The 288358-nt window shown below is 39.5% G+C and overlaps 1 protein-coding gene and 1 pseudogene across 1 annotated transcript; one reads left to right on the plus strand and one right to left on the minus strand.

Annotated features, from left to right (window-relative positions):
- Positions 1-32256: 32256 nt before the first annotated feature.
- On the minus strand, positions 32257-197418 carry ST6GALNAC5 (ST6 N-acetylgalactosaminide alpha-2,6-sialyltransferase 5). Its single transcript, XM_057744627.1, has 5 exons — positions 197144-197418; positions 196085-196330; positions 51470-51879; positions 44556-44663; positions 32257-33016 (listed from the first exon to the last, which is right to left on the minus strand). The coding sequence occupies exons 1-5, from the start codon at positions 197156-197158 to the stop codon at positions 32785-32787; spliced, it is 1011 nt and encodes a 336-aa protein (XP_057600610.1). The 5' UTR covers positions 197159-197418; the 3' UTR covers positions 32257-32784.
- On the plus strand, positions 117690-118301 carry LOC130858632 (transcription initiation factor TFIID subunit 9-like; annotated as a pseudogene).
- Positions 197419-288358: the final 90940 nt, after the last annotated feature.

A 288358-nucleotide genomic window follows, 5' to 3' on the forward strand; every position in this document is an offset into this window, starting at 1 on the left:
TTAGGAAGATACCAAGGGGGAATTTAATGGTGCCAGGGTCCCTCTTTCTGTTGCACTTATTTACCTTTCTAAGCTACTCAGTGTGATTCCCGTTCTCTTTGGTATTCTTCTTCTTCTCGCCTGCAGTGTCTCCTGTATTCCTTGTCCCTTTCGGGGAGACAGGGAATATAGATAAATGGATCCCAGCAGACATGTCCTGACCTTTTGGGGGAGGGACAGGGTATAGCGATGCTGTTCTGCAAAGGCAGCCTGTGTGAGAAAAAGAAACCAAACGATGTGGATTTTTAAATTATGAAAGACATTCATTTGCAGTTTATGAAAGAGAAATGTAGTTTGGATGCAAAGCTGATTAAATTGGATCAGGAAAAATTGGAACTAAATACAAAAAATAATGCATACATTTATGGTTTCAATTTTTATATAGCCTCAGCTAGTTGAAAATGATGATTCCCACGACAAGCATAACTCAGCTTGTTTCTGCTTACTGAGTATTTTCTACTATGGTATATGTTGATGACATTTCTTCCATTATGTATGTTGTACAGCAGAGTTACAGTTACTGTGGGAATCATAATTTGAAATTTTGATTCGTGTGTTTCTGGAGTCTTTACAATAAACGTTGCATTAATATAGAACTTTTTTTCATTGATTTTTACCAAAATTAAATTCATCTGTAGCAGATACTGTTTTAACTTATGAAAGAAATATTTTATAAACATACGACAAGGTATGGCTATAAAATGAGATCAGCCTCCATTTTACTTTATGGAATCATCCCCATTACTTCGCTGTCACATTTCCTGCCTGAGTGCATTTACCTGCTCGAGTACCTGCTGCGTAAATATGAAAGTCTGTCAATTCATGGACAATATACCTTAGTAATAACCAGTCTTTTTTCCTTTTAGTGCAAAGTTTTACTGTTTTGAAAGTGTGCTATGAAATATTTGGTATAATTTAACTGAGTAGACCCTTGAAAAATGGGATTGATACAGATGAAGCTGTGACCAAGAAACTCATTATTAAAAATTAGTTTACTCCACACTTGGAGAGGTGGTCCCTGTCATTCTTGTTTCACTTGGGCTGCATGTAGCCTCAGAGACTTGAGAGGATTTTCAGATATGCCTGAGGTAGATATCCAGGTATATATCTACCGGGCGGGGCTCATATGATATAACCCTCTTCTGATGTTGGAATTGTCAGCTCTGACTGTGCTAGAATCTCAGGGACAGCTGGCCGGAGCAATGTGGGTCACTTTCTTAGGGGTCATTAAATAAGGTCATGAATGTAAAGCACATCATTTATGGGCTTTACATTATTTACAATATTTATTTACAATACCTGGCACATGGGAGAAGTTCAACCTTTTTGTTCTTTGCTGGGCAGGGCTCTACCTAGCTCTTGTTTTTAACCTCCACTCAGGCCCAGGGGTCACTCTTTAAAGAACCGTTAGCCTTGGTGCACCTGGGCTGTCCCGTCCCCTTTGGTTTTCAGCAGATGTCATTTTGAGGTAACAGTTTCTTTTCACTTTCAGCGCTGTCCAACTATTTCAATCCATAGGCTCTCTTGCCTCTCTTTTCAGTTTTTCCATTTTAGGTAAGTTGAGGCTTTTCTCCATCTTCCCTCAGCCTTAGTTTTTTATTATCTTCTCCCTCTGTGGCTTATCCACTCTGTTGGAAACACACCTTTAGCATGATTATTGGACTGTCTAGCCTTACCTCAGGTCCCAGATGTCTGGATAATTACCCCGTCTGAATTTCTCTTTATTCCTCCGTCACGTTGGATACTGCATTTCCAGGAGAAGACCTCCTCTTCTCCCCCCAACCTTGTTAGTCAGAACTTTTAAAGTTGGAAATGATAGAAAACCAACTTGAATAAATTTAGGCCAAAATGGAAATTTGCTGGAGGGATATTAGGATGTCTTAGAAACGCGCCTCCCCAAGGACTGGAATGTCACCTGGATTTTCTTCTCTGCATGTTTCCTTTCTGGTTTTCTCACTGGCTTTCTCATGTGACTGGTGACTCCAGAGCCTCATATCCTGTGCTTCATCACAAGAGAGGGAAAAGCTGCTCTCTTCCTTTATTTCGAGTTCTAGAAGTCTTGGGGAAGAACTGATTAACCTTGTTTTGGGGTCAAAAGTCCACCTGGCCAGAGAGTCAAGGTCCTGTAAGCACATAAGGACATCTGGCAGCAAACTCCCGCCTAGTAGGGTCCCTCCCAGAGAAGGGAGAGATCACAGGAGCCAGGCAGTCACCCTTACTACTACTTTCTACTAACTTGCTATTCAGTGAGTGGTCTGTGGAGCTGCAGCATCACCCTGGAGCTTGCTAGAAGTGCAGCGTGTCAGGCCCTGCCCTAGACCTACTGAACCAGAATCTGCATTTTACAAGATCCCCAGGTAATTCGCACACACATGAAAGTAGAAAAAGCACTGATCTACACCTTCTACGAACTAGCTCAATTTTATCTCCTAAAAAGGAGATTGTAAAAGATTGCAAATACCCACTTGTAAAGCAAATGGCCATGGGTACATATTTTATGGGTTAATTGACTAGCATTTTTTAAAAATTTTATTTTATATTGGAGTATAGTTGATTAACAATGTGCTCGTTTCAAGTGTACAGCAAAGTGATTCAGTTATACATATGCATGTATCTGTTTCAAATTCTTTTCCCATTTAGGTTATTATATAATATTGAGCAGATTTCCCTGTGCTGTACGGTAGGTCTTTGTTGGTTATTCATTCTTTAGCATTATTCTTGACTCTATTAGACCTTTTAAGGCTGTATGCCACTCTCATTCTCATTTTTTTTTTCCTTTTGAGGCTTTTTCAAAATGTTTAGTGCTTAAATGGCATCTAATTAGCACTAACTGTATGTAGTGTCTGCACATTCTTTGGCACTCCTGTCGTCAGGAGATGGAGTGTAGACTCCCCTCCCCTGAATACAGGCTGGCCTTAGTGACTTAACTCTAATAAATAGAATGTGGCGGGTAATACCGCGTGCCTTCAAGGCTAGGCCATCAAAGGTGATACAGCATCTGCCTGGCTCTCTTTCTCAGGACACTTCCTCTTGGAACCTAGCCACCATCCCCTGAGGAGACCCAAGCCACTTAGAAGAGCCGTGTATGTGTGTTCTGGCCATTACCCTGGCAAGGTCCCAGCCAATAGCCAACGTCAACTTCCAGACACATCGGGGAGAGAGCCTCCAGATGTTTCCTGCCTGCAACTGTGGGAAAGACCCCCCAGTGAGAGCCACCTAGTTGACTCCCAGAGCCATGAGAGAGAATAATTTGAAAAAAACTTATTTTTACCTCAGTATGTTCAGGATGGTTTGTTGTACAGGGATAGTTACTGAAACACTGTGTTAAAACATACCCACTTTAGTAGATGCTAGGAGAGATACAAAGAAACAGGATTCTTTTTTTAAAGAATTACGAATTCTAGAAACACATGTGAAAAGAGGAAATAACTATAGCAGAAAATGACAAGTGCCATGTAAGAGCTATAGAATAGGGGTTTTAGAAAGAAACTGCTAACTTTAATTGCTACAGAAATACATTATTCATATTGTATTTATTCTCAGGGGAACAGGCAGAGAAGACTTCAAGAAGGAGATGAAATGTGAGTAATCAGATTAGGTTTCTCTGTTGTTTTCCCTCTCCATTTCCCATTATTGCTCTTTCAAAATTGTAATTTTTCTTCCTGTTCCACCAACTCAGACTTCCTGGTCATCAGAAGATTTTGCTTCGTAATCTGAAAGTTAAATTGGGAGAAGATAACTAGCTCAACTTCCTTCTCTACCTCCTACAAATTCACCTGTTTCCCCCCCTCCCATTCCTACTCCCCTTTGGTCTTAGAGACTGAGTTATTGACCCCATCCTTCTTCTGGGATCTTACTTACTCATAAGCTTACCTTTTTTCTTGCCCTGCAACCGCCCTTTGCATAGACGTGCTTTCCCTTACATTTTGTAAGATGTTCAAGCTTTCTCATCTGAAAGACTCCTCAAAATTTTATGTCCCCTTTTAAATGCTAACATAGAAATGCTATATAGAGCTCTTTTCTACTTCATTCTGTAGCTTATTATTTTGAATGAACGAGCAGAATTCTCTAACTTGGCTTCCTTGCCTTGTATTCATTTGTGAACCTTTTTATGAATCTATCTTCTGCTCCCACCACTCACCTGAAACTATGTTCTTTACTGATATCAATGATCTGTTTGTCAAATCAGGTGGAATTTTACTGCCTGTATCTTTTTTTTTTTTACTCTCTCCTTAATATGTAACAATTGTTGATTACTCCCACTTTTATAAAGATTTTCTCTTCTGTCTTTGTGGTACTTTTTCTCCCTAGGTTTTCTTCACTTGGCCTCTCCTTTTCAGTGTTCAACAAGTGCTTCTCTTTGACAGCACACCCCAGATATTCTGCAGAGTTCTGTCCTCGAACTCTTCAAATTTAACACTATCCCTGAGTATTTTCATCCCCATCTGTGGTTTCCACTATTACCTCTACCGCACTAACAACCAAATTTGTATATCCCAGGATCTCACTTGAGTTCCAGAAGCTCCCTTTTCTACCTGAAATTTCCACAGGAATCTCAAACTTAGCATACCCCAAAATGAACTTACTATATTTCATCATGGCCTCATTGCCCAGCTCTTCTATTTTATTTTTCTTATTTTATATTCTGAATCTTCTCTAGATGGGCACAGATAGTGAAGATATCTGTGACCCAGGTAAATGTTCACCATAGCATTTACTACACAGGAGGCTCCTAATAATCAAGTGGGTAAAGTGACATGCTCTGGGGGTGTGTTAGCCTCTTTTGCCAGCCATCCCAGTGCTTGCCAATGGGCATGAAGAGAAGTGGTTATGGTGGAGGATGGAAACCTGCAGATGCTCAACAGGTTGGATTCCTCCTTACCAAGGCTGATTTGGCTCACGCTTCTGCTGAGAGCCTAATCTGCTGGTAGCAGAAACCTTCACTGAAAGCCACTAGCTGGGTTTATGCCTCCATTCCCCCTGACGTCCGGCGGGGGCGGGGGGGGGGGGGCAGTCGGCTGACTGGTTGTAGGTTGATTATATTGACCATCATAGAGTGGGCAGAAATTCATTTGCACTGAAATAGACACATCTTCTGAGTGCGGATGTGCATTTCCTGCTCTTAAAGCTTTTGCCAGCATCACAGTCTATGAACTCAGAGAAATCCTTGTCCCCCATCATGGCATTCTGCACAGTATCGAGTCTGATCAAGGAACTCATTTCACAGCAGCTAAGTGCGGCAGTGAGCTTATGCCTAGGAAATTAATCAAGCTTACCTCATACCCCATAGAACACAACACTCTGAAAAGAGGGAGTTCTGTCTTACAGGGTACAGTACAGACTAAATCCAAGACTGTTGCACGGCGTTATTTCCCCCACAGCCAGAGTGCATAGATCTGGGAACAAGAGTGGAAATGTGAGCAGCTCCTCTCACTGTTACATCTAACAATACGTTTACAGAATCTTTGCCTCCTGTCCTGGCAACTCTGAGCTTTGCTAATATGGTGGTCTTAGCTGCAAAGAGAGGAATGCTTTCCTCAAGGGATATAACAGGGATTCTGTTGAATTTGAAGAGAGGATTGCCACCTGGCCATTTGGGGCCCTTTGTATCACTGAACCAGCATGCCCAAAATAAGGAATAACTCCTGGCTGGAGTGATTGATCCCAGTTACCGAAGGGAAATTAAGTGGCTGCTACACACTGAAGGCAAGAGCAGCTCTGTGGCAAGAGGATTTTCTAGAGTGCCTCTTACTAGTTCCATGACCAATAGCAAAGGCTAATGGGAACCTGTAACAAACATAAAAAGGCAGGATGATTGAGGACTCACTCTTCTGAATGAAAGTTTGGGTGACTCCACCAGATAATGAACTGACCAACTCAGCTTCTGGCTGAGAGCAAGGGAAACATGCAATAGGTAGGGGAAGGAGGAAGCCATAGGTACCAACTGTGGCCCGTGGCCAACTGCTGGAGTGTAGTAGTTTTATGTACTTTTTCTTTGGCTATTACATGTTTCTCTGTGTATGCTATTTCTCTCTCTTCTCTCTCTTTTCCCCACCTTTATTTCATGCAATTTGGTGGGGCTTAACCTTACAATCTAATCCTTAGGTAAGAAAATATTCAATGGGACCGTGATGGAATTTGAGGGGTAATTAATGTAGCCAGCCGTGCACACAGCAACGGTTGATGCTGTGCATTTCCTTATTTTGGTGAAGGGTGAGAATATCTTTACTTGTAAGAAGAATAGCAACATCTTGTTAGATGAAATATAGAGTTGTGTCGTTGTACAGGGCTCAAATATGTGGAAGAGTGAATGCAGGAGCTGAACAAAGGGCTGTACCCTTGCAATTATCAATTCATTGTCTCAGCTGAACCCTTTAAGAATTTCCCCATTATAATGAACACGATGCTAAGTTTTGTCGGTAGAGGGTGCTGGGGAGGCTTGGCAAGAAGAAAGAGCTCTTCCTGTTCCTGGTGTAATCCTCCTGTAGGTCTCCTGCTGTGTGTGTGTGTGTGTGTGTGTGTGTGTGCGTGTGTGTGTGTGCATGCGTTCACCAGTGCACATGTGCTTTCTGCACTGCCCAGCAGTTGGTAGCACAGAGCACCTTCCTGTGGGCAGCTTCATAGCAGAGAGTTGCCAGCAAAGCACCTCCTCGAGTGGCTGCCCCAGGCAGTCTGCCTGCGGCTGCTTTGCAGCGGAGGACCTATGGAGGTCACCGTGCCCCCGCATGCCTCCGTGGGCATCTCCATCACAGGGTGCTGCTGGCAGGGCACCTCCTCTGGACAACTTTCCCCACATCCTTTGAGGGGGGCTTTTCAGTGAATTCGACAGGGTGACTCCTCCCTGAGGAGAGCTTTCCTTAGCACTCCAGAGAGCAGCTTTCCAGCAAGTTCCACTGAGGCAAAACTTCAGGGAATGTCTCTGCCATCCAGTGAGCCTCGCTGCACCCTCTCCAGCCATGTCTGGACCTCAGCCCTGGGAGGGTGGCTTCTCCCTTGGGTCCTCTGCCTCAGCCTGAGGGGTGGCGGCTACCCTGATACCAGCCAGTCCTCCGTTCTTTAGGGTTCTCTCTCTCTCGCACCGGCAAATTCCCCCTTGCTCTAATTCCTTGTTCAAACTGCTATGTGATTCCTGTCTTCCGATTGCACTTTGACTAATACACCTCCACACACAAACCAGATGGTACTAATTGGTAAAATTCTTTGCCACAGTCATTCACATCATTCAGATTGTGCCTCTGGGTTGAAGGGAAAGTCCTCCTCCCTCCCAGAGAGAGAGACAAAGGATTGGCGCTCCTTCTTACCACCTCCCCCTAATTCTGAACTTCCACAGCGAGTTAAGAAATGGAAGGAATAACTCCTTCTGACACCGTCTGGCAGTTGGAGCTGGCCAAGGTGATGCACAGACCTATCAGGCATGTGGAAGCCGTTCAGCGAGGGGCTCGTGGACTCTGTTTTAAAAACTCTGGGTTCTTCTGGCTCTAGGCAGTTTCTCCCTGCTCCTTGTAATGAGTACAAGGAAATGAAAAGATTCAGGCAACAGGATTTCTTGTAACCCTGCCAAGAAAGAGATGGATCAAAGGAGAATAAAGTGTGTTAGGGGCAGACTGGTGCAGGAAATATTCTTGTTTGTTTGGCTATGAAAGTGCTCACAGATTAATAAGGCTGAATAGCACAGTGGCTAAGAGTCAGCTTAGCATTTCTGTTGCTTGTCAGCCTGATAAATGCACATTATACAAAGAACAGAATCATTAAAATTACAAATAAGAAAATACACTTATAAACCAATGAAACCAAAGGTGAAGGAGAAAAATTGAGACTGAAATAAGAGAAATCAAATAAAAGGAATAAACATTATACATTAAACAGGTTAAAAAACAAAACCCGAAGCTCAGAAATTACAAAGTATAACTAAGGAAAATGAAATAAAAGAATTAAAATTTTAGATGTTAAAATCAGAACGTTAGAATTTCAAGGATATAGTTGTGAATAAAGTTAAAGTAGAAAAAGGAAACAAAAATGTTTTAAAGTGAAAACAATGGAGGAGAGAATTAAATGGAATATAAAGTGTAAGCCAGGTAGCTGAAACAATTTATTTTAAAAGAAGATTAAAATAAAGTTAAAACTAGTCAGAGGAATATAACATTCTCTAAGTGCTAAACATTTAGAGAACAAAACAAACTAAAAATAAACATAGAAGACAAGAGATGAACAATTTAGAACATGAGCAAACATTTTTTTTAAAGCAAATTATGTGCTTTTTAAGAGACACCTGGCTTTTGTTATTGTTATTCTGCAGATACTCAAGCAGCGACAAATTCCAGTAGATTGTGTCTGTAACTTTGATTCCCAAGGTCAGGTTCTTTGCAGAGCACGCCTTGGGGTTCCTTTAGACTGAAAGCTAAAGGTAGCAAGCAGTTCAGAAGGTTGACCTTTCTCTAAGGCTCCTGGCTCCCGTGTCTACATGGCTTTTATTTCATTCGCTTGAGCCGTTGGGCATGGAAACAGGCTCGAAAGATACACACCCCTGTCTTGGTCAGCGCTGTTGTCGTCTCAGCTCTCTGAGCTGTCCTGTGGACGTGCCATCACTAATTGCCTAGAAGCCTAGCATCATTCTACAGATATATATTTCCCACCTCAGCTCTGAGCGCTTGAGGTGATCATGGACCCTCCTTCCTCCCCTTCACATTGTTGGCGGCAGCTTAGACAAGTGTACTGTTTTGTAATATTTCTGGCCTCAGTTAGAAAGCACATCAGTGGTTTTCAAACTTTTGGGCTACCACCCACAGTAAGAAGTACATTTCATGTTGTGACTACATATATATGTGTATATATCTATGTGACTAAAAAAGTTTTACAGAATAAGTACTCTCTCTAAAGTCATACACTATTATCTTCTATTTTATTGTGTCCTGTCTCAGATGGGAGCCAGATCAATCGTTTTCAAAAATACTTTGCTTCTATTTGCACTAAGAAATACATTTCACACTGTGACCTGATGTACATACATGTGTTTGCTTCTATATATCCAAAAGAAAAGTTTTACAAAACAGTATTGACTCTTTCTTCATATAAAGCACCTATTAATTTTCTATTCTATTGTATTGTGGTTTTGTTGATGGCTTCCGAGCAATATCTGGCTATATCTGCATCTTCAAGCTTCCTACCAAGCAGACTCAATGCGAGTGTGGAGAACCCCAGCCAAGGAAAATGCCCCACAGGGTGGTAGAATTATTACTTGTACTGAGAATGCTCTTTACTGCTCCCCAGTGCCGATCTAATCTTTACACTGTGTGAATGACACAGCCTCAGTCTCTGGGCCTGTCTGGTGAGTTAGAAATATCTTTATTCTGTCTCGTTTATTTACAGTAGGGGATGGAGAGATGGGATGCTGGTGATGAGAGCTCCAGGAGAGTTTCTAGAAGGGGTCGTGAATCGAGAGCTTTAGATGGACACAATGTTTTTTTGAAAATGACAGAAAACCCAACACAAATATGCTTAAATAAAAAATGCAATATATTTACATAACTGAATGTCTGGAAGAGATTTCTCTTGAGGCTCAGCTTGATCCAGCACTCAATTACATTCTAAGATCTATCACTTGTGTCTGCTTCCCCTGTGATGGCTTCATTCCCAAGGTGATTCTTCTTGTGGTAGCAAACATGCCCTTATCAGTCTCACACTCTAAAGCACTATGAGTTGGGGGAAGGGCTGTATCCCTGCACAGGGTCATGTTCCCATCCCTGAAACAATTCTTGTGTCTGGGGGACAGGATATGCCAGTAGGTTTAAGCCAGTCAGGGCCTACCCCTGGTGCTGTGTATAGAGCTGACCACATGGTTAATGGTGGAGAGATTGACTTTCCAAAGAAAATACAGGGAACCTTCACCTGAAAGGTAGGGAAATGGAAGCTGGGCTGCCAATGGCAGGTGTTTACTCCACTCAGCCTTGAAGGCAGTGTGGAGACAGGGAGAAGAGTTGTGACGGGGACGGCTTGTCAGCAGATGGGACACAGGGCAACGGTCAGCACTCAAGGTGCAAGGAGCAGCCTAGGTGAAGCCTGGAGCCACCTTAAGTCACCTGATGTAGCCGGAGCTTCAGAACCCACGTGGAGGAGCTGTGAGGGAGGAAACTAGAGCTCAAAAGGCAGATGGTGGGTTCTAAATCCAGGCTATGGAAGGAGGACTAAATCTGGCAGCTACTCAGAATTCAGAAGAAGGTTCAGAGCAAAATAAGTACTTTATGAGACTCATCTTGCACTGGCAGACTGAATGGGAGAAAGGCAGCCCTGGAAGCCCATGGCGGTCCAGACAAGAGTTACGTGAGTGCCGAAAGGGAGCAGTGAGCATGGAGACAGAGGAACTGACGCAAAAGCTCTATGCTCCTTTATCTCCTAACCTGAAATGAACTTTCAGTTCTGTTGACTTATGCAAAGGAGGGAGACATTCTCTAATATTTAATTGGCTTCAAATAAAGATCAAATAATTCCTGAAAGCTTTACTTTTCCAAAGGGAAGAAACTACCTGTTGGCAGAAAAAATAAGCCAGTGCTGATATAACTCATTATATACACATTTACCCAATCAAATGCAATAAACGAGGCAGAATAAAGATATTTCTAACTCACTAGACAGGCTCCAGAGACCTTCTTGGGACCCTCTGATCAGAATTCTTCTCCTCCCTACCCCAGTACAACCTTGGGTCAAGCTGTCTTGTATCAGCATAATGTATGTGCATGTTTACCACCCACTGGGTTATGAGCAGGAGGACAGAAACCTCTTCACGTTGACTGAAAAATTGTTTCTCTTACCCTCTCTCCCTCCCTTTCCCAAGCACCTCTGCTTAGACCCAAGCATCGTGATAGGTGCTGGAGATATGGAGATGAGTTCCAGCTACTCCTGAACCCAAGGCGGCTGCAGACTAGTGTGGGAAGGGAGACATTTAACAAATACTGGGAGAGACATCTATGCAGAACACAGTGGGAGGAGAGGTCAGCTCCACATGGTGAGATCAGGAAATGCTCCATCAGAGGCAGCACGTGATATAAGTCTTAAAAGACTAGAGCCAGAGAAGATGGGCAGGAGAGAGGAAAAGCATTGAGTGGGAAGCTCAGTCAGGCAGGGAGGTATTCTACTGTGGGAGATGCCATAGCAACTTTGACCTCATGGGTGTCTCTAGAAATCTGTGTCCATTTCTCTTAGAGCACTTTCAGAGCACCTCCCTGCCATGCTGGGACTGAGTCATCATGGACAGGAGCCTTTCATATATTCTTATTTAATTCTTAATACAATGCTGTATAATAGACACAATGAGAGGAATCCCAGTTTTACAGAAAACAGAGGTTTAGCACAGTGGTAGAGAGGTGCACAGCTGCAAAGGGAGTCGAGGGTGGGCTCCACAGGGGCATTACAGCTACTGCCTCCTCTGCTTGCAGTGACTGTCCTTTTGGAGTTGAATCAGGTTGGAGAACTGGGCTCCCTTTTCTGCCATCAGCTGTGTCACTTCTTTATTTCACTTGCCAGAATCAGTCCAACAGTTTTTTTAAATGGAGTATATCTGATTTACAATGTTGTGTTAGTTTCAGGTGTACAGCAAAGTGATTCTTTTCTTTTTTGGATACTTTTCCATTGTAGGTTATTACAAGATATTGAATATAGTTCCCTGTGCTATACAGTAGGTCCTTGTTGGTTATCTATTTTACATATAGTGGTGTGTATATGTTAATCCCAAACTCCTAATTTATCCCTCCCCCCTCCCTTCCCCTCTGGTAATGGTAGGTTTGTCTTCTATGTCTGTGGGTCTATTTCTGTTTTGTAAATAAGTTCACCTTTTTTTTAATTCCACATATAAGTGATTATCGTATGGTATCTGTTTTTCCCTTTCTGACTTACTTCACTTAGTATGATAATCTTAGGTTTGTCCATGTTGCCGCAAATGGCATTATTTCACTTGTCTTTATGTCAGCCCAACAGTTTTGACACCTGCTTGAAGAAGCAGCCCGTTGTAGATAGAATAAACTGCACACACACACAAACACACACACGCACTTGGCATAACATGGTGACGGTTAATCTAAAGTGAAAGACTATTTAGTGTTAAGGATACAGGTTCATTTTTACTAAAATAAGGCAAAGAAGATTCATTTCTCTTTACATTAGAGTCACTTACAATTATATTGAAAATGAGTAATCTTGTAGAAATGGAAACACTGATACTTAAAGTTATTTTGATGTTCTTTAAAATATACATCTTAGCAGAAGAAAACGTTTTTAACATTCCTTGAACCCTGTAAAGTATTGCTTTACTCATATGACTTCCGTGCTTAAACTTCAGTGATACACGGCTAACATCACCAAGTCACACCTTCAACTTGGGATTCAAGGTTGGCAGTAATTTCACCCCAATCTATGTTTCTAGTTTTACTTTCAAGCTCTCTTATCCTTGAAGAGTTCTTGCTTCTTGTCCATGCTCACCTCTATTTACCTTTAGTTTTGGTCCTGTCTCCTCAGTGGTACCTGTTGCTATTCACAATTCAATATTGTCTGTGCTGAAAAATACTTAATGGGAATCCAAAGACTTCTGATGACTGAAGTCTCAATTTGTCACCTTGTGGGAGCACATCTTTTGCCAGTGAACTGTCTACGATATTCTTTCACCCTGTTGGTGAGCCTGGCTGGAGTTGCTTCCCCTTCTAGATCTCTTATTTGACGTAGAACAGAAAGCTCTAATCTCATGAAGGGCTTAGCTGGATAGACCATTTGGCATCTTTCAAACCCACACCTTGTTACTACCTCAAAGAAGGGTAAGAAGTGATAGTGAAATGGTAAGGCATAATGAAAATCAAGGTAACCCTGCCCAACATCTTGTTTCATGCTATCCCTTATTAAAAACGCTTAGCCAGATTCTCAAATCTCTTTTGAAAGCCAGGGAAGGACGGAGGGAGACATGTGGGTCCAAGAGGTGGAAGGATGTGTTTGTGACACAAGGAAAAGAGGAAGCTGAAAACTAGAGCAGAACATTGCAGAGAAGGGTTACGCTGTACATCGGCCAAGAATCACAGAAAAAAATAGCTTTGAAAATTCTATGGAGCAAGAACTTAAGAGAGGGAGTACAGTGGTCACCAGGTGCTAGCTTGATTTATTTTTTAGGTTTAGCCAGGGGGTTGCTACAGACACTGTTTGTATTTCAGCAACATGTTTGTTAAAGGCTTCCACTGCATCCTTGTAAAAAGGTGGTGAAATATGTGCGGGATTGAAGTTTCAGACACCAGGTGGGTCAGTTCTACCCATATTAGCAGCTTTCTCTTATCCTACAGGGAAGCTTTGCCTGGAAAATCATCTCCTGAATAATATTCTTATCAATTTTACACTTAGCACAGACAATAAGAGATTAAATGTGTAAGAGATGACAAAATTAAAATTGTTTTGACAGGTTGACAAAGGTAAGGTTAAATTTAACATAGATAAATATTAAGTTCTTTATTTAGGTTAATTGTCTCTTTCCCTGAGGTTGATATGGCATGCAGGATTATTGGAAGATACTACTGGGAATTGTAGCTGATTCTATGACAACTTGTCCATTTTAAAATCCAGTAAAATTTTCATAAATTCCATATGTAATTATTTTATATTTTGATTCTCATAAATAATTCAAATATTCAAAGTCGTTTGTTATTTCTGTTGAATCTCCCTTATGCTGGCATACTTCCTAGAGTATTTTGTGATTTTATATACATTACATAGATACATACTTGATAAGGAGTCTACAAAGGAATGTTCCCCCAAAAGTATATGAACTGAAATATGGATTTGGGCCAAAGTATTTGCTCTGAATTGGTCAGAAGTTCTGAGTTGGACTGGATTAAAGAACAGATTAGACAAGATAAGAGAATATTAACAAACTGGGGACTAGAACTGAAGAAATTAACTAGCATGTGGCACATAAGGACAAGGAGATAAAACAGAAGATCTATTATGTATCTAATCTGAATCCCAAAAAAAGAGAATAGAGGGAATGCAGGAGAGGCAATAGGTGAAGAGAAAATGGCTAATCATTTTCCAGAATTGATAAAAGATGTCAATCTATATATGTAGCAAAATAAAGAAAATTCATATCTAGACATATTATAATAAAACTTCACAACCACAAAAACAGAAACAAGATTGAATAAGCAGCCAGAGACCATACAACAGAATAAAGTGAAAAACAGAAGACTTTCAACAGCAATATAAATCAGGAGACAATTGAACAGCATCTTTAAAGAAGTGAGAGAAAATCACTTTTAATCTAGAATTGTGTATCCAGGAAAGCAAGAATGAGATAAAGACCTTTTCAAGTACATAAATCTGATATTATTTCCCTATAAATAAATCTTCACCAATGGAATTTCTAAAGTATGTCATTTAAGAAAAATAGAAAGAAACCCATAGAAAATTACTCCAAACAGGAATATAGAGCAAGGAAGCTTACATCAATGGACAGATCATCCAAACAGAAAATAAATAAGGACACACAAGCTTTAAATGACACATTAGACCATTTTGACTTAATTGATATTTATAGGATATTCCATTCAAAAACGACAGAATACACTTTCTTCTCAAGTGCACATGGAACATTTTCCAGGATAGATCACATCTTGGGTCACAAATCAAACCTCGGCAAATTCAAGAAAATTGAAATCATATCAAGCATTGTCTCAGACCACAACGCCATGAGACTAGATATCAATTACAGGAAAAAAACTGCAAAAAATACAAACACATGGAGGCTAAACAATTCACTATTAAACAACCAAGAAATCACTAAAGAAATCAAAGAGGAAATCAAAAAATATCTAGAAACAAATGACAACGAAAACACAACAACACAAAATATATGGGACGCAGCAAAACAGTTCTAAGAGGGAAGTTTATAGCAATACAGTCCTACCTTAAGAAAGAAGAAAATTATTGAAAAAACAACCTAACCTTACACTTAAAACAATTAGAAGAAGAAGAACAAAGAAACCCCAAAATGAGCAGAAGGAAAGAAATCATAAAGATCAGAGTAGAAATAAATGAAAAAGAAAGGAAGGAAGCCATAGCAAAAATTAATAAAACTAAAAGCTGGTTCTTTGAGAAGATTAACAAAATTGATAAACCATTAGCCAGACTCATCAAGAAAAAAAGGGAGAAGATGCAAATCAACAGAATTAGAAATGAAAAAGGAGAAGTAACAACGGACACCTCAGAAATACAAAAGATCATGAGAGACTACTACAAGCAACTATATGCCAATCAATTGGATAACCTGGAAGAAATGGATACATTCTTAGAAAAATACAATCTTCCAAGACTGAACCAGGAAGAAATAGAAACCATGAACAGACCAATCACAAGTACGGAAATTGAGGCAGTGATTAAAAATCTCCCAACACACAAAAGCCCAGGACCAGATGGGTTCACAGGCGAATTCTATCAAACATTTCAAGAAGAGCTAACACCTATCCTTCTCAAACTCTTCCAAAATATTGCAGAAGGTGGAACACTCCCAAACTCATTCTAGGAGGCCACCATCACCTGGATACCAAAACCAGGCAAAGATGCCACAAAAAAAGAACATTACAGACCAATATCACTGATGAATATAGATGCAAAAATCCTCAGCAAAATACTAGCTAACAGACTGCAACAGCACATTAAAAAAATCATACACCATGATCAAGTGGGGTTTATCCCTGGGATGCAAGGATTCTTCAATATACGCAAATCAATCAATGTGATACATCATATCAACAAATTGAAGGATAAAAACCATATGATCATCTCAATAGATGCAGAAAAAGCTTTTGACAAAGTTCAACATCCATTTATGATAAAAGCTCTCCAGAAAATGGGCATAGAAGGAAATTACCTCAACGTAATAAAAGCCATATATGAGAAACCAGAAGCCAACATCGTTCTAAATGGGGAAAAACTGAAAGAATTCCCTCTAAGAACAGGAACAAGACAAGGGTGTCCACTCTCACCATTATTATTCAACATAGTTTTGGAAGTTTTAGCCACAGTATTCAGAGAAGAAAAAGAAATAAAAGGAACCCAAATTGGAAAAGAAGAAGTAAAATTGTCACTCTTTGCAGATGACATGATATTATATATAGAAAACCCTAAAGACTCTACCAGAAAACTGCTAGCACTCATTGATGAGTTTAGTAAAGTAGCAGGATAGAAAATTAATGCACAGAAATCTCTTGCATTCCTATACACTAGAAATGGAAGAGCAGAAAGAGAAATTAAGGAAACTCTCCCATTTACCATTGCAACAAAAAGAATAAAATACCTAGGAATAAACCTGCCTAAGAAGGCAAAAGATCTGTATGCAGAAAACTTTAAGACATTGATGAAAGAAATCAAAGACGACACAAACAGAGGGAGGGACATACCATGTTCCTGGATTGGAATAATCAACATCGTGAAAATGACTGTACTACCCAAAGCAATTTACAGATTCAATGCAATGCCTATCAAATTACCAATGGCATTTTTCACAGAACTAGAACAAGAAATCTTATGATTTGTATGGAAACGCAAAAGACCCTGAATAGCCAAAGCCATCTTGAGAAGGAAAAATGGAGTTGGTGGAATCAGGCTTCCTGACTTCAAACTATACTGCAAGGCCATAGTCATCAAGACAGTATGGTACTGGCACAAAAATAGAAAGGAAGATCAATGGAATAGGATAGAGAACTCAGAAGTAAGCCCAAACACATATGGGCACCTTATCTTTGACAAAGGAGGCACGAGTATACAATGGAAAAAAGACAGCCTCTTCAATAAGTGGTGCTGGGAAAATTGGACAGCAACATGTAAAAGAATGAAATTAGAACACTTCCTAACACCATACACAAAAATAAACTCCAAATGGATTAAAGACCTACATGTAAGGCCAGACACTATCAAACTCCTAGAGGAAAACATAGGCAGAACACTCTATGACATACATCAAAGCAAGATCCTTTCTGACCCACCTCCTAGAATCATGGAAATAAAATCAAGAATAAACAAATGGGACCTCATGAAACTTAAAAGCTTTTGCACAGCAAAAGAAAGCATAAACAAGACTAGAAGGCAACCCTCAGAATGGGAAAAAATAGTTGTCTATGAAACAACGGACAAAGGATTAACCTCCAAAATATACAAGCAGCTCATGCAGCTTAATACCAAAAAAAACAAATAACCCAATCCACAAATGGGCGGAAGACCTAAATAGACATTTCTCCAAAGAAGACATACAGATGGCCAACAAACACAAGAAAAGATGCTCAACATCACTAATCATCAGAGAAATGCAAGTCAAAGCTACAATGAGGTATCACCTCACACCGGTCAGAATGGCCACCATCACAAAACCTGGAAACAACAAATGTTGGAGAGGGTGTGGAGAAAAGGGAACTCTCCTGCACTGTTGGTGGGAATGTAAGTTGGTACAGCCACTATGGAAAATAGTTTGGAGGTTCCTTCAAAAACTACAAATAGAACTACCATATGATCCAGTAATCCCACTCCTGGGCATATACCCAAAGAAAATCATAATCCCAAAAGAAACTTGTACCATAATGTTTATTGCAGCACTCTTTACAATAGCCAGGACATGGAAGCAACCTAAATGCCCATCAACAAATGAATGGATAAAGAAGATGTGGCGTATATATACAATGGAATATTACTCAGTTATGAAAAGGGATGAGATGGAGCTATATATAATGAGGTGGATAGGCCTAGAGTCTGTCATACAGAGTGAAGTAAGTCAGAAAGAGAAGGACAAATATTGTATGCTAACTCACATATACGGAATCTAAAAATGGTACTGATGAACTCAGTGACAAGACAAGAACAAGGACGCAGATGTAGAGAATATACTGGAGAACTCGAGGTTTGGGAGGGGGCGGGGGGTGAAGGGGAAGCTGAGCCTAAGTGAGAGAGTAGCACAGACATATATATACTACCAACTGTAAAATAGATAGCCAGTGGGAAGTTGTTGTATAACAAAGGGAGTTCAACTCGAGGATGGATGATGCCTTAGAGGACTGGGTCGGGGAGGTGGGGGGGGAGAGTCGAGGGAGGGAGGGAATACGGGGATATGTGTATAAAAACAGATGATTGAACTTGGTGTACCCCCCCCAAAAAAAAACAAGTATAAATTTAAGCAAGTATGTATTTTTAGATTTTTAATAAATTTAAACTATATATATTAGATATAAAATAAAAAATAACATGCTGTGTGGCATTGAAAATGAAGCAGATGGAAATAGACTGTATGCAGGAATTTTATGATTGAGGATCAGAGGGTTCTAAGGTCCTTGATTATTCAGGCATGGACAGGAAATCTATGGATATTGATTAATCACAGAATTTTTTAAGTTATATACATATGGTAAAATTTTACTTCAAGAGTGACCATTAAGAAAAAGAATATATAATTTCCACACTAATAGAAAAAGAAAAGTCAAATAATAATAATCATAATCACAATCAGATGAAACAAAGGGACAGTAAAAGAAAGAAAAACTTAGAAGAAGAACGAATGGAAATTGCAAAGTAAGATTATAGTAAAAAGTCTAAATATATTATTAATCTCCCCAAAATGGAAGTGAACTCAGCTCTCTCATGAAATACAGAGATAGTCAGATTTGAAAAAGAAAATATTTTGTTATTTATGAGAAATGCCTAAAATATAAAGACATAAAATACTGAAAATAAAATACAGTATTAGGAATACAAGTGGTTAATACCAAATGATAAAATTTAATTTCACCAGGAAGATAAAACAGTCCTAAAGTTGTATGCACCCTAAAATAGCTAAAGCAAAATATCTGTAGACTTATAGAAGGGAAATTCAATATCATATTGGAAGATTTCAAAATACATCTCTGTTATTGTTTGACTAAGCAGACTAAAAAAAATCTATTATTGCTATTTATAGAAGAAGCAATTTAAATGAAAAGACACAAAACAATTGAAATTAAAAGAATGTAATATGGATAGACATGAATGTAAACATACAAACATTAATAAAATAAAAGCAAATGTAGCTATACTATGCCAAGCAAAATGGACTTTAAGGAGTGAGGTATTACTAAAGATAATAAGGGATATTCCATAATGACAAAAGGATCACTTCAACAGGGGAAATATAAGATCCTGAATACATATATACCTAATGACACATTTTCAAATATATAAGGCAAAAATTTACAGACTAAAAGGAGAAATAGACAAATTTGCAATAATAGTTACAGATTTCAATACACTGCTCTTAGTAACTGATAGGACAGCAGAGGGAAAAAAAATTAGTAAGTATAAAAAAGATTTAGACCACACTAGTAATGAACTTGACTTAATTGACTTAAAGAATAATGTACACAACTATAGCAGAGTACACATTTTTTGATCATGGAACATTGATCAAAATAGACATTCTGGGCCATGAAACAATTCTCAATAAATTTCAAATAAGAATTGAAATCATGCAGAGTATGAACTTTGACCATAGTGGAACTGAATTAGAAAATAATAATTAGAACATTTCTAGAATATTCCTAAGTATTTGGAAATAACACAGCACATATATGAATGACTCATGCATTAAAGAAGAAATCATAAAGAAATTAGAAAATATTTTGAACTGAATGATAATGAAAATTCAACATAACTAAAACTTGTGAGATACCCCTAAAGCAGAATTTAGAGAAAATTTTGTAGCTCTAATTTACATGTTAGGCAAGACAAGAAGAACTGTTGAAAAAATCTAACCTACTTCAAGAAACTAGAACAAGCATAGCCAGTTCAACTGAAGAAAGGAGAAGGAAGAAAATAATAAAGATAAAAAATTCAAGGATATATTTAGCAAATATACAATAAAGACAGAAATCCCTGGCAAATTAGAATGATAAAAAGAGATATACCAGACATCCTAAAGAAATTAAAAAGAGAAAGATAAGCATAGTATGAGGAACTTTATTCAACTGAGATTAAATGGACAAATTTACTGAAGAATGCAATTTACCAAATTGACACAACAGGAAATAGAAAAATCTGAATGACACTATATATGTATTAAAGATGTTAAATCTGTAATTAAAAAATCTTCACACAAAAAATTACAGTTCCAAGTGGCTTCAATTCTTCCAAACACTTACAGAAAAATAATACCAATATCACACAAACTTTTCTATAAAATAGAAAAAGAACAAACACTTTCAAATTTCATTCATGACACCAGCATAACCCTTATTGCAAAACTTGACAAAGCTAATACAAAAAAGAAAAATTACAGATCAAGATATCTCATCAACACTGATGTAAAAATGCTTTACAAAATATTAACTCTCAAATACAGTAAAGATATGACATCATGAGGTTTATTCTAGTAATTCAAGTTTGTATGAACTTTTGAAAATAAGTGTACTTTAGCACAATTACAGAATAAGGGAGAAAATCTATTTGCTCATCCTAAGAGATGCAGAATGAAATTTATTTCAATCCAAAAGACACTAAAATAAAAACTCTTAGCAAATTAGGAATAGAAGGTAACCCCCTTCATCTGATAAAGTATATCTACCAAAAGCCTACAATGAGCATCATTATTATTTGTTTATATTAAACGTATAGTTTGACATAAACAATTTTCCCTGAGGTTGGGAAGAAAATAAAAATGATGACTTTTATCACTTCTAATCAACACTGGACCAGAAGTCTTAGTATAATAAGAAAATAAAAAATATAAGATTGGAAAAAAAGAAATAAAACCGTCAGTATTCAGAGAAGTATGATTGTGCATGAAGACAATCCAAAGAATCTACAAACAAACTTTTAAAATCACTGAGTTCATTAAGCTCTAATGCTGGATATAAGATCAATATTCAAAAATCAGCTGTATTCTATATACTAATAACAAATAAGTAGTAAACTAAAATGAAAAAATCATTTGTAATAGCATGAAACAAACTCATCAAATATCTAAGAATAGATATAAGAAGAGATGTGGATGACCTCTACACAGAAGACTTTAAATTGTGCTCAAGAACTGAAGATATCGTTAAAATGTCACTTCTCTCCAAACTGTCGTAGAATCAATGCAATTTCAATAGAAATCTTAGCAGGTTTTATTAAACATGGAAAATGATACCCTGATTCTAAAATTGTATGTGGAAATACAAAGTGCCAAGAATAGCTAAAGAATATTAAAGAAGATGATGGGACTTCCCTGATGGTCCAGTAGTTAAAACTGCACTCCCAATGCAGAGGGCCCGGGTTTGATCCCTGGTCAGGAAACAAGATCCTGCATGCTGCAACTGAAAGATCCCATGTGCCGTAACTAAAGAGCCTACATGCTACAATGAAGATACCTCATGCCTCAATGAAGATCCTGCAAGTGGCAGTGAAGATCCTGTGTGCTGCAACTAAGAGCCGGTGCAGCCAAATAAATAAAAATAAATAAATAAATATTAAAAAAATAGAAATGGTAGGAAAAAAAGAATATTGAAGAAGATGAATAAGCTAGATACTTTTCAGTTCTAGATATTGACTCACAAAGTTATAATAACTAAGATAATGTGGCAATGGTGCAAGAATACAAGATGGTACAGAATTCAGGGTCAAGAAATAATCCAACATATACATGGTAATCTGATTTACCACCAAAGCACCAGTGAAGAAAGGGTGGTATTTACAATGAATGGTGCTGTATCAATTGGATTTCCTTAAGGGGGAATAACAGGAACCTTGACCCTTCCTCACATCGTATCCCCAAATCAATTTGAGATGGATCATAAAAATAATATGGAAAGGAGAGGAAAAATAAAGCTTCTAAAAGAAAACATAAGTGATTATCTTCATGACCTTGGTCTAGATCAGCATTCTTAAATGGGACACAAAGTATACTATGCATGAAATATTGATAAATTGGAATTAAAAATAATTAAAATTAAGAATTTTTAGGCATCAAAATATACCATTAAGGTATGAAAAGGCAAGCCATACACTGCAATATATATAACAAAGGACTTCAATCTAGACTATATAAAGAATTCCCATAAAAAAGAAGAAACATGACAACCCAGTTAAAAGAATGGGCAAAAAAGCATACTGCCTATGTTTTCTTCTAGGATTTTTCTGGTTTCTGGTCTTACATTTAGGTATTTAATTCATTTTGAGTTTATTTTTGTATATGGTGTAAGAAAATGTTCTAATTTCCACCTTTTACATGTAGCTGTTTAGTTTTCCCAGCACTACTTGTTGAAGAAACTGTCTTTTCCCCATTGTATATTCTTGCCTCCTTTGTTGTAGGTTAATTGACCATGTGTATGTGGGTTTATTTCTGGGCTCTCTGTTTTGTTCCATTAATCTATGTTTCTGATTTTTGTGCCAGTATCACACTGTTTTGATCACTGTAACTTTGTAATATAGTCTGAATTCAGGAAGCATGATACCTCCAGCTTTGTTCTTTTTTCTCAGTATTGCTTTGACTATTCGGGGTCTTTGTTAGTTCCATACAAATTTTAGGATTATTTGTTCTAGTCGTGTGAAAAATGTCATGGGTATTTTGATAAAGATTGCATTTAATCTGTAGATTTCTTTGGGTCATAAGGATATTTTAACCACATTAATTCTTCCAATCCATGAACACAGGATAACTTTTCATTTATTTGTATCATTCAATTTTCTTCATCAATGTCTTAAAGTTTTCAGGGTATAGGTCTTTCACTTCCTTGGTTAAATTTATTCCTAGGTGTTTTATTCTTCTGGATGAGATTGTAAATGGTATTGTTTTCTTGATTTCTCTTTCTGATAGCTCATTACTAATGTATAGAAATGCAACAAATTTTTGCATATTAATCTTGTATCCTGCAACTTTACTGAATTTCATTTACTAGTTCTAATAGTTTTTGGTGGAGTCTTTGAGGCTTTCTATGTATAATATCATGTCATCTGCAAATAGTGACAGTTTTACTTCTTCCCTTCCAATTTGGGTGCAGTACAATCTTTGCCATAGGTCTTAGCAATATTTTTTTAGATCTGTCTCTTCATGTAGGGGAAACAGAAGCAAAAATAAACAAATGAGACCAAATCAAACTAAAAAGCTTTTGCACAGCGCAGGAAATTATCAACAAAGTGAAAAAGCAACCTATTGAATGGAAGAAGGTATCTACAAATGATACGTCTGCTGAAGGGACAATATTCAAAATATGTAAAGAACTCACAACTCAATATTAAAAAAATGGAGAGCCTGATTAAAAACTGGGCAGAGGACCTGAATAGGTGTTTTTCCAAAGAAGACATCCAGATGGCCAACAAGCACATGAAAAGATGGTCATTATCACTAATCATCAGCAAAATTAAAACCACAGTGAGATATGATCTCATATCTGTCAGAATGACTATTATCAGAAAGACAAAAATAAAAAATATTGGCTAGGATGTGGAGAAAACAGAGCTATAGTACACTGTTGGAAATGTAAATCGGCACACTATGGAAAATAGTATGGAGGTTCCTCAAAAAATTATAAATAGAAGTACCATATGATCCAGCAATTTCACTTCTGGTTATTTATCCAAAGAGAATGAAAACACTAATTAGAAAAGAATCAACTATACTCCAATGAAAATTAAAAAAAGAAAAGATATATACACCCCTAATGTTCTTAGCAGCATCATTTATAACAGCCAAGATATGGAAACAACCTAATTGTCTATTGACAGATGAATGGATAAAGATGTGCTATATATGTACAATGGAATATTACTTAGCCATAAGAAGAATGAAATAATGCTATTTGAAACAACATGCGTAGACCTAGAGAGCATTATTCTTAGTGAAATAAGTCAGACAAAGAAAGACAAATATTGTATGTTTTCACTTATATGTGGAATCTAAAAAATGAAACAAATGAATAAATAAAACAGAAACAGATTCACAGATACAGAGAAAAAAACTAGTGGTTACCAGTGGGGAGAGGGATGGGGGAGGGGTAAGGTAGGTGGAAGGGAATTAAAAAGGTACAAACTACTAGGTATAAAATAAACAAGTTACAAGGATATAATGTACAGCACAGGGAATATAGCCAATATTTTATAATAACTTTATATGGAGTGTAATATGTAAAAATATTGAATCAGTGTTGTACACCTGAAATTAATATAATGTAAGTCATCTATACTTCGATGAAATAAATAAATAAATAAATTTACAAATTAAAAGAATGGGCAAAAGCTTTGAACAGGCATGTCACAAAAGAGGATATGCAAATGGTCAATAGCATAAGAAAAGATGCTCAAAGTCATTATTTATTGAGGATGTGTGAATCTAGAACCATAAATGATTTACCATTATATAGGCAGGAAAATGGTTAAATTTCTAAGGACTGACAATACATAGTGCTGATAAATACGAGAAGCAACTGGAGCTCTCAGTTACAGCTGGCGGCAGTGTAAACTGGTACAACTGTTTTGGAGAACTGGAAGTTATCTACTAAAGCCAAGCACAGGTGTATCCTGTGACTCAGCAAATCCCTTCTTTGCCATGTACCCAGTAGAAATGAACTCTATGCTCAAAGTCTGTCAAAGTACAGATACTAGAATGTTGATAGTAGCTATATTCATAGTAGCCCCAAACTGGAAACAACCCCAAGGACCACCAACGTTAGAGTTAGTAATTCTAATGCAAAGTGATTCTATGCAGCAGTGAAAAGAAAACTACTGCCTTATGCATCAACAGGGATGAATCTTACAAGCATAACTTTCACTGAAAGAATCCAGACACACAAAAAAGTACCTACTGTGTAATTCTATTTATATGAAATTTTAAAACACGCAAAATAAATCTACATTGATGGAAGTCAGAAAGGGGTTACCCTTGACCTGGAGATTGACTGGAAAAGAGCATGAGTGACTCTTCTGGGGTGCTGGAAATGCGCTACACTGTGATCCAGGTAGTGGTTATATGGGTGTACAGATAGATATATAGCATTTCATCAGATGTACACATAAAATTTATATACTGTATTGAATAAAAATACCTCAGTAAAAATTAGTGACTTAGAAAAAAGAACAAGCAAACATTCTTCAGGAAGAAGAATGAAGTGAGGGGAAATTGCCCTACAAGATATCAAGACTTATTAGAAAGCTAGAGTAATTAAGACTGTATGATATTAGTGCAGGGATAGACTATTTGGTTAGAATGGAATAGAAAACAGAGAACAGAAACAAATCCCCACATATATGGACATTTGACTGCAGATCACTGGAGAAGAATGAATTCTTCACTAAATGGTGCTTGGATAGTTGGTATTTATATAAAACAAAAGAGTAATTTCTATCTCACTGCACACACAAAATTAAATCCCTGACTGCCACATGAAAGACAAAAACTTTGAAATTTTTAAGAATAAAATATAGGAAAATATTTATTCACCAGGAGCAGTGGAACATTTATTAAGTAAAATAGAAGATGCTCTAATCATATAAGAAAAGATAGAAAACAGGACTACATTGAAATTAAAACATTCTGTTCATAGAAAGACGCCACAGAGAAAAAGAAGACAATCCAGAAACGGGAAGAAGATATTTGCAACACATATAATTAACAAAAATATAGTGTCTGGAATATATTAAGAATTCTTTGAAAGAAAAAAGTAAAGGAATCCAGCAGAAAAGTGGATAAAGATGAATAGCCATTTCATAGACAAGCTAATACTAACGGAGAAGAAAAAATGCTAAACCTCATGAGGAATCAAGGAAAAATAAGATGACAATGAGATACAATTTACATGTACCAGATGGGCAAACATTTACAGTCTGAAAATACCAAGTCAAGTGTTAGCAAGGGTGTGCACAACCAGTGTTAAAGTATAACGTGTCCAACCACCTTGGAAAACAATCTGGCAATATCATGCACATGTGAACAATTTTACACTATAGCCCAGCAATTTTATTCCTAGATATATACTCTGTAGAAAAATTCTTGCACACATATACTAAAAGAGCTTTCCAGAATGTTCATAAAAGCAGTAGCCACAAACTGAAAATGCAAATGTCTACTTAAAGAATGGATAGAAATAAATTATGGTATATTTACACAATGGCAATATACAATCTTGAGAATAAACTAGAATTCCACACAAAGAAAATGGATGAATCTTGGGGAAAAAAGCAAGTTTGGAAGACTATACACAATGTTGTAACAGTTTTATAATGTTTATTAATATGTAAAACAAAAGCCATATTATTTGTTGATAGATCTGTATGTAATAAAAGTATTTAGAAAGCAAGAGAATGAGAAATCGAAAATCCAAGACAACAGAAGGAACACTCAGGTATCTTCAAGGGTCGTGGTAATATTCTCCTCATGTTTGCTTCATAATTTACAGATTTGTCACTTATTATTTGGTATATCTCAAATATTACATATACTAGAAATGTGCTGTAACAGAACATGATAAACATTCTGATAGAGATTGCTACCTACACAGTTGAGTTTTTGCCAGGAAGTATGTGATGACGGAAGGCAGAGACTCCAGACGGTCTGTCTACCCTGTGGCGTCTAACCTGACTTTCCCACTTATTAGCTGCATGACCCTCGGAAAGTTACTGAAGTGCCCTGTGTCTCAGTTTTCACATCTGTAAAAGGGGAATGATGAAAGAACCTATTTGTTTATTGGGGTCATGGTGAGGATGAAATGCATTTATAAGCGTAAAGCACTTAGAAGAGTGCCTGGTCCATGGCAAGCCGTGTCTGCTCTCATCCTCATCGCTGTGGGGGCGGGGTACACAACCTGTCCTAGTCTCAGCTTACTTATTTTCACAATGGGATCATAGGATTATTGTGAAATAATAAATATAAAGAAAATTACATTGTGCAAAGCACTCATTAGATAGTAGATAAAATATAAAGATTTTTGACTCAGTGTCGTGGATTTCCTATAGTTGGTTTTTTAATTTTTTTTACTATTTTAACTATTTTATTTTATTTTTTATTTTATTTATTTTTTAATTTTTATTGGAGTATAGTTGATTTAAAATATTGTGTTAGTTTCTGCTCTACAGCAAAGTGAATCAGTTATACATACAAATATATCCACTCTTTTTTAGATTCTTTTCCCATATAGGTCATTGCAGAGTATTGAAAGAGTTCCCTATGCTATACAGTAGGTCCTTATTAATTACCTATTTTACACACAGTAGTGTGTATATGTCAACCCCAGTCTCCCATTATCTCACCCCTATATTTGATTTTGAAATGAAAGAACTAGTCACGTGGTAAAGAACTAAAGGGGCTGATCTTTGAGATGATTTATGCAGTGAGTAGAGACATTCTTTTATGTGTAGTTAGATGTGGCATATACTAGCTTTTTACTTAACTCCCTGTTGGGATTCAGTTTGAAATCCTGGCATAATGTCTTTCTTAATATTTCATTAAATTAAATTTTGTGATTATATTTTTGAAAATGTGGGGAAATCTATAATCCTATCCATTCAGAAACAAGCACTCTTCTCAGCTTCATGTAGTGTCTTCTACTCCTTTTCCTGTGTTCTAAAGAATGAAATTGAGATCACACAATTAAATAAATATGTGGAAGGGCAGACAATGAAGGAAAGAATTCCAGAGGGTCCACATGTTCAAAGAGGTAATAATTATGGTTTCTGTAGAGGCCCCCAGCAGCAGCTGACTCACCTTTGCAGACCTCATGCCATCTTGCGATCTCCTGCAACCAGGTGGTTATTGGAGGCCAGGTGCTGGCCAGGTGGTGACTCAGGAGCCTGGGATGCTCCACCTGAGGACACATTTTCTCAAGAGTTCTCCTTACCCCTCAGGTTCTGAGAGAGATGAAACCATTTTAGATGAGCTTCGTGGAGACAAAAGGGTTTTTTTTTTGGGAGGGGGGTATTTTGTTTTTAAGATAAATATATGCTAAATTTTTATAGACCCTTGGTAACCATCAGTTGGATTCTCAGCAGCCTAAGTAAGCTGTCAAGTTTAAGGCAGGCTATCCTCATCTCATTTTAGCCTCCCTTTTGTAGCTGAACTACAGAAGTCGGAGCCCAAAATGCCCTTCTGCTTTTTGAGTGTGGTATAATATTTGTCAATATTAAATTTAATTTATGCTAAGAGCAGCTCTCTAACAGCAAGAACACAAAGCTTGCTGAACTTCACTTTGTGTGTTCAGAACAGCCAGCAAAGCGAACCTAATGAATTCAGCAATATTATTCTACCAAATCTAGGTCAGCTCTGTTGATTAAAAATGTTATAGGTTTAAGGAATGACCCTATAAAAACCCACTTAAAATTTAACTATTTCATCACCTATTCTGTCTCTCATACTTCTTACACGGAAGAGTATATACCAATTACCAGTCCAATGGGCCAACATTAAGAGGTCATCATCAACAACAGACATTTATTAAGTGCCTATTGTGTGCAAGGCACTGTACTAGGCATGGGGCTACAAAGACAAAGGAGAAACAGTCCTTGCTCTCAAAGAGCTTACAATCTAATTAGACTAACAGGACACATACATAAAAAGACAAAGACGACCCAGGTAGCATATAATATTAGGGCACTGAGTAGAAACAAACAGGATTGCAGCCTTTTTTTGCATTTCTATGGTGGCTCAATACCCTGAGTAGGTGGGGATGAGGGAGCTAGAATAAAGGAGTTACTTCTATTCATTTTTAAGCCTTGTAGACACTCTCTCTCCTCTTTCCATTCCAAAGTGTCTTCTGGCATATGCTAGAACCTAGGCAGTTGGTTCACTCTTACCCCGAAGGCCTTAGTATTAAGTTCTCATGGAGGTGGCCTTTCGATACGGTGACTCTCTGTCCTGGCTTTTCTGGGACTGTTTGGGTTTTAGCACTGAAAGTCCATATTTTGAAATTCCTTCCCTTCCCTCCTCCCTTGACCCCGGGGCAACCAGGATGGTGCTTCTGAGGAACCTTAGCCCGTAGTCCTCCCACCTACCATGGCCATTGCTCTGGCAGGACCCACCCCAAACATGGTCCCCAGGTAGGTCTCTAGTTTGAAAACCTGTAAGGAATTGCTTAACAGCCCCCAAAGACTGCTGGTATAAGAGCACACTGTAGACAAAAGAAGACATCAGGAGAGAATGACGGCAAAGACAGGATGAGGTTTAAGAGAGAAGCAGTGAGGATGGAAGAAATGATTGGGTGAGGAATGACAGGTGTAAGAGTGTTAACATCACCTCCTAACAATGCAGAGAGAGGGTGGGCACACAGGCCCTTCTCGCAGAGCAGGTCTGTGGAACAACCTGATTCATTACGCCAGTGGAATCCAGGGTATGTTTCTGAAATGAGGTCACGCCTACATAAGGGCAAATATTTGGGCTTATTAAATAGGTACACATGCATTTAAATAACACTCTCGTTCCTAATAGAATTTCAACATTTTCCTCCCTCCTAAATACCTTTACCTTCTAAATCAATAATTTTAATTTTTGAGGTGAATTATTTCAAAATGAGGTTATAGCCTTCCATTTAAATGTAATTCAAATAGACCAATAACAGAGAGAACTTCAGAAAACAAAGGTAATCTGTCTTGAGAGGTCTTATTTGGAATCTGATACACATATCCAGTAGGAACCTAAGGAGTCCAAGGGACCTCACAGACATTGCTCTTTTAAGTACAGTACTTTGTGTTTCGCTTCCATTTATTTTTTGGAGAAAAGCTCTAACTCTGCACTCTTAGGGCCTTGGAAGTTCCTGCATCACTCTGGTTTTATGTCTAGCCCTTAGGAGCACATACCAGGGTTAGTGAAGCACAGGGACTTAGTTACCAAACACCCATTAGCCGTAATGGAAATCACACAGCGAGGTCCCCACGCAGCACACTGAATATTTACCTCCTAATGTTCTTTTAATGTATGCTTTCTTGGGTGAATATTTACTGTAGAATATTAAATGCAAGATTCCTCTTTTTATGGGCCATTTGAAGTGATTGATTTTGTTTGTGCATTCCTGTATCTTTGCCCATAATGGCTATCTACTGTAATGGCCTCTGTCAAATGTTCTTGCATTGAAATAACAGATGCCACGGATGGGCCAGCCGTGGCTTGTTGTTACTGTGGTCTTAAAAGCTGGGAGGGTGCTGTTGACACAGCTGGGGAGAGAAGAAAAAGGTATGTAGCATAATAAGTGTGACTTAGGTTTCAAACACACTCAGATATTGAAATCACTGAGGTCTGTAAACATGGTTTTGTAATCTTTTATATCAGAGTTGATTTTAATGGTGTTGCATGGTGTTAAGACTGATAGTCATGAAATGATAGTGGCAAGATAAGAGTTCAGTTGCCCACAACCAGGTCCAGCAGCACCATCTATCAGAGTTGTAGGTGTTTTCTCTAAATGCTGTAATAAAACCTAAAACCACTTCCCAAGTGATAATTTCTTACATATTTACACCATATTTTTAAAAATATAAATTCACATACTCACATATCCTAGCCACATGTAGATATAAAATATTTCCCAGTGAAGCCAGGAATTTCAGAATTCCTTTGCTTTACGCTCTTTTGAGTATTTGAGAGGGAAAAGTTACAAAAAAGATGGAGCTATCATATGATCTTAAAAAACAAAACAAAAACAAAATCTCTAAAACCTGAAGATAATACAGACATTTGAGATATTATCAGATTAGATAACATAGCTACATCTTTGCATGTCCCAAGCATGCCTTTCCAAATTTCCATAAAAATAAAACTTGTTAAAGGAGCTGCTTACATCTGAGCAACATAATTTCTTCAAGTGATGGGAAAGGTGACCTATGAATCAGTTATGTAAAATTGTTATGATTTTTCGTAAGTTCATAAAGTAATTTTTGTTCAGAGTCCATGCTGTAGAAGAGATTGTGCTGGAATAAAATTCTATTGTCTCTTTAAAAAACTGAGAAAATTTAAAGAACACACTCCAGTATGTTTTGGACAGAGAGTTCAATTGTATTGGCTTTTTACAGCTCAAGCCATACCACAATATACCAACTTTACTTTTTGCTATATAAGTATCTGGACCGTGTTTGCATCTCAATAACAGTACTCCATATAATGAATAGTACTAGTTAGTGCAAGGGAATGGAAACTTAGTACTAATTAAGGAAAGGGAAAAGGGGTGAGAAACCTTCTTTAATCAAAAACTAGGTCATGTTTTGTAAAACAATGTCAGTCTCCATACATATTTGCTGGTGCCTTCAAATTTGGCATTAGAGAAATTAATGCCTCCTAAGCCATGTGTAAAGAAAACACTGGTATATTTTTTTAAAGGCTATTTTTGAACAATATTACTTGCGTAAATGTTAAAATCTTTCATACTAGCTGATCTTGGCTCTGAATAAAAATAAGTCTATACTTCTAAAGACGAGGAATGGCAGTGAATATAATGTAAGATTTGCAGTGAGTGAATCTGAATAGTTCATAGGATAAATGAGTTGTATGATGGGAATCTCCTTGTATTCTCTTCTCTGCACAAACTCACAGATGTGAAGTTCCTTGCTCTTGTAGCCAGGGAACAGCATGAAAGTTTCTCTCTCTCTCTCTCTTTGGTGCAAGAAGCACCGGAGAAGCAGAGAATGGACTTTGGCCAATGGGGTCTGGCGAGGAGGTATGTTTTTAACCACAAGAGGGGGATAGGTAGTAGGGGGATAGAAAAAGCCCCCTAAAATAAGGCTCCTGCTACTGTGGGAGCCCCATCATTCCAAGTGCAAAGTCCTTATGTGGGTCAACGAGAGGCTCGTTGAGAGAATTTCAGATCTGGAGTGAAACTTAAGAGGTCTTCTGGTACAGAGACAACATTCTGCAGAAGAGGAAACTAGGGCTTAAGTGACGTGGCATATGTCAATTGTTACTAAAGCAAACTGTCTTTAAGTTTCTCTTGTTGATATCTTTCTTTTTCAGATGACACAGTATTTGGTTTTCAATTTTGACATTTGGAGCATTTCTGCACGTTGGAACATGTCATAGCTGTACTTGAAGCCTGAGGGTTCAAAAAATGCAACACAACATTTCCAAGCCAAATACCGTCGCTGACAATGAGCGCTGTGAGCACGGCAACTCATCTCCCAGTTTCAGGCCTCTTCCAACCATCATTCAGGATTAAAGAATTAGGAAGGATAAATTACTACATAATCATAATCTATAAAAATACTGGCCTAGAGCACACTAAAAAACTCTCAATAAATAAATATTGGGCATTTGCTTATGAAAGTCAGTGAAGATGTACTTTTCAGAAATCATGTTCATACTTTCAGGCTGCTTTTTACAAATCACACATACAGAGTCCAACAAATGACAAAGGTTCAGGTTAGCATACAATTCGGTAGAAAAATGACTTTTGACATGGTATTTCTACAAAGGAATACAACTAATGTTGAGTTGCTAATGTCTCAGTTTCCAAGGCAATACTTAAAGAGATCCAAAATGTTTTTAGCCATGGCAGCATCATTGAAATGAGTGTTGAGCTCCTAAATTAACTCCTTTTGAAAGGGACAACACTCATTAGGATGTATTAATTCTGGAATTTTCTCTTAAAAGCCAACTGCACTGACTTGTAGTCATGCCACAGAGGCCCCTGTGCACGGTACTTCTTGAGGACCGAAGCTACTCAGGCGACCAGTTCTGTTCCTCCTTCATGTCTGGTGTTTCAGGGAATTCAGTGGCCTGATGTCTGATACAGCAGGTTCTTGGGATTTCTGTCTGGCCACACACTTTCCTCAGAACATAGGTTTGTTCTCAGGATGACTTACAGCAAGCGATTCTGGTTTCCAGTCTGGTTGAAAAAAGTGAATATTGAATGTCCGTGCCCAGTTCTTAAAGACTCGTTTCTCTGTGATAAAGCGGTGATGACTACCCTTCTGTCCTCGCTCATGGGAGAGGTACATGGTGCATTCATCAGGTCCGAAAGGTTCGTAGTAGTGATAAGGTACTGAAGGGTGATTGGGATCCCTGTAGGAGGAAAATGAGATAACTGATTAAAGCAAAAAAAAAAAAAAAAAGAATCCTTTCACTGATTGAGGTAAGATGTTATCTTTAATAAGCTGATAAGCACAAACCACACTTTCAAGTTAAATGAATTCAACAAATGGCTTTTCTGATGTTTAAGCAGTATGTACGTGGAGAGGTTCTGAGGCTGCAAAATAAACTCAGCGACCATCATTATCAAACAGTGAGATTAAACTTGTGCCTGTAGGATGTTCAGGACTTGGGGATTTAGAAATTACATGGTCCTAAGACCCAACTATAGTTCTTATTTCCACTCTTGTCCCACATAGTCTGTTTAGCACAAACAGCTATGAAGATATTTACAAAACAAAAACAGATCATTTTCCTTCCCCGCCCCCACCCCACCTCCAAATCCTCCAGGGGCTTCCACTTATGCTAAGAGCACAGCCTACAGGGTGTTCCGTGATCTGGCTCCTCTCCAGAGCCTTCTCGTAACCCACTCAGCCTTGTCCTCTATGCTCCCGCCTTACTGGCCTGTCTGGTGGTCAGCTCGGCCAGGCTGGTCCCTACCCTGAGGCCCTGGCTCTTGAGGGCAGTCACCTGGCTGGAACACTCCCACCAGCTCACTGCTGAGGATGGAATCAGATGCATCCTCCTCAGAGAGGCCTTACCTGACGCCTGCCCCTTCTCTCCATCTCACTTGCATTTATTTTCCTCATGGTATTAATCACGCTCTGAAACTGCTGTTGTTGTTTACTTGCTTATTGTCTGTTCATGAGAGCAGGCTTTGTCTTGTTCCTAGCAGGTGCTCAATAACTATTTTTTGAAGTTCTGTTGTTGAAAGAAATTTATATGGAGTTAGCAGCTAAACAGCAAGCCTCTAAAGACCATTTCTCCTCCAAGTACGGGAAGCGAATGATCCAAGTTTGATCCCACGGGAGAAACTCAGCAGGCACGATGCCACCATTTTTCTCTTGCTGTTTTAGATAGATGATGTACTTAAATCTAGAGTTTCTATATTGAGAAATTCCAAATCCTCAACCCCTGCTGTGTAGCCTGACGGTCCCCACATTTTTCGGTCTCTATATCCCTGTCTCCGCCTCAAAGGAGAAACACTGGCTCATTTCTTCAAGATAATGTGAACAGGATTAACATTTGGGGTGGTGGGCGCCCTGATGTAGGGTTACTAAAATATCTCACTCCCAAAGAGCTCTGGTCTCAGACTGGTTTCCATTCTAGGCCAGTCCACCCCACCTCTTCTCTCTTGAAGTCTAAATGATAAGAGTAGTCAGTATATCCCAGCAGATAAACCCTCCTATCTTGACCTACACTCACCAAGTGGCCTTGTTGCAGAGACTAAGCTCTTCTCGGTCTCTTCTTAGCACTTCTCTTAAAAGGTGTCCCAGCTTTCTGCAAACCACCTTACAGCGCCTGATGCCCTGGGGTCCCCCTCCCAGCACTTGGCCCTACTCTAAGTACAGTAACTTGGTTTCCCAGAGATGCTCATCCTGCTAGATACCTATTCGTTTTCTTCAGAGGAGATCAATACACAAATGGCTTTTAGAGTAGCAACTTTACTGGGGTCAGGGATCGAAGTCTTTTATCAAGAGGGGTGTCGAGTTTGTGGCTCTGACAGCAATAAACCTTTGAGCTTCCTCTCCTCTGAGGTTAAAGTTCTTCCAGGAAGAAAGATTTTTTTGTCATGCAGCATTTAAACATTCCTCATCCTGCGTTGGATGCTGTGCTGAGTTAATACTTTGCATCTCTATTATGCCTGTCTAAGAAGTATCTCTGTGCTCTATCATGACACATCAGGTCCCATCCTGTCTAGTTATTGTAGAGTTTGCTTATTTACTTACCCTAGACATTGGAACCCCCTTAAAATCTCAGTAGAAGGTTTTTTCAATATAGAAAGTGCATGACAGGAAAAATTCAAGTTGGAACTGACTACTATGAAGAAAAAAGATAAACAAAAAAGAAATAGAAATTTGTGAGGCAAGTCTCCACAGATTCATATGGCATAATTTGGGGAAGCATGCTAAATTCAGGTTGCCATGGTAAACTTGGGGTTAAGATTTTTATTCCAGTACGGATCAGGTTCATATCTGATTCATCTAAGTTCTGGACATATTATTGGCATCAATCTGACTGAAGAAACAGTCAGGTTTCTAAAAATATCATGAGATTGATTTGGCACCTAGGAATAGAGGGAAATTTGAAACCAGCTAAAGGATGCCATAGGATCAATTTCCTCATTCAGGAAGACCATCTCCTTGAATGAAAATGTATCTGGCTCCATACTGATCTGCTACAGTGAAAATTAAATTTGCATATTTGGTTCTTGTGGTTTCAAAGGTGTCCAAATAACTGAGGGTTGTTTCCACACTGTAAAACTTTGTCCAAATGGCAGAAAAATGATGGGACTGAGAGAGCAGAGCTGAAGCAACTGTGGGAACAGCCCTCCTGTAGGTTGTCAGCCTGCCATCAGCTGTCATCCACGTTGCCATTCAGAAAGCCCTTCCTTCAGAAAGTTTAAGGTTATAATTCCTTAAGTCTTCTCTCAAGCCCGACTTTCTCAAGGCTGTCGTAGCTTTTTTCCCTCCACCTGATCCAAATGAGAACAACAATAAAAATCAGCAGAATTTCCACATCAGGAGGCTACTATGGTCCAAGGGAGGATTCTGGCACCCGAGTTGCTGTTTGGGGCCAGGGGATGCTCAGGGAGTGAAGGTGTGGGGGCGGGGGTGGGGAGGCATGATAATCACAGAGCCAGTTCCCTAAGCGGCTGCAGCCTGTCACCAGCCCTCCAGGGGCCCGTGCGGGAACAAATCCTGCAGAATACTGTGAAGAAGGATTTTTTTCCTTTACAGAGAAAGCCGGTGGGGAGAACGAAAGAACTAACGTTTAGCGCACAGGAGGAGCTTTAAAGAAATACCATTGCCTGTGCTCCACCTCCACAGATTCTGGTTGAATTGATTTGGAGAGGGTCCCAGGCATAGGTGTTTTAAAAAGTGCCTTAGGCTTGAGTATCAAAATAAATAATGGCAGTATTGGATTTTAAGTCCTATAAAATAAAATAGAATAAATATCCATGAGTCCTTGATGATTTCAACAAATTACTGAATAAATAAATAAATGAAATGCAGAATAATTCCAATTAATAATCTAGAAAGAATGAGGGAATAGAAGATCACCATTGGAATCATGGAAATTGTTGCAGGCAAGATGCACAAATGAATGGAACATGAGAGGGGAAAAAGATGAGGAGAAATAGGTTATTTGCATAAAGTCACCCATCAAGGTATTTATTAATGACAAAGGGAAAAATAGTAGCTTTACAATGAATAAACCCAGTAGACACCACCTTCACCAAGTGACCAAGGTTAACATGGCAAGTAATAAGATATTCTGAAATCATGTACCTCTTGATATGAGATGCTACTGCTTCTGTGGTATCCTTCTCAGTAATGCATAACCCCAATCTAATAATGAGAAAATATCACACAAATCCAAAGTAATGGACAGCCTGCAATACTGGCCAGAATTCTTCAAATGTGTCAGAGTCATGAAAGATAAGAAAAGACTGAGGAACTGTCACAGCCTGGAGGAGACTAATGAGACATGATAAGTAAATGCAAAGGGACCCTGGATTGGGTCCTGGAGGAGACAAAGGACGTCACTAGGAAAAATGGTGAAATCTGAATAAAGTCCACAGTTTAGTTAAGAGAACTGTACCTGTGTTCATTTCTTAGTTTTGATAACTGGACCAAAAGGTTAACCTTAGAGGAAGCTGGGTGAAGGATATACAGGAGCTCTCTGTATTATTTCCGCAAACTTTTCTGTTAAGTCTAAAACTTTTTCAAAACAAAAAAATTTTAAAAAGTAATAATGTTATAAAGTTCCATAGAAGATTCTAAAATGCAGCCAGGTTTAAGATGGCTGATTTAGTGAAGCACCTGCTAAGCCTCAGTGCTGAGCTTATGTGTTATCTGCTTTATTCTCCATCAGGCGTCGCAGGTGAGTATCACGGCTCCATGTGATCAGTGAGCATCCGACACCCAGGGAGAGCATCCCGTGCCTGGTTTAAGCACACAGCCTCACTCATGGGCCAAGCTATCCAAGCTGCTAGACTTGACCCTTTCAGCCCACATAGTGCTCAGCACTCCACACAGACTAACTTATTTAATCCTCACGTCACCCCAGTGAGAGAGGTACTACCCTTGTTTTACAAATGAAAAAACTCGCGCACAGAGAACCTGAAGTTACAGGGCCTAGACTTGAACTAAAGCTGTACTCTTAAGGGGGAAGCTCTGCATCTTGGAAAAATTCCTGTGCCACCAGGTGGGCGTCTGCACTGGTGGCACCCCAGCTTCCCATTGGGGTTGGCAGCCCATGGTTGAGAGCAACCCTGTCCTTGCTGTATCCTCCCAAGCACCCACCTAGAGAGGTGGCCTGTGCCTGGTGGGCACTGTGCTGCAGGTCAGGGTGTGAAGAACAGCCCTCACGCTTACTTACAGTTCTGCTCGCCGATATCAATGACAGCAGGAGTTGGCAATGTGCCATTTTTTAATCTTCTAAAGCTAAGCTGTGCAATTAGAAAGAAACCTCGTATCATGAACAGGTACGCGTGGATACTTCCGTTTCTGAGTACCATCTAGGCTGACCCTGATCTCTGGGTTTGGGCTGGACTATCTATAAGGCTACAAAGATCCCCACGAAAGGATGGTGCTCTTGCCTCTCTTTAGAGCTCTCAGATACTCTCTCCAAACACACTTTTATTCTTGGCATGGTACACAGTACCATGTAGCAGGTAGTCAGGAAAGCATTGAGGAATAGTGTTGAATCAATAGCGGTCAGGTGTCTAGACTGTTCTGAAATTGGCTTGCACTGGGGGCCTTGGGGACACTATGGAGCACTCAGAAGAAAATGTTCCCCTAACAGGCCTTCCTACACAGCTACTTTAGGCCTGTGAGGCCCTGTGAACCACCTTTATTCTGTTGCCTCCACTTCTTGTTTTTGCAGCCTCTTTTGAGAGGAAACGGCCACACATCTTGGAAGCCAGTGGAATGACACTTGTGTTTCTGGGGCACAAAAATCACCGAGAGCCTGCATCTGTCCACCCTGCACGGGTCAGGGCCCAAGTGAGTCACCTGAATCCCACATCCACCCGAACCACTCAGGCACCTCAGGCCGTAACATCTCATAACAGATGCGTTGCACCCATGGGAGAGAGGAAGGTCATGAAAACACCCAGTGACCGGTAAGAGCTGGTCAAATTATAGTAAAGGTAGAAAAAGATATTATGACAGAGTTAAGCATCTACAAGAAAATACAATATATTTTAAGTTCACGTCATAAAATGTGAACCACGTGGATGCATTATATTCTATACCCGTCCTCCGTAAGCATCTGATTCTACACTGTGGATCGTTGCCAAATAGGAACTTGCCCTGTTACGCTGGCAGCTTTATTAATGTTCACTAGCTAATAACTCTAGCAGAATCAACTCTCTGATATTCACGATACCTTTGAGATGTCCTTCACATTATGGATGAGATATTAATTTAGTTCCATGACAGTGATCACTCTGAGTCATTACTCTGCTAATTAATACTCAAGAAATGATGGGTAACAGAGAGTTGTAAACTTGGTAATGTGTTAAGTATGACCAGAAATAAGACTGTTAGGTAGAATTTAAATGCTTGGCCCATTATCATCACAAATAATTTACAATGGAAAATGAGATTAAAAATACTCACCATAACTTAGTTTGGAAAGCAATGATAACAGATCTTTTTCATTGCAATTTATAGTCCATCCAGAGAGGATGGATTTGGCTTCCTATAAGAATAGCGCATGATTTAAAGGTCTACATCCCCATAACAATATATTTTGAGGCTGTCTCTGGTGTGACACGACATTAATTTTCTCCAGCTTTCGGAACACCGATGAACCTGGAGTCCAGTGACAAAGGCAGGATGGAGACTAGTGCCTCGTGCCTGAGCCCCTCCCTGAGGACCCAGTGCTGGCCTTGCCTGGGCATGACACAGGCGGCCACCAGTGACGTCTTCAGACCCTGGAAATCCGAACCTGCCACTGGCTAATTATGCTCTTCACTCACCTGGCACTTTTGATCTTGGAATAAATACAGAATCAGTCTCCTAAATACCACCAAGGAAAGGAAGGTTTATATTTATTCATCGAGTTAATCAATACTGAGTACATATTATGTACCAGACACAATGGCAAGAGCTAGAGATACAGGTGTGGCTTGAGACACGACCTCTTTCCTTAAGGAGATTACAGGCTGATGAAGGCCATGGACGTGTCACCCAGAGAGGTGAGGCAGAGGGGAAGGTGGCAGAGGGGAAGGTGGCAGAGGCCCCAGTCGAGGCACAGGTGGGGTCTGACGCATACGGGAAGTCAGGGAAAGCCTGGAGGAGGAGGGTGTCTGAAGCAGTGGAGTGAGGGGTTAACAGTGTTGGCTCTTGAGCCCTGGAGACCTGAAATCAAATCCCAGCTCCATCACTTACCTGCCCCACAACTCTGGCCAGCTGTTTCATGTCCTCAAGCTTCATACGTAAAATGGTGATACTAATAATGTTTATCTCCTGGGATTATCATAAAGGTTCCATGAAATGGCACCTGTATTTGTAGTGAGCACAAGACCAGCACGTGGTATGTGCAGAGAAAATATCAGCCATGAGTATTATGGTGAAGAACCAGTAGCGATCAGCCAGGTTAAGAAGGAGGAGATGGACGTTCCAAGATGAGGACGAAGGGCCAGGACTGTGCAGGGTGAGTGCCTCCTTAAGCTCCTCAGTGTGGCTAAGATGAGTCTGAGTAGAGGAGGTGAGGCTAAATGGCTGCAGAGGCCAGGACCTGAGGGCTTGGGTGCTAAGCTAGGGAGTGTGAACTCTGTTCTAAAAGCTCTGGGGACCTACGGAGGGGTTTAAGTGACGGAGTCAGACTTGTGGTTTATCCAACAGCACAGTGGTGTTTGGAGAGGAAAGAGAAGGACCAGAGTTGGCGAGAGCAGTCAGGAGGCTACGGCAACACCAAATTCAGGAGGAAACGGGTGCACGCCAGTCACGTGACTTTCAGTCAGTGTTAGATTCTGCCAGGTTTGAATAACAGGTCCTTCCTCTGCCACCGTGGCCGCTTATACATTCACTGTTTCCATCTGGAGTTTTAAATATGAACGTGGGGCTATTAGTCTCCCTAAGGAGTCCATGTGCTTAGTAGTTTAGAGGCTACTGGAAGTTTCCTTGCCAATGAATGATTCCTGGAAGTAAGCCAGGTCCTTTGGGTGGGAGGGATGAGAAGGCCAGACCTCCAGGAGAGCTGGATGGAAAATGACAGCTCCGGGCTTGAGGGAGTGAACCCACCCACACTTCTTAGACGTCAGGCACCCATGGATTGCTCAGCCCTCTGCTCCCCAAGATATCATTTAGTCCCCTAATCCCTGTCCTCACTCCACCCCCTTCCTGTAGGTCCCAGCATACAGCAGCTGACGTTCCCTTTGGGTCACTGCCACGCTAAGCTGATGGAAAAGACTGCAGAAGTAGTCCAGCGTTTGGTCTTCCTGTGCCTTGGTTTCCTTGGCAATGAGAAGGTGATGACTAGAATCTCCTCAAAAGTGTGTGAGAGCGTGATTTAGATTGGAAAGCAGCATGCCTATATCTTAGATCAGAGGTTGCCAGGGATGTCAAGGTACCTTTTCGCCATGGGACCCTTTGTGATATGAGAGCCCACATGTAAAACAGAGAGAAGTTTTTCTGCTCTTGATGAAGTGGGGCAGGAGGAACCAATGTTCTCTCATCTTAGCTCCTTGCCCTGTTCCACTGGATCAGGCGAGGAGAAAGCCAGAGCTGCTTGTTTCAATAAAGCCCTGCGGGTCAGAGACTACTGACAGGCGGAGCGTGAATATTTTCTCCCACAGGCACCTTGGGAACCTTCTGTTCCTTACGACTGAATTGTGTTCAAGTGACACTCAGGAGGCGGCAGGCAGAAACCCTGTCTCATTCACCTTTCATTATGTCCGCAAGTGCCCGACACAGTAGTTGAATGAATCAGAGTCTTTTCTGACTTTGATTTTTACAGAATCAAGCTAGTAAATGACTTCTTCTGAGGGTCCTAGTTGTAAAAAGTATGGAAAGGTTATTTCACCCCAAAAGAGCCATTGGCTCTCCTTTGGTTTGCTGAAATCTGGCCCCATGTGCCAAACTCTTCATTCCAGTGAGAAGCTGGGCATAAAGAAGGCACAGAATGGATAGGTCTGCTGTGAACAGCACATGTGGTGTCCTGCAAGGAGCTGGAGGTCCCCTGAAGCCAGTGCTCAATAGTGAGGAGAAGTGGGACCCAATTCACATGGGAGGCCTTTTGTGTCCTTCCCTTTCCAGCAGGCAGGCCCTCCCCACTGACCGAACACCATTCATTAGTGCTCGCTGGACAGCTCCTTCAAATGTGCTCATGGGTGTCCACACCTGCAGATGAGTGAGTCCTTTCACCAGTAAATCCATGCTTAACATGCGCTGAGGCCGTGCCAGGCATTCCTCCTCTATCATGTCGTAGAATTATCATACAAACCTGGGGGCAAGCACTACTGTCATCACCATCTTGCAGACATGGAAACAGTCTTCTGAGACAGTCATTAAGTAACTTGCCCATAGTGACTAAGGCTCAGTGAGGGTGAATAACTTTCTCAAGCTCACACAGCTTCTGAGAGGCAGCAATGGTTTATTTTTAGCCATGTAAACACCCTTTTACTACAGCACGAGAGAGAGAGGACAGAGTCATTCATTCACTCGGTAGGTATGGAGCATCTGCTATAGGCCAGGACAGTACTTATCTACTGTCCTGTGCACCACGGCTCCAACAGTGATCTCAACAGACAAAAGTCTCTGCCACTGAGGCATTTATGTTCTGGTGGGCTCAACCAGCGTGAGGTCTATCATCTCACAAAACCTTCCCTACCACTTTTGGCCCTGGCGATATCTCACCTCCGTAAGTCCTAGAGCTCATGACACACGTACCCTGCTGGCCTTAGAGTTCTCAGCTTCTTTCAGAATCAAGACAAAAGGAGGAATGGTCAGACTAGCAGCAGGGTTAACTTATAAGTTGCTTTTTCATTCTCTGGTGGCAGATACTGCCTGCAACACTCACTTGACTCCAAGTAGCTTTGCTGTGTTTCTTAGATTTCTGTGTGGGTAAGGCCAAGAGTTATGGCCTATTCTTTGAACCCTCTAAAATTCTTTGTACCTTTTAGGAAAACTCTAAAGTAATTAGGATAATATTAATAATTATGTCATGTATCTTATGGTATAATGTTAATGTATTAGTAGCATGAACAATATTAATAATCTTTCCTGAGCACTATGTGCTGGGCACTGTGTCAAACATTCTACACCCATGATCTCATTTATCCTCACCGTGAACTGTTTGCTTTTATTATTATTTTCTTATGCCCATTTTGCAGATGAGGACAGCAAGACTCAAGGTCGCCAGTTGGGAACTGGGTGCCTGGTGGTTCAGCCCAAGTGCTCCGGGCGTGAAGATGAAAGGAACTTGGGAATCAGTCCGTACTGCTCCTGGTCTTTCCCTTCTTATCCTTCCTAAACAGGCATCAGGACTGAAGAGGATGCTGTCTCCAGCCTAACCCTCTGCACCAGAGGACACCCAGCACACTTCTCCACTTTCCCTGACAGGACACTGAGGGTAGGGATCCTTCTGAAGAGTTCTTGCCAAAAGCATCTCATGAGAATGACTATCGAACCTTTGGGATGGTGGCTGAGGAACAGAAAATCAGAGCGGGTGGCAACATGCGGTGCACGGACAGTATCTTGACTTCCTTGCTAGTGTCATTCTGTAAATTGTTCCCATCCTACGTGCACCAAGTCGTGATGAACTAACTCTGAGTAAGAGAAATGACAGGTTAACTTGCCTTTCATTTGTTTTCTGTAATAAATGGAATATTTCCTTGAACACTTGGTCACTAACATTTCAATTTATTCCTGCCCATCCTCTCTGGCATCCTAATGGCAATATTCCATAATTATATCTGCCACCTAACCATCCGCTTTGATGGCTGTCGGCATGCCCAAAGGGGCCGCTGCCACTGCCTTTGTTAGCCTGTTGGTTTGAGGAGGCAGTTTGCTTTTTTACGCCATCCTACTTTTTTGCATGGAGGTTGTTGAAGGTGAAAACAAGGCCAGTGAATTAAGTGATGAGGAACTGGGTGAGGATCCAAGCTCACTCTGACCATGTACTAGGTGCTGTTCTAAGCACTTTACGTGTATTCACTTATTTCATCCACCTCCAACCCCCTGAGGCGGAATCTATTACCATCATCACATTCACTTCTAATGGAGAGGAAGCTGAGACAGAGAGATTGAGCTACCTACTTAAGGTAAGTGGCAGGGCTGGGCTTTGAACCTGTGCTGTCTGGGTCCGGACTCCACCCCCTTCCTCATTACATTATGTCTTCTCTGGGGGTGCATGAGTCCAGCAGATTTCAAAGGTCTGCTCTGTCTACCCCTTTCCTTCTCCTCTGTGACCTGACTCTCACATATAAACTAGTACTGCTGCTGTGCTGTCTTTGGGTTAAAAAGGATGAGAGAAAAGTGGCAAAGTGGTAATAGCACAATTAAGTACGCTTTATTATCCTTGCATCAAACCTCCAAATTGTAGATTCTGCCTAAAGGCCCATGGCCTTCGAGAATTTGTTAGGTTTAAAACATATGAAGGTATAAGCAAGCATAAATTTTAATGACCAAGTTTAAAATGCCCTCTCACCCAAGGTTTTACCCTTTGAAGGTCAGGACTGAGGCCATGTGCAGGTCAGCAGGCATGCCTGACAACTAGGAAACTTTCTGAATGTATTGGCATCATTCCTTTAGATTACAGGTGAATTTTCAGTCGGGCTTCCACGTAATCAGGCCCTGACTATTTCTCAGTGCATTTGTTAGTACACACCAAACTCTGCCTGGGTGCATGCCAGGAGGTAACTTAAGGTGGCAACAGAGATGTATGTGTGTTCCTTTTAAAGCGATACATCAAAATAATTATGCCTGTGCTTTTGGTCTTAGAAGCACAAACTGAGGCTACTGATGTGGAAAGGGAAAGAGACTCAGAGGAATATTTTAATTCTGGAAAACAGGCCTTACCGTCACAGAAATTGCCCTCTTTAATTCATTAAAAATTACCACATTCCTTTCAAATGAGAAAATAACTAATATTTCTTAATGCTTGTTCATTGTTAATATTGTGCCAATTATTGCATTACTTTCGGTTGATAAATATTCAGAAGATAAATGAAGCCCACAAGATGGATTAATTCTCCAGCAGTACAAACAAAAACTTTCAATATTTTATATCACATAATTAAATGCAGTTTGTTGTTTCTAGAACCAGGACTTGGGACATGTTAATTAATTGCTTCAAGAAGACAGTGAGACATGTTTCATGGTTGATATTTGGCATCAGATATTTATAAACACTGCACAGCAGTGCTGACGAATTACACTTACAGAATGAACCCTACCTGCAGAAGTCTGGGGGCACCATGCCGTAAACATTGATCCTGTCACAGAGCTCCAGGGCAATCGTCATGGTGAACCAGCCCGTGCTGAGCCAAGTGTTGGAGATCTTCCTGGAAGGAACAACAGTTAAGTCTGCAAGCTGGTAAAATAATCATTATACCCACTCCACCTTAAATCTTTTCTGGAACAAGGCGGACTATAAACACACGCACACGCTCTCTCTCTCCATCTGGTAACAGCTGGAACTTTACCAGATAGATATCTGTTACCAATACCACCATTTTCCATGATAATACGATAAATGACGTCAGTGCTCCATCACCGTGGATTCTCAAGGGACTTCTACGCAGCCAAAGACGGTGATCACTGTTTCAATGTTGAAGTGCGAATTATTACCACTCAGTTTCTTGTAAGACGACAATCCTCGTGTGTCAACTCTTTTTATTAACTACAATATTTGTCTAGCTATGAATATCCTTTTTTCTCCAAGCAGGGTGGGTAATGAAGAGCTTCTTAAATATGGATAAACACAGATGTCTTTATCTACCAAGGGATCGATTGATTGATCTTAAGGTAGAAGCTTGCCTTCAGCTAGACTAATTAACATCAACATCTTGACTGAAAGTCTTTGCTTAGAAGGAGTACATTCATTTGAATATGGGCTAATGACCAGAGGAAAAGGGCCACAGGAATGCTCATGTTTAATTGAGCAATTGCTTTATTTTACCTCAGAATAGTCAGAGCCCTGTGTAAACTTTTATTAGAAGACCAAAAATGGACAGAATTTAAGGAATAAGTTGGTGGGTTCCGACATTCATTCATTTGCCCATTCAAACATCTGTATTGAGCCCTAACCACACACCAAGCCTAAGGGTAACTGTGGAGACACAACATCAAGGTCTAATTTGACCTGCGAGGATGACTTGGTCCACCATGCTATGCTGCTGTGGATATTAATTTCAGTTCTTCGGGGGTTGCTGCTTTTGCGGTTTTTTTTTTCAGGGCTTATGGCATGCCTCATTAGCCAGTTTCAAACACCTCATCCCCAAGGTCAGACTGTCTGACTTTGCCCCGCCGTAGCACCATATGTGATGTGAATAAGAGTCACAGGAAAGCTTTTCTGCTTGCACTGCACAGCACCCCTCTTTGCGAAGGAAGAGTTTTTGTTAAGCAGTTTGCATTATTTCCATTTCACATAAGGAATAACAACCAAAAAAGGCATTTTAAGAAGTCTTTTGTTTTGTCACATACCTGACAGGAATGGGTAATGTAGTCATTCCTGAGTTCATGGCTTCAACTTTCTAGTTCTTAATCCCTTTACTCTTTTATTTTCCATTCCACTGTATCTGGATCCAGTAATATCCCAGGAAGTACATTTAAAAGATTCTCAAGATGGAAAAAGCGTGGATTTTTATCTCACTAGTTTCTATCATTCACCAGCTAAATAATCTGAGGCAGGTTACTGCTGTTCTTTGAACCTTGATTTCTTATCTAGAAAGCAGGCATGGGAAGCTCTATCTTCCTGTGCTATTTCGAGGACTAAAGGAGAGAACATCATAAAAAGTTCCTAGTCTGGTATGTTGATATATCAAGATCCCTTCCTCCCCTCTTGGTTGCTAAGTTGGAGAAAATGAAGTAAAGAATCCAACCATTACTCTCAGTGCTCTTCAGTACACACAGAGAAACGGACATCCTTCCAACACTGCTGTTGGCTCTTGTGTAGGAGCCATCATCAGTAGTCAGGGTACCGCAGTAAGGCCCCTACGTATGAACCTTCAAGTTGCGACCTTTCAAAGATGCGAACGTGTGCTTGCATGTCCAATCACGTAAGTTAGTTCGCATGTCTGGCGTACACTGTCAAGTGCATGCATCCTCTACAAGTGGTTGTGCTTTTGTGTACTGTACTTTACTGTACAGTACTGAATAGAGTACAGTAGTACTGTATCTTTATTTTAAGCCCAGGATGTCATCTATGATGAGAAAAAAAGAGCTACTACCCAGACATCACTGGATTGTTTTTTCAAGAGAGAGGACAGATTAAATCCATCAAGGAACCAGAACCTGTGCCATCAACATCAGGCGTGAGTGAAGCTGTAGCTTGTCCTCCATCTCCGATTGCTGACGATCCTTCAGCTCTACCATCTCCCACCTGCCTTCCCTCCTCCAGTCAGGAACTCTTCTTGCCTGTTCACTCGATGCCAGCCCCTGTATGCCAGCTGTTGTACTCTACTTCTGTACTTTTCAAGGTACTCTACTGTAAGATGAAAAATGTTTTCTTTATTTTTTGTGTTTGTTTTTTATGTATTTTTTATGTGAAAAATATTATAAACGTATTACAGTACGGTACTATATAGCCAATTGTGTTCGTTGGGTACCTAGGCTAACTTTGTTGGACTTATGAATGCACTCTCGGAGTGGAACTCCTTTGTATGTAAGGGACTTACTGTAATTAGAAAATTCTGGAGCCTCCAGCCCACACAGGTATTAACAACCCCCCTCCTTTCTCACCAGGGCAATATATTCATAAGACCTTTGGGACTGAAGGAGGAGTGACAGAGCAGAGCTGACTGACAGGGGAGGGGAAGGGAAGGCAGTGCCTTGCCTCAAGTTAGACCTTGTCTTCACCAAGGCTGTGACCTTGAAATGGCAGGTTGTTCTAGACTTAAACGGGATGAGTGAGTGAGTAAGTGGGAGGATGTGGAGCTCAGGATGAGAATGACAGCTTGTTTAATCCCCAGATTCCTGATCCAGGAATCACACTCGTGGCCCTATGCTTTTGAGTTGTAGGAAACACCAAGAGGGCTTTTCCCAGTGGCAGAAACTTCCCCACATCTTTGGCTTTCTTTTGTGTAATGTAGTAGAAATTACAAGCCACAGCCTGAAATGTAGGTGGATATGACTCTACAGAAAAAGGTTTAATGGGTAAAAATGGGGAGAATACAAAGTGGAGGGCTAAAGAAAGTAAGGTGAAGGTTTCTTTATAGTGCCACTTAAAATTCCCCAGACTTGTGAAATAATAGCCTTTTGGGATCACATGCTATAGAAATGCAACTGCTTTGTGCTGTCTCTCTAAAAAGATTCAAACTCTTTTTCCAAGAAAGGAATATCTACTGTTTTTACACTTAATCAGCTGTTATGAAGGAATATGAAGAGCTGTCATGTGCTTATTAGGGAAAATTATCAGATATTCTTTTACATGATGAAATAACACACTGAGCTGATAATTCTATAGTGCACGCTAAATTACAATTAAAGGACTTTCTGCTCCAACAGAATCTCATTTATAATCTCTATGGAAATATTCTTCCTGCAGTTATTTCATCTATGCTTCTTTTATCTAATTACTATAATATTGGTTCTGAATTATATTTTCCTAAGGTACCCTCATTCAATTATAAAGTTATTTTCAAGTACAGTTACTTTCTAATATCAAAGAATACAACTTGGCCATCTCTGTCATTTGTCATGCTTCTTAATTGCAGATTGCTCCTGAGCCATTTTTTTCTCCACTTTTAAGGAGGGTGACACTTCCATAAATCAAAATCTACTGAATTATCCCATTTCTTCAAAATGTTAGCCTGAAATGAATGTCCTGATCATGAGATTGCAGAATGAGATACTCCATACTTTGTGTGTCTTTAATCCATGTCACTGTTTTGTTAGGTATCAAGAAAAGCATACACAGAGGCCATACTGTTAGACCCTAAATATTTTGTGTTTTAGTTTGCAGAAATAGTTTTGTTCTGAAGGCCTGTTTCTGATTTTGTTCTTTTAGCTTGGAGTAGACGGAAGATTAAGGATGTGGGCACAAGAGAATATTGAGTCCATACAATATTAACTTCTTTAAGAAAGTTTCTTAAAGGTAAGAGGCACAAAAATTCTAAAAGTGACAACGTACTCTGGCATCCCACGGATCTGTTAGTGTGACTGCCTGTGTGGGGACTGTGTGGATCCCAGTAGATGGATGAGAAGCCTGGTAGCCAAACCATGAAATGTTATCTGTCTCCTTGCCGGCTGGGCTAAGGACACAGGCCTATTGAGCAAAAGGTTTTCACTGGTCAGAATGTAATGAATTTCGTCAGTGGGTTATGTCTTGATGTGAGATTGTTTCCTAAAGACCTAAGGAAGGAATGACTCGTCTCCAAGTTATCCACTTAATCCCTTAAGAAGATCCAGAGCAATGTGTAATTATCCTAAATAGCTAACACTGCAGCAGTGTTTCAGGAATACTTAAATTTATCAAACAACCATTAAACGCTAAAGAGAGAACTGTTTTCTATTGAAGAGAATGTTTCTACTTCTTTTGAATTCTCCAACCAGAAAAAAATGAAACTGTAAATAACTTCCCTCATTCTCCTCTTATAAAAATGCTCTCTTGGTTAAATAACTCATTCAAATGAGCACCGGTCTCTCTTCTTTGTGGTTTTGGAGGACAATAAGTGACTGGATTTCGTGACAGCGTGTGATGACGACCAGGATCTCCCATGTGATCTACTGGCTGGGCTAACCATGCAGTCACCTGGGCCTCCAGGGAAGGAGGCCACAGTGCCAGTGGCCAGGTCCCCTTCTCCTCACTCCATCAGATGCCATGCCCACTCTTGCCTGGACCAGCCCTCAAATGGTCACAAGGTTTTCAGGACTTGAAAGCTCTTCCCTGCAAAGAATTTGGGGATGATGGGCTTTGGTCTTTCTTTAAGACCTTGTTCTCCATAAAGAGCTGCCTAAGCTGGCCAAAAGGATCTAGTGCTCCACACTCTTCATGTATTGTCTCTCTTTAGTTTTAAGATAGGAAATGGATCAGCAACAGTTTTTGTCAGGGAGGGGGTAAATCGCATCATTAAATGCATATTAATTATAAAAGTACGTGTTTTAGAATTAAGGAAATGAGGGAATTTAATTATTAGACCAAGTCCTATGAGACCTAGTCACTATGCCCTTTTCACACATGAGGTCCCGAAAGGTTAGATACCTTGTCCAAGGCCGTACAACTAGTGAGGAACAGAGTCAGAATTCCAACCCAGAGCTGTGTATCTGGACTACACCACGCTGCTCCTCTCAGTACCTATAGCTGTCCTTTTCTTCACCTAGATTTGGCCAGCTCCTCACCCTTTATCTCTGCATCCTCTCCGGCCACTCCCTGGTAGCACTTCTGTGTGCAGCTGTAGGGACTCTTCTCCAACCCGCTGCATGTCCTCTCACCTCTGAGCGCTTGTACCCATAACAATACTTCTCTCTCCCCTTCTCAGGTTCTTCTTTAGCTGGATAAATACTTATTAGCCTAGGACTCAGCTTAAACACATTTTTGGAGAAAGCCTTTCTATCACACTTTCATCTTCTAGCCCAGTGCTTTTCAGAAGATTTTGACCTATACTGAGAAACACATTTTACATCATGATTGAGCATATATGCTCACATGTATTATACATGGCTTTCATTTTATTTTCATTTTCTAAGGTGTGTAATTCAGTGTTTTTTAGTATATTCACAGAATTGTGCTATCATCATCCCTATCTAATTCCAGGACCATTTTATCACCTCAAAAAGAAGACCCTGTATATGTATAGTTCTATGTAAAAAACCAAAACAAATTTTATTCCATGAGATAGTACTTTGCCTTACTTACTATGGGGGATGAATACTGATAGTGTCTGTTTCATTCCATTCTATTCCATTCTTTTCATTACATTAAAAAAAAATCTTGTAGTGACTCACTACATACATTGCATGTCCCATCACTGAATTGCAACTAATGTTTGTAAGCCTTGCCCTAGATTATGGTAGGTCTCCCTGTCCCACTGGTCACAGCACCATTTTCTTCCTCTCACATGACCTGGCACACTGACCACTGTTTGGTGAATATCTGCTTGCCCTGTAAGACTATATTCTGGGAGGGCAGGGTCTAGACCTGCCTTATTTTTGACTGTACGTATCCCCAAGTGCCAGGTGCAGTAACATAGTAGGTACTCAGTAAATATCTGTTGACTGAATAAATATTTGCCTTTGAAAGAGAAAAATAACCCTATACACTTCTTTTTGGGTAGGGTTCACACAAGTAAAATACAATGCAATAAACCTATTGTCTTGCACTTACTATCAGTGTAAGCCAGCAGCAGTGTCGCCTCTTCCTCCAAAGTAGGGATTTGGCCCTGAATTATCCATATAAATGTCCCAGTGCTTCCTTTCACTTTGCCCTATAAATTCAACTTGAGCAGTCCAGTCTCCAGGAGGACCCTACAGATGAACTCTATCCACAGAATGCCCAGTGAGGCCACAACAAAAAGCCCTTAGCAAAAGCTTTTAGAAAGAATGAAACAATGCCATTTGTAGCAACATGGACAGACCTAGAGATTATCATAGTAAGTGAAGTAAGTCAGAGGAAGACAAATACCATATGATATCACTTATATGTGGACTAAGAAAATGATATGAATGAACTTATATACAAAACAGAAACAGACTCACAGACTCAGAAAACAAGCATATAGTTACCAAAGAGGAGAGTGGGGGAAAGAGATAAATTAGGAAATTGGAATTACCTACTACTATATATAAAATAGATAAACAAGGACCGACTGTATAGCATAGGGATCTATATTAAATATCTTGTAATAACCTATAGTAGAAAAGAATCTGAAAAAGAATATGTATTATACGTAGGTATATATATAATATATATAAATATGATGTGTACATATAACTGAATCACTTTTCTATACACCTGAAACACAACACTGTAAATTACCTATACTTCAATTGTAAAAATGGTAAAAAATTAAAGAAAAAGAAGCTCAAGGAGATAAGCGTATCTGGCATAAGCATTTTAGAAAAGCTTTGCTCTTGGGGACTCAGCCGGCAGGGAAGGACACTTCCTCGCTCCCCCCTCGGTCCCCGCCACGCCCTGCCCGCGCCTCCGTACCTGTCCTTGCCTGTCTCGCGCTTGAAGAGCTCATCGAACTGCAGCATCTTGTGGCGCGTGATCATGAAGGCCTTCAGCCGCGGCAGCACCTGGCTCAGGAGCTGCAGGTTGTTGTAGACCCGGCCCTTGCCGTCGCGCCGCATGTAGCTGCTGGGGCCCCAGAAGATGAACACGGTGCCCTGGCTGACGTTGAGCAGGTCGTGGCGGCTGCGCAAGATCCGCTGGATGCTGGAGTGCGCGATGACCCTCAGGCTGGTGCGATTGCCCACGTCGTGCCCGTAGCCGCGCGTGGGGGCGTCGTTCATGCGGATGACGCACTCGGTCTGGTCAATCTGGGGGCCTTGCCGGCTGCGCAGCAGGTGTCCTGAGCTCGTCACCAGGGCACAGTCCCTGCAGTGCATTATCAGGGGCTGGAAAGAAGGGAAGGACCCCATCAGCGGCAACACTCATTTGGCACCAGCAGGTCACTTCCCTGCCTGTGAGGGCTACTCATCATCTCTCTCCTCCCAGAAAATATCCCTTCTGCTATTACCTGGTCAACCCACACATTCTCTTCCAAACTGCTGACCAGGAGTGTTGGACAACAGGGAAAGAGAGCTAGCATTGACCCATCGAACATTGGGCTCTGGGCTTTACCGATATTAAAAGATCAAATCGTCATATCAATCAACCAGCAAGGTTGCTGTTACCACCATTGTACAGATGAAGATACCCAGGCTCAGAGATGTAAAAAAATTTGCCCAAAGATGCATAACTAGCAGGTAATGAAGTCATGCTTTCAAACTCAGGTCTTTCTGACTCCAAAGTTGCCTCCAAGTTGAAGAAAAGACTTACTACAATTTGCTGTGACACTAGTTTTAATGCTCTTAACTCACCTTATTGGAAGTTAAGCATGTATCAGTGTTCTTGGATGCTGTACACATGTATTTATCCTAAATAGACATTGTCTAAGAATCACATGAGAAAAGACATGCAGATTGTAACCTCTCAGAAGCCATAATTTTGAAATGACAATTAAGATAGTTTCTCCCATTTTAAGGGGAAAGGGAGAAATACTGAGCTGGTCCATCTTCAGAAATGTCAAGAAAGCCTCAAGCTCATCCAGTGCACACATGCCCTGAGGAGGCCCTGGCCCTGTGGTGCCCACCAGGGATGGTGCCATGACAGTTCTCATTTCAACATCTTGAACCAATGATGTGCTTTCTGAATACCTACATTCTTACAAATTAAACATTTCATTGTTTATGTTTAATGAGAAATATCTTTCAGTTGTTGTTTGAAGATAATATAATCTAGGGCCTGAGGCCAAGGCCAGCAAGTGCACTGTTAGATTTTCCCCAGAGCCTCTGCCCTTCCTCCCTGTTAACTGTGAACTGGACACACTGGCCCCCTGCACAGTCTCAGAAGATTGGATCAAATTTAGTGCTGCATATATACAGTCTTGTGTTTACTCTTGGAGTTTCCTAAGCCATAGATCTGTCTTCAGAACCAGACAGAGAGCACCCGAGGGCGGCCACCTTCCCTCACTGCAGCGTGGCCAAGGGTACCCACAGTGGATGGTCCAGCCTTGTCTACCCCATCTGTTAGCTATGGGACCTTGGCAAGCCTCAGTTTTCTCATTTTTAACCGAGGATAATTAATGCACACAGTGGTAGACTGAGCCACTTGAAATTACCAATATTTGACCTGCAGAAGTTGCAACTGCATAGGGTTGAACCCAGTCCTTACCACAGGACCTGGCACAGTGTCATTCATTAAGGGACAGCTGCTGTGGGGATTATCAGGCAGAGTGCAGTGCATCGTAGGTACGCACCAGATCAGCATGGACTGATCATTCGGGTTATTAATTGACACATGTGCTTATGAAATGGCAATTCTATCACGGCAAATTCTCATCATTCATTTGACTTTCAGTTACTCTTAGGTGACATAAGCTGTGCTGGGCAGTAAGAATGCAGATGGAATGGAAAATCAGAACCCCTCAAAGTTTGTACTTTAGTGGGGGGCAGTGGGTCAGTAAAGATGTGCAATAAAAGAGGGCACAATGTGGGGCTGTGCCGCGGTGTTAGTAAAGGGAGCTGCTTAGAGCACAGCAGGGCTGGGGGCACACAGGAAAGAGCGGTCAACGTAGTTAATGTTTCTGGGTGTTCTCTATGTGCCAGGCACTATTCTGAGCTTTTTATATAATTGCATTAATTCTTCAAATAACCCTACAAGAAAGACATTATATCATCACCCCTATTTTACTCATGAGAATATTGAGAGGTAGAAAAGGAAGCCAGTTTGTCAGGGACTGTTTGGGTTTTAGCATCCAAGTCCCACATCCTGGGAAATCTCTACTCATGTAGAAGCCCACTTGAAACATTCCTACAAAGATGACAGGGGCCTCTGCAAATAGCATGTTACTAAATGATGATTAGGGTCAGGAGACCCAGGGTCTAAAGCAGACTTTATCACAAATCGGGTACTTAACTTTCTCACCTGTAAAACAAAGAGAGGGCCAACTAGGCACTTGTGGCCAGGTGACATTCATTCGTTCATTCGTTTGAAAGACACTTATTGAGCACTTAATACACCCCTGAGATACTGTGTAACTTAGTCCATTTGCTTAATGAGGTCACTTTGTAAGATTTCACTCCACTGGACCCTAAGGCCATTGGAACCAGCTTTTTCTCATCAGACTCACCTAGAACTGTTATCCTGAATTTTCCAGTTTGATTTACAATTTCAAGACATTGTGCTCATTTTTACTGGGGAAAAAATTCTAAAGAAAGTTCCCAGCATCTCTTTCCTCCATAATTATTCTGTTGTGATTCTCAGAGCATAGCCTGCTTGACAGCTGAAACTTGTTAACACCTCTGAAAATTCCAACGCCTCTCTCCCTCTCCCTCTCTCTGTCTTCCTATGCCCCTGTGAGGCCAGATGAAGACCCTTTCAGGGAAGGCCAAGATTCCTGACTGTGCCATGTGGACCTTCTGTGATTACTGCGGACCACCAGCACACACTGGGGTCCACCCAGTCCCAGCAAGCCCTCCCTCACGAGTCCTGTCCACGTGCCTTAGCTCTGAGGTATTGATTACCTTGGGCACCAGCATCCTCTCTTTGAATTGTACAGATGCACCAAACAATGCAAAAAAGATCGAAGTTTGAATTATGCCTTAAGTGCCTTTCAGTATGTGGTGCCAATAAAATGACAATAGCTGTTCTAAACATAATATTACACTTTCTGCAAGTTGAGAAGAGCAAGTACCAAAGGCTGAATCACTTCCAAAGGTGGAAATGAAGACTCTTTCCTGCATTCAGAGGGACTAAGATATCTTGGGAGGCAGAATGACTATACAAAGTGTGGGACCCAGGTTCTTGGGATGTTACAGTCCTCTGAGACAGCCATGCTCCTCCACGTCACAGTACCATTATCATCCGGAGTGTCTTCGTGATATGGGTGGAAATATTCATGCCTTGGTGAGTTAAGATTCCTGACGCAGTATTGACACGTTCTCCCCTTAGGCACTCAGATGCCGGGTTGATGAATCACTCAGCGGAGCATGGGAAGGTGAACTTGGGGCTCTGCTAGTGGGCCTGGGAGATAAAACTCCACCGAGATCACAAGAGGGGAGGTGGCTCCCAGGGAACTCAGTGCCTACCTATGCCTTCTATATAAATTCCTTCTTGCAGTATTCAGCCTCGCTGATTCTTGGGGATATTTTCCTTAAAGTCTCATTTGGTGGGGGGTTCCACCTTCGGTAGGAAACATGGGCACCTGTATTAGGTCACTCCAACCTTGATAATTTCTCTTGCTTCCTGACCCATAAAAAACACAATTACTACTGAAGAGATGGGTGGGTTGATAAGTGAATGAAGGAAACTCAACCTGCAGGCTTCTCAGTCCTCTGAGAAAACCTCCATACATAAGAAGAGGACATAATGTGATGCCCTAATCAACAATTTGCCTGCAGCCCTAGTACTATCGCCATGGAGAGAAGCAGGGGCAAGCAGGGAAGCTCTGTCTGCAGAGAAGGAGGCTGGGCCATTTGCCTCAGGGCAGCCACTCAGCCCAGGGAGCCACAATGGCCAGAGCCCAGGGCACTGCTTGGAATTAATAGCTGACTGGGAAAATGGCCCAGGACACAGTAAGGGCCATTAAACCCAGCCGGTTATTAATCCCCAGTAAGAGCTTGATGCCAAGGTCATTAGAGCTGTTGTGCGGTGAAAAATGCTGAGGAAAATCTACAAGGCACGGAGGAGTTGCCCCTTCTCCAGGCCACTGATGCTCAGAATGGCAGCTCAGGCCCCAGGAGCGCAGTGCACAGGAGCATGTGGGGGCAGGCAGGCTGGCTCTCTAGAGGGAGTGTACTCACACACACACACACACACACACACACGTGGGCACACATAGTGCTTACCATTTTATTTTTGCTGTCACTTTTGCTTTTTGATAACATGTAAAGATTTGTCATCATCCCAGTTCCTAGGACAGTGGCTGCAACTTACTGCGGACTCATGAATGTCTTAGAATATTTTAGAAGGTGTGAATGAATCTCTCACCCCCCATTCCTTGGGGGAAAACCCCCCACAATCAGGGAATAGGGGTGAATGACAACTTTCATCACAACTTACTCCTTTGGGCCACAGTGACAGGAGCAATTCCTGCTTGAGAAAGCACGCTCAGGGAATCAGGGTTTGATTTCTGTCACAGCCTGAAGAGCAAGAGCAGAAGGAATTCTCCCTGTGACCCAGATGATGCCTCCTGAGCCTTTCTTAAAAGAACAGACCGGGCCAAGTCAAATTAAACTTGACACCTAAAACACTCAGTGATGTCCTTGCAAACATTTGCAGCACGGCAATCTCAGGCTTCACTTTTAAAAATTCTGATTTATTTGGCAGAGAGAAAGGCACTCAGAACATAATGTCCATTAGTTTGTTAATGAGACCAGTCTTGCTCTGGGAGCTGGCTGTTGGTCTGGAGCAAACATAAGATATATTAAATGGCTTCAGGTGTTTCAAGAATCTCTGTACTTTCCAGTCTGATGTTTTCCTGTAATTACTGGGCTTTTATTACCTGTCAGTCTCCGTTTAGCCTGACACTGGTTATTTAATATGATTCTCTGGGAAAATGTTACTCTTCCAAGTTGCTCCTCTCCCTCTTGTTCAATGACAAGCCCACCCATCAGCCAAGAAGTCCTCCTCTCTCCACAAATACCGCTTTCCATGATTTCCATCCACTGGCTGGCTAAGGATGAAGGAATTCCTTGGGTAGGAGGTAGCACTGAGCAATGTTTAAAGTATGGCCTTTGGAACCACTGGCTTTGAACCTGCTTCTTCCATCCACTCCTTAGGTGGATAATTTGGGGCCAGGTGGCTTAGCTTCTCTGAGCACCAGTTTCTTCATCTGTGATCTGAATAAAGTCAATCTCAAAGAGAAGCTTTGCCTTTTCAATTAATGATGTGCCTTCCACACAATTGCTCAAGACAAAATTCAAGAATCATTCTTGACATCTCTTTCTACACCCCCCACAATGCATCCAGTCCTATTGGATCTGTCCTCCTGCAGATGTCCCTAATCCTAGTTCTTCTCACCGTCCCTGCTGCCACCCTCTTCATCAAAGCCACCATCATCTCTCTTTAGCTCCTGCTGCAAACTCTGAACCCTTTAACTTCCCTCATTCTCTCCCTCCTCTATATTCCTGTCTCCACAAAGCTCCTGGGACAACCTTTAATATGCAGTTAACAAAGAGTTCTGTACAAGATGATGCCAATACCATACTGTTTGATTACTATAGCTTTGTAATATAGTTTGAAATCAGAGAGTGTGATGCCTCTACTTTTTTCTTCTTTCTGTTAATTACACTGCCATCTCACCATTTTCTGCTGTCTGATGTGATTTATACTAGCTATTTCCCCACCCAGGACACTTTTCTCCTGATCTTTGCATGATGACACCTTCACATTCTTCAGGTGTCACCTCAAACCACCTTCCCAGGGAGACCTTCGCTGACTCCTGAATTTCCACTGCCCTCCTTTGCCATCTTCTGTCACTCTCTCCATTATCCAGGCTTATTTTTAAATTCATGCATCGCTACCTAAAATAATCTTAATTATGACTTGTGTGTTTACATGTTTATGTCTTTCTCACTTACTAGAATGTAAGCTCAAGAAAGGTGGGACTGGGACTTCCCTGGTGGTGCAGTTGTTAAGAATCTGCCAGCTAATGCATGGGACTAGGGTTTGATCTCTGGTCCAGGAAGATCCCACATGCCATGGAGCAACTAAGCCCGTGTACCATAGCTACTGAAGGCTACAAGCTGCAACTACTTAAGCATGTGCACCTAGAGCCAGTGCTCCACAACAAAAGAAGCCACTGCAATGAGAGGCCTGCGCACTGCAATGAAGAGTAGCCCCCTACTCGCCGTGACTAGAGAAAGCCTGTGCAGCAGCAAAGACCCAAGGTAGCATTAAAAAAAAAAAAAAGGAAAAAGAGAAAGAAAGAAAGGCGGGCTTTTGTCTTATTCACACTGTGTCTTCAGCACCAAGAACAGTGCTGAGCATAAAGAAAAAGTTCAACAAATACTTTTGAATTAATAACTGAAGGATAAAGCATGTAGCTCTTACCACAGTGCCTGGCACATCAAGAGTTTGAAAGAAATGTGCTAACTGTATTTAAGTGTCACCATTCTACTAGTAACTAGTCCCTGATATTTTTTTGTCTGGGTGAGTAGGTTGATATTTTCTAAAGTGCACTATTTGAATTCTTTTGCATATATCATAACCACTTTCAGCACTAGGTGACCTTCAAAGAGAGGCCCAGGAAATCCCATTAGTTTTTCGTTATTTTTAATGGAATTGCATTCTATTTTTTAAATGTCTTTTGACAACTTTATTGATATAAAATTTACATACCATAGAATTCACTCATTTTAAATGTAAATTCAATGATTTTAAGAACATTTACAGAGTTGTGTGACCGTTACCATGATCTAATGTAAGAGCATTCCTCTCATCCTGAAAAAATGCACCTTCTTACCAACATTTGTTATTTCTTATCTTATTGGTAACAGCCATTCTGTAAGGAATTATCTGTAAGGTGTTATCTCATTGTTTTTTTGATTTGCATTTCCCTAATGATCAGTGATGTTGAGAACCTTTCCATGTACCTGTTGGCCATCTGTATGTCTTCTCTAGAAAAATGTCTATTCAGATACTCTGACAATTTTTCTTCCAGTTTTATTGAGATGTAATTGACATATAGCACTGTATAAATTTAAGGTGTACAGAATAATGACCTCTGCCCATTTTTAAACTGGATTGTTTGTTTGTTTTTTGCTATTGAGCTGTATGAGTTCTTTATATATTCTGGATATTAACCCCTTTCAGATATATGATTTGCAATATTTTCTCCCATTCAGTAGGTTGCCTTTTCATTTTGTTCATGGCTGCCTTTGCTGTGCAGAAACTTTTTGGTTTGATGGAGTCCCACTTGTCTATTTTTGCTTTTGTTGCTTTGCTTTTGGTGTCAGATTAAAAAAAAATGATCACCAAGACCTATGACAAGTGGCTTACCACCTATGTTTTCTTCTAGGAGTTTTATGCTTTCAGATTTTATATTCAAGTCTTTAATCCATTTTGAGTTAATTTTTATATATGGTGAAGAGAGTTGTTCAGTTTCTTTCTTTTGAATATGGCTGCTGAGTTTTCCCAACACCATTTATTGAGGAGACTGTCCTTTCCCCATTGTATATTCTTAGTTCCTTTGTTGTAAATTAATTGACCATAAATGCATGGGTTTATTTCTGGGCTGTCTAGTCTGTTTCATTGATCTGTGTGTCTCTTTTTTATGCTAATACCATACTATTTGATCACTATAGCTTTGTAATATAGTTTGAAATCAAGGAGTGTGATGCCTCCACTTTGTTCTTCTTTCTCAAGATTGCTTTGCTTATTTGGAGTCTTTTGTGGTTCCATGCAAATCTTAGAATTGTTCTATTTCTGTGTAAAATGCTATTGGAATTTCCATTGTGTTCTTGATTTGCATTTTCCTAATGACTAATGACGTTGAACATCTTTTCATGGTCTTATCTATGCCATTAGTTTTCAGGTTTCTAATTCCATCTATTGACCCCAACTCTACCCCCAAATAAGTTCCACCACAGGTAGGTGATTCAATTGAACTCTACTGAACTCTAAGTGAACATTCTGTTGACTTCTGCAAGAGTCTTGTATGTGCAGGACCCACAACCCAGAGGAGGGTGCACGGTCTATGTGTATGGAGAATAGAGAGAAAGAGGGGCCTTTTAATCAACACCTTTAAGTCAGGAGAGGTACATCCAAGTGAAAAAATAAGGTAAGCAGTGGCTGGGACATATGTTTATATTTAAACCAGATTTTGTAAAAATACAGCTGCATTTGATACAGCAATCCCACTTCGGAATATACATATGAAGGAAACAAAATCAGTATTTTGGAGAGAGAGCTACACTTTAATGTTCACTGCCACATTACTCACAGTAGGCTAGGTATGGAAACACTATAAGTGTCTATTAATGGATGAATGGATAAAGAAAAATGATAAATAAAGAATACTATTCCACCCACAATGGAGTAGTATTCAGCCATAAAAGAAAGAAATTCTGCCATTTACAACAATGTGGATGATCCTGGAGGACATTATGTTAAGTAAATTAAATCAGAAAAAGACAAATACTAGATGATCTCACATATTTGGAATCTAAAAACAAGAAAAAGTTGAACCCATAGGGAAAGAGATTATAATAGAGGTTGCCAGGGGCTGGGAGAAATGGGAAGATGCTGGTCAAAGGGTACAAACTTTTGTTTATTTATTTATTTATTTATTTAAGTTCTGGGGATCTAATGTACAGCATGGTGGCTATAGTTAATAATAACGATATTGTATACTTGAAATTTGCTGAGAGTAGATCTTAAGTGTTCTCATCACACACACCAACACACACAAAAGGTAATGTGAGGTGATAGATGTGTTAATTAATTTGATGTGATAATCACTTCATAATGTATAATCATCACATTATATACTTTAAATATATACAATTTCATTTGTCCATTATACCTCAATAAAACTGGGAAAGAAAAGAAAGCCAGATTTTGATAATTATAGTTAGAAATTTTACTTTACCTATTCATATTATATTGAAATGAGTTTCACAGAATTATGTAATAGAATCACTGGCAGAAACCTCAGAGATTATCTAGCCCAGTAATTCTCTGGTTGTTTCCTCAACCAGCAGCAACAACAAAGTCTAGAAGTTTTCTAGAAATGCAGATTCGCAGGCCCCACTCTGGACCTACTGAATCAGATGCTCTGAGATGGAGTGCAACAATCTGTGTTTTAGCAACACAGGTGATTCTGATGGACCCTGGACCAGGACAGTACCTTTATTTTATAGAGGAAGAAGCTGAAACTTAGGAGGGTATGCGATTTGCTCAAGATCACACACTAAGGACAGCACCTGGGATGAACCCCAGGTCTCCTCACTCTACAAATCTAAGAAAATTCACCTGTTTCCATAGATTGCTCAAGGTCACTGAGGACTCACTGAAAAGGAATTGTGAATTAAGTTTACTTAATATGGAACCTACAAATGGAAGTGGTATGGTGGAGACAGATGAATAAGAAGGAACATCCCTTATTTGACATGCCCTCAGCAAGCCTGCCTGCCTCTGCACCACCTGCCTGCTCATTTGGAATTTGCCACCAGGAATAGCTAGAAGGCATCCAAACCCCCTACTACAGGGAAGTTGCTGATGCTTGTGTATGGCTGGGGGCTACTCTTGCCGCAGAAGTTAGTCCACTGGGGCTTCTCTCCAGCACAGCCTCTCAGTGGCGTGGCCAGTCAGGACCCTCCTATTGTGGGTTAAACTGTGTCCCCCAGAAAACATATGTTACTCTTAAACCCCAGTATCTGTGAATGTGACCTTATCTGGAGAAAGGGTTTTTGCAGATGTACTTAAGATGCAAATCAAGATGAGGTTGTATTAGATGAGGGTGGGTCCAGTCACTGGTGCCCTTATAAGAAGAGATCAGGGACACAGAGACACACAGGCAGAACGCTACACGCTGACAAGGCAGAGACTGCAGTGATTCATCTATGGCCAAGAACACTGAGCACTGCCAGCAAGCACCAGAAGCTGGAAGATGCTAGCAAGGATGCTTAGAGCTTTGAGAGGCAGCAGGACCCTGCCAAAACCTTGATTTCAGACTTCTGGCCTTCACAACTGTGAGAGAATAAGTTTCTGTGGTTTTAAGACATCCGGTTTATGGGAATTTGTTTTGGCAGCTCAGGGAAACCAGTAGACTGCCCCCCACAAGGTCTTACTCTCTGCCTTCCAGCCTCCTGACAGTGCCCCAGTCAGCAAGGCTCCATCCTGCAGCTTCCACCCTTACAGTTCACTCTCTGCACAGCTGCCAGGGGGAGATTTTAGAGCACAGAACACCCACTGTCCTACCTTGCTAGAAAAATAAAATCCAAATTCTTTACCTGGCTGAAGTCGTGCCTACCTCATGGCCCTCAACTCATGGCTTCATTCTCCAGCCCCACTGACCACTGATCTCCTTTCTGCTTCTGGGAGAGATCAGACATTCCTTCCTTTGTCTCTAGCCTTTGCTTCCCCTGTTATTTACGTGCGTGGCCCCTTCTCATCGCTCATGTATCAGATTGAAAGCCATCTCCACCAGGAGGCCCTCCCTGATTGCCCTAATTGGAGGTGGCCTCCCTCATTTATTATACAATAAAGATATTAACCACTAATAACACTGACAAAATGTTCAACTAATATGCCAGGCACTGTTCTAAGCATAATACATGCATCATCCAACTTAATCCTGAACCGGCTTTGAGAGGCAGGTTCTACCATTGCTCTTATTTTATCAGATAGGAAAGTTGCACAAATTAATCGCCTGTCATGATCCTGTTTATTTTCTTCATGGCACTTTCCACAATCTCTAATGATTTACATTTTTTATTTCTTTCCTGTCTGTCCCCGCCACTAAAACATGAGTGCCATGAGGGTAGAGATCATGATGCATGCGTGGCATACGGCAGGTGCTCAAGAGATAAAGAAATCTCCTAATACCTCACTACCTTACTTTTTCAGCAAGCAGTAGATGATTTTTCTCTGTCCAAAAGGGGCGTGGATGAGTTGTCAGTGAGACAGGCCTGTTTCTAGAGCCCATTTCTTCTCGGAGATGCTGGTACAATGGTTGATGTTACACCCTGGCTCACCTCATAGCCTTTCAAATAACTCCCTGATGTGATTTCCTTCAAAGGTCACTCATATGCAATTACTTCCTCTAGCATGAGATTGGATATAAAGGCCCCCTGTGTTCATTAAAACAAACAAAAAGCTCCATTTTCATTAGAGGAAGGTAATATTTAATGCTGCCAGACAAGCCTGATTCCACAGAACTGGCTTCTTTGGACTCTGCTACACTTGAAAGGGCCCTAAGATAAATACAGCATGGCCCAAGTCTGGGAAGAACACTGATAATTGATGGTCAAAAGCAAGAGAATGATGAGAACTTGGGAGTTCCACATATAGCTGAGTTAAATGGAGGGAAAAAAGCTAAGATTTCAGTTGACCAAATGAGAAAAAATTGAATTGAAAACATTAAATTTATAGCATTAGAGTAGACAGAGCACTGTCTTGAGTCAGATTTGGGTTCGAATCCCAGTTCAGTCATTTATGAGTAGGTACTTCCCTACTCTGTCTCAGTTTTCTCTTCTGTGAAATGGCCATAGTAGACACTAAGTAAGGAATAACTACTATTACTATCATGGCTTAATCATTACAGATAAAAAGAGCCTTCCTGAACAACCTGCTACATCCTCTCCCCGCATGTCCAGTCACTCCCTGAGCCTGCAAACTCAACCTCCTTCACCTCTGTTGAATTTGATCATTTCTATCCACCTGTACATGGCTTCCCCTTAACCCCACCCTGGTTCAACCCACTGTCTTTGTCCAGCCACTGCCATGCTTCTTAGCCAGTCCTCCCTCGCGTCTATTCTCCACACCAGGCAGAGTGGCCTTTCTGAAATGCACATCTAATTAGGGCCTGCTTTTGCTTAGTATCCCTATATGACCTCCACTGCTTTGAGGATGAGATCCTTCCAGTGGCTCACCAGGACCTTGCCAGGTCCTACTGTATTCCCGCCCAACCCTCTCATGGCTGTCTACATTCTAGTCACAGTGACTTTGATTCTGTAGCTCCTTGTAGCTCCAAGCAGCCATAGTCATAAGACTTTTCCTCAGGGCCTTTGCAAGTGCTTTCCCTGGAACCTGATTTTCTTTAGTTGTAAACCAGAACAAATAACCTACCTGGCAGAGTTATTTTATGAGATAATAATCACATTCAAAGTATCCCTCCCCTATGTCTTCTCCCCATCTCTGGCTTCTGTAATTTCTTTATCTCTCTTTCAAAGTACAACTTCCTTGAAACCTTCCCTAAACTCCAAGATTAGCTTAGGATCCTGTTTCTTCTGTTATAATTCTCCCCATATCTGCGATCATTGATTCAGTCTCTCTCTTCCCCGCAAAATGGCAAGGTTCTTAAGAATTGAGTCCATATCTGTGTTGAGTTTAGGTCACCAAAATATCCCCAGGACCTAACATACAGTAGGTGCTTATTAAGTATTTTCTGCAAATACTTTGCTGGAAGAACAAAAGTTACTGCACAAGTAACCAAACTAGCTCATGCATCTAAGAGGACCATTCCAGAACCATAGCCTCTCTCAGGCTTTCTGTTTGGGTTTTCATTTCCATTTGGTAAGCCCAAGTGTAAGCCAAGGGACAAATTCACCCAAAATACGTTATTGAATTTGGTGCAAATTCTCATTTTCCAGAATGAGTCATTATTGGGGGTTCTGTATATTGACTAGTGCCAGGCAGCTAATAACCTGATTGGGTTGGTGTTGATACTCTGGTTCTTGGGCTGATGGTTTGTTTATTGAACTGCCTACTTTAGCAGTTCTGAGAATGCAAGAATGGCCATCAGCAGCCTAGATAACTCAGCACCCCAGGTGGGAACCCATGAGTAAACAATATCATGATTTTTCACTTTGCCAAGCTCAGTAACACTGTCATGAGGAGCTGCCAGCAAAGCAGCCATTAGTTAAATAACTAAAGCACAAGGCTAGAAACAGGATTGCCAATGCAGGCATAGTCTCCTCTTTTGCTGGCCACTGATGGACATTATACATGATGTACACCCTGGGGAGGTACTTGGCCCCCTGCTTTAATTTGCTAAATATGATGCATCTTCTGAGCTGAATGACTTACTTTGTATTAGTGAAAAATCATCTTTTCTTCTTTTCCCATTTCATTTGCTCACCACATGGTTATTAAGTACGTACTGTCTGTGTAACGGGACCTCTTGGGCAGGCTGCCCAGTACGCAACTGTCTTCAGTCCTCTGGTGATCCTCAGACTCAGAGAGGAGTCCTAAAGACAAGGAAGCTGATTCCTGGCAAGAAGAGACAACAGTGTCCCAGCTCCTTCAAGAAGCCTGGGGGTTGGTGAAGGTGGATAGGCTTGATAGCATGAGAGTTTCAAGGTTAAGAAAGGTTTCTTTTACAGGGGGATGCTTTTTAAAAGAAATAGGGGAAATTTTTATCTGGTCTTCTTTTCTTTTTTTTACTTGATTTAAAAAATTTTTTTAAAATTTTTACTTATTTTTATTTTATTTATTTTGGCTGCATTGGGTCTTTGTTGCTGAACGCGGGCTTTCTCTAGTTGCAGCGAGCAGGGGTTACTTTTCGTTGTGGTGTGCAGGCTTCTCATTGCAGTAGCTTCTCTTGTTGCAGAGCACGGACTCTAGGAGTGTAGGCTCAGTAGTTGTGGCTCGTGGGCTTAGTTGGTCTGCTCCATGTGGGATCCAGGACCAGGGCTCGAACCCATGTCCCCTGCATTGGCAGGCGAATTCTTAACCACTGTGCCACCAGGGAAGACCCAGTCTCCTTTTCTTGATACTCCTCTTTTGGCTTCATCCATTTATGTTAGATCTTTCTTTAGATTATACTCAAGCATATTAGTGGATCCATAACTCCCAGCAACTTACAGGACCTTAACTCATGGCCTCAGCCATCCACTCTGTGGAATGTCTCCATCTTCTGACTCTTCCTCCATGCATATCTGGATTTCAACTCCCTGGAGTTTTGGTAGTTATTTTTATTTCTATTGAGGGTACCAGTAAAAGCCAGGTCCTATAAGTGCCAAAAGAACAATAACGATGGCTACCAATTTTTACAGCGAAACTTCTTATATTACCATTATTATACCAGTTAATCCCAAAGTCAACTGGCAAGGTATATACACTATTACCACCTGGGTTTATATTTGAGGAAACAAAGGTTTGAGGTTAAATTGCTCAAGCTCATAGTTTCTAAGGCCCTGCCCATGCTGGTGCCAAGGTCAAACCCACTCCCAAGTGTGTGCAGATTCTATCCACAGACAGACAGATAGACAGAGTTGAGAGGAAGGATTGCAAAGAGAAGATGATCGAAGGGTCTTAAAAGGAGAAAAAAGAAGCCTATAGAGGGAAGGGACTGGTTAGATAACAAGGACGGGAGGAAAACATAGAAAGCTTTGGAAAACAGTATTTGAAGACATTAGGTGATACAGTGGCTGTACAAATTCTTAGGGGATCAGAAAGGTTAAAGAGGAAATTTAACAGAACAGCCTAGAATTCTGGAGGCATTCAGTGCAGGAGCAAACATTTCCACACCACTCAAAAGCCATCAGTATACAACACACTGCATTATAATAAGTGACATTCATAACAGGGCTCCTAAGTCATCAAGAAAAGCTTAAATTAACTTAAGCTTTGTTCACTTAGGTAAGAAAGTATAAAATCAATTTGGAACCTTCAAAAATAATTTAGACAAATACGATTTGGTGCTAAAAGGGACTGTGCTTACGTTATTTTAAGCCTCATTTGCTCATAAAACTCATTCCTCAACCGTGCTTTAAAATGAGGTGCTAGACTACTTTGAAAGGGTATTGCTGAAGGGTAAATAAGCTTTTCTTTCCTCACTCAGGTGTGATAGACTTTCCACCAAAATTCATGCTTCCCCTCCACAGTGTAGTCTTAGACGGAGGTGGCTGCCGAGTCCGGACTACATTTCTCGTCCCCATGCCTCTAGGGGGAGCCACGTGCCTCCCAATGGAACGGGAAGAGAGGTCATTGAAGAAATTAAGACCAGGTACTTTCCCCACTCTTCTCCCCCCATCCTGCTGCCTTGGTAGGCACAGCACAGTGAACTTGGAAGCGCTGTGTCAAAGGTGGTGGAGCCAACGAATGAGGAGAGACCAAGTCCACGAAATCATTGTTTGGATGAGAGATATTAGTTACGCTCACTTTTTTTTTCACTTATGTGAGGGAAAAAAAAAAAAACTGTTATTTTGAGCCATGACACATTTTTTGGATCTGTTTATGAAGCAGGCAGTGCAACTGTAATTACTGCATTAGGCATCCAGGAAACTTTCTTTTTTCGTCCACTTATTTTAACAAGTGGCTCGAGTGTGGGAACTACGTTTTCTTTCTAAAGTACAGTTCTGATCACATCACTCCTGCTCAAAGATTTTCTATAACTCCCTGTTACCTACAGAAAGGAAGTCTATATGTCTAAAAGTGATCCTTTATATCTTATTTTTTACTGGTCCATTTCAAGAACCCTAAATTCCCCCAAACTGGACCATCACTCATTTATCCAAATGTGCCCTGTCCTTGTCTTTGCCCAGCCCCCTGGAACACACTCCCTGGACCCCCTACCCCCGACTCCAGTCACTGAAAACCAACCTACCATTCAAGTCCTCTTTTAAGGCCACTTGATCAACAAAGCTGTCCTTAATTCTGATTGCTTGGGTTTGACTCCCATCGCTTACTAACTAGTGACCTTGGGCAAATTTCTCAACTTTCCTGTGCCTTAGCTTCCTCATTTATAAGATAATGGTAATGACAGACCCTACGTCATTAGGGCTGTGAAGGTTCATGAACCCATGGAGGAGCTGCAGCCTGCTCTTCAGTGAATTCACGAGCCCTGCGCGTATTCCATACCGCACTCTGAAAATCATTTCTTCACCAGTTTTGACCATTCATGTGTTACCTCCTTGGGAAGCAGAATAACTTTTTATCTTTGTGTCCCCACCCCAGCCCACTAGGTGGCTTAAATACAGAAGATGTCTAATACATGTTAGTTGAATAAATGAACACATGAATTTCTAAAGCGGCAGGAACTGGGTTTCATCCTTCCATTCACCCATGATTTGCTCAGAGCTCTATGATGTTTTCCTCTAGTTTGAATTCTAATGAGAGAATAACAAGGCTTTTTTTTTTTTAATATCCTGAAGTTCTGAAGAAGCTTTGATCATTTTTCTGACCTCCAGCGAAATTATCCGCCCCTTGAGCAAGGGGACCTGTTTTACCAGGAGATTTGCTTTGGCTTTGAAGCAAACAGTGAGTTGCTCTGGCCACATTGAGCAAAGGTGGACATGTTTGTCTTTCGTGCTAATTCCTGGACATGTCTGAGGTGTCTGAGTTACCCAGGGTTTGTCTTCAGAGGCTATAGGAGGGTTAAATAATTTGAGGCTGGAAGGACTAAATATCCTTCAGAGCTGACAGCACAGCGGGCCAGGGCAGGGGTCAGTGAAAGAAGGCACTGGTAAATACAGAGCCTGACAGACGGGATTCCCCACTGGCCTGGCCCCGCTCATTCTCAGTCACACTCAGGGCTCTCAGTGGTGTTTGTTTCAAAAATAGGACTTACTGTCAGAGAAAGACAAACATCATATGATATCACTTACATGTGAAATCTAAAAAATATACAAAATGAACTTATTTATCAAACAGAAACTGACACACAGACATAGAAAAGAAACTTATGGTTACCAAAGGGGAAAAGTTGGGGGAGGAGGATAAATTAGGAGGTTGGGATTAACATACACACACTACTATATATAAAATAGATAATCAATAAGGACCTACTGTAATAACCTATATGGGAAAAACATAGATATATGTACATGTGTAACTGAAACACTTTGCTGTACACCTGAAACTAACACAAATTTGTAAATCAACTATACTCCAAAATAAAATTTAAAACAAAATAAAACAAAACGAAAAAACAAGACTGACTTACGACAGATGCCAGGACTGTAAATTAGTCTTCAAATGCAGAACATGTCTCTCTAGAACTATTAGTGTTTAAAGACATGAGAGCAGTGAAACTCCCCCAACTCTTTAAATAATATTCAGTATTAAATTGTTCCACCTCCGAATGGACTTTTCTCCTTGGATGGCACATAGAAGTCTCTCCCTTAACACATCTGGAGCTGAACTTGTCTTGTCTCCCCAAAGCTGCTACTCTTCTTCTCTCACGGTGAAGGCCCCAGCCCCACCCAGCTGCCCAGCCAGAAACCTGGGAGTCCTACTTAACCCCTCCCTTTCCTTCTCCACATCAACCAGACAATCATGAAGGCTTGTTATCCTTTGTCCTCAATTTCTCTCAATTCTTCTCACTTCTCTGTAAACACCTCAGTTCAGCCCTCTTCCATCTGTCACCTAAATTACTGCCAACTCTAGTACAACTGTGGTTTATTTGCCAGGGTCCCTTGCTAGACTACAAATGCCTTAAGGATGTTGTCTTATCCAGGGCTTAGCCCAGAATCTAACACAACAGTAGATGCTCAACAAATGGTCACTTATCTCAAGTTCATGCTTCCAGCCATTAGAAGGGGCCAATGGGAAACCGATGCAGACCTTCACCCAAGTGCAGGTTTCCTGAGATGGGTCATAAACCCCACATCCAAGTATAAAGGAATCTGAACCCATTTCAATCCATCTTCAGCATAAAGGGAAGCACTTATTTTTGTTGTAAGTGATTAGAGGGCAGGGAGTAATAGATCTTTTGGGATTAACTGCATAATAGAACCTGGAAGGAACCCATAAGCAGTGTGCAGCAGAAGCTGGCTCCTTTTTGCTCTCTTCTATGTCATTAATATCTATTGTTTTCGGTCTTTAGAGTGGAGGTGAAGGGACTTTTCATCAGCACCACCGTTCCCAAACTCCTTCCATCCGCTGGGGGAACGTTCACACTGGAGCAAAGGGTTCCTGGGTAGCTGATGAGCCCGATCACTGTGTCCCTGCCTGGGACTTCTGCCTGTCCTGCTCTTGATCACCGTGGGGTGGCCTGTGGGGCGAGAGCCAGACTCCAAGAATGTGTTAGGCAGCAGAGCACGTGGACCAAACACATTCCCATTCATTCATTCATTAGTTCAAAATACATTTCTTAGTACTTCTTAGTAGTTTACGATTTTCCAGGTACAATTCCACATGCTAAAGACATAAGAGTGAGCTGACCAGATAGAACCTCTGCCATGATGGAGGCTATATAAAAACTGGGGAGACAGATAGTAAATGGATAAACAGGTAAAACATGTGCAGTGGCTGACAGTTCTCTGATGACTTTGGAGATCCCAGGATTACATCTGCTGCTTCTTGGCATGGGGAGCCAGGACTGTTTTTCCCCTGCCCTGCAGAGTTACTAAGTTTAGCCCTCTGAAACCCTCTCAAGAACACCTCTGTGAGCCAGAGCCAAGGCTGGAATTAGGCTTCTGAGATGAATCAGACCCAGTTTCACACAAAGGCAGCCCAGCCAGGATGCACGTGTGGACTTTCTAGAAAGCAATTTTAAATGCAATCGGCCATGCTGTGTCCTTATACAGAGACAGCAGGATTAGAGAGAAGGAGGAGGAAATTAACACGAGAGGAGCTGAGGCTGATCCAAAGTGCTCACAGAGTCTGAATGTGAAGTTCCCCTCCACTGCTAAGAGTCCCTCCTTAGTCATATTTCCCAGGGCCCTTGTCCCCACAAAAGTGGCAGCACACAAGTCAAAGGCAGCATGACATTTACAAAAAAGAAAGAGCATCCTCTGGAGGTGAAGGAACTTGCCCAAGGTCACAGAGTGAATCAGTGTCAACGCTGGAACTAGAACTTGGGCTAAAACTTCCAGCCCAGTTTCTTTCCCATTATGCAATGCTGCCTCTTAACAGAAAATCTTAGGGTGGGTAATACTTTTTCTGAAAACTAGTTTGGACGAGTGCCAGCCTCCCTAAGAAAATGAGTGAGCACTGTGATAGTAGATTGAGATGACCTGCCTATATTTCCAATTTACTATTTTATCATCTGCTGAGGGGAGTGGAACCTCTGAGCCAGTGGTCATGGCAGGCAGGCAGGGGCTCTGCAGTCAGAAAGGAGGAGGCTGCCTGTCAGGGAAGGGGCAGGATGGGGGACGGGACCTGGGGTGATTTGACCCAATGGGTAAAGCTACCCAAGGATCTCACTGTGTCTAGAGAAGCAATCCATGTTCCAGACTTTTCTTAACCATATTCCCTGATTAAAATCCATCCATCTAGTCCATAATCCATCTTTTCCAAGACTATTCCAGGTATGCAAAGAAAGCTGATTTTCACCAAGTAAATTGTGTCCAGGTATAAGAATGGTTTAATTGTAATCTCTTCAATTCCTTAAGCCAAAGGAATGATTGCAGTGGAATATTAGGCATTTAAGCATCTTTGGAGTGGGATAGGGGTGTGTGTGGGTGTGTGTGTGAGTGAAAGAGAGAGAGACAGAGAGAGAGAGGTTTCAGAATTGATGAGCTTTTTCAGCACATTTCAATGACTATGATGTTTATGCCTAAGATAAATGGAATCCATAGAAGGAAAGCTGGGGACCAGGGGCAGGAGACAGAGGAAGTTAGAAGGGACAGAGGCCTGGGAGGTGACCTGTCCAGTATTCAGGTGACATAGAAAGGCAATCACAGCAGGGTGATGTCTGAGGATAGGAAACTTCTGTGAATCCTTGCACTGGGAAGCTGGGGATCCCATGCTCCATGGACTGTTACAGTTTCTGTTGGCTCCATCTAGGCAAGGCTTGGAGGCTGCTGAACCACTGTCTGTGTGTGCCTCCTCCTGCCTGCAAGGACCGTGGACTTTATAGGCAAAGATCATATCCTGGCCCAGTCTCCACAGGCAGGTCCACTGCTCCCCTTTTTCTCTGCAGAGAGTTTCTGGGCCTCACACGTCAAAGTCCCTTCTGAAATCCCCAGAAACAGACTTAGTCATTGAGATCTTCACTGGTCTTTCAGGGGCGAGATGCTCTCCCAATTCACAGTGATGCACCTGCCATCTGAGCCCTGAGGCCTGGCAAGGGCATGGGCTTCTCACCCTTGGAAGGATGCTGCTTCCCGTCCTTGACCTTCCACGCATCCCACAAGGTTCTGTACTAGAAGTGAGGCTCTGACTGCTTGGGGTATCAACATGAATCAACTCATTCATTCATTCCACAAGTATTTCCTGAGTGTCAACTCTTACCAATTGTTTGATACTGGAAAGCCGATAGAAAGTAAAATAGCTATGGATTTCTGCTTTCATGGAGCACGTGGTTTAGTGGGGGAAAGAGACGTTAAATAATTGTGCAAATACATAATTACAAACTAATAAATGCTAGGAAGGAAAAGCATGCCATGTTATGAGAATATTTCTGGTGGGAGCTGATCCAGTCTGGTGTTGAGTGTCAGAATCCTGTTGTGGTCTTGGCATCTTCAAAGCCCCCAAACTTCCAAGGGCACACTGTCATTTCCTCCACTGCGCTGGGTCTGGGCTGTGGCTTGTTCGTTGGGCTTTCTCAGAATTGTCACCGTGACAGTGACCCCTTTACCTGTGTGAGCTATATGCAGCCAGCATTAGCACAGGATATACCTGCCTAAGGCACTCGAATCACCTCCCCTTTTAAAATCGTTCCACCTGCTTTGTAGCTCATGCCTTTCCAGCTGTTTCTGCACTGGCCCGATTCTGCTACACCCCGCGCTCAGCCTCTCACTTCTCTGCCTATGCTGTGTAAACACAGCATGATAAAGTGCGGTGGTTACCAAAAAAAAAAAAGCCAATCCGAAATTCTACCTTTGAAGGCTCCTGCCTCCTGCCCTGCCATTATTTCTGAGCCTGCCCCAGATTTCAGGTCTGCTTTTATGGAGCTTCCTCCTAGACCTGTGTCATCCCACAATTCAGAACGGCCCTGGATGCTGTTACTGGATGCTGCTACGTCAGCACAAAGCTCTGGTTACCTTCCGCGCCTCTCCGTGGAGCCTGTACGGTGAGGGCTGAAGGGGCATTTGTCAGCACATAAGCTCTGCGGACTCCAATGACCCTTGACAAAGATGCTCTTCTTGGTCAGCTCTAGCCAGGCTCCTCTGAGCCTTCTTCTCAATGAGGCCTATCAACCTTGGCCCGCAAAGACTTGAGCAGACACTGACATGGTTTCTAACAGCCTAAGGCTGCATCCTTAGGACGGCCCTAGCCCCCTGTTGAATCGCCTGCCTCAGAAAATTCGAGGCTGCCGAAAGAATGTACTGTTTGTCCCAGCCCACACCTGAAGACAGGGCCCCTGTGGGAGGACAGGAGCCTTACTTCCATAACTGCCAGTTAGGAAACCCAGCTGGGTTTCACATAGACCAACTCCCCTCCCGCTGTTGTCATTTTTCACTTCCCTGACTCTGCTGGGCTGCAATGTTATTTTTATTTAACCCCCTCCCTGCACCCTCATTCTCCCTTTAAAATGCCCAGACACGTCTGTATAAATCGAAGTTGGGTTCAGTTCACATTGGACTCTTTTCCCTATTATTTCTCCCTTTAATCAGTCTATTACTGATTAGAACCCGTCCTTATCTCTTTGACTAGTGTCCAGGTTTATTTTTGACCCCCTGAAAGTGAGTCTAGGCACTGGACCTTGCCCAGAGCTATACCTAGAAATACGTACAAGGTACTTTAAGTTAGTTACCCAGAAGAGTGAGTTTCTGTTACATGCAAGAAAAACTCCCAGTGCTAAGACTGCCATAGCAAAATAACAGACTGGGTGGCTTAAACAACAGAATTCATTCTCTCACAGTTCTGAAAGCCAGAAGTCCAAGATCAAGTTGTTGGCAGGGTTGGTTTCTTCTGAGGTCTCTCCTTCGTTTGTAGATGGCCCCCTTCTCACTGTGTCTTCACATGGTGCTCTCTCATTCTGTGCTGTCTGTGTCCTAATCCCTGCTCCTTATAAGGACACCAGATATGCTGGATTAAAGCCCACCCTAAAGCTCTCATTGTAACTTAATTACCCCTTTAAAGGTCCTAGCTTCAAATAGAATTATATTCTGAGGGTTAAGACTGTCACATACAAATTTTGGGGGGTGGACACACTTTAGCCCATAACACCCAGTTTGACTGGAAATATTTATTCAGAGAGAACACAGATGTTAATGGAAGAAAAGTAGAAGGGTTCTGAGATATCATCTCTTTTAAATGGGCTGATCCAGACGACTGTGCCACTTTCAGATGTGAAAACAAGAATGGGAGTGAGCTCTAACTACTCAAAAGAACTAAGTTTTTGTATTATTTCCCCCAATAGATGTAACTGGGTCTAATAAGTTAAAATATCAAAAAAGCCGAATTTTCATAACTGTTAGTTTTGTTGGTCCACAATGTGATGACACAGAGACAGAAAAGACAGAGCCTTCTTCTTTTCATGTAATCTAATTAACGAATCATGAACTCAGCATATGTGGCTTGAAAGCCTCGAGCCTCTTTTTCCTGGATGCAAGAATTCATTTGAAGAACACTCTGAATCTAATACTGTTGCAACCAAATACTGCATTTCATTGGCTCCCCTGGCCTGCATATTTTAGGGGTACAGACTTTACATGAGGAATCAAAACTTTCTTGTGTCTGGAAAAATAAAATTTCAACGCAGGCATATGTGAGATGAAGCATGCTGTGTTCATATATCTCTCAGGAGCTCAGTTTTCCTAGGAAAGTTGAAGTTATATTATGAAGCAAGGCTTCTGCTTCAGTGTGGTGCTTGTTATCACCTTAATTTTCTGTTTTTATGGAACTGAAAGCAAGTAAAAGCTTTCACTAGAGTAATTAAAATACCACTCTCCTCAGAAGGGAGAAACGATGCATGCTGGGCTTCTAGGAACTGGCCACGTCCCAAATAACACTTACCTAGATGTGCATTTTGTTGGCTGGAAAAATTTTTTTTTTAAAAGACTAACAGGGGTGTAGCACAGACTGCTGAATGGCATGACAGGGTCTGTGTATGAAAGGCATTTCTGTTCTTATTAGGAGGTCTGATTACACGGTTCTCAAGTTTCCCCTTAAGCCTCCTGAGATGAGTGTGAGGTGCAACCTTGTAAATTGTCAGCACATATAAAGCTAAGATTTAGAGAGTGGTTTCCACTGTGCATCCTATAAAACATGTCCCACGAGGAAGATTAGTATCAATCACAGGCTTATTGGAGAGGGAGATGGGATCCAGTGATAACCTGGTACTATCAACTAGAGTAATGGTCTAAGAAGAAAAAGCAATCAGAGAGGAGAAAGGAATATCCAGAAAGAAAGAAGTAGAAAATTAGAGTGCGATGTATCATATTGATGAACAGGAGCTGTTATCCAGGACAAAGGCTCATGTGAACAATGCGTTCCTCAAACAATGGGTATCGCTTATGGCTTAGCTTAAGGAGAATGCGAGGAGACTTACATATCACATCTGGTAGTCTGACACTGGCAGCACCAAAATATAATGAAGTCATTACCACTCAGGGGTCTTCCCTGTCCTACTTGAGATTCATTTGCTAATTTCAGAGGCTTCTAAAAGAGAAAGTGGCACTGTGGTTTCACAGATAACTGCATCTTGGAAAATATAAAAGCAACATCCTCTAGCCCCAACCAATTTGGTTTCTTGGATTCTGGTAGACTCATTCAAGTTGTTGTCCCTCAGGACGTGAGTGGGTAAGGAGGAGATGGAGGAAAGGTTTGACCGCTTTTTTTTTTTTTTTTTTAAAGACATTTGAAGTTTTTTATGAATTATTTTTTATGAATTCTAGAATTCTTTGACACTCGCCTTATCAAGAGGTGCAGTCTAATTCCCCTGCCCTAACTATGGGCTGAACTTAGTGCCTTACCTCCCATGAATGGAACACACTAGGAGAGGGTGGTGTGGCTTCTGCCTGGCTCTCTGTCTTGGGATGCTTTACCCTGGGACCCAGCAGCCATGCTGTGAGGAAGCCCAGGCAACATGAACACCATTTGTTGGTGTCCTGGTCAATAGGTGCTACTGAGGTCCCAGTCCAAAGCCATCTCAGCCCCCAGAGATGTGAGGGAGCTTTGAATGATTCCAGCTCCAGACTCCTATCTGACTGCAATCATATGAATCATAAGGGAGATCTTGATGGAGATCTGCATAGCTGGATCTAGCCAATCCTCAGAACTGAGAGATAATACTAGTAAATGATTCTGTGGTTTTACATCAAGCTTAGGGTAGCTTTTTTTTTTTTTACTAATACATTTAGTAAGAGACATGGCATAAATAGCACTGGCCCCTCTCTCCCAAACAATAGAACTATAGTCCGAAGGAAGTTGAAAATTCTTTGGAACTGCCTCATGTATACAACACCACAGCCTCAAATACCTCTTAGAACCACATTCTAGGCACTTTAAAAATACCAATTAAACACTAGGGTTCCCTTCAAAGCACACCTGTCACCATTACGTGGATCGTAAGGAGATGCCACAGTTTAAAAAACAGAAACAGACTCACAGACATAGAAAACTTATGGTTAACAAAGGGGAAAGGGAGTTACATTAGGTGTACGGGATTAATGGATACAGACTACTATATGTAAGCTAGATCAGCAACAAGACTTACTGCAGAGCACAGGGAACTATATTCAATATTTTGTAATAACCTATAATGGAAAATAATCTGAAAATATATAACTGAATCACTTTGCTGCACACCTGAAACTAACACAATATTGTACATCAACTATACATCAATTAAAAAAAAGCATCCCAGTCTGCTGTTCAGATCTATTGCTGAAGCCTTTGCTCTATGTTATTTATCACAATTAAACTTTTCTTCATTGTCAAAACAATATGGATACTCAGCTCAATTTTTTGCATTGTTTTGACAGCAGAAACACAATCTGAGGGGTTTTCATGTAGAATATGGTCTGGGTCTTTTTGCTAAACTGTTGTGTTGGCAACGTGGCCTGGTGTCTGTGGTCTGCTTCCAGGACCATTTACATGATTTCTTCCCTTCCTGCTTGACGAATGGTTTGCAGCCTCTTTCTTCTGGTAGTTGAATGAGAAAGAAGACTGTAGGGCATAATAATGGACTAGTCACAATAATCATGCCATTTTTTGAATGCTTCCAGGTACCTGATATGCCTTGTCTAGCTCAGTTAATCCTCCAATCTTGTGACAGGTTCTTCAGTTCTTCCCAATTACAGATCAGAAAATTGGGCCTTTCAAGAGGTTAAATTACTTTCCCAAGGATGGTCAGTGAGTGACGAATACCAGATTTGAACTGAGGCCTGACTCCCAGAGGACCCAAGAGCTACGGCGTGATTAAGATCAAGGGTTTTGGAACCAGAGTCCTAGCTGGGCTGTCTCACTCTCGCTGTGTGTTTTGCACACATGGCTTTTCCTCTCCAGCCTCCATTCCCCACCTGCAAATCCGCACACAGTAACAGTTTCCTAGAGACTCTTGGCTTGAGGCTGTTGTGAAGAAAATGAAGGTTTGTACTTGGCGCAGCACCTCGTGTGTGGTGAGCACTCAGTAGATGCCTGCTGCTGTGAGGATTCCGAACTCCTCACTGTCGTTAGCATTCTTCACTGCTGATAAGAGGTTTAATTATGATCTATAAAGGGATCAGACCTGGCTGGAGAGGATAGATAAAATCCCAATGGCAAGAGGATGAGGGGGTACCAGATTTTTCCAAGGGGTGACTCTTTCTGGAACTCTCCTTCCTCCCTTCTTATTTCTACATTCTCTGCACCCCTAATAGAATCTGCTTATTCTTATTCCATTCTTACATCATGGAAGAGAACACTGTAATTCAGAATCAAACAGAAACCACTTAGTGCTGATGCGGCATCCCTGATGAGGTGCTGCATGGATTTCACTGGGGTGGAGGGTTAGCTTGGAAGTGAGCTCAGATATCATTTGAATCAAATCTTTGGTTTTGCAGAAGAAGAAACTACCTAAGTCCTTGACTGTGGACACACCGAGGCTCAGAAATTCTTACCCCATCCCCAGTGCTCTTTCTACTCCCTCCGTTACTTCTCTTTACACACTATGTCTACAACATGGCTTCCGTATTTCGAACACTTGTTTTCAATATTTAATACCAAATCCTTATACTCATCTCTCTCCCTAATTATCGAGATTTACAAAATCCCAGGTAGGGACTTGAAACAATATATAGTAAACGATAACTCTTCCTCCCACAAAATAAGGATACAAACCAGGGCTTACAACATTTTAAAGCAGAAGCTTTCTCACTTAAAAATACAAAAGAAAAATGTAAAAATTAGAATTTTAGCTTCCCTTGGAAACGTAGAGGATCTGGGTCACCTGGTCCCTGTTCCCTTGTGATCCCAGTCATGAGATGAGCTGAGCCCTGCATGGAGAGACAGCATCTGCCCCGCGCCCTCGGCATTCGCCAGGCCAGCCTCGAGTGTTTATCCTTCCTTCCTGGCTCCTGCAGGCATCTGTATTTGCACCACCTGAAACCATACCAATTGGAGAGCTGCCAGCTCTGTTCTCCATTCAACAGAGAATAAGACTCTGTCATTTTAGTATCTTGTGGAAACATTCTCTGTTCTACTTCATTGATATTCTGATGTTGAAGGAAATAGAAATTGACATCACGTACTTAAAGAAAGGCTCCCACTGCGGTGCCCCAGTGTTTACTGCTTGGGAAGGAGCAGGGAGGTACTGGTCTCCACTTTCTGTTCACCTTTTCCTGGTTATAGAATCTGTAACACACAGCTTGGACCAAGTTCACTCCCTTCATGCTCACCAACTCTGGAATATTACAAGAAGGCTCAGTCCCTCTCTCTCTCTGTTTTGAATGCTGGTACCCAGACTTGTAGCACATCATGTCCCATTCACGCCATTGCTGATTCTCCTTCCTTTTGAATCATTCATGTCAATCAGAAATAAGAGGTCTTAATCACAAGGCTTACCACATTGCATTTGAAACAATTATGAGTATATTACTTTCACTCAATTAAAAAGGATGCATTTAAGAAGTTGTTGAAGATCCTAATTTCAGTGCAATATCCCACCCCCTTTTGTGGATTTAGGACAGTTTAAAGGCTCGAGAATGGTGTTATTTTCTCCACTATGAAACACTCTGGAAAATAAAACAATTTAGAAGAGTGTGCATCCCAGTAAGTTTTTTGAGTTAAAAACACTGAAGTACAAAGAGGCCAAAGGCAGTGTGTTTAAATACCACTATGAAAGCAGCTGGTACAGGAAGCCTGGCCCCAAATCTCAGCTGCTTCCCAGACTAGCAGCAAGTGACCTTGATCAAATAAGCCTAGTAGAGTCACCCCACACTCCTCACTTTCCTTTTTTTTTTTTAAGAAAAAAATCTTTGTGTGAGTAATCACCATTGTGAACTTAGAGGCAGAAGCATTACTTCTGCTGTAGCCACTCTCAGAAGTGCTTGATGGTGACCAAAAGTCAATCTTCCTTCCTCCTGGAAAAGGAAGAGGAAGAGGAGGAGGAGCAGGGGGAGGGGGGAGGAGGGGGGGAAGGAGGAGGGGGAGGAGGAGGATACTGCTGGGATCCAGGGCCTGGCTCTGTGGAGACAGCACGTATAGGCTTACAAGCTCCTCCATGAATAAGCCTGGGAGGCTCTCCAGCCCACCTCTCCCCTTTTCCACTTTGTATTCTAAGCTCTAACCATCTGCCTGTTAAGCTCTGTCTTGCCTCTGGAGCTCTGCATATGCTGTTCCCTCTGCCGGAAAAGTCTTTTCAACCTGGCTCACTCCTGCCTGTCCTTGAAACCTTACGCCGTTTCCTCAGGAGAGACTTTGCTGGACAACCGCAAGGCTGAGGTCGGCACCCTTCCTCCATTCTCCCTAAGCACCGACGCTCCATCCAGTCACTTCGGTGCTGTGCACACTATATCATTTAGTTCACTTGCTGGTCTGTCTCTCTCCCTAGACTGTGAGCTCCTTGAGGGTACGTATCGTAAGCACACAGCACACAGTGTGTTCTCAATAAATATTTTTTGAGCAAACAAGCGAATAAAGCACGTGTACATGCCTGAGGAAACCGGTGAATAGAAATCTACTGATTGAGGAAATACGGTTTAGGGAATAAAGTATCTTGCCCTGGGGCTCCGGAGTTTAATTCCATCTTTGTCATTAAGTTACCTCATGACATCAAGGAGGTCACTCGAGTTTCTAAACCTTGATTTCCTACCCTGCAACATATAGATTAAAAAACACCCTTTCTACGTGACAAATCATTGTGAGGAAAATGTGGTGATTTTTACACACGGACATGTTTCTCAGAAAGTTCCATCCTGGTTATTTCCTGGTGGCTGACAGGTCCCAGAGGCCTTCTCTTTATAAGGAGCTGTCAGGTCCCCATGGTGCAAGGAAGGAGGTCAGCTGGTTTGGGGGTGTGGCGGGGAGGGGAGGGGAGATGGGGTAAGGAAGTGTGTATGTAAACTGGACTCTGTCCTGCTCTCTGCACCAGCCTGGGGCAGCAGTGGGTGGCCCCAAGTTCTCAAGCCAAGTTCTCAGGTTGGCTTGAGAAGCTCTCAGCCAACTTAGCTGAGAACTTGTCCCATTTTACAACATCTTCTGAGAGGGCAGTGGGTAAAGGCACCAAATTCATCCCTGGATCATTCCAAGCCTTTTTTGGGGGAAAAAGATCTGCCTCCCTACATCCTTTATTCATAACTTTCAGAAAAGCTCCACTGAATCTGCCATTGCCTCCTGCTAACTGCCTGTAAATCACCCACATGTGAAGTTCCACATGCCTATCCAGAGGCATGAAGTGAAAGGGCCCCACACATTCAGAGGCCCTGACGGGGAATCCTGTCATCTGGCTGATGGAACAGTGATAGATGTGGAAGTAAGCGGTGCATGGTGGATCATGGGATTTAAAATCCAACCTCCACGTCCAAGCTGCCTGACGAAGTTAAGGGATTATATGGCTACAGCAGCATCAGTTATGAAATAGAGAGCATTCTCCCCTCCCCTTGCATCTCAGAAGGTGGTAAACATTTTATACTGGTTCCTTCTTGCTTTTATTGATCAGCCTGGAGCCTAAGTAAGCGGAAGGGATAGGGAAATCCAGACCCAAGAATGATGGGCAGTGATCCTTTCCTTACGACTTTATCCACAATTTGGCATGACAACTGATGGGAAATGAACAGTGATCAGTTTCAGGTGACTGGACATCGTTTCCCATTGACTGACCTGCCAAATCGTTGATTGAATAATTAGTTAAAGTTCAGTCTGAGTAGCCATTTTGCGCAGCCCTCTCCAAGGCAAGTCCTAATGGCACTCCAGAAAGGCCAGCCTGCTGCCACGAGCTGAGACATTGACTGTTTATCCTTTCACTCAGGGTGGTGAGCCACCACGTGGATGGAAATAATTGTGATAGTCTCTAAGGGATGAGCAGCTGGGAGTGGGGGCTGTGAAGCAAGGCACTTAGAGAAATGCCACGGGTTTAAGGATGGCTTCTCACAGAGGAAGGAGCTGTATCCAAATACAAATAGAAGCCCAGGAGAAAACAAGTCACAACTCATCTCTGGCTAAAAGTGGATGCGTCTCAGTGGTTGATCAAGGCAAGCAGGTACAGTTTGGTGAGAAAGTTGCTGGTAAAGGCAATTATGTAAAAAACAAATAATGAAATTCCCCGCCAAACCAAAAAGTGCTTAGCCTCTTGCCTAGAACATAGTGACTGCTCACGAAATATTAGCTTCTTTCCTCCTTGGCAATTCTAATTCACAAAAATGGCTGAATGGCTTTAATATATCTATATCAATATTTTAAAAATTGAAATATAGTTGATTTACAATATTGTATTAGTTTCTGGTGTATGGAAAAATGAGTCTATATATATATATAGAATATATATCTCTATCTCTCTATATAGATATATAGAATCTCTATGTCTATCTATTTATCAATCTATATCTATCTATCATCTATCATCATCTATCTATCTATATCTATCACATCTTCTCTAACCATTCATCTGTTGATGGACATTTAGGTTGCTTCCATGTCTTGGCTATTGTGAATAGTGCAGCTATGAGCATTGTGGGTGCATGTATCTTTTCGAATTAGAGTTTTCTGTAGATATATGCCCAGAAGTGGGATTGCTGGATCATATGGCAACTCTATTTTCAGTTTTTTGAGGAAATTCCATATTGTTTTCCATAGTGGCTGAACCAATTTACTTTCCCACCAATAGTGTAAGAGGGTTCCCTTTTCTCTATACCCTCTCCAGCACTTCTTATTTTTTAAATATTTTTTAATCACTCCTTAATGATGGCTATTCTGACCAGTGTGAGGTAGCACCTTGTAGTTTTGATTTGCATTTCTCCAATAATTAGCAATGCTGAGCATCTTTTCATGTGCCTTTTGGTCACCTGTATGTCTCCTTTGGAGAAATATCTATTTCTTTCCATTTTTCAGTTGGGTTGTTTTTTTGTTATTGAGTTTTATGAGCTGTTTGTATATTTTGGAAATTAAGCCCTTGTCAGTCACATCATTTGGAAATATTTTCTCCAAGCTCGTAGGTAGTCTTTTGGTTCTGTTGACAGTTTTCTTTGCTGTGCAAAAGCTTATAAGTTTGGTTAAGTCCTATTTGTTTATTTTTTGCTTTTATTTCTATTGCCTTGGGAGACTGACCTAAGTAAACATTGGTATGATTTACATCAGAGAATGTTTTGCCTATGTTCTTTTCTAGGAGTTTTATGGTGTCATGTCTTATATATAAGCCTCAAAACCATTTTGAGTTTATTTTTTGTATGGTGTCAGAGTGTTTAGTTTTTTTTTTTTTAAGAAATTTTATTGAGATACAGTTAACAGACAATAAACTGCATATATTTAGAGTGTACAATTTGGTATTTTTTCTTATTAGTAATGTATATATGGCAATCCCAATCTCCCAATTCATTGCCCCCCAACTCTCCCTGCTAGGGTGTTTAGTTGTAATTTTATTGATTTACACATGGCTGTCCAATTTTTCCAATACCACTTGCTGAAGAGACTCTCGTTTCTCCAATGTATATTCTTGCCTCCTCTGTCGAAGATTAATTGACTGTAAGTGTGTGGATTTATTTCTGGGCTCTCTATTCTGTTCCATGGACCAAATGTCTGTTTTTGTGTCAATGCCACACTGTTTTGATTACGGTCATTTTCTAGTATTGTCTGAAGTCTGGGAGGGTTATGCCTCCAGCTTTGTTCTTTTTCCTCAGGATTGCTTTGGCAATTCTGTGTCATTTATGGTTCCATACAAATTTTAGGATTATTTGTTCTAGTTCTGTAAAAAATGTTCTAGGTAATTTGATAGGGATCACATTAAATCTATAGATCGAAATAGCTTTAATATCATTCATTGTCCAGGTGCTGCCTCCCCTGGTAACACTTCTGTGCCACTAAGTGTCTACTCGTATTTGAATGTGTGGATGAACTTGCACAGGCCAGAGAGACCAAGACACAGAAAATAAAAATGTTTCCATGTCTCTTAGTTCTGTTTCCTACCATGAAAGCTTCATTGTTCTAATCGTTGCTGTCCTACTGAGCCCCACTCAGAGGTTTCTTTTCTTTCTTCAATTTTTATTTTATGTTGGAGTATAGCTGATTTACACTGTTGTGTCATAAGTTTCTGTGCCTGTCCTGGCTGACCTTGAAAAAAAACCTGGCACTTATTCCCAGCAAGGAGTTGCCTACCAGCCAAGTAGTGCTGGGGCGTTCTGTCTTGCGTTTTAAAGAGTCCAACAGCAGTAGCCTCAGACTTCAAGGAAAATGATCAAAGGTTCTTATCTGAACTGAAACATCCAGGGATGAAGACATTTCTGTCTCTCGAGGGTCCTCAACATCTGAATGACATGTAGATTTCTTTGGGAAGATAGAGGCAGCTCAACACTCTTTTCAAACCTCATTTTCAGGAGAACTGGTAAATTGAATCAATTTGCCTCCAAGTTGCAGTTGCTTTTAGAAATAGTCTATGAATTTCCATTTCTAAACTAATTAGAGGTGACCTTTGGCATATTAAGGAGAGGAGTGGCCAGGTGTTCGGTCCAAGATGCCTGGGTGTCCTGGAGCCACAGGTTAGGTTACTGTCACTCACTAAGCCACCCGGCTTCCTAGGGTGGAGATGTGGGCCACACATTTAGATGGATGGTGTTTCAGGCTGAGGGAGAGTGCTCCAAGGAAGGAGGGAGACACAGTCCAGAGCAGAGCCGCTCCAAGACCACTTGTTGGAGGGGTTAATTCCAATGGTTTCAATTGTATCTGGCAAGGTTATTATTTTATGTCATAAGCCATCCCTCCAATCACTGAATGAATATTTATTTGTCAAGCACTGATTGTGCACCAGGCCCTCCCTATGCGTGTGCCTGGAGAAGAGAGATACAGTGATGCCCTGTGTCTTTAGTGCTGTCACTTCATGGATGGTCACTGGTGAAAATGCTCAAGGACTCCGCTTCAAGGACTTCCAGAGCAAACTTTTTAATGCCCTCAATGTGGCTATTGCCACCAGGCTGATAAGCCCTTCAATTCCATTTTTCTAGCTCCAGTCAAGAAATTAGAAAGAACAGCAAATGGGAAGGGGGCAAGGTCACTCTATTAAAAATTATATTAGTGTTTTCCATAAAAGAGGAAATTGGCAATTTGTCCTAAGAAAATACTCTAAGACTAGTAAGAAATTTGAAGACACTTCAATTTTCACAGTGATAGAATTATGATTTCCTGAGGGGGAAAAGATCACCTATAACAAGATAGGAAGTGAGATAAAAAGTGAGGAGAGAAATATAGTCCCAGAGGGAAATAAATCTAGGCAGACAGATCAGCTTCCTGTCACATGGGGGAGGACAGGAAGATGGTATTTTTCACACTGCATAACAGTTAATGTTGCTCATACAACTCGGCTGAAAAGTTTGCCTTTTACCCACATTTGTTTCCCCTTTGGATCCCTCTCCTACCCCTAATTTCTTTATCTCCCTGCTCTCCCTAGCACCAAAACCTCACAATCCCCCAGCTACCTAGAGGTAGCATCTGACCCTCTCCCTAACGTCTCAGGTTTATGGAGAAATTGGATTGTTCCAGAAAATGCAGGTTGTGTGGTCCTGGTACCCAAGCTCCAAAATCCTCTCTCTCTTCTCCTCTTAGCTCATAAAACTCCTGTTTCCATCCATCAAAGTCAACTCCCAACCAAACTCCCACTGGGTCCAGCTGCTACTTTCAGCTAAGTCCAAACTGGAAAACAACAGATTGAATAAATTTACATTTTGTTAGTTGGCTGTTCCAGAAAGTCTGGTGGAAAACTACCTAGGAGATATTTGGGGGGATTTCTTTCTAAAAACCCTAGTGTTTGAAGTGCTGGTTTTTGTTGTTGCTGGGGAAAGACTGATTTGGGGCAACTCTGTGTCACAGAATAATTGCTCAAATAGTAGGTAACAGCCCAAATAGGAATTCCTGACTGGTTATGAATAAACAGCAAAATTTAGTTTCATAAACATCTTTGTCTCAGCTTGAACTGGTGCTAGGATGGTTCACAGAGTACCTTTCCTGTAGTTTAATTTCTGGCCCTGAGAGCCAGGCAAAAGTCACCTCTTTTGATGATGAAACTGTGCATCATAATAGCATTTATTACAAAAGTAGGCTTTAGCTAATATTTTAATCAAGTGCCTACTACAGGTACTGTGCTAAGAGCTCTATATGCATTCTCTTAACAGTTCCAAATTTCATGAGGTAGATAGTATTATTATCCCATTTTATAGGTAGATAAATTGAGACTCAGAGAGGTTAAGTCATTTGCTCATGGTCAATGCTAATAAGGACACATCTGTCTGACTCTAAAGTGTACTTTAGAGGGCTTTGAACCCTCCCACATGCTATCTCCTAATTGTCCCCCACCGCGATGTCTGATTACACAGAAACATGAAAGTCAGCTGTTTACTCAAAGTAAGCTCTTGTGTCTGTAGTGAGTTTCAGTTTTGGCAAAGTTGTTAGTGCTAAGTGTCCTAGAACCTCTGAGCCACTGGCTGGGCTTTAAGCTGATCTCATTTCCAGGTGCTAAGAGATACTGTTAGTTTACAAACATCAACCTTTCCAACAAAGTTGTGCTACTTTAAAAATACAGAATTCCACTCTACTCCCATAGGACTAAATACACACAAAGTAAAAAAAAAAAGAAAGAAATGTGCAAAGAAAATGCCTGTCCTAGACATCCATCACTATTCAGTTGAGTGTGACTCTTCAGTGCCCTTTGTGCTGTAAAAATAACCTGCCCTCCCTCAGGCAGCCATGGGGCCAAAGTGCTAGCCACGAAAGCTTGCAGAAGGCGCAAGGGAGGTGAGAAACAAAGCCGTCTCTCTTATACAAGGATTATAAGTTTGAAGTCAGTTCTCATGTCCTTGCAGAGCTTTACATCTGCTTCCTGGCATTCAAATATCGAGAACTTCTAACAAACCAAACTATTTTCCTATATTTGACCATTCATAAAGGCACAAAGGAGTGGAGAATGAGAAAATGAGGAATATTCTTCAGGCTTTTTGGTAAACTTCCTGGATATATATGAGGGATCCAAACACATTTATTCTCACTCCCAAAACTTTTCCACCTACAGTAGAATGTAAGTCCTGAAACAATAGGGACTTGGACTATGTTGTTGATGGCTTTGTCCCCAAGGCCTAGAAGAGTTCCAGACCCAAGTAGATACACAACAAGTATTTATTAAATTAGTGAGTGAATACACAAATGAAAAGTGTTTTACAGCAGCTGGGACATGTAGTTCCAAGGCCTATATAGAAACTCAGAGACCGTTACGCTTTACTCACTGATTCACGATGGCAGGAGATAACCCAGAGTTCATCGGAAAATTGAATTAAGCAGGTGAACTGTGGTGGGGTGATAATAGCCTGCTCCTAGCTCCTTTTCTGCCTCTCAATCTCCACATCCTTTGGAGCACCCTCCACGTTGATTCAGGGCTCGGCCAGGTGACTTGCTTTTTGGGCAATGGGACAAGTAAATGGAATGCAAGCAAAGACTTGACAGGGGCTTGTGCATTGGTGCTTGTCGCCTTGCTGCTCTTGGAAGCCTGACCCCATAAGAACAAGCCCGCTGGACAAGGAGAGATTCTAGGCCCAGTCACTTCATTGACTCAGCCAATAGCTGAACAACCACAAGACATATGACTGAGGCCAACTGGCTGCCAGAACCCAGCTGACCTGCCACGTAACAACAAAAGCTTGAGCTAGATCAACAGAGATCAGAGAAGCCTATCCCAGCCCAGAAGAGCCACCCATTATCGTGATCTGAATAAACGAATGTTGTTTTAAGCCATTCATTTTGGGGATGGTTTTTTTGGGCAGCAATGTGTAACTGATAAATATGTGTTTCCCAATTTATCTGATCAAAGAATCCCCTGGAGTACTGGTTAAAAACTATACATTCCTACAGTATGGCAATTCCTCAAAAAATGAAGCATAGAATTACCATAAGACCCAGTGATTCCACATCTAAATATACGCCTAAAAAATTCAAAGGAGAGACTCCAACAGATATTTGCAGCCCAATGTCAACAGCAGCATTATTCTCAATAACCAGAGTGTAGAAACAACTTAAACACCCATGGATGGATGAATGGATAAACAAAGTGTGGTATATATATACCATGGACTGTATTCAACCTTAAAAAGTATATATCTGATACATATTCTGATATATACTACAGCATCAATGAGCCTTGAAAACATGCTAAGTGAAACAATCCACTTACAAAAGGACAAATATTGTAAGATTTTGTGATTTCACTTACAGGAGTTAACTAGAATAAACAAATTCTTAGAGACAGAGAGTGGAATAGTGATTCCCAGGAGCTGAGGGAAAGGAAGAATGAGGAATTCTTGTTTAATGGGTACAGAGTTTTAACTTGGGATGATGGTAAAGCTCTGGGTATGTTCAGTCATGCTGGTTGCACAACAATGTGAATATACTTAATTCCACTGAAATGTACACGAAGAAATGGTTAAAATGATGTTTTATGTTACATAAAATTTTACCATAGTAAAGAAAAAAAACTTAATGCTACACATTCCTAAACCCCATCTCACACCCACTAAGCCACCATCTCCAGGGCAGGGCAGGTTTGTAACTAGATCATCCCATCTACCTAATTGTTTCAGCTCAAGAGAACATACTTACACACTAGACCAGAATTAAAGTAAGTCTCTTTCCCCTTATAAACCAGGACAATATCTGGAAAAGTCACAAGACATTGGCTTTGTTTGAAGGATTAAGTTCAGGCTGTAAATTCTTCATGATGGAAAAGTACCAGTTTTCAGATAAAACACACTACAGGGGAAATCCCTTACTATCCTAGAGTCCAAAGCTGGCAAAGCTGCCTGCCTGCCATTTGTTTAGGCATCCAGGGGAAATAACACATTGAATCCAAAAGGCAATTCTAACCTTTGCATTCTCCTACAATATTGAAACAAGAATAAACCGAATCACTGTCTGAAAAGAGCCAGCTGTGTGAGTTTATTTCCCTTTCATAGTCGCTAGATCTGAGTAATAATGAAAAAAATGTTGCATGTAAATGATTCTAAAATAATTTCCATTCCAGGTATGAAAACACTGCTTCTCTTCTGTAAGAAGCTGACTGTTATTTACGCAAGATAGAACTTTCAAATAGTATCCTCGGGTAGGTAATTCACACAGTAGAAACTATTCCATACTCTGCACTGTATAATCACAAAAAAGAGTTTCATCTTCAAACATTTCACACGTATTAGTCACAGAACTTTTAATGCCTCTGGATTTCTGATGGATTACTCAATGATGAATCAAAGTCTCTGGGGAATTTTAAAACTCTAAACTTTAAAAAATTTAAGTTCTATTACTGAGAACAAAAAACCCCAGTATGCAAAATGGTATGTAAAGGAAACTGGATTTTCTTTTCCTGTGAACAATGCCCTAAATTTTGCTCAGCACAGAACATAATTTATCTTGTCAATAGTCCTTACAGATCATCATTGAATCTGGACTCAGAATACACTTTGTTCAATTACACAATGTAATTGTCCTAAACATTTTTTTTTCCTTTAAGATGTCATTTAGATGGGGCTTCCCTGGTGGTCCAGTGGTTAAGACTTCACCTTCCAATGCAGGGGGTGCAGGTTGGACCCCTGGTCAGGGAACAAGATCCCACATGCCTTGCGGCCAAAAAACCAAAACATAAAACAGAAGCAATATTATAACAAAGTTAATAAAGACTTAAAAAAATGGTCCATAGCAAAACAAAATCTTTTAAAAAAATAAAATGTCCTTTAGAGAGTGTTTCTTTGCCAGATACAACCCCAAATTGTTAGTTTCAAATATAAGCCTTTTTAGAAATAATCTAATTTTATTTCTTTAGTACAAAATGAAAGAAAGTTTGAATCTCTACATATGCCCACTACAGTATTCAATGAGTGGTAATTTAGTTGCCTGGATCCTGTTTAAGAGGGATCAACTAATAAAAGTCCTAGAAAAGCTTCAATTCACATGGCAGTCTTCCATACAATAGCACCGCTTGACTGGAAGCTTTCTATAGATTTTTAGGTCATTTTGAGCCCAAGCTAGCCTAATGTGTTGCTGCCATGCTCCACGTTTCATGCAAAACAACTTCCCCCATACCCTTCACAACCTTGTCATGTTCCTTCATTGTTCATAATTGTCTCCTCCCCGAGAAGTCTACCTTTCCTTGAAACTAGGAGTTCTTGTCTCCAAGAAATCATACAAACTCTGTGTCTCTCCTACATGTGAGAAGCAATCCTTCATCACTTAGTTTTACATCCCAAACTTCTACTCACTTACAGGGTTATTTATCTCTTTTTGTTTCAAAGTCATCTATCTATTGTGAAACAACCCCCCCCCCCAAAAAAAGCGATTTGTTTTGTAATGTGCACTTCACAGGACCTCCCCTCTCCCCACCCCGCTTTACGCAGCACACGGCCTCACAGTGTGTCAGCTCATCCGCTGCCTGTTCTTCTCTGGGGGCTCACGTGACGCTGCTGAAACGGACCCGTCTGGGAACCCTTCTTGTTAAAATTGAACACATCCTGGTACAAATCCTGGAAGATTACTCTCATGCATTAAAGTGTCACTTTCTCCCCCGTCATCTCTGCTGGTCTCACCCCCTCGCATGTGGTGATATGATTTCCACCTCACACCTTTGCAGGCTCTTTTCTCACCTGAAATTCTATGGAGACACTAACATTGGAATAAGGAAAAAGACAGAATGTGCTTGCCGCCTATATGTTCCAGAGCAACTCCCTAGCAATGCCATCCTCGTTCCAAACTCTGCATGCTGAAAGAAGTTCCACAGTCGTTCCATAAATTGAAGCCTTCTGGCCTCAGCTCTGCAAACATGCATTTCTGTAAGGATCCCTAACACATGTGCAGAATAGTTAAAATCTCATTGCGAACCTAAAACAATAGCCCTTAATGTATGAGCAAACCACCCCGCCTGGCTTTTCCTCCCATTTAACCTGCACATAATTGTAGCTGTGGGCAGAGTAGGATTTCAACAATAGAAGTTGAAATTTTACGTGTTCACAATATCATGCTGGTGTTGAGTGTTTGGTGGGGCAAGGACCATGCCTCACGCACACCTGTATCTGAAAGCTTTGGACAATGTCTGGTGCAGAGCAGGCACTTAAAGCAACTCTGCTGAGTGAGGGGTGAGACGTGGCTGCTTCCCCACATGCCCACAGTCTACACATGCTGATACGGGGGAGTGTCTGTCCCTGCAGGAGAGGCCGCCTTGTATGGGGAACCCCAACTGGCGTGGCTTGGACTTTTATAAGTCAGGGGTTCAAAGCCTGGGTCTGCCACAAGTCGCCTAACCTCTCCAGGTCTCAGTCTCTTTTGTGAATGCGGTGGGGCCATCAGACCTGTCACTGTTACAATAAGGCCACGTTTGTGAAAGCTCTTTGTAAATGATAAAGGTGCCTATAGCACTGCAACGCGAGTGAGCCACATTTACTAAGAGCAGAACTTTCAAAGGCAGTGGTGTCTAGTGGTCTCTCTTTGACTTATCCATTCATTGAAGGCATACTTACTCTGCTCCCCTTGAGCTCTCTGCTAGCGGCTGACAGTGAAATGGTGAACCAAAAGAGACATGGCCCTTTTCCCCTTGGAGCCAACAGGCTCACAGATGACACAGACATACACACACACACTTAAATATCAAACAGCGATGGTGGCAAGCACTACATACACAGGAGACTAAATTCCTAGGACCCTAGGAGAGCGAGAAAGCAGAGAAAAGAAAAGAGAGAAGAAGAGAGGAAGAAACAGTAATTTGAAAAGTGCAGGTCACTTGACCGTCAGTAAGAACGTGGCCCATATAATTTTGAGGTAGGATGTATGGATCCGCTCTTTCCTCACTCTGTCCCAGTTCCCCCTGCTTCTCAAGGGCACTCTTAGTATTTAAAGCTATAACATTTTATATAACAGAGAACTAAATGTAAACTGACCACTTAATCTGATACTCAGCCCAAGAAAGTGAACTGTACCAATGGTGGATGATATACATTTGGTGGGGAATTGTGACTAAATGTAATTTTCTCCTTAAATCTCACTTCTGAACCAACCCCAGTTTTGAGCTACATTAAAAAGTTTGGGATTTAAGCCTGGGTAGACAGGAAATGAGTCTTTTTAGGCCTCTAGTCTGGCCATAAGCTCACATTTCTATAGGGGCCAAGACCACCTTTCTAATAATCTCTTCTGGAGTTTGGGCCAAAAGTCTAGCAAAACTGCAGTGGGACTTCCTGTTTCTGGCTGGTGATTGTCCTGTGTGTGTTTTGTCTTGATACTGCAAGAAATGGCTGCTGTGGTCTGTGGCGGTGTGGGGATATTCCCGCATCCCCTCCCATGGCAGCCCATAAATAGTGTCTCAGCGTCCTTCCAGTTTCTAAAATTTAATATACAAGTTACCAAAAATGGAGGTTCTAAGTGTGTCTCTTTCATTCATATTCTTTTTCTCTTTCATTAACATGGAACTGAAGAAAAGGTGTACATCTCATTCATCAGGAGGCCACAATACGAAGAGCTCCTGAGAAACTTTGGGCAATGCATTACCCACCCCAGCTCATGTCACTCTGAATTTCATTGTGACTATTTTAGTCACAGAGAAATTCTCACCTTACTGAGTAAAACAAAGTCATTTTGGAAAGAGAGCCAATGACCAAATTAATTCTTTTATGGAGCTGTCTGATTTGATTAAGTTGTTATACTGCATTTTAAAACTCATTAAAGCTATCAAGCCATTTTGTAAGTGACTTTTTTCAAATGTCTTTACATTTACTGTCCTGGAAGGCTTTTGGTGTCAATCAAAATAGATGACAATGCTAAATCGCTGGCTTCAGAACACAATTCAACAGTGGGTGAGTTCAGCTGCCTCAGTGAAATATGACCTTGCAAGAGCGGTTGATTTGCCTGTTGCCTTCTCTGATAAGAAAAATATATTTATAATGACATTGTGGTTGTATGTATATTTCACAGCCTATGCTCTTTTGTAACAAGTTTGTTGAATCTTAAAGAAATTTTATCCAATACTAGGGGAAAAGGGGAACATTTAAAAACAAGTTTTTTTCTTCTCTCCTTTTCACCAAAGCTTCCTCAAATAGATTCTATGTCAGGAAGCTCCAGTGGAGAGAAATTCACAAGTGAAAACAGAAGAAATATGGCTTTACAGGGAGAGCTTAATGAAAGAAAGAGGAGACAGTTGGATAAATCTGCACAAAGGAAGTGAACAATGAGCATTTTCAAGAGCTGAAAGCTACACATAACACAGCAGAGAATTAACCACTTAGATACAAGGAGTTGAGCCAAGTGGAGTCAGGCTTTGCAAATTTCTCCAACAATAACAATTTCCTTAAACAGAAATCTCAGAAATTCACCATTGTAGTTACAGTCATTATTTCTAGTAACACAGGCATACTTTGTGATATTGCATTTTGCTTAATTGCATTTCACGGATATTGTGGTGGTTTTTTTCTTTTTTTTTCTTTTTTTTAACACATTGAAGGTTTGTGGCAACACTGCATCAAGCCAATCTATTGGCACCATTTTTCCAATAGCATTTGCTCACTTCGTGCCTCTGTGTCACATTTTGGGAATTCTCACAGTATTCCAAATTTTTTCATTATTATTATATTTGTTATGGTGACCTGTGATCAGTGATCTTTGACGTTCCTACTATGACTTCCTGAAGGCTCAGAGGATGGGTTAGCATTTTTAGCAATGCATTATTTGCTTTTTTTAAAAATAAATTATTTTTTAAATTAAGGTAGGTACATTTTTATTGCACATACTTAGTAGACTAAAGTATAGTGTAAATGTAACTTTTATACTCACTAGAAACCAAAAAATTCGTGTGACTTACTTTATTGTGACATTTGCTTTATTGCTGTGATCTGCAATCAAACCTGCAATATCTCTGGGATATGCTTGGACAAGAAAAATATAAACAAGAATGAAACTCCCATGAAAACCAGAGAATAGTGCAGCTAAATTCCATATTTCTTACAAAATTTATTAGAGAAAGCTGCAGTGAAACATAACACTGAGACATGAGAGATGGTGCTGTTTAATGGGTACTAAGAATGCTCTATAAATATAGGTTAATAAAGTATTCATTAATTTAATAGACATCGACTTAGCCTTTGCTGTTTTCCAAATTTTGCACTGAGGGGCGGGATGACAAAGAAAAACTACAATATAGTCCAGGCCTTTGAGGCTTGTGAAGCAGCTGAGAAGACAGTAAAGATGTAATTACTGTGCAGCACAAAGATAGACAAAAAACTACACAATCACAGAGGAAAAAGCAGCTATGCTAGAGTTCACAAATGCATCTTGGTGGGGGTGATACGTGAGGTGTTTCTTAAAGTATGAGAAGACTAGCCAGAGGGAGAGAAGGGTGTACACAGTACACAGAGAATGTTTTAGGGAATTGTGAAAGGTTGAGGTATCCAAGTTCTAAGTGAATGGGTCAGGAAGGTCATGAGGCTAGAAGGCAAGCTGATTTCCATGCTAAGGAGATGGATCTTTATTCTATAAGTAAGAGGCAGAAAATTGGAAGGTAGCTCAGGGGCCAGTGGGTAACTAGAGTGGGGCTGCTGCCTTAAAAGCGTGCAAATTCAGATGTAGAGTACACTGTTGGGCAAACATGCAAGAACCATCTGTGGGCCCAGCAAATGAGGGAGAGTTCGTGCTAGTCTTTATTTTATTTTATTATTTAAAATACAGGATAGTGGGACCAGAATTGCCCTTTTAAAAAGTTAGTGGCTGCAGTGAAGAGAAAGGATTGGCAGAGGGGAATATTTGGAGGCAGGAAGGCCTCTAGAAGGCTCTAGGAAAAAGATGATGAGTATGTCAAAGTGGTAGCAGCAGGAATGGAGGTGGAGAGAGTTAGAAGGTAGAATTGCAAGACATAGAGTCATTTGTTCATTCAAGAGATATTGATTTCAATATCAGGCATGCTGGATACAATACCAAGCAGGGAAGATGTGAGCTCTATTTCTTTACTATAGACTTATGACCATCTGGGTGTGGGAAATGAAGGAGGTGTTTAGGATTACCTCTGGGATGTGCCTTTGGGAAACTGACCCTTCGCCCACCCCCCCACCAATGGAAATTGCTAACTTCTTCCTCCTTATAGAAAGCACTGATGAAATTTTTTAATATTTACTTATTTCTCTGCCAAAATAGAAAATTCCCTCCATGCATTTATCTGTTTTTGTTAGAAAACAAAAATTTAAGGAGGCCATAAAATGTTAAACAAGTTTCAGAAGTCAAGAACAAGCACTAGTGTGTGTGTTGTGGGGAGAGGTGTTGGGAGGGCTTAAGCTAATGAGTTAGGTTTTCAGCATGTAAATTTAAGATGCCTGCCTATAAAGCACCCAGGTGAAAACGTCCATTAAGCAGCTAGATCTATGGGCTGGGGGCTCATGAAACAGCTGAGCTACAGAAATAGTTTTGAGTCTCACTAGGGAAAATGTGGAAACTGATGTCAAAGAACTGAAAAAACCTGCCCAAGAGTAAGCAGAGAAGTCTAAAGTAGGAAATCCAGGGATTAAAATAACGGTGGGAAGAGGAGGATTTGTTTATGGAAACTAAATGAGAAGTGAGCAGGGGGAGTTCAGAATAAAATGGTAATAAAACCTTGATGATTTTCAGATCATGCTCAGTGGGCGTGTTTAAATAATTCTATGCCTTAGCTTTCAAATCTAGGTATTTGCTCATTTACATATGGTGATGCATAACTATGTTGAGCCCTAAAATTCACCTTTTAATTGACCTATGGCCTCAGATTTATGTTTTCTTTAGCAAAATCTTGTATTTACTTTTTGCAAGCCATCAAGCTTTACAACGTGTTTGCTACAGAATGAAGTCCCTCTCAAATGTTGTTTAGTCGATTGGGGAATCCATAGAGAGCTGTTTATCTTCTGTCTGCCTCTCCAGATCCACTCTCTGCTCTTCTCCTCTCTGCCCTGGAAGGCTGATCTTTATGGACTGATCAATGGGCTCCATTTGCCATCTGGCTTTCAATTGGATATGGCCAGTGAGAGGCACTGCAGGGGATGGGAGGGTGAAAAGAGAGAGGTTGGGATTCCTTTCCCCCTGCTTCCCTCCTTACGTGTGTGCTACTAAAGTTACAGTTCCTTCAGGAAGCCTTCTCTCTACCCTCTGTGGGATCTTCCACCACTCCCACTCTTGGTCCCTTCAGGCTTAGAGATGGTAAAAGCTCCCTGCCATTTACCAACCCCAAGATACTGCATTATCCCTTGACTGCTTTCCGCAAATCCTGACAGAGGATTCAAAGTCTCATGGGATTAATTAATTGCCTCTTTATTAAACTCTCAAATCACCCAGTTTGAGTTGCTACCTGGTTTGCTGCCAGGAAGAGTTTGGTTCATAAAACAATCTGTCAATTGTCAGTTGATCCATCTTTCCACTGGTTCCTTGCATACAATGAGGTGGGGGTTGTATCTGAGACAATTAAATGGAAGAGGGAGCAGCAAAGAATCTGGGGAGGCATAAGCTGCCTTCTTTTAGAGACTGGCTGTCTGCACAGAGCCATGGAACCAGCACCAAGATGATTCCTCTGGGGCAGTTCTACTCAGCCACTTAGACACACGCAACAGAGACAGCAGAAGGCTGCGAAGGTCCACATTTCACCCTGACAGAACTGACAGATTGGGGGGCGAAGTCTCATGTGTCTGGATTTTCAGGTAACTGCTGTTTGAGTTCATGTTCAGAACCATCAATTCTGCGCTAGAGAAGTTCCATAAATCAGGTTGCCATACGCTGAGCAATGCCTTGATGTTGCAAAGAAGATGTTCTTGTACTATTTTTGGCCACTGTACAAAGAAACTAAAGTGGCAAAAGAAAGAATCTTCAAAAGAAATAAAAGAATATCCTTTTCATGAAGGCTGGGTATGGGGTAGAAACTCCCAGCCTATGTCCATGGCTGTGTAACGTAGCCTTACACCTCCTCTATCTGGAAGCCACCCAAGAAGAATGAAAAAGTAAAAACAAAAACTCAGTTTTGAATAAAACTTCACGAAAGACTCTAATACATTTTTAATATCTTCTAAGGGGACTTCCCTGGTGGCACAGTGGTTAAGAATCCGCCTGCCAATGTAGGGGACACAGGTTCGATCCCTGATCTGGGAAGATCCCACATGTGGTGGAGCAACTAAGCCCATGCACCGCAACTACTGATCCTGCGCTCTAGAGCCCGCCAACCACAACTACAGAGACCTCGTGCCACAACTACTGAAGCCCGCATGCCTAAAGCCCATGCTCTGCAACGAGAAGCCACTGCAGTGAGAAGCCCGAGCACTACAACAAAGAGTAGCCCCCACTAACAGCAACTAGAAAAAGCTTGCATGTAGCAAGGAAGACCCAACATAGCCAAAAATAATAAATAAATAAATAAATAAATAAATAAACAAATACAAAACAAAAAACAACTGAGTTCTCTCAGGAGAAAGTGGAGAAAGGCTGAGGAGAGATTTTAAGATGTCAGTGGTAAGAGTCCAGCCTTGACAGATCTCAGGAAATGCCACAAAAAATTCACTTCCTGAAAGTGAGATGTGTACCCTGAGAAACAGAAGCTGGACCATTTGCTGAGCAGAAACAGAAGGTTACTTTCCACTCCAATGGAATCATGACAAGTTCAGTAAAAAAGAGGAAAGATTCAGACTGAGAAGGCACAATTTCAGGAGGCATTCTAGTTTTATGTAACCTCTGTGAAGAAGAGGATCTTTGTATTTGAAACTGTGCTGAACAGGAATGCTAACTGGCCCTTTTCAAGAAAGCGTTATAAATACCTGGTCTAGGAAAACAAAAATCATTCAGTGATGAATAATAAAAAAAAGCCCAATCACATCTATACAAAGATACTCTAAGACAAAAGGCAAAAAGGAGCAAAATTTATGAACAAAGTACATCCTTCTGTAAAATGCTATCCCAGGGCAGATGATAGTTGTGAACATGTTTTGCCATGAATTTGGAGGGGAAAAAATCCAAAATGAAGTGATCAACTAGATGGAAGAAGATAGATAATAATGTGGAAATGGAAGAACTCAGGGTAAATAGAATAGAATAACAGGAGATAAGTTATCAATTGGCAGAACTACAAAAAAAAAAATAGCCAAATAAAAGAAATGAAAGCAAAATGGACCACAAGAGTGAACAGATACTATAGAAAACACAGGATTCAGAGAGGATCAAAATGAGAAAGTTAATGCAATGAAATAGAATGCAAAGTTAATGCAAAGACCTAGAATGATCAATGAGACGTATTTCAGTAAATTTACTGGGCTTAAAAGATAACGAAAGAATCTTTTGAGCAGACAGGTCGAAAGATCAAGTCACTTTTATAAGGAAAAAAGAAGTCATGCTGACCTCATATTTTCATATGGCAGCACTGAATACCAGAGGCAATACTTACCTGATTCTCAAGGAAAAAAAGTTAAAGAGAAGGATGATATATACATGCAAACTCTTCTTCAAGGATAAAGACTACAAACAAAAACTTTAAAAATGTAAAAACTGGAGGAATATTATTTTGTTGATCATTTTTTGTGCAAAATAATAAAGAAAAACACTCAGCCAATCAAGAAGTTTGGAAAAAGATTAGAAGAGAGTGAATATATTTAACAATACCACTAAAACTAGAAAAAATGTTGGTTAGAGTGGCATATTTAGTACAACTGAAAAACTGGGAGGGAAGGAGGGAAAGAAATTGAAAGAAAGAGTAAATGTGTTTATTACTGTCTTGTACAAGAGCTGGACTTGAAAGGATTTCATTTAAAGTTGATAAATCAAGAAATAAAGACCTAAATATACTTAAGTATATCAAGGCAAATACCAAGAAAGATAATTCTGACTGAAATCAACATGCAGAGCAGAGATGAGAGGAGGGAGGGGGAGGAAATATATTAAATGTTTAACTGCTCACAGTTGTAACTAATAAAGATGGACAGTCTTAAGGATGGAGAGTCATAAACATGACTAAGAGTAACTTACAATTAAACTACAGAAAAACTACAAAGTTTCCATCAAGAACACAAAAGAACTTCACAAAGAAAAGGAAGTGAAGAAAACCGATCATAGTGAACAGTTTCTAAAAAATAGGAAGAATTTATAATATAAGATAAAGTGATAGAACTAATACAAAATATATCCAACTGGGCCAAAATTACCTACTAAATGAAAACGAATTTCAGATGTGATATTTAGTGTACAAGAGATACAATTATAATAAAGGGATTCAGAAAAGTAAAAAAAAAAAAATCAAAGAATGGACAGCAGTATATCAGCAAATGTAAACAAAAAGCAAGATAATAAAGCTTAACAGAAGACAATTTTTAACCTAACATTTATATAGCACTTACTACATGCTAGTAAGCACATAGTAAGTACTTACTACTTACTTTTCGTAAGTGCTTTATATATACTAACCAATGCAATCCGCTTCAAACCCAGTGAAATAGTTACTATCATTATGTCCATTTTTTTGGATGAGGAAACTGAGACACAAAGACAGTTAGCTTTGCAAGTATGAAAGTCTGAGTTTAAACCTAACCAATCCAGAATTTGTGATCTCAGTAACAATATTTCCTGCTTATCCAGGCCAAAAAACATTAAATGAGAAAAAAAAAGAATGTTAAAGCATATAATTCACAGTGCAGAATATAACAGTTACAAACTGTATATGCCACAAAAAAGCAGTATCAAGACTGACAGAGTAAAAACAAAAAGAGACATTTACAATGAGAAACTGTAGTAGAAGGGGCTTTAGTTTTTTTAACAGTATATTGAGATGTAATTCAAATGCCAAACATTTCACATTTCACCCATTTGAAGTGTACAACTCAGTGGCTTTTAGTGTATTCACAGGCCTGTGCATCCATCACTACAACTGATTTTAGAAGAGCTCCCTTACCCCCAAAAGAAACTCTACATTAGCCCCAGTCATGGAGATCTACATATAACTTTTTCTTTCTTTTTTTAAAAAGACATTTTATCTTTTAAAATAAAAATTGTGTGCATTTAAGGTGTGCATAGTTTGATACACATATACATAGTAAAATAATTACTACAGTCAAGATTATTAACCTATCACCCCCTCATATAGTTACCATTTTTTGTATGTGTCATGAGCGCATGTGAAATCTACTCTCTTAACATAGTTCCAGTATTCAATACAGTATCATTAACAATAGTCACCATGCTGTACATAAGATCTCTAGACTTAATCTTCTTCATATATAACTGTGTTTGTACACTTTGACAAACATTTTCCATTCCCCCCATCCCTTGGCCCCTGGTAACCTATTCTATTTTCTGCTTCTGTGAGTCTGACTTTTTTTTTTAAGATTCCACATATGAGTGAGGTTCTGCAGCATTTGTCTTTTTCTGTCTGGCTTATATCACTCAGCATAATGTCCTTCAGTTTCACTATGTTGTTCCAATGACAGAATTTCCTTCCTTTTTTAAGGCTGAGTAATATTCCATGGTGTGTGTGTGTGTGTGTGTGTGTGTGTGTGTGTGTATCACATTTCCTTTATCCATTTGTATGTCAATGGACACTTTGGTTGATTCTATATTTTGGCTATTGTGAAAAATGCTGCAATGAACATGGGAGGGCAGACATCTCTTTAAGATACTGATTTCATACCTTTTGAATATACACACAGAAGGAGGATGCTTGATCACAAGGTAGTTCTATTTCTAATTTTTTGAGGAACCTCCATACTGTTTTTCCATAGTGGTTGCACCAATTACATTCTCACCAACAGTGCACAAGGAGTCCCTTTCCTGAACATCCTCTCCAAAACTTATCTATTGTTTTGTTGATAATAGCTATTCTAACAGGTGTGAGGTGACATCTCATTATGGTTTTGATTTGCATTTCTTTGATGATTAATGATATTGAGTGTCTCTTCATGTACATATTGGCCATTTGTACATCTGTATTTCTCAAAAGAAATGTCTTTTCAGGTTCTTTGCCCATTTTTTAATTGGGTTGTTTTCTTGCTGTTGAGTTCTTTATATATTTTGAATATTAACCCCGTTAGATGTGTGGTTTTCAAATATTTTCTCCCATTCTGTAGGTTGTTTCTTCACTCTGTTGATTGTTTCCTTCTCTGTGCAGGAGAATTTTCAGTTTGATGTAATCTCTTTTGTCTATTTTTGCTTTCTTGCTTGTGCTTTTGGGGTCATATCCAAAAAAATAATTGCCCAAACTAATATCAAGATTTTTCTCCATGCTTTCTTCTAGTACTTTTACACTTTCAGGATCTTACATTTAAGTTTTTAAAGAACAGATAATTGTACAGTGATTCTAATACTTTCAGAGCCTAGGCAAAAAGGAAAATCTTCAATTTCCTTTTATGAAACCAGCATACCAAACCTTAAAAAAAAAAAGCAAGAGAAAACTATAGACATCTCATTTCTGAATAGTGACACAAAAATCCTAAATATATTATTAGCAAGTAATTTAAAAAAACCTTTTCATAATCTAATATACACATATAGAAAAGACTACATTAAGTATAAAGACCCATAAATTATTATAAAGCACAGGCCTATGCAAATACTACCCAGGTCAAGAATTTAAACATCACCAGCACCCTAGGAGCCCCTCAGGTAACTTTGCCCAATCATCCCGCTCTCCCCTTTAAAGGTGACTACTATCCTAACTTTTATGGTAATCATTTTGTTATTTGTTTATGTTTATCACTTAAGTATGCATCTCTAAACACTCTAGTTTAGTTTTGCCCACTTTTGAACTTTATATAAATGAAATCATGTGGTAGACATTTTGTGTCTTGCTTTTTGGGGAAATTTGCTATTTTTGTAAGATTTATTCATCTTGGTGCAAGTGTTTATGATCTGTTAATTTCCATTCACGTGTAATGCTTCATGTATAAAATACCCCAATTTGTCTATTATTCTGTTGGTAAACTTGTAGATTATTTCCAGTTTTTGAATGTTATAATGTTGCTCTAAACATTCTTACCCTGCAGAATTAAAAATCATTATGACTAAGTGGAATATATCCCAGGAACGCAAAGATGGTTCAATATTAGGAAATATGTAGGTGTAATTTATGATTTTAATGCATCAACAAAGAAAATAATATGATAATCTCCACAGATACAGAAAAATATTTGAAAAAACTAAATCCATTGTTGGATAAAACAGTAATCATGGGTTAGTTTCTTAGCATGAGATAATGTATCTGCCTCTATCCCAAAGTGTCATTCTTAGCAAAGAAACACTAGAAGTATCCTCACAAGGAAAGAATACCAAGTATTCACATTATTATTTAACAATATACCAGACTTACAATCTTATAAAATTATGCTGAGAAAAAATGAGAGGTATAAAACTTAGAAAGGAGAAGGAATGATAAGATTTTATATCTAAAACCCTATACTAGCAATAATGAAATGCAGTAATGTATCAATTTATAAAACTAACAAACAAAAATCAATAGCCTTCATACAAGACTCCATTTACAACAGCAACAAAAATAATAAAATACTTATGAATAAATTTACCAAGAATACATCCAAGATTCTATTAGGGGGAAAAATCCTCTAAAAAAAGACATAAAAAAATATAACAGAAGACATCAACAAATGAAAAGACATGCTACATGTTTTGATAGAAAAATTCAAAATCGTAAAGATGTCAACCTTCCCTAATTTACATTTTAAATTCAGATCCAGTAAAAATACTACGTCTTTTTCCTGTAACCAGATAAGCTGATTTTCAATTTTATAAGCCAGGATCATTAAGAAAACAAGATGGGGAGAACTAGCTTTTTCAGAAATTAAAATATTCTATAAAGCTTCAGTAATTAAAGCAGTCTGTTTCTGGTATGTAATAAGGCAAATGAATCAATCCAATCAGCACATAAAGCACTAGAGAAAACTACCAGACAATCTCACTCATGACCACAGTTGTAAAAATCCTGAATTAAACATTAGCAAACTGAATGTAGCAAAACACACATGCACCCCTCCCCACATGCACACCCCCCACAAACACCGGTCATGATCAAATGGGGTTTATTTCAGAAATACTAGTTTGAGTTAACATTTTAAAGATTAATGTAATTTGCCTTATTTTTAGTATAAAAAAGAAAAATCATTGATATGATCATATCAGTAGTTCAACATTCATCCATGCCAAACACATTTAACAAATCACACATGGGAGAAAACTTCTTTAGACTAAGTGCTATTTACAAAAAGAGAGAGAGAGAGAGAAAGAAAACAGTTTTAACAAACCTTGTACCTATTAATGACTTGCTGAAACCTTTCTGAAATTGGGAATGAGACAACAATGTCCCTATTGCCATTTTAATTCAACATTGTACCAGAAGTCCTAAACAGTGCTATAAATGTAGAAAAGCAGTTTTGGAAGGAAACAAAATTGTCCTTATTTATAAATGATGTGATTGTTTACACAGCAAATCCAAAAGAATTTAGAGATGAATTATTAGAATGAAAATGAATAAACTCCAGCTACATGGTTCATTTGATTCTCAAATGTAGTGTTGAGTGAAAGTCACACTCAAAGGAATATTTACTGTATTATTCCATTTATACACTGTTCAAGAGACTGGCAAAACTAAATTATATAATTTAATGATATATACATAGCCAATTAAATCATGGAACAAAGGATGGAAGGAATTACGAAAGTCAGAAAAATTTACTTCTGAGGGGATATTTCTGGGTCCATGGGAGGGGAAGCAGTGTGATATGAGGTGAGAGAAAGGCCATTAAGAATTCTGGGTCTTAGCCTAAGGACAATGGGTTTTTTGAACAGTTTTGAGCCAGAAAATACTATTTATCTGGCATTTTTCAAGAGGACAACTCTGAATGATTGTGGGTTGTGGGAGGACAGAATTGGACGTAGGGAAACCAGTTAGGAGGAAACTGCAGTAGCTTAGTTGAGTGATGCTGGTAGCTTGGATTAGGGGATTGTATTAGTTTTTTATCACTGTTGTAACAAATTCACACAAACATAAGAGCTTAAAACAACACCATTTATTATTTTGCATTCTGTCAGACTGAGCCCGATGCAGGTCTCATTGGGCTAAAATCAAAGTGTCAGTAGGGATATGGTCCCTCCTGGATGCTCTAAAAAGAATTCATTTCTTTGCCTTTTCCAGCTTCTAGAGACTACGTACATTCCTTGGCTCAAAGCCCCCACCATCCATTTTCAAAAATAGCAGTGTTGCATCTCTCTCACTTTTCTTTTGTAGTCACATCTCCCTTTGACTCTGACTTCATTTGGGGAAGGTTCTCTCCTTTTAAGGACTCACAGGATTAGGTTGGGATCACCTGGCTAATACAGGATAATCTCCTCATCTCATGGTCCCTAACCTTAGTCATACCTGCAAAATCCCTTTAGGTATAGTAAGGCAAGGAATTGTAGGTAACTTCTTCACACGTTCTGGGGGTCAGGATATGTATTAAGATTTATTAGGACATCTTTGTCCTATTTAAGTCATCATTGTGGGCTTTTATTTTGCCTATCACAGAGGTAGACATGCCAATGGACATACTCAAAGTGTGAGTAAGGACATACTTAAGTTTTCACCTGAGTTGGAGAAGTTGTCTGGCTGCCTCTGGGAGCCTCTACCTACCTTCTTAATTAGCTCCCAACTCACTCTTTATATGATGATCACCTAAACCTATAATCATCCTGTAATTAAGACACCTCACTCTTCAAATCAGGCCTGTCTTGAAATTTGTTCCTTAGTCCCCATCTTGCTCAGTCCTACTGATTATCTCTTCTCAAGGTCAAAGACATTCAGACCAACTCAAGGCTCTGGGTATGCACAATTCCATGGTGGTTTTGTAGGCAGAATGGTATCTGCTCTAATAGGAATGGTCATAAATGCACAGCAATCTGATTATCCAGAGCACTCTCTCTGTAATTTCAGCCTATTATCAATAAAGCACTGGCTACTCATATTAAACTTGATTTATTTTCTAACTGGAAAAATGTATGGCTATTTGAACCAGTAGCCACATTCTTTAATGCTGTAAGTAACTATACAGGTTCTAGCTAGCCGGCAATATCTTTCTACTAATCATAGTCCCTGCTTACTCCCTCCTTAGCTTTGTTGGTTCCCAGTTACCCTAACAATTCCCTTCTCTATTCTCACCAGATCTTCCACAAATGTGCCAACAATCCTATGCACAAATTTCCACAAGATGTAAGAGATCTACTTCCAGAACTATGCTTTGAGAAGCCAATTCCATCTCCATACCGGTACGGAGTCTAACATAAACAACTCTTTAAAAAAAAAAAAAGTGTTCAGCTATTCCCTTCAAAGCCCTTGGTAAACAGTAAGGGATTAAAAATCTCCCTTCACTTTTGGAGTCAAAGGATTACACTAATAAGTGGGAAACAGCAGCCATATTTCTGTTTCCGACTAAGAAAAAAAAAGTATGATTAAAATGCAAGATGAATATGCAGTATTTTGGTTTAAAAGATCCAATTAACACCATCTTTCTTATACTCTTTGTTATATTCTTCTTAAAATAAGCATGTATGTGTGTGTACACGTGCGCGAGAGAAATCATTCACGGATTCAATGATGCTTTATCCTCAAATATCAATTTCAATACACTACCCTATGCCTTTAGATCCTTAATTGCTATTGATAATGAAAATACTTCATAAATTTTCTCTGAATTTTCCAGACCTCCACTCCAGGATCTGCATTGTATAAACAGGTCTTTGTTAAAATGAAAGTAGGTGACATTATCACCACATACAAGGGTTGCGCTTTGGATCTATACTTACATCTCCTTCAAGTCCTCTTGACTTTCCACTGTATGTCTCTAAACTTTCTGTGAGCTGCTTGACATTTGATCTGGGATCATTCAGGCTGCTCTTCCCAGGCTCTTCGCTTCACTGTGTCTTTAAACTCCTTGCGGTAGTGATGTGACTAGAAATGAACACTCTGCTTTCAGACACAGCCAGCAAGTAGCTCTGAATTTTTTATCATGTTTTCTTCAACCTTCTTCCTCAACTTTCCCTCTTAGTTATTCCATCTGTCTCTCAGGCTATGTGTGTTTTCAGTTGTTTCAGCATCTTTCCCCGAGATTACCAAATAATGATTGCTTTTTTAATCAGCTAACTGTCTATCTGACTAAACAATTGTTTAGTATTTGTTTCATTTTGGACAGTTAGCTCTCACCAGCTGCTTTACATTAATCAATTTGTTCATGCAGCCAACAAAAAAATTATTCAGTTATTCCTGTGGACCACTCTTTGCTCTAGGAACATGGGATTCAATGGTGGGCAAAAACAAACTCTCTTCCTACCTTCATGAAGGTGATAGTCTGGAGGAGGAGAACACTGTTACAGAAATGACCCTGCAAAAAAAGTAAAATTACAACTTCAAGATATGACCCAGAAGTACTAGTTTCTGTGAGAATGTGTGACAGGGACATTCAAAGACAATTTCTCTGAAGAAGTGATATTTGACCTGAGATCTGGCAGAAATACAAGTATTGACTAAGGAAAGAGATAGGACAGGTACATTCCAGGGAGTAGGAACAGCCAGGGAGTGGGAACAGCAAGTGCAAACATCCTCTGGTGGTGAGAAACATGGAATGTTTGCAAAAGTAAACTGAAGCCAGTGTCGTTGGTGCATAGGGAACAAGGGAGTTGGAGTGGCAGGTGACGGCAGGGAAACAGGCAGGGGGAAGCAACAGAGGAGTTTACAGGTCCTATAAAAATTTTGTTCCTTTCCTCAAGACAAGGAAAACCACTGAAGGGCTTATCCAAGGGAGGGTGACATCATTCAATTTTCATGTCCCCCTGTCTTATTTATTTATCTACATCCCAGGGACATGTGTGTGTCATGAATAACTAATTGTAAACAGAATAACTCACAGACCTTCAAGTAACATCAGGCATTCTGAATGTGCAACACAGAGATTCTTAATTGAATTCATGATCTAGTCCCTCCAAAAGTGCTTTACGGGCAATGCCCAGGCAACAACTTGGGTGGCTATTTTTGGGCACACCTGTATAATATATATTTTAAAGGGGGGTACTAATGGTCTTTTTTTTTTTAAATCACTTCTTGAGCAAAATGAAGAGGGCTTAACATGTTGCAGAGTCAGCCTAGCCTATCAGGCTGCAGAGCACACAAATGCTCCTAGTCTCATTTTTGCTCAGGTGCCTTTTTTCCCCTCATCCATCCCCAAAGAAAAGTAAACTACTTTTGATGTAACACCTCTTGGGGTTTCAAGATAGAGGCTTTTGGAATAATCCCTGAGCACCTACTTCGAGCAGGACTCCCGCAGGGAGCCCTGGGAAAAAAGGAGGTAGGAGTTGCTTATGAGAAGATAAAATCTTAATGAAGAATTTGGGACATAAACAAGTGTCTAGCAATGTGACAATGCACAAAGCTCTTTGGAGGAATCTGCTGAGCAGCCAGCTTTGAAGGACAGTTGGTCCTCAAACAACTCAGCAGAAATGAGAGCCTCAAGTACCAAGAGGCTGGCACTCAACTTTTGTAAGAATTCACAATCAAGCCTTCCCCTGCCCTGTCCATTTTGTGTTTCAAAAAGCATCAACCACATTTGGACAAGGCCCTAGTTTGCCCTTCATCTGTCTAAGCATCTGTCCATTTCTAGGCAAACTAGGCCACGATTACTTATGTTCTACTGTGCCCACAGGCCAGAACAGAAGGTCTAGAGAAGCAAGCCGGAAGCAAGGAGTACTTCCTGAAGAATTCAAGGGTTAAAGGTAAAAGTAAACCACACACACACAAAGAGAAATACATAAATAGATATAATTATGCTACCAATATAGATTTAAAATATGCAAAATATATCACTGTATCAATATTTACATTAAAACACCAAGAAAGTAAGAATAAATACATGCAGGCTTTGAGTTTCTATACACTAACTCAATATGGATCTCTCTACACGTGTCTTCCAGAAAATACAGAGATCAATAAGGAGAACAAATAAAACCACCCATAACCCCCTGTCTACAGCATGACTAGAATACAGAGAATGCTACAAAACTCAGTTTACACAGAGGTAGGAAAAGAAGACTCTGGGATCTACAGAGCCAGCACTGAAGATTCGTTGGAGCTGAGAATTGGCTGGAGAATGCTTGGGAAAGAGGAGAAGGCAGCAGGCCTGGCAGTGACAGAGCACAGATAAAATCATTCCTAGTAGGATAATGTCACACTCTGAGAAGATAAACACTGACAAAGGTCTATAACCTGTTGGACCAGAACACCATTACTGGGGACAGAAATGGAGGGAGCTGCCCAGAGATGGCAGTCTTGAGAAGGCACCTTTTTGAGGTGATGAGAGTTGCCCTTAAAGCCCAGGTGATGAAGCAGAAGGAGGAAGCAAGATTAGGGGTTCACGGACTTCCCTGGTGACACAGTGGTTAAGGATCCTCCTGCCAGTGCAGGGGCACGGGCTTCAGCCCTGGTCTGGAAAGATCCCACTTGCGTCAGAGCAACTAAGCCTGTGTGCCACAGCTACTGAGCCTGTGTGCCACAGCTACTGAGCCTGCATGCCACAACTACTGAGGTCCACGCACCTAGAGCCTGTGCTCTGCAACAAGAGAAGCCACAGCAATGAGAAGCCCTCGCACTGCAACGAATAGTAACTGCTGCTCCTGGAAACTAGAGAAAGCCTGTGTGCAGCAATGAAGACCAAATACAGCCAAAAAATAAAATTAATTAATTAATTAATTTAAAAAAAGATTAGACGTCCATCAGAAATGAAGCAGAAGGCACCCTCCACCAATAAAAGGTGCCATCTAGTTTTGAAAAGTGCTCTTAACTATATTAACAGAAGTCAGTGCTCTTGAACTAAGAAATTAAGTGAACCCTCCCAAAACCTTACCACTATCTATACAGAGTCACCTGTTATTGCTGATTCAGGAAAATACAAGACCATTCAAAGGTAAAATAGCAGATATCATCCCCATGAAGTCACTGTAAGACCATGGAAAATGAGAAGCAAAATATTTCCATAGGTCTGAAATGTTTCTTTCTTTCTTGTTCTTTTTAAAAACATTTATTTATTTATTTAGGCTGCATTGGGTGTTAGTTGTGGCATGCAGACTCTTCCTTGCAGCAGGCAGGCTTCTCTCTAGTTGTGGTGAGCGAGCTCAGTAGTTGTGGCACATGGGCTTAGTTGCCCTGGGGCATGTGGGATCTTAGTTCCCTGACCAGGGATGGAACCTGCATCCCCTGCATTGGAAGGGGGATTCTTATCCACTGGACCACCAGGGAAGTCCCTGAAATATTTCAAAATCACAAGTTGGAAAAAACTAAAAATAAATAAAATTCTAAAAATTTTAAATTTATGCATAGAAAAAAATCAAGGAAATACACCAATCAACCAAATTTATCTCCCCATAGTTGTAAGAAGTCCTTGCCCCTCAGTGAACTCAGAAAACCTCCTGCCCTCCATGTTAAAAAGTGAGCTTAATCATCCCTCTCCCTCCTCCCCAAATTTATGCTTGGTATCCTGTGTGATTCTGGTGATTGTGGAGAACAGCCAGATATTCAGAACTGGGGACATGGTGGGGAATAATACTGCTGAGTCATGGAAATGCAGTTGGCCTTCAATAGAAGTGAGAGGAGTGAAGGTTCTGGAAAGAGGATAAAGGGACAAAACAGATCCTCTATTCACAGGAGTGATAGATAGCATCACCTAACAAGTCAAAATATGAGCAAAGGCAATATTGGACCTGGACTGGGACAAAGGAACAAAGAAGGTATTGGCTTCACATAGAAAGGGATGCGCCAGGGAGGAGAGAGGTTGGACCTGTCACTAGGCTTTCTGTAGTCTAAGAAGGTTATTTAGTCTGTGGACCTGGGACTGGTCTTCCTGGGTCTGGATTCAGTTTGTCTCTTACTCTGCCTCTGTGACTTTAAAAAACTGGGGATAATAATCGTACTCTTACAGGCTTGTTGTAAGAAATGAATCTGCAAAGTACTAAGAGTTCCTGTAACACAGCACTGTGCATATTTGAGCTGTGCATTTTTCTTGGATCTTGGGCCTGGGTTAGGTACATAGCTTCACATGTTAGAGTCAAACTGTGGTGGATGCAGAAGCAGTGACTAACAGAGTTTAACCCTTGAAATTTTGTAATGATCACACCCAGTATTTCAAGGTATGGGGAAAAGAATTCTGCTAACAGTACCACCACTGATAAAATTTTATTTTCTCCTTTGAAGTTTTTGTAATTTTCCAAATATTTTACAATAAGATAGTACAAATGTGATAATCAGAAAAAATTAAGAACTAGCCATGTCCCTCTTATTCCTCATTTTACCACTGAAAAAAATGGAGGTGGTAGAGATAGCAGAAAGGAGGAAAGATTATTCCTTTTGTTTTAAAGAATAAGAACATCTGTCAAGAAGCAGAAGTGCTCAGACGCCCCACAGCCCCACCCTGGCCCTGCCCAGGCAGCCGACACTGGGGCTGGTTGCTCAGTAGGTCAGGGGAGACTTAGTGGAAACTAGTAAAAAATTTTTTAAAAAGACTCCAATTGACTTTAGTGAATTATTCTGATGAAAATATACAAGCTCAAACAGGAAAGCAAAAGGACATCAACAAGTTTGGATGTTTGTTTAATGTGGATTTATGGACTTCATTACAAAAAAACATTGATTAGCAATAACTTACTTCCAAACAAAACCCGATGTGTATATAGTTGAAAATAAAATTGATAAACACTTCAGCAGTCATTGCATTGTCCCAGGCTTCAGAATTCTAGATCCCTAAGTACTTTTTCATAATTTAGTCTATTTTTAAAAGGGCACAATGACTAGGGAAGAAGGCAGGATAATGTTTTTAAAAATATAAATATATGAAGCATCTGATCTAATGACTACCATATTGATTGCTGAGTTTATCTGTGTCTCTGTGTAAATAAATTAAACAAATCCCTGCTTGATGCACATGATGGTCACAGATTCTTAGATACGAGAATCTTAAGAAGGCCCTTAAAGTATATCCAGTTCAGTTCTCTATGCTAAGGGGGCATTACAGAGCAACATAAGTGATGAGTCGTCAGGCCCTCAGGTGAGGTCTCCAGACCTCTGTCTGTGCCACCCTGGTCTTACCCAAATCTGTAATAAAAAAAAAATAGCTACCACTTAGCAAGTCCTCTGTGCTAGGAACTGTGCTGGATTTTTTGTCTGTTTGAATATAGCACCTGCTTTTTTTCCCTTTTATGCCACTTATCACAATTGTAACACCATTTTTTACTAGTGTGCTTTTTTGTTCATTGTCCACCTTTCCACCGGATGGTAAATTCTTTGAGGGCAAAAATTGTGACGACTTTGCTTGCTGCTGTATCACTAATCCCTTTTACATAGCCTGGGACTCATCAAGCATTTGTTAAATTAATGAGCACAGCTTTGGATTCTTCTCCCAATTTTAACACTACCAGAAACTAAAGGTCATTGAGGTGTTCCTCAAAGCTAATAAATGTCAGTGCCAAGAATCAGATCCAGCTTTATTTGACCACAGAGGCCATGACTGTCCTACCAAGCTTTTTGGCCATGCAATTTGTTTAAAAGGAACCTATTAATTAAACAATTTCAAATTAATAGCATGAATTACATTCAATTCCTGCTCCCTTTCCCCAAAGCTAACAAAGTATGAATTTCAAATATGAGTTTTACTTTTCTACAAAAGATGGTACTAATGCCACCTCTGGGCCTTGGTACTTTAATAAGGCTTTACATGATATATTTCAATGTTTACACATGCTCATCATTCCTGATCATCCCTATGGCTGTCTTTTTTTCTCTAATCAAAACCATACAACACAGTTTTCCTCTAATCAAAACCATGGTGTGCTGGAGTCAGCTTGTACTGGCTCCCAGAACCCATTGTTAAATTTTCAGGGAGTTTGTGAGCTGGATGTCAAGCCACAGTCATTATTAAAAATTAAACTTACAAGAAAATAAGTTACATGAAAAGCAAATAAAATTTCAGTGGAGAAAGAATACTCTTTTAAATAAATGGTGCTGGAACAATTGGACATCCATGGGCAAAAAAAAAGCTTTGACTTAAAACCTCATGCCATATAAAATATTAACTCAAAGTGGATCTTGAATTTAAATTTCAGATGTAAAATTTTAAAACTTTTATAAGAAAACATAGTGGAAAATCTTTAGGATTTAAACCTACATGAGGAGTCCTTAGACATGACATTAAAGGCAGGATCCATAAAAGAAAGTATTAATAAATTTACCTTCATCAAAATTTAAAACTTTTGTGCCACCAAAGACTCTTTTAAGAGGATGAAAAGGTAAGTTATAGACTGGGAGAAAGAACTTGCAAACCATGTATCTGACAAAGTTCTTATATCTAGGTGAAAGAACTAAAGAACTCTCAAAACTCAACAGTAAGGAAACAAAAAAATGCAATTAGAAAATGAGTAGAAGATATAAGGAGGCATTTCACCAACGAGGTGATATGGGCAAGAAACAAGCACATGAAAAGATGTCTAACATCATTAGCCAATAGTAATGCAAATTAACATCGCAATAAGATATCATCATTCAACTAACAAAATAACTAAGATGAAAAATAATAACACAAAATACTGGAAAGGATGCAGAGAGGCTTGATCTCTCATACATACTGGCAGGAAAGTAAAATGATACACCACTTCAGAAAATAATTTCCAAAATACTTTGGAAAAAGTACTCTATCATATGACTCAGCAGTCATACTCTTGGTCACATCCCAGAAAAATGAAAAATTACATTCACACAAACACCTGTGCACAAATATTTATGAGAGCTCTATCCATAATAGTAAAAAACTGGAACAACTCAAATATTCATCAGTGGGTGAGTGGTTAACCAAACTGGTACATCCACACAATGGAACACTGCTTAGCAATAAAAAGGAAAGATACATGGAACAAAGTTCAGGGAATTATACTTAGTGGAAAAAAGGCAGAATCAAAAGTTTACATAATGTATGGTTCTATATTTAAAACATTCTGGATATTTATTGTTACAGTAACAATAGACATGGAGCGATAAGGATGCAGTGGTGACAATCTAAAGAGAAAACACAAGAGAATTCCTTTGTGCTGACGTGACATTTATGTATCCTGAATGTCCTGGTGGTTATACAAATCTATACATGGGATAAAACTGCACACATACACCACACATACACAAACACACACACCCAACAAATGAATCCATATAAACATGGTGATAACCGATCAATGTCTTTAGTCTGGTAGTATTGTACAAGTCTCAATTTCCTATTTGTGACATTGCATTACAGTTATATAAGATGTCAACATGGGGGAAAGCTGGGTGAAGGGTACGTGGGACTCTGTAGTATTTCTGCAAATTCCTATGTGTCTATAATCACTTAAAAATAAAAAGTAAACAAAAGAAATGCAGAAGAAATAAGTACTCAAAACATCACTTTCTGATTGTTTTACAACATTTTAATATTAACTATGCCTTGAAGTTATTTACATTCACTCTATGCTGGTTATACGAGTCAGCTCAGGCTACCATAACAAAATATCAGAGACTGAGTGGCTTAAACAACGGACATTTCTCACAGTCCTGGAGGCTGGGGAGTTCAAGATCGGGGTGCTGGGCAGATTTGGTAAGAGCGTTTTCCTGGCCTGTAGATGACAGCCTTGGAGCTGAGGCTGTGTCCTTACATGGCAGCGAGCAGGCAAGCTCTGCTCTTTCTTCCACTTCTAATCCCATCATGGGAGTCTTACCCTTATGAGCTCATCTAAACTTAATTACCTCCCAAAGGTCCCACCTTCAAATACAATCACACTGGGAGTTATGGCTTCAACATACAAATTTTAGGGGGCTACAAACATTCAGTCCATAACACTCCATAACTGGAAACATCATACAAGTTCTGCTACTATGCCTCTCCTCCCTACTCTGCATTCAGTGATAGCTCATTGGTAGCTGGAGAGTATTTATATCACAGAAATAAGTACACACTACAAATCAGAACTTGGTTTATTGTACTGTTGATTGCAAAAAAAAAGTAATGGAGAAATGTTAATAGTGTGGATTAAGCTTTAAAGTGTGCTATGTCTGTAACCATTATATCATGAATAGCATCAAATTGAAAAACGAATCTTCTATTATTTGAAAACTGTTCTGTGATTCAGCAAAGAAGTTGTTCATGTTTTGATTCAGTGAAGAAGTTCACCAGGAGTGAGAGAAGTTCCAACACTGGCCTTTTTTGTTTCCCTTTCTTCTCATTAAGTAACCAAAAATATCAACCACATTCATGCTGGGACTACACTCATTCGTTGATGGGAACCACAGATTGGCTACAGATGTGAGAATTTTGCAAAAATCAATGAAAGCATTCTGTGAGAACCAACTGACTATATGGAATTTACAACAAAGAATATTGTACGTTAGTATTTTATTAGTAGTAGTGTTAGTATTTTATTATTTCTAAAGCATGTACTGCCTTTATATCAATAAAATTCATAATAAACTTAAGCATGTACACATGCACATTTTAAGAGGGCCAGTGTGTAAACATTTACTAGTACAACACTGGTTTAAGTCCAATCCTCTCTCTTTGTTCTTACTTCCATGGAGACAAATCTTTAAAGCAGTGATGTAGGTTAATTGTGCCACATCAGGCTTTTAGTTTTTGCAAATGTTCTGTTTCTGGGAGACAGATTTGATCCCCGTATGTTCAGAATCAGTGACCACCTACCGCTGTAAACTCTGTTGACTTTACAGGAAGATGCTGTGGTTTCTCCCATGAAGAGACGCTCACAGTGGGCTGGGTCAGTTCCACTTTGCTTTTAGTTTAAACATCAAATTTACAAGTTTTATGGTGGTTTTTCCATTTCTTTTAGTATAACAAAATCTGAAAGCAAGATTTCTTTATAGTTGGTGGTTCATGGGACTAGTCACCTTGGGTCTTTACCTACTAAATATTTTATACTCACTGTCCCTTTGCTATGACATATACTGGTCAGAGATCAAACTTCCCAACCGATTTGTTTGGTTCCATGTGTTGTTACTTTCAGGCTCTGTGCTTCTGTTTATTCTGGAAGGCCTTTCACCCCGATTCCAGTGCCCAGCACCTACACTTTTATTGAGATTCTGAAGTTCAGCTACCTCTTTCCTAAACCATTCTATACGGAAAAAAAAATACATCCTTTTCTCTGAATTCCCCCAGAATGCAGCCAAATCTTTCTCCTGACATATTCCCCTTTGTATTGCTGTCATATGTCTGTGACTTATGTCAGAGGTTTCTACTACCTCCTTAAGGAAGAGCTCTTTCCTCATTTATATCTAAATTTCACCATGGTGACTAGTTTAATGCCTGTCATAGTAAGGACTTTAAAAAATTGGTTAGGTGGCATGAGTGGCTATATGTCATCAAATGAATAAGTGAGTTCATCTCCTTAAGCCTCAGTTTTCTTACCTATAAGGTAGGGATGATAATAAAGAGATTATACCTTATATTAGAGCTACTGTAAAAATAGAGGTAAGATATATAAAATGACTAGCCCAGTGCCTGGCTAATGGTGGCTGCTCAACAAATGGGGTGTGTGTGTGTGTGTGTGTGTGATACATAGGATACACATATAACATAAATATGTGGTATATATAATTACCATTGCTGACACTGTCATCACCATATGACTATTATTGATACCAGGTTCAGGTTTCAGTGCATCTATGAATTCTCTAGCACAATGTGATGTAAGAGCTTGGGCCTGTAGGTCAGGAGTCAGAAGGTGCACGTTTTCATCTCAGTTCTGCCTAGTGTTCATAATCTTGGGTGAATCAACCTCCTTGGGCTTCAGTTCCCTCATCTGCAAAATATGTGTATGAATGCGCGAAGACGGCTGAGCCTCTTTGAAGCTCTAAGGTCTGTACCTCCACAACACCATGTGGCAAGTCCCCTTGGGTGAGCTGGGCTCCTAGTGACAGACAGCACACTGCCTTCAATAACTGCCTCTCTCCAAACCCTCAGCAACAGGCTAAGTAGCCTTTGGCAAGGCTTTCTCGGTGATGTCCTTGTGGGTGCAGAGATTCCCAGCCATTCCACTTGTTGACTTTACCGGCTGGAGAAAGATTATTTCCTTCTTCAGTTTGTGACCATAATAAGTATTTGAAAGTTGTAGGAAAAAAATCAATACCAAAGAGTTCTGGAGGTGACGTATCTAACAGTTTTTCCCTTGACCAATCACGGTGGGAGTGGGGATGCCTCTCAAGTTGATCACTGTGATGACAGTGCACCAAGGCATCCTCCCCGCAGGGCCCATGTGACACAGGGCTGGGGACCTCAGTTACAGAGGCAGGAACACAGAAGCCCAGAATAACAGGGTGTCACAGCTGGGAGAGGCCTGTCTAGTCTAAGCATTCAATTTTACACATGAGGACACTGAAGGTTAGAGGGGCCAAAGGACTCCTTCAAGGTCGCAGAGCTAGTTAAGGGAAGAGTTCGGTCTAGGAAGCGCACGTCCTGGAGTCCCGGTGCACAGCTTCTGCTGCCACTCCAGTCTCCCCTGCTGCGGGCTGGCATCACAGAAAAGAGCCTCTCGATGGCAAAAGTGCGCTCCACACAGGCACAAATGAGCCTTGTTCTCTCCCCTGCCCCCTAGTTCTCAAATAAAATCTGACTGTTGGAGAGAGTTGAAGTTGGCTTTGGGAAAAACCAAGTCCAATTTTTAACTCCCACAGAACAGAGAAGATTTTTGTCTTTGATGTATATGCCACCCCACCCTGGATGGGATTATTCGGGAGCAGTGAGGAACGGGTGCCTCAGAGGCCCTTTTCCTTTTCTGGCTGAGCACAGACCCAGCAACACACCTCAGGGTGTGGCTTACAAGAAACAGCAGTCATATTGCCTGTAATGTATCTGTGCAGACTCAGATGGCAGCGGCTAGACCACGAGCTCCTAGAGAAGGGTGCATCCCAAGCATCACCTGGCACAAGATCTGGCACCTGGAAGACATTCAAAATGTTGGTTGGATGAGTCCAGAAAGTGTCACTCATGCTGGTGACCCCATGTCACAGAATATTCAGTACAATATGAAATGGCTCAGTAATAGCTATCCTTAAATAAATGAAGATGAGGTTGAAAATGAGTCATGTGAGCTTAAGGAAGCTTGTGGTTCTTGAAATATTTTTGGAGTAAGGAAATCAGACACACGCTTTATCAGATTCATTATAGTGGGAGTAGTTATATGGGAGGAAGGGAAGTAGAGTGAGAAGTATATACTTATTTATAGTCATTTCAATGCTGTAAGCACGTATTCTTATTTCGGTAGTTTTCTTTCTCCCCTTTTTTCACTCATTAATAAAGTGCTGTGCAAGATGGCCTGGGGTCTCTAACACTGGAATATGGTACCATTCTGGAATTCTGTGCTCTGAGGCTGGTATGAGAGCTAGTGCTCCCACTCAATCTCTCCTTCTCACTGCCCAGTTTTCTTTCTTTGGGGGACATTGGTTCCGAGGAGAGAAGTCAGGGAGCTGACTGCTAAGGTGTCATGAGTTTACGGGAGTCAGAAGGTCTCCGGAGGCAGAGATGTGTAAGTCCCATTTTGTGTCCCCTTGCTGGCCCAAACTCCCTTAGGTGGGGATCATGTGGCCGAGTTACAATCAACAAAATGTAGGAGGAAGTGTCACAAGGGCATTTCCTGGCCCCTACAGACACCTGGGGCAAACTTTTAGCTACCTCTTTTCTTGACAGAGCAACCTTGCAGGCTGCGGGATAGAACAGGGTCATCTGATTCACTTTGGATTTTGAGTGCAGAATAAACTGTCAGTGTGTTAAACAATGTACTCACTGAGGTTTATTTGTTACTGAAGCATGGCCTACCCTATCCTGATCTTTCTTCTGATTTATCAAGCCCATTTTACCTGAGGATCACAAGGGGCAGGGCAGGATGCAGGACAGGAGACTTCTGCAGGATTGGACATTTTGCATTTCTTTAGAGATCCTCTCCTATTATTCTGCTTAGAAATGTGAATGCATCAGCAGAGGATACAGGGATTTGAGGGGAATTTATACACATGCCCCAATTTTTTCTTCTCATCCTAGTTTTCCCCAAGTGTTCCTTTTTTGTTTTAATATGTACTTAAAAAAAAAATCCCTCACAAGATAAAAGATAAACTTTGCAGTGATTTAAATACTTCAGATGGTAAACTTTCAATAGTTCTGTAACTTTTTAATAATCATGATCGTTTAACAATCCCTCATTTAAAGTTACTAACTTTCCTTAAGAAAACAGGGGATAAGCTTCACGACATTGGTCTTGGCAGTGATTTCATGGACCTGACATCAAAAGCATTGGCAACAAAGCGAAAATAGACAAGTGGGACTACATCAAACTAAAAAGCTTCTGCACAGCAAAGGAAACAATCCTGTCTCCTGTCTCATTGTCTTTTTCCTACTCAGCCTTTCATCTCTACTCCTTCCTTCTGAATTACAGAGCCTTACAATTAATCATTTTAATGTACACATTAGTTCTGGGTCTTCATGTCCTGTCCTCAGCTGACAGAAGTGAAAGAAGTGAAGAAAGAGAAGATACTGAGTCTTTTACCTCTCTTCCTCCAAAAGATTTTTTTATTAGTTATTGCAAAGCAGAGAAATCAAACGCCTTCACCACTGATCAAGCCATATTCAGGCCCTAGATTGCCACCTGGTAGATATTGCTTGACTGTTCCAAATTATAGATTTAAGTCTTTACAAAAAAGGGATCTACTTCTGTGGGAAGAAAAGTTCCACGGTAAAGTGTTGGTTCAGTTACTAGCAGACCAAGGACTCCCACACTTGGCACACCAACCCCACACACCATGTCTGTGTCAACTAAAATAGGGACTCCAGTGTCCCTCAGAGGGCAAAGGTTCACCGTACAGATGCCCACTTCACAATCCCCAGCTGTAAAAGCATCAATTGCTGCAACATCAGAAGTTCAGAATGTTCTAATGAATCCATCCTTAATTAGGTCCAAAAACATTCTTATTATCACTAACGTGGTGTCATCACAAAATCCTGCCCATGAATCATCGAATGCACTGAAAATAAAATGTGAAGATGAGGATGATGACGATGATATTTTGTAATCTAGCCTTGATGCATGTAACATGCATACTTGGTTTTCAATCCATTGTGCTGAGATGAAACATGCATGCTAGATGTTTCCAAGCTGTGTTTTAGAAAAACAGTACTTAATGAGTAAATATAGTTACCATACTTTTCAATTAATAGAAAAAGAAGATATCAACTGAGTTTCAGACTACACCCTCTGAAATAAAAACTAATTGTCCTCTTGAAAAAAACAAATAAATAAGGTTACAAATTTAAAGAGCTGTTGAAACAAATGTCTAGGCCCAAGAGGGAGCTACTCCTGCCTGGGGTCAGCAAACTGACACAGGTAACTTTCGAGTCCTGATACATGTTCCACTTGACCAGAAACACAGTACATCCAGTCGACCAATCCCCACACGCCAAGCCAACTCAGAGCGCTATACATATTTCCTTTTTCCTTATTCATTAAAATTTTCTCTTCTTTATTCCTTATTCTTCATTCTATGAAAGCTTCCTGCCTTCCAGCCCATTTTGCAGTTCTCTGGACCCTTGGGAATGAAGACTGCTTGCTTCATGAAGTGTTAAATAAAGTTTGCATCATCTAAATTGTCTTCTTTAATTATTTTAAGAGAGCTTAATTTCTACTTATTTCCTGCTACATGATACAGAAAAAATGTTTTTAAAGCTACAAGATATAGCTTTTACGCCAGATTTATTTATATTATCATCAACCTAGATGTATAATATATTATTTATCCTAAACCTCAGCTAATGTCTAATTAAAAAAAAAAAAAGCTAATTCAGGAATTCTGGACCTGGTTGCATTTTTATTCTCAAAGTTAATCTGCTGCTAATAAGTAAATTATTGTTATGAATTTGAATTGTTGCCCGTGCAGACTGGAATCATATCCATGATAACTGAGTAAAGAAAAATGGGTTTGAGTTTGCTTCAGCACATTTTATAAGCTTAGAATTTCACAAGAGGAACTGGATTCAGCTAGTACTTCTGAAACTGGGGTGCCCCTAAGACTGAGTTCCCCTGACAAGTATGGTTAACCTCTCTATACAAAACTTGATTCCCTTTCTTGTCTTACTCCTGTTCCCCTCAGGACTGAGAAGCATCAAAGAAAAGGGAGCACTGAAATTGGGCAGGACCCTGCAAGGCCCTCCCATGCACAAAAGCCCCTCTGTGTCCCCCACCCTTTCTTGTTTGTAGAAAAGACTTTAGTCTCCTATGCCTTCCCTGAGTTCCAAAGAGTAGACTCAAACAGTTACTAATTAGAGAAGTGATGGAATCCTGAAACAAAGGAAAAGCAATTAAGCAAGACAGCTGGAACAATAGTTCAGTGACAAGACAGAGTGCACCTGAAGGAATATACATAACAATCTGATGCATATCTTTGAGTTGTTATGTAGAAACTAACACCCCTGATCAGGTGGAGGATGGTGCCTATGTGCTGATCCCAACCTGGCTGGAACCAGAAAGTTGATGATTGAGGTTCCTGAAATACCAGCCTGTCACCTAACCACCACCCAATCAAAAGAAAGTCATGCACCCTGCAACACCTCACTCCATATGTTGCTTTTAAAAACTCTTCCCTGAAAGCCATGGGGGAGTTTGGGTCTTTTGAGCATGGGCTGCCCATTCTCCTTGCAGTGGTGCCCTGCAAATAGATGCTGTACTTTCCTTCACCGCTACTTTGTGTCAGTTGATTGGCTCTGCTGGGCTATGGGTGGGAGAACCCAAGTTTGGTTCAGTAACACTTTCACATAGTAATTCACATCTATGTAATTTTGTAACTTGGCAGGACACCAACCTCTCCACTGAGGGATAAGCACATCCATTTGAAAATAGTTAAGTTATATGTACAAACAAATGTCTGCATTTGTACATACAGATCCTTATACATAGAATGCACCATTAAATTTAGACACAAAACCATAAATCCCAAATCACTTAAATTCCTAGGTGAAGTCATTTAAAGTATTAAAACTAAATAATCTAAACTTTTTATCATCCACAAACCATTCTGGCCCACTCTTGCAAAAAAGCTCACAAGGCAATTTGGGTTGGAGGTATTTTTCTTCTTTAACTCTTCCAAATGCAGCTTTGTATTAGCATGTTCAATAAAGCAAGTAACACTTCCACTTGATTGCTTGAAACCATTCTTGACCCTCATTTCATTCTAGTTGGAGGTAATTACTTGCTGCTAATGCAAAGTGCTAAAGACAGCCTTAAATTCTGTTGAATTATTATGTAGATTGGGAATCAGACCTCTCCAATTCTTGTCTTAAAACAGTACCATAACTCTAATCTCTACTTTGTCAAATTCAAAAGTCAACCTATTTTTTGAGTGAAAACTTCTTACTTAAAATAAGATATTGGTCCTGGACTTGGTGGAGGAAATGGGTGAGTTTCTTTGGGAATAAGGTCAGGAATGAAATAAGTCAGTAACAGGGGAGGTGAAGTATATGCTTTCAGGATCTAATACACATCAGGACTGTGGAATGCAGCTCTTACTCTTTTTTTCATACCTGGTATACTGAAAATATGATACGAGACTGTTAAGGCAATCTAAGTAGCAACTCTAAATTTAGCCACAGTCACTGGATAGTTTTGTTGTTTTATCTGAGTCTAGATGAAAACTCTGAATATCAGCTCATTTAAATTCAAATCAATCATTTCTGTATACTAAGAAGTCATCTCTGGATTAATAGTATTTATGGTAAAATGGAGCAGGGTTTCTCTGAGCCTCGTTCCTGGAATCAATAAAAAACAACAGTAAAAGGCTATTTTTTCTGTGAATACCTAAATGACTTCACAAACACTATTCCACTCAGAGAAAAAAATGATTCCTATAGCACAGCGAAGGGGATAGAATGCTTGGCTTCTGTTAAGACTAATGGAGGTTGGGATGCAAAATGGAGGTTGGGATGCAAAATGGAGGTTGGGATGCAAAATGGAGGTTGGGATGCAAAGTTCAGTTGTCAGCAAAGAAGTAGTTGCCACAGGCCTGGGGAACAGGAGGAAAATTTACTAATTGGTTCTTCCTAAACCAAGAAGCTTATTGTTTTACTCTCCCTCCTTCACGAGAAAGTAAAGCATAGGATCATATCTATTCCTGAAAAGAGTAAATGAAATACCTTCCAAAAATTAAAAAAAGATGGCAAATGCAAAAATACAAGCTTAAATAAATGGGGTTGTGGATTCCTTATCTTTTCACAATGTAGAAAATTTAAGTCTACAAAATGTAGAAAACATCACACTTGAAAAACTGGAAATAGCGAGGGATGATTTATCACCCCTGTTCCTCCTGGGAGGGCAGGCCCCAGGCACATATTCTACTGCATTCCTTCTACTTTCCATTTCCTAAAATTATGCTTCTGGTCTAATCAAAACACTATTTTGACACAGCCTTTTTAATCTTCCTTTTTTTTCCTCCACAAAATCACCTCAGGCATCACAAATCCATTTTATTGGAAACCATAATCTTGTACTTAAAGAACAACTCAGCTTAACCCCGGGCCCTCTGGACACCTTTTATCAGGTTTAGGTGAGTCCTGGAATCCGAGAACTCGTGACAGGGCTCGGGCCAGTAAGGAGGGTTTTACACACCCTCGCTGTGTAGGGCCCACCCCACAGCCTCTGGCATGGCCCTGGCACTTTTGCTGAGTCAGGAGAGAACCCAGTCAGTCCCAGTTTCCCTGGAGAACCCCTCCAAGGCGGGCCCAAGCTGCCCAGCGTCCTCAAGGCAGCAGTGGCTCCATCTGTCTTGAGCTTCTAGGCCTCCTTTTTTTCCCCAAAAGATGGTCAGATGTTTGCCTAAGCTGGTTTTTCTCAATTTGCTAAGCTTCAAATGTAAGGAAAAGACAATTTTTCCTCAGGTGAATTCTGGGGAGAAAAAGCTATATCTACAGATCCAAAACAAATGCTGGGGAAGACAAACTGGGGGAGAGAAGCAGAGAGCAGTTTCCAGGGAAAAATCAGTGTCATTAGGCTGATGTTAACATCTCCTGTGAACCTTAAAGCCTGCCCTTAATCAAGGAAGCTGCTTTATAGGCAATGTGCTAGCTTATTTCCACAAATGAATTCGTTTGGAAGGATAGTTTTTCAGACTACAATTCACTCATTCATTCATTTGCTTACCAGCGAGTATATATTGAATATCTGCATATGCCAGACTCTGTGTAAGGCCCTGGGGATACACAGCATGCAAATAGACAAAATCCCCTACCTCTAGGTGGCTCACATTCTCTGGGGTGGGTAGGGGGTGCAGAATAAATAATTAGGGGGATAAGAAAGGAAGATAGAAAGGGGGCAATCTAATTTATTCTCGGTACCTTAAATACTTTTTATACTCAGCCTCCTTGGCCCTGTGATTAAACAAAAATTCTTTCCTAAACAAAGCTTTCTCTTTTTCATAATGAATATCATGTTTCTTAGCTCCAGATCATCTTGACCTATAAATTATTAGCTGTGGAAGTGACCTAATAGCCATCTATTTCTCTCTTTTAAAAAATAAAATCAGTTCCACAGGAACTGTTGCCAGTGTTCTCAGACAGAACCAGGACACGTTTACTTCCAGATTTCTGGCACTGTATACTAGGGGAAGCACTCTGCGTCCTACCAGGATGAAAACTATCGCCTTGGGCAGCCTTACGGTAAGAGAAGCAGAACTGGGGACACACAAGCCTCCTCTCTTTTGATCCATCTGCGCTCAAACCCTTGTGCTCCTCAGCACATGACCACTAAATAAATTACCTGCTGGGCAGCGCCAAGCCTCCTGCTGCACCCTACCTGTGCAAACTCCTACCCTACTTTGGTTAAAGAACATGATGTTCAGGTATTGTTGGACTCCAGAGAGATCCCACACCATTTGAAATGTTTACAACCTGAATCTTGGCTGCTCACTGTCTTCATATTTTAGAACTGGTTTCCATGAACTAGATGTAATATCTTGTCACAATACTGAATTAAAAGCATGAATGATATACTGAGACATCGGGGTTGGGGGAAGCTTCTGGTTAAGCTCTCATGTTACTTGTATCTGATTGTTCATGGATAGAATTAGATAGCCTTCTCCCCAACCTACTAGAAAGAGCTGTGGTGTTAGGGGAACCTGGGTTTAGAAGTGCTGCAGGGGACTTCCCTGGTGGTGCAGTGGTTAAGAATCTGCCTGTTAATGCAGGGGACATGGGTTCGATCCCTGCTCCAGGAAGATCCCACATGCCTTGGAGCCACGAAGCCCCAGTGCCACAACTGTTGAGCCTACACACTAGAGACCATGAGCCACAACTATTGAGCCCATGTGCCACAACTACAGAAGCCTGTGAGCCTAGAGCCCGTGCTCGCAACAAGAGAAGCCACGGCAATGAGGAGTCTGCCCACCACAACGAAGAGTAGCTCCCGCTCTCCACAACTAGAGAAAGCCCGTGTGCAGCAATGAAGACCCAATGCAGCCAATAAAATAAATAAATTAAATTAAAAAAAAAAAAGAAGTGCTTCAGGATTGCCTGCTGTAGGCACTGTCATTAGGTTGATGATAATGTAAACTCCTCAGCATGGGAAAGTATATGACACAAAGATAAACTCGGGTCTCATTTTACAAGGAGCTGCCAACTAACTTTCCTGAATGCTGCCTGTTACGTGTGCAGTGCAAACCACCAGCATAACATTGTATATTTAAGAAGGAACAGCGGTAGTATCTAAGAGGCTCGTGTGATACAAGAAATTATACAATGTCTGACCCATCACCTAAGCTTACAGAGTTGACAATCCTGACATTTGGTCACCACAGTCACAGCTTCTGTATCTTGCCTCCAACTGCTACTTAACTAAAGCTGTGCCCAGTAATGACAATTTTTAGTTAATACTCACAATAAAAATGCTAATTTTTGAGGCTCCAAATAAAAGTTTTCAGTGAATCTCTGCAAGCATAACTAAGCCAGCCAGTGTCTATGACTGTCAGACCTACGATTTTTGTGTTTGGGTTTTATTTTTATTATGAACCCAAAAAGACAGGTGTCAGAAAGGTGACGAGCCAGAGAAGACAAAATGGGTGCACTCCAAAGCTTGTAACTAAGCTTGGCATGAAAGAGAAAGGTGTTAGCAGCTGCCACTGTGGTGTGGGTGAGGTAGTCAGAAGAGAGGCAGTGTGGGTACAGCAGACCTTTTCCAGCTGGGGCAAAACACCGGATTTCAGTTCCCCGTTTACCACTCACTATGTGACTTGGGCAAGTTATCTTACTTCAAAGGATCTCAAGTTTCATCACCCTGAGGGAGCCAGATGACATCGTCTCTAAGGTCCCTTCCATTTAGTACGTTTGAAACAGCCTGTCATAAAAAACGCACGCTAATGTGTGTGTGTGTGTGTGTGTGAACGAACACATTACTTATTTGATATGTACAAGCACCACACTTGTGCTCCATTATGTCAGTCTTAGTTATTTATGAAGAGTCCAGGGCCTAATAATAACAATAATGCTGACAACAGCTAGTATTTATTGAACACTTACTTCATGCCAGGTTTTATACTAATGGGTCTGACTTTACCCGAACTCAGAAATCCTTCCTCTCTAACCTCTGTATCTTGTCTCCAACTGCTCCTTAAACTAGAGCTGTACCCAGTAATGACAATTCTAATTTAATACTCATAATTAAGATGCTAATTCCGTTAAATGCCTCAAATACAAGTTTTAGTGAAACTATACATGCACTACTAAGCTGCGACAACTCCGTGGGGCTGGCTGTGGGTGCCAGTCTTATGATCTCTGAGTTTTACACGCATTTGCTTGTGCATAATTAAATAATCATCACAGTGACTCTAGGAGGGAGGTGCTCTGATTATTCCCATTTTCAGGCACAAATTGAGGCCTGGAGAGGTTAATTATAATAACTTATGCAAAGTCATTCAGCAAGTAGGTGGCAGTCATGATTCAAGTCCCGGAGTCTTACGTTCACTGAGATATAAATTCCATGAACGTAGCCACTATGTCTGTCTTGTTTGCTTCTGCCTCTCCAGGGCCTGGCACGCCGCAGGTGATCAGGAAATACTTGTGGAATGAATGAAGGTCTAATTCATATCCCTTACCCTCAACCACTCTGCCGGATACATCACACGATCAACCCTCCCAGTGAGCTTGTAAGAAGCCGCAAGGAAGACTCCACTGCTGAGCACAGGTAGGTTACTATGATTCCTTCCAGTTCCACTCCTGGAAAACCAAGTGAAACCAGTGCACGTTTTGTTGACCCTAGGCCCCCTCCTTCTGCACAAAGGGTGATGGAGCTGTGGGGTATTTGTGTCAGGGAGCCTAGGGTGGATGAGCCTGTTTCCCTTGGCCTTTGCTCGGGAAATGACATTCCCATTGACAGTGGGTCCTGATTTTGGTTGATCAGGCGTGTGAGTGACCGTCTCTTGTGGGCGCTATGATTCGTTTTCATCATGCCTCTGCCTTTTGACCACAAATGAGACTGTTTCGCTTTCCCATCACTAGAACTGGTTCCCTGTTAATGCATTTCCAGCCCTAACAGAAGAGAAATGAGAAGGCAGATGGCATGAGTGTCCCAACGGCACTCAACCTGCTAACACGAACGCTGAGCAGGGCCAGTCATCCCGGTAGAGCTGACGAACGTCCCTGCGACAAAGCGGACGCCGCAGCTGAAGCCACAGTGCCCAGAGGGCAGCCACGTCCATCCAGAACATAAGTGTGTGAAGGCAGCCTCCTGGAGGAGAGGTTTGCCCCAAATTGAAAACATTCGGCTCCGTGGAATCCAAGAGGATTGATTGTTTAGTAAATAATTCATTGAGAACATCAGCTGTGGAATTTGGATGCTTAAGTGATGCAGATAATTAAATGTAAATAATTAAAAATTAATAATGTTTGAAATGTTAAGCATAATGAGACAAGCGATATATCAGTAATAAAGGGGGTTCTGCTCTCTGCCTTCAGGGCTGGGTCACAGCAGAGATGGCCTGTGTCAGTTCCTGGCTCTTCCAGGGACGCAGCCCTTCATTCCCACTTGGCAAAAGCACTGCCAACAGATGTCTTCTGGTCCTCGCCACTACAGTACGGGTATGTTTACAAAGGCTCCACCCAGAGCAGTTACTGGGGTGTGTGAGAAGCGGGGCAGGCGAGATTCTGTAAATGTATTGCCAGAAATCACACTTCCAGTCAGAAGGTGCTAGAACTGAAACAAAGATGAATCCACATTTGTTTAGTGAATTATGTAATGGAAATAAGCTCCCTGGAGAGTTGTTCCATTTAGTCTTTTCTCTTGCTCTCGCTCTCTCATCTTCAATCATTTTCCTTTTCCTCTCCAGTAGCTACTTGTCTTCAGTCTAAAAATAATATGCTCGTGTTCCTCGTCGTACAAAGAGAATTCTCTCAGTGTGTCTCCCTGTAAAAGCTGCTCCTCTTTCCTTTCTTTCCTCATCAAACTTCTTAAAACAGTGGAGCACATTCCCTCCTCCCTGTCTGCAGCCCCGTTCCCCTGGCGTGGCAGCCTGAGCCTGCCCTGACCACACCATGCACAAATGGCCCCTAGCAGAGTCACCGGAGATGTACTGCTCCATAAAGCCAATACTCTCTTAGGACTCCTCCACAGTATCTTATACTTGTGACTCTATTTTTGTGAAATCCTCTTCTCTGGTTTCAGCTCTAACATTTTCTCCTGATGCTCCATCCACCTCTCCGGCGACCAGTTTTTAGATCCTGGCCTGCCCTCAATGGTGAGCTTTTCCCCTAAATCCTTTTCTTCTCTACATGAAGGCCTGCAAATGAAAATCCAACAGAAATAAAGTAGGAAACATGAACATATGAAATGGATGGGGTAGGAGGGGTGTAAGACAATAGGGAGTGGTGTGGGCTGCGGCTAATGGATATTGAATACCCTCATGCTAACGGCATTCATACTGGAATAGTCATTTTGATCTCTTCAGGGCCTTTACCAAGAGCAAGGAATTATAAGCATAAATAGTACTGGTTAGGTAGGACAGAGGAGAAAAAGACATGTTTCTTTCATGTGCTCCCCTGGTAAAGATGGGACGAATAGCAGTATCAGGGACAGGTCTGTGTTGGTTTTCTATTGGTTTTTCTCATTATCTTACACCAAGAAGTAACAGCAGCTGAGCACAAAGTACACTAGCCAGCAGAACGCATTCATCCCCTGTTTTTCCTTCAGGTCTGCATGCACTCTGTCTCGTAAATACTTATTGGGTGTTTGCTCTTTCTTCCTCACATCAGCAGCCTCAATTTTTCCTCACACCACCTTCTATCAAGCTATCAATCACTGTCTTTTTAAAAAAAATTATTGGGAATTTAACGTGGTTTTAGACTGTGAATGAAGGAAAATATCTGCAAATTATATAGCTGCTAAGAGGTTAATATCCAAAATACATAAGGAACTCATACAACTCAGTAGCAAAAAACCAAACAATCCAATTTAAAAATGGGCAGAGGAACTAAACAGGCATTTTTCCAAAGACGACCTACAAGTGCCAGCAGGTACATGAAAAAGTGCTCAACATCACTAACCGTCAGGAAATGCAAATCAAAACCACAAGCTATCACCTCACACCTGTCAGAATGACCATCATCAAAAAGACAAGAAATAAGTGTTGGCAAGACTGTGGAGAAAAGGGAATACGTGTGCACTGTTGGTGGGAATGTAAGCTGGTATATCCACTATGGAAAACAGTGTGAAAATTCCTTAAAAAATTAAATAAAATTACCATATTTTCCAGCAATCCTACTTCTGGGTACATACCCAAAGGAAATAAAAACAGGATCTCAAAGAGATATCTGCATTCCCATCTTCACTGCGCCATTATTCACAATAGCCAAGTTATGAAAAAAACCTGTGTCCATCAACTAATGAATGGATAAAGAAGATGTGATATATATACACAATGGAATATTATTCAGCCATGAGAAAGAAGGAAATCCTGCCATTTGCAACAACATGGATAGAACTTGAGGGCGTTATGCAACATGAAATAAGACAGAGAAAAAAATACTGCATACTATCACTTATATGTGAAATCTTAAAAAAAAAAAAAAAGGCAAACCCTTAGAAACAGAGAGTAGAAAAGTGGTTGCCACGGGCTGGGGTGGGGGGATGGGAGTGGGAAATAGGAAATTGTTGGTAAAAGGGTACAAACTTTCGCTATAAGATCGGTAAGATTTGGGGCTGTAATGTAAAACACAGTGACTATAGTTAATAACACTGTATTGTATAACTGAAATTCGCTAAGACAGTAAAACTTAAACATTCTTACCAAAAAAATTATTGGAAACCTAACATGGTTTTTAACTATGCCTATAATTTAATAAGATTATTGTTATTTTTATTAATATTCTGGTTACAAACTTATGGGTTTTGAGTGATCTGTCTCATCCCTACTTCCCTCATAAAGTCCTTTTATTTTAGTGTGTGATTTTGTAAAACTTTGGTCTTTCAGAAAATCTTTTATTGTCAAATCATGAGAAAACAACAATCAAAAAGAAATGACAAGCAAAAACAAAAACCATCTGCAGGGCTAGTTTAGGACCTCTGCTCTATAACCCCTCCTGAAGTGATCTTACCTTCTTTTTTTTTTTTTTTTTGCCTTGTATTAACCACTGCTATGTTGCTGATCTCCAGACCTATATTCTCCAGCCCAGGCCACTCTCTAGAGAAGGAAATGATATTTGATTATTTACAAAACATCTCAATGTGGCATCTCCAAGGAATGTGTCCAGAATGAGCCTCTTGCAGCTCCCCTTCCCAACTCCCCTACCCCACAACAGACACCCAGGCACACCCACAGGCCCAGCTTCCTTCCTGTTCTAAGCTGGACTGTGACTTCAGACTCAGTTTTGAGTCTCTACTCTCTCCCATCTTCCACCTTCAGTGGGTCCCAAAATCCAAATTCTCACTTTGTTTTTTTCTTTTTTTCGTTCTTTCTTTTAAAATTGAAGTATAGTTGATTTACAATGTTGTGTTAGTTTCAGGCGTACAGCAAAGTGATTCAGTTATACTTACATATATATCTTTTCTTTTTTTTTTTCAGATTCTTTAGCTCAGAGAACTATATGCAATATTTTGTAATAATCTATAAGGGAAAAAAAACAATTCTCACTTTGAAATAGCTTTTACATTCAACCATTCTGCACCTAATTCTTCTGTCACTTCCCTCGTTGGAGACCTCATCTTTTGCCTGAAGAAATCCACTGTTTCTCTGACTCCATCCCTTCTTTGCACCAGTGTATCTTACACACTGAGGTTTCAGACAGACTGAGAGAGAGACAGTAAGGAGAACTGATGGAAGATGAAATAAGCTCAACTTTCCATTCTGGTCAGAATCAGCCTTAGCTCTTCATAGGCCTTTCTGGAGGAAATGAGTTATGAGCATAAGTGTTATTGTTCAGCTAAATCAGAGAAGAAAAAGGCAGACAATATCCTAAAAATCAACTAGAGCTGATGACTGTCAACAGTGAATGAGGCTGATTTTCTGAGCATCTGGCACTTAAATGGTGGTTGGGAGATATTTGCTGAATGAAGGTTGGAACCTGGAAACTCCCTGCCCGTTTCCCCTGCACCATTATGATTTCGGATTCTGTCTTAAAATCCTTCTATCAACAATGAGAAAGGAGGACCTATCTGGTATTAAGTCAGAGGATGTTTATTCTCCTTCCTGGCAGAATAAACACTGGACTGAATTTGGAGGAGCTCCTGTATCTTGGAGGTGCCAGGGAACTGATGATGGAGTATGGGAATGACTTTGTCAACAAGGGGATACTTTCTTTTCTGGTCTTATACTTTCTTTTCTAGTCTTATCCCTTTTCTTCTAGTCATATCTTCTGCTTCTTTCCAAAGGAAGCTCTCTGAGCCTGAAAGTGTTCAAGCACTAGTTAATTATGCTTAATAAATAAGTTAGAAATTATTTGTCTACTTCTATGATTTTTAAATTTCCACTTGAAATGGTTATCTGGAGCAAATTTCTCTACTTCAAATTCACTCACTAACTTTGAATTACCTCATTATTTATCAATAAGCTTCTCAACTGGCATTTAAATCCCTTCATAATAGGGCCCTACCTACCGGTCCACCTTCAGCCCTCAACTCATTTACATAAGGACTATGCTGCTTTTAACACATATCCTGTGTGTACCCTTTTCCTGTTTTGGCTGAGTTTTTTCGCTGTCTGGAATGTCTTCACTTTGGCTCCTCCCATCATCCTTTGAGGCCCAGATTATTTCCTCCTTCATGAAGATCTTCCTGGTCCCTGCCCCCCATCCACTTTAAAACTGGCTATGAGGCCTCTTTCTTCTAAATTCTAAATTATATAGGAAATCAAACAATAATTATATCAACAAGGTATATTACATGGCCCTCCAATACCTTTATTGTATCATTTTGGACTACAGTTTTTTTTTTTTTTAAATTTATTATCTGTGTTAATTTCTTGACACTGACCATGATGTCATAATCAATTCTGCATTTCATTGGACAACCAAATGGCATTTTCAATTCTTGGACATGATGCCCCGTTTCCTTTGCCAATTCCTCTTCTATAGAACTATTATTTTGAATTTTTTCAGGGTCCCATTCTGAATTCTCCTAATATTACATGTTTACGTTACCTATTTCTATGGATTTAAATAACATTTGCCTACTAATGACTTTCAAATCTTCAGTTTCAATTTCTCATTTAGACTTCAAACCCATATACCTAAGAGACAACTCAGATATTTAAGACTCAACATGTACAACTGTATTCTTAAACTTCTCTAAATCTAGGAAGAAGGAGAAAAAAGAGGAATCATTTTTAAAAAGGAAAATAACCCCTATTAAAAAAGAAGACTTTTCCAATGGCCTCAGAATTGTCCACTCCTAAAAGGGCCTTGGACTCATCCAGTCCATGTCCTCATTTGTAGGCAAAAACCCACATCTTCTGGTACAAAGTGCAATGTTCTTTCCACTATATTACCACGTAACCTCTTCTATGAGCCTGAGAAAGATCTTTCGTATCTAAATAAGATTCATTATCAGTAGCTCAGCAATTAATGTAATTTCAAAAGATAAGACATTATAAAACTGAAAATAAATCTCCCAGATTTGCTCATTTGGGCAACATCACAAACACTATTTAATTATCTTACAATAATAGCCTCTAAATTAAGGGTTGACCCACAATGGGAACCACTCCAAAGAAAGGATTCCTTCTCCCTCAGACTCTAGTAGCACATGCACATAATGTCTCAAAGTAAGAACATTCTCCAAGTGAAACTTGCCAGTGAACTTTTCTCCAAGGGGCAAGGCTCATTCATAAGAAGAAACACAATCTTTGGTGTGTAAGTTTTCCTTACTGTATTTTAGAGTATGAACAACCAAATAAACTGCAAGTTTGGTTCTTCAATCTGAAGGTAGATCTGTTGCTTCAAATAAAAGACAATGGGAACTTGGTGGTCCAGGGATAAAGAATCCGCCTTCCAATGCAGGGGATGCTGGTTCCATCCCTGGTCAAGGAACTAAGATCCCACATGCCTTGGGGCAAAGAAGCCTGCGTGTCACCACTACTGAACTCATGTGCCTGAATGAGAGAGCCCACATGCCACAACCACATGCCCTGGAGCATGTGTGCCACAACTAGAGAAGAGAAAACCCATAGGCCACAACTAGAGAGAAGCCCTAGCGCTGCAACGAGATCCTGCATGCTTCAACAAAGATCCCACATCCCTCAACAACTAAAACCTGATGCCACCAAAAATAAAATAAATAAAAATACAAAACCAAAACAAAACAAAATAACAAATAAAAGACAATGAATCATATATTTGCTTTAAAGATCTGAGTACCAACAAAATAAATAAAGTGATAGACTGGACAGTATCTATAGTACATAAGACAAAGGCATAAAAGCTTAATTATATAATGAACTTCAAGTGAATGTAAAAATACTAAGACCCCTGGAAAACAAAGAACAAGTAACAATAGGAAATCATATAATGAACAAATATGTGCAAATTTCAACCCGACCAGAGGTTTTTTATTGGTCGTTATTTTTCTTTTGAAAAATTAAGAATGTTTTTCACCTCTGCAGAGGGTAACATTCTTATTACACTAGAGGAAAGTTCAGAGTGGTTGGGGAGTCAGGACCAATCCCTGTTTTTTTCCCATATTAACAAACAACTGCTCAGAGTCTCAACTTTGGTGAGAAACTAGTATAATACCTCCAAGGATTATTGTCAGTTGTACCTGAGCTGTTATATACAAGGTGTGGCATAGAATCCATGTAAGTGTAAGTTCATGAGAGTAGGACTTAATTTTATTCATGTCTGTATTCCCAGGGGCTAGAAAGTGCCTGAACTTTTCGGGCATTTAATAATAATAGTAATAATAATAATTTTGAATTATATTGCATCGAAATGATTTGAATTACCATCTAACAATAAATCTTTTTTTTTTTTTTTCAAACCCCAAATGTTTTGCTATAAGCGCTAGGGCCAAAGGTCTTTGGTTTTTGTGCTAACTTTGCAATTCAATTTTTCAACATCTGAACAATGTTTCCTTTTCAAAAAAAGAAAAAGGAATTAACCAAGGAATTTAAATCATAATAACCAGCTAACATAACACCAATTTTATTCCTAAATTATTAAGATTACTTCTGGTTATTTAGCACTTCACAGAAGAATTAAACTACCAGTCTACACCTTTACATATACATATTTATTCAATCCAACAGGAGAATGCAATGCCATGTCGCCACTAGTGATAATTTGTGGCTAAGTAATAACTCCTGAATAGAGCTCACTGTTTTATGGGTCTTCGGTGGGATTTAAAAACAAATGAATTCTGCATGAGAGATGATATTCAAAAGGGAAAAACCCATAATTTGATTTTCCCCCTATCTGGACATTGTACTGATTTGCTTTTATTAATCTCAGCAATGGAATCGCTTTGACATACTATTGTTATTTATGACTCATTTCCCACGTATTTCCTTAAAAAGCTTTAGAGTGGTCCATTTGAACATGCTGTTATGTCTTCAATATTTGGTTCCCTGGAAGCAGCTGTAAAATTGAGTATATACAGCTAGCTCAGGATAACATACTGTGGAACCAATTTTCCTGTGACAAATAAATAAAAGTGTTTATTATCTGTCCACATACTTATTATGCTGAAGTCATTTCTATTAAATCAGAAATTAGGCAAGGTGAAATCTGACTTAGGAAACAACCAAGAGCAGAATGAAATGAAAATAATTGTGGTCTAATTTGTGAATACTGTACACAGCTTTAAAATATTACCTACAGATTCATAATATAATTGATCCGCTTAAAATTTCAAAATCGTGCCTCAGGACCCCACAGAGGCTTTCTAAAAGGGGGCTGTCTGTCTGTCTTTTTTTTTCTTTTTCTTTTTTCTTCAGGATTGCTTCAGAGGATCCTCCAAGCAAAGGCTTTCCTTTTAGCCTGTTAATAACGACCAAAATGTTCACAGTATTCCCTGGGCTTTCACCACGTCTTACATCCTCAGGTTTTAGCATGCAGGCCTTATTCTCAACCCAATTACCTGGATATGAAGCAGGAACTTCGCAGCTGTCACAAAACACCTATACCATTTTAGAAAGGCATTGCTATCAATAACCAAAAAAACCGGGATTTTATCACAGATGATATGTGAAATTGCACCTCACTGACAAAACCATTGCAGAACTCGGGTGATAATATTATTATAGTAATTACCATATGTCTTACATCAAATGCAACTCCAGTTTTATTATCATTCAGGTTTCCAGAAGGAGATAGGAGGGAGCTGTCACAGTTAGACAGTTTGTCCTTTATTCAACTGCCAGCTCTCCTCTGAAATGCAGGCTTTCTATTCTACTAAAGGAAATACAATTATAACTCCATTTGCATTGAGAACAAGAGAAGCCCTGGGTTAATTACAGGTAAGGTTCTGTTTACGTTCCCTGGGGCTTGCCACAGCCAGATCCCATTTCTGAGGTGAAAAAGCTGCTGGAGTTTGAACTAAAGCCACATTTTTTTTTATTCCACTCTTGAAATTCTGTGTGGCCAAAGGGAGCCTGTCACTCAAAGATCTTTCAAACGTAACCCCAGAAACCTCTATTTTTCAGAGTCTGTATGTAGTTAAAGTAAGTTCAGAATCCAAAGTCTAAACGAAAGTAAAGGAAGATGGAGTTTGAGGCCATCCGGGTGAAGATCGGGAAAGAGAGGGTGGTAATATATTTATTATCAGTGTTATATAATCAATTGATTAAAAAGCTAAGACAAAGGAATGGTAAAAGGGGAGAGCCTGAATGCCAATATATTAAGAGGACTATTTACTGACAAGAGACTTGAGTTTCCAATAAATAATTTTCCTCATCTGTAAGGTTTCCTGGCTTCTTCTCTTCTGGTTTTCAGGACTTTTCTTGGCTGAGGACGGGATGGACTGGCTGTACTAACCTCAGCTAATGTCAGGGATGTGTCTCCACGCTCGTGAATTCACAGAAGAGAATTATTTTTCCTGACTTAGATTCAGCTTTCCAAAAACATGGACACAGCAGGTCTTATGCCATTCATGTTCTTGCCAAGGTAATCGCAGACTGTTTAGTTGTCTGGTTGTGATCTAATACTCTGCATTCTGTGTAGTGTTCTAGATGTCTAACGCCAGCCTTTCCCAGTCACTAACCATCATATCTATTTTATTTTCCTCATGCTTACCACTTATAATCTGATATATATTTTTTAATATGTATTTGTTTAATTGTTTATTTTCCCTTCACCCTCCCTCCCCTCCCCCATCACATACACATAAGAATGCCAGCTCCCTGAAAGCTGGGGTTCTTATTTGGGGCTTAGAATAGCACTAGACATATAACATGTACTTAACTGTTATATTAAATGAAAGAATAAACTGCTATGATAATTTTAGAAGATCTGAATATTGGCTTTGGCAGTAGCCATTGCCAGAGCACCACCTATACACAGATGATGTAGATACGGAGGTTGCTTTCTTTACAGACCATTTCTCTAGGAGGAAAATTTTAATATACATTTAAGAAATGAAATGGAAACCATTCTAGTTTTATGGACTTAGATTCTTCTGAAGAAAAAACAAGTTACCTCTAAAGAGTTGTAATGCATGCAGAGTTTCCAGAAGAACCAGTCTCAGAGAAAAATGAGGGATGACTCTGACCTTGTTTTACCTAAATCAGAAGAAGAAAGAGGTGGGGACTGAAAACAGTTACAATGGGAAGGAGAAAGTAAAGGAGCAGTACCATCTCTAGTGAGGATGGTGGGCATATTCTTCAAGCAAGGAATATGTCCTACAAATGGAATTCCTCACTTCCAACCTGAAGACCTAAACTGTGTGTGACTATGCTAAATTAAAAGACAATAGAGAGACTAAGCATAAAGGAGAAGAAAAAGGCCTCAGCAGGTGATGAGAAAGGCATGAGAACAGGCTGGAAGGAGAATGAGGCACTGAGAGGCCCAAGCTGAAAGAAATAAAGACTTCCAGTACATCACCCCGACAGTAAAGAGTGAAGGAAAAGTGACATCTGATGCATCAGGAATACAGCAAAATATGCAATAATTCCCACAGAAAACAGGCTGAACACCAGCAGAAGACCTTGGACACCAGAAAGGACTGCAAAGATCCTGACATAACTGGGTAGGACAAAGGGAAAAAAAAGGAAAAAAAAAAAAAAAAAAAGGAGAAAGAGTAGGAGAAGAAAGGAAAGGGATGGGTCCTACACCCTGGGGTGGCGGGAGCTGAAACAGAGGAGAGACTGCCAAATTTGGGGAAACCCCCCTTAGCTGACGGGGAAACCCCCTCTCCAATGGGGAATTTGATTGGGTCAGGAGGGAGGCATTTGGGACTGTCTAAAGAGGGTGAAGTGGCCGATCTGTGGCAGACGGGAAAGAGTGAGAAACACAGAGGGTCTGTACCACAGCTCTGCATGTCCCAGACTGAGATGTGGGTTCACAGCTCTACAGGGGGTCTAGGAGCTGGAATGTGGGAACCGGAAAACTGGTTCAGGGTGAGAAACATTGTTGGTTGTGGGGAGACGGACTGAGGGATCAGGAAGGAAGAAATCCGCAGCAGAGAATGTCTTTTGCACAAAGCTGGGTGACCATGGTGGAGGCGTGCTACTGCTGACTCACACACAGGGAAGGAGCCACTGTTGTAGCCTTTCCTTCAGCACCTGCAATGACGGACAAAGGGAGGCCCCCTCTAGGCCTGGCTGTTGCAGTCTACAAGGGATAGAAAAAAAACCCCTGGGGGAGCTAGCCTGGTGTGCCTGTGGCTGAGAGCCAGAAGAAGTCCGCAGAGAAGGACATCTCTGGAGACATTCTGCTTATACCCGAGCCCACCAGTTCCCTGTGCAACAGGCACTGCTGCTGCTGCCAGGGCTCCCGCAACCCAGGCAGGACACTACTGCTGACTCACCTGCAGGGGAAGGAGCCACTATTGTACCCTCTGTTTTCCTACACACTGGCACCTATAGACGAACAATAAAGGAAGCTCTGCTAGTCGCAGAGTAATACAAAAAAACCCCAAAGGCTGCCCTGCAGGCGCCTTGCGGCAGGCATCAGTAAAAAATCACATTAAGGCCAGATCTCCTATACCCACAACCTCCAGCATCCCTGCACATTTGGCATCACCCCTGGGGCTCCCGTGATCCAAGAAGGGTGCTACTGTTGAGTCACACACAGGGAGAGGAGCCAATATCAAAGCCTCTCTCTCCCCACACACCACCACCTGAAGATGAACAATAAAGGAAACCCTCACTGAGGCAGACCCAAAGAGCTCCAAGGCAGCCTCAGGACCAGACTCTGGTGGTTAGACCACAGGCAGAAGCAGGGACAAAACCAAAGCTTAACACCAGGGTCAGGGGGACTAAGGAAGGGGTTCTAAAATCTTTCCATCAGATATACAGGCTGCAAACTAAATCCCCATGATCAGCTAGGTAGATCCTATGTCTTTGGAATATCTGAGTAAGCAATGAATGTTCCCACAAATGAAAAAGGTCTAGCTCTGGCAGCTGCGGACTGTGGGAGCAAGCACACACAGGTATTGGGCCAGATCAGAGCCTAAGTGGACCCCATAGGACCCACAGCACATCCAGAGTCCAACCCAGAGGCAGAAGAGGGGCTCTCGGGGAGGTGAAGGTGGCCTGAGGCTCAAAGCATGTATAAGGACACTTATGGCTGAGACCGAGAGGAAACAGAATTATTAGTATTAATTCCATTGATCTGATCCATTCTGTGCTCAGTTCTAGCTTTTTTTTTTTCTTTTTTTTAATTATGATCTTAGTCCTAAGGGATCTTCACATTTTATAATGCATTTTTAATTCTATTTTTTACTTTTATTTTTATTTTTAGCTTTTTTATATATTTTTATTTCTAGCTAGCTTTTTTGTAGTGCTGAGTTTATCTCCCCATCTTCTTTTCTTCTTTATCTTTAATATATTTCTATTATTTTTTTTCTTTTTCGTTTTATATTTCCAGTCATACTACACTCTTCTGTTGCTCTGTGTTCTATCTCTTTTTATTTTATTTTATCATATTATACTTTTAATCAGTATTATTGGTCTGCTCTGTTTCTGGCTTTATTCTTCAGATGACACACTGCTTTGGTTTTTGTTATTAGGTTTTGTCTTTATCTTAGTTCCAATTATAATTTTTTATTTCATTTTGGGATCTGCAGTCTGTCTGGTTGATCTCTTGCTCTTTGTTATATTCACTCCCTGTTATATTAGGTCCTCATTTTCACAATTTCGCTGGTTTTTTTGTTTGTTTTTTGCTTTTTGCTTTTGTTTTGTTTTTGAATTTTTGCTGGTTTTCTCTTTAATTGTTTGATTGCGTTCTGGGGTTCTTCTCTCCGGTTGTTTTAGTGCTTTATGTTCTATCAGGTTCTGTTTTGCCTTTCTTGTGCATGTACATGTTTCCTTGATTCAGTATTTGTTTGTTTGACTTAACCTTTCAACATTAGTCTGGGACTTGGACAGTCTTTTTTAATCCCCTTTTTTGCCGGGACAAGCACTCTCTGGAGTCTGAATTCCTCAACCAGAAGTCAAGTTGGAGGCTCTGGGGTGGCAGCACTGAGTCCAGGATGCTAGACCACTAGAGTCTTCAACCACAGGGAAGATTTACTGCATAGAACTCTCATGGAGGCCTCTATCAGAGTCTAAGACCCAGCTTCACCTGACTGCCTGCAATTGCCAATGTTGGATACCTCACACCAAACTACAAACAAGACAGGAACACAAAACTACCCATAAGCACACAGACTACCTAAAGCCATATTAAGCTCACAGATACCCTAAAACACACCACCTGACAAGGCCTTGCTCATCAGAGGGAAAAGACTCAGATCCACACACCAGAAAGCAAGCACCAGATGCTGCCATCAGGAAGCCTACTCAAGACACTAGACCAACCCCACCACAGAGGGCAGAGAACAGAAATAAGAGGAATTAATACTGGGCAGCATAGGGAAAGGAGACAGCAAATACTGTACATTAGACAAAATGAGAAAACAAAGAAACACCTTGCAGGCAAAGGAGCAAGATTAAAACCCACAAGACCAAATAAATGAAGAGGAAATAGGAAAATTGCCTGAAAAAGAATTCAGAGTAATGATAGTAAAGATGATCCAAAATCTCAACAACAAAATAGAGAAAATTCAAGAAACATTTAATAAGGACCTAGAAGAACTAAAGAACAAGCAAACAGTAATAAACAGCACAATAACTGAAATAAAAAATACTCTAGATGGTATAAAGAGCAGAATAACTGAGGCAGAAGAATAAGTAAGAGAGTTGGGACATAGAATGGTGGAAATAACTGCCACAGAGCAGGAGAAAGAATAAAAAGAATGGAGACAGTCTCAGAGACCTGAGGGACAACATTAAGCACACCAACATTCGAATCATAGGAGTCCCAGAAGAAGAAGAAAAAAAGAAAGGGTCTGAGAAAATATTTGAAGGGGTTATAGTGGAAAACTTCCCCAACATGGGAAAGGAAATAATTAATCAAGTCCAAGAAGTACAGAGAGTCCCATACAGAATAAACCCAAGGAGAAATACACCAAGACACATATTAATCAAACTTACAAAAATTAAACACAAAGAAAAAATATTAAAAGCAGGAAGAGAAAAGCAACAAACAACATATAAGGGAAAACCCATAAGGATCACAGCTGATCTTTCTACAGAAACTCTTCAGGCCAGAAAGGAATGGCAGGATATACTGAAAGTCCTGAAAGAGAAAAACCTACAGCCAAGAACACTCTACCCAGCAAGAATCTCATTCAGATTCGACGGAGAATTCAAAAGCTTTCCAGACAAGCAAAAGTTAAGAGAATTCAGCACCACCAAACCAGCCTTACAACAAGTGCTAAAGGAACTTTGCTAAGTAGGAAACACAAGAGAAAGAAAAGACCTACAAAAACAAACCCAAAACCATTAAGAAAATGGTAATAGGAACATATATGTCAATAATCACCTTAAATGTAAATGGATTAAATGCTCCAACTAAAAGACACAGACTGGCTGAATGGATACAAAAACAAGACCCTTCTATATGCTGCCCACAAGAAACCCACTTCAGACCAAGAGACACATATAGACTGAAAGTAAAGGGATGGAAAAAGATATTCCATGCAAATGGCTGTGAGAAGAAAGCTGGCGTAGCAATACTCATATCAGACATATTAGACTTTAAAGTAAAGACTATTACAAGAGACAAGGAAGGACACTACATAATGATCAAGGGATCCATCCAAGAAGAACATATCACAATGGTAAATATCTATGCACCCAACAAAGGAGTACCTCCATACATAAGGCAAATGCTAACAGACATAAAAGGAGAAATCAACAGTAACATAATAATAGTGGGAGACTTTAACAGCCCACTTACATCAATGGACAGATCATCCAAACAGAAAATAAATAAAGACACACAAGCTTTAAATGACACATTAGACCATTTCGACTGAATTGATATTTATAGGACATTCCATCCAAAACCTACAGAATACACTTTCTTCTCAAGTGCACATGGAACATTTTCCAGGATAGATCACATCTTGGGTCACAAATCAAGCCTCTGTAAATTCAAGAAAATTGAAATCATATCAAGCATCTTCCCTGACCACAATGCCATGAGACTAGATATCAATTACTTGGAAAAAATTGTAAAAAATACAAACACATGGAGGCTAAACAATATGCTAGTAAACAACCAAGAAATCACTAGAGAAATCAAAGAGGAAATCAAAAAATATCTAGAAACAAACGACAATGAAAACACAACAATCCAAAACCTGTGGGACGCAGCAAAAGCAGTTCTAAGAGGGAAGTTTATAGCAATACAGTCCTAACTCAAGAAACAAGAAAAATATCGAATAAACAACCTATCCTTACACCTAAAACAATTAGAGAAAGAAGAACCAAGAAACCCTAAAGCAAGCAGAAGGAAAGAAATCATAAAGATTAGATCAGAAATAAATGAAAAAGAAAGGAAGGAAACATTAGCAAAGATCAATGAAACTAAAAGCTGGTTCTTTGAGAAGATAAACAAAATTGATAAACCATTAGCCAGACTCATCAGGAATAAAAGGGAGAAGGCACAAACCAACGGAATTAGAAATGAAAAAGAAGGAACAATGGACAACACAGAAATACAAAAGATCATAAGAGACTACTACAAGCAACTATATGCCAATCAATTGGATAACCTGGAAGAAATGGGTAAATTCTTAGAAAAGTACAATCTTCCAAGACTGAACCAGGAAGAAATAGAAAATATGAACAGACCAATCACAAGCACTGAAATTGAGACTGTGATTAAAAATCTTTCAACAAACAAAAGCCAGATGGCTTCACAGGCGAATTCTATGAAACATTTAGAGAAGAGCTAACACCTGTCCTTCTCAAACTCTTCCAAAATACAGCAGAAAGAGGAACACTCCCAAACTCATTCTACGAGGCCACCATCACCCTGATACCAAAACCAGGCAAAGATGTCACAAAAAAAGAACTTTACAGGCCAATATCACTGATAAATGTAGATACAAAAATCCTCAAGAAAATACTAGCTAACAGAATCCAACAGCACATTAAAAAGATCATGATCAAGTGGGGTTTATCCCTGGAATGCAAGGATTCTTCAATATATGCAAATCTATCAATGTGATACATCATATCAACAAATTGAAGGATAGAAACCATATGATAATCTCAATAGATGCAGAAAAAGCTTTTGACAAAATTTAACATCCATTTATGATAAAAGCTCTCCAGAAAATGGGCATAGAAGGAATTACCTCAATATAATACAAGCCATATATAGCAACATCATTCTAAATGGTGAAAAACTGAAACCATTCCCTCTAAGGACAGGAACAACTATTATTCAACATAGTTTTGAAACTGTTAGCTACAGCAATCAGAGAAGAAAATAAAATGAAAGGAATCCAAATTGAAAAAGAATAAGTAAAATTGTCACTCTTTGAAGATGACATGATATTATACACAGAAATCCCTAAAGATGCTACCAGAAAACTGCTAGCACTAATCGATGAATTTAGTAAAGTATTAGGATAAAAAAAAATGCACAGAAATCTCTTGCATTCCTATACACTAACAACAAATGAGCAGAAAGAGAAATGAAAGAAACACCCTCATTAACCATTGCAACAAAAAGAATAACATACCTAGGGATAAACCTTCCTAAGGAGGCAAAAGACCTGTATGCAGAAAACTATAAGACACTGATGAAAGAAATCAAAGATGATACAAACCAATGGAGGGACATACCATGTTCTTGGATTGGAGGAATCAACATTGTGAAAACGACTATCTTACTCAAAGCAATTTACAGATTCATTGCAATCCTTATCAAATCACCAATGCCATTTTTCACAGAACTAGAATAAGTAATTTTATGATTTGTATGGAAACGCAAAAGACCCCCAAATAGCCAAAGCAATCTTGAGAAGGAAAGATGGAGTTGGTGGAATCAGGCTCCCTGACTTCAAACTATACTACAAGGCTACAGTGATCCATACAGTATGGTACTGGCACAAAAACAGAAATATAGATCAGTGGAATAGAATAGAGAACCCAGAGATAAACCCACGCACATATGGGCACCTTATCTTTGACAAAGGAGGCAAGAATATACAATGGTAAAAAGACAGCTTCTTCAATAAGTGGTGCTGGGAAAATTGGGCAGCTACTTGTAAAGGAATGAAATTAGAACACTTCCTAACACCTTACACAAAAATAAACTCAAAATGGATTAAAGATCTATATGTAAGGCCAGACACTATAAAACTCCTAGAGGAAAACATAGGCAGAACACTCTATGACATACATCAAAGCAAGATCCTTTTTGACCCACCTCCTAGAATCACGGAAATAAAATCAAGAATAAACAAATGGGACCTCATGAAACTTCAAAGCTTTTGCACAGCAAAAGAAAGCATAAACAAGACAAGAAGACAACCCTCAGAATGGGAGAAAATATTTGCCAATGAAGCAACGGACAAAGGATTAATCTCCAAAAAAAAAAAAGCAGCTCATGCAGCTTAACACCAAAAAAGCAAATAACCCAATCCACAAATGGGCAGAAGACCAAAATAGGCATTTCTCCAAAGAAGACATGCAGATAGCCAACAAACACTTGAAAAGATGCTCAACATCAATAGTCATTGGAGAAATGCAAGTCAAAGCCACAATGAGATATCACTTCACACTGGTCAGAATGGCCATCATCAAAAAATCTAGAAACAATAAATGCTGGAGAGGGTGCATAGAAAAGGGAACCCTGCTGCACTGTTGGTGGTAATGTAAGTTGGTACAGCCACTATGGAAAACAGTTTGGAGGTTCCTTAAAAAACTAAAAATAGAACTACCATATGACCCAGCAATCCCACTACTGGGCATATACCCAGAGAAAACCATAATCCAAAAAGAAACATGTACCACAATGTTCATTGTAGTACAATTTACAATAGCCAGGACATGGAAGCAACCTAAATGCCCATCAACAGATGAATGGATAAAGAAGATGTGGCACATATATACAATGGGATATTACTCAGCCATAAAAAGGAATGAAATTGAGTTATTTGTGGTGAGGTGGATGGACCTAGAGTCTGTCATACAGAGTGAAAAAAGCCAGAAAGAGAAAAACAAATACCATATGCTAACTCATATATATGGAATCTAAAAAAAATGGTACTGATCAACTCAGTGACAGGGCAAGAACAAAGATGCAGATATAGAGAACAGACTTGAGAACACCAGGTGGGGGGAAAGGGGAAGCTGGGACGAAGTGAGAGAGTAGCACTGACATATATACACTACGAAATGTAAAATAGATAGGTAGTGGCAAGCTGCTGAATAACACAGGGAGATCAACTTGATGATGGGTGCTGACTTAGAGGGCTGGGATAGGGAGGGTAGGAGGGAGTTGAGGGAGGGAGGGGATATGGGGACATATGTTTAAATACAGCTGATTCACTTTGTTGTACAGCAAAAACTGGCACAAGAGTGTAAAGCAATTATATTCCAATAAAGAGCTTAAAAAAAAAGAGAAAAAAGAAAAGCATAGTTTGTCAAGACATGTGAGGACAGTTCATATGAGTTAAACAGGGGTGGCCTTGGGACTTCCCTGGTTGCACAGTGGTTAAGAATCTGCCTGCCAATGCAGGGGACATGGTTTGAACTCTGGTCCAGGAAGATCCCACATGCTGCAGAGCAACTAAGCCCGGGTGTGCAACTATTGAGCATGCTCTCTAGAGCCCACGAGCCAAAACTACTGAGCCCGTGTGCTTGGCAGCTAGGCTGAGAGGTATTTCACACTTTAATGGAGACAGACCAAAATCCTGTCATCTTCAATTCCATGTGAGATTTCATAATGGTACTACCTCAGCTTTGGTGAGATGCTGATGCTGTACTCAGGAAGATTAGAAGCTTGAGCTGTACTCATCAAGACTCTTGTTTGTGTTCAGTGAACTTCCTTTCTAATTTCCATCAGCAGTTTTACCCATTTTCCTACCTCCCTAAAGCCCCTATTCAGCAGTATCCCACTAACTCAGCAGATGGGAAGACTAAATTCTTGCATATTCTGAGTTCTCACTCCCACACCTGAGTGTATTTCCTTCCACACGTAGGCTAATTTCTGTTCCTCTACTCTTGGAGAAAGGTGTTCTCCCCCATCTATGGCTAATTCTTCATGCTATCTACCCCACCCATGCCCTGTCACAAATTTCTGGAACTTGCTTTAACAGTAATCCTCTTCCCCTTTCCCATACCAACGTCTCTTCTAGTAACTCTTCAAACTTAAATGTCTCTTTCATTGTTTAAGGAAAACTCTTTCCTTGCCTCATTATTCCCCTTTAGCTATCACTTAAGTGAATATTTACCTTGACATTCTCATTTCTAAGTTTTTTAGTGACTTACTAAAATCCAGCTTCCATCCCATCTCACTAATATAAAAAAATCACTTCCTAATTTTTAAATCCAATTAACTCAGGTTTCATTTTACTTCTGTTTTTTTGAAACTCTCTTTATCCTGAAACTTTTGGCATCCCTGACATCATTTTCTCCTAAATCTCTGCTTACCTTCCTGACATGGTTTCCCTGTTGCTGATTCTTTTTCTTTATGCCCCTTAAATGCTGTTTCTTTTCTGGGCCTTGTACTTAGTCTTTTCCTTCTACAGATGATCAAGTGATTTAATCCATTTCAGTAGCTCCAATTACCATCTAGAAGATGCTAATGATTTGAAAAAAATATCTCTCTGGTCCATATCTCTCCTTGGAACCCTAGATATATGCATCTGATACATTTTGAACCCGAACGTGTCAAAACAACACATGGCCACAAGTCTGTTCTCTATGTCTGCATCTCTACTCCTGCCCTGCCTCTAGGTTCATCAGTACTATTTTTCTTGATTCCATATATATGTGTTAATATATAGTATTTGTTTTTCTCTTTCTGGCTTACTTCACTCTGTATGACAGACTCTAGGTCCATCCACCTCACTAAAAATGACTCAATTTCATTCCTTCTTATGGTTGAGTAATATTCCATTGTATATATGTGCCACATCTTCTTTATCCATTCATCTCTCAATGGACATTTAGATTGCTTCCATGTCCTGGCTATTGCAAATAGTGCTGCAATAAACATTGGGATACATGTATCTTTTTGAATTATGGTTTTCTCAGGGTATATACCAGTAGTGCGATTGCTCACGGAGGGGAAGGAGAGGGTGGGATGAATTTAGAGAGTAGCATTGACATATATACACTACCATGTAAAATAGATAGCTAGTGGGAAGCTGCTGTATAGTACAGGGAGACTAACTGCATGCATTGTGATGACCTAGAGGGGTGGGATAGGGTGGGAGGGAAGGGGGTTCATGAGGGAGGGGATATAGGTATACATATAGCTGATTCACTTTGTTGTCCAGCAGAAACTAAAGCAACATTGTAAAGCAGTTATAATCCAATAAAGATGTTTTTTAAAAAAATCAACTGGAAATCAACGTTTAAATTGGCAATAAATACATATCTATCAACAAGTAAGAAAAACATGGGGAACTGAGTCATGATCTACCAACTGAAAATCTATTACAGGTAAACTTTAAAAGCCTATAAAATACTATAAACATGATCATTTATTTTATTATTAAATATCATATACAGACTTCCTAGGTGATACAGTGGATAAGAATCTACCTGCCAATTCAGGGGACACGGGTTCAATCCCTGCTCCAGGAAGATCCCACATGCCTCAGAGCAACCTAAGCCCATGTGCCACAACTATTGAGCCTGCACTCCAGAGCCCGTGAGTCACAACTATTGAGTGCTGCAACTACTGAAGCCTGCATGCCTAGAGCCTGTGCTCCGCAACAAGAGAAGCCACCACAATGAGGAGCCCATGCACCACAATGAAGAGTAGCCTCCACTCACCACAACTAGAGAAAGCATGTGTGCAGCAACGAAGACCCAATGCAACAAATAAATAAATAAATAAATTTATTAAAATAAATAAATAAATTTCATACACCTAAATCCCTCAGCCAGGCTTGCTAAGATGGCAGAGACTACTAAAACTGAGAAAAGGAACAATGAGTTCCAATAATTTCAACACATATATGTCTTGCTTTACCCAAAAAATTATGCTTAGAGGTGAAAATCTGGATAAGTTAAAGTATCAATGTATTAGTTATCTATTTTTGAACAACAATATTACTACAAATTTGAGGCTTAAAATAACACATAATTATTGTCTCAGTTTCTATGGGTCAGAAGTCTGCACATGACTTTCCTGGGCCTTCTGCTTAGGGTCTCACAAGGCTGAAATCAAGGTGTTGGCAGGGCTTGTGGTCTCATCAGAGGCTTGACTGGGGTAGGATCCACTTCTAATCTCAATCTGGTTGTTGTCACCTTAAGAGTCTCTCTGCCACAATCCATATATATTTTTTCTGGGGGGTGGGGGTGGGGGAGGGGTGGACTGGGAGTTTGCAATTAGCAGATGCAAACTATTATATATAAACTGGCTAAACTGGATAAACAACAAGGTCCTAATTGTACAGCACAAGGAAGTATATTCAATATCCTGTAATAAACCATAACGGAAAAGTATATGAAAAAGAATGTATATATACATATAACTGAATCACTTTGCTGTATAACAGAAATTAACACAACATTAACAGTATAGTAAATCAACTATACTTCAATAGAATAAATTTTTAAAAAACCCTTAATGACAACAGTTGTCATGTAGCAGTTTGGCAAAAAATATTAATAGCAGCTCTATTTTCAAGATAATAACTGCAGCATTTTGGAAAGGCAATTTGGCAGCATATACCAAAATTTTAAATGCACATTTTTTTGAACAAGAAATTCAACTTCTAGGATTTTGTTCAATGGAAATAATTACACAAATGCTTTTAGATGCAAAATGAAGATATTTGCTGTTCTGGTTGTGATAGCAAAACAAAACAAACAAAACAAAAGTTCACAAATAAGGGATTCAAAAATAAATTCCTGCTATCTATAAAACAGGCTACTATTCAACTATTAAAACATATGTGACAGATTTATTAAAAATATATTTATTTTCCTTTATATACAGGTGTTCTAAATATCTTAATTTTTGACTGACCTTAAAGTGTCTTCTCTCTATTTAGTTAAAAATACATAAAGATTGCCAACAATGTTTTTTAATGGATTGTTTTGTCGAGAATCCATTCTTAAACTTAGAAGGTTGGATTTTTCATATTTTATATTTTTTTCTAGGAAACCACACAAAGTAACAGAGAAGTGCAATAGTGTAAGAGGAAACTTTGTAGATTTGCCATTTATTTCAGCATGCTTCTCCCAAATAGCTTGCTAGAGAGAAAGGTAATTAATTCATTTGACCTTTACTCTTTCCCCTCCATCTGTTCTGAGGAAAGAGGAGGGTGAGGAGAAGGGAATTGAACGAGTAAACCATCAAAAATATTCACTGTGTCAGTCTATAATTGCTACTGCTGCCTCTAGAAAAATGTAGGTTATTCACAAAACTGCTACTTAAAAATGACATTACCCCTTTGATAATTCTACCCACTGGGGTGAAAGTGCCAGCGACCACTGCATTTATTTACTTACTTAACAAACACTTAAAAAGTGTAATCTGTCTGCCAGACACCGTTCTAAAAGATTTATGCATCTATCCTCACAACAGTAGTATGAGTTAGGTACTACTGCTATCTTGATTTTACAAGAAGAGAAAGACAGATTCAGTAAGTTGCCAAAGGCCACAAAGCCAGTAGGTGGCAAGATCAGGATTTGAAGTGACACTTTCTGCCTATAGTCTATGCTGTACTACTCTCTGTACTCACAGTATTCAATAGCAATGTAATGCAAGCCACAAATGCAAACGACACCTGTAATTTTAAATTTAATAGTAGTCACAAAAATTTTTTAAAAGTACTAGGTGAAATTAATTGTTTTCCCCCTCTTGGCTGCACCGTGCGGCATGAGGGATCTTACCCGACCAGGGATCGAATCCGTGCCAACTGCAGTGGAAGCACTGAGTCTTAACCACTGGACTGGCAGGTAAGTCCCTAGGTCATTTTAATAACATTTTATTAAACTTAAAATATAAAAACTATTATTTCAACACATAATAATCAATATACAAATTATTAATGATACTTTACATTCTTTTTGTCATACTAGATCTTGAAAATCCGGTGCATATTTTACAGTTACAGTACCCTCAGTTCAGACTAGCACATTCCAAGTACTAGCAGCCACACGTGGCAAAGTGGCTACAGTACTGGATTACACAGCCCTTTACTATGCTTCTCTACTATACCATGCTGCCAGCAGCAAAGCCCCAAATGCAATTAAAAATTTTTTTTTAATATGAGATATCACATTATGTTAAAAACCGATGAAGGATGAAAATACTTGATTTGTTTCTCCAAACTGAAACCTAAAAACATGTGAATTGGACAAATAAGACTACTGAGTTTTCTTGTTAGATTTTTAACTCCCTGAAGGCAGGGGTTATTTCCACCATTTTCACCACCATATTCTCTGTGCCAAGAACAATGTTTGAAGGAAGCATTCAACAAATATTTTTGAAAGGAAGAAAGGAAGGTTTGAAGGAAGATGGATTTGTATTTTAATCATCGGTTGCATGTATTAATCCCTTAATATGTTAAGATGGCAAGACTGGGTTCACTCAACTGAATTAATCAAATGTCGCCTTGTGCTAGAGCCCATAATAGGGGCCAAACCCTGAGAATATACAGACGACAGGCCTGAATTCTGTTAGGATGCACATGGGGAGACAGAGACTTTAACACTATAGTGCAGGTATGGACAGGGAACAGAACCTGAACAGCCTTGGGACAGAGGGTTGGGGTAAGGGAGTAGGCATGGCAAGAGGCTACATCCTGAAGAGCAAAGATGAACAATTCTGAGGCTAGGCAAGAGCAGACAAGCACAAAAATACTGAAAAACAAACAAACAAAGAGCAAAGAGTAGACAAGCACATTTCCAAAATAAGTCATCTTTTCACTTACAGCTATCCAATTATGCACCTGAACCTTACTAGCTGGGGTAGACTCACCCATCTGATTTAGTTGAAATGCCATGGAAATTACCAGCAAAATCCTTAATGGTTCAAAACAATTCTAAAACATAGGTATGGCAATGGAACCAATGTGCTGCATTTACTGCTATGAAATTGGAAAAGAACGCCCCCACTGAATTACAGTATATTCAGGACTTGATGTGACATAGTTGATATAGCACAAATAATCACAAGCATTTCCTTTTATGAAAAGTCACACTTCCACAACCTAATTTTGGTGCAGCACATTGTAATGAATATAACTGTAATACATCACATCACGTTAAAAACCGATGAAGGATGGAAATACAAGTACAATATTCAAAACAATTCAGATTAGGATAAAGCTGTCGACCTTTATGTTCTATTCCCTGGTCTTAGTAAAGAAAAAAGAGAGAGACACAATAGAGTTGGTAGTAAAATGTGAGACTATATTTCACCCTCATTGGTGCTGGAAGTCCCACAATATAAACTGTTGAATAACAGCAGAGTAATATAAAGTCTACCTGGGAGCTCCTCCCAAGTGTGTGTTTGCTCCCAGATTGCCTCCATCAAACTTCCTTTTCTTCAGTAATCACACATTGAAAAGATCACAACTTTCTACTCTGAACCCTAAATTAGGCCCTACAACATATGGTTAATCTCCCAGAAAGCAGCATTAATACTGGCATACACAATTATACGGGAATCACAAATAAATGACTTTAATAGATTTACGAACAACCTTTATGGATAAGCTCATCAATCAAAATTAAATGCTTGAATAATGCAATAATGTCACCTATTAGACCAGCCTAAAGAGAATGGATACATTTTATTGTTGCCAAGAGTAACAAAATGTGATGGAGATCATGAGGGACTCCACAGTTAAGGAAAAAAAAAAAAACAACTTTACGTCCCATTAAAATAAATGGGACAAGTGCAAAGAAAAAACTTGAAGGCTCAATTAAAATCATGACTACTAAATCACACAAGTTTAATGTACTTCTGTGTATTTATTTTTCCAGCAGGGTTATTTTTTTCTTAACATGCATCTCATCTTTTTTGAAGGTATCACTATTGGGCTTTTGCTAAATAAATCCCTGACCCTTTCCCAATAGCGAAAAAGGAAAAATAGTTTCATTTCAATTTTAGTCCCTCCTGTTGCTAAAGTTTTGAAGATCACAGCTACTTAATTTTTTCCACCTGCTTATCACCTCACTATCTTCGAATACAGCATTATTTATAGTGGTGAGAAACTGGAACAAATACAGCTGACAATAAGGAAGCAGATAAACAATGGTACATGCCTAAAATGTATTTTATACATTCATTAAAATATTTTACTAGAAATTTTAATAATAAGGGAAGGTAAAAACAATACAATGTTAAAAAGATAAAAGCCAGATATAAAATTACGTATTAGTTGTTACTTGAAAGTATTAACATTTTATGCATAATTTAAATATACCATAAACAAATCAAAAGACAAATGACAAATTGGGAAAATATTTGCAGTATGATACAGACATGAAGTATTTATTTATAACATAAAATAAATTTTTACAAAGCAATTCTAAAAAGTCAAAACCCCCAATTTGAAAATGGGTAGTTCACAAAATAAATTAAATGGTCAATAAATATATGGAAAGATGTTTGCACTATTAATGAAAAACCGTTAGTAAAAGTGACCTATCATTTTTACCTAATAAATGGGATGTTTCATTTTTTCCTAGTTAATTGGGGAAATGTTGGTAATATTGGTAAGGGCATGAAGAATCCACCTTTCTTATACATTACTAGTGAATGGATACCTCCTCACAATCTATTTTTTGGTATTCCTGAAAAACATATCAAAATTTACCCAGTAATTCCTTCTCTAGAAATTTATCTCAAAGAGTTATTAAGTACAAGAATACATGTACAAAGAGCTTCACTGAAGCATTATTTGAGAGAATAGAAAACTAGAAACAACCTACATACTCATAAATAAGGGACTGACTGCATAATTTCTAAAAACAGCTATCCATTTATTTAAAAGAATTCTCTGCATGCATTAAAAAGGATGTTTTTCTATATTCCCTGATATGGAAAGATGTCCCTGAAGCTTGATAGGATTAAAAAAGAAGCCAGATGTATGGCATGATTTAGAGAATGACCCCTTACACAAATTACAATGATAATTGTGTGTGTAGGTATGAATAGAGAGATGACTGGATATTCACTGATATATTAATAATGGTTGCCGCTGGATGATGGGATACTTATACTTTTTCCTATAATGCTTGAATTTTCTAAATAAGCATGCTACTTTAGTTTTAGAAAAAAATATTTATATGTGAAGATAAAAATGATTATCACTTGACAGCAGGATTATAACTTGATTTTCTTTCTTTTAGAGCTTTCAATAATTTCTGTTTTCTACTATTATTTTGCTTCATTTTCACAACAAGAAAATAAAATAACCAGAAAGAAAGGAAAGAGCCCTGGAATCACTTGCTCATGCCTATTCCCCTGATCCAATCAGGCAGACACTTTTGCTCAGTTTTCCCACAAATGTGTCAGCTGGAGTTGAGGCGGGTGGAGGGGGGCTGTTGTGGGGCCGCAGAGTTCTGCTGACACAAGGGAGCCTGGAAAAGCTGCTCGTGGGTTGAAGTCCTGGTTTCAGGGTTGCTAGCTTATGTGTCAGTCTAGGTCCTAGCTATCCCTTCTAGACACTTTGTCCCTAATTATCTTTTTAAATATCGTCTCTCTAAAGTTGGCAAAAGCAAAACATGCAGTTTTTGAAATGGCAATCTGTATCTCCCCCAGTTTCGAGGAATGAAAGCTATGCTTATATTTACTAATGTAACTTCTGAAAAAAATTAGCATCTAGGTTTTTATCTCTATATTTGTTTTCAAAACATAACTAATGATGGAGTGTATCATGTAGGACACAAACTCTTTATTGCTTTTCTTCTTTTGGTATCAAATATTTGGCTTGGATGACTCCCCAGTGATGGAGGCTTTAAAACTCCTGAATGTATTTCCATGAGAGGATCTGTCATTTGAAATTTCAAAGAAAGGACAGACTGGTTTTATTATGAATTAATTTGAGTACAATATTGACTGAAGGCAGAAAAATGGACTCTGCTCTGGTCTGTTCACCCCTATGATCTTCAAGTATGAGTTACTCTCATAGCAAAGATAAATGTGTCTTTGGCTTTGAGTTGGCAAATTCAAATTGATTGCTGGAATCTTTAAGAAAACCAAGCCAGCCAGAATTACTTACTCTTTTTAGTTTTAAAAAAAGTGAAAAAATCTAATGACTGCTTATTGGTCTGTACTGGTCAGGAATGTTTGGATCCAAAAGATGACACAGTTCTTAATCCTTCACGGTCTCTTGGAACCTCTTGGTCCCCTTAGTTGAAATTGCCCTTGGTCTGAAACCCTAGATGTTTAAGCTAATAGGACTGCTGATGCTGCAGTTCAGAGGAAGAGCAGAGAAGGAATTTTGGTATGTAGGTGACATTATGTGAGGAAGCTAAAGAAACACATTTGAACTAGCCACCAGTAAAGCTGACATTGCAGGGAGAAGAAGACATGCAAAAAATTCTGGTTATAAACATTTTAGGAGAAACAACGTATATTAAGTACTTTGGTATCCTCAATAAAATCCAATAAACTGATGGACACAAAGTTTGATCTCCATAATACATGCGGATGGATACATTCAACCAGCAACAAATATTTTTGTGTTCGTATGTCAAAGTAACTGTTGTTCATATATCAAGATGAATGAGATGGACCTGCTATCATGAAATGTGATTTGAATGAACCTTCCCGAAGGGAAGCATTATCTCTAGATACTCAGGTAGTGGAGCACCCCTTCGATGTGCTGCATATCACCTTTCACAGTTGGCATTGGAGTGGAAGGACTTAGTAGTGTACAAAAGCAATTCCGCTGAACAGACCCTGGTTTGTGGGCTTTGAAGATATAAATAATATTTCCTTTATCTGGAAGAAAAAGTCTTTAATTCAGGCTTCAACTCATCCACACTTATATACTTACACATACATACAATACTAATCTACACTAATATACTCACATGTTTTTGTGTGCACATGTACAGACACACACACACAAATTAAGACAACCCAGCAGAAATCTGTCTCTCCCACTCTTTGGTATCTCAGCAGTGCTGGTTTTCCCCTACCCGGCTTTAATGCTCATTTTAGTACCATCATGCTGTGTTTATTTGACCATGTTTTCAATAGGACTTTCATTTGATGCATTTGCAAAAGCCCAGGAGTACAGCATGCAGTTTCTTTTCATTGGAATGGCACATTAATTTTTGAAGTGTTGAGCTGATACATTATAGTTTCTATGAATATCTGTATGGTATTTCCTGTGGCAGGGGCGGCTATAACTTGGGATCGTGCTTTTCCAAATACACTTAATTATGTCAGTTGTTCTGCTTCAAATCCATGAAATCTAACCTCAGCGGGGCTAGTGATGGAAGTCAGTAAACCTTTTCTTCATCTCTAGTTGACAACCAAGTACCTTCCACATGAGCTGTCCTCTGAATGCAAGTCTCTAATTTCTGTTCCTATCCTGCACTCACTCTTTCTTTTTTCATTTGGCAATATTGTTTAATTATTTAAAACAAACTTTCTGTTTTGAAATATCTGTAGATTCTTATGTATTTATATGAAATAATAGAGATCTTGTATGCCTTTTGTGCAGTATCTTCCAAACTGTAACATCTTGCAAAATGAAAGTGCAGTATCACAGCCAGGGTACTGACAATGCTGTCAATGTTTAAAACATTTTCATCACCATGAGGATCCTTCATGTTGCTCTTTTAGAGCAACGTTGACCTCCCCTCCCCGCTCTCTCAATTCCTCTTCCTAACCTCCTGGAAGCCACTAATCTGTTCTACATTTAATTTTGTTATTTCAAGAATATTATATAAATGGAACCATCAAGCAGGTTAGTTTTTAAGACTGACTTTTCTCACTCAGGATAATTCCCTGCAGATTCATACAAGTTGTCGTATAAAGTATTTGTTCCCTTTATTTCTGAGTAGTATCCCATGGCATGGATATGCCAAATTCTGTTCATTTGTTTATCCATTCACCCATTGAAGGACATCTGGCTTGTTTCCAATTTTTGGCTATTATGAATAAAGCTGTTATGAACAATTTTGTACAGGTTTTTTTTAAAGATTTTTTTTTGATGTGGACCATTTTTAAAGTCTTTATTGAATTTGTTACAATATTGTTTCTGTTTTATGTTTTGGTTTTTTGGCCATGAGGTGGGATATTAGCTCCCTGACCAGGGATCAAACCCGTACCCCTGCATTAGAGGGCGAAGTCTTAACCACTGGACCTCCAGGGAAGTCCCTGTATAGGTTTTCGTGTGAACATAACTTTTCATTTCTCTGAGATAAATTACCAGACTGTAATTGCTAGATGATATAACCAGTTTTATGAGAAACTACTAAACTGTTTGCTGTGTCAAGCACAGCACAGTGGCTGTATCATTTTACATCCCTACCAGCAATGTGTGAGTGATTCAGTTATTAGCAAAGCATTAGGTGTTGTCACTGATTTTTATTGAGCTATTCTGGAGGTAGGCAGTGATATCTCACTGTGGTTTTCATTTGCACTTAACTGATGACTAATAATGTTGAACACCTTTTCATGTGCTTGTTTGTCACATATATATCTTCTTCAATGAAATGTTTGTTCATATCTTTGTCCATTTCCTAACTGGATAGTTTTACTTTTTACAGCTGAATTTTGATAATTCTTTATATATGCTAGATACTAATCCTTCAATGGATATGTGGCTTGCAAATATTTTCTCTCAAACTGTATCTTATTTTTCCTTTCTCTTAACAGGGTCTTTGTTAAGCAAAAGTTTTAAATTTTGATGAGGTACAATTTAACAATTTTTCCTTTGCTTTTGGTGTCAAGACAAAGAACTCTGCCTAGCCTTAGATCCTAAAGATTTTCTCCTAATGTTCTTCTCTAAAAGTTTTATATTTTCATATTTTACTTTAAATCCATGATGCATTTTGAGTTATTCGTTTTTAAGGTCTAAGGTCTAAGTCTATATGCCTTTTTTGTCTATGGATGTCCAGTTGCTCCAGCACCGTTTGTTGAAAAAGCTCTTCTTTCTTCATTGAATAGCTTTTGCACGTTTGTTGAAAATCAGTTGGGCATATTTGTGTCTGTCTATTTCTGGGTTCTCTATTTTATTCCAGTGATCTATGTGCCCATCCCTCCAGCAGTACCACACTATCTTGATTACTGTAGCTATACAGTAGGCTTCGCTATAAGGTAGAGTGATTACTCTCACTTTATTCCTTTTTTAAAGATTGTTTGAGCTGTTTAAGGTCTATGTCTTTCCATATAAATTTTAGAATAAGTTTTTCTATGGCTACAAACAACCTTGCTTGGATTTTGGCAGGAACTGCAAAGTCTCAAGTATGTTGAGTCTTCTAATCCATGAACACAATGCCTTTCCATTTATTTAAGTCTTTTTTGATATCGTTCAACAGTATTTTGTGGTTGTCAACACATGGATTCTGTACATGTTTTTGTTCAGTCTACACTAAGTATTTAATTTACTTTGGAGTGACTGTAAATCATTTCAAGTTTTTAATTTCAATTTCCACATGTTTATTGTGAGTATATAGAAATCCAATGGATTTCTGCATGTTGATCATTTATCCTGTAACCATCCTGGACTCATTAGTTCTAGCAGGTTTTCTTTTCTTTTCTCTTTTCTCATTTTTTTTTTTTTTTTTTTGATTCTTTGGAATTTCCTATGTAGATAATTGTGTTATCTGCAAACAAAGATATTTATATTTCCTCCTTTCCACTACATATGCTTTTAAATTTTTTTCTTTCCTTATTTTGGTGGCTGGAACCTCTAATACTATGCTAACTAAGAGTGGTACCAAACATCTTTTCCTTGTTCCTCATCCTAGAGAGAAAGCATTGTCTTTTGCTGTTAAGTATGATGTTAGCCATATGTTTTTTGTAGATAATCTTAATAAAGTGAGTAAGTTCCCCTCTATTCTTAGCTTGCTGAGTCTTGATCATGAATGGATATAGGATTTTGCCAAATGCTTTTCTGTGTCAATTGATATGGTTCTATTTTTTCTCCTTTAGTCTTTCAATTGATTTTAAAGTGGTGAATTAGTTTTATATACCTAGAGATTTCCTTCTCCAGAAATTCTAAATTACAAATCTAATTTCATTAACAGCTTTAGGACTATTCAGGTTGAGGCCCAGTAGTTTGTGATTTTCAAGGGATTGGTCCATTTCTTGTAAGTTGTCAAATCTATCAATGTATGATTACTCATACTATTCCATTATTGTCATTTTAATGGATGCAGATTTGTAGTGATATCTTTGTTTTATACTTGATATTGGTGATTTGTATCTTCTCTCTTTATGTCTCTTTCAGTCTCGCTAGAGGTTTATCAGTTTTATTGATTTTTTGAAGAACTAGCTTTTTGTTTCATTGATTTTCTTTTTGTTTCATTGTTTTCTTGTTTTCAGTTTCTCAGTCTTCTTTATATCAAAGATCATGTCTCTGAGACAGGAAAAGAAAAGCTTTTTCTCTCATTTTCTCTCTAGATCTTGGTGTCCTCACTCCATCTTTTCTTCATTCCTTTTGTGTCAGAGGAAAGCTCCTTCCTCCTTTCAAAGGCTAAGCACCCTCTCTCCAGCTTTGTCTCAGTTTTATTCTCTGAGATCCTGCCACATTCAGTAACTGTGCTTTCTCTTTCATGTCCAAGCTTCTTAGCCCATAAGTTTGTTCTCACCTCTACTCCACCCTAAATAAAGTCCCTCAGGCACAATTCCCACTAAACTATTGCTTGCCTTCAGCATCAGACTTCTCAAGAAGGTAGTCTACATTCTCTGCCTCTAGCACTTTATTTCCCACTCATTCTGGCTCCCCTCTCCAACCTTGTTACTTCATCCTACCCTGTCTGTTTATATCTGATTCTACCTGTTGATTTCCACTTCTCCTGACATTAAGCTCTCACTAAATGATAGTTTCTACTGCCCTATTCAAGTCTGACTTTGTATTCTTCTTTTCACCTTAAGTCTTCTGTTTTTTTGTGGCTTCTGCTTACTGTCTGCTTGTTATCTGTGTGTCTGTGGGCTTTGGAATCACGCTATTATCTGTGTTTTTGTATTCACACTCTTCAAGAGAGTACTGGATTGGTTGGCCAGCCACTCTCCAGTACAGATTGCCTGATTGGCTACATCTATTTTGTAAGATCAGCCCATAGGCTGACTCTGGGTAGACCGCTGTTCCCTGATCCAATCATCTCTGACCAGCACAACAAGGTAGTGTGGGTGCAAAGCTTGGTAACTATACACAAGAAATTTGTCAGAAGGGAGCTGTGGGTAGAGGGTCTATGAGGCACTCAGAGTAAACCACAATTTAAAGTTCCAGACTGGGTATATTTACAGTGTAAGTTTGGAGTTTTGGCCATTTTTGTCAAAGGAGATAGGTAAATTTATTCTATGATAGTCATTATATTTGATCTGGTAGGTTTTTTAAAAAGTCTAAATATCAGTATTTTCCATTTCAATTTCTTCAGTTTGTATGTCACATGATTCTAAAATTCACCAAAGATTATCAGTCATATAGTTGTTTTCCTTTAAGATGTCACAGAATAATACAATTGATTCATGGAAAGCCCCTGAATTTACAGCAGCTGAGATTTTTAAATTTCTAAGTTTTGTTATTTCTTTATAGAAGGCAAGATTAAAAAATTCACCCATACTTGAAAAGGCCAGATATATAGAGCTGACTAGAGAAACTATTCTAAGATACTTGACTCTCCTTTTCTGGACATGACATGCATACATTTTCCTTTTTTTCCCTAATTTACATGTGAAATATAGTCATCACTAGAAAGATGAATACAGCATGTCAAAACATGATACAGGACATTATTTCTCACTGCCTTATTTTTCTACAAATACTTCCATCTTCAAGCTTCAGCATAGCTTTCCACCTTATTTAACGCCATATTTATGGTGTTTTCTCTGATTTTTATTAGCAGTCCTCAGTGAAACTGGTTATAGCTTTTTTCTATTATTTCTTGCACAATGCTAAAAAAATTCATTCTTTAACACTATAGTTCTCATTCTCACTCTAGCTTCAATTACAAAGATATTTTAGGGTAAACGTATTCTGCGTTTGTCAAGATTACAGTGAAGAAAGCTCAGAAGTTTATTTTTTAAGTAACTAAAGGCTTCATCTTTGGGAATTTAGCTTGGTTCACCCTATGTTTACTCAGCACTGTCAGGCACTGGGGATGCTAAGATAAATTAACACAGGTTCTAAAATCAAAGACCTCACAGTTTAGCAGATGAGACAGTTGGTCCATTTACACCCAGTGTGACCACTGGTAAATTTCTTCTGAATAATAAAGGAAAGGCATCTTGTCCTCTAGAGGGAAAGGCTGTTAGAGAAAACTTTTTAGATAAGAAGATGCCTGAACTACGTCTTGAAAAATAAATAGAAACTCACGAAGGAAAGAAGGCAGAGATTTGTGAGATTGCATGGTAATCCAGGAATGGGATTAAATAGTGTGAATACTTGGTGCGTGTGAAAAACTACACTGTTTAGTGTTAGAAAATACCTGACTGGGAGGGCCTTTCCATGCCTTGCAGGAGCTTTCACTCCATCCTCAGGGAACCCAGGAAGTTTGGAAGTCACTTAAATTGGGAGTGCCATGGCCACATGTATTTTTCAGAATGATCACTAGTTAGCTGCATGCAAGATGAATTTGAAGGGGTAAACCCAGAGACAGACAAACCAGCTCAGAGAGAACACACACAACTGAAGAGAAACACAATGGTCTGAGAACCAAGGCATTGGTAAAAAGAGTAGAGAGGTGCTTACCTGAGGAAGTGCAAAGGTAGCATATTAATGACATTCTAATGACATTCTGGTAATCCTAACTTATGACTACAAAGAAATGGAAAAGAAAACAAGAAGTGGGCAGAATGCAATCTTTATGATTCTTCAGTTACGGAGGCCACTTCACATCAGTAAACCTCATTTTAAATCTCTGTGTGTGTATGTGTGTGTAATAGACACGGTCCACTTAACAGAGTGATTTGCGCTGCTGCCCTGCAAAAGAGAGTGTTCAGGAGGGTCCAAAGTATCAAAATTTCACAAACACTAAAGCTGTGACAAAGAGGAGTGTCTAGTGCTTGGTGTTGGGCTTCCTTCTTCTGACTTGCCTCTCCAATACTGATGCTATGGTAAAAACAACCCCCGTATTTAGAAAAATTTTACAGTAATAAGCTCTCTTCTTTCCCTCCCTTTCAAACTGTGTTAGAAGCCGGGAAAGATTTCAGGCACATCATCGACCTGACCCTTGCCTCTGTCTCTATCTTTTAGAGAGATGGTAATTTCTAACCAACTCAATGAGTTTCTTTTAAAAAAACAACTTTTAATAGGATCCTTAGATAAAAGATTATCTATTTAAAAATAAGAAACCAAAGATTCAAATTTTTTTTAACTCCATTAAGAATGGAGTTTTAAATAGGAATGTGTGTGTGTGTGCATGCGCACGTGTGGTGTTTGTAAATTGTCACTTTAATTTTTTCAAATAGTTGAATCACACTGTATATATTTGTTACTGATCCTAGCTCAATAATAAATCATAAACAAAATACAGGATATTTTGACTCTGTTGTCACTATTTAGCCTAATTTTTCCCAGCTTGATTTTTAGCAATGTTCAATGTTACGAGCAAGTCAGTTTTTGTCTGTCACAAATTATACTTTATGCTTTTTTAGTCTTTTTAGCTTTATTTTGTGTTGATTATTTATATCATTAATGTTAATTATAAATTGAAGAAATAAAAACCTCTGTTTTTATGTATATATGTGCAAAGAGCAGTAGTAAAGTACATGCGTAAGATCTTGGTTCTAAGCAAGGTCAAATAATGAATTCAAAGTTTCATTTTCAAAATCAAAACTTGTATATTTGAAGGATGTAGGGCTCAGAGACTTGCCCATCTTTCTACTCATCCTGAAGGGGTTTCTGGGGAGACTCCACAATTAATCTAGGAGGAATTAATTCTCGAGAAGAGCAGCAATTCTACTTAGGACGTTTTCCATTTTTAGTTTGTACATTATAATTATTTGTGAATGTATTTTGTTAATATCTATACTACATTTTTTGGTGGCATTTGACACACAAAGCTTAATTTACAGGGAAACTATGCTAACATTTTCTTTTAACCAAACATAAGGGAAAATTCATGTTTGGACCATGAAGCCAAAGCCAAGGTAACATTAAGGTATATCCTAACTGCAAGAATACACACACGGTGAGAAAAGACCTCAAATTTTATATTGACAAACATAATCCTATTTTTTTGCAATACCAATGATATACCAGCTATGTATGGAACACTGAAAGAGAAATATGATAAAGTTTATTCACACCTTGTGGTTTGTCCATGCTGAACACCAAAGAGTGCTCCAAAATGCCATCCTTTAATAATTTCATTCATTTTCTAATGAATACCAAAATGTTGATGTTTAAAGAAACTTTACTTTTTCCACTCACTGAAAAATACAATTTAGATCAAGATCAAATTGGAAGAGAAAATTTCTGGATAATGAAGTTTTTAGTTCCAGTCTGTAAGATCAATGTATGACATTTGAATAGGGTGTAAAGAGTTAGTTTTTTTTTTTTCTTTTGAAAGGAACTAAAGAGAAAACAAGACTGAAAGCCTCTCTGGCAACGCACGACTGTTCTTAAGATGCTGAACAAGGGATGGGTTGGGAGAGACAATGTAAAGCAGCATGTGAGGTGGCTGACTCACTTCTCTCCTCGATGTGACATCTATCCCAGCCTCCCACCTGCAACCTGTGTCTCCAAAACACTTAGAACACATATAGAAAATCTTGTTTTCAACCAAAATTTGGATTCTCTTCTTGGTCCAAAGGCAAAAGATACTTTCCTCCTAAAACCACGAATGTAACCAATCCATGGGAGATATATTTAAATGAATGCTTCAGAGAATTTTTTTTAATGCAGATAACTAGATCAATCTTGTCTTTATTTTGGTAGAAAACATGTTTTCTCTCCACGTTCTAAATTCTCAAATACACAAAATGATTATTATTATCACCAGGAATTCTTAGAAACGTGTTAAAATCTTAACAAAGACCTATACTAGCTGCAAGTCTTCCCTGAGTGAGTAGATGTGCTTACTTGCTTGTCTCTCATCTTCTAATAGCAAGTGCAGCTCTTTAATTAAAGATGAATGTAGCTTACTAGACTATGGTCTCTCGGTGCACAGGAAATCCTAGAGCTAATGGGGTAGCTTCATTACAGTCTGGTTTTCATCATCTAAGATTCCAGTGGGTGCTGAATTTGAATTACGTTTTTTTTTTTTGGTCTTGACTACTTATTTAAATATACTCTACCTAATGAGTAATTAGAGGAACAAATTTTCTAGTTACAGGGATTCTGAAAGGCATATAAATCACCACTATCTGCATTTTTATCTACATCCACATAAACAACTTTAATTTTATAGATATAGATGTCAATGGTGATAATACACATCCAGTTCAAGGTGTTAAATAAATGCATCTACAAATTCACATTGATAACAACCTACAAGGAAAGTTATCTTTAGAAACATCTGATCCTCAGATGTTTACGTTTTAAAGTTAATGTTGAAACTTTCTTTATAAGTGTTTCACCAGGTATCAAACATGTTAATTAAAACTAAGATGTCCAAATCACTTCGTTACAAGTACAGGCAAAACCCAAATCTCTTATCTACGACTAAATGAAAATGTTTAGTTGACTTCTCTGAGCAATCAATGCAGACAGCTAAAATGCTCTCCCCTGAAATTACTATACTTATGTAGCTTTCCCCCCCAAAGATTAAAAAATTTATCCATCTTTAACCACTGCAATTGTGACATTTCATATCACCACCCGCATGTTCTAATTCCATGATTGCATATATTTACACAAATTACATAAGATGCAATTACAATAATCACAGAGGCAACAATTGAAAAAAATTACAAATTCCAGCTAAAATGACTGTATATGATATGAAAGTCATCAGATAAACCAATACAAAGAAAGAGTAAAAAATGAATAAAAATATATAGGCGCAAACACGCCAGCAAAATGCCTCCGTCTTAGCAAATGGAAGCATATTATGCTGAGAAATTTGAGGCTTCAGATTTAAGAGTAGAGTTCTTTCTCCTCTAAATTTGGTTCCCAGTCCTATAAGGTGAATGTTTAACACCTTGACTTTCCTAAACACATTATGACGAGAACATTTTTCCTTGGTGATTTCTTGTTAATCCAAAGAAAAGAAGAAAAATTACTAAAGTGATAAAAGATGAACACACTGCAGACAATGCTATGGAATTTTAGTTAGGGAAGAGCAAGTGCTGCTATGCTTTCCTTGTTTTTTCTATAAGGTGTCTTCAAGCGTACTTCTCATTTTCAAGGACTTACAGTCTTTTGTCCAATTCATTCTCCTTTTTGAAAATTATGTTCATAAGACAAATTATGCAACTGATACATTTGAACTCTGCATAAATTGTCCTGTAGTATATTTTATTTGCATCTCAATTTCTCACTTTGTTTTCTATTTCAGATAAATATTCTTAACATAAAAATTGGGAAGTTTGCCTCTTTGGTTTCTTTTGAAAAGATTTTACTAGATCTGAAACTGTGTCTTGCCAGGCTATGACTGAAAAATTAACATTCTGACATACCAGGATTCTTCACAAAGAAGCTTAGATTTATCTTTTAGTCTAGTTTATACATAATTTCTATATGTTCCAGGTAGTTTTTCACAGTATATGTAATATTTCACAACAGCCCTGCAATGTGATCTTTTACACCAACTGAATTCTCACCTTACATATGAAGACACTGAGGCTTTGAGAGCTTAAGTACAGAGATAAGTGTCCGAGACAGAAAGTAGCTGAGCCTAGATTCGATTTCTCGTCTATCTTAAGCATTTATACATCTACTGACTGCTGACACTGCATAGATATGATGTTGTGAGGATACAAAGATGAATCTGACATGGTCACTGCCCTTGAGGCGCTTCATGTCTTACAGGTTAGAGAGACAAAAATACCAATAATTTCATATAAAATGAAAAGTGATGACAAAGGCGCCTGAAACAGGTTTCTTAAGGCATTATTAGATGCCTCATGCATTTTACCATACAGTAGCATAGCTTTAATAAACACAGTAGTGATGATTGAAAGTAGAGATAAATCAGATTCTTTAAGAAATGAAACTAATATGTAATTTCAGAAAATAAAATTTCAACTTCTTAGAGCATCAAAGACTTCGGCAGGATTGTAAATTCATTGATTCACTGATTCAGCGATTAATGGAGTGATCTAGTTACTCAACCATTAAGAAATGATCACTGAGTAGTTCCTCTGGGCTAGGTACTGCAACAGGCTTTGAGGATGCAAGGATGAACATGAAAGACAAGCATCCTGTGTGATGGAGCTTACGGACACTCACAACAACCCAGCAGAGTGTGTTCAGTGTGATGTGAAGAGAAGGGGAAGGGGCTATGGGGCTATGGGGCACGCAGAAAAAGTTCTAACACAGACATTCTGGAGGGAGGGAGGTCTAAGCAGAGATTAAGAAGTAGCCAAGCAAAGAGGAGGGGTGTGATCCCAGTGGTACAGAGGCAATTTGTTGTGTAAACATGTTGAGAAGAAAGAAAGTATGGCAAAAATCAAACTCTGAGTGATATTTAGTCTGCTTGGAGACTTGGGTGGGAAGGGAAAATGGTGAGAGGTGAGTAACGGGAAAGGAAATCTATTACATTAAAATAGGATTTTAGGCTAATCATATATAGGGAAATAAACCCTTCCAGAGGCTCTGCAGGTAGTCTTGCATGCTGGAAATAGCTCACGTGTTGCCATAACAGAAATGTAGTGCACTAAATTAATGTTTTCAATGTTCCTTCCCAATAACATAAATGAAAATAATAACAAAATATAAAGGAGAGGATCAGGACGATCTTGGGACTACAACTAAGGTGAACCAAGGGTATCCACTTAGCTGGAATCCACTAAATGAAACAGTCAAAGCCTAAGTTCAAACATCTGTCTTGATGGTCCCAATTATGAGATCTCTCTCCCCAAGCTTAATAAGGAGCAAAACCTCATGTAAATGAAGCACACAGCAACCAAGACCAGGGTAACAGGGAGTGGAACCTCAGGCAGAGTTGGAAGTCTTTGAGTCCAGGACAAAGAGTGAGATCACATGGGGAAGCACTTAGGTGGCAAATGAAAGAGGCTGCCCAGAGCCTGGCTATGTAAGAAATTATGGAGAAGGGCTTTCTCTCACCAGTGGAGTTGCAGCTAGTGAAAATCAATGAAATGTCTCATCACCACCACCCCTAAGAAACACCTTATCTTGGACTTAGTGGCTTTTATGAGTTGGCTTGGGTTATTAGCCAATCTGACAGCCTGATGCCTCAGCGGCTCTTTCTGTCCCTTGCTGCCACCAAAGGTAGCTGGGCATGCTCAGAGACAAGAGGAACACAGAGGCTAGAGCAGTAAGCGGGGTCAGGCTCATAACTGAATCCTAAAACCATGTTAAGGGTTTTACCCTAAGAACAGAAACCCAACAAGTGGGTAGAGAAATGACCTGAGAGTTGAATTTTAGAAAGATTGCTCTGGTGGTAATGGATTAAAAGGGGCAAAAAGAGGGATGGACCCAGGAAGTCTAGTGAGAATAATGTTGAGGGATTCAGTGGAGGAATGATGGTGGGCTCTTCTAGATGGGTAAGATTGGGGATGCGGAACGTGGGTGACTTCAGGAGGCAGAGGAGAGACAATTGATTAGTATGTGTTGCATATGAGATGGTAGAACCCAAGGATGATACCTAGACATATGATTTTGGAAACTGGTTTGACAATGATTAATAGAAAGTAGAAATAAGAAACACTAGTAAAGGCTCAATTGTGGGGAGGCAGGAGAAAGCTGAGATCATGAGTTTTCTTTTGAACATGTTGAATTAGGTACCTACAGAGCATTCAAGGGAATGTGTGTAGTAAGTAGTTGGATACACAGATTTGCAGCTTAGGAGAGAGACCTGGGATGGAGATACAGACAGACATCTGGCATTAATCATGCTCACTTCTAAGCCAAAAAAGACAAGTTCAAGTTCCAAACACATTCACCTTACTACTTAAGAGAACTTTCTGTTTACACTCCATCTTATCAATCAGAAGTGTCCTCATAAAATTCTTGTCATTCCTGTACTCAACAATCAAAAAATTATGGGAGAAGTACTATATTTAATGAGAGTATTCCTCTAAAATTCAACGTTAGGTGACATTAATTCTCTTTTCCCATCTTGTACAGATTTTCAAGAATAATTATTGTTCAGGAAGTTCAAAAGTTCAGATAATATTTTAACTGCCTTTCTCAATTTAAATTCTTACTTCACCTTTTGCAACAGTCATGAACGACTCTACCACTTTATTTCCCCCATGGAGGAAATGATTCCTGAGAAGTGCTGCCAACAAAAGCCAGTTTGAGAAATCTTAATGAGAGTGGCTTTATTCTAGACACTCTTGGAAAGCCCACTTTGGTTAGCGGGTGCGTCACTTTTCTTGTCATATTCTCCATCTCAAAAGGGCTTTTAACTTAGCTATATTACTGGCCAGTAGAGAGGAATTTGAGTAGGCAATTTTTTACATTAGCATGGAATTTTTTGTTGCTAGCTAATAGCTTAAGTATGATTTGCTGCAATTCGGTTAAGAAAAAGAGAAAGGACAGACTCATTATGTCTTTTCCTTCCCTAAAATGATGAATACATTTAAGACAAGAACGTTTTGCTTCCTTTGAAGCGGTTAGGTCATGCTAACTTTCTGTATGCTTAAAAGAACAAGGTAGTTCTGCAAAAACACTACAGGTGGCACCTCTCTCAATCTTAACACCAGCTAAAAATCATCCTGCTTCAAGGAAAGACTGCAGCAAATGAAGAGATGAATTAATTACTCCCCTCCCCCAAAGCTTCATGAATACATCAAACAAGCCAAAACATGCCCTGGTGCATTTATTGGGAAGATTTTCTTGATAATCCATGCATGAACCCTGATTTGCAAAAGGCTGACTTAAGAAACTGAGGTTTTATTCTATGAAAATAACTTTTCAATACAGAAGTTCTGTCTTTGTAATTGGAAAGATTATTTTATTTAACATCAAAGCATGGAATTTTTAGTTTTTCATAGAACTCAAAAAAAGATCCCTTCCTCCAATCACAGTTTGAAGAACAGTACCCTGAGCGTTAGCAATAACATTTCTTAGTGAAAGAATGAGCATGGTTTTTGATTTGGACACAAGCACACTGTCGAGAAATATACCGTTTCCTACTCCACTTGCACTCTCGTCTGTGCTTTCTGTCTCCATGCAGATCAGGTGGAGAGCATGTCTGAACAGCCTGACCAATGTGGCAGGAGATGACCACCACTGCTCACCTGACATTAGGCAGAACTCGACAGTCTGGTTGCAAGACAGCAAAAATGAAAGGAGTCTGTTCTTTCTACGCTCAGGAAGTGCCCTGTAACTCTGATCCTATAAGTGATGACTCCCTCCACCCCGGCTGAGGCAGAAAATCTCTACCCCTACATGAGACATAAACAGGATTTGCTGCCAAACTCTACAGAAAGTAAACAGCACTCTTTACTTTTTTATTCACTTCTAACAAAGTTTAACATATAGAGAGAAAGATGCATAAATAGTAAGTGGGTGGCTCAACACATTTTCTCAAAGTGAACACACTCATGTAAAGAGTACCCAGGTCAAGAAATAGAACATTATCAGCCCCCTAGAAGCCCTTCCTCTGCTTCCACGCACAGCCCCTCCCCCAAGGATAAACACTAATCTGTCTTCTACAACATAGATTTATTTAGCCTATTAGTAAGCTTTGTTTAAATGGAATCATACAGTTTCTATCTTCATAAATGGCTCTTTAGATGCTTTTGTAGTTTATCCATTCTTGCTGCCATATGGCATTCAATTTTAAATACACCCCAATTCAAATATTGATGGATGGTGGGGCTATTATTAACAGCATCTCTATGAACATTATTGTACGCGTCTTTTACTGAATGTGCTGGTGCCGGTCATGAGACCTAATAATTGGGAATTGCAATCCCTTCCCTTTCAACTCTTCCTACCCGAGGCTCTAATAGAACCCTCACTTTGTAAAGACCAGATCTCTTAATGATGTCAAGGACATGTGTAATAAACTTTTTCACTTTTTACCATCTGGCATTTATTCATCCTTCTTCCAGGAAAATTACCCTTTGTCTATTTACAACCCATGTGTTCAGGTAGGGCTCCTCCCAGAATAGGCCTTTGGACTAAGCCAATGAGAGCAACCCATTCCTGTTTTGTTTCACATTTATAACAGCTTTATTGAGATATAATTCACACACCATACAATTCACCAACCTTCAGTGGCTTTCAGTACAGGAAGACCACATTCTATTGTGATTCACTTTACTGTGCTTTACAGATACTGCATTTTTTACAAACTGAAGGTTGTGGCAACCCTGTGTAGAGCAAGTCTATCAGCACCATTTTCCAACAGCATTTGCTCACTTGGTGTCTCTGTGTTACATTTTTGGTAATTCTCCCAATATTTCAAACCCTCCACCAGCAAAAAGATTATGACTCACTGAAGGCTCAGATGATGGTTAGCAGCTTTTTAGCAATAAGGTGTTTTTAAAATTTACATATGTACATTGTTTTTTTTAGACGCAATGCTACTGCACAATATAATGTAAACATAACATATGCACTGAGAAACCACAAAATTTGTGTGACTCCTTTTATTTCAATATTTGCTTTATTGTGGTAGGCTAGAACTGAACCCATACTACCTCCAAGATATGCCTGTATATTCAGAGTATGTGAAACCATCACCACAATCACTTTTTGAATGTATTCATCACCTCAAAAAAGAAATCCCATACCCTTTAGCTATCACCCTCCTATCTACCAATTCCCTGCCTGCCCTCCTCACCCCCAGCCCTAAGAAATCACCAATCTGGGACTTCCCTGGTGGCTCAGTGGCTAAGAATCTGCCTGCCAATGCAGAGGACATGGGTTCAATCCCTGGTCCAGGAAGATCCCACATGCCGCGGAGCAACTAAGCCCACGTTGTGCCACAACCACTTAGCCTGTGCTCTAGAGCCCAAAAGCCACCACTACTGAAGCCCGTGCACCCTAGAGCCTGCATGCTGCAACTACTGAAGCCTGCTCATCTAGAGCCTGTGCTCTGCAACAAGATAAGCCACCACAATGAGAAGCCCGGGCACTACAACGAAGAGTAGCTCCCGCTCCCCAACTAGAGGAAGCCCACGCGAAGCAATGAAGACCCAACACAGCCCCCCTCAAAAAAAAAAAAAAGAAATCACTAATATACTTTCTCTTTCTATGGATTTGCCTATCTGGACATTTCACAGAAATAGAATTATCTAATATGTAGTTTTCTGTGACTGACTTCTATAACTTAGCCTGATGGTTTATGGGTTCATCTATGTTGAAGCAGGTATCAATACTTGATTCTTTCTATGGCTGAATAATATTTAATTGTACATAAATGCTACATGTTGTTTATTCATTGATCAACTGACAGACATTTAAGTTGCTTCCACATTTTGTCTGTCATAAATAATACTGCTATAAACATTTGTGATCAGTGTTTTTATAGCTGAATATTTTCATTTATATTGATATAAGTCTAAGAATGGAATTGCTGGGACATGTGGTAATTTTATGTGTAACATTTGAGAAATTGCCAGACTGTTTTCCAAAGTAGTAGCACCATTTTACATTCTTGCCACCAGTGTATGAGGGTTCCAATTTCTTCACATCCTTGCCAACACTTATTATCATCTGTCTTTTTTAAAACAGCCATCCTAGGCAGGTATTGTGGTTTTGATTTACATTTCCCTGATGACAAATGATGCTGGGAATCTTTTCATGTCCTTATTGTTTATTTGTATATCTTTTTTGCAGATATGTCTATTCAGATCCTTTGCCCATTTAAAAATTGGGTATTTGTCTTTTTATCATTAAGTTGTGAGAGTTCTTTGTATACTTTGGATACAAGTCTCTAATCAGATATACAAGTTGCAAATCTTTTCTCCAATTCTGTGGATGTCTTTTCACTTTCTTGATAGAGTCCTCGGAAGCACAGAATATTTTAATTTTGATGAAGACCAATTTATTTTTTCTTTTGTTGCTCATATTTTTGGTATCATACCTAAGAATCCATTGCCAAATCCAAGGTCATGCAGATTTACTCCTAAATTTTCTTATAAGAGTTTTGTAGATGAACATTTACATATATCTTACATTTAGGTCTTAGATCCATTTTGAGTTATTTTTTTAATAAGTATGAGGAAAGGTTCCAATTTCATTTCTTTACATGCAATTATCCAGCCATCTCAACATCATTTGTTGAAAAGACTATTCTTTCTCCAATGGTCTTGACACCTTTGTTAAAAATCAGTTGATTATAGACACCTGGGTTTACTTTCGTACTCTCAGTTCTATTCCATTGACCTATATGGCTATCCTTATGCCAGTAACATACCGTCTTGAGGACTCTCACTTTATAATAAGTTTTAAAATGGGAAAGTTTTGAAATTTGAAAACCTCCAACTTTGTTCCTATTTTTCAAGATTGTTTTGGCTACTTTGGGTCCCCTGCAATCCCATATTAATTTTAAAATCAGCTAATCAATTTGTATGAAGAAACCAGCTGGGATTCCAACAGAGATGCACTGAATCTGAACATCAACTTGGGGAGTACTGTCAATTTAACAATATTAAGACATACAATCCATGAACATGGGATATTTTCCATTTTAGATCTTCTTTAATTCCTTTCAACAATGTTTTGCAGTTTTCAGAGTATAAGTTTTGCATTTTTTGTTAAATATATTCCTAAATATTTAGTTCTTTTTGATGCATTTGTAAATGGAATTATTTCCTTCATTTCATTTTCAGATTGTGTAATAGAGAAAAACAAATCTGACTCCATACTGTACCTGTTTCTTTTATTTAACCTTTGTATGCTATCACTTTTGCTACAAGTTAACCACTAAAGGGATGTTGCCTATAAGCTTAAATTATATATACTGGCCCATCTCTGGAAATCCGGCCTCCCAGGTAATGAGCATTAAGCTAAAATGCCTTTGTTTAACTCACAGGAAACATCCTGAAAGGCCCATATGTGAATGACTGCAAGAAGGAAGAAATTAACTCATCCCCTCCAGAGGCTGACCAGGACCAGGAAATGTTTGCGTTTACTCTCTCCCCTTTTAGTATAAAAGAAGCCTGAATTCTAACTCAGGCAACATGGTTCTTTGGAACACTAGTCCACCATCTTCTTGGTCTTCTGGCTTTTTGAGTAAAGTCACTATTCCTTACCCCAACAACTAATATCTTGACTTATTGGCTTGTCCTACAGTAAGCAGTATAAGCTTGGACTTGGTAACAATTGTTCATTGTAATTGTATAGAAATACAACTGATCTTTGTATATTGATCTTATATCCTGCAACCTAGCTGAACTTGTTTATTAATTCTAACAGTTTGTAGTACAGTCTTTAGGACTTTCTTTATACAAGATCATATGTCCTTTTTAAAAAAATTTTCTTAGAGAAACATAATAATAAAAAAGTGGGAACCAGTTAATCTCAATGTATTATTTTCTAGCAATTTTCTGGAGATGAGAAGATAACATCCTCTGCAAAGGATACTCTGCAAAGGAATTCAGGGCAGAAAAATTGCATTCTGTTTCCTCAGCTGACTGTAAGATTAGGTTGGAAAAAAAAATCATGCGTAACATTTTGCAATTAGAAATAGATTATTCCATTTTATATGGCCACCTAGTGAACATACTGAGGAGAATTAAAAATCAGCTTTATAATAAAGTGAAAAACCAAATTCAAATTGATAAACACACTCTGGAAATTCTCTAAAAGAATACATAAGGTTTTATCTGCTACACTAGGCAAAAAAGATCAGGAAAATGTTATCCAGTTCAGAAGACCAATGCAATGGAGTTTCTCTGCAAATAACAAGTCCATTCATAGCCAGCACAAAACATTTCTCATTTCAATAGGTCTTATATTTCCAAAGTGCCTTGTTCTCTTGTTTCTTGTTATTTCTCAGCAGTTTCTGAATGTACCATAATTTATCCTCATGTTTCCCAGATACAGTGTTTGATGACTTGTAATAAAAGTGCTAAAATGATACCGTGTTAGACTATGAGATCATATATCACCACAGCCTGGGCCAAACTTCATAAATTCACACAGAAACATAGCTTTTAACCATACAATGAAGAACACTGTCCTACTGTAAAAAGAAAACCCAGCCCTGGGCTGAAGCACTCTCAGTGCTGCCCCCTCGTGGCAGATGTGGAGAGAGTACATAGGAAGGTATTAGCTGGAGCAACCAGGCTTTCAACCCTAATCCGGAAAGGTCCTGAAAGGCTGACCAGTATGCTGCGATATAGAGTAAGACCTTTTATTCTACCAAAAAGACATTGAGGGCTAAGAAAGTAAGATGTAGCCCATTAATAACCAGTTCTTAATGTCCTTGAAGTATTTTGTGGCTCTGTCGTTGATGCGTATAAATATACCAATCATTTATTTTCATCAGAAGAGGATGTTGGAATTAATGTACCACAAACACTTATTGCAACTATTCCATCTCCTCAAACTCTATGATCTAAAGGAAAACATTTCCTCATTCGAGACCACTGAGGAGCTTTATAAAATATTTATTTGAGAATTACACTGATATCTAATGAGGCTAATAATGTGCTGACTGTAAACATCATATTATTTCCTAAAACACTGATGTTCTGGGCAAATATTAATCCATAAGTCTGTTCCCAATTCATTATCTGAACGACATATATTCAGAAAATTCTCAGCAAACCAGTGTTATCAAATTATGGAAAATATTCATTAGCAATAAATGTATCTAAATGTGATTTTTTAATCACTGAGGAAATAAGAAACATGTTTGAGAAAAATCACTCCTATTTGCAAAATGTAAAAATGAAATATTTGAAATGATAATTATTTTTATTGGTTTGTTGACTGTTGAAATTAGACTGACCACTTTCTTGCTTCATTTTGTTCATTAGCATATTCAACTGCTTTGACCATGTATCAGGGGATTTATTAAAATCCTGGGAAAAAAACCATGAATAATTGGCTCTTCTTTATGGCAGATTTGATAAACATCTTCTCTTGCAAAAGTATGTTCTAATTCTAGGCTAACACCAAATATTTCTTTGAGAAATGAATATCTGTACTGTATTGTCACATACAATTCTTAATAATTATAGTTAGGAATGAATATAAGATACTGAGTATACTTATTATTGTGGTGAAAACACCAAACCATAATCATATAATTTCACATCTCAAAGCAATTGCACTATTTGTCCCATTCCAACCCACTTTCATTGCACATCTACCACCTGCAAAATACTTGGTAGCATTTTAGTTTATTATTTACTTACTTAAACATTTTTTAGATGATGGAAATTTTTTAAAAACGGAAATACAGTTGATATAAAATTGTGTAAGTCTAAGGTGCACAGCATGTTGGTTTGATATACTTATATATTACAATATGATTACCACTGTCATATTTGACAGCACCTCTATTACCCCACATGATTAACATTTCTTTTCAGTGGTGAGAACATTCAAGATCTAGTCTCTCAGCAACTTTGAAAGATACAATACAGTACTGTTGATTGTAATCAGGATGCTATTCATTAGAGCTCCAGAACTTATTCCTCTTCTAACTGCAAGTGTGTGCTCTTTGACCAACATCATCTCAACTCCCCCATCTCACAGCCCCTGGCAACCATCATCTTACTCTCTGTTTCTACGAGTTCAGCTTTTTCAGATTCCACATACAAGTGATATCATACAATATTTGTTTTTCTCTGTCTGGTTTATCTTACTTAGCATAATGCCCTCAAGATCCATCTATGTTGTTGAAAATGGTATTTCCTTCTTTCTCATGGCTGAATAATATTCATATTCTCATGGCTGAATAATATTCATATACATACATCTCACATCTTCTTTATCCATTCATCCATTGACAGACACTTAGGTTGTTTCCATATCTTGCCTATTGTGAATAATGCAGAAATGAACATGGGGATGCACATATCTTTTCAGTGTGCCATTGTCATTTCCTTTGGATATATACCCTGAAGTGGGATTGCTGGATCATATGGTAATTCTATTCTTAATTTTTTGAGGAACCTCCATATTGTTACACATAGTGGCTGAACCAATTTACATTTTCACCAACAGGGCACAAGGGTTCCCTTTTCTCCACATCCTCACCAACACTCGTTATTTCTTGTCTTTTTGATAACAGCCATTCCAACAGTTGCTAGGTGATAGCTCATTCTAGTTTTCATTTGCATTTCCCTGATTATTAGCAATGTTGAGCATCTTTTCATGTATCTGTTGTCCATTTAGATCTCGTCTTTGGAAAAATGTCTATTCAGTTCCTCCGCCCATTTTTAAATTGGATTTTTTTTTTTGATGTTGAGTTGTATGAGTTATTTATATATTTTGGACATTAACTCTTTATCAAATATGGTTTGAAAATATTTCTCCCATTCTGTAGGTTGCCTTTTCATTTTGTTGATTTCTTTTGTTGTGCAGAAGGTTTTTAGTTTCATGTGGTCCCACTTGTTGATTTTTGATTTTGTTGTTTGTCCTTTTGGTGTCATATCCAAAAATTTGTTGCCAAGACCAATATCAAGGAGCTTTCCTCCTATGTTTTCTTCTAGCAGTTTTATGGTTTCAAGCCTTATGTTTAAGTCTTTAATCCATTTTGAGTTCATTTTTGTGAGCGATGTAAGATAGGAATCCAATTTCATTTTTCCACATGTGGTTATCCAGTTTTCCCAAAGAGACTATTCTTTCCCCATTGACTGTATATATGGGTATTAGTTGACTGTATATGTGGGGGTTTATTTCTGGGCTCTCTATTTTATTCCATTGGTCTATGTATCAATTTTTATACCACTATCATACTGTTTTGATTACTATAGCTTTGTAATGTAGTTTGAAATCAGAACTTGTGATGCCTCCAGTTTTGTTCTTTCTCAGCATTTGATGACTATTCTGGGTCTTGTAGTTCCATACACGTTTTAGAGTTTTTCTATTTTTGTGAAAAAACCATTGGCGATTACATTGAATATATAAATGGCTTTGGTAATATGTACATTTTAACAATATTAATTCTCTGATCCATGAATACAGGATATCTTTCCATTTATTTATGTCTTCTTCAATTTACTTCATCAAACTCTTGCGGTTTTTATTGTACGGATTTTTACTTCCTTGGTTAAGTTATTCTTAAATATTTTATTGTTTTGGATACTATTTTGGATGAGATTGTTTTCGTTATTTCTTTTTAGATATTTTGTTGTTAGTGTATAGAAATACAACTACTTTCTGTATGCTGATTTCATATCTTGCAACTTTACTGAATTTGTTGATTAATTCCAGCATTTTAAAGACTTTGCATTAACTGTTGGAACATCACCATCTTTTCTCATGAAGTTGCACTGCTGAGAGATAACATTATGAAAGGTAAGGATTTTTTTCCTTTTGAGTGTGGTCTCAGTCACCAAATGACAAGTGGCAATAGGGTGCCTATAAAGTCCATAGGGAAGGTTTATTGGGCACAGCTGGATGCAAAGTTTCCTTGCTTAAAGCTCCCCCCGGCCTCTTCTGTGATCCAAACTACCATGTTACCTGACATTACTAACTACATTTGGCTGATCTTTGTCATAATTCTGCACATGAAACTCCTTAGGATCCAGAACACTGCTGCCATGGGGGTGGTAGCCAGGTGGGGGATATACACGCTGCTCTGTATCAGGCCCATTCAGGTTGACAGAAGGTCAGTTACCAAGAGACCTCATTCATATAGCTTCAAAGTAGATTCAAAGCAAACCTCAAAAAGTTTTATGATAATTCAATTTTTGTTTCAGCTTCCAAGAATGTCAAAGGGGAAACTTTGGGGATTTGACAGATTTTAGAAAGGCAAATGGTACAAAAAAAACCTGACAGTTTCTTATACAGAGGCTTTCCAGGACAGCATTGTCTTGAACTTATTTTGAAGCTAAAGAAAAAAAAAATCTAAAAGCCTACCACTCATGAATGATTTGAAAATGTTTACATTTGTGTGCTAAGGCCACATTTCAGGGTTAAAGAAAACCTAAGTATAATTAACATCTTCTATTAATGACTGATATTTCCTGAGTGCTTCCTATGTGCTGGGTATCATACTAAAGGAATAACATTTATTATCCTATTATCATTTTATTAAATCCTCCCAATAATCCAATGAGGTAGATACTGCTACTCCTTACATATTATAGAGGGAACTGAGGCTCAAAAATAAAGTGAATTTTCCCAAATCACAGTCAATGAATAGCAGATCTAAGATTGAAATCTGATCTCTGTCTCCAAAGACAGTGCCCTCAAGCATTATGCTATAATTCTCCTTTTCTAATGCCTCTGCTTTCCTTTTGTTCAGGTCTTCTCAACTTTTATACCATTTTATGTCTCAATATGCCATCACATGATTTCATCTTTCTCTTCTATGAGGGAAGGAATCTAAGTCTGTCCATCCATCCTTCTGTCTGTCCATCCCTTCCTCCCTCCCTCCTTTCCTTCCTTATTAACAAAGTTTTACTAAAGCTATTTTCTGAGTGTTGGGTTTCCAAAGCTCCTACAATCCCTAAGAGCAGGATCTACCTTTTTTTTTTTTCTCATAAATAATCAATATTTATTTATTCAACAACTATTTAACATAATAGAGTGAGATGTTGTGAACTGATATATACAGAATGTTGAAGACTATTTTTTTTAATAGGCAGAACTTCTAGATGCTGCTGCTGGCATTAATGTACAGTTCAGATTGGGTGGTGTAAGTATGGATAAATTTTTATTTAGTAGTTTTAAAGCACATTTATGTGAAATTTAAAATATGTAATTTTTATTCCCTTCTGGCCTGCAGAGTTTCTGTAGAAAGGTCAGCTGTTATCCTTATGGGTTTCCCCTTATATGTTATTTGTTGCTTTTCTCTTGCTGCTTTTAATATTTTTCCTTTGTGTTTAATTGTCATTAGTTTGATTAATATGTGCCTTGGTGTATTTCTCCTTGGGTTTATTCTGTATGGGACTCTCTGTGCTTCTTGGACTTGGTGAATTATTTCCTTTCCCATGTTGGGGAAGTTTTCCACTATAACCTCTTCAAATATTTTCTCAGACCCTTTCTTGTTTTCTTCTTCTTCTGGGATGCCTATAATTCGAATGTTGGTACGCTTAATGTTATCACTGAGGTCTCTGAGGCTGTCTTCTATTCTTTTTATTCTTTTTTCTCTTTCCTGCTCTGTGGTAGTTATTTCCCCCATTCTATCTTCCAACTCACTTATTCGTTCTTCTGCCTCCGTCATTCTGCTGGTTACAGCATCTAGAGTATTTTTAATTTCAGTTATTTTGTTATCCATTGCTGTTTGTTTTTCTGAGTTCTTATGAACTGTTTCTTGTACTTTCTCTATTTTGTTATCGAGATTTTGTATCATTTTTACTATCATTACTCTGAATTCTTTTTCAGGCATTTTTCCTATTTCCTCCTCATTTATTTGGTCTTGTGGGTTTTTTTCCTGCTCCTTTGCCTGCATGGTGTTTCTTTGTTTCCTCATGGTTGTTCAAACTTTTGGGGTTGCTTGTCTTGGCGATAGAGGTGTTTATAGAAGACTGTCCAAGCCTCAGATAATATTTCTGTTTCCTTAGAGTCTCAGCTGTAAGTGTCCTTCTACTCGCCTTGGGTTTTTTTGCATTATTCTGTGGCCAGCAGAGCTTCCTTTATTGTTAAGAGCAGGATCTACCTTTTTCTATTGTGATATTCCCTATGCTTTCCAAGACTACAGGTGTAAATTAAAGAGTGAATACATGAATGATATTTAGAACAAAATCGTGCTCTCTAGGAATCTCACATGCCTGGGGCTACAGCAAAGAATCTAGACTTTCTAGCAACTGCTGCTGAGAATAAATAAGTTATGATGAATGACTGACTCGTGTGGATTCATTTTGAGGAACAGCCTAGAAAACAGCTAGAAACACCCACTATTCCATTGCATATTTAATTCTCTTCCCTTTCTTTGCAGATTAAAGAGCAAAAACTTAAAATGAGAGGTTTAATTATGTGTGCTCAGGGTACCATTTGTGTTTTATTTTGGTTCATTTGTTCATTGCTTAAAGTACTCCAGATATAAGGAAGTTGATTTTTTTCCCCTTAGTTCCTCCTTTGTAAGCTAAAAGTGACCCTTCTTCTTTAAAAATATGTGATTGTGTGGTATTGTTTAAGGGTCTTCTGTTTTTCTACCTTAGACATTCAACAATAATCTCATTATTTACAAGTGAGATTAGTTTGGGTGGAATATTAAAATGTATTCAGATGGTTCTAGAATTGAAGAAAAAATTTGAGATACTGCTTTTGCTCTATTCATACACATATAGACTATTCATAAAGATGACTATCAGAAACCCTATTTATTTTCACTGCTTACAAGTAATGGTGACTGCCTTCCAGGGTAAATGGAAAAATCACTGTGACAAAAGAAAACAAAAAATGCTAAACACAGCTCTCTCTATTTAAGATATATCTATGGCTTGCTTATTGCAAAATGCAACCTTTTGAAACAACAACAAAAAACCAAAGAAGCCCTAACTAACAACAGCAGCAATAAAAGAGGCAAAGTCTTTTTTTTTTTTGTCCCTAGTAACACTCTCATGGGAATACTTTTATTTGAGGTTGTCATGTACAAGTTGTGAAATCAAACTTCCTGCAAGTGTGAGCTCTGAGAGACCTGAGAAATTTTACAATCTTTTAACTACTTAATAGTGTACAAAGCAGACTATTCTTAGTCTATATAAACCAAACAAACTCTCAGCTGCACAGGCACCTCTGCAGGACCTTTGGAAATAATAGACCATGATTCTTTTCCATGACTATTGACTGATATCACTGTCTTTGCCAGTCTTAAGCAAGTAGGAACATGTAATGCCTGGTATGGCTACTGACTACTCATGTAAAATAATTGATGGAATAGAATTGAGAATTCACAAGTAAACCCTTAAATTTATGAATGATTTATTTTTGACAAGCGTCCCTTGGCAATTGAAAGGGGAAAGAATAATTCTTTTCAACAAATTGTGCTGGGACCACTGCATGTCCATGTGCAAGATGCAAAGATGAAGTTGGATCCTTATGTCACATCACATACACAATTAATTCAAACTAGATAATAAATGTAAGAGCTAAAACTACAAAATTTTTAGGGGAAAACAGCAGTAAATCTTCATTATCTTCGAATAAGTGATGGTTTTTTAAAATATGACACAAAACACAAATGATAAAAGAAAGCAATGGATAAGTTAACATCATAAAAATTAAAAACTATGTTTCATTAAGTTAATGTGAATAAAAACATTATAAGGGAATTCTCTGGTGGTCCAGTGGTCAGGACTCTGCACTTTCACTGCCAAGGGCATGGGTTCTATCCCTGGTCAGAGAATTAAGATCCCACAAGCTGCGTGGCATGGCCAAAAAACAAACAACCTACTTCATACCCACTAGGATGCCTAGAATAAACAAAGACAGATGATAAAAAGTGTTAACAAGGATGTGGACACATTTAGAACCCTCATACATTGCTGGTGGGATGGTAAAATGGTGCAGCCTTTTTGGAAAACCATTTGGCAGTTCCTCAAAAGGTTAAACCCTGGATTACCATATGATCCGGCAATTCCACTCCTAGGTTTATACCCAGGAAAAATGAAAGCATGTGTTCACACAAAAACTTATATCTGAATGTTCATTATCTTTCATAGCCAAAAGGTGAAAAATCCCAAATGTCCATCAGCTGATGAATGGATAAATAAAATGTGGTCTATCCATAGAAGGGACTATTATTCAACAATAAAGAAGAAAGAAGGTCTGATACATGAATGAAGTTTTTAAAATTATGCTCAGTGAAAGAAGCCAGTCACAAAGAGCCAAATGTTGAATGATTTCATTTATATGAAATGTCCAGAGTAGGTAACCCATAGAAATAAAAAGTAGATTAGTGGTAACTAGAGAATGGGGAGAGAGGAGAATGAGAAGTAACTGCTACTGAGTATGGGGTTTCTTTTAGGGGTGATGAAAAATGTTCTAAAATTGGATTGTGGTGAGGATGGCAAAAGTGTGAGAATATGCTAAAAACCAATGGATTACAGACTTTAAAAGGATGGATTATATATGAATTAAGCTGTTATTAAAAAATCAAGTCAGATTGAGAAACATTTATGGAAGACATGCTTTATTGTCTGTTTTTTCTAAATATATTGGGAGCTCCCACTTAGAGTTCTATTGCATCCCCCAATGTACCTAGCTGAGAGATTAGAGATAAAAATTCTGTCACCCAAGACTTTTTAACAGCCAAACTGATAGCATCTAAGAATGTCAGCTAGGCAAGGAATCAGGAAGTCAATCCACCTCTCTATTCCAACTGAAAAAGTGATTTATATGTATATTCCAGCCAAATGAGAGAAAGACAAATCAATACAATAAGAAGAAAGCTGAGGCAAAAATGATAGGGGAGTCTTCCCTTATCTGCTTTAAATCAAAAGTTAGAAATCCAATTTTGGATTGTTTTCTTGTAGGTTCTTGGTTTGGGGGTAAGGTTGCCCTTAAAGTTCTTCCTTAGTTATTCCACTTAAGATTTTTATACCAGTCACAGGACTAGATTTATTATTATTATTTTTTAAGTCTATGCCTCAGATAAAATCTCTTGCTATGTTTGATGACCATCTAAATTAACTACTGATACTGTTTTATTCCAACATTACTAAAAAATTTTTTTATATGGCTGGGACACTGTGCTAAAAGAATGATTAAACAAAAAATACTTTTACCTTCCACAAATAGAAGTCTGCATAATAGAGAATTTTATTGGAAAGACTTGATATTATTTGCTGCCAAGCTCTCTATAGAATCCTTCATTTTCCCACTTGTGAATGTCTTTTAATTATGCTTAAATTGATACATATGGTATGAACTTATCTATGTAAAAATAATGTACACAGAAAAAAGACCTTAAGAAAACATTCCAACGTTTTTACAATGGTTATGCCATCTCTAGTTTAAAAAATCACTGGGGATTTTTATTTTATTCTTCTACTTTCCTGAATTTCTAAATTAACCATAATAACCATATATTTATTTTTAAAAATATTTAAGAATTTGGCACTGATACAAGCACTCAGATAACAAAATTCCTAAAAAAAGCTGAATAAAATGTTTTTAAAATCTTTTTTTATTAAGTTAACAAAAAAGTAAGGGAAGTGCCCAGAGTTTGAAAATGAAGCCAGAGTACATATGGAGCATGAGGAGTGGGCACTGAAGACAGCTGCTGCCCTAAGGGTAACTCCTGATCCTTTCACTTAAAGCCTTAAATTTCAGCAGCCACGTGGAGAGACAGGAGACACAGCCGGGAGCTTGAGCAAGGAAGGGGAACCCTGTAAGGCCATAAGCTTCCATGCAAGAGTGAACTACAGAAAGAAAATATACCCAGCACAGGGAAAGTACAAGAAAACTTGTCTGTTTTGTCCTTGCCTCTGGGTGAAGGGGGTAAACAACCTTCCTTGAGAATTCAAAAAAAGTACATAGATTTGCAGTTTACATTCACACTACTGGCATGTGTGCAGAAGGTCAGGCTTGTTTGAAAGTGATATTTCTTAGTCAGTATGGCCCCCAGGAGTTTGACAGAAGTGAAGGAAAGCATTCTTTGGCGGCATGCACTTTCAACACAGGTCACTAAGAATTTCTACAGATATAATCCAGATGCATATGGAGTCACAAAAAACATACACATCAAGAACAAACAAAACACATAAATAAATGTTTCCTTGAATAAAATCAGCACAAAACCAAAAAACAGACTTCCAAAGAGTTAAGATATTGGAGTTATCCAATGTGAAAATAAAATGTACTGTGAAAAAAGACCAGGACGTTGTGGGCAAAAAAATCTAGAAATGTTGAGTAAAATGATTAAAATAAAATCCTTGGGGAAAAACACTTGGTGCGTGAGTTAAACACTGGATTAGACATAGCTGAACAGAAAATTAACGAACTGAAAAATCAGAAAAATTACCCATAATGCAGCACAGACAAATAAACAAAGCATTACAAAGAGATAGAATGAAGCAGAGACACTATACTTAAAGAGATAAAGGTTTACATTACCTTTTAAAAAGTTATGACAACTAGTCTGATGGCAAACTGCTCAATATCAACAGTGAGAGGGAGAAAACATAGGAATTAGGCCTTCAAAATACCAAGAGAGAAAATAATAGTGATTTTGAATTGTATTCTCTCTCCAGAATGTGAACAGAGACACTTTCAAAAAAACTGAAACTGTGTTTACTAGCAACAGAATTTCATCAGCAGAGCTTCTAAAATATTTATTTCTGGGAAAAGGATAATGGAAATCTAAGTTGAAAGAAGAAATGATGCATAAAAAAATTAGTAATATGCAGGTAAATCTAAATAAATATTAATTATCTGAAATAATGACAATAATAATGCTGATATCCAATTTGTTAGACTTAAAAAAAGAGAAATAAAATATTTCAGTACAATAGCATGTAAGATTACTGTGTGGGTTGACCAGAGTTAGTGTTCTAAGGTCCTTGAATTATTTGGAAGGAGGAGAAAGATATTAATTAACTTATGACTTTGGTAAGTATGCATGTTAAAATTGCAAGAATAACACTGAAAAAATAGAAATCAGCTAGGGATAGAATGGCCTTCCAGATGTGAGGTGATGGGAGCTAGAGACTCAGGTGCTGTCATGGGGATGGAAAAAGGAGGGGAAAAGGAAGGAAAAATCAATAAGAACACAAACATGCGTTGCGGCATTATTCCCAACAGCCAAAAGGTGGAAACGACCCAAGTGTCAATCTAAAGGTGAGTGGATAAACAAAATGTGGCTTATCCACACAATGGAATATTATTCAGCTGTGTAAAGGAACAAAGTTCTGATACATGCTACAACATGGATGAAAAGATTATGTTAAGTGAAATGTCAGACATAAAATGACATATACTGAATGACTCCACTTTATGAAATATGTAGAACAGGCAAATTCATAGAGACAGAAAGAAAGTAGAATGGAGATTACCAGGGGCTGGAGGGAGAGGAGAATGGGGAGTTATTACTTAATGGTTACTGAGGCTCTGTTTGGGGTGACGAAAAATTTTGGAAATAGTGGTGATGATGGACATCACTGTGAATTAATTAAAATGTAATTAAAATGCCACTGAATTGTACAGTTAAAAATGGCTAAAATGTCAAATTTTATCTTACACATGTGTTACCACAATAAAAACATTTAAAAAAGTGGATTAGACAGATATAGAGGACAAACTGGTTACCAGTGGGGAGTGGGAAGTGGGGGCAATAAAGAGGTAGGGGAGTAAGAGGTACAAACTATCAGGTATAAAATACAAGGATATATTATTGTACAACACAGGGAATATAACCAATATTTTATAATACCTATAAATGGAGTATAACCTTTAAAAACTATGAATCACTATATCATATATATCTGTAACACATAATATTGTACAGCAACTATACTTCAATAAAAAAAATAAAGTGGGTTTCTTGTAGATGACAACAACATCAAAAGTGGAGGGGCTTCCCTGGTGGCGCAGTGGTTAAGAATCTGCCTGCCAATGCAGGGGGCACAGGTTTTATCCCTGGTCTGGGAAGCTGGAGGAGCAATTAAGCCCATGTGCCACAACTACTGAGCCCACGTGCTGCAACTACTGAAGCCCTCATGCCTAGAGCCTGTGCTCTGCAACAAGAGAAGCCACCACAGAGAAGCCCACGCAATGTAATGAAGAGTAGTCTCCGCTTGCCACAACTAGAGAAAAGCCCATGAGCAGCAATGAAGACCCAATGCAGCCCCTTCCCCCCACCGCCCAAAAAAAGTGGGTCAGAGGATTCAGTGATGCTCCAATCTAGAGGAGAAAGGAGAGAGTTCAGGCACCAAAACAAAGGACTGATTTCATAAAGAGCTTATTGGCAAAGATCTCATGTTCTCCGACTCATGCCTTTACTTGGAAGCCACCAAACCAAGATGTATAAAATACACCCCCTGCCAGTTGGCTGTCATGGAAGAGGCAGGCCCTGATGCCTTTAATGACAGAAGTATTCTACCCATGTACCGAAAGAATAATGAGGAGTTCTGAAATTATGCCAAAGTCAAGAAATAACATTTAGCACATATTTGAAAAATGTAAAAAAGAGTAGCTCAGTACCAAAAAAAAAAAAAAAAAAAGTCAAGGAGAACAGTCACAGAATTCAACAAGTTGGGTTAAAATAAGATAAATGAATTAAAATGTTTTATAAAACTAGAAGATAAAAAAGAAATACAGAAAAATTTTGCTGATTAAGAAGGTGATACTTATAATTATTTGTACTGTAAAATTTCTTTTTAGGAAAGACAGTTATGTCAAAGTAAACCTGTATTATATATGGACAAGCAATTAGATCTGTAATACACATGGACAGAAAATTAGATTGAGAGTGGAAGCCCAGAAAATAAAGGCTAACATGAGGCATACATCTGGAAAGGGACCACCCCGTGACCATGAAGGTGACAATTATCTCTGAGTCCTGGGAGCCTGTATGAGTTTGCCCCCAGCTACACCTCCAAAATAGCTACTAATGGGTTGGAGGGAATTTAGAGAAAACTGACCAGAAGGATTAAAGGATTGTTGGGAATAATTCAAAAAACTGAAAAATCCTGGAACACATTCTGTAACTGAGCAAGCAGGTAGAGGATGAAAGGTAGGGATGGAAGCCTTGCCACAGCTAAAAAGTGCTGGACAGTTGTAAACAAGGAGGAAAGAGAAGAGTGTTTAGGGAATTCCCTGACGAGTCAGTGGTTAGGACTCTGCACTTTCACTGCTGAGGGTGTGAATTCCAATCCCTGGTAGGGGAATCGGGGAGTCCGGGAACATGATCGCACAAACTGCCCACTGCGGCCAAAGGGAAAAAAAATGTTCATGCTAGTAGGCGATGTACACATCTTCAGCATTAATAAGTGGAGAACTTAGCACAAATATCAAGACATATTTACTAATTACCCCAACTCTAATTGGAATATATTTGGGTTTTAAGCTATTAAAAAAGATGTCTTTAACTAGGATCTAACTAGGATCTATAGCTCATGCCCTCCTCTTTACCACCAATCATGTCATACTGTAAAACTATATACATATAGACCCCACATACCTAACGTATATGAATTAAAAGCAGGAAAGAAGTGCATTAAAATGTAACATATATACATTTGATATGTATGGAAAAATCTGTAAGTAAACACAATAAATTATCAATAGTAATCATGTCTTTAGTGGTAAGTTTATGAATAATTGTTATTTTCTTTTTTTACCATTTGCCATTTTGAGAAGACAATGAGAATATATGCATTTACAATTGAGTGGGGTAAAGTTTGTTTTTCAAAACTAGCACTCTACCTCTCTTCTCTCATTTCTTTTTCAACATGCTACTGTGGGGATGATGCAGAAGAAGTTTTTCTCAGGTAGATGGCATTCCATGCTCTCAAATATGGTCTATAGGCACAGTTTTCATGAAACAGTACTGAGTTTTGGTGTTCACAGGTTGGCAGAATACCCTGGAAGATACAAGTCTGCCTCCTTTCCATCCTTTAGATCTTCTAAAGGGTGAGACACCATCAGGATGCCCTGTGGACCTGCTAAGAATGGTCCTCCACCTGGTAGACTGGTTATTAATGTTAAGATTAATAACTCCCTTGAGGACCTGAGCGTTGCTCATCTTAGCAGGCCATCATGCTGCTCATTTCAGAAAACAAAACAAAACAAAACAAACCATTGTGATTCCTAGTCAGAGGAACTTATTTTCGACGGATTCCTTGTCCATTGATGTTCTGTTCCGTTGTTACACAGCACACCAAATCACATTCAAATGTAATATAGTCAAACAACTGCGATCCCTTTGTAGACACTGTAGAGCCCATGACAAGCCACCCTTACTGCCTTTCTAGAGCCCAATCAGCATTTCATGTCTGTACAGCCAGAAAGAGAGCCCCTTTGATAACAGGAACGAAGCAACTGGTCTTCTTTTTCACTCTGGAACTTATTCCTGGTCCTGGGTCCAGTTATTTCATCTTTACACTTCACTACTGCAGGCTCATTTAGTCAGGATACCCTGTTTTCTTATGACAGCTTTCTCTGACTTTTATTTCTGAATTTTTGGATTAAAACCCCATCACATTTCAAACGGAGCCAAAATCCGTATATAGTTGTTAATAAGAGTGATGGGCATAATTCTTCAAGGGATTCGTGCTGGCTAGAGTGTCAAGGTCAAGCTTCGTTTTCATTGGTAGTGGGGAACACACACAGATTCCTATAATCCCCTCTCCTTTTCCGTGTTCCAGAAAACAAGCAGATTGTCATCACTTCCAGCACTTTGTTCAAAACTTGCAACAAAAGGAATAAAAATGATATGATCCAGCTTGATGATTTGCACTACAGAATGGAAGCGCACACTACTTAGGTAATGGGAGACAACTTGGAAATCCCTGATGGCAGCCTGGCAGGTGCAACATTGCCGAGTAACTCCCAACATGAGCCCCATAAAACCAGAGTTCGTTCAGATGTATATATTTTTTGCTTCCAAACAAATGCTTTTGAGTGAATTAGGAACCAGAACTCGTTCTTGACAAATTTTTCATCCTGATGCAAGGTAAACAGAAACTTTACTTTTCTCAGAAGTTGTTAACAAACTTAACTGATTTAAAAGAATACTAACTGCTCTCTCTCTAACTACGGGAATGAAAGGAGAGGAAACCACCCTCCACTCCTTACTTCCAACAGAGCTATACCTGGTGAGATTTATTATGCAACAAGTTCTCCCTTGACAAGGTTATTCTAGAATAAATTCTCTCCCAGTAGAACTGCTACCTAACAAAGTGTCTTCATCACATTTATTCCACACCCCACTGGCTCTGCTACAGGTGGAGGGTTTAATTCCTGTAATTTGTTGCCAGTGTGCATGATGGAGTCTCCATAAACAGCTTGCTTCAGTCTTAACCATCACACCACTGTTTTGCTCAAGTCAGTATGTGGTATTAAGGTGCACAGTAAGGTTCAAAATTAGACAAAGTTGCAGTGCCATCTGGGATCATCATCAAACTCTTTTCACTAACTATTGAGAGGCAATCTTGAACCACAAACCTTCTGCTGTTCAAGAAGATGCACTCAGACTGTCTGCACTGACACAGTGGGGTGGGTGATCACAGAAACTTAAGGCAAGCAGAAACCTTAGGTCTCTTTTCCTCTGACCAACAGCATCACTCACTCAGATCACAACTACACTCCGCTAATTGGTCCCTCTTCCTATAACCTAGGACCGCTCTGACCTGTGCCATGCCAAAGCCATAGTGATCTGTTGAAACACTCATCTGATGAAGTCACTCTTCTAATTTACTCTTCAAAGACTTCCTCAAAGCTTTCAGGATAAAAAGCTGATCTCTGTAACATGTAAATCTTTCTTTCCAAATCTGTGCTGTAATTTTATGTCTGCTTTTCTGCCTCTCTCATAGATGTGCATTTCATGCATCACACTTTATGCATCTTTGCCTTCTAGGTCCCAAACACAAAGGCAAGTCACACAATATTATTTGATAAATGAGAGGGTAAATGAATCTAGCTTAACCACCCCTTCTACAGACTAGCCTAAAAGTTCCATGACTTTCCAAAGTGCTCGTAACAAGTAAAAACCCTGGACATGCCTCCCTGCCTCCCAGGATACCATACTGTCCTCAAATATAGGCATTCCTATTTCTCATCACCTAGTCAACCACTCTGGAAAGATCAACAAATTCTGCTCTGCATTTAAAGGGGAACCAGAAATTAGAGATGTGTCTGCCACAAGTGTGAAGTCCTTCTGCCCCTACTTACCATTTCTGTCATTCTTATGGTAAGTCTATTAGCCAGACTTGTTCAAATCTTTTCCCATTACATATAATTAAAACAGGATTCTGTCCACCTAATGTTCATCCTGGAGATACCAGGATGGATAAATTATGTTCCTGGCCTCAAGAAGGTACAGCCTAGTTGGGGAGACAAGCATGTAGACAAACAATTGCAATGTTTTATGATTGCAATTATTGCATGCAGAAGATAACAGAGAATATTTTAGCACTTACCAAGGTATAGTCATGGTAATATATATTTCCTCCACTGTGATTTTCCTGTGGGTAAGGACTAGGTCCTGCCTCTCATTCCCTCCTCTGTGTCTAATACACAGTAGGCACTCAGCCATTATGTGACTGACAGACTGATACACCGCTGGCATAAGAGAATGTGGGGTCTTCTCTGCATAGAGGTTGTATCTGGGAAAACTTTAAAAAGGAGATGCTTGTGCTGGATTTTAATGGGTGATATGTTCCCTATCTGGTGGACTAAAGGAGAAAGGGCATTCCCTGATGGAGGAGGAGCAGGTAAGTGTGAAACAGCAGGCTGTGTTCCCAGGGTGTGTGGAGCCTGGGCTGCGGGTTGCTGTGGGAGGCGCGGTTGGGGAAGGAGGCCACGCAGACCCTGTCGGGCCTTGAGAGCCTCCTATGGAGTCTGAACTTGATCCTCCAGGCACTGGGAAGCCATTGGAGGCACACAAGGAACATGTGCAGATCTGTAACTGAGAAATGCAATAACACGGTTCAGTCAGTGGAGAGGTCCCATATGTGCAATTAATTTCCAGAATATGCTTTCTTATTAAAAAATGGTTTAACTCTGCATTTCAGTCTGCCAGGGTACCCTCAGACTCTGTGAGGGTCCCAGGAACACTAAAGACACCTTCTTAGCTATTAAAAGAGAATGTAATAAAAAAGTTTCCTTTTCATTCTGAGCTGCAACAACTATCAAGGTTAATTTTCCCTACCATGGGTAAAATGGTTTAGTATTTGCCTAAAGTAATTCTATCTCCGAGTAAAAATCACATCTCGGAATTTAAGAGGAGTCATTGGTTACTTGCACATGGCAGTTCAGGTACTTGGTTAACTGAGTCTCCCAATGATGTTTCCTTCCCCACTGCGGAGGAGGTAATTCAGCTAAATGAGTGGTCTACTCATGACATTTTCTGCAAATAATTAAATGAGACACTCCTTTTGGCTTAGTTTACTTTTTAAAGGCAAAATCCGCTCTGATTTGCAAATTGTTCCAATTACATCGGTGCCATGCATTTTATGCAGCGTTTAGAGTACCCGCCAGTGGTTGGTGGGAGCTCTTTTTAACTATCCAGAGGCATATTCTCATATTCATTTCAGAATAATAAGATGTTTAAATATTTATTTCTTTCCAATAACTGGATAGGCCTAGGCTCTTCATTTTAATAAATTCTGTTCAAATAATGTTGAGTCACTGCTTAGAATATATTGGTACTGAATTTCCCTTACAGTAATGATATTCACGTTCGAGACCCACATTTTAGTCCTAGCTCTGCCACTAACCCTTGACTTCCTTTAGATAATTTTGAAGTTTTAGTTCTGGCTCTAAAATTTTGAATATGTTTTAAGAAATCTGATTAGTACAAGAATGTAGAAATGAAATAGTTACAGAACTACAACTTGTCGCCAGAGAAATTGATATTTATGATGTGTAGCTATTCCTTTTCAGTAACTCCAAGCGGTCAGAAACAGGCTTATTTTGGAAGAAATATAAAATCTTTATATAGATACACTTATTTATTCAACAAATAGTTATTTGAAGAGCCGTTATAGGCCAGGCTGCAAATTCAATGACAAAAAAAAAAAAGAGAAAAAAATTTCTAGCCTCCAAAAGCTGATTGTCAAGCGGGGAAGGCAGACACTTTTAGACAAGAAATGACAATAAACCAGAATAAGTATTATCATGGGATGTTGGCTATGAAGACAAAACACACAGCTCAGATCTCTCCTGGGCTACAAATCCGGGAAGGCTTCCCTGCCGATATACTATCTAAAACTGAGACTATTCATGTCTGTGGCTTTTATTTGGGAAATCATATTGAATAGAGCATGCAATGAAAATATTTACTTGTCCCAGCCCCACACTAAGAGTTTAAGACTAAAAGAGATTGTGAAGAAGAATCTGAGTACATCTCATAAATGCCCCCGCCCCCAAATTTTTATTGATCATTTAATCATAAATTTACTGACACAAGGGAATTCTTCTCTTGAACCACAAGGTATGGGTAATAATATTATTATGTAAGAAATAATCATTCTTTGTCTTTCTGTATCTAAGATCTTTCACAGCTGCTCAAAGGCTATTTAATAGGTGTATGGAAGGTTTTCAGAATGATTGATTGATTGATGATGGGTTTTAATATTTCAATCTTTTCTCATTTTTAATCTCTCTCTATCCCAGTATTTGCAGGACAGGAATTATACTGAGCTGCCATTTGACCTTAGAGGCTAAGGAAAGTTCCCTCTATAACAGATGTCATGTTTCCAGGACAGATCTGATTGCAAATATTCTGTCTTGCGCTCAACACAATTATGTACAAATTCATCATACCACAAGTTATGAGATTTGGTTTGGAAATATAGTCACCATATGGTACAGAGAGAGGTGAACAGGGTAACAGAGTTAGCTCCCTTCAAGAGTCCAAGAGATCCTATGCCATGCCAAAGGACAATCATAAAGAGATTGAATATTTTGAATTTAAAATCAATCCATTTTGAAGTTGATTTAATATTCAAGTTGTTTACTAATTATTCACTATCTATGTTTTATATATATATATATATATATATATATATATATACACACAAACACATAATTTGAAAGGACTAATGAATAATGGAATTTAAGTTTGAAAGTTTTATAACTTTAAGGTAACAATAGTATTTAACCTATTTTATAGATGAGAAAGATCACAGAAATCGCCTCCTTTTTAGTGTCAGTGCCTTGATTTACTGTTTCTTGGTTTCATATTATTATTCAGCACTTGTTTTATTATTTAACCTTTCTCGCCTCTTTGTCTTTTCTTTCCAATTAGACCAAAGGCTCTTTGAGGATAGGGACTGTGTTCTTTTTCCAGAATACCCTGGAATTTTGCAGCTATTAGGTCTTCAATGAATATTTACTAAGGGTTATGATTAAAACCCAGAATCAAATCAGCTACAGAACTACACATCGTGATGATTAAAAATGTTTCAAATGATGATTCTCAAACTTTAATGTGCACAAGAATCATAAGGGAAGCCCATTAAAATGGTAGATTCCCAAATCTCATTCCCAACGACTCTTATGTTTCAAATCATTTCTTCTTCTTCCTTACTAATATCATTATTAGGAGGAGGAGTTAATCAAATTTAGGAAAGATGAGACATACCAGGGCCTGGGACTGTACTGATGTTTCTTGCAGAGAAAGTACTTGACATAAGGTAAGGTAGTTCTGTCCTTCTTCAGGGACACCCCACCCTCAATACATCCTACCTTCTACTTTCCTTACGTAAATTCTTATTGTGTGCCCACCAATGGCCAAGCATTAGGGCCTGGAGTTACACTGGTTAACAAGATGTAGCAGATGCTTTGCTATCACAGCACTTAGATTCTACTTGGGGGGAGGGCAAGTAAACTTTAAGATTATTTCAGGTATTGTTAAGTATTATAAGGAAAATAAAACAGACTGGTATGATAGAGAATGTGTTGAGAAGGCGGCTATTTAGAGAGTGTGGTACACAAGAAGACGATATGTGATCTGAGGACTAAATGATCAGAAGGAATCAACCATGCAAAAGATCTTGGGTAAGAGCTTTCCAGGGAGATGAAACAGCAAGTGCAAAGGTCCTGAGGCACAGTGAGTGTCCAGGGATCAGCAAGGAGGCCAGAAAGCCTGAAACTTGAGAGGGAGCCAGGTCAGACTCATCTGCTAGGTACCATCTGTGCTTTGGCATAAAAGTATCTTGGGATTACACCTGTGGGAAGGTGGAGAAATAGTCCTGGATTTCAGAATTAAGGAAGGTTAACTATTTTAATAAATGTTATAAGAACACTTCTCTAGTTAAAAACAACCACATTATTGGAACCCTTCCCAGAAAAAAACAGTTAATGGGGACTTCCCTGGTGGTCCAGTGGTTAAGAATCCACCTTTCAATGCAGCGGACGTGGGCTGGGGAACTAATATCCCACATACCTCGGGACAACTAAGCCCAAGCGCTGCAACTACTGAGCCTGGGCACCACAGCTAGAGAGCAGCCTGCATGCCACAATGAGGAGCCCACATGCCACAGTGGAGGATCCTGCAAGCCTCAAGGAAGATCCCGAGTGCTGCAACCAAGACCCGATACAGCCAAAAATAAATTAAAAAAAAAACGGGTTCTGTTTAAAAAAAAACAAAACAGTTCATTTCATGATTCCTTTTGGTCGACGCTTTGTGATAACAGAGTTTTATCATTATTGGCAGGTTATAGTTTGTAATACTTGAGCACTGAAAATGAGGCCACTTAAATTTCTTTGAGATCCAGTTTTATTTATCATTCATTGGAAGCCTCAAATATTACACCATAGGGTCTAACAAATGGTATAAACTTCTAAAGGAAGAATTCTTATGTCATAATTTCAAAGTAAGTTATATGGCATATACCTTTTTTTCTGGTTTTGAATTATTTTTCAACTTTTGCATTGACTTATCACTCCAATTGGACATCTACCAATTAATAGTAATAGTACTATTCCTCCTAAGCAGTTTGGTTTTGCCTGAATAACTGAGTGCTTAAGTAAAGAAAGAATCAAGGGCAAGCGTGTCACTGGTACATGTAAAATCCATTCTTGGGGGCTACTACTGAAGTGAGGAGAGAGCAGCTCAGCTTCAGATCCCATGATCACTGCTCTTTCATAAGCCATCTCAGATAAGGGCAGCCCAGGTGACAAGTGGGCCTTCTGTGATAAGGGCTCGTGTCCACTGGAAATAGGAATCGGCTCACAGCTTCATTTCACAGGGTCCACCAGATGGCAAATGACTTTACCCACCTGGAACCAACCTAGCCTGGACACAGAATGTGCTTCATGCCCAGTTCCACTCTGCTGGGAGACGTGGAGCTTTCCTCTGAGGGTTGCTTGATTTAGAGTGTGTGTGTGCGTGTGTGTGTGTGTGTGTGTGTTTTAGTTTGATTATACATTATGCTGCAGAAGGTTCTAAAGGCAGAAGGTTCTCCAAGCCATTGGCTTCTTTGCTTTGATCTGGCAGATCTGATTAGAAATCAATGGCTTCCGGAAACAGGGACCAGGAAATGGCAGGATGCAGAGACAGTAGCTGCAGTGACAGACATGTAACAAGATGGAAATGAGTCGGTGGAACATTTGTGGGAAAAGGTCAGGGGAAGGGTTGGGAATGAAGAGAAAAAAAATCTATCTAAGAGAAAATGAAATGGTTTCATTCTCACAAGAAACTCCAAGTAGCCTTCACTTACTTAGTTGTACTGGAATTACAATTTCCACTCACATCGTTTGTGAAAGAGGAAGTAGGGAATACGACCATGGAAAGTGATATTTTAAGCTTCAACACATACTGCTCATCACTGGCTTGACTTGCAGCATGTCTTTCAACAAAAGCACATAGTGATTTAATCTCAACAGTAATTCAGTCTGCAGTGTATGAGACAAGACTGTCATTGCAGACAGGCTGTAATTTGTGAAATTCAGGTGCTGGGGATTAGGACCACCTGTTGCATTTAATCTTGGAGTTATAATGTTAATACCATCATGTAACTGAACAAAAATACTACATATTTATCAGACTTTGGGACCTCCAGCCATGGAGATGTGAACGTTTTCCTAAAAGGTATCTGTAACTCTCTCCAGATTCAGTAAATCATGGCAAATAGAAGGTCTGTTGGAATTCTGATTCAATATGCAGCAGCATATGGCTTGGTGGTCATCACATTCAGCACATCCTATAATTTTTCTAAAGCCTGATGTGAGAGTGGGAAAAAAGCAATCAGAGTATCATCTGGCAACATAATAAAATAGAAAAGCTTTCATTTCTTACCCTTCCCTGTGTTAATCGGAAAAAATATTCCTAGCAATAGTCTAACAAATGACTTCTACATCCGCTTAAGCAAGACTATAGGAAGATCCCAATAAACCTAAACAGCAGCTTTGGGAGAGGACATAAACATTTTACACGTGCACCTTCAGATAGTCATTGGAAATGAAACTTTGCCTAACTTTCGGCCAGTTAAATAGCAGCAGTAAGGTGACTATATTCTGAGCAGAAGTTTACTTTCTGTTCAGTGGGACAATTGGAATAATGTCTAAGGAGAAGGCACAGATTTTAAGATTTGCATTTATTCCTTTGCTTGAGGTAGAGTAAACTTTGTTGAACCCTTTGGGTACAGAATTTTGTGAGAGGTTGGTTTTCTGTGAAAGAATTTCATTGATATTATCTGCAACGACCTTCTTGGTCACATTTCTAATTCTCTGCTAAGAATTTCAAGGTCTTCCACACATATCTATCATTCACATAACGCCTCACAGTTTACAAAACCCTTCGCTACAGATTATCTCAATTTCTCATATAGAATTTCCACATTCCTTCCCCAAAAGGGCCGTTCTTCATTTTAATGAAATAAGGCTCTGATACATTGAAAATGGAATACATTTGTGTGAATAAACACTGTTTTGAAAAAGAACATAAGGGCAATATATTTTGCCTTAGGCAACCAATATTCTTATTTGGTGTTTGTCTAGCAGGAAAGCACAGTAAAGGAAGTATTAGCAATATCTTCCCAAAGGCAGATCAAAGCTTTCAGCAACTTTAGCTTTTGACACCCTGTTAACCAAAGCTTCACGTCCTCTATAGCCACTTCCACTAAACAATAGCCATGAAAATCCACCATGTTCAATATATTCATCATAAATACCTAAACACCACATCAATCCACAGACAGAAGTCAGTGTCAAACTTTTCTAGAACTCCAGCCCTTATGGGTTGCTTGCACATGCAGATACAAAGTATGTAGTCAATCAACAACTTAAAGAGAAAACAGAAGCTGTAATTGTGAAACCGATGGCCCTCTCTAATTTTGATTTTAAGATCTACCACCAGCCCCCTCACCAGTGAATCACTTCCTACTGAAATCGCTCCTTCTTTTCTGCTTCCGTGAATTCTTCCCAGTGCAAGTTCCACTTTTTCAAAGAAACTTTCCTTGATCCTACCAGGGCAGAGATCTTTCTTATCTCTGTACTCCAACAATAATAACTGTTTATATTCAATATTTCCTAAACATTTATATCTACCATCTATCTATCTCTCTGTCACCTATCCAACCATTCATGTTTCATGGGATGTTGTTTTTTTCCTACAGGCATTCACAGTTCCTTAAAGGCTGGGTCCTGCCTTGAATTCCTTTGTACCCTCCAAAATCTTTAGCATTATACATTGCACAAGTGAATAGATGTATTTTGACTGCCATTTTAAAAAGTTAGACTTTTTCATGCATTGTTAGAACCATCTTTTCACACAAAAGGAGCACCTGCTAAATATTACTTTGGCTCACAACCATAAAACTTAGTAATACAAAAAGCAGAAGAGTTCGGTGGTTTCAAGAAATCCTCTAGCGTTCTATAGCATATACAGAATGGAGCTGTGTTTTAATAAAAATATATTATCAGCTTCAAATAATGGGGAATACATTTAAACTGTATTAAAGTATCCTTTCAGAATCAGTAAACTTGATTAGGATTCTCCCAGAGGCTTCACACACTGAAACGAGAGATTTATTATTCCAGGGAAAGAAGGTTCAATTTCTTAAAAATTCATCTTATTAATTATTAGCCAAGCCATGCAGCGGCTTCCCAGAAGGCAGAGGAAAACAGGCCCTCAACGATGAGTTTCAAGCCAATGGAGGCTGAGATTGTGCCTCAAGCCTTCCGCGCCTGCCTGGGCACCGCTCTCCAGGGCTGTGATAATTTAGCCCAGAGCATCCGAAGCAGAGATCAGACAGGAATCTGCGAGCCTGAGCAGCGGCCACGGACTGGCTGTTACTCAGCCTCGGGTCCCCAGTCTGAGGTACGCTGGGTCTGGTATCCGCGCCATTCCCGGGTCTCCTCCCACTAGGGCGCGACTGGACTGCCAAACCCAGACTTCAGGAACCAGCACCCACCGGTGGCTGCAATTCTGGGGATGAGGCGGTTCTCGTTACAGGGACCGTTCCTGTAAGGAAATTAGGCTCTGGGTGCACTCATCTCATCCCTACTCCCTGAAAAACTTTGCTTCCTTCTCCAAATAGAAATTCACTCCAAGTAGAATCTATCCCTTTCACCCCAGCGGGTCCACACCCCCTTCCAGCCTGCGAATGGCACCTACTCACGGCGCCTCCCAGCCCCGGGGAAGGGGGCAAGCTCAGGTGTGCGGGATCCCCAGGCTGGAGAGCGAGCTGTCACCTTGTGGTCCGCCACGCCAAGGTATCCGTCCAGTGGCCGCGGTCCCGCGGGGGCCTCGGGGCGCGGCGCGGGGCTGCTCTCCGCCGACCGCTGCGCGCTGCCGGTCGCCGCTGCCTGCTGCTGCTGCTGCTGCTGCTGCTGCTGCTGCTGCGGGGGCCGCTCCTTCTGGCCGCCGAGGCTGCTGTACACGAGCAACAAGCTGGTGCACATGGTGGTGAGCGCTAAACACACTGCCAGACCATGGCGCTGCGGGCGGGCGGGAGAGAGCACAGGAGAGTTGCTGAGCGCCGACCCGGGAGGAGCGCGCCCGGCGGAGACACCGACGCGACGGTCCGGCGGGCGGGGGAGGTCGGGGCAGGCGCGGGTAGCCCAGGTCCTACCCCAGCAGCGCGCAGCCCCGGCATAGGAGGCACCGTCCCCGCGCGTACGGCAGGGGATGCTCCCCGCGCGTCGCTGCTCTCGGCCGCCGCCGCCTCCCGCATCTCGCGGCAGAGCACAGGCGGTGCGCGGTGCGCGGTGCCCGGCTACGCGAGGGAGAGCGCGTCGGCGGCGGGCGCAGGGGTGGGCTCGCACTTCGGGAGGCGGCCCTCTGCCCCCAGCTCGGCAGCTGGAAGGTCTAGCCTCTCTTTTCTGGACCCGTGGGGCTCTACCTCGGCGATCCTTGCAAGTTTGAAATCCGACAAGGAAACCAAGAAAGTCTGCAAAGGTCCCCCCCTTCCCACCCTTCTTAGTTTCTGCCGGGCTGTTGCTTTAGGGCATCCCTATCCCCGAGGAAGGCGCCCACCACTCTGAGCTTCTCTAAGCTCTCCGCTGGCCGCTCGGAACTCGCGCTGGAGATCCAGGAGCCCAGCAACCCGAGTTCCCATTCGGGCTCTGGGATTCCAAGCCAGGCAGAACCGAGGAATCGGGAGTGGACGCGGAGCAGGTGGAAAGTTGTCCCTTTGTAACGGGCGACCCCGCGGCTCAGGGTTAGGTGCCCTGGAGCTCTCCCGTGCGCCCCGGGGACGCTGCGCCCGGGGGTCCCGCCTCTGCTCAGAGGAGTTGTAACAAATGACTCACCACCAGGGTCTTCATTTTGGGCACCTCTTTTGTGCGGAATTCTCAGGCACACGCGTCCGGGGCCACTTTTTCTTGGAGGGTTTCCATCGTGGGTGATGGGGAGGAGGCGGCTCTGATTTTCGCCCGGCGGTTAGCCGCGGCTGAGTGAGCAGGGGAGCCGCGGGACCCAGGAAGCGCCGCTGTTGCAGAGATTAGAGACAGAATTAAAACTGAACCGGACCCTCGTAGTCTCAGCGATCTACACAACTGCCGCCTGCCGCCGCCTGCTGGGTCCTAAAGACCTCTGTATTCCCCCCCTTCCAGCCCCCAAATAATCATCTTTGCAGCCGAGTAGAATTTCTGGGACGAAGAGAGTTAACCGTGCCAGTCTATCCACGTCTTGGTCCGAGGGCTTATTTATCTTTTATGAAGTCATCAAGTAAAAAGGAAGGAGAACCCAATTGGATTCTGAACATGATAGCCATTTGAAAATTTGAAAACTAAGATTTCTGTTTGCGATTTTGATAAAAACAAGTCAACAGCCCAAATATCAATAGCTCTGTTTATAGCATTTGCGTTTATGTTCATAGCATGCAGGAATCTGTCACGAAATAATCTTTTTCAAATAAATTAATTATTAGTTCAGTTTTCCAATTGTAAGCTTTCTGATATTCTTTTCCCCCTTAATTTTACTTTTTAAATCCAGTTATTCTCATGCAATCTTTATATTCTTGTTTTCATTGAAATTATTTCATTCATTACTTGTTTTAAATATTATAATTTATTTTCCTATCAGATCCTTGAGGTTCCTAGTGTTCATCTAAATGATTTAAAAGTCTTAAGAACATTCAGCACCTCATTCACAGGATTAACTGGACCTGTAGATTCTTCCTAATTTAAATGAAAGATTTCTGGCTGCTAGAGATAAAACCGCTTACTGCTTATTTTGTAAGACTCCTAAGGCCTCTGGTGCTCTCCTTGTGTTGGTCTACTGCACTGACAGTACATAATTTCACATTCAGAACTTCAATTAAAATTTTTAAAAAATAATTGTTTTTTTTCTTGGGAAATTCACATCAATAGCTTGTTTTAAGGATACTCTCCCCCCTCCTCCCTCCCCACATTGAATTACAAATGGCATTTTGTTAAGTGTCTAATTGAGTTAGAAACATATTTCTTGTGAAATTGCTCTGGGAGAATAGTTGTCTTAATGTATTACTTAACCCCTCACCTGTAGCAGTGTAATGTTAAAGGTTCCATTAGGATGGAAACGATCATCAGGCCAACTGAACCATAGGCACAATAAGAGCTTTCTCAAGGCCAAAAAAGGCATTACAATCCTTTTTTAATCTTCACTAATCCATTGCTGGACTGATGATACAACAGGAACTATTTTTAACTTACGAGGCATCCTTCTATACTCAGTATTAAGAAAGTTAAAATTAATCAGTACAACAATGACTATCAATGCAATGTGTTTGGGGGAAAGTGAGAAACATATGGGATTTAGCCTTTCAAGTAAAAACAAAAAATTCCAAACACTGTCCAACATTGCCAGCCTTGAAGCTATTTATTCAATTTGTGCTTTAGGCATGAATAGTACCAGTTGTTAGGGCAGAAAAAGCAGCAGCGGGAGGAGAATCTTATCGGGTCTTGGCAATTCTTTGTTGGATGGTTGCACTTGACACTCAAATTAGGGAAACAAAGGACCAACTTGATGAATCACTGCAAGCAGATTATCTGTGTTTCTCCAGGGCTCCTCTTGAGATGCTACTAGACTTAGCTCCTGCATTTTTTCAGAATCATTCCCTTTCCATCTTAAGTAAGTTGCCTGGTGACCAATAAAACACTGCTAATATATTTTGCCATGCCAAACAGAGCCATCATGTTTATGATTTAAGTTCATGGCAGCACGTTGGACATCTGTTACACAGTATGTCTGACCAAATTCATTAAGCTTATGCTTTTTTTCCTTTTCCTCCTGGGATGGCAGTTAGCGAGTAGCTAAATCTACTTACGAAATGACCAGAGTAAATTTGAAAAATTTAATTCTGAAGTTGATTTGAATAATTTCAAGGTCGCCTGCTTTCAAATATTTGATTAGATTGATGCAATGGTTTTAGGCACTCTGGCCCAAGAGCCAAATGGACAAGGGGATGTGGGGGAAGGGCAGATAAAACAAGTGACAGAAGTTAAAATCCCTGTGCTGTTCAATTCAACGGTCATTTAATGATCACCTGCTATCTGGTGGTTTTATAGTAGGGAATGCAGAGAGGAATAAGGCACAGATCCTCTCATCTAAGAGCTCACAACCTGGGGAGAGGGGCTCTGTGTGTGTGTGTGTGTGTGTGTGTGTGTGTGTGTGTGTGAGAGACAAGTCTTCAAGTTGGCAATATAAGACTGAGTACTGGAGATTCAACGTATATTTGTCAAGTGCCTACCATGTTACCAGACATTGGGATACCTTGGTAAACAGATCACATGCTGACTTGAAGGAACTCGTGTCCTACTATTCCCAAATAACTGCAGTGAATCTTTATATTACAAAAAATTAGGAAACAATCAAAACACTTGAATTGTTTTTCAAATTCTGTTGCTTGCTTATTATTACCCGAGGGGTTTGATATCTTAAGGATATCCACCTCTATTTATGTAACTTTTTGCACACTTCTCAGTAATAATTTGAAGAGCCAGAAAGAGCAGAAAATAGGCAGCATTCACAGACACTTGATTGACTTGGAGACAAGTAGAAGAGTCAATAAAGATTTTTTAGTTCATCTAACTTGTCCAGTTCAATACAAAGTGAGTTGGGGAATCACAATTTGCTTCTCAAAATCCAGGTAGCTGAGATGGATTTCTCACCATTTAAAATTTTGCCACATTTCTGCCTCTGGTGCCATCACATCCAATCAAATAGATTCGTATTTTTGAAGAAAAAAAAAGGAAGGGAAAAGAAATTGAGTGTTCCACAATGTAGGTTATGTGATAGACTGAAGGCAAGGGTTTATGAAACAAGGCATGTCATGAGGTGAGGAGGAGGGCGGAGGTGGGATCTGGAGCTCGAGGGAGTGCCCACCTGTGCACACAGCCACTGCGGCACCACACACCTGCCAGGGAGGCAGAAAGACAGACTTCTGGAAACCAGCGGAGCCCTGCCCGTGACTCCTAAATGACCTCTCAAATCAGAAACAAATGTCTCAAACATTCCAAAGATGTATGAAAAGCAGAAAACAACATAATGTAAATTGCATTTGAGATACAACTGATTTCCACCTTACGACCTTAAAGAAAAAAGGTTCTGCTAAGTGCTACAAGAGTAAAAAGCTTCATAATGGCAGAAAGTCCTAGAACAAAGTAGACACTTGTTTCTTAGTTTCCTTAACTCTCTTTACTTCACAGGCTGTACCTAATGGGCTGGTTGGTTGAGAACAAGTCCAGAGCAGTTAGGCTGCCAAGACCCAAGTTCTGACTTTACCACTTCCCAGCTCTGTGACCTGGGGTAAGTTGTTTAGCTGTGCCTTAATTTCCTTACCTGTAAAACAGCAACCGTGAGAGCACCTACCTCAAAGCATTGTTATGAAAGTTAAATGAGATTCCACAAGCGAAGTGTCAAGAGGAGTACTAACAGATTGTTAATCATTACTAATAATATTTTATGATTATGATTAATAAAGTGGGTTTGATGGTGAAAGGTCAGGGTTTGAGCTGTGTGACCAAGAGCTGCATGACCTTGAGCAAAGGACTTAAAAATATTAAGCAGACTCTTAACTGACCTGCAAAATGAGTACAACAAAGCCTAGCCCTCGAATTGTTAGGGGGCTTATTAAGGTGCTGTGTATGTGACTGCTTTGTAAACTATAAAGCTCTGCGTGAGCTAACAGTAATTCATTCATCCATCCAACAACTATCAGTGAAACACCTACTCTGTGCTAGGCTCTGTTCTAGACCATGGCGATGTGACCAAGACTAGTAAGCCCATGAGGCTTATATTCAAGCGAGGGCAATAAACTAATATAACAGAATGTCAGGCACTAGGAATAAAAGCAGGGTAAAGCAGCTTGAGATTGGGATGGGGTGTAGTACTGTTTTCGCTAGGATAGTGACATTTGAGGAGAGATGTGAATAAAGTGAGGGAGTGAGCCATGAGGCTATCTGTAGGAAGGGCATTTCAGGCAAAGAAAACAGCATGTGCAAAGGCCATGAGGCAAGCGCTTGATTGGCATGTTGAAGAGACAGCAAGGAGGTCGTGTGACTGGAGTGGAGAGAGGGAATGTGGTGGCAGGGAGGGCAGAGGTGCAGTCCAGGGTCAGACGGTCTAGTGCCTCATAGACCATGAAAAGGACAGTGTGAAGGAAACCCATTGGAGGGTTTAGAGCAGGGGAAGGCCATGGATTGTTAATCCTTGGAAAGATCCCCTGGCCGCTGTGCTGAGAGAAGCTTTTGGGGGAGCAAGAGAGGAAAGAGGGAGACCACTTAGGAAGCTCTTGTAGTGGCCTAGGTGGAAGGCAGTCATGGTGCTTTTAGGAGAAGTAACTGGTTTCAGGATTTGCTGATATTGGGTATGAGACATGAGAAAAAGAAAGGAGACAACAAACTCAAGGCTTTGGGACTGGGCGGCTGGGGGAAGGATGCTAATTCCAAGATGGGGAATGCCTGGGGAAAGCAGGTTTGGGGGGCTGAGAATGGAGAATTTTCCCTTAGTTGTGCTTGGTATGAAATGTCACAGGCAGTTGGAATTCAGGCATAATGCTAGGCTTAGAGACATGGACAAGGCATCACAGTTCATGAAAGGATGAGGTCACCTAGGAATGAGCCAGGACACAAAAGAAAAGAGGTCACTGGCCTGAGCCCTGGGAGCTCCAAGTTCCAGATGCCAAGAATAGGAGGCATCATTACAGTTCTGATAATACTGGAAACCAATAAATGACTCTCTGAACTTGATTTGATTTAGGTGGCTGATTATTTTCATTTTGAATGGATTTTCAGTTTCAAGCCAGTCAGTCATTTATGCCCTCAAAGCACTTTTCAAATTCTGTTATTGTACCAAGCATATTCATTCATGTATTTATTGTTCATTCTTCCTTCTAGATCATAAATTTTCTAGAACTGGAACTAGAAAGTTACTGTTTATATTCTGTACACCCAGCACATAAGTGAGGGTAATAATATCACTCGCTAATGTTTATCTAGCTCCTTACTATGTGCCAGCACTAGCCTGAGAGTTTTACAATATTCACTCTTCAGTCCCCACAACAACCCCACAAGGCAGGAACTCTTACTTTCTCCATTTCACAAATGAGGGAACTGAAGCCCTGAGAGTCACTTGTCCAAAGTCACCCAGACTTTGGCAAATGGTAGCATTAGCCTATTTGTTAAAACAAATAAATATTTGTTAAAGAATGAATGAACAGAAGCTGTAAGAGTTCCCACAACCAAGTTCTTCTACGAAACTCCAAATTGCTTTGATTTATAAGAATATAGTTTATACCCAATCTTTAGATAGTATAACCAAAAGCAGTTCCTTGTTTTGTGATGTACTTTTTTGGTACTTTTATTTCTTCAAGGTATTGGGACTTCCCTGGTGGTCCAGTGGTTAAGACTCCATGCCCCCAATGTAGGGAGTGTGGGTTCGATCCCTGGTTGGGGAACTAAGATCCCACATGCCTCACAGCATGACCAAAACACACACACACACACACACACACACACACACACACACAAGATATATTTTACAGACAGTAAAATACATAAAATTAAGTGTACAATTTGATGAGTTTTGACAAAATTATACACTTATTAACCACTACCACTATCAAGATATAGGTCATTTCCATCATCCCAGAGAATCTCCTCATGCTTCCTCCCAGTGAGACTAACCTTCACTCAATAAACAAACAGCAAACATTTTCCTGATCTTTATCATTATGGATTAGCCTTGCCTGTTCTAAAAGCGCTGCCTTTTAGTCTGAATTCTTTCACTTAGCACACTATTTTGAGGTGTGTCCATGTTGTTGGGTGTTTTAAGAGTTTGTTCTTTTATATTGCTGAGTACTATTCTATTGTATGAAAATGGCACAATTGTTTTTATCCATTCTCCTGTTCATGAACATTTGTGTTGTTTCCAGTTTGGGGCTTTTATGAACAAAGTTACTGAGAGCGTACTTGTCTTTCGGTAGACACGATTTCATTTTTCTTGCATGAATACCTAAGAATGGAATGGTTGGATCATGTGATACATGTCTGGTTAACTTTAAAAGAAATTGTTAAATTGTTTTCCAAAGTGGTTGGACCATTTTTTATTCCCACCAGCAACAAATGAGAGTTTCAATTGTTCCACATCTTGTCAACACAGTGGTGTGGTCAGTCTTTTAAATGTCTCTTTGCTTTTGTAGAGTTTCCCAGAAAAAGTTAGAAATCCTTGCTTAGCATCCCACGTCCTTCCTAACTATGCATCCATCATTCCCTTTGAATCTTATCTCCTGACTCTCTACACAGGCACCCTTTGAATTAGCCATAAAAACTGTTCTTTGAATTTACCGTATTTATGGTCAGTCAGCTGAGTCTTTCAACAAGCCCCTTTCTGTCCTACTTCACATCTCAGCCTGTGCCCCATCCGCCAGCATCCCCCACTTTCTGAACCTGCAGTCGAACAGTGAGGCCCCTCTCTTAATGCTCCTCAGCTCAGTTAAAAGCACAGGATTGGAATCCCGCAGACCGGGTTCTGCCCAGCCTTCGACACGAACTCTCGTGTGACTGAGAACAAGTCACTGACTGCCCTTCTCAGTTTCCTCATTTGTAACAGGCAGAGAGTAAAACCTTTTGAGCTGAGTAGTTGTGTAGACAAAATATACTAACATATGGAAAGTATTCATCAGCATTCTGACTATACAGATGGATCAAACAAAAGGTATATTTTCATAAGGGGATGCTGTTTGGTATAAAAGGAGGAGCGGTCATCCTCCAATGTTTATTGAGCTTATAATAAAAATAATAGTTAATAGATATTGTGTGCCTGCTGTCAGGCATTGTGCTAATTGTAGGCAATGGCTTTTTAAATTGGGAATGATGTCATCTGCATTATACCAACAAGGAAAGTGAAATATAGAGATGTGAGGCTGTTTGCTCAAGGTCACATGGCTAGAAAGGGACAGAACCAAGATTGGACTGGGTCTGTCTGACTGCTGCAGAGCCTTCCCTCACAAGCTCCACACTCCACACTCCACCGTTTTCTAAATGGTGTGACTCTAGGCCAAGTCCTCCACTAGTTGCTCGAGATGCAGAGAGGAGAAAGACATAGCTCTCACTGCAAAAGATGGATCCATGAGCAGGTAATTATACCCCAATATGCTAAGTGTTAAAGTTGAGTTACAAATGAAGAATTAGATGGGTAACAGAAGAGGGGCATGTGGCTGTGTGAGAGTGTTTCAGATATGATTTCTGGCAAAAGAGAAATGTTCAGTTGGTTTTCAAGGATCACTAGAAACAGATCAAGAGAAGGCCAGTGTCCCTTACCAGAAAGGACAGCATAAGCAAAGCAAAACCACAGAAGTGTAGAACCTCATAGTAGGTGCTGAAAACAGAGAAGGAGTTTGTGGGTGAAGTAGGGAGTTATGAGAACCAGAGTGGTTCTGTACAACTGTGCCCACTGTGCAGTGCACAAGGATGTGCATCTAAGTGGGTATCACAGTCATAGATGCTGCAGATTTGTATATTCATTTCATGAGTTTCCTTGAGAATGACCATGACCATGTGTGGACCATGCTCTACACATAGCAGAGTATTATAACAATTTTCCACTAAATAGAAATAAAGTGTTGTAAGTACCAGAAGCCTTTAAAAATTTGCACTGTAGTGCCATTTGTGCTGGAGTAGTGTAGTCAGAATTATTTTCTAGGTGGACATCTCTGGAGACAGTGAGAGGGATGGCTTTTTTTTTTTAATTTTAATTTTTTTAATTTATTTGATTTTTTTGGGGGGTACACCAAGTTCAATCATCTGTTTTTATATACATATCCCCATATTTCCTCCCTCCCTCAACTCCCCCCCCCCCTCGAGTTCCCGCCACCCTCCCCGTCCCAGTCCTCTAAGGCATCTGAGAGATGGCTTTTTATGGGGAAAGACTGGAGCCAGAGAGGACAGCTAGGACCCTGTTGTGGAAACCTGGGTGAGAAAGAAAGTCTTTAGCCAGGGCAGGGGTGGGTGGGATGGACTCAAGAAATTCTTAGGCAGGTATTATGTTATAATGGGTAAATGGATCAGATCCTAACTATGCAGAAGAGGATTTATAAATACAAAGAAGTGCTTTTTTGGGAATTCCCTGGTGGTCCAGTGGTTAAGACTCCATGCTTTCACTGCTGTGGGCCCAGGTTTGATCCCTGGTCGGGGAACTAAGAGCCCACAAGCCGTGCGGCTGGGCCAAAAAAAAAAAGTGCTTTTTTTCATGCAAAATAGTGTGTATAATTCTGGCCATGTTTCAAAATGACATAGAATAATAATTAAAAAAATGGCTTACACGATGGCTTAGTTTGAGTTCTCTCACAAGCATACTTGGGATAAAGATCCACGTGCAAGCATCTCTTTGGCAGGTGCAGAAAACCCCTTTGGGGAGTGTAGGGAAGCGATATAAGGAGGGAAGGCAGCCAATACCTGGTGCATTAGGAAGCAGGTTACCACTGTAGACAGCTGGGGCTCAGTCCTGCTGGAGAAGTTCTGGCAGCCAGTGTAAACGTCAGGCCTTGCTCATTCCACTGGGGGCTGAGGGTGTAGTGGTATCTGTTTGATTGAGGGCTGCTCTGGGCATGGGACGATGGGCGCTGGTTCTTTGGCCCATGCTGCCTGCCTCACAGGGGGCAAAGCAGGAGCCTCCGGAGGCTGGAAAAGGCCCTCCGGCAGGGGCTGGCAGGTGCTGGAGGTGTAAGTCCCCAGTTGTACTGAAGAGGCAGAGGCAGGACATATGAGCAGAGCACCTACAACTCTGCCACACATGGAAATCACTCTTTAGAGTTTTCAAAGGATTCAAATTCCTTAGGTTGTTCAAACCGCCTAATAACTTGGTGAGGTAGAAAAAGGTGTGGTTTCCAGCTGAGGCTGGGCAGCATCTCTTCATGGTCAGTTCCTCCTGCCTCCACAGCTGCTGTTCCAAACAGAAACATCCCTCCCCTTTTCCTCACTACTGACTGTTGAGATATTTGTCTCCTGAGGTAGATTGTGAGCCTTTGAATTTAGAAATTTTGTATAATTCACCTTTGTTTTCCCAGAGCCTGGTAAATAGTTGGTGCTTAGTAAGGGTAACTGAGTGGACGGACAAATGATTATTATCATTGCCGTTTTAACTGTGTTAAAATTAGGAATGGACTTCCCTGGTGGTGCAGCGGTTAAGAATGCTCCTGCCAATGCAGGGGACATGGGTTCGAGCCCTGCTCTGGGAAGATCCCACATGCCATGGAGCAACTAAGCCCGTGCGCCACAACTATTGACCCTGTGCTCTAGAGCCTGTGAGCCACAACTACTGAGCCCATTTGCCACAACTATTGAAGCCCACACGCCTAGAGCCCATGCTCCACAACAAAAAAAGCCACCACAATGAGGAGCCCACACACCACAATGAAGAGTAGCCCCCGCTCGCAGCAACTAGACAAAGCCCACGTGCAGCAACGAAGACCCAACACAGCCAATAAATAAATAAAATAAATTTTAAAAAAAATTGGGACTGACGGAGCTAAAGCAACTTACCCAGAGTCCCACAACCAGTTAGAAGAGACCGGACCTGAACTCAGCTCCTCCACCGTCCTGTCGAGAAATCTTGCTGCCACAGTACAGCTCTGCAGGGATGGACATGGAAGCTCTTTGCTGGGGATTTGTAAATCCTGCAGTGCTATAAAGAGGGGAATATTTGACGGTAGGCCAATGACTAGGGAGGAAGACCAGGAAACTCCAGGAAAGGGAGTTTTTCACATGAGGAATTGTGCCATCCACGCGAGGGCAACGGTAATACTGCCCTCCTCAGCGAGGCCATTTTAAGGATTAAATGAGATAATGATGAGGGTTTCCAATAGGTGTATAGAATTTTTATGTAGTTAATCCTCACAACAACCCTCTCAGTTAGCTACTGTTATAGTGTCCCTTTACATGTAAGGAAACAGAGGCATAGATAGGCAACATATCTTGCCCAAGATCGCAGAGTTACTAAGTGGCAATATCAATATTTGGACCCTCACACATAATATCTCAAAGTAGAATGGGGAGAGACAAACGGGGCAGACACTGCGACCCTCATAAAATAAAACAACTGTCTCCTCCAAATATGAAAGACAAGGGACCATCCTGTAGGACCCCGGGCAGCAGTCCGCAGGCTGAGTGGGCATGTGCCGTAAAGCTTACTGTGCCCCTGGATAACCCGGGAAGTCCGGGCTGATGCTGGGCCTGCGTCAAGGAAGGCTGGCCTTCTTATTCTTTTTGTGCAGCATACAACATAAGGGGTAGCAGCTGCAAGAGGGGAAGCCAGCTAAAGAGTTTCCAAAATGAATTTAAAAGTGCATTCTTGAGTGTCCTTGCACTATTTCTGCTAATGTAAAAAGCATGATTGATCCATAAACATCTTTCTGCTTCTTTTCCCATGCTAATTTTTATTATTATTGTGTCTTCTTCCTTTTGTTTGGAAATATTGCATACGCCATTTAAAACACTTGATTTTATTTAAGTAGCATTGAAATGTTATACCTTGAAAGAGTCAACTTTTAAAAAAGTCAGTTTGAACCTTGCCGCCTCATGAAAAGATCTAAATTTGTGACTTTTGAATTTCTTTTTATCTGTGGAAGCTATACCTCACTTCTGTGTAAAGTTAAGGGTACAGGCTCCACTGTCAGCTACATCTGTGTTTGAATCTCAGCTCTACCATTTATGTGACCTTGAGCAAGATACCAAGCCTCTCTAAGCCCCAGTTATCCAATCCAGGCAAGGGCAATGATAATACTGCCTTCCTCGGCGGGGCCATTTTAAGGGTTAAATGAGATGATGATGAAGGTTTCCAATAGCTACATAGAATTTTTATGTATTTAGCCCTCACAACAACTCTCTCAGCCACTCTTATAGTGTCCTTTTACATATAATGAATTTGAGGCATACGTTGGCAAAATATTTTGCCCAAGATCACAGAGTTACTAAGTCGTAGTATCAATATTTGGACATTCGCACATAATAAACTTAAAAAAAACCCTGTCAATTATTATTGTTGTTTAAGTAAAATCTTTCCTGGAGACTCATTATATGAGTTAAAGTTGAAGCCGTCTGGTTGAGATAGGAATGGGAAACCCAGATCTCTTCCTCCTGCCTGAGGTGGCCATAACTTGGATATTATGCTCGGAAACTGCTGGCCTTCCTATTGCCAGTAGAGAAAAATAAACATGAATAAAAAATGAAAACAAACAGGATATCCTTATACATATTCTGTTTGTAATGCCTTCTATGCCCCATTGGATACTTCAGAGGTAACTACCTATCCTGTCGCTCCTCAAATAAACAGCTGCATCTCCTAAGATGACAGATAAGGCAAGAGCCATGACAAGAGGTTTCTTGGGGCCTGTTTTTGTGAGATCCAAACGAGGGTAAGTCAGTGGCACAACCAGATAATCTGCATTAAAATTTGTACTTAGCAACTTAAATTGTTTGAAAAATATTCATTCCTTAATTCACTCAGCAAGTAGTCTTAGAGTACAAAGTAAGTATCAGACACGGTTATGATAATTAGGGGTTGCTAGTTGGGCTCAAGCTTCTGAAGTAGAAACCCAGCTATATGTGCTCACACCTCCCCCCTCCAAGTCATCCCACTTGGCACCTGCATGCCCCTGCCTGCCCATTCCCTGTGGTGTGAAGTCTGGATGACCCCTTCTTTGTTGCACCATCTCAATCCAGACACCAGTGTTTTCTCCTGTGTGTTCTTACATATTCTGTAATGTTTCTATTGTCATTTCCCATATAGGTATGTGTCACTTCATCCTCTATTTTCAGAAGCTTCCTTCTACTCCCTTCCAACCAGGGCTAACTTCTCATGTGAATTATTTCCCTTGTCAAGTCAGAAGCCTGGGATTTTCTTCAACATGATATCTCTGAAGGGACAGGGCTGCCGCAGCACCTAACTTGCAAGATGACCATGAGACTTGACCTCTGTAACACAGGCTCTGGCACATAGTAGGCCCTCAGTTGCAGGTGATTCCCCCTCTTCTTTAAGAGCATGGTAGCCTAAATTATATACTGTGAGATCACTCATAATTTATGCATTGTTATACATCAAGGACTTAAAAATATGGAGGTCATTTTTCCCTTTTCTAAGTTATCATCAAAAAGAATTTATGAACCCTCAGATTCGTGGGCTTGCAAAGAATGGTATAAAATTCAGGCATTAAAGCTTCATTCCATACTTTGGCTAGGAATTTCTTTCACACACATTTTTGGACCTAATAATAATGTTTTGCAGTTGTAAAACTTCTTTGCAACTTGGACACTTGTACGATGGCTGGCATCGTTTCATGATGACGTCATATGTACCAATGAGTTTTTCAATTTTCCATTTATAAATTTGGTGCCTGCCTTTGTACGTGTCATAAGTGGGAAGGCTAATTGAAAAGCGATGAGATTTGAATCTAAGTGACTTGACATGCAGGGGCTTCTAGGACTAATTAATTAATTAATTGCTTCACCTATCTAGCATTTATTGAGAACCTACACGGTGACATGCAGCATACTAGGTGCTGATAATACGAAGAATGAAAGAGTTTCTCAGGAAGTTCGTAGGCGATCAGTAGAGATAGTTCTGTAAAGGACTGCAGCATAGTATATGGAAAGTGCAGCACTAGCAGCATGTCCCTGGTGTGGTGGTAGCGAAAAAGCAGGAGCAATCAATTCACTAGGTTTTTAAGTGTGCTGTGATGAGGCCCACAGATCACAAGATCATTCCCACTGAAAAATAATTTATACTCTGTTATATTCAGAGATCCCAAGAAGAGGTGCATCCTATACCACAGGGGGCCACATGAGAAAGCTCCAAGGTTGGTCAGGATGTAGAGGGAGGAAGGGATGTGGGCAGAAGCCTTTCTTGTGGTGAAGTCAGGCAGGGTAAGCAAGTTTAGGACTGGCTAGTTGAATGACCTCAGTGGGCTCTGGGGCACAGGGGCTGGCCCTAGTTGTCTGGTGTCTGGTCCTGGAGTGATTAGGGCAGGTGGATGAGAGCTGGTAAAGGAGGCAGTTGGGGGTGTGGGCTCTGGATTGTTTAGTTTGTATGTGAAAGGCATGCTCCTGGGCTAGGTGTTTGCTGTCTTTCTCTAGGAATTAGCTTACCTTAGCAGTCCCTCCTGAAACAGCAGGGCCCCAAAATATCAAAGCATCAAAATATACAAAATGAAGAATATGGTTAATATTACTACATGGGCCAGGGGAGTCAGGAGAACAGGACTAAACCAAGAGAAAAAGAGCTTTCTGGACAGAGGGTTCAGTTTATGCAAATACCAAGGTACATGGAAGAAACTGTTTGTATTTTAGTATGTTTGGAGTCTGGAGCTGGGAGAAAACAAAGCAAGCAGTAGGGCTAGTGGGGGGTAGTGCAGGTGGCTTGGGCAGCAGTCAGCGTGTAAAGTTTGCCTGGCTAAGGAAGCTGGATTTTATTTGAAAGGTAGTGAGGAATAACTGAAGGGTTTTATAGTGGAGAGTGCCAGTGATTTCAGTTTCCTTCTGTTTGGTGAAAAATCTATGCTATTAAATCTATGCTACTTAAAAATTAATGAGGTTTCACATTTCATCTTTGTAAGATAAACAACATGATATGTTTAGTACTTTCAATGGTTATGTAAAGAATATTTACTCTTTGTCTCCTACAGATTGTAAATCCTCGGTGTTCTCTTTCCAGCACCCTCCAAGCAGACAGGTAGCATAGCAGAGAGTACAGAATGATAGGGCAGTAGTTAGAGGACCAAGGCCTGGTTATTCCATTGGTTGAGTCACCTAATTCTCCAAAGAGAGGCTCAGTGGATGAGATCATCCACTGGAGCCAGTCTGTCGGTGTGGATCCTCTCTCTGCCACCTTTGTCTCAGTTTCCTCACATGTAAAACAGAAAGAAAAAGAATACCTATGCTATAGGGTTGACAAAAGGATTTGGATTTGGTTTCCGCATTCATCATGGCTCTGCCTGCATGGTTTCGGTGCAAATCAATGTCTTATAACGCACTATTATGATGGTCTATGCAAGGTTGGACCAAAGAATATACTACATCACTGCAGAACAAAGGGAGATGGGAAGATGCTTATGGAAATCACTGGTACCATTATATTTCTCAACCCCCAAGAGCAGCGACTCTTCTAAAGTGGAAAAATAGAATATTGAACACTGTTGTTCCTGGCTGAAGCCAGCATCCTGTAAAGTTAGTGTGCTATCTTATAGGTTGCTATAAATTGAGATCAGTATCTGGCCTGTTTTCCTCCTCCTGTTCTCTGTGACCAAAATACAGACATTGGGGAACCAAAAGCTAAGGAGAGTGGTGGCTTGTGTGATTACATCTAATGCCTCCCAGCAACCTCTGTGCTTCCTGTTCTTATGCCCCTGGGTTCTATTTCTATCAGGAGATACAGTAATTGTTCCCATGAACTGGAAGCTACCAATGCTGCCTTGTCCTTTCAGATTCTTCATGCCACTAGGAAACTGCCCCCAAAAGAGGCTGTATTTCTTCTCGGCTTGCTGGTCATGAGGAATAAAATAGAGTCGCAGCTACATACACAGTGAGACTAAGGAGAGGCAAGGGTGGAGACAGCAGATGCTGCAGGGAATCTTAATGGAAGACCGTCACAACCCCATGTGGGCAGGTCCACCAAAGGACTCAAATCCCTCAAGAATGGAAGTCTGCGTCAGTGAACTGGGCAAAGAACCCCAACAAAAGGTTCAAAGCAAAGAGACACAGAATGTGTAGCCTTGAGCTGTATTTCCTTCCTTGTTATTCTATAGAGATGATAGACGATAGATAGATGGTAGATAGATAGATAGATAGATAGATAGATAGATAGATGATAGATAGATAGATGATAGGTAGATAGATAGATAGATAGGAGGTTGGCTGGCTGGCTGGCTGGCTGGGCGCGTACACACATACATATTTGTACACATAGGTGTTTCGTAGTGTAGTATTCATCACGTTAACCTCACACACACACATACATAATAAAACCTTTCACCATAATGTGAGAACTGAAGCCCAAATTTTTAAAAAGTTTGTGGTTTTATAAGGTTCCTAAAAAACAATATTTATGTTTGGTCTTTCAGTCACTGTGTAAAAGAAAACGAAATGTTTTCAGTTATTAGTTATGCAGAAAATAGACCAACTTACAAACAGAATATGTCCTGTAAACAAACGTAGGAAAGTCTCAAATGATTATAAGGCAGTCCCTCTCTAACATACCCTTTCTCCTAACCCCTTTCAAGAAGATGAGAACTTTAGTCCAGCCCAATTTTGGAACAGGAGCTGAGTGGGGGACAGGAGTCAGTCAAATCACATTACATTGCATGGGCACAGCCTTCCTTTTGTGGGAGAGAGTGTAAGTACGTTTTTACTTTGGTATGGTTTCCTTCTTTTACCTGATAAATGTGTTGCTTGGGTTGAGTTTTAAAGATTATAGGGGTAAGTTTTGTTAATTTTCCTGCCTCCCAGAATCCATTCTCCTTTGTCTTCTTTTGAGAAATCACCTCTCCCCCATTTGTGTCATTTACATGGAACTCTCAATCAACGGGCCCTGCCGTTCTCTAATCCATGAGTGGGTTCATGACCCCTCACATATGTCCTAGGCTAATGGGACTTTCTCTCCCAGGAGGTGAGAGCTTGAGCAGAGTGATGCAAAGAAGGAGATGAAAACAGGTTGAAGTGCCCCATATTGGCAGCACCATGTCTGGTCCTCCCACCAGAATCTCTGGAGCTGTCCTGATCCTTGCCTCTTCTGAGCTCAGTTCTTCTAGTATTCCTTCCATCTCATGAACCATACTATATCCATCTGACAAATTCATGTTGTCTCACATTAATTAGAGATTAGATTAGATTCCAAGATTAGATTGGAATCTAATAACCCTAACTAGGTCAAAATAGAAAAGCTCTTAAAACTGGAAGGGGAAAGATAGATACTCCTGACATAAGGAAGTCATGAGCAAAGTGATGATGGTTTTAAACAACATGGTGGTTTTAAACAACAAAGAGTCAGTACAAAATTAATCCTGAAGGGGTTTTTATCCTTGCCTGGTGATTCCCAATATGTGGGCTATGGATCTCTAGGGTATTGTACAGTCTAAAAAGACAAAGTCTATTGGAACCTCATCTGTAGATTGAATGAAAATCCATGGAATTACTGTCATGTGTTATTCTGTGAAAAAATTTAAAATGCAAGAAGTCTTACTATTGAAACAGTAGGGAAGAACTCGTCCAAGTCAGCAGTTCTCGATTGTAGAGTGGTTGACACATTTGCCTATCATGGTGCAATTTGATATTAGTTAAAAGGTCAAGGGTTGTAGGTGGATTGCTTCTTTATAAATTAGAGCATATTCAAGCCTGTTCTTTCTATAAATTCATCATGTCTACTTGCATTCTGGTTTGTTTTCTTGAGTGGGAGAGAACAGAGTGGAATTTTAACTGCTGCTCCAAGAATTGTACACAAATCATTGTCTATTCTGTCTCCATCACAGAGCATGGTGAGCCTCTGGTGCTGGGGTGACACTGATGATTATAGAGGTGATGCAATGTCGAGGTGTTTGTGAGTTGTAGTTCCATCGTTACTTCCTTTGTATCCTTAATTTTACCCACAGGTACGTTTATTATTTATTTTGAAAAAATCCAAACTTACGCAAAAGTTAACAGAATAGTATAAAAAAAATTCCTGTATTCCCTTCACTCAGATTTCCTAATTGTGAACATATTACTGCATTCACTCTATGTCTTCTAATTTCTTATATGTATATATCAGAAAGATTAGAGAAGATGGCCTATCTATCTATCTATCATCTATCTATCTATATCAAGCCATCATTCATTTCTGTGGTATTCTTGCAAAGAATGCATGCCTAAGTCTAGTCATGACGAAACTGGGTGGACCCCAACTGTGTGTTTAATTGTTCTGTCTCCTTAGTCTCCTTCAGTCTAGGATAGCTCTTCAATCTTTCTGTCTTTCACAGCCATGATAGTTTCAAATAGTGCAGGCCTCTCATTCTATAAGACAGCATTGCTCCATACATGCACTATGTATATATTTTAAAATTTTCTGGTGGAAAAGCAAAATTGAATTTTTTTAGCAGTAGGAAAAGGAAAAAGAATCAGGTGAAATTAATAGTAATAATATTTCTCATTTAACCCATTGCTTTCAAAAACGTTATCATTTAAAAATGGAATCAGCACAAAAAATTACCTATTTATGTTATTTTTTTCATGCAAAATTTTTGAAATCCAGTGTAAACATAGCACATTTCAATTAAGACTGGTCACATTCCAAGTGCTGCATAGCCACACGCAGCCAGGGGCGAGCATACTGGACAGTGCACTGTCCCCGTCCCACAGTCTGGGTCCTCCTGGAGCTTCCTCATCCCAGACTCAGGCATGCATTGTTGGTGGAAATGAAGCTGTGCTCTTTGTGGTTTGTCACATCAGGAGACACATGGTGTTGATCTGACTCATCACTGCTCATGTCAACCTTGGTCACTGGGTCATGAGGGTGTTGTCCAGGTTTCTCTACTGCAAAGTCACTATTTTTTCTTTTGTAATTGGTAAGTGTTTATTCTGTTCCTCTTCAAACCATCCGCCACCAGGTTTTACTTCCAAGGCAACTTCTTCCTAAATAAACTACCAGTATACTGATTGCCAGATGGTGTTTTCTGTTTCCATCATTCCTTGTATATTTATTAGTTGGCTTTCCATTGTAAGGAAAAACTTTTCCTTCTTTCCCCTTCATTCACCCATATCACTGTGGACTCATGGATATTTATTTTACTCAAAAATAGATTTTAATCTGTTACCATCAGTATTTATTTTGATGCTTATAATGTCCCAGATTTGACCAGTGAAAGCTTCTTCAAGCTGACTCTTCTCTCCCTTTGATGTATCTTTGTCATTCTTTGAGCATTTCCTCAATTCTGGTCCAATATGATATTCTAGGTTTGTCTCATATTTTCCCTGTCTCATCATAGGAATTAGTTATTTCCCCAAGGAGTCCTGTTTCCTTCTAATGTAGGACAGAATTTAGAAACCAAGATTTTGGTATGATGTGCTTACTTATACTGGGTCAGTGGACAGAGCTAAGATGCATACACAGACATATATTTATATACACATACAGTAGTATTTATTTATATGGCTATTAAAAAACCATGAGTTCACACTGATACCCCCCAATTCCAGTTGGACACCTTAGAGTTCTTTTTTAGTTTTCCTCTTTTCTATATTTTTAATCCTTCTTCTTATAGTGAGAAACTTGCCTCCCATTACTTTGAATATATTTATTTATTTTGTTCAATCCCACTGCATGTCACCAATGGCTAGATCATGCCAGCTGTCTCTTTGAACCTCAGCCTCATTGCTGTGTCCTTGCCCTTGTTGCTGCCTTCTTGGTCCTGCAAATACCTCCTTCACACTGCTGCCACCTAGGTCCCCCCCAACCTTGCAGCTAACTCCTTGGCTCTACTGTCTTTCACCCCTCCCCTTCTTAGCCCCATCTATGCTACTTCTCCAAGGAAAAGGGAAGGGAAGGGGCTGAAAAAGAAGAGGAAATGCTTCTCTTTTTTTTTAAATTAAGAAGTCAAGTATAGATTTAGGCTTTTGGGAACATGGCAGGTCAGATATTTTGAAAAGCTCTCTCACTGACAAACACCTAAGTGATGGATAAATTAAAAATCAAACAAACAAACAAAAAGTTTTAAGTATTGATACATTACTAAATGTTCAAGAAAGTAAGAGAAATTTTTAAAGAGCAGTAACCCCTAACAACATAATAAATAAAACGAAATTTAAAATTGTAATGATTAAGGGCTGAAACCAGAGTGGTAAGTGAACAAAGAAAACTGGGCTGTCTTGAGTGAGGAAAAGGAGAGAAAATTAGTTCCCAGGAAAATAAAACTTTGAGGATTGATGCCTCATGCAGGGATGAGAAATACTAGGTCTGAGGCCTGTGCAATGTGGGCAGATGAGCAGGCCAGTTCCGTGTACACTTGAGCAATAAAAGGAGCCACATCTTCATTGAAAGATGGGCTAGACATTGACAGTGAAATTGGCCTACTTCTTCCAAGGGGAAAAACAAAAGTATCTCCTGAGAATTTGCTACCATAGACCTACTCTTGTGTGGTGTCCACGGTTTAAATTTAGACCACCTTTGTGGCTAGGCAAATATCCAGCCAAGAGATTAAATTAAACCAGTTCTGGAGCCTGACACTTTTGCAAGTCTTCTCTGGAGAAGACCATTTTAAACCTAGGCTACTTAAATTTCCCAGGACAAAGTTCAGGCAAATATGAGCTCATGATTAACATCAGACACATGAGAAAACAACCCACTATGTTTGAAAAGCAGCAGAAACAACCAGTTAAAGATTTGGGCTCAATGAACTTCAGATGTTTGGATTATTTGATATAGAATACAACATACCTATGTGTGAAATATCTGTCTGTGAAATATAAATGAAACTGAAAAAGCAATGAACAGGAGACTATCAAAACCAATCAGAAATGTTTAGGAAAAAATATATAATCATTGAAATTATGAGTAGCTCAAGCGTATCCAGAACTCTCACACACCACTGCTAGGAATATAATTAGTACAATTAATTGGGAAAATGGGTTGTGTGTATTAAAAATGAACTTATAGCAAATCTGTGACCTGGCAATTCTACTTCTAAGTACACATCCAACAGGAGTGATTACCTATGTTCACCAAAAACACATCCTGGGGACTTCCCTGGTAGTCCAGTGGGTAAGACTCCATACTCCCAATGCAGAAGGCCTGGGTTCAGAGAACTAGATCCCATGTGCATGCCACAGCTAAGAAATCCTCATGCCTCAACTAAGGTTCCTGCATGCCACAGTGAAGATCCCGTGTGCCACGACTAAGACCTGGCACAGCCAAAATAAATAAATAAATATTAAAAAAAAAAAGAAAAAAACCCAGCACATATACTTCCCACATGGCCCCCAATACATTGTAATGATAAATTTTTAAAAAATTTATTTATTTGTTTTTATCTTTGGTTCCATTGAGTCTTTGTTGCTGCGCCTGGGCTTCCTCTGGTTGCCACTAGCGGGAGCTACTCTTTGTTGCAGTGCTCGAGCTTCTCATTGCAGTGGCTTCTCTTGTTGCAGAGCATGGGCTCTAGGCTCGTGGGCTTCAATAGTTGTGGCATGAGGGCTTCAGTAGTTGTGGGCTCGTGGGCTTAGTTGCTCCATGGCATGTGAGATCTTCTTGGACCAGGAATTGAACCCATGTTCCCTGCATTGGCAGGCAGATTCTTAACCACTATACCACCAGAGCAGTCCCTGTAATGATAAATTAATTCTGCTGTATTCCTACAGTGGAAAGCTATACAGCAACGAGAATGAACAAACTTCAACTATAGCTCTGGGCATATAACAGGAGAAAACTATAATTTGAAATATTCAATACATGCACCCAATGTTCACGGAGGCATTATTTATAATAACTGAGACCTAACTGTCCATTGATAGATGAGTGGATAAGGAAAATATTGCATATATACACACAATGGAATATTACTGAGCTGTAAAAAAGAATGATATAATGCCATTTGCAGCAACATGGATGGACCTAGAGATTATCATACAAAATGAAGTGTCAGACAAAGACAAATATCATACGATATTACTTATGTGGAATCTAAAAAATGATACAAATGAAATTATTTGCAAAACAGAAAGAGACTCACAGACGTAGAAAACAAACTTATGGTTACCAAAGGGGAAAGGGGGGATATATTAGGAGTTTGGGATTAAAATGTACACACTACCATATATAAAATAGATAACCAATGAGGACCTACTGTGTAGCACAGGGAACGATACTCAATATCTTGTCGTAACCTATAATGGAAGAGAATATAAAAAAGAATGTATGTATATGTGTGTGTATGTATGTATATATATCTGAATCACTTTGCTATACACCTGAAACTAGCACAACATTGTAAATCAACTATATTTCAATAAAAATTAAACAAAAACAAAAAAACTACAACTACACACAACAATATGTATGAATCTCACAAGCATCATGTTGTGTGAAAGACATAGGACACAAAATACAATATACTGAATGATTCTATTTAGATGAAGTTCAAAAATAAATAAAACTAATTTATTTTGTAAAAGTCAAGATAATAATTACCTGTGGTAGGAGTGAATGATTGAGAAAGAGGAATGAGGGGATTTTGGAGTAGTTGGTCATGTTATGTTTTTTGATCTGGGTGCTGGTTACACAAATGTGTCTCGTCTGTGAAACTTAACATGTTGTTGTACATTTAGGGTATGTAAGTATACTCTTCTGAATGTATATTAAGCTTTAATGACAAGTTTGAATATAAAAATAATTCTAGTTTAAGAAATAGTGAGCAGTGCCTCAACGTTTATTCATTCATTCAACAAATAAATTTATGAACTGTTCTTGTAGTTACCAGGAACATAGCAATAAATAAGAAAGGTCTTGCCCTTAGAGAGCTTATAGTCTCCTAGCAGAGAGAGAAAATAAATTAAAAAATGAATAAAATTATACAATCTCAGGGAGTGATAAATGCAGTGAAGAAGAAATTAAGAATAGCAATGCAGAGCATAAGGAAATAGATAACATTGACTGGGGTCCATCAAAGAAGCCCTCACTAAGGAGGTGTCAACAGAGCAGAAGCTGGAAGAAGTGAACACAAACTATATGAACAGTTGGGAGGATGCTAAGGCCTTGAGGTAGGAAGAACCTTAGGGTTCTGGTGGAACAAGCTGAATTTCCCCTTAAGATAAAGATCATCAGTATTTGGCTTTTTTTTTTTTTTCTCATGAAATGAGATGTTTCGTTGGCTACATGTACATAAGGTTCCCCTGATGAATATTTGTGATAGTATCTGCTTGAGCCATTTAGGGCCACTATCCTTGGCCACGAGAAGCCACTGAAGGGAATAAAGTAAGGGAGTGACATGATGAGATTTGTGTTTTAGAAGGATTATTCCAGCCACAATAAGGAGGATTCAGAGGAAAGAGAAACAGGCAGAGAACATGTGACAGAGAGATTGCAGGATGGAAAACCATTTTAGAATTGACAGCACAGAGCAAAACTGGTCAACAACCTAAAATAGTAAAAATACACTGCGAACGTGGCTTAGTTCAGATCCTAGTGGCACGTGTGACGCCTGTGGAAGGGTTGAGCTGTTAGCGGTGTCTCCCTCAGGCTGCGAGCTGCTAATGAGAGATTGTGCTGATCACACTAGGCTCCCAACTTAGTTTTGATTTAGTTGAGTGTGTTTTCACTTAACACGCATAAATACTGATGGAGGGCTGGTTGGTTTTTTTTTTTTTTTTTAACTTGTATTTAAATCACTCTTGGGACTCAAACCAATTTAGTAATTCATTTCTAAATTCTTACAAATATCAAATAAAATGCTGGTTGGCACCTTTTTAACTGCATCCTCTACATCAAGCAAGAAAATATGTTGCTGAATTGTTTAGATAATTCACTAAGAAAACAGACCAGTCCTGACTGGACATTGCTTCTCTTCTTTATTCTAGGATGACCTATGTCCAAGCAAGAAATACTTCCCCTCTCCTTCCTGTTTTCATAGTGTCTTCCCCCAGCAGGCTCACACAGAAGGAAAAGGAGGAGTAACCGCACTTCCCCATCACCTCCACCACTGGAGACTTTTTTTCCCCATTTTATTGGAGTATAGTTGATTTACTAATGTTGTGTTAGTTTCAGCTGTACAGCAAAGTGATTCAGTTATACATGTGCATATATTCATTCTTTTTTAGATTCGTCTCTCATATAGGTTATCACATAATATTGAATAGTTCCCTGTAGGTCCTTCTTTGTTATCTATCTTAAATATAATAGTGTGTGTATGTTAATCCCAAGCTTCTGATTTATTCCTCTCCCCATGTTTCCCCTTTGGTAACCATAAGTTTGTTTTTGATATCTGTAAGTCTGTTTCTGCTTTGTAAATAAGTTCTTTTGTATCATCTTTTAAAAATCAGATTCCATGCATGAGTGATATCATGTGATATTTGTCTTTCTCTTTCTGACTTACTTCACTTAATGTGATAATCTCTAGGTCCATCCATGTTGCTGCAAATGGCATTATTTCATTCTTTTTTATGGCTGAGTAATATTCCATTGCATATATGTACCGCAACTTCTTTATCCATTCCTCCATCAATGGACATTTAGATTACTTCTATGTCTTGGCTATCATAAATAATGCTGCAGTGAACAGTGGGGTGCATGTATCTTTTTGGATTATGGTTTTCTCCAGATATATGCCCAGGAGTGGGATTACAGGGGTTTTTAAACTATAGTAATGTGGTGACAGAGAAGTGTCTACTACTCTTCAATACGAGTGATGTTGATTCTTTCCACTAAGTAATTGCAGTTGGCCAGACACACAAGAGATTTTCATTCCTATGGGGGCATCAGCTCTGGATCTCACCCTGGACCTATCATGGACACTCGCAAGTGCTTTTGTAGTCACTCTGCATGAATAAAGAGAAAGCACTCCTTTACCTCACTAGGTTAAATAAGAAACACTGCTGAGGACCTACACATATATTGTTTGAGTTTTTAAGGAACTGACTCATCCAGATTGCCTTTAATAAGTGGATTTATTGCAAGGATGCACAGGACAGTGGGTTATTATATTTTCAGTCTGTGAAAAAGACAGTTAGCTGTCTCCCAGTGTTCTTTCTCGCCTTTCTGTAGTCATAAAGCCCCTGCTCAATACCCCCAAATTTTATCAGGGCAGATAGCTAGAGGCAACACAGCCAAAAGCAACATCTCCCAGCTCCCCTTGCAGCTAGGTATGGCCATATGAACAAGTTCTCTCAAAAGAGGATGAGTAGAAGGGAAGTATGCAACTTCTATGCCACTTAAAGAAATTTGCTTGCATTCCATATGCTCACTTTCTGCTTCTCCACAGGCTGAAAATGGATACTGTACTCCTGGGATAGCTTTGATTATATGAACAGGACCACTTCCCAGGAGATGGCAAAGCCCCTATAGTTCAGAAGGCAGAGAGTTTGACATGTATGGTTTCCCACAAAGTCGATTTAATTACAAATCCACACTCTAGAACATGACACAATACACTCAACAGCATAAAAGACATTAGTATACACATGAATCATTGCCAGGCTTCCAAAGAATTTTTTTCCCAGTACATTGAAAAGCATTAGTAATCTCCTTCTGAAGACTCCACTCACCTTGACCTTTCCGTTTCTTCATTTCAGAGGGCAAGCCAGTTCCAAAGCACTCACACAGGGCTGTCCTAACATACAGCTGGGTAAGGTGGTGACAACAGGAGAGTCCACTGCTTAAAAAATATTTCTTTATCTGTTGTTAATGTCTGAAATTCTTCATTAGAAATTCATCCCCCTCCCTCAAAAAAAAAAAAAAAAAAAAAAGAAATTCATCCCCTCGGTTTAAGGGAATGTTTTCTCATTCAAAATGAAAATACCCCTGGAATGTCAAAAACTGTGAGGAGTCTGAGATTTTATTTACTTGCAAGCTAAAAGTTCTCCTGCCACAATTTCACATGTGGTGGCCTGTGTCAGAGACAGACACTCTGTTACTGATGGCTTCACAGGCTGCATGAGCTCATGTTCACATCGGTTCCCCTTGCCTCCAAGTCTCACGGGAGACCTAGGTGAAGTTGTGCATCACAGTTGAGGAAATCCCTATTTTTGAGAGAGTGATTCTGGTCAACTTGCCCAACCTTGGGATAATGTCTGGAGGGAGACATTATCTTTATTACCCTGGGTCATGAAACTAATGTGCTTTCTGTCCTGGAGGGAGATACTATCTCTATCTTCCAAGGTTGTCTGTTATACAAACAACCTTGAAAGGACAGTGTGGAGTAAAAGCTGATACAAGGCATGCAGAAACACTATGGAGAACTGTCTACCAACATGTAAGAGAAAGCTTATTAAACCTTTAGCAACTTTACACACATGACCAAGTGTATCTAAGGACCCTCTCTAAGGCTGGCATCTGAAATGGTTCTCCAACAAAAGAAAGGCAAGCACAAGAGTCCTCATGGCTAGGTACTCAACAAAGAGTGACAGATGTGGATAAAATACTCAACTGGGGATCCTGGAATAGGAATAAAGAAGTCACCTTCGCATACTTGACTTAGTTCCTGCGGCTCTTTCTCTCTTTGCAAAGCTATTTTTTCACTTTTTTTCTTTAAGACTCTGCTAAGGCATCTCCTCCTCTGCAAAACCTGCCCCAAGCCCTTGCCTCCAGCTGAAGTAGGTGTTGTACATATGTGTTCCTAGCACTCCATGCCTACTTTCCTCTGCAATAGCATCTACTGCACTATATCATAACTTTAGGCACACTGATAAATTTCCCTTAATCAATGGTAAAGGCAAAAACTGCCTATCTCTCAGTCACCCTGGTTTGCAATAAATGTTTGAGCAACTGAACTGAATTGGGGAGAATGTCAGTACCTCGGTTTGACCTTGTATGTTCACTGGCCTTTAAATTCAACATAAAGACTATACCAGATTATAATTTCGTGCATTGCTTTGAATTCTTTGATATTTCCCTAAGAGTGACACTTTGTAGTAGGTGGAAAATGAATTAGATGAGATTCTTTCTTTTGATAATTATAAAGGCTAAATGAATAAGAAGTTACTCAAGGTTAGTTTAGATGTTAACAAGACTGGACAATTGTTCTGATCTCTAAAAAATCGACTGTACAACTGAATCTTGGAAGCAGTGATACTCAGAAAGACTTTATGCTGGTGTATTAGGCTACAAGCTAAGCTGCTATAACAAAGAGACCCCAAAACATACTGGCTCAAATAAGACAGAAGTTTATCTTTTGTGTATCAGCCCAGAGTTAGACCAAGGAGTTCTGCTGCAAAAACTAAAGTTCCTTTTTAGTTTGTCACTTAAGGTTGTTTTTACATCTCATATCTTACTGTTTGGGATCTGGAAGCAGTCAGTTTTTCCAGTCTTGCAAAACCCCCGTTTCTAGATTCTCTATTCACTTCACTTCTGCTTGAAATTGCCCATTTTTTTCTCTGAGGTATTATTTGTCTTGTAATATTGGCAAACACAGCCAATAACACACATAAAATTAAATTTTAGTTTTCCTACCTCTCCCTCTAAAGATGCCTGTTTGGTAGACACACGATCTGCCTCCCATATTACCTCAGGAGATGGTTTTATCAAATATGATACAGGGCTCTCCATCTTTCTGGCTTCAAAGAGCAGTCTTCTCAACACTTCATTGCTGGACCAATACCACATATTTTAGTTTTGGGGGTTTGTTTTTGCTTTGTTATTTGGTGACATCTCACTTCTGTTCTAAGTATGTGTATTAGCCAGGGTAAGGTATTGTGGTACCTAGCCTTATTGTTCTTAGTTATTTGCTGCTTCTCCCTGTGGAGGTGGTATAGTTCTCTGCTCCACTGTAGTAAGGCTTGGTCGGGTGACTTGGTTTGAGCCATGAAATGGGGACAGGAGTGTTGTGTGCCACATCTGAGCAGGAGCTTTAAAAGCCATCACGTGGCTCCTCCCACGTTCTTGCCTCTGCTTTGAGAACAGCAGTACCCCAAATAGGGGCTGCTTCTTCACCTTGAATGCCGGCATGAAGATGCATAAAGCAGAGACAGGGCCAGTCCACAACCGCATCTAATGTGAGAACATCCAGTAGTGTTCTAAGCTGCTGATATTTTGTGGTTGTTTTCACAGCATAGCTTAGTGAAAGCTAATGTTACAGCTAGACTGTACTGCAGCAATAAATAAATCCCCATTTCTTAGTAGCTTAACCTAAGTGTTAATGCTCTCCTTTAGCGTGGGGTGGGGGAACTCCATTTTCTTTAGTGTGCAGCCTGCTTTTAGGCAAATTGTCATGAACAATCATTGCTTTGAACTTATCTGACCAATGTCTCTTGCACCACGTACAACCAAATCCACTAGGAGGGAACCTCATGCAGGTCTGAATTTTTATTTTTGTTTTCTTGTACAGCAAAGCCTCTCAGCTTGTTTATATAGTTTGACTCTTGCCATTCTGAGATTTGTTTTGATCTTGGATGTACCGTGTTTTTTCATCATTAAAGAAGGATTAATTTGGTTGCTCCAAAATGAATTCCATTCTATTTTCCAAATCCAATATTCTTTTGAACTTATTCCAGAAACTGTGAAAGGAGTGTTGGTCTCTTGATGCAGAGAGCTTTTTGGGCCTCTGTAGTCTTGGTGTGGGGAGAAGCTTTCGACTCTGTCTTCCCCCTCCTTGCTCCCAGTCTTAAACCTCACATAGAATTTCTAAATGTACCAAAGTGACCTGCTTATTTCTCTCTTATCTGAAGATGGTGATTAAAATTAGCTCAGTGCTGAAGCTCTCAAAGTCTTTGAACAGATTTCAGCTGCTCGGTCTATCTTTGATTAGGGTATGTTCGTTTAGGTGTTCCAACTCCTTTAAAAACCCTTCGGTAAATTTCCAAGCCTCTTGTCTAACACCACTGACCGATTGCCTTTCTAACTCCCAGCCTAAAGGACTCTAAAATCATTTCTCTGACATTCTCATCGACTAATTGGACTTTGATTGGTGTCAGCTGCTGCCAACCGTGATAGAACTGTTTTCAGTAAGCCTTGACATTCTGGAGGTGACACTAGGTTGCTCTCTCACACTTGTAAACAGGCCCGTTTTAGAATTGAGGGGGGAGTTTGTGCTATGCATCGTCTTCCACTCAACAGGTCTAAATGAAGAGCTGACTCTGTGTCAGATATTGCTGCAAGCGGGTAAGAACTTACTCCCTCCTCCAAAGTCCCATTGAAAACGATGTATTTTTGCAGCTGGAGACGACGGTGAGTCCAGACTGAGAGAATTACTTTCCAGCTGTGAAATCTCTGTGTGGGGAGGAAGAGGCTGGTGCAGGAGATGTGGCAGAGGTGGGTGTGGGTTTGAGGTTTTCATCCAATCCTCAAACACCACCACGGGGTAAGCGCCAGCAGCCCCTCCTATACGTGAGGAAAGCGGTGCCCTCACGGCACTCGCTGAGCGTTTGTAATTGGCTCAGATGATGAGTTAGGTAGTGCAGGCTCCTACTGAAGGCTGATGTGTCCGTTAGAGAAGGGAAGCAAGAGCCCTGGCTAACTTTGTGGCTGCCAGGACACCTGTGGAAAAGAACCACTGCACAGGGATGAGGTTCCCTGAAGTGACTGGCCTGGGGCTGCAGCTTCCTCCCGATTTCCCACGGGGCAGCCAGACTTCCAATCTCACAAAGTAAACCTACAGTAAATCTAAATCTTCTTTTTCTTTACGTGCCTTGAGCCTGAAATATCTGATCAGGGACCCATATTCTCTGTGTCAGAATCTGCCTGAACAATGCTGGGCAAACATAGCTGTCCCTCTGCAGAGGAGGCAAACAGAACACTCACTGCACATGTGACATAAAGCAACAGCAGCTCAAAAGACAGCAGGCACGCTAATGCCACAGGGCAGACGTCACCCTTTGAGTCACAGGAAGAAGAAGGGAAACTCTCAGACAACCTCTTATTTGCATTTTCAGTAAGAGTGAATTGCATTTATGATGACAAAGCAGGCAATCCGGAAAAGGGAGGAGTCTGAAAGTCTTCACCTTGGAGAGGGAGAACATCAGCTCTGAATTCATGCACTGGAGGAAGCAGAGTGAATGGAACCCAGGAGAAAATTCAATTAATGAATGCGAAGTAGGCTTGATAAATTGTTCCAAGACACTAAGGGAAAGGATAAAGGAACAGAAACAATGAGAGAAAAGAGACAGGGGACATGATCTAAGTGAGCTGATATCACGTAATTGAAATACCTTCAGGAGAAGACATTGTAGGTGGAGGGAAGGAGAAAGGAAAGAGTGGGAGAAAAAATATTTTTAAGTGGAGGAAAAATCTGAATCTTAGAGTTGAAATAAAGTGACTAGATACATCAGGGCAAAGTTTCTCAAATTCAATGATTTCTCAATGCTTTAAAGCACGTGGATTCAAGGGAAACATTCATTGTAATGGAAAATAATCCAGCTGACGTCAGAACTCTTCTTTAGAAATGAACACTGGAAGAAAACAATGGAACACTGTCCTCATAATGACTGCTGTGAAAAGTTTCAGCTTAGAGTGTAGATTTCCTTTCTCTTTTTTGGAAGCAATTTCAAGGAGCAAATATTGGTTCCCAGAATTCTAGCCCCAGACACATTAGCCTTCATATGGGAGGGTAGAAGGAAAACAATCTCCAATGTGCAAGGCTTCAAGACGCATACTGTTAGTGTACCTTTCCTGAAAAAGATTATTGAATAAGTGCTCCAGTGAACCAAGAAATTAATCATAATAAAGAATTTAGAAATCGGGAAGATTTATAAAAGAAAATGTAGTGAAAGATGGAACCAGTGAAATAGCATTAAATTTAGATTGCTATTGCTAATGTAGCTACGAAACTTACTGCAAATGTCAAAAATAAAGGGAAAGAGAAGATACATAATGTCAAAACGTATTAAAAAGATTGAGATCAAAAGTCCTGGATCATTTCAACAAAAACTGACTGGTAAAGGGGGAAAAAATTTCACATTTTATAGGAAGAAGTATATTGTTTCATGTTTGATGTTAATAGAAATATGTGTTCGTGTATGATTTTTAAAGTTTTAAAAATGAACATCAACATACTAGGTTAAACCCTTTTTGTTTTTAGCAGTTGAAACCTTCCCCTCTCCCTATACACACACCCAAGTAGCTAAATATAAAAGAGGTCACAGTGATGCCTGCTCTGGTTGAGACAGAGCAGCAAACCCAGAACTCTAATCCCTGGGCTTCCCTTTCACCTCCACAAGGGCTCTGAGACCCTGGAATAAAATCCTGGGGCCCAGAGAACAAAATTTGAAAACCACTGTGCTAGCAGATAAAATGAATAAATCTTCCATGTCATTAGATCACAACTTTTGCCAAGGTGCTACGAATGGATCACAGCCTCGAGATAACGATCTCCTCTGACTGTGGGGTGGCTGACCAAGCCTGGGGCTGTTGGAGTCCCATAGCCTTTGACCTGGAGCTGTCTCATCCAAGGCACCTTGAAGGGTGAAGTGACCTGATGGCATCCCTCGGTCCCCATAGGGTAACTGTATCTTTCCTTATTTGCCTTCTGCACTGTGCAGAGCACAGGTGAGGAGATACTTGTGCATCCTGGACCCCTCTTTCAGTAACCAGATGTGGTCAGGGGAACCACAATAGCTCCAAGAGAGGCTGGTCTAGTGTGGGAGCATCCTGGTGGTTTTCACATATATCCAAAAACTTTTGTTCATTGGTGGCAGAATGCCTCTTTAGTGGCAACTTAGCCAGCTTCAGGGTGGCCGCTTCAAGGATATATGCTCATGCTGGAAAGTAGAGCATTGTCATTATTTTGAAATACTTAATATGGAAATTTTCAATGGATTCAAAACTATTCCCATTATCACAAGACATTTCAATATTACCTTAAAAGATGAAAGAGCTGTTAGTTTCTTTAAATGTACTCTAAATGTGTACATTTTTGAGTAATCGTAAAAGTGCTTTACATTTTTTTATCACCAACCTGTGCAAAGTTTCTCATTGATGGTCCCTGTAAAGAATTTGAAAATATCATCATGAAAAATTTTTCATCAGGACTGTATAGTTATTTTAAGCATAAAATCTGATAGAAATAAGATACAAATAAGAGTATGGAAGCAAGCTAATTTTTAATTAAATACCTTGAGACTATTTTATTTGGAAGCTTTATACAAATTAGTACTTTAAGTGTTCTTCAATTTTACTATTTTACTACTTTATTTTTAATCATAATTTTATAATATAAAGAAAATGTATTTTGCACCAAGCCCTGTATGTATGCCTTCATATTTCCTCCAGTTTCCTGAGTGTGCAAAAAAAGTATTATTTTCCGTCTGTGTGTGTCCTAATGTGAAAATGATAGGGAAGAACGGTTTTAGAGAAACAAATATGCAGAGAACGTCTCATCAACAACAAAAATAAAGGGGGAATAAAGAAAGCCTATTTGAACATTGGCCCACATGTATTAAGTGAGGGGGCAAGTTTTAGAACAATACGTATGGCTTATTTTTGCTTATGCAAAATAAAAATATTAGAACTATTGCTAGTGGATATCTGTGGCTCTCCGTGACGCCTCTCGTCTGGTTACTGTCCTTCGACCCAAATGTACAGTAACAATGGAAGCAGCCATGTTGCTGGGACATAAGTGTGCCCCTTGGATCAGCATGGACTCTTTAAAGAATCTGGTTCCCTTCCCAGGGAGCTTTGGGACTGTGACCAAGAATGTCCAGTGTCCGTCTGGCTGCTCGCTTGAATGGAGGAAATTTAAAATCACAAGATGTTGGTACTTGTCATTTTCTGCCACAGGATGAGGAAACAGAGTGAAGGATGGAGAGAACAGATTTTTCCAATGCCCTGCCGCGTTTTAGTCTGTGTCTGAGACTGGGCTGCCTTCCTTCTTGTCAGTTCAGGGAGACATGCTACTACGCTTATTGTAAATCCCCCCCTTTTGCATTAATTCCTTCAATTAGGTTTCCTTTGCCACATCCAATAAATACATAATCTGTATGTTAATTCACAGGGAAAGATGAAAGTCAGGGACATCTACATTAAAATATTAGCAGAGCTTAACTCCAGATGGTGGACTGTGGGTGAATTTTATTTTTTTGTTTTGCTTTTAGAAAAACTTACAAAACATACAAGAAGCATGTATTACTCTTGTGATAAGAAAAATAATTAAAGAACATATTTATTTAGGGGATAAGAATTTGGGTAATTATGTTTAAGCTCCTAATTTTGAACCTTATTATACATGATATAAAATGGAAAACGACAAATACTTCTGAAAAGACTGGTCTTAGTTATTATGACTGTAATAATAAAATAAAAATTTAGCAATATACTCTTTAAATACCTCTAAAAGTAATTTTATTTTAATTTGCTTGCTAGGAGAAGAATTTACAAACTTTTGCTGGTGTATAACTCACACTCCGTTTGGAGAAATATTTTATGAAGGGAAAGATATTGCTTTCTTTTTTTTTTTTTTTAGATTAAGGCAAAGTGAGTCATAGGAAAAGTAACAGTTTTCCAGTCCTAACCCCCCATAGAGTTCTTCCACATCCATGCAATATCTGTACCATCAACTAAGTGAGATTTCAAAGAGGTTTGATCAATGTTATTATCCAAGGAGTATGGGGACCAATGAGGAGGCATATTTGATTTAGGAGCTGCCTAATGGTTGGTGGGTTAATAGGAGACACACGTTTTTTAATGAAGCACAAAAAGGAAAAAGGATGCAAAGTCTCCAACTCCTGATTGCTTTCAACATGTCAGGAAAATCTGAGTCATTGAAACCCGAGATTTAAATGTAAGATGCTAAGAGTGCATGAATGAGAACTTCCTTCTGAATTATCTTTTTCTGAGAGAAAACAAAAACACCCAACACATTAATAATTTGGCCAACTTGGCCATGTGACTCCAAAGCTTAAATGCTGAAATACTTCATCCTGAGGACTGTGTGCTTTTATGCTTAGCACAGATGGGTTCACCTGTGTGAATTTCAGTTCTTTGTTTAATGCTGTCGTCTTTAAGATGAGAAATGGAAGGTTGACATTTCCTGATGCATTTTCTCTGGCAAGTGAACAGAGATAATCACTGGCATTATTTGCCTGATGACACTACAGTGGGATAAAATGAATGATGATGGCCCTTGGCACCTGCATCGGGTGAGAATGGAAAAGAGTTTGCCCTACTAGAGAGAAGAAATATTTGATTAAAATGAAAAGCTATTGGATAAGAGAGTGTTCAAATGTGTGGCTAGCTGTGTTTTCCATCTCATTACCTAACTCTAAAGGTTGCTTAGATCTGGTTCTTGAGTCTATCACAGACCTTGGCCTGTCCCCACATATCAGATCCAGTGGCTTTGAATTTCAGTGTCAATGCTTTCTGAGCACAATCAAACATCATTTAAGGCTGGCACTGATTTGTTTCTCAGGTTGCCTCATCCAAAGCCTGAGTCTAGGCTTTAGATCCAGATGACCTGGTTTAAATCCCAGCTCCTAGAAAGGTAACTTCATCTCACTGAGTATTGTTTTTTGTAGCAGTGGCTAGTGACACTCACCCCCTAATTAGTTGTGGAGATTAAGCTTGGTGAATATACCTGTTTGCATTCCCTGACACAATGCATGCTCTTGTAGAATATTCTTTATATTTTATACAGAAGCTTAATTTCAGCTCTAACCTTCTTTGCCTTGAAAAACTTCCGCTACACAGCCTCTTATCTTTCATAAGTATACTTTGTTCATGGCACTTGCATTCACATTCTTCTTACATGTTTGTTATTTGAAAATCTTCCGGAGCGTTATTCTAGCGAGTCCTTTTTGTCCAAAAACTAAGATGCCATTAGTTGTTAAGATCTGGAGGCTATCAAGTCAAAATCTTGGAAATATCATTCACCTCTGAGACTACAGAACTATCACGAAGTAGGGATCGGTTGTCCTTGCCTAAGATGGTTATTGGGAGGACTAAACGAGATAATCTATAAAGCCCTTAGCATAATGCCTAAACATGGCTATGTGTGATGATGTTGATGATGTTGGATGGTCCTGTGCAAGCCACCCAAAACAATAACTTATAAGAAAGAATTTTGTCACAGATTCTTTTCCAATCAAAGATTATAGTTATAAATTAGAGATTGCAAATACGGTTTGACTCCTCTGCCCACAGGCTATCTGGAATGTGGGTTAGGAAGGTTTCTGAAGCTGCATCTTAGCTCAGTGGGAGAAAGTGCTGTGACTGATTAGAGAAGTCAGATCTGAGAGCAGGGGGCAGGGATGATCTGATGACATTTATTTAGCATTCCTCTTCTAGGTCAGTTATTCCCTTTTATTTTTTGACTGCCGCCTGCTTAGGTGGAGCAAAAGATTCCTTGATTCATCTATCTTACCCATTCCTACCTTCTAGTGTTAAAAAAAAGCTCTATGGTAACCAAAACATTGGAGAAAAACAAAATAACAAGCACTATACTCAAACTCTTCCATGTTGGTTCCTAAAAAATTAAAGCCCTCACCAAAAAGTCATGACCAATTTTAGAGTTATTAATCCATAAACACTGAAGTAAAAACAATGAAACTAAATTAATAGTAATTAAAAAGTAAGCAGAGCACCTGTTGAAAACTCTGAGCAGTCAGGACCACACTAATAATGTTCTAACAACTTTCTTCCTCTAAAGAGCGGGAGTTTTAACTATGTGTATGTCCATGTAGAATAAGATTTCCACTGTTGTCAAGCCTTGGAGAGTGGTTAGATTTAATAGGATCCTAAGTTAGAGGCTTCTATAAATTCTGCTTACACACTAATTTTAGTTCAATGTGACAAAGATTACTAATGGCCCCCTGTATTCCTGAATGGACATGGGAATAACAATTGTTTGTATTCATAGGGTTTTTGGAGGTTACGTGAGATGTTGAATGTAACATCAAGGACACTGGCTGGCACACAGCACAAGCACAGAAAAGGTTAGTTATTATAAGTTCATGCAATTTTAGGAATTCTAGTGACATGCTGCTAACTCAAACTCTTTTCTATTTTCTTAAGGGAGCTCCACTATACCATTTGAATGTACTTCCTCTCCTTAAGGTTTTGATCCATGTTTTTAAAAAAGCATATTGCCTTGGGAAGACCGATACTTTATTTTCTTATATGTTTAGCATATTTATAAGTGTCCATGATGAGCTAGACACCATGTGATGTCCTGTGTGGGCGAAGGGGTCACTAAGTGAATGTCACAGCCCTTGACTCTAAGAAACCATCAGTCTTTCTGGGATGTGTGTGGCTGGCTGCCTGAATTAATCTGATAACTTCTATGATCTGGCCCAACCTACCTTTCCAAATGAGTTTCCTATTTCAGTGTATTATGTTGTGTCCACATTGAACCACCATGTTTGCTAAGCAATCCTTGTGCTTTCCAAACCCTGCATCTTGTTACATTCTATTTCTTCTAACTCGGAAAGATTCCCATCCTCACTTTTAGAATAGGTCAACTGTAGCCTCACCTGTGAAGTTTTCCTTTATTATCACAATCTAAGGGTGAGACTCTCTTCTTTGTATACCTGTAGCAGTGCATATTTTTGGTGAATGAGTCTATATAGGGATGATAAATAAGTTTGTATCTTACTACAGTCGTGGGGCATGGGTAAAGCTTGTCTTAGGCATGCTGGGTGCGTCTGCAGAATCTGGTTGCAAGAGATTCTGAAGGCAAGCATCAGAGGTTTGGCACTTAATGCGTACACACAATAAGCCATATTGTATACTGGGGTATTCAAGGGCACCAGCTCTGGCATCAGATCCCAGCTCTACCACTCCGTGTTATGGCCTCAAACAAGTTACTCAGTTTTCTCATCTGTAAAATGGAGATAACAATAGTACCAACATCACAGGGGCATGAAGATTAAGTGAGATAATAACTATTAAGCTCTTGACATGATTAAAAACTCGGCACATGGTAGGAATTCAATAAATGTTAATTATTATTATCATTTGCCATTTTGTGAGCTTCTCATTCTCCATGTACCTTAAGACTCGACCCAGTGCTGGTCTTGAGTCCAGCTCTTTAGATCATCTTTCTTGACAGATAAACTTTTTAATTTCTTAAGCAAATACAAAACTGGGGACCATTAAGAGACGATTTGGAGTATCAAGAAATGTGGTTTGTGGAACTTAAATTATCTGTTTCAGATAAGCTAGTTCTTCAGCTGGAGTAGTTCCTACTCCATTCTCTTTCAAGTTAATATCTGACCACACGATGGTTATCTCCTCTTGTTAGCTGGCAGTGGTTGAAACCAATTAAAATGCAATTAATAAATGATAACTCTGGTGTAGAATGATGTTAGCTTGTGGCAGAGGCATTCAGAGACGAGCTGCCCAGGAGGCCTGTCAGGTTGGCAGAATAAACTGGAAACCTGTTTAAATGTTCTTTGAAAACAACTGAAATGCTTACCTCTGTGTCACCAGTAAAGCAGAAAAGTATACCAAAGAGCATCTTGATGTGGTGCTGTTTACAGCAAATTTCCCTGACCAAGGACAAATACATCATTTATGTTATATTTTATGTGTGTATATATGTGTTAAATAATGCATGCCAGCCCCTGTAACAGGAAATTCGGATAATGTAATTTAGAAAGTAAAGTACAGGTGAGAAGATTAGAGACATCTGCAGCACTACAAAGGATGTGAAACACAGCATTTGAGGTCAGAGTTTCTTTCAAATCATTTTTCGTGAGGTACTTAAACGAAACCTCATTTGCGGTTTCATGGTTTCCAAGTGGACTGTAGGCTGGATGGTGGTTGGGTGAATCCCTTGCAAAACAGAACTGAGAAACATTTGAATTAGGTATGAGACATGACAGGAAGAAACATCACGGCAGAGAGGAGCTAGAGAAAGATAGGGCACTTGTGAAGGTAGCATAGCTGGAGTGGTTATGTACCCTGGGTTTTTTTTGGTGAGTCCCAGTTTATACCTGTGCTCAGGCATTTATTTAGCACTGCTTTTCACTGTCAATGTCCCAGTTTATGCTATAGATTAAATATCCAGCAGAGTTTAAGCTCAATGCTCAATTTCACTTCCATAAGCCAGAAAAAAGCCTAGCGCGGACCAAAATCTGCCACTGGCTGCTGAAATTCCAATTTGTCTAATAGGGATTTAGAAGCAAAGGCAAGAGACTGCCTGCTGAAAAGCCTAAGCACATTCACTTGGTTACTTAGGTAATAAAGATGACACATCTGGGGCGGGCAAGATAATCAAGTGTATTAGTGCTTAATGCAAATTTGGTCCTCTGGAGGATTGATAATGTGTTTGCCTGGGATCTCCTATTGCTCACCTTGTGGCAGAAGCATTGCCTTGCCTTTGAAGGTAGTCGAAATAAGAGAAAACAGACAAATGTCATGGCTTCTTATGAGATTTTATTCAAGGAAGTGGGCTAGAGGGAGATACGGTCAAAGGGATGATTCTGGTCCAAAGGCTCAAACTTGTTGCCCCGGAAACAGTCTCTCATTCAGAAAGCAGAGCTCACCTGTGGAGTCGTCTCCTCAGGTCCCCGCATGTCCACTCAGGAGGGGCCAACTGCCACCCGAGGGAACAGAGTTTAGCTGTGTCGCATTTTGACAGCACATGTACCAACACTGGAATGAGTTCAAAAATATTAGCATGACTTCCCTGCAAGAAGTTATTGGTTTGTTTCAACTTTGAAAGTCACATGTTATAACATTTACTCAATGTTGTACTGGAAACTTTGGCCACTGGAGTAAGGCAAGAAAAAGAAAGAAAAGTTGCATGAGTGGAAAGAAATAAAACTAATTATTCAGAGATGACATGAAAATTGTCCAAGTAGAAGATCTAATGTATATACACATATACACACACGCACACACAACACATTAGGAGAGTTTAGGAAGATTGCTAGATATAAGATCAATTTTTAAGAGTCAGTTGCACAGTCATACAATAGAAACCAATAAAGTGTTAATTTTACATAAAATGTTTAACAGTAGCAACAAAAATTTGACACCAGGAATAAATTTAACAAAAGATGTCTGACTTTTATGTAGAAAGAAGACCTAAATAAATGGAGACATGACATGTTGCTAGATATGATGGTCAGGTATCTCATAATTGATCTGTTAACATAGTAATTGAATTGTTGATAAACCTTGATAGATAGCATCTAAAGTGTATATGGAAGGGGAAAAGGCAAACAAACAGCCAAGAAGAGCTTGAAAAAAGAAAAATAGGGGGGAGCTTGACCTAGGAGTGTAAAGATTTACTTTAATGCTTTATATTAGCTTGATGTATGGGTACATAAAGAGATCACTTAAACAGAAGAGAAGGCCAGAAACAGAGCCACCCATACACTGACACCTGCCACATTGCATAGCGCTCACGTTGCAGATAAGTGGGAAAAATGGGCTGTGCAATCAGCGGTGCTGGGATCATTGGTTCTCCCCGCGGAAACAAGTACAATTGGATCTTGGCTTAATATTCTAAACAAATCTAGTTTGGGTGACTTAACAGTTTAATAGTGAAAAGAAATCTTTAAAGCTCTAAGAGAGAATATAGGATAAAATCTTTACCTCAGCTAGGGAAGTAGCATTTTTAAATAATTCACACAAAATATAAACCATAAAGGAAAAAGAAATAAATTTGATTACATTAACATAAAATTTTATGTTTATCAGAAGACAGATAAAAAGAAAACTTAAAAGGAAATGAGCAAAAGACATGAAAAAGACATTTCACAGAACAAGAACCCCTGATGCTAGTAAGTACATGAAGAAGATATTCGACTTAATTAGTAGCCAGAGAAATCCAAATTAAAACAACAATGAATTAGTGTCTTATACCCATTAGACCGGCAAGGCTGGACAATACTAGTTGTGATGAGAATGCAAGAGAGGTAGACCTTGTGAGAGTATAAATTGGTACAAACACTTTGGAAAATTATTTGCCATTATTTTTTTAACTTAAAGAGAAACATATCTTATTACCTAGCAATTTCTTTCTTAGGTGTGTACTGTAGAGAAATTCTTACTCGTGAGTGTAGTGTGTAAAAATGTTCGTACTGTGTTTACACAAATGTCTATCCAAGTCCATTGCCAGGAGAATGGGTCAATAATTTGCATGCTATTGTAGTGAAGATGATTGAATACAACTGCATGCTTCAACGTGGATGGGAATCGAAGCATAATGTGGAGTGAAGAAAGCAAATCAGAAAGGATACACAGCATTCACCTAACAAAGTTCAAATGTGCAAAAATAAGTAGCATATATTTCTGGGTTATGTGCATATATGATAAACTATTTTAAAAATCCATAATCTTTGGGGGGGAGGAAGAGAAATAAGAAAACCTAATGAGGAAGGACATCGGGGCTTTGCCAGAATTAGTCATTTTCTGTTTCTTAAGCTGACTTGGGCACATGGATGGTCAGTCAGTCGTTCTTTATACCTTAGCTATTCACTAGATGTAATTTTTAGAATGTATGAAATATTTCATGAAAAATAAAAATTTAAAAAGGTTCCAGCTGGCCACAGATTTTCATCAACCGATGCAGGCAGTCCAATTATTTCCTTATTTACAGCTGGATTTATACTTTTAACTCTGGCTCATCCCTGAACAAATTTACTGAACATGGTCTAGTGATCAGATTAGCAGTTCTCTATAACATTTTAGCCAATCCCAACCTCAGCATATGCATAATACAATTTTAATGACCCAGAACAACATATTTAGTCATCTACTATAGGCAGTTTCCCCATTAGCAATTGCATCGGAAATCCCCCAGTACGTAATTTCTATTAGTGACTTTATTATGAAATTCCACGGCTGCCTGCTGGGGGCTATACAAGGAACCAGATTTGATGATTCCAACAATGTTACTTTCTCCGTGAAGCCTTTCCCAATGCCTGAAGGCAGAATTTGTTATTGCCTTATGCTCATCCCAATAGCATTTTCCTGTTTGCAAAAGGAGGAGTACTGACTTGGACCTTACAGGCTGCCATGAGGAATAAATGAGATAACGCGTTTAGAGCTCACAGTAGGTGCCTGCAAATATTAACCATTGTTATATTTGTACTTGTATTTATATTTTATTTTTGTTATTATTATAATTCCTTGGGCTTTATTGGAACGCATGGCACAGTGTGACAAGCATCAGCTCTGTCTCCCTCCTCAGTCTGTAAACCTGTTGAGGGTGAAAAGTGTGTCTTCTCATCTGTGGTCCCTGGTGCCTAGTATTGGTCCTGGTGCGTAGTAAGCACTCAATACATGTTTCTTGACTTTAGTTAAAATAGAATTGGTTTATGGTTTAAAATTCTTCTTTTAAAATTTAGAATTTGCACAACTACTTCAGGTTCCAGTCCCTTGAAATCCCCTGAAATGTGTGTCTCAGCTCTGTGCCTTGGGGATGCCAGGGGTGTTGGCACTTGTCCCTCGCTGGCTGTGCTCCAGGGTTTGGTGAGATGCTTGCAGGGCTTTCATAAACACTTCCTGAGGAATAGGAGAATTGTCCACCCTTGGGCAGTTTGCTATTCTGGTAAAAAAAAATTTTTTTTTAAATGCTATTCATTAATCACCTGGCTTGGTCAGAAAATGTAGGACCCAAACATGGATAAAACCCTCTTTTCCTAAGTCAAATTGGTTTCTTGAAAAGATCTATTTTGGAAAGAAAATAAGGAACTGCGCATTATAGATCATAAGATTATAATTTTATTCTCATGGGAGAATATAATTTGTTGCTGAAAACAACCCAATGGACATTTAGAGCTGAAGCCTGATTCAACTGGCTCTAGACTTTACTCTTGCATATGGATCAATCTGAGAAATAAGTGAGAGCTGATATGATGCACAGCAAGGTGAGGGCTGGAGAGTATAGACATTTAAGACATACAGTTAGTTCACTCCTCCAAAGACCTTATATTCTAATCTTGATCTGTGACTAATTCTAGTTGTATAGTCATATGCTAATGTGTTTAAGAATTTCTCTGTTAGAGAGGAAAATAGTGTGATGTGATATGTAATATAGATCAGTATAAAATTTTATTGGGAATTTTATTAGTGTAATTAATAAGCATATAAAATGTATTTGGTTAGAGGGTTTATAAAGATATAATTATGTGGTTACATATGCTTGGAAATAATTTGTGTTATATGAGTAAAATAGAATACACTAAATCAGTGGATCAGGGGAATAGATTTTTAGATAGTAAACTATTTTAAGTCACTGTCACGATGGAGAGGAGGAGCCTGTGAGAATCTCTGTTTTTGTGACCATAGCAATGCCCCATAGCAAGAGAGTCTATAAGCATTACTCTTGGTGGCCCAGGTGCTGAGTCCCTCCTCATCTCAAGATACCAGGCTGAGCAAAACTCCATGCAAAGGAAGTAAGCAGTCATCAAGGCAGATCAGAACATGGTTTTATAAGCTGGCTTTTGGAGTAGGGCTCAGAGTGAGGGAAAGGTTGGAGTAGATGATATAGTGTGAGATCAAATGGGGAAGGGTTTTCATCATAAGTAAAGGAGATGTACCAAGCTTTCATCCTCAAGAACTGGGATGCACTGCTCTTACTAGTCATTTTGCCCACTGGAGTGACCATGATATGGGTTAATAAACCAAGGTTCATAACCCCTGGTACTGTCACATTAGTGGCAGGTGAGGACAGGCTAGAAGCAGTAGGTAGGGGAGCCCACGTAATACAAAGAGTATGACTGTGGAGTTGGGCAGTACTTTCTTTAAGTCCAACCTCTACCACTCACAGGACCTCAGATCTGGTGTAAGTTACTTAATATTTCTGAGCCTGTTTCCCATAAAATGGGATGAAACAGGTTCTTCTTAAACATATCTTTATTGGTTTTTGTTTTGTATTTTAATTAAGAACTAGGGTTTATATCTATCAAGTGCCTTCCATTATAGGGGCTTCAAATTCTTCTTTACTAATAAACATTGAGTGTAACTCCGGTCTGCCCCTGTGCTAGAACCTGGGGAAGAAAGATGAATTAGACACTGTTTTGTTTTGTTTTCTTCAAGGAACTTACTGTGTGGTTGAGAAAACAGGTAAACAAGTGTGGTAACCATTTTATAAGAAGCAGTAGAAGAAACTGTGGGCTGCCTTCTAGTACCCAACTGTTCTTCTTTCTTACAAATGAGAACCCCAAATTTTGTTGGGCACATTGCCCTTCAGTTAAATATTATTTTACAAACTCCAGTTGATAAGTAGTTATGTCCTTGCAATTCAGGAACAGCCAGTGGGGGATACGCAGGAGCTCTGTGTGCACCATCTGGGAAGGTTAAGGGATATTCCTTCATCATCTTTTCTTTTTCTGCTACCTGAAATGTGGTATCTGGAGAGCGACCTGCCACCTTGGACCTGAGGAGGAGATCCTGCAGGGATGGGGTGGGGCAGCAGCAAAGCAGATGTCCCCCCGAACCTAGATCCTTGGTGATCATGAGGCCAGCCTCCAGCTTTGGGCTTCTTATCTTCAAATTTCATGAGAGAAAAGTAAACATATCTTTTATTTAAGCCACTGTTTGAGTGTTCTGCAACGTCCAGCCTTAACTGAATTCATGCAATAGGATACAGTGAGGAAACTAAGAAGGGACGGATGACTTTTTATGGGGAGGACCAGGCAAGGCTTCTCAAAGGAGGTGATGCTTAAGCAGGTTGGGAGGATGAGCAGGGAGCCTGTCACCAATGTGGTGCCAGATATTAGGAGTTTGGTACTGTGTCTATTTATAGGTCCTGTTGGCATGTCCTGGACAAACATTAGAAGGAGGGTTTGAGAGCTCTTGTATAAATTGATCTGCCATTTCCCAAATAAGAGAGGGCTGGAAATTTTCATTGAGAGGCTTAAACAACTGGACTGCTTTTTTTTTTTTTTTTTTTTTAATTTACTCTGTGTGTGTGTGAGAGAGAGAGAGAGAGGGAAATGATGCTTTGGAAATGCTAATAACTGTTTTCTCCTCATATTTCTTTTTATGTCTTGACCCTTCTCCCATGTGTTGATCAGCTAAAGAAGTCTGTGTTCACTGGTGCAGAAGAAGAAAGTGGCTACACAGAGCAGAGAAAAGGAAGTTTTTTCCCGGCTTTTGAGTTTCAAAAGCACAGATTCTGACAAGATTCTCAGACTGTCCAATGAAGAATGGGAAAAAAAAAGTCACTGGAGATAGAAGACAGACAAGGAACATGGATGAACCCCTAAGAAAGAAGTCCTGTGTGCTCGACCCTCTGGACCCAGCCCCAGGCCAAGGTGGGTGGGGCCACTGGAAAATCCAGATGAGTTTGTGGGATGTGAAAACAGGGTCTCTTAGCCCTCTTCTAGGTAGAGTCGTGGGTAAGTGACAAGGCTCCAGAAGAGAAATGGCTGTGTTGTGTAGGCGGAATGGGTGTTACTCAGAGTTCCTCTGAGTTCTAGTATGACCTGGAAACTGCAGAATAATGGTCCAGAATGTGTGCCCAGGAGTGGTTCAGCAGTAGCAGAGAGAGAGTGAGAGGGCAACTAAACCCAGAGAAGTCTAAGGGAGGAGAAGGAATGACTCAGAGGTAACCAGAGGGCATATTTCTATGGGGTATCAACAAGGAAAGATGCCTGGGAGGATGTGTTGCCCACCCTCCAACACTTTGACACCATGTAAAGCCCCCAGACCTTACGTGTGGTGGATGAGCCCTCCATAGGAACATGAAGCTGAATCTCACACTGCCAATCTGGTAAAGAGCAGCTACTTTCGGTTACGGAAAAACAAAGAAAATGATTGTTCTTGCAGTGAGCAAAACTAAATCAGTTCCTGCTCTGGGGTAGCTTGCCTCCTAGTGAGGGAGACATATAATGTATAGAAAGCATATAGATGTTGTATTATCCAGTCAGGTAGTCATAAGGAGCAGGTAGAGAAACGGAGCAGGGTCAGGGATAACCTACCTATACTAGAAGGTGAATATTTGTACATTAATGATGAGGCTGAATGGAACACCTTGCTTTTATTGCCAGTCTTGCTGTGTGTCATATTGAACTTGTGTAACTGATGAGGGCATGCAATCATCGATGACTCTCAAGGTGGGGGATGCCAGAAGTGATGATGAAGTAGGTAAATTGTCTAGTAATACCTTCCAACGATCAAGGCCAAAGTTGAAGCTAGATACCACATTTTGGCGAAACTCCAGGGATGAAGCCGAACTTCAGTGCAAGCCTGATATATTATCTCTTTTAACCCTTTGCCCACCCCACTGGGTAAATATCTACACTCAGTTGTTTACATGAGAACACTAACACTTGGAGAGGGTATTCAATTGGGCTAAGGTTATAGCAAGATTCAGACCCAGGACTGTGGATTCAAGGCCCTCACTCTATTAAATTGGGTAAAACACTCCAGCAGTCTCCATGGGCTCTATTTCTGGACTCTCTTCAGCTTTGCAGCCAATTTGGGGGTTTCAAACAGGAGGATAGGCCTGAGAAATCCTCTGACATCCTAAAGGGGCCTCTCATGGCCAGGTAAGTCTCAGAAAGTCGTAGCACTGCCATTTGGGATGGAGGGTGGAGTGAAGAAGGAGGGGCAGCAATGTTTTGTAGTGAGACTCCAAAGCCCAGATTATTCTGCAGCAAACCGCTATGGGTTACATTCAGCTGCAATCAATCTACAGACCATGGCAGAGGCATTTGTTGTGGTCCTAAACCAGAGGATTAGAAAGTTTGAAAGGATTTGGGGAATCATCCATCCAGTCCTTAAGTTTCCTTAATAGGCTCTCTGACTTGGAGACACTTTACCTTTTTTCCCCTCCCATCTCTTGTTTTCCTAGAGAGAAGCTCTAACCTGACTGTGCAAAACGCCTATGTTCAAAGAGGTCCTCCTGTTCTAGAGGTGAGCAGAGGGTGATGACCAGACCTTGGGGATGAGTAGCCCTGGGTTATCTGAAAGGGACACGTAAGGACAAAACTCACGGGTCTCGGTCCCATTCCAATGTATCACTCCATAGTGGCAGAAGAAGAAAATTGGAGCTGATTTTTTCATAGTGGGGGCCTTCCTCAGTATGGATCTTAACAATTTGGCAAAGTTATTGGCCAATTGACTCACAGAATAAGCCTTAATAAAAGAATTCAACCTGAACAATGTGCTGTTTTATGGCTAGTACATGTTGGCTCACCTGTATGAATTTACACTGCTTATTTAATATCCTCTTTAAGATGAAAAATGATACCAGCTCAGAGTTAACAGCATCTCTTGACGCTGAGAAAGTGCTCCTGTGGATTGAATGGCAGTTGCTCCTTCCTCAGACAGAGATTGAAAACTTCATCCTGAATGTCTTGCGCTGGTGATGGCGTCCCCGGCAAACGTGAGCATGGGCGTGCATGTTGATGGAACAGTGCATCACCACAGGTGCCTTAACTTTGCGGGCTCACTGGTCAAGGGTGTCCTCTTTCAGAGAACCTGTGTCAGTTGCCATCAAACTAGTATAAAGGAAACTGCTAACTAACTCATCTTTCAATTTACAGGTTAGCTCTTGAGATATTCTCCATCAGATGGCATGTTTCGTTTTTGTTATTCTATGTCTTACCGTCTCTTTGAGTCTTTAAATCCTATCATCAGGAAAAATCATAGATTTATGCAGATACTCTGGATCTGAGCTTATTTAAAGTTCCCTTAGAGATCCTGCAAGTGATGGGGAGAATGTTATGGAAATATTTCAGGAAACAGGAGAAACTGAAGATATTGATCTTTCCTGGGGTTCAGATTCACTGCCTGTGAACTCAGGGACAACCTAAAAGTATCTTCTAGCCCTAATATCTCAAAAGTTTATATTTTTTTCTCCTGCTTTTAGGAACAGATTCTTAGAAAATCTTCCTGTTCAGGTATACAACATTTTATTTCTCATTATTTTCTCTATAAGATAGTGTAAGTTGGGTAAGATGTCGGGCAGAAAATGACATTGGATTAGGACTCAGGAAGCGGATTGTAGCTTTGGCCAATGAAAGCTGTATGGGCTCGAGTAAATGACAATTTCTCTAGATCTGGGTTCATTCACTTATAAAATGAAAGTGCTAGATTAAACTCTAATTTTTTTTTTGGTCCTAAAAACTTAGGTTTTATAGGCCATTGGGATTTTGTAATATCTAAGTTATAAAAACAAACAATAACATGTGATTGTTATTTTGACTTCTTTCTAAGTAGAAAATAGACTTCTTTCTTTAAAAAGAAAATAAGTGAACCTGTTGGGTTCTTACGTTGGGGAGTGGGGTTGGGATGCTGGGTAAACCGATGCTTTCACACTCGTGTCTGTGGACTCCAGGAGTCCATGAATGTTTTTTCAGAGGCCTGCAAGTTCCTAAGTCTGAGAAACCCTGGTGTGGAGACACCAAACCACCCAGTACCTAGCACTGGAAGTGGGTGGGGGTAGGTAGAGGAGGGTGGGAGGTTGGGAGTAGGCAGGTGTATCTGTCAGGGTCTTGTCAGCAAATAGAAGGGCATTTAAATTGAGTAATTTAAGGAGAGTTTACTAAAGACAGTATTTCCAAAGGTACTCAGGGTCTGAGAAAACCATAAAGGAAGTGCAGTGTCCAGATAGGTTAACAAGGGTGGAGAAAGGGGTAATTGCCAGAATAGAAACAGAGGAGCTGTGGCCTTCAGCTGAAGCACACAGCCAGCCCACAGGAGGGGCTGGGAAGTACCCCAGCTTCACCCTCTTTCCTGCTTCCATTCTCCTGCGCCATCGCTGAACTCCACCAGGCAGCCCGCTGATGTAACCAGACAGACCTGCTTCCAGGGGGCAGAGAACACGATGGCAACACAGGGAGTTGGGTCTGCAGAAGCAAAATGAAGAATCCAACACAGGCAGATAGAGAGGGAAAGAAGGTTCAATCCTTTTACAGAACGACTTAAATGTCCAGCACCATCTATATTAAAGGCAAGCTCTGCTTAATGTGATTCTATTTCATAAAGTCCTACAGATAAACATGCCTCTGTCTTTCCTCTCTCTTTATGGTACCTAACGCAATGCACTGTACACATGGGAATCTCAACAAGGCCTGTTGATTTGATTAGATGGAACTTACTAATGCTTTAAATTTGGAAGTAAAATTTAGAGGAACATGATAGTTTCTCAAAATTCATACTTTCCCTTACGCATTGGGAGAAAGAAGAGAAATAAAAATATTCTAGATCTGGGGTTGGTTATGAAGAAGTGAAATAAAAAACAAAAAAATGTTGCCAGGATTTAATGTGAATTGTTAGCCAGTATCGGTGATGTCATTTTGGTTTACAAGGCCGTTTCAAGGTTGCGATCGTAACCTGGTCTTTAAAACAACCCTTTGAGTTGTGTTGTTGTTGTTGTTTTTGCCCCTACTTTATAGGTGAAGAGAATGAGGCTGGAGGAGGTTGAGCAATTTGCTCAAGGTCACGCTGCTAGTAAACAGTGCTGGTTCCCATGCTGATTCCACCACACTGCTCATTACTTTAAAAAGATTAATACGAGAGTCCCTGAGGGGGGATGTTAGACTACTAATTTATTCATCTCCTACCTTTTCTTTTTGTAAGTGGAAAATATGACAATTTTATTTGCAACCTAATGGACTGTTTTTTTTTGGGGGGGGGGCAAGGAATGAATTTAAATGATATCATCGATCACCTAGCCAGATGATGTATGGCTTCAGGAAACAAAATTAAAAGAGTTAAAGCAGTTAAGCATATATTTTATTTCTCTCTTGCATTTTTAACAGGATCGGAATACAGTGCATATACCAACACCTGTTATTTGCAAATGCCTGTATTTAACTTGTTCTTTAATTGAGCAAGATTTCATGTCAGATTCAGATTCTGCAGATGGATTGTTTGGAAATAAAATGTCAAATTTCTTGTTCACACATCTAATTTCTTTTTGACCTCAGAGAATTCCCCAAATCTAATGAAACTGCTAGGTAGAGGAATGAGGAGAATCTGGCTGCTCTCTGGCAGTTTTCTTCCTCTTTACATATTTTTATGATATCTGTTTTGCATTTACTAAATGGTGGTCACAGGGATACCCATCTGTCATGCCTAATTAGGGACTAGAAATGGGTCTTCAGCAAATATTTCATTAAAAATGATATTTCCAAGTAGTATAAAAATATTATAACCAAGATATAATGGCAAGTACCTTACAGAAATATTATGGAGAAATAGGGGGGAATGAATAATATACTATATTATCCCGATTTTAATTAGGCTCAGAGAATGTTAACATGAGAAGAGAGCTCAGATAAAGTGGCTGGGAGGTAGAGAACTAAACATCCATTTAAATAAATTTTCTTCATTTAATACCTACAACATAACTAGAAAGTTGAACTAATTATTGTCATTGTGTATCCAAGAAAACAGGGTTACTCAGAGAGGCTTTGTAATTTGCCCAATACCACACAGCTAGAAAATGGCAAAACTAGGATTCAAACCTGAGCTTATCTGCATCAATTGCCCAAACTCATGCCAGTGAATCAGCTATATTATCAAGACCAGAACCCAGATTTTCTGACTCCTAGCCCAGTGCTCTTCCAACTCACTATGATGTCTCCAAGCAAGGGTGAACCCAGACCCTGAGAATAAAGCTTGAGGCTTTGACCATTCTTTTTCCCTCCTAGTAAATCTCCCATATCCTCATAACATCATACATATGAACATTTATTTATGTTTGATGTGACCCATTCAACATGTATCAAGGAGGAAAAGCTGGAGAGATATCCACATCTATTCTCTCTTCTTTATTATAATCATCTTGTTTCTTATAATAGTCACAGGTTATCAAGGATTGTAGTGGCTTAATAGAATAAAATATATTGTATAAAACCATGCATCTGCATGGGTATCATTGAATTTGGGAGCTAAAAGATTTGATGGAGATGATATAATCTTTCTTCCTACATCACTCTATGGAAATTAAGTCCCAGAGAGCTTCAATGACTTACCCAGGCATCCCTTTATATCAAGTTCTAGAACCCAGGTTTTCTGATTTCCAGGAGATTATGTTATTCCCTCACATAAGTTTGTTCCAGAAGCAAAAACAACAAGATATAAAAAAATAATCCCAAGCCATGGTATGCTGAAGCAATAAAACTCAAGAAAAATAAAAAAGAGCCCTATTGTTATCTAGGTAAAAAGAGCAAATGGCATTCAGGAAGAAAAAAATCAGATTGACCTCAAAGTTTGGAGATATTGGAGCAATATCTTTAGTGGTCTGACGAGAGAATGAAGAATTTGTATTGAGACAAGTTGTTCATTAATGAAGACAGGAGGAAATAGATTCTCAAACATTTGCACTATGGATGAAGAAATCAAGCCAACTGCAAGAATCTAATGAAGAGCTCTGGCATTAGAAAGCCATAGTAAGAAAGAAGAGACTAATAGACTGTGAGAATCAAGGTCGCAGACCAAAATGTAAATGTTGTTGTACTTGACAAAGGTGAAAGTAATAACACAACTGACAAAACCCAAGATGTGAGGTGATGAGGGTTTGGAGAGAAATGAGAGATCTTCAACTTTCACATTGGAGTCTCAACAGATTCAATACAGTATTGTTAAACCAAGAAATGGGGACATATGTACATTTTAGGTAGTTATAAAAGTAACACCAGAAGAACTAAAAGCAGAGCAGAAATGAAAATTTGCGAAACAAAATATACCTCAAATATAGACCATCTAGTCAAAGATTGAAAATGCATGAAAATTCAGATGATTTTATGATCTTATTTATATAAAAATCAATGCATATAAAAATATTTATACATCTCTACACATACACACTACCTGTTCATAAAGATGACATATAGATTTGAAGTGGGAAGGGAAAGGGAGGACTATAATTTTTACCTTTAGCATTTTTTTTATGGTACATAAGTATTTGTTTTCTAACCTGGGAAATATGACAAAATAACAATTAAACAAATAGATGAATCAGCAATAGAGATTACCTTAAAATTTTTGCAATGATTGGGACCAGAAAGTAGTGGGATATGTTAAATTACTACCTGCCATCTGTACAATTGATTGTTAAAATGCTGTCACCTCAGTGTCCCAGATAACTAAGTCGCATGTTAGGATGCCAAGTCAGGCTGCTACTGCTGCCACCACAAGCTTTGGACACTAGCACTTTCCTACACCCCAGCTGGGTCAACACAGTTTTATTAAAATTGTGTGAGAACTCAAACTTCATTTTCAATCTACATAGGAAAATAGTTTGATAAAAGTTAGAATTTTCCTAATCCCACAAATGGTGCAAGCAGAACTTACAGCTCTTTCTCTTTTCAGGAAAGTAGACTATGAGAGCAAGTTAGAAAGAGAATTTGATGAAAATCAGGTGAATTCCTCACATTTTAGGAAGGAGGCTATTATTCATGACATCTAATCTCACCAAGAACATTTTCCAAGCTCCCTTCCAGTTTTCTCTTTGGTCTGTGACCTTGCAACTAATACCATATATATTTTAACAAAATTTATTTATATTTCTATTTTTTGAACGTATGAAAAAAAACAGTTTTTACAATACAAATCACATTTTCAACTTTACTGTTGTGTTGCATTTGAGCGTCCATGAGAATTTTAAACAGGAATACTGAATAACAAGTAACTTATTTTGTGTGTGTGTGAAAAATTCTAATTCTCTATGAAATGCTATTTTTCTGTAAGATAATTTACTGAGAATAGAAGTTCAATGGCTGCTCTATAATGATGTTGTGTTATTGATGATTTTGAAAATTATTAATATGCAATCTGGCTATCTAAGATGGAGACAAAAATATGTGTCTTGGTATGTCTGTTTGACTTGGGGGGGGGGGTGTGTATTTTTGCAGTTGTAACAATCTGGGACTAACAAAACATAGCAGGAAGGATCCTTTTACCCCCACCACTTTGTGACCTCCTCAGGCTACTGAAACCTGCCTTAGAGCCAAGGAGGCCAGAATTTACATGAGGGTACAGAGCTCAGATGTATTTCTGTCATGGACCTTGTCAAATTAGCATCCCTGGTCCAGTCATGTATTCAACAAGCATTTATTAAGAACCTAATATGTGTCAGGCAGAACTAGCACTGGGGGTAGAGCAGAAAACGAAGTTATGATTTCAATGTTTCAGGTAATGTTTACAGGAGGATTTTACCAGGGAGCAGACTCTCACCTGGAGATTTAGTAGATTGTATTCCTGGTTCAACATGTGGGGCAAGGAAGGGCAGGAAGAAGGATTGGACAGGCGGAGAGTGAGCTGCACTATAATCTTGGAGGTTATAAACATTTTGGGTCCACTACCCCATCCCTCTTCTCTAGAACTTCTTGTTGCTGGAATTCCCATATTGCTCCTTTCAGGCCCTGGGCTAACCAGCCAAGTCATCTGCCACTGCGCACGAGTCCACTTACACTCTCACCTTGGGCCACATCTCTTTCTACACAAGTTGGATTACCTGGTAAACTGCCCAAAGCTCTGCCCCTTGATAGGATTTCCTCTCATTACTGTGTATCAAGGTCACCTCTGAGTAAGGTTGTGTTGCTGCCACTGTTTGTTTGCAGCTTTCACCCCTGTACCAAACTGACCTCCCCATGAACCAGGTTTGGTGGTCTTTTCCATTAGTAGATCATGAGGGATCTCCCAGGGGCTCCATATGTTGATGTGCAGGTGAGGGAGAACTGCTGGTGTGAAAACAGTGGTGGATGGCATGTGGGTCTGTCCTAACACATCTTGTAGCTTGTCTGTGCAGTCTAGAATCGTTCATGCTCAATCCTGGCTGTATCACTTCCAATTTAAGACAGATTGCTGCTGGGCCCATCCAATTTTATGACTTGGTGAGTCTGACAAAACTTGGGTCGTGATGGACAGCTCTGGCTGTATGGTCATTTGATGCTCTGTGATCTGTCTTTTTCTCAAAGCCCTGGGGCAAGACTGCAAACATATATGGCTGTCTGCTCGAGCGACTGCAGCTATTTCTGATCCTCTTTTCTGATAGGGATGAAAAATAACTCATTTGCTAGATCAATAGCTGCATAGCATGTATCTGAGACTGCGTTAATCTGCTCCAGTATATATAATGCATCTAACATAGCAGCTGCAATTGGGGCTCCTACTTGCTGAGTTTGCAGTAGCAGGGTGTGCTCCTCCAGGATCCATCTGTTTCCTTAGGGAGGGCCAGACTTATGAAGTAAATGCTGTTATGATGAGAATCACCATCCCTACATCTTTTAGGTATAATAGTAGCACTATTTTCTGCCATTCTCTCTGAGGTGTGACATTGTTTTTGATTTCCCATCCTAGCTTAGAGTGTGGAGCAGCGTCAGAAGCTTCTTCTTGGCCCTCCTCTCTATGCTAGCGCTTGCCACACAGGCCAAGCACTATCTGTGTCTGTTGTGTCAACTACTAGATGTGTTCAGATTAATTATGTAGTCGGGGACTTGGGAAGTGAATACTGGGTGGGTCCATGGACTCGATGGACCCACTGTGACCTGAACCTAGTCCAAGGCTACATTTATTTCCTGACTCTCCTATATTCTCCTACTAATGGGGGACCATGATGCCACCTCCAGGTATCAATGGCATACTCTCTGTCCAAGAGTCCTCTCAATATTTGGTTAATCTTCTTTCTTCATTACACAGCTACTCAAGAAAATGGCTCTAGGTCACTTTGGGGGAATCATTATTAATTACACTTGCATGATGTCAGAAGGCCCTTTTTCTTGCAGCCTGCCCTTTCAGCCAGTGGATTTTCGGTCTGAAACCTGTCTCAGGCCTGCAAACTGGGTGAAGGATTGTGACTTTAAATTGGGGTGACTTCCCTCTTTCTTGATTTTAATTTTTGCAAGGTATCAGTTCATCTATCCTTGATATCTTTTGACTATGTATATTGTCTAGTACCCATATTGGCTACCCATCCATTCTCCACCTCCCCATTCAGGGATGCCAAATATAATTAACCATCTTTATAATCCTCTGTAGGTCAGGCTCCCTGCCTGCGCTTCTAATTCCGTCACTCACCATGATTGTATCCATTAGGCTTCTGGCATCTGGCCTTATGTTTCAGGGTCTTATCATCCACCTGCTGTTTGTGAGTCCAGTACTATAACGGAATATCCAACTCACCTCTGGTTGCAGAAGAGAGGCACCCTTGAATTTCTTAGTAATACAGGTACCCATGTCACCAGTGCATTCTTTATTATGTTGGTCATTGGTATATCATTTGGGTTCTCCAATGGAACATAGTCCTCTAGTTGGTTTTTCAGCCTTGCATAATATATTCACTTTATTATGGCTCCCTTCTCTGAGTCTTTTATCCCCACTCCCTTTTTAACCATTAGTCATGATTATTCTAGCTCACTTTGTGTGGATCATCATTTTTGCCATGCTTCTAGATGTTATCCTGGTAGCATATTCACATTATTTTCCAACGTCCTTGTCAAGGTGTTAAATCTTGTATCCTGGCAGAGTGCTTCCAAATTGATAAGCTTTTCTTTATCAAACATTATGTTCAAGCCCCTTAGTCAAGCATCCTCAGAATCCAGGCTGATGTGAATCCTCCCAGCTGCTGCCATCACCTTAGTGCCTCTTTTGGAGAACACTAGCTGGGTTATATTGTGACCTTTCCCTAGTTATTTGCCTAGTGAGCAGGAAGGGATGTGGGGACATAACTGGAGGGGAACACATTTTGTCCTTCTCATCATCCTCAAGTGAAGGAGGCGGTTCTAGTTCTTAGTAGACTGGGCTGCCTCTGTAGGTTCAGAGTATTCAGGAGAATCTGAGATTCAATACTTTCAGATGCATCAACCCAAATGTCCCTATCCCATGGATTGGGATCACATTGTTTATCCACCAGGCCCCTGAGCTTGGCAGAGCAGACCTTCCTTGTTTTGAACTTTAACTTTCTTGGAGCTCTGCTACCCTTTTAGTGAAGTTCTGGGCTTGGTCTTCAGATTTCTCTGCCTTCCCAGTATAAGAGGTAAGAGCATCTGTATCTGCTTCCAAAAAAGTCCTCTGGCTTTCACACTTAGCTTTTAATTGATTTTGAGGAACTCCTAACATTTTGTTATCTTTTTCCAGAGGTCAGTTGGGCTTAAGGATAGCCACTCAATTTTAGGTACTTCCCCGTATACCTCAAAAGTTTGACAAACATATGCATTACCTTCCACTGGTGTACCTTCTCCATTTATCGCTGGTGAAAGTTTTAACAATTTCACTGTGTGTCAGAGACTCTCCGTGTTCTGCCTGCCACAGTGATTGGGTTCTTGTTGCCAGCAAGCAGCAGGTAATCCAGCTCCAAGAGCATTCCCAGGCATATGATTCCTCCAGTCACTCCAAAAATAAACTGTTCTTGGTTCATGGGGTGCAGACTCTGAGATGCAAATTAATGTGCACCATGTTTATTGGCGTGCGTTTTCACCTACGGGACACCACGTTGGAGAGAGAGAGAAGTTGAACTGGGATACAATCTCAGTGGAGGCTGAGCTGACTCTAAGGGGGGTTTCTAAAGCTGGGATAAGCCTTCAGAGTTGTCCTGACTTGGGGTGAATGGGTTAGGAACCAGTCATTGGATGCTTGCTGCTCCAGGAAGGGACTGTGACCCGGGGCGAGGTGGCTTTCTGCAGCCAAGGCTATCCCTACTGAAGCTGATAGGGCTTTCTCTTGGGAACACTCTCCACTTGGGGGAAGGAATTCCTTTCTTCCTGAAGAGGAATCTGGAGGGTGGTGCATCAGGGTCAAACGACAGTCATAACAATGATAATCAGCATTTCCCAGAGCTTGGGCTGAGCTGAGCACTGTGTTATATGCATTATTGACTATTTCGTCTAATCTTCCTGAGAATTCTGAGGGATAAATGCTATTGTTTCCCCCATCTTAAAAATGAGAAAACTGAGGCCCATAGAGGTCAAGTGACTTTTTTGAGGTGACAGCTAGTAAGCAAGGGAACTGGAATATGAACTTAATCACTTTACACCGAGAAACCCACATCCAGTCTTCTTCATATTTTGAGTGAAAGGCATCCACGCTTCAAAATGTAGTCCAGCTGAATGAGAGAAGTGGGAGGTCCTTTGTTGCCATCGTACCTTCTTTCCTGGGTCTTCTTCATTCCTGTGCAGGCATGCTTTGTCTATGTTATGCTTTTGTGCAAATTAGAAAAAGGTTCTCCTCCAGCTTTGGTGGGTGTGACAATTCCTAGGGCACATGGCTTTCCCAGCAAATAGCACATTTTGGTGAAGAATACAACATCCTTTTTTTCCAGGGACCTCAGATTTACTCTAGAACGCAACGCTTGGCATAGACTCAGGTTGGATTTCAGTCCCCACTTGACCCCTTGGGTCAGTACCAGTGTGCACATACCTTGTCATACAAATGATTTCAAGTGCTGCTCTCAAATACAGCTGGCTCTTAAATCCTGATTTCTAGCCTGCATCAGTGTCCTGAGTTTCATATGCGTTTAATCAATGAGTCACTAGATATTCCCATTTGCAATTTCTTCAGAAACTTAAAACTGATACTTAAAGCTTAAAAACTTACAAACCAGAATTCCTTCTCTTCCTCCTCCATCCCCCCAAAAGTCTGTTATTTCTTCTGTATTTTCTAACTTTGTCATTGGCACCGCCATCTCTCAGTTGCCCAGGTAAGAAACATGAACTCAACTTACATTTCTTATGCCCCTAGTTCTGTGTCTGTCCCTGTGCTGATGAACAGGACAAACAAGGTCTTTCTCCTCACTCAGTTTAAGGTGTCATGAGAGAGACAGACAAAAACTAGTAAACAAATAGGTAAAATAATATTTCGTTGAGATTGTTATTATGAAAAACATTAGCAGGATGATGTGATAGACAGAAACTGGGAAAGGGCTTCATTTTTGTTAAGGTGGTCAGGGACTTCTTTGAAGAAATGACATTTTAACTGAGACATGGGAAAGAGAAAAGAAGCAAGTGCAGATGTTTCAAATTTGGTGAGTCCTTTGCAATTCTTCGCTCTCCTGTATCCCACACAACCCAGGTCTCTGGCTTTTAGTTTCTAAGTAGTTCTTAAGCCAGTTCCTTCCTTCCAGTTCCCCAGCTTGCTCTTGCATTTAGGACATTGTTCTTTCTTGCTCAAACTACTTCACATGCATCCTACCCACTGCCATACCATTGTCCTGATCTCTCTCCATTCCTGCTTCTATAAAAAGATACAAATTTGATCATTTTGTTACCCTTCTTAAAATCTGACCAAGGCTCCTCTTTGCCTCCAGTATAAAACTGAAGTTTTCTGGTATGCGGTAGTAAATATTCCTGCCCTGGATCTTGCTTCTCCCTCCCATAATTCCTTGTGTACGTCCTGCCTTCCAGCCACATTGAATCACTCACAGTTCCCTTACTGTATTATGAGCTCACCTGTGTCCATTCTATGCTGTTTTTCCTGGAACACCTCCCCACCTCCCCAGGAGCATATGGACATGCCTGGTGCTGTGAGGAATTGTGATTGACTCACTTCCTCACACTCTTTCCTTGAGAATTGTCAGCCATACTCTCATGATGGCACCTTCCTATGTCACACTGTCCTCCATAGAATGTGGCTTGCTGGTTTTAGCTCTTTACTTTTCTCTTGCTCGCATCTCAGTTTAAAGCACTCTTGGTCTGGTTACTGATTCTTCTTTCAAACATATTCTTCCCAGTTTTTGTGATATGTATTTCATCTCTCATCAGAAGTTGCATCCAACAGCTAAATTCTACTCACCTAGCACCCTGTGGAACGCTATGTGACTTGGTGTGCTCTTTTCTCTTACAGAGAAAATTTTTTATTGGGAAAAGGGATTAAAATGCAGTGTAGACCCCTGCGTCCTCCTATTTCCTACCTAGAATTTTAAACTCTCCAGAAGAAAAAATCTAAGGGTTTTTGATTGCATCCTTAGCTTTGGGAATTTTCTCATTACATTCAGTGTTTATTCATTCACTCATTCAAATATCATGTACTGAAAGCCTTAGTGGTTCTGAGCATAGCTATGTAGTCAAAGCATACATTGGTTCAATTCCACTGCACTATTAACCTACTCTTGGGCAAGCTATTTAAACTCACTAAACCCCAATGTATTTATCTGGAAAGTGGGAATAAAAAGTCATTTTCACATTACAGTGATATTAATAAAAATAACATTATTCCATTTACTGAGTACCTACTTTGTGCCAATCTATGCTAAATGCATTACATATCTTGTCACTAATTTTCAGTTATGCTGCAAATGGATATTATTAACCCGTGTTTTACGGATGAGGAGGCAGAGGCTCTGAGATTAGGGGACTTTCATAAGATCACTCAGGTTAAAGTGGTGGTCCAGGTCTAGACCTCTGTTGCTCCAAACGGCGATCTCTTCACGGGTTCTTTGGCAACTGCAAGAGAATTATCTTATCACTTAATACATGTTTCCCTTCTTTGGTGTTAGTATGGATGCTACTTCTAAATTTTCACTCCAGAAACAGTCTCATATACTTATTACAGCTCTAGTGGTATTATTCCCCTGTCCCACCTTTTTTTAGGAATAACTTACAGTATTTACATATTTGTTGTTTATTTGTTTATTTATTTATATAATTAAGTATAGTTAATTTATAATATTATATTAGTTTCAGATGTACAACATAGTGATTCAAAAGTTTTACAGATTATACTCTATCTAAAGCTATTATAAAATGTTGGGCATATTCCTTGTGCTGTTCAACATATCTTTGTAGCTTATTTATTTTATACATAATAGTTTATGCCTCTTTATCCCCTACCCCTATCTTGCCCCTCCCCCCTTCCCTCTCCCCACTGGTAACCACTAGTTTGTTTTCTATGTCCGTGAGTCTGCTTCTATTTTGTTATATTCATTCATTTATTTTAGTTTTTAGATTCCACATATAAGTGATAATACATAGTATTTACCTTTCTCTGGCATATTTCACTAAGCATAATACCCTCCAGATATATACATATTGTTGCAAATGGCAAAATTTCATTCTCTTTTATGGCTGAGTAATATTCCTGTGTGTGTGTGTGTGAACCACATCTTCTTTATCCATTCATCTGTTAATAGACATTTTGCTTGCTTCCATGTCTTGGCTATTGTAAATAATGCTGCTGTGAACATTGGGGTATGTGCATCTTTTCAAATTTTCAGTTTCTTTGGATATATACCCTGGAGTGGATTTGCTGGATCATATGGTAGGTCTATTTTTAATTTTTTGAGAAAGCTCCATATTGTTTTCCATAATGGCTGCACCAATTGACATTTCTACCAACTGTGTACAAAGGTTCCCTTGTCTTCACATTCTTAACAACATTTGTTATTTGTAGAGTTTTTGATGATGGCTGTTCTGACCAGTGTGAGGTCATATCTCACTAGAATTTTAATTCGCATTTCTCTGATGATTAGTATCGTTAAGCATCTTTTCATATGCTTGTTGACCATCCATATGTCTTCTTTGGAAAAATGTCATTCAGGTCTTCTGACCATTTTTAAATATGGTTGTTTCTTTTTTTTTTTTTGGTATTGAGTTGTATGAGCTGTCTATATATTTTGGATATTAACCCCTTATTGGTCAAACTATCTGCAAATATTTTCTTCCATTCAGTAGGTTGTCTTTTCATTTTGTCAATGATTTCCTTTGCTATGCAAAAGCATTTAAGTTTAATTAGGCCTCATTTGTTTATTTTTGCTTTTGTTTCCTTGTTTTAGGATCCAAAGAAATATTGCTACAATTTATGTCAAAGAGTGTTCTGTCTATGTTATTCTTCTAGGAGTTTTATGGTTTCCAGTCTCACATTTAGGTCTTTAATCCATTTTGAGTTTATTTTTGTATAGGGTGTGAGAAAATGTTCTAATTTCATTCTTTTACATGTAGCTGTACAGTTTTCCCAGCACTACTTATTGAAGAGATCGTTTTTTCTCCATTGTATATTTTTGCCTCCTTATAATAAACTAACTGATCATAGGTGCAAGGTTTATTTGTGGGCTCTTTATTCTGTTTGACTGATATATATGTGTCTGTTTTTGTGCCAGTACCATACTGTTTTGATTACAGTAGCTTTGTTATATAGTCTAAAGCCAGAGAGTGTGATGCTTTTAGCTTAGTTCTTTTTTTCCTCAAGATTCCTTTGGCTGTTTGGGGTTTTTGTGGTTCCACATAAATTTTAGGATTATTTGTTTTAGTTTTGTGAAAAATATCATGGGTATTTTGGTAGAGGTTTCATTAAATCTGTACAGTGCTTTGGGTAGTATGGATATTTTAACAATATTAGTTCTTCCAATCCATAAAAATGAGATATCTTTTTATTTATTTGTATCATACACAGTTTCATTCATCAGTGACTTACAGTTTTCAGAGTGTAGGTCTTTCACCTCCTTGGTTAAATTTATTCCCAAGTATTTCATTCTGTTTGATGCAATTGTAAATGGGATTGTTTTCTTGAATTCTCTTTCTGATAGTTCATGATTAGTATATAGAAAAGGAATAGATTTCTGTATATTACTCTTGTATCCTGAAACTTCACTGAATTGATTTATTAGTTCTAACAATCTTTTGGTGGATACTTTAGGGTTTTCTATCTCTAGTATCATGTGTTTGCAAATAGTGACAGTTTTAACTTCCTCCTTTACAATTTGGATGCCTTTTATTTCTTTATTTTCCCCTTATTTTAATTTTGTTAAATTTGTTGAACTTGCCAATAGTCTGGGCCATTTTTTTTGGATAGTTTTATCATTTCATCTGACTGTAAGTAGCACATATGCACTGAAAAAAATACAAAAAACATAGGTATGGAAATAAAGACTATTTCACTTCTCATCTTCCAGGTCATTAATAATGTTTGATTTTTATTTTTTCTCCACATTTGTAATATTTTTTTATTGCTCAACTCCTTGATAATTTATATTATCTTGTCTAGGAACCCATCATTCCAGCAATATAAAGCAACATAAAAGGCAATCTGTAACTCTTATCATCTTAATTTGATTATCCTTGGATCAGTTTGGGTTTTTAATTTCCATAATCAGTCATCACCTAGATAAGAAGTCAAATAGAATTCTTACCATTAAAGGCAAATACAGCAATTCCCTTGAGGCCATTAAAGTCTTTGGGACTCCTATTTCCTCCTAAAGATGCCTGCCTTACTGAATCCTTTGTTATATAAAAATCACTGGTTAGAGATAAAAATTAGATTTGCTTGTTAGTCTTCTCAATCTTCATGATCTCTTTGACCATCTTCTAAAATGTTAGTACTAACTTATATGAATTAGGGCCAGTTAAATTGCCAAACTCTATTGATTTCAGGGAAAAAAAATCTACTCATAAACCTTAGTCTCACAAAGCTACATTCATCCTCATATAAGAGACTCACATAAATCTTTAAGAAAATGAGCACTGCCCAATAGAAAAATGAGTATATAAGCGTATTTTATAAAAGAAATATAAACAATATATAAAATATTCTAATTGATTCTCATTAGCAATCAACAAAATATAAATTAAAACAACACTATTATTCCTTGCTGGAATAGTAAAGATTTAAAAAATTACTAATACTTAAAGCTTATGAATAATGGTGAAATGAACTCATGCTGGCAGTGGAAAGCAATTTGGAAATATTATTGAAAACCTTATTTTTAATATTATTTAATGCAAAAATCTCCCCTTCACAATCTAGTCTAAGGAAATAATGACATATACAGAGAAAAATTTAGTGACAAAAATGTTTATTACAGTGTTATGTAATAAAAGGAGAAAAGAAAATATCTTCAATTAGGACCATGGTTAAATAAAATATGGATATCTTTTTTTATAAATTTATTTCTTTATTGGCTGCATTGGGTCTTCATTGCTGCATGGGCTTTCTCTAGTCATGGCAAGTGGGGGCTACTCTTGGTTGTGGTGCATGGGCTTTCTCATTGCGGTGGCTTCTTTTGTTGAGAAGAGTATGGGCTCTAGGTGCACAGGCTTCAGTAGTTGCAGCACCTGGGCTCAGTAGTTGTGGCTCGTGGGTTTAGTTGCTCCATGGCATGTGGGATCTTCCCGGACCAGGGATCAAACCCATGTCTCCTGCATTGGCAGATGGATTCTTAACCACTGCACCACCATGGAAGTCCAAAATATGTACATCTTTGTAATGAAATACTATTTTGCTATTAAAATTATGTTTATGAAGAATTTTTAATGACATGGTAAGATAATACTATAATATCTTATAAAAAAGAATACAAAATTGTATATTTGTATATTAACAGCTGCATGAAAATATTTATAAAAAATATTAAAAGTAAATAGGTCTGATCAAAAAGTAACAGAGGTCATTTCTGAGTGGCACAATTATTGGCTAATTTTTAATTGATGTCTTTCTACCTCTTACGTTAACCTTTCTTTCAAATTCTCAAAGCGAAATAATAAAGGTTATTTTTTAAAAAGCAATAAACCAGAGCATTAGTCATACTACTTATCACCACTTACAAGTTATTTTGGTCATGTTGAATGTCTTGGAAAAATTGTTCTGATTGTGTTTCCTTCCTGTCCTCATTTGAGACGATGAACTGGAGTAGCTGGTCATCAATAAGCCATGACACTTATAGTCCTCAGAGTTCCTGCTCCTGCTGCTCTTGAAATGGTCTCCAGTCCCTGTCTGCTTTTGTTACTGCCCTCAGGACTGGGGTCCTCTTGAGATTCTAAGGAACTATGCACCTTCCCTCCTGCTACTCTGCTAAGTGGAAGGAGCAGACCATGATTTTATCTGGAGGCTACCAGCTCTCAGCTACAAATCAAAGTAATTGGCTGGAGTTGGTCAGAAATACAAGGAGGGCACATTCCTCAGAGATAAGAAAATGATGAGTTGGTTTCATCTGTACTCATCTTCCTACCCCTTTGTTCTTTGCCTCTAACATTACATCCTTGATGACTTATGGGTTTCTAAGATGGGGAGAGTTGAATAAAGTGTTAGCTTTATCTGGTTCAGATCAGAACACTATATTTATTATAAAAATATTCAAGAGACATTAATACTCAAGATGAATTGTGTTTTTAGTGGTTGCTATCACAAGCCACCTAACAAAATACTAAATTACTGAGACTGCTAACCAAACCAAAATGCAAGGATGCTGACAGGGTGGTGCTGTGCGAGCAGGGTGTGCTAGAGATTTCTCTTCATCTTTTGGTATCTCATATTGATGGTGAGTGGCAATCCTGTCCTTTGTTCATTCTCCCAGCCCAGATGATAATGATAAAACACCCAACTCTCAGTAATATTTGTTATTACTGATAAAAAGTGCTTTCACATTCACTGTCTCAGTAAAGAGAAGTCAGTCTGGTGAAAGGAAAAGAATTCAGGCTTTGGATTCAGACAGGCCTGGACTTGAGTCCCGTCTCTACTGCTTACTGCTTGTGGAACCTTGTCTGCAAATTTGGAAATTTTCTCTTACTTTGTGGTTTTGATATAAAAATTATTAATTACATATGCAACTACCTGGTTTGTTCATTCTTTTATTTGTGGTTCAAAAGGCACTGTGCTTGTTCAACCTTGTAATCAGAGAAATATAAATTAAAACAATATGCAGTACAACAAAGTGAATCAGCTGTATTTATACATTGATCTACATATCCCCTCCCTCCCGCTCCAATAAAGAGCTTAAAAAAACCCCAAAAACAAAAAGCCAATATGCAGTATATAGGGAACCAAATAAGACATTGTTCCTCTTTACATAGAAATGATAGTCCAGTAGGTTTGAATAAGCATTAATTGAACAAAAACAACCAGATTTAAAATTGCCACTGATTAATGCTATAAAGGATGGTTTCATGATCCTACTCAAGTAGAAAGTTGTGCTTAATCTGAGATACAAAGGATGTGTAAGAGTTCCCCAGGGAGAGAAGGGAAAGAGGAGCATTCTAGAAGAGGAATTAGCATGTACAGTAGCTAGGGAGAGTGACAGGCACAGGAGACAGAGAACAAGCAATGAGGTGACAGGTGTGCTGAGAGAGGTGGGCAAGGGCCCGACTCTGCAAGGATTTGGGATGAGTTAATAAGTTTGTCTTAATCTACAATATTTCATGTTGAAAATTGTGGCAAAATTGTAAAAACTAGAGTAGAGGGGGCTCAGAGAATATGCAATTAGATCAGTTAAGAGACTAATTTGGTAGTTTAGGAAGCAGATCACGATAACGTTCAACCAGGATGGTGATGGTGGAAATAGAGAAAGGTGGACGAAATCCAGAGACATTTAGGAGGCAGAATAGCACTTGGTTATGGAATGAATGTATGCACTGAGGGGAATATCTAAATTTCTGGAGTGCATAACCCAAAGCCATAAGAACAAGGTTGAATGGCAAATATCAGGAGTTTCTGATCCGGACGTGTTAAGTCTGGGGTAACTTTGAGATCTTCAAAAGGAGAGATAAGTAGGTAGTTGGCACACAGTCAGATTTTAACAAAATGGAATGTGTTATTCATCATATTATATAAACATGTATTCATAACAATTCAAGAAACTGCCTTTACACTGTCCCATGGGTTAGTATTTATGGTACTGGTCAGGGTCCTTAGCTGTAGACAGCTGACTCCACTCTAGCTACTTGTAGCAGGAGAGTGTTTATTAAAGAAAACTGGTTAACTAAAAAAAAAAATCTATAAGGGAGCTAGAGGATTAGCTTTGGATACTACATAGCCATGAACTACACAGCCGGGACAATAGCCTCAGACCAAATACCCAACCACAACCCTGGGCTGTTGAGCACCTATTAAGCTCAAAGACAGGACCCCAGAACTCTGGCAGCACCAAAAGAACAGACATCTCTGTCAGATGCTTTCCAGAAAAGCTGGTATCCTCACAGGTATTAAAATACCACCACACATGGCTCACATCTGAAACCCAAATTTGGGAGACTTTGTATGATGGGTGTAAACTAGAAAATATGGCAGCATTTTAGCTGCAAAGGAATCTAGGAATCTAGTCTTGAAAAGCAAGTTAGAATAGGGCTGATGGATTTTGAGTGAGCCGACTTCCAGTATCTTCCAGGCCTCCTTTTCTGCCCTTTTACATTTAAGCACAGTTCTCTTCCCATCATTAAACTTAAAAACAGCAGCTTGCTTCTGCCTAACTTAGCACAGCCCTTCCTCATACAAGCCAACCATGCTCACCCTGTCTTCAAGAGATGGAAAGGGGTGGATAGGGGCAGAGGCAGCTCTTTGCCTCTCAAATATCCATTTTTGTCTTCTTGTTTTCTAAGTCTGATTTTGTCTGAGCAGGTAACAGACCCCATTTTTTTGTTAGTTTTGTAAGCTCTTTATTGGAATATAATTGCTTTACACTGCTGTGCCAATTTTTGAGGTACACCAAAGTGAATCAGCTGTATTTATACACATATCCCTACCCTCCCATGACTTCCTCCCACCCTCCCTATCCTGGCCCTCTAACTCATCACCCATCATTGAGTTGATCTCCTTATGTTATGCAGGAACTTCCCACGAGCTATCTATATATATGTCAATGCTACTCTCTCACTTCATCCCAGCTTCCTCTTTGCCACCCCACCCCTCTGTGTCCTCAAGTCCGTTCTCTACATCTGCATCTTTATTCTTGCCCTTTCACTGGGTTCATCAGTACCATTTTTTTTTGATTCCATATATATGAGTTAGCATACGGTATTTATTTTTCACTTTCTTGCTTACTTTGCTCTGTATGACAGACTCTAGGTCTATCCACCTCATTACATATAGTTCCATTTCATTCTTTTTTATGGCTGAGTAATATTCCATTGTATATATGTGCCACATCTTCTTTATCCCTTCATCTGTTCATGGGCATTAAGGTTGCTTCCACGTTCTGGCTATTGTAAACAGTGCTGCAGTGAATATTATGGTACATGTTTCTTTTTGGATTATGGTTTTCTCTGGATATATGCCCAGTAGTGGGATTGCTGGGTCATATGCTAGTTCCATTTTCAGTTTTTAAGGAATCTCCAAACTGTTTTCCATAGTGGCTGTACCAGTTTACATTCCCACCAACAGTGCAGGAGGGTTCCCTTTTCTCCACACCCTCTCCAACATTTATTGTTTCTAGATGTTTTGATGATGGCCATTCTGTTCAGTGTGAGGTGATACCTCATTGTGGCTTTGACTTGCATTTCTCCAATGATTAGTGATGTTGAGCATCTTTTCATGTGTTTGTTGGCCATCTGTATGTCTTCTTTGGAGAAAATGTCTATTTAGGTCTCCCACCCATTTGTGGATTGGGTTATTGGCTTTTTTAGTATTAAGCTTCATGAGCTGCTTGTATATTTTGGAGATTAATCCTTTGTCCGTTGATTCATTGGCAAGTATTTTCTCCCATTCTGAGGGTTGTCTTCTTGTCTCATTTATGGTTTCTTTCGCTGTGCAAAAGTTTTAAGTTTCATCAGATTCCATTTGTTTATTCTTGATTTTATTTCCATGATTCTAGGAGGTGGGTCACAAAGGATCTTGCTTTGATGGATGTCGTAGAGTGTTCTGCCTATGTTTTCCTCTAAGAGTTTTATAGTGTCTGGCCTTACAGACCCCGTTTTTTAAAAAAATCAACATTTCTTAGCTCTCTTGCCAATAGAGTTGGCCATGTGACATAGTTCTGAGTAGCGAAATATGAGTAAATGCTATTGGGTGGATCCTGGGAAGGTTTTTTAAAAGGGGTGAGGACAGATGCTGACCATGTTCCATTTTTGCCTTAGAGATTTTTTCTTGCTCCCCGAAATGTGGATGTACTGGCAAATGCTTGAGTGGTCGTCTTGTGACCATCCCATGAGGAAAAAGCCCAGATAATCACAGAAGCTCTGCCTCAACCCTAGCTTGCTCTTCCTCGTACATGAGAGGAGAATTGGATCCTAGCTTGTAAGCCATTGTTCTCTGGAGTTTTCTATTGTAAGCAACCAAATCCAAGTTTCTAACCAAAAAGTCTTTTAGTGGGCTCTCATATTCCCTCTTGTGCCTTCGATTCTATTTTCTGCACTACAGACAAGTGATCTTTTAAAATGTAAATGATTATATAATTTCCATATTCAAAACCCTTCAATGATTTCTCATTACTTGTAGAAATAATTCTACAATCTTTAGCATGATTTGGCCTCCGCTTACCTCTCCAACGCTATATTCGGGGACTTATCCCCTCCTTCACCAGGCTCTGGACATACCACTTTCACTGTCAGAATACATTCTCAAATGCTTCATTTTAGAAGGAAATGGTTTCCCGCTGTCCTCACTTCCTATACACCCATTAGATCTTAGCTTTAAATATCCCTTCACCTTATAGGTCTACTCTGACCCCATAATTTAAAGTAAGCCTTTTCTGTTAATCTCTGTGGCTGCACCATCATATTTTTCTTCCATAACTTTCACCTCAAATTGTATTTACAAACAAGCTTAGTTCTTTGCTATATTTCCCTCATTAGATCATACGTTCCATGAGAGCAAGGCCTTTACCTGCATGGTTAATACTTATATTGAGTACAGATCCTTGTACACAGTGTTTAATAAATATTGGTTGAATGTTGAATGAATTACATAATCTATCAGGTTCTGCTGGTAAAAGACGTATTTGAGCAATCAGATCTTATTATGTTATATTCATAGACACAGAGAATCAAATAGAGTAATGGGATTCTATTGTGATAAATGATCTTAGTTATCAACAGCCAAACACAAATTTGGAAAAGTTCAGAGAGATTAAATGAGTTTTTCAAAGCTCACAGCACCCCCTTGCCCCAGATCTTAAAAAGTTCTAGAATTAGATAATTCACTTGCCAAGCAACTTTTATTCACTCAGTCATTTAACAAACATTTAGTGAGCATTTACTATGTGCCAGGCATTTTACTAGGAGGGAGGTATTAGAGATGAAAGACATATCCTGCCCTGGAACAGTATATAACAGAGGTAGATATGGAGACAAGTGTTTTTGTAGAAGTAAGTGTAATGTCCTTTGGGACAATAAAACTGGGGCACCTAACGCAGTTGAGGAATGTGAAAGAAGCATCAAAGAAACGATGATATGTGTATGAAGTCTTGAAGATAAATAGGAGTTCCACAGGCTGATGGATGTAGAGGTGGGTATTCCAGTTGGAAAGAACAGCATATACAAAGGCACAGAAATTGAAACAAAAAGGCCAGAGCAAAGTGGGGCATTTATGAAAGATGCAGTGAGCTCCTGATATTCCCTTAGAACTTAGCTCAACCATCACCAAGCTGGGGAACTCTCTAGATCTGGTTTGCCAGGCCTCCCTACTACAGAAGGTATCACGCCATATTAGGATCGCTCATTTACTTGTCTGTCTCTCATACTAGACTGCACATAGAGGTATGTAATGAATGCATGCTAAATGGATATTTGAATTTGTGCAAGGACCAGATCATGGAAGTCATAAGCAGTTGAGAGATGTGACTAGAATTTTATTTTTGATAGATTGCCATGGTCTTGGGAATTGGAGGGAGGGCTGATTCAGAGGAGCTGCAAATGAAGGCAGGGCAAGCAATAGAAATGTATCGAAATAGAGAAATTATTTTGCAAATCATTTTATACTTAAAGTAAAATCTCTTCTGGCAAATACCTTAAAAATAATTATTATTAAAAAAAACTGGAGGTAGGCAAATATGACCCAGCTTTATTCCATACATATTATATATTGTCAACCCAAAACCTCATAGGTATTTCTTTACTATGAAATTATAGGATAACCAATAGTGCTTTCTCCTGCGGTTCCCCTTTGATTCCTAGTCCATCTCTCCTCTTTCTCTCCTCTTCAACAGCAAACTGCTTGAGAAAAAGTCATCTGCTTCCTAAACTCAACCATTTCTTAAACAATGGCAAAATGTGCTTTCACTACTTTCCTAAAAATTCTCACATTTCTGAAGAGTTCATTATGTTGATAGCTCTCGGGCTTCTAAAATATCTTGTTTCTCTTCCTGCCCCAGCCTCATCCCCACTCAACAATTGATCTACTATACTGAACTGCCTTTTATATGTTAAAATTCCCTTTGCTTCTCCTCAGTCTACATAGAACAATGTCATTGTCATGCACTTCCCAAGATTCAAGCATAACCAGTGCGTCTGACTTTCAAATCAATGTTCCCTAGCCTCCATTTCTTTCAAATGAATGTATCAGAGATACCTCAAACTCAGTATATCCACATGTGAATGCATCATCTCCCCCTCCCGGGAAAGCCTTTTCTTCTCCTGCATCCTTTATCTCAGTTAATGGAAGCATCATATACTCAGTTAGCCAAGGTGTAAAACTCAGAATAATTCTTAACTCCTCTTTCCCTTCTTATACACTCCTCCAAATTCAATTAATCACCAAGTCTGATGAATCTGCCCCATAAAATAACTTTTATATTGTGGTGTAATGAGCAGAATTGTCCACAAGTGATGCTGGAAGCTCACTCTCATTATTTGAAAAGTGAACTAGCTGGAACTAGGGATTTTTCTGTGCCCAGATGGAGGGGCTGCACTCAAGCTCCACTTCCCAGGGGTCAAGAAGTTTCCTCCTTTCAGCACGGTCAGTCTCATCATCTCATGACCCAAACTTTCTAGGTTTTGAAGAACTAGCACTCCTGGTCAATTCCCAAACTGCTAGCACCTCAAATTCAGATAGCCTTTTATGGGCAGTCTATGTATTCCTGCAATGGCTAGGCTGTTTTCTCAAGCTTGTCCTACAAAGAGACAGACCTATGGCTAAGTTGTGGTGGGGTGGGGGGCATCTTTCCATTGGAATGCAGACCCAGAATGCATGTCCAGCAAGCTTAGGCCCCAGCATGCCTTCTGTGAAATAATACCGAGATCTAGAGACCCTCACCTTTTCCTGACCTCTGGATCTAGATTGTAAGTTATCCTTTTCCTCAAAAAAGCATATTCCTAAACCCTTGCCACATGACCTTGTAAAATATATGCCAAACCATTGTACATAACAGGAAATGGGCCACAAGGGACCCACCTGGCAAGTCAGTTTCTTTCCCTCCTAAAGGAATGTCTTTTGTTAAAATGCTCATTACCACGCAAGTGGAGCTTCCTGACTGAACTCCTGCCTTGGGTCTTGCTCCGTCTCATGTTAACCTTCACACGCCTTCTGAGGGTAAATTTAAAATGAAAATCTTATCACCTACTCCCTCTTTTAAATCTTTCAGAAGCCACATAGGGCCTATAATGGTGTTTTTTTTTTTAAAGGAAAAAAGTTCCTTCAGACACCCAGTGTTGACTTAAATTATTTATTATAATATTTACAAAATCTATAGACGCACAGGACTGGATTATAACAACTCCCTTTTCTCATAGATAATGTACAAATTAAATCCAAAAATAAATGTACAATTAAATATAAACAAAACTGGAAAACCAATACAATTCTAATTAACAACATTAATGTGAAAGATTAATAGTAAAAAGATAAAGCTAAATCTTTCTATATTTATATGTTCTATCTTTAATCTGTTTCTGTATCTTAAATTTAAAAATACTATTTTTAAAGGAGGGCAATACTGTTTACCTAACAACGTTGTCCATAATGGTATTAAGTAACGTCACAGTTTTGTTTACTATTTTAGGATATCCAGACCACCTACTTATCCTAATTCTGCCTAGATTATTCTGTGGTATAATCATCAAATGCCAATTTTAATGAGCTGTCTCTTGATCCCTATGAAGCCATCTTGGTAACTTGAAGATAAGGTTATTATTATGGCATACTTAAATTTGCATTAGATGATTACCTAATCCACTTATTATTGGACTTGAGAATGGGAAAACATTTGAAGTCGTTTTTGGTTCTTGTAGCTGTTGAAAAAATATTCATGGCTGCAACACAGAGCTAGTGAAAAAAATGCCAGTAAATATTGGAAGTGATTCATTCAGACCACTTTTAAGTGACTCAACCATAAATCAAGTTTTCTATCATTGTTTCCATTTCATCTGAAATTTGGAAGAAAGTCTATTTAAACTAAAACAAAACCTCCTTTGTATGGTGCTGCATGATGTTATTTGGCTTTTATTTGGCATAAACAAAGCATTTACTTAATAAATCTCTCTCTGATCATTTGTTATAAACCAGAAACACTTGAAGGGGCCATCATTCCTTTTGCAGTGTTGTTTTCATGATCTCACATTAGAGTCTCGATTTATTGTCTAACTTAAACAAAAATCATATTCTAGGAAAATATGTTTTATTTCAATTGTCAATGAGAAAGAAACATTTTTTCATAATAACTGATAAAATAATCCAACATAAATACAACAAATTCAGTGTAGGACAATTGTCATTTTTCCACTAGGATGTGTTGATATAACCCCATACAATCAAATATACTTACTAACACTTTAAAAGTTGAAAACGGTCACTTTTAGGTCAGGGTTGCAAACCAGAAGTGCTGTGTTTTGATTGAACTGCACAGAGTTATTTCTTTTCACATCAGATTTGAATACTTTTTAAAATGAGGCATGTAATCTCTAATATACCATGGACCCTTCTACTCTTGATTGTTTATAGCTGGCATGATCCTTTATCTGCAAAATGGAATCTATTAAATATTCAACTCTCACTTAGGATCCAAGGTGACAGTGTAAATGTGGACAACAAACAAAGCAGTAATCAAAATGATCCAAGATATATTTGTATCCATTTTAGGGCTTTTGTTTGTTTGCTTTTGTCTTGTTTTGTTTAGATTCACATTAAAATGGAGGGGGGGAGAGCTTTTCTGGGAGAACTTTTGCATCTCTAGAGTGTGCCCTCACTTCCCCACCCCAAGTGTCTGTGGACTCCAGTTTGAGAAATACTGGCCTAATAGGATGAGACCAAATTCGTTAAGGGGGTATTCATTCCACATTAGTGACATCTTAATTGTTCAACAGACATTTCCTCCTCTCTTATCATATACTCTATCTTCCAGCCACATCAATTGTTTCTCTCTTAAACTTTCCATGAATGATAATATCTTGATGCAGGTACACATTTTCTTCCTTCTGCCTTGAGTAGCCATTCCACCTTATTAGATGACAAACTCCTATTTATCCCTCAGGATTCTTTGTGATCCAGTTAAAGTGTCATCTCCTTGGTGAAGGCTTTTCAAAGTTCCCATAGCTGAGTTAGTTGTTTCCTGCTCTATGCTCCTCACAGCACTGTTTTAAAAATCACATCACTGTAGCACTGTTACCTTGACGTTGTAAATGAGCTCTTTGTGAGTTACTCAGTAAATATTTTACTGCATAAGAGATGGGGAGCTGCATCATCACCATTCTTCTAAGGACGAGAGATATTACACAGGTTTTCCAGAACAAATACAGATGATAAGAGTAAATGAAGGAAAAGGGTAAATATGAAACAATAAAGAAGGCTGGGATGAAGAGATCCATGACTCTTCCAAACACAAGGAAAGAGCATACAATTTGGAGTTACAAGCCTTGAGTTTAATTCCCCATTTTTTGAAAAATATCTGCCATTGTGTTTTCAAATATTGCTCCCATCCCATGTTCTCTCTCCTCTCTTTCTGGAAATCTGGTTTAAATGGGTTAGACATTCTCACAGTATCTTCTATGTATTTCATCTTTTCTATATTCTATATTTTGTTTCTTTGTGCTTCATTCTGTAAATATCTTCTGACCTGTCTTCCAGTTCACCAGTTCTCTCTTCATCTGGATTCAGTGTAGTTTAAAGACAACAACTCAGGTTTTAATTTGTTATAGTAATTCGAGTTTTAGAAGTTGTACTTGGTTCTTCTTCAAGTCTGGTATGTAATTTCTTTTAATTTCATATTACTTGTAGATAATTTATATCATGCTTTTTTTTTTCTCTTTAAACATGGCAAGCAAAATGTATTGTTTTATTGTTTGTCTGAAATTTCAAGCATATCAATTCTTTGTGAGTAGAGAAGATACTCTTGTTGACTTATGTCTCCTTGCTGTCTAGTTATAGTTCTGTACTTGACATTATATTTCAAAAAATTGGAGGCCTAGGGTAATAACACTTTTCTCCAAGAGGATTTTATTGGCCTATGCCAGGGGCTTGAGACAATACTAATCTCAGAAAACATTAATCTAAGTTTAAGCTTGAGGTTCTCCAGATCTGCTAGTTGCCATAAACCTGGACTGTAAGTACAGCAAGAGTCGTTTATTTCTGGTTCACCCTTGAGACTGTAGCCCTTTGGGGACCCACCTTAATGTGGAGGGATTGTCAGACTCCCCAGATGGGGCAGGTCCTGGAGGGGGGTGGCTTTTTCCCTCTTCTTTCAAGTCCACCAGAACCACAGCTTGGTTTTGGAGCTGTTTCTTCCAACTAGGCAAGTGTGCTAGGAACAAAGCAGCTTTGGATGCTTGACTTGCTTCTCTGGATCCTCAGTAACTCCAAGTCTGTGGCCTGGTGATTCTTGGGGTTTTGTTGGTTCTTCTGTGCTTTTAAGAAATTCTTTTTATATTTCCTCTCTTCTTTTTGTTGTCTTCAGAAAGAGTGTTAATTAAAATTACCTAATTGCCATCATTCGAAGAAAATTCTAGGTAGTGGCCTCACTGTTAAAGATCTCTGCACCTTAAGTTCAATCATCTCCAGCACCTAGAACAGTACAGTTCATATGGTTTGGTGCTCAGCAAGTGCTTGCTGTTGAACCCGTAGAACAAGGGTAGCAACATCTAACCTAAAAAGCTGAATTAAGGAAAAAAATGAGTTAATACATATGAAAACACAAATTCAAGGTGCAGTTGGATGGGTCCAGAGAGGTTTAGTGACGTGTCCATGATCCGAAACCCAAGCGTGGGAAGAGGCAGAGGTAGAAACCAAAATTCCTGATTCTCACTCTAAGGTTCTATGAAAAATGATGCTCTAATGAATGAGCATTGTGGCCTTTAAAAAACTAAATCTTCCTGGGAAGATGGAGCTCAATGCTAATGGCCTCCTGTCAGGGCAAAACTGTTTCAGTGCAACATGACTGCTTCCCAGGATCTCTCTGATTGCACATAAATTGATTGTCTCAACTCACAGTCTGGTGATACTGCATTGCATGTGCAATCCAGTGAAGCAACAAACCAAATAAATGGAACATGCATAGCACTGTTACAAAAGAAAAAACGGACAAGAACCTGGGAGAAAGGCAGTCTTTCTCTGGTCACAGGCTCTGTCTTTCTCTCTCTTTTTTTTAAGCTCCTTATTGGAATATAATTGCTTCACTCTTGTACCAGCTTTTGAAGTACACCAAAGTGAATCAGCTGTATTCACACATATATCGCCACATTCCCTCCCTCCCGCGATTCCCTCCCACACTTCTTGTCTTGGCCCTCTAAGGCATCACCCATCATCGAGTTGATCTCACTTTGTTATACAGCAACTTCCCAATAACTATCTGTTTTACAGCTGGTAGTGTATATATGTCTATGCTACTCTCTCACTTCATCCCAGCTACCCCTTTGACCCCCGCTGCCCAACCATGTGTCATCTACTCCATTCTCTGCATCTGCATCCTTATTCTTGCCCTGTCACTGGGTTCATCAGTACCATTTTTTTTTTTTTTAGATTGCATATACATGAGTTAGCATACAGTATTTGTTTTTCTCTTTCTGGCTTACTTCACTCTGTATGACAGACTCTAGGTCTATCCACCTCATTACATATAGCTCCATTTCATTACTTTTTATGGCTGAGTAATATTCCATTGTATATATGTGCCACATCTTCTTTATCCCTTCATCTGTTCATGGGCATGTAGATTACTTTCATGTCCTGGCTATTGTAAATAGTGCTGCAATGAACATTGTGGTACATGTTTCTTTTTGGATTATGGTTTTCTCTGGGTATATGCCCAGTAGTGGGATTGTTTGGTCATATGCTAGTTCCATTTTCAGTTTTTTAAGGAACCTCCAAACTGTTGTCCATAGTGGCTGTACCAACTTACATTCCCACCAACAGTGCAGGAGAGTTCCCTTTTCTCCACACCCTCTCCAACATTTGTTGTTTTTAGATGTTTTGATGATGGCCATTCTGATTGGTGTGAGGTGATACCTCATTGTGGCTTTGACTTGCATTTCTCTGATGATTAGTGATGTTGAGCATCTTTTCATGTGTTTGTTGGCCTTCTGTATGTCTTCTTTGGAGAAATGTCTATTTAGGTCTTGCACCCATTTGTGGACTGGGTTATTGGCTTTTTTAGTATTAAGCTTCATGAGCTGCTTGTATATTTTGGAAATTAATCCTTTGTCCGTTGCTTCACTGGCAAGTATTTTCTCCCATTCTGAGGGTTGTCTTCTTGTCTTGTTAATGGTTTATTTCACTGTGCAAAAGCTTTTAAGTTTCCTGAGGTCCCATTTGTTTATTCTTGATTTTATTTCCATTATTCTAGGAGGTGGGTCACAAAAGGTCTTGCTTTGATGTATGTCAAAGATTGTTCTGCCTATGTTTTCCTCTAGGAGTTTTATACTGTCTGGCCTTACATTTAGGTCTTTAAGCCATTTTGAATTTATTTTTGTGTATGGGTTAGGAAGTGTTCTAATTTCATTCTTTTACATATTGCTGTCCAATTTTCCCAGCACCACTTATTGAAGAGGCTGTCTTTATTCCATTGCATATTCTTGCCTCCTTTGTCAAAGATAAGATACCCATATGAGCTTGGGTTTACCTCAGGGTTTTCTATTCTGTTCCATTGATCTTCCTTTCTATTTTTGTGCCTGTACCATACAGTCTTGATCGATGTGGCCTTGTAGTATAGTGTGAAGTCAGGAAGCCTAATTCCACCAAATCCATCTTTCTTTCTCAAGATTGCTTTGGCTATTCGGGGTCTTTTGCGTTTCCATACAAATCATAAGATTTCTTGTTCTAGTTCTGTGAAAAATGCCATTGGCAATTTGATAGGGATTGCATTGAATCTGTAAATTGCTTTGGGTAGTACAGTCATTTTCACTATGTTGATTCTTCCAGTCCAAGAACATGGTATGTCTCTCCATCTGTTTCTATCGTCTTTGATTTCTTTCATCAGTGTCTTATAGTTTTCTGCATACAGGTCTTTTGCCTCTTTAGGCAGCTTTATTCCTAGGTATTTTATTCTTTTGGTTGCAATGGTAAATGGGAGAGTTTCCTTAATTTCTCTTTCTGCTTTTTCATTGTCAGTGTATAGGAGTGCAAGAGATTTCTGTGCATTAATTTTGTATCCTGCTACTTTATTAAATTCATCAATTAATGCTAACAGCTTTCTGGTAGAGTCTTTATGGTTTCTATGTATAATATCATGTCATCTGTAAAGAGTGACAATTTTACTTCTTTTCCAATTTGGATTCCCTTTATTTCATTTATTCTCTGATTGCTGTGGCTAAAACTTCCAAAACTATGTTGAATAATAATGGTGAGAGTGGGCACCCTTGTCTTGTTCCAGTTCATAGAAGGAATGCTTTCAGGTTTTCACCATTTAGAATGATGTTGGCTTTTGGTTTCTCATATATGGCTTTTATTATGTTGAGGTAATTTCCTTCTAGGCCCATTTTCTGGAGAGCTTTTATCATAAATTGATGTTGGATTTTGTCAAAAGCTCTTTCTGCCTCTATTGAGATGATCATATGGTTTTCATCCTTCAATTTGTTGATATGATGGATCACATTGATAGATTTGCCTATATTGAAGAACCCTTGCATTCCAGGGATAAACCCCACTTGATCATGGTGTGTGATCTTTTTAATGTGCTGTTGCATTCTGTTAGCTAGTATATTGTTGAGGATTTTTGTATCTATATTTATCAGTGATATTGGCATGTAATGTTCTTTTTTTGTGACATCTTTGCCTGGTTTTGGTATCAGGGTGATGGTGGCCACATAGAATGAATTTGGGAGTGTTCCTCCTTCTGCTATATTTTGGAAGAGATTGAGAAGGATAGGTATTAGCTCTTCTTTAAATGTTTGATAGAATTCACCTGTGAAGCCATCTGGCCCTGGGCTTTTCTTTGTTGGGAGATTTTTAATCCCAGTCTCAATTTCAGTGTTTGTGATTTGTCTGTTTATATTTTCTCTTTCTTCCTGGTTTACTCTTGGAAGATTGTATTTTTCTAAGAATTTATCCATTTCTTCCAGGTTATCCAATTTATTGGCATATAGTTGCTTGTACTAGTCTCTCATGATCTTTTGTATTTCTGTGGTGTCTGTTGTTACTTCTTTTTCGTTTCTAATTCTGTTGGTTTGCATCTTCTTCCTTCTTTTCCTGATGGGTCTGGCTAACGGTTTATCAATTTTGTTTATCTTCTCAAAGAACCAGCTTTTAATTTCACTGATCTTTGCTAATGTTTCCTTCCTTTCTTTTTCATTTATTTCTGATCTGATCTTTATGATTTCTTTCCTTCTGCTCACTTTGGGGTTTCTTGGTTCTTCTTTTTCTAATTGTTTTACATGTAAGGTTAGGTAGTTTATTCGATAATTTTCTTGTTTCTTAAGGTAGGACTGTATTGCTATAAACATCCCTCTTAAAACTGCTTTTGCTGCATCCCATAGGTTTTGGGTTGTTGTGTTTTCATTGTCATTTGTTTCCAGATATTTTTTGATTTCCTCTTTGATTTCTTTAGTGATTTCTTGGTTGTTTAATAGCATATTGTTTAGCCTCCATGTGTTTGTATTTTTTGCAGTATTTTTCCTGTAATTGATATCTAGTCTCATGGCATTGTGGTCTGAGAAGGTGCTTGATATGATTTCAATTTTCTTGACTTTACTGAGGATTGATTTGTGACCCAATATGTGATCTATCCTGGGGAATGTTCCATGTGCACTTGAGAGGAAAGTGTATTCTGTAGTTTTGGGGTGGAATGTCCTATAAATATCAATTAAGTCGAGATGGTCTAATGTGTCATTTAAAGCTTGTGTGTCCTTATTTTTTTTCTATTGGATAATCTGTCCATTGATGTAAGTGGGGTGTTCAAGTCTCCCACTATTATTGTGTTACTGTCAATGTCCCCTTGTATAGCTGTTAGCATTTGCCTTATGTATTGAGGTGCTCCTATGTTGGGGGCATAGATATTTACAATTGTTATATGTTCTTCTTGGATGACCCCTTGATCATTAGGTAGTGTCCTTCCTTGTCTCTTTAAATAGTCTTTACTTTAAAGTCTAATTTGTCTGATATGAGTATTGCTACTCCAGCTTTCTTTTGACTTCCATTTGCATGGAATATCTTTTTCCATCCCTTTACTTTCAGTCTATATGTATTCCTTGGTCTGAAGTGCATTTCTTGTAGGCAGCATATAGAAGGGTCTTGTCTTTGTATCCATTCAGCCAGTCTGTGTCTTTTAGTTGGAGCATTTAATCCATTTACATTTAAGGTGATTATTGACATGTGTGTTCCAATGACCATTTTCTTAATTGTTTTGGGTGTGTTTTTGCAGGTGTTTTCCTTTTCTTGTGTTTCCTACTTAGAGAAGTTCCTTTAGCACTTGTTGTAAGGCTGGTTTGGTGGTGCTGAATTCTCTTAACTTTTGCTTGTCTGGAAAGCTTTTCATTTCTCCCTCAAATCTGAATGAGATTCTTGCTGGGTAGAGTATTCTTGGCTGTAGGTTTCTCTCTTTCAGGACTTTCAGTATATCCTGCCATTCCCTTCTGGCCTGCAGAGTTTCTGTAGAAAGATCAGCTGTGATCTTTATGGGTTTTCCCTTATATGTTGTTTGTTGCTTTTCTCTTGCTGCTTTTAATATTTTTTCTTTGTGTTTAATTGTCGTTAGTTTGATTAATATGTGCCTTGATGTATTTCTCCTTGGGTTTATTCTGTATGGGACTCTCCGAGCTTCTTGGACTTGGTTAATTATTACCTTTCCCATGTTGGGGAAGTTTTCCACTATAACCTTTTCAAATATTTTCTCAGATCCTTTCTTTTCTTCTTCTTTTTCTGGGATGCCTATGATTCGAATGTTGGTGCACTTAATGTTGTCACCAAGGTCTCTGAGACTGTCTTCCATTCTTCTTATTCTTTTTTCTCTTTTCTGCTCTGTGGCAGTTATTTCCCCCAGTCTATCTTCCAACTCACTTATACGTCCTTCTGCCTCAGTTATTCTGCTTTTTATACCATCTAGAGTATTTTTAATTTTAGTTATTTTGTTGTCCATTAGTGTTTGTTTGCTCTTTAGTTTTTCTAAGTCCTTATTATCTGTTTCTTGTATTTTCTCTCTTTTGTTGTTGAGATTTTGGATCATCTTTACTATTATTACTCTGAATTCTTTTTCAGGCAATTTTCCTATTTCCTCTTCATTTATTTGGTCTTGTGGGTTTTTTCCTGCTCCTTTGCCTGCATGGTGTTTCTTTGTTTTCTCATTTTGTCTAATTTATAGGATTTGCTGTCTCCTTTCCCTATGCTGCCTAGTAGTAATTCCTCTTGCTTCTGCCCTCTGCCCCCTGTGGTGGGGTTTGTGCCGTGTCTTGAGTAGGCTTCCTGGTGGGGTGGGGGAGGGTCTGGAGCCTGCTTTTTGGTGTATGGCTCTGTACTTTTTCTCTCTGATGAGCAGGGCTGTGTCAGGTGGTGTGTTTTAGGGTATCTGTGAGGTTAATATGGATTTAGGTAGTCCGGATGCTGATGGGTGGGTTTGTGTTCCTGTCTTGTTTGTAGTTTGGTGTGAGGTGTCCAGCATTGGCAGTTGCAGACAATCAGACAAAGCCGAGTCTTAGACTCTGATACAGGGCTCCATGAGAGCTCTCTGCAGTTAATCTTCCCTGTGTCTGAGGACTCTCTAGTGGTCTACCATCGTGGATTCAGTGCTCCCTCCCCAGAGCCTCCTACTTGTCTTCTGATGGAGTAGTCCAGACTCCAGAGGTTGCTTGTCCCAGCAATAAAGGGGTTTAAAGAAGACTGTCCAAGCCCCAGACTAATGGTAGAGTGTTGAGTCAAACAAATACTAAAGCAAGGAAACATACATATATAAGACACACAAATACTAAATCCAATAAAACATAAGGCACTAGAAAGAGCTGACAGAAGAGCCCCAGTATGCAATCAGACAATCAAAGAGAAAATCAAATACAATTCAAAACCAAAAAAACAAGAAAAACAAAAAACTAACCAAAGAAACAACAAAAAAAAAAAAACTGCAGACACATAAACACAAATCCAGGAAAATTTTGAAAGCTATGGTCAAATGTAATAAAGAGCTAGAGTACAACCAGACAGGCTGAAGATTCCCAAAACAGAATCAGACAATTATACTTAGAACTAAGATAAAGATCAAACCTAATAATAAAAACCAAAGCAGTGCTCTCCAGATTGTGGTTTTCTGGCCTTTCTATTACTTGGCAAGGAGTCATCCCTCAAAGCAGTGTGACTCAGGCACATGAGGAAGGCGACAGGCCTATATGCCTGAAGAAACTGAAGAAGGAAAGGGGTCTTTCAAGATGGGGAGGCATGCAAGGCCTTGGGCCTAGGAATCCCTTTTAAAGTTCCTCCAAGTCAGTTAAAGTCATCTATCATTCATGAGAAGATACCTGTTGGATCAGAAGTCAAAGATCTTCTGAAAAAGGAGAAAAAGATGGCGGCAAAGTAGAGGGACGTGGAATGCATCCCTCTCCACAGATGCATTGGGAATGCACCAAAGGACACAATAGTTCCCACAGAGAACCAGATGAACACCAGCAGACGGCCTCAGACACCAGAAAGGACCGCACGGATCTCGATATAACCAACTTTGTATTTGTTTAACCCAACACTTGGACAGTAGCCTGAGGCTTGGACAGTCTTCTATAAACACCTCTTTCACCAGGACAAGCAACCCCAAAAGTTTCGACAACCATGAGGAAACAAAGAAACACCATGCAGGCAAAGGAGCAGGAAAAAACCCACAAGACCAAATAAATGAGGAGGAGATAGGAAAAATGCCTGAAAAAGAATTCAGAGTAATGATAGTAAAAATGATACAAAATCTCGATAACAAAATAGAGAAAGTACAAGAAACAGTTCATAAGAACTCAGAAAAACAAACAGCAATGGATAACAAAATAACTGAAATTGAAAATAATCTGGATGCTATAACCAGCAGAATGACTGAGGCAGAAGAACGAATAAGTGAGTTGGAAGATAGACTGGGGGAAATAACTGCCACAGAGCAGAAAAGAGAAAAAAGAATAAGAAGAATGGAAGACAGTCTCAGAGACCTTGGTGACAACATTAAGTGCACCAACATTCGAATCATAGGCATCCCAGAAAAAGAAGAAGAAAAGAAAGGATCTGAGAAAATATTTGAAAAGGTTATAGTGGAAAACTTCCCCAACATGGGAAAGGTAATAATTAACCAAGTCCAAGAAGCTCGGAGAGTCCCATACAGAATAAACCCAAGGAGAAATACATCAAGGCACATATTAATCAAACTAATGACAATTAAACACAAAGAAAAAATATTAAAAGCAGCAAGAGAAAAGCAACAAACAACATATAAGGGAAAACCCATAAAGATCACAGCTGATCTTTCTACAGAAACTCTGCAGGCCAGAAGGGAATGGCAGGATATACTGAAAGTCCTGAAAGAGAGAAACCTACAGCCAAGAATACTCTACCCAGCAAGAATCTCATTCAGATTTGAGGGAGAAATGAAAAGCTTTCCAGACAAGCAAAAGTTAAGAGAATTCAGCACCACCAAACCAGCCTTACAACAAGTGCTAAAGGAACTTCTCTAAGTAGGAAACACAAGAAAAGGAAAACACCTGCAAAAACACACCCAAAACAATTAAGAAAATGGTCATTGGAACACACATGTCAATAATCACCTTAAATGTAAATGGATTAAATGCTCCAACTAAAAGACACAGACTGGCTGAATGGATACAAAGACAAGACCCTTCTATATGCTGCCTACAAGAAATGCACTTCAGACCAAGGAATACATATAGACTGAAAGTAAAGGGATGGAAAAAGATATTCCATGCAAATGGAAGTCAAAAGAAAGCTGGAGTAGCAATACTCATATCAGACAAATTAGACTTTAAAGTAAAGACTATTTAAAGAGACAAGGAAGGACACTACCTAATGATCAAGGGGTCATCCAAGAAGAACATATAACAATTGTAAATATCTATGCCCCCAACATAGGAGCACCTCAATACATAAGGCAAATGCTAACAGCTATACAAGGGGACATTGACAGTAACACAATAATAGTGGGAGACTTGAACACCCCACTTACATCAATGGACAGATTATCCAATAGAAAAAAAATAAGGACACACAAGCTTTAAATGACACATTAGACCATCTCGACTTAATTGATATTTATAGGACATTCCACCCCAAAACTACAGAATACACTTTCCTCTCAAGTGCACATGGAACATTCCCCAGGATAGATCACATATTGGGTCACAAATCAATCCTCAGTAAAGTCAAGAAAATTGAAATCATATCAAGCACCTTCTCAGACCACAATGCCATGAGACTAGATATCAATTACAGGAAAAATACTGCAAAAAATACAAACACATGGAGGCTAAACAATATGCTATTAAACAACCAAGAAATCACTAAAGAAATCAAAGAGGAAATCAAAAAATATCTGGAAACAAATGACAATGAAAACACAACAACCCAAAACCTATGGGATGCAGCAAAAGCAGTTTTAAGAGGGATGTTTATAGCAATACAGTCCTACCTTAAGAAACAAGAAAATTATCGAATAAACTACCTAACCTTACATGTAAAACAATTAGAAAAAGAAGAACCAAGAAACCCCAAAGTGAGCAGAAGGAAAGAAATCATAAAGATCAGATCAGAAATAAATGAAAAAGAAAGGAAGGAAACATTAGCAAAGATCAGTGAAATTAAAAGCTGGTTCTTTGAGAAGATAAACAAAATTGATAAACCGTTAGCCAGACCCATCAGGAAAAGAAGGAAGAAGATGCAAACCAACAGAATTAGAAACGAAAAAGAAGTAACAACAGACACCACAGAAATACAAAAGATCATGAGAGACTAGTACAAGCAACTATATGCCAATAAATTGGATAACCTGGAAGAAATGGATAAATTCTTAGAAAAATACAATCTTCCAAGAGTAAACCAGGAAGAAAGAGAAAATATAAACAGACAAATCACAAACACTGAAATTGAGACTGGGATTAAAAATCTCCCAACAAAGAAAAGCCCAGGGCCAGATGGCTTCACAGGTGAATTCTATCAAACATTTAAAGAAGAGCTAATACCTATCCTTCTCAATCTCTTCCAAAATATAGCAGAAGGAGGAACACTCCCAAATTCATTCTATGTGGCCACCATCACCCTGATACCAAAACCAGGCAAAGATGTCACAAAAAAAGAAAATTACAGACCAATATCACTGATGAATATACATGCAAAAATCCTCAACAGAATACTAGCTAACAGAATGCAACAGCACATTAAAAAGATCATACACCATAATCAAGTGGGGTTTATTCCTGGGATGCAAGGATTCTTCAATATACGCATCAATCAACGTGATCCATCATATCAACAAATTGAAGGATGAAAACCATATGATCATCTCAATAGATGCAGAAAAAGCTTTTGACAAAGTTCAACATCCATTTATGATAAAAGCTCTCCAGAAAATGGGCATAGAAGGAAATTACCTCAACATAATAAAAGCCATATATGAGAAACCAAAAGCCAACATTGTTCTCAATGGGGAAAAACAGAAAGAATTCCCTCTAAGAACAGGAACAAGACAAGGGTGTCCACTCTCATCATTATTATTCAACATAGTTTTGGAAGTTTTAGCCACAGCATTCAGAGAAGAAAAAGAAATAAAGGGAACCCAAATTGGAAAAGAAGAAGTAAAATTGTCACTCTTTGCAGATGACATGATATTATATATAGACAACCCTAAAGACTCTACCAGAAAACTGCTAGCACTGATTGATGAGTTTAGTAAAGTAGCAGGATACAAAATTAATGCACAGAAATCTCTGGCATTCCTATACGCTAACAACGGAAGAGCAGAAAAAGAAATTAAGAAACTCTCCCATTCACCATTGCAACCAAAAGAATAAAATACCTAGGAATAAACCTGCCTAAGGAGGCAAAAGATCTGTATGCAGAAAACTTTAAGACACTGATGAAAAAAATCAAAGATGACACAAACAGGGGGAGGGACATACCATGTTCCTGGATTGGAAGAATCAACATCGTGAAAATGACTGTACTACCCAAAGCAATTTACAGATTCAATGCAATGCCAATCAAATTACCAATGGCATTTTTCATAGAACTAGAGCAAGAAATCTTACGATTTGTATGGAAACGCAAAAGACCCCGAATAGCCAAAGCAATCTTGAGAAGGAAAAATGGAGTTGGTGGAATCAGGCTTCCTGACTTCAAACTATACTACAAGGCCATAGTGATCAAGACAGTATGGTACTGGCACAAAAATAGAAAGGAAGATCAATGGAATAGGATAGAGAACTCAGAAGTAAGCCCAAACACATATGGGCACCTTATCTTTGACAAAGGAGGCATGAGTATACAATGGAAAAAAGACAGCCTCTTCAATAAGTGGTGCTGGGAAAATTGGACAGCAATATGTAAAAGAATGAAATTAGAACACTTCCTATCACCATACACAAAAATAAACTCCAAATGGATTAAAGACCTAAATGTAAGGCCAGACAATATAAAACTCCTAAAGGAAAACATAGGCAGAACCCTCTATGACATCCATCAAAGCAAGATCCTTTTTGACCCACCTCCTAGAATCATGGAAATAAAATCAAGAATAAACAAATGGGACCTCAGGAAACTTAAAAGCTTTTGCACCACGAAAGAAACCATAAACAAAACTAAAAGGCAACCCTCAGAATGGGAAAAAATAATTGCCTATGAAACAACGGACAAAGGATTAACCTCCAAAATATACAAACAGCTCATGAAGCTTAATACCAAAAAAGCAAATAACCCAATCCACAAAAGGGCAGAAGACCTAAATAGACATTTCTCCAAAGAAGACATACAGATGGCCAACAAACACATGAAAAGATGCTCAACATCACTAATCATCAGAGAAATGCAAGTCAAAGCCACAATGAGGTATCACCTCACACCAGTCAGAATGGCCATCATCACAAAATCTGGAAACAACAAATGTTGGAGAGGGTGTGGAGAAAAGGGAACTCTCCTGCACTGTTGGTGGGACTGTAAGTTGGTACCACCACTATGGAAAACAATTTGGAGGTTCCTTAAAAAACTACAAATAGAACTACCATATGATCCAGTAATCCCACTGCTGGGCGTATACCCAAAGAAAACCATAATCCCAAAAGAAACATGTACCATAATGTTTATTGCAGCACTATTTACAATAGCCAGGACATGGAAGCAACCTAAATGCCCATCAACAAATGAATGGATAAAGAAGATGTGGCATATATATACAATGGAATATTACTCAGCTATGAAAAGGGATGAGATGGAGCTATATATAATGAGGTGGATAGACCTACAGTCTGTCATACAGAGTGAAGTAAGTCAGAAAGAGAAAGACAGATATTGTATGCTAACTCACATATACGGAATCTAAAAATGGTACTGATGAACTCAGTGACAAGAACAAGGATGCAGATACAGAGAATGGACTGGAGAACTTGAGGTATGGGAGGGGGCGGGGGTGAAGGGGAAGCTGAGACGAAGCGAGAGAGTAACACAGACATATATATACTACCAACTGTAAAATAGATAGCCAGTGGGAAGTTGTTGTATAACAAAGGGAGTTCAACTCAAGGATGGATGATGCCTTAGAGGATTGGGACGGGGAGGTTGGCGGGCACTCACGGGAGGGTGGGCGGGGAGTCAAGGGAGGGAGGGAATACGGGGATATGTGTATAAAAACAAATGATTGAACTTTGTGTACCCCCCAAAAAATAATAAATAAATAAATAAGTAAATAAATAAAAAGAAAAAACCAAAGCAGTGTGTCAATTGGAGAATAAAGCAAGGAAACAGAGCTGAGCAATAATATTGATTATAGGTATATTAAGATAAAAGAAACCAAAAAAGGATAGAAGACAGGGCAATGGAAGAGCATAATGTGACTGGAAATATGGAAAGAAAAAGAAAGAAATAGAAATGTATAAAAGATAGAGATGAAAAGAAGGTAGGAGAGATACAGTCAGCACTACAAAAAACTTAGCTAGAAATAAAAATATATAAAAAGTCTAAAAGAAATAGAATAAAAATAGAATAAAAAATATGTTATAACATGTGTAGATCCCTTAGGACTGAGTATAATTAATCAAAAAAAAAAAAAAAAAAAAAGCTAGAACTGACCCCAGAATGGACCAGATTAATAGAATTAATAGAATTAATAATAATATTTTTGATTCCTTGGAGTCTCAGCCGTAAGTGCCCTTCTACCCACCTTGGGCTTTTTGTATTACTCTCAGCCAGCAGAGCTTCCTTTATTGTTCATCTGTAAGCACCGGTGTGTGGGGAGAGAGGGTACAATAGTGGCTCCTTCCCTTGGGAATGAGTGAGACGTGGCACCCTGCCTGGGTTGCAGTGGCTCAGGTGGCTCAAGCGGTGCCTGTTGCAGAGGGATTCTGGCAGCTCAGGTATAGACAGAATGTCTCCAGAGCTGGGCCACTCTGCGGACTTTTGGCTGTCGGCTGCAGGCACTCTAGGCCAGCCCCGCCCGGGGGCCTTTGTTATCCCTGACTGTGTTAGCCAGGCCAAAAGGGATCCTTCCTTTGTCTGTCATCACAGGCACCGAGAGAGAGAGAGAGAGAGAGAGAGAGAGAGAGAGAGAGAGAGGCTACACCCGCGGCTCCTTCCCTCTGCTTGTGAGTCAGCAATATCAAGCTGCCGCCATGGCCACCCAGCTTTCTGTGGTAGGCACTCTCCACTGCGGATTTCTTTCCTCCCATCCTCTCAGTCTGTCTCCCCACTGCCAACAATGTTTCTCACCCTGAACCAGTTCTCCGGGTCCCACGTTCCAGCTCCCAGACCCCTTGTTCAGCTGTGAACCAATGTCTCAGTCTGGACATGCTGAGCCGTGGTGCGGACCCTCCATGTGTTTCTCACTCTTTCCCGTCTGCCACAGATCAGCTGCTTCACCTTCCTTGAACAGACCCAAATGCCCCGCTTCTGACCCAGGAGTATTCCCCTTTGGGGAATGGGTTTCCCTATCAGATAAGGGACGTTTCCCGAAATTCAGCAATCTCCCCTCTGTTTCAGATCCCCCCTCCCCAGAGTGTGGGACCCGTGCCTTTCCTTTCTTCTCTTCCTCTTTCTCCTCTTTCTCCTTTTTTTTCTCCCTCTGTCCTACCCTGTTATGTAGGGATCTTTGTAGTCCTTTCTGGTGTCTGAGGTAGTCTGCTGGTGTTCAACTGGTTCTCTGTGGGAATTATTCCATCTTTTGATGTATTCCTGATGCAACTGTGGAGAGGGATGTATTCCACGTCCTTCTTCTTCACCACCATCTTTCTTATCCCACAGTCTCTGTCTTTAAATTGAGCCTAGATCTGTGTTGAATCTGGTTGGGGCAACACCGTGGAATGCGATAACAGGTTTGTTGTTGCAGCTCAAAACTTTAATTTTTTCATTTTGCACTTCACTCACTAAGCATGGCTTAGTTAACATCCACTCAGTTCAGTTTGCCTCAGAGAGTCTTTACAGAGGGCATGCCATGTGTACTGTGGTAGAGTACCAGGGAACCGGAATATTAGTAAGAACTTCCTTCAAAGAGACTGTAGTGGGTGTAGATAGACATAGGTCCATAATTATCATATCTCAAAGCACTTTGCTCTTGGTGTCCCTAAAAAATTGTTTGGGGTCTGACTATATTGGCGTTGCTGCAGGTGGGTTCTCCAACATTTTTGGTCATAGATCACATGTTAGATCTTTAATCCACTGAAAATTAACACCAGTGTGAACACTGAGGTATACATGGGACCCAAATGTCACTGACTACAGGCTCATTTAAGATTTCTAAGAGCACCTGTGTTTCCTCCTAAGAACTGTGTGTCCCTCAGTTGTGAGTCCATTCTATTTCCCTGGACCTGAATTTCTCCAACTGCCAGAAGGAAAGAATGTTCTTAGGAAAATTCAGCCATAAAGAGAAGATGGAGACTATGCAAATCTTCTCAGAAACCTATTTCTCACCAAATTATTCATTCACTTTTATAAATTCAAAAGCTGGGATAAGTTTCAGGGGTAAAAAAAGAAGAAATATGATCAGATAAGCTTCCATGCTTCCTAGCTTTTGGGCACTAATTCACTCCGAACTGATCCACCCTTCACCATCTAATATTTCCACACACTTCTGAAGGGTATAAAGAATAGACAGTTTCTTGATTTACTGGTCAGGTAATGATAGAGAACGTGTGTGTGTGTGTGTGTGTGTGTGCGCGCGTGTGTGTGTTGTGAGGGTTGCAGGAAAGGCAGTAGGAATAAAACCTACCTTGAACAAAAATAATGCATATCCAAAGTGGATCTGGCATTTGACACTGAGCAGGATGAATTTCCTGCACAGTATTTGATATAAATGGGAAAAGAGAGAGAGGGGAATGGTGCTGTGTCAGCATACGGATTGCAAATACAGTAGAAATGGTATCTGAAACGAAGGGGAAATGGGAAATAGCTTAATACACTCTGAGTAGAAAAAGAGAAAGCAGGGACAGTAGTTTAAGTGGACAAAAATAAATGTGAATCAGAAAAAAGAAGGAAGGGAGGAAGGGATGGAAAGAAGGAGGCAGAAAGAGAGGGGAGTGCGGGAAGAGTTTAGAAAGCACAGAAGCTAATTATAGAAGGCCTTGGTCCACTCCTTAAAGCACTGTGAAAATAGGAAGATCATGTCCATTGAGGACCCTCCCCTCTGCCTTTCTTCTTAAAGCTTTATCTTCTCTGTCCACATCCTTCACTTACTTTGTCACCTAGTCCCTCCTAGGATATTTAGTTTTCCTATAAAGAAGGAAAGTTTTCATTTACTCTAATTGAAGTGTTAACATGAATTTCTGTTTATGGAGAACATGGGGTAATAAATTGCTAATAGTTGAAATGTGGGATCCCTAGTAGACATATTTTGGAAGGAGGGTCTTTCTGGGAAACTTCTGACACACCTCCCAGGTAATCAACAAAGATACCCCAACAAGGACAGTTCTGAAAATGACAGAAAAAAACACGGTTTCGAAGAGCTGGAGAGAAATACCAACAGACAAGCTATGAGAAGTAGGTTTAAGTAACAGGATATTCTTTCATGGAGATACATTTTCAGAAAGTTGAGAGAGTAGTCTTCCGCTAGCATTATAATTACAGAGCAGGCAAGAGAGGAAACAAGTATTGATTACCCACTAGGTGTCAAGTATGTTGCCATCTGTCTTTAAATGGTTTGGCTCAATTCTAACAATAGTCATTTGAGGTACCTTCTACAACTCCTATTTTACAGATAAGAAAATTAAGGCCTGGAAAGATTTAGAAAGTTGCTTAAAGTAAAACTGACAACTAATGGCTACCAATATAAATAAAAACAGCTATCGCTTATTGAGAGCTTCCTATGTGCCAGGCACAGGGCTAAGCATTTGGCAAATATTATCCAATTTAATCTTCATAATAACCTTTTGAAGCAAGTATTAATTCCCCCAATAAAAGGAGAAGGAAAGATCACACAACCAGTAAGTGGTGAGGAGTGACTTTAACCCAGGTCTGTCTGACTGGGGACCTCACAGGTAGCTGGCTTTCATGATGAACCCCACACTGAAGTCCTCATGGAGTGCTCTCCCTGGGGGTGTGCTTTCCTTGTGGTCACTAATTCTCAGACCCAGTTCTTTATAAAGTGTTCTCGTCTGTTCTCGTTAACTCTCTACCCAATGCTCCTATACCCCAACCTTGATCCCCCATCCCCCTAAAAGAAAGAAGATGTGCTTTGCTGTAGTCATTGTTCTGTTCTTACGGAATCTTGAAAACAACTCTGCAAAGTAGACGTTATTATCTCTGCTTCACAGATAAGGAAACTGAGGCTTAGGTGGTTCAGTGAACTTCCCCAAGGTCACACAGAAAGTGACGGAGTTGGAATTTTAAATTAAATTTGGCTGGCTCTGAAGCTTGTGTCCTTCCACTTCCCTGCAGGACCCCTCGAACGTGTTCTGGGGAGTAATCCTGTGCTCACAGTGGGGCAGGGGATTAGAATTCTGAACAAAGTGCTTTCTAATCATTTTACTGTCAGAGGGCCTCCACTTTACTTAGTACAAAACTCCAATTTTTCCAGTGTGAAAAGAAGCCTTTGCAAAATAGAAAAAGTACTTTCATTCCAGAGAGAGCTCTAGGAATAAAAAAAAAAGGAATCCACAAAGAAAAGCAGTGGGGGACATAGCTAATACCACTAGTTTCATTCTCATAAGGGAGAAAGAGACATTTTAGAAAAGATCTATTGTGTGAACTTGAAAACAAGAAGTAGGGTCAGAAGTGCTGTGGTGGCAGGCCCGTAGAGGAAGTAGCCACTGGAATAATAGCCTTGATTGCGAGCCAGTGTTAATTAGGCTTGTGGGCCCCACGAGCAAAGAAGATTGAGCTCTTGCCATCCGTTCCCACGTGAAGGTTTTGTAATATGAAAAAATTATTTAATTTTCAATTCACATTGTCCTTTTGAATCCTTGGATTAATAAAATTATTTTCAGTGGAAATATCAGCAGCAAGAAATATAAAATGCTAATATCAAGCATTTTTTTTTAAATCCCCAAGAAAAGCAGCTAGGAAATTGACACCCGATTGCCAGCTCGTTTTACAGCCTCACTCTTTACCATGGACCAGAGATGATGATATTTCTTCCGGAGAATTTACAAGTTTTCATAGGCATCATGCTGAAGATAGCCAGGATCCAGTCCAAGGCAAGCGACTGCTCTGTGCTTGGCAGAGAGGAAACACAAAATCAGAGAGGAGGAGGGGTTGGAACACTCAGGAAGAGAGAATGGGAGAGGATCACTTCCCCTTGGTTAACCTCACCAGAACCTGGCTTTCCAATTCTTACTATTCTTTAAAGTTATTTGTTTAATATCTGTCTCTCCTGATAAACTGAAACCATGGGGTTGGAGTATATCAATCAATCTCTGTGTAACGCATAGTATCAGAATTAGGAGTTTGGCTCTGGAGCTAGGTTACTGTGTTCACATCCCAGCCTCACTATTGTTAGCTTTGTAACCTTGGGAAAGTCCAGTTTCCTGAGCCGTATAGAAAGGGTGACATAATACTTGGTTCCCAGGGCTATTAGAAAAATGACATGATTTAATATTTGTTATAATATGCCTGGTGCCTATATAAAGTAGACAAAATTTTGCTGCTATAATTATTCTTCACAAGGGCATCCCCACTACCTTGCTAGTATAGTGCTTACATAGTTTTTTTTTCTTTTTTTTTTTTTTAAAGAATGGATAAGTAAAACAATTTATTTCCTTTTCCTTTTGGAAAGAAATGATTTTTTTCTTTAGAGAATTAGAAGTCCAAATTTGCCAAACTACCTTTATTTTGTTCCAAATGCTGGAATAAAGTAAAAAATCAGGATAAATGCCCAAAGTGGTACACTATGTTTTGTTTATATAGTCACACTCCTAACGATTCTAGTAATATACATAACTTCTGTTTCATGATTGTTTACAAAGCAATCATATCTGTGAAAAGGCAATTCACATCCACCCTTGAATATATTCCAGTTCTTAGTGATCATGTTTTAGCTTCACCTCCAAATTTAATCAACATTGACCCTCTGGGAATTTTGTAGAGCAAAGAGCTCCTCTGTTTAGAACTTCCTTTGAAGCCAATTTATTATTCTTATTGTGAATTTTAATGCCTTTAAACTTTTTCTCTTTCTCTCTTTCCTTTAAGTTACATTCCAAAACACCTGTTAGGAAGGTTATATCTGACCAAGGAACGAATAATTCTTCTCTGATAGTAGTTAGTACAGAAGGCTGAGTTGAGACCAGTGTTTACGTAGGGAAATGGCACCATAATTTAGCGATTCCTATCATTTGAGATGAGGCTGACAGATTTGGAACACTCTACTACTTCTCTGCTCTTTTGGGATGGGCTGTAACAGCCCCCAATGGCCTTAAAAATCTTTGCTAGGCAATTTTGTATCCAATGGACCGTCTTTTAAAGATTTCTCTTCTCCTGCATTGAGATATCCTGAAGAGATGAAACAACAGTGTCCAGAGGTGCTGCGTGATGTTTGTAATCTCTCTGGATGCTTAGCGACATAAACATGCTTAGTACCAGTGGTACCAATGTCACCTCCATTGTGTGTATTCTGGGACTGGGACTTCTTGCATTTTTCAAAGGCTGTTGTCAAATAGCCTATGACAGGAAAAACTTTGAAGAGTGAGGCCTGCTAATAATGAAATAATAATTATGGAAAATCAGGGATAGCATACAGTGTGAAGGTCTGGGCACAACCTCTTGTCACTCATGTAAGAGAATAAGATTCATTTCACTATTACAGAGATTATCAATTCAGTATTTGGCTCCTTTATTATTTACCTTAAATGATTGAAGTTAAACTTCAAATATGTCCTTTATTAATTTTTTGAATTAAATTT

The sequence above is a fragment of the Hippopotamus amphibius genome, chromosome 1 (assembly GCF_030028045.1).
Source record: "Hippopotamus amphibius kiboko isolate mHipAmp2 chromosome 1, mHipAmp2.hap2, whole genome shotgun sequence".
In the NCBI taxonomy this organism is placed as follows: Eukaryota; Metazoa; Chordata; class Mammalia; order Artiodactyla; family Hippopotamidae; genus Hippopotamus; species Hippopotamus amphibius.

Bases quoted from the DNA above. Each gene is read 5' to 3' on its own strand.
- ST6GALNAC5 (XM_057744627.1), bottom strand. The intron at 51,880-196,084 runs GTGACAGCTCGC...CCTTCTTTCCAG, and splicing joins TTGGCGTGGCGGACCACAAG to CCCCTGATAATGCACTGCAG. The intron at 44,664-51,469 runs GTACGGAGGCGC...TGTTCCTTCCAG, and splicing joins CGCGAGACAGGCAAGGACAG to GAAGATCTCCAACACTTGGC.